The sequence below is a fragment of the Oncorhynchus tshawytscha genome, linkage group LG06 (genome assembly GCF_018296145.1).
Source record: "Oncorhynchus tshawytscha isolate Ot180627B linkage group LG06, Otsh_v2.0, whole genome shotgun sequence".
In the NCBI taxonomy this organism is placed as follows: domain Eukaryota; kingdom Metazoa; phylum Chordata; class Actinopteri; order Salmoniformes; family Salmonidae; genus Oncorhynchus; species Oncorhynchus tshawytscha.
The window spans coordinates 33,882,124-34,123,708 of NC_056434.1; the positions used below are offsets into that span (position 1 = coordinate 33,882,124).

At 42.9% G+C, this 241,585-nt stretch overlaps 8 protein-coding genes across 24 annotated transcripts; 5 read left to right on the plus strand and 3 right to left on the minus strand.

Moving 5' to 3' along the window:
* The first annotated feature begins 5,562 nt into the window (after positions 1-5,562).
* LOC112245125 (C2 domain-containing protein 5) lies at positions 5,563-48,582 on the plus strand. 10 transcript variants are annotated; one of them, XR_002952687.2, is made up of 29 exons: positions 5,563-5,850; positions 9,931-10,039; positions 10,162-10,248; positions 10,402-10,573; positions 11,261-11,356; positions 11,457-11,612; positions 13,529-13,778; positions 20,899-21,056; positions 21,517-21,732; positions 22,418-22,506; positions 24,779-24,887; positions 36,653-36,767; positions 36,913-37,086; positions 37,277-37,468; positions 38,916-39,102; positions 39,223-39,387; positions 39,483-39,527; positions 40,612-40,752; positions 40,901-40,964; positions 41,051-41,112; positions 41,207-41,305; positions 41,430-41,519; positions 41,678-41,750; positions 43,380-43,472; positions 44,054-44,089; positions 44,358-44,489; positions 46,889-47,085; positions 47,285-47,394; positions 47,552-47,692. XR_002952687.2 is itself a non-coding variant. In XM_024413106.2 (29 exons), the coding sequence occupies exons 2-29, from the start codon at positions 9,950-9,952 to the stop codon at positions 47,675-47,677; spliced, it is 3,561 nt and encodes a 1,186-aa protein (XP_024268874.1). In that variant the 5' UTR covers positions 5,563-5,850; positions 9,931-9,949; the 3' UTR covers positions 47,678-48,582. The 10 variants fall into 10 exon arrangements, 9 of the variants coding, with proteins under 9 accessions (XP_024268874.1, XP_024268876.1, XP_024268877.1 ...); XM_024413106.2 differs by having other exon boundaries at positions 47,248-47,394; positions 47,552-48,582; XM_024413108.2 differs by having other exon boundaries at positions 44,358-44,459; positions 47,248-47,394; positions 47,552-48,582.
* A 19,699-nt stretch (positions 48,583-68,281) lies between these two features.
* On the minus strand, positions 68,282-75,672 carry LOC112252465 (MOB kinase activator 2). 3 transcript variants are annotated; one of them, XM_024423702.2, is made up of 6 exons: positions 75,527-75,672; positions 75,296-75,426; positions 69,993-70,138; positions 69,541-69,637; positions 69,322-69,446; positions 68,282-69,086 (listed from the first exon to the last, which is right to left on the minus strand). In XM_024423702.2, exons 2-6 carry the CDS (start codon positions 75,367-75,369, stop codon positions 68,842-68,844), a joined length of 687 nt encoding a protein of 228 aa, XP_024279470.1. In that variant the 5' UTR covers positions 75,370-75,426; positions 75,527-75,672; the 3' UTR covers positions 68,282-68,841. The 3 variants fall into 3 exon arrangements, with proteins under 3 accessions (XP_024279470.1, XP_042179143.1, XP_024279469.1); XM_042323209.1 differs by adding an exon at positions 73,025-73,206 and having other exon boundaries at positions 75,296-75,659; XM_024423701.2 differs by having other exon boundaries at positions 75,296-75,657.
* Positions 75,673-82,828: 7,156 nt separating this feature from the next.
* LOC112252466 (serine/threonine-protein phosphatase 6 regulatory subunit 2) lies at positions 82,829-99,303 on the minus strand. 2 transcript variants are annotated; one of them, XM_042323210.1, is made up of 26 exons: positions 98,836-99,303; positions 98,452-98,561; positions 98,077-98,212; positions 97,860-97,958; positions 97,255-97,441; positions 95,990-96,127; positions 95,843-95,908; positions 95,644-95,756; positions 95,415-95,528; positions 92,684-92,804; positions 92,320-92,511; positions 92,011-92,235; positions 91,818-91,882; positions 91,547-91,662; positions 91,361-91,446; positions 91,187-91,264; positions 90,976-91,073; positions 90,826-90,880; positions 90,560-90,684; positions 90,140-90,321; positions 89,589-89,946; positions 89,415-89,500; positions 89,108-89,330; positions 88,812-88,835; positions 85,204-85,320; positions 82,829-85,129 (listed from the first exon to the last, which is right to left on the minus strand). In XM_042323210.1, the coding sequence occupies exons 3-26, from the start codon at positions 98,202-98,204 to the stop codon at positions 85,096-85,098; spliced, it is 3,030 nt and encodes a 1,009-aa protein (XP_042179144.1). In that variant the 5' UTR covers positions 98,205-98,212; positions 98,452-98,561; positions 98,836-99,303; the 3' UTR covers positions 82,829-85,095. The 2 variants fall into 2 exon arrangements, with proteins under 2 accessions (XP_042179144.1, XP_042179145.1); XM_042323211.1 differs by lacking the exon at positions 88,812-88,835.
* Positions 99,304-99,463: 160 nt separating this feature from the next.
* On the plus strand, positions 99,464-110,390 carry LOC112245123 (dnaJ homolog subfamily A member 2). The gene is given in 10 exon segments (XM_024413104.2): positions 99,464-99,660; positions 100,310-100,369; positions 100,898-101,044; positions 101,046-101,131; positions 101,226-101,306; positions 101,460-101,593; positions 101,696-101,892; positions 102,121-102,265; positions 102,348-102,475; positions 108,797-110,390. Coding segments are annotated over 10 exon segments (1,245 nt in total). The 5' UTR covers positions 99,464-99,582; the 3' UTR covers positions 108,986-110,390.
* LOC112245119 lies at positions 110,384-121,953 on the minus strand. Of its 2 annotated transcripts, none has more exons than XM_024413099.2 (17): positions 121,807-121,953; positions 120,809-120,901; positions 120,410-120,672; positions 120,150-120,325; positions 119,944-120,082; positions 119,644-119,784; positions 119,387-119,506; positions 119,192-119,303; positions 118,953-119,073; positions 118,531-118,820; positions 118,130-118,382; positions 117,803-118,062; positions 111,932-112,162; positions 111,311-111,793; positions 110,990-111,094; positions 110,809-110,900; positions 110,384-110,694 (listed from the first exon to the last, which is right to left on the minus strand). In XM_024413099.2, the coding sequence occupies exons 1-17, from the start codon at positions 121,948-121,950 to the stop codon at positions 110,592-110,594; spliced, it is 3,126 nt and encodes a 1,041-aa protein (XP_024268867.1). In that variant the 5' UTR covers positions 121,951-121,953; the 3' UTR covers positions 110,384-110,591. The 2 variants fall into 2 exon arrangements, with proteins under 2 accessions (XP_024268867.1, XP_024268866.1); XM_024413098.2 differs by having other exon boundaries at positions 118,531-118,835.
* An 11,838-nt stretch (positions 121,954-133,791) lies between these two features.
* On the plus strand, positions 133,792-146,412 carry LOC112245305 (cadherin-related family member 5-like). 2 transcript variants are annotated; one of them, XM_024413328.2, is made up of 17 exons: positions 133,792-133,960; positions 136,047-136,253; positions 136,664-136,741; positions 139,299-139,501; positions 140,183-140,239; positions 140,337-140,429; positions 140,538-140,624; positions 140,739-140,849; positions 141,026-141,196; positions 141,292-141,382; positions 141,467-141,573; positions 142,304-142,504; positions 142,599-142,730; positions 142,844-142,922; positions 144,328-144,521; positions 144,646-144,666; positions 144,891-146,412. In XM_024413328.2, the coding sequence occupies exons 1-17, from the start codon at positions 133,915-133,917 to the stop codon at positions 146,061-146,063; spliced, it is 3,051 nt and encodes a 1,016-aa protein (XP_024269096.2). In that variant the 5' UTR covers positions 133,792-133,914; the 3' UTR covers positions 146,064-146,412. The 2 variants fall into 2 exon arrangements, with proteins under 2 accessions (XP_024269096.2, XP_024269097.2); XM_024413329.2 differs by lacking the exon at positions 133,792-133,960 and adding an exon at positions 134,154-134,382.
* Positions 146,413-156,313: 9,901 nt separating this feature from the next.
* LOC112252468 (CD9 antigen-like) lies at positions 156,314-164,452 on the plus strand. 2 transcript variants are annotated; one of them, XM_024423707.2, is made up of 8 exons: positions 156,314-157,088; positions 159,482-159,584; positions 160,093-160,190; positions 161,469-161,543; positions 161,664-161,765; positions 161,885-161,971; positions 162,885-162,968; positions 163,106-164,452. In XM_024423707.2, exons 1-8 carry the CDS (start codon positions 157,020-157,022, stop codon positions 163,169-163,171), a joined length of 684 nt encoding a protein of 227 aa, XP_024279475.1. In that variant the 5' UTR covers positions 156,314-157,019; the 3' UTR covers positions 163,172-164,452. The 2 variants fall into 2 exon arrangements, with proteins under 2 accessions (XP_024279475.1, XP_024279476.1); XM_024423708.2 differs by lacking the exon at positions 156,314-157,088 and adding an exon at positions 157,661-158,805.
* A 23,175-nt stretch (positions 164,453-187,627) lies between these two features.
* zgc:77752 (uncharacterized protein LOC393862 homolog) lies at positions 187,628-203,520 on the plus strand. Of its 2 annotated transcripts, none has more exons than XM_024413343.1 (13): positions 187,628-187,689; positions 188,844-189,491; positions 189,620-189,700; positions 189,800-189,918; positions 190,054-190,191; positions 190,342-190,613; positions 199,318-199,620; positions 201,720-201,983; positions 202,082-202,198; positions 202,448-202,549; positions 202,642-202,722; positions 202,837-202,950; positions 203,031-203,520. In XM_024413343.1, exons 2-13 carry the CDS (start codon positions 189,316-189,318, stop codon positions 203,169-203,171), a joined length of 1,908 nt encoding a protein of 635 aa, XP_024269111.1. In that variant the 5' UTR covers positions 187,628-187,689; positions 188,844-189,315; the 3' UTR covers positions 203,172-203,520. The 2 variants fall into 2 exon arrangements, with proteins under 2 accessions (XP_024269111.1, XP_024269112.1); XM_024413344.1 differs by having other exon boundaries at positions 202,840-202,950.
* The last annotated feature ends 38,065 nt before the right edge of the window (positions 203,521-241,585 follow it).

Genomic DNA, 241,585 nt, shown 5'->3' on the forward strand with positions numbered 1-241,585 from the left:
TGTCCTAACCGAATTACCTAAACTATAGTTTGTTAACAAGACATTTGTGGAGTGGTTGAAAAATGAGTTTTAATGACTCCAACCTAAGTGTATGTAAACTTCCAACTTCAACTGTAAATGCAAATGTTATTACATTATTAGCAGCTATTACATTATTGGCATTTAATTGCATTATCGGTTGCTACAGGGACCAATTGCGTAGGTGAAGTAGAATGTGTTGCAGAACATATAGACCTCAGTTCCTCATGAAATAACACCATTATATACAGTACACTGAACAAAAATATTAACGCAACATGCAAAGTGTTGCTCCCATGTTTCATGAGCTGAAATAAAAGGTCCCAGAAATGTTCCATACGCACAAAAAGCTTATTTCTCTCAAATTTTGTGGAAAATGTGTTTACATACCTGTTAGTGAGAATTTTTCCTTTGCCAAGATAATCAATCCACCTGACAGGTGTGGCATATCAAGAAGCAGACGAAACGGCATGATCATTACACAGGTGCACCTTCTGCTGGGAACAATAAAAGGCCACTCTAAAATGTGCAGTTTTATCACACAACACAATTCCACAGATGTCGCAAGTTCAGTGAATGTGCAATAGGCATGCTGAATGCAGGAATGTGCACCAGAATTAATGTTAATTTCTCTACCATAAGTCGCCTCCAAAGTCGTTTTTAGAGAATTTGGCAGTACTTCCAACCGGCCTCATAACCGCAGACCGCACGTAACCACGCCAGCCCAGGACCTCCACATCCGGCTTCTTCACCTGCGGGATCATCTGAGGTCAGCCACCAGGACAGCTGATGAAATTGTGGGTTTGCACAACCAAAGAATTTCTGAACAAACTGTCAAAAACCGTCTCAGGGAAGCTCATCTGTGTGCTCGGAGTCCTCACCAGGGTCTTGACCTGAGTACAGTTTGGCGTCGTAAAAGACTTCAGTGGGCAAATGCTCACATTCGATGGCCACTGGCGTGCTGGAGAAGTGTGATTTTCATAGATGAATCCTGGTTTCAACTGTACTGAGCAGATGGCAGACAGCGTGTATGGCATCGAACACAATTGCATTTGACCTATGGCAATTTTAATGCACAGAGATACTGTGATGAGGCCCATTGTCGTGCCATTTATCCACCACCATCAACTTATGTTTCAGCATGATATGTCAAGGCATCGTGTTGCAGGAATCTGTATACAATTCCTGGAAGCTGAAAATGTCCCCGTTCTTTCATGGCCTGCATACTCACCAGATATGTCACCCATTGAGCATATTTGGGATGCTCTGGATCGACGTGTACGACAGCGTGTTCCAGTTCATGCCAATTTCCAGAAACTTTGCACAGCCATTGAAGAGGAGTGGGACAACAATCCATAGGCCACAATCAACAGCCTGATCAATTCAATGTGAAGATGTGTCGCGTGGCATGCGGTGGTCACACCAGATACCGACTGCTTTTCTGATCCATGCCCCTACCATTTCTTTAAGGGTATCTCTGACCAACAGATACATAGCTGTATTCCCAGTCATGTAAAATCCATAGATGCGGGCTTAAGAATTTATTTCAATTGACTGATTTCCTTATATGAACTGTAACTCTGTAAAATCTTTGAAATTGTTGCATGTTGCATTTATAGTTTTGTTCAGTGTAGATTTTACAGATTCTAGTGCCCTCAAACTCCACTCTGGTCTTCGAAGCCAGTTCCACTGTGTTTTTACATTGTTCACCTCTAATCAGGGACTGATTTAGATCTGGAACACCAGGCGTGTGCACAATGGCAGATTTACCATTTTTGTTTGTTAAATATATATATATATATATATATATATATATATATATATGCAGTGCCTTTGGAAAGTATTCAGACCCCTTTGTCTTTGCCCACATTTTTGTTAGGTTACAGCCTTATTCTGAAATTGATTAAATAGTTTTTTCCCCTCATCAATCTACACACAACACCCCATAATGACAAAGCAAAAACTGAAATATGACATTTACATAAGTATTCAGACCCTTTACTAAGTACTTTGTTGAAGCACCTTTGGCAGCGATTACAGCCTTGAGTTTTCTTAGGTATGACACTACAAGCTTGGCACACCTGTATTTGGGGAGTTTCTCCCATTCTTCTCTGCAGATCCTCTCAAGCTTTGTCGGGTTGGATGGGGAGTGTTGCTGCACAGCTATTTTCAGGTCTCTCCAAAGATGTTCAATCGGGTTCAAGTCCGGGCTCTGGCTGGGCCACTCAAGGACATTCAGAGACTTGTCCCGAAGCCACTCCTGCATTGTCTTGGCTGTGTGCTTAGGGTCGTTGTCCTGTTGGAAGGTGAACCATCGCCCCAGTCTGAGGTCCTGAGTGCTCTGTATACGGTTTTCATCAACGATCTCTGTGTACTTTGCTCCGTTCATCTTTGCCTCAATCCTATTCTCCCAGTCCCCGGCAATAGGCCAGGTTTCAATCTTGGTTTCATCAGACCAGATAATCTTGTTTCTCGTGGTCTGGCAAACTCCAAGCGGTCATGTGCCTTTTACTGAGGAGTGGCTTCCATCTGGCCAATCTACCATAAAGGCCTGATTGGTGGAGTGCTGTAGAGATGGTTTTCTTCTGGAAGGTTCTCCCATATTCACAGAGGAACTCTAGAGCTCTGTCAGAGTGACCATTGGGTTCTTGGTCACCTCTTTGACCAAGACCCTTTTCCCCCCGATTGCTCAATTTGGCTGGGCAGACAGCTCTAAGAAGAGTCTTGGTGGTTCCGTTCTCCTTCCATTTAAGAATGATGGAAGCCACTGTGTTCTTGGGGACCTTACATGCTACAGACATTTGTTGGTACCCTTCCCAGATCTGTGCTTCGACACAATCCTGTCTTGGAGCTCATGGCTTGGTTTTTGCTCTGACATGCACTGTCAACTGTGGGACCTTATATAGACAGGTGTGTGCCTTTCCAAATCATGTCCAATCAATTGAATTTTAGCACAGGTGAACTCCAATCAAGTTGTTCGAAACATCTCAAGGATGATCAATGGAAACAGGATACACCTTTGCTCAATTTCAAGTCTCATGGCAAAGGGTCAGAATACTTACGTAAATAAGGTATTTCTGTTTTCTATTTTTAATACATTTGCTAAAATTTCAAAAAACTGTTTTTACTTCGTTGTTATGGGGTGTTATGTGTAGATTGCTGAGGATTTTTATTTATTTAATCAATTTTAGAATAAGGCTGTAATGTAACAAAATGTGGGAAAAGGGGAGGGGTCTGAATACTTTCTGAGGACACTGTATACATATAGTACCAGTCAAAAGTTTGGAAACACCTACTCATTCAAGGATTTTTTCCCCCCCACATTGTACAATAACAGTGAAGACATCAAAACTATGAAATAACACATATGGAATCGTGTAGTAACCAAAAAAGTGTCAAAAAAATCTAAATATATTTAATCTTTTAGATTCTTCAAAGTAGCCGCCCTTTCCCTTGATGACAGCTTTTCACACTCTTGGCATTCTCTCAACCAGCTTCTTGAGGAATGATTTTCCAACAGTTTTGAAGGAGTTCCCACATACGCTGAGCAAACAGATGAATGTGGAGGCCAGGTCATCTGATGCAACACTCCATCACTCTTCTTCTTGGTCAAATAGCGCTTACACAACCTGGAGGTGTCTTTTGGGTCATTGTCCTGTTGAAAAACATATGATAGTCCCACTAAGCGCATACCAGATGGGGTGGTGTATCACTGCAGAATGCAGTGGTAGCCATGCTGGTTAAGTGTGCCTTTAATTCTAAATAAATCACTGACAGTGTCACCAGCAAAGCACCCCTACACCATCACACCTCCTCCTCCATGCTGCACGGTGAGACCCACAAATGTGGAGATCATCCATTCACCTACTCTGCATCTCACAAAGACACGGCAAAAATCTCAAATTCGGACTCCACAGATCAAAGGACAGATTTCCACCGGTCTAATGTCCATTGCTCATGTTTCTTGGCTCAAGCAAGTCTCTTCTCCTAATTGGTGTCCTTTAGTAGTGGTTTCTTTGCAGCAATTCCACCATGAAGGCCTGATTCACACAGTCTCCTCTGAGCAATGGAGCAATGGACATTAGATCTGTGTAAATCTGTCCTTTGGTCTGTCTGCCGTGTCTTTGTGAGATGCAGAGTAGGTGAACGGATAATCTCCACATGTGTGATTCACACTGTGAAGCATGGAGGAGGAGGTGTGATGTGTGGGTGTGCTTTGCTGGTGATTTATTTAGAATATCTGGGTCTCAATCCACTGCATCCGCCGATGTCAGCCTTCTGCATCTGCGATGGAAGATGTCAGAGCTACAGCAATGTATGTCAAACCTGGAGACATCTCGAAAATCGGCCTGGTCATGAAAACGCCGTAGCATCTCCTCTATGGAAAAATGTTGTCTACGACCCCAAAATGTGTCACGGCAATCGTCTGAAGGTAACCTGGTACCGGGCTGAAAAATGTATGGAACTGAATAGGGCATTTCTTTGTCAAAGGTATACAGGTAGTATACAAGTATCCATGGTAAAAACGTTTTTGTTTTTTTTTAGCTTTTTTATACTTCTCAGATATAGGACAGACATTTCAAGACATGCTTCCTTTTGATAAAAAAAATGTACTCTCAGTTTTTCCATCTATGAAACAGTTATTCAATGCATTTCTATGGGCCAATAGGCCCAAGGCCAAATTCAATGTTGCATCAAATTGTTTTTTATTTTTAAATATATTTATTTTATACCTACCAGGGGTCCTCAAATTCAAAATCAAAAAGCTACATTTTTCTTGGTATGACCATCTTAAAACAATTCCATATGTTAGTTTAGGAGTAGTCTCACGTTGGCATACCTCCAAAGTCACATTACTGTCACTCCTCTCTTGAATGGCAAAACCGGTTTGAATGGTCCGCTGGCTCCCAGCAGCAAGATTTTGATTAGATGGTGCAGGAGCAGATGCGTCAAAGTAGTGGAATGGGATAGTGGGTTTTAGGTTAGTTGGAAGTTGGAGTGTAAGGTTAGTTGGAAGTTTTTTTCTATTTATTTTTTTCTCACCTTTTCCCATTTTGTGTCACAAAGTATTATCGATGTATATAATAGTCAAATTGGGGGGGGGGTTAAATTCCAAAGAAGAAGAATAATGATGTCTGTTGTTGCTATGTCCATCACTGTTTTCAGACCAGGAAGGACACACGTTACCTTATGCTAGTTTGCAACATTGCAGAAAAAAAACGTAATTCTGTTTTGTCAGAAGTGTGCTCTACAGACAAAATCGATGGGAGTTTAATCTACGATTTTCCTGCCATCCTCAACATTGATTAAAATAATCCTCAAACACTGTTACAGACTTGCCTCTGAATGGGGCGTCCAAATCACTAAATGCGCCCCTGTGTGTACAATTAATTATCAGGTAGAACAGACAACCAGTAGGCTCCGGATCTCGAGGGTAAGAGTTGAATACCCCTGCCCTAGTGAGTAATCCCAACTGCACTTTTACTTTGGCAATATGAATAGTGGACTTTTATTGTGAAAAATTCCGAAACGCCGTGCCCCGGAACTACTTTTTAGTGTTAATGACGAGACGCTAGCATTTTCCATTCGTACAGTCCGGACGCTAACAGCAATGTGTATTTTTTATTAGCTTAGCTAATTATCATTTTAACAGAAGTAATCCAGTTGTAGCAGTGAATTGTCATATAGCGTCGAATAGTGAATATTAGCTACATCTACCCGGTCTTTGAGAGGATAACCTTTCTGTCATGTTTGGGAGAGAGGCGGAGGTCAGGCGCGCGGGCTGTCAACAATGTCCAGCTGAAAAAACGCTACTGGGTCCCCAACTTTCTCGTAAGTCATAGTCCTGGTAACGACACTCTGACGTCTAATGACATAGCTAGCCAACTTGCTTAATATGTTAGATACCTATGCTGTTTTTAACAGATGTCAATTTTGTGGGGCGACCCGGTCGCACAGAAATGGCTATCTACGCATGTCACTGTCAACTGCAATGCCATAACGCTAGCTAACTTGTAGCTAGCTACTGGTGGGCTGGACACATATGTGTGCGTTTTTTTCCTGATTAAAAACTAGTTAATTGCATCCACCATGGAGCCCAGTTTCATAATATTACCATATGTCCCAGCTGCTTGCCATAGTTTGAAGTAATCATTGAAAAATGTGCATTATTTAGGGAATTTTTCACCCTATTTAGGGCATTGAGTTAATAAAGCTGCATACAAACATGGTCTCTTTTTTTTGCTTTCTTGAGTCAGGCAGGTGATTTCTGTGGGGGAGCCAGCGGAAAATACTGAGCGAAGGGGTTGGTAATGTTTTCTAGTTGCTCCTTGATTGGCTCAGTGTTCTGTCACTCAATGGGGACACTACTTCACTTCACTGCAGTTGCCATACCAGGCAGTGATGCGGTCAGGATGCTGTTGATGGTGCAGCTACATTTTCTGAAGATCTGGGGACTCATGCCAAAATTGTGTCACTTCTCTTGCGTTCAGTGCAAGCAGAGTCAGGGTATATGCAGCACTTTGGGCCGCCTGGTTAGTTTCGAACTGTGTGAAGACCATTTAAGCCTAACAAAGACCATAATTAATTTCCCTTAAGTTTACATAATTATGACATAACATTGAAGGTTGTGCAATGTAACAGCATTATTTAGACTTAGGGTTGCCGCTTGTTCGATACAATATGGAACGGTTCCGTATTTCACTGAAAAAATAAACGTTTGGTTTTCGAAATGATAGTTTCCGGATTTGACCAAATTAATGACATAAGGCTTGTATTTCTGTGTGTTTTATTATATTATAATTAAGTCTATGATTTGATATTTGAGAGAGCAGTCTGACTGAGCGGTGATAGCAGGAGCAGGCTCGTAAGCATTTGTTCAAACAGCACTTTCCTGCATTTGCCAGCAGCTCTTCGCAATGCTTGAAGCACAGCGCTGTTTGACTTCAAGCCTATCAACTCCTGAGATTAGGCTGGCAATACTGTAAGAACATCCAATAGTCAAAACTATATGAAATACAAATGGTCTAGAGAGAAATAGTCAGTCATAATTCCTATAGTAACTACTAGAGGTCGACCGATTATGATTTTTCAACGCCAATACCGATTATTGGAGGACAAAAAAAAGCCGGTGCCGATTTTAAAAAACAAATAAATAAAAAGTGTGTGTGTGTGTGTGTATATATATATATATATAATTTCTTTTAGCTAAATAGGCAGGTTTAAAAATATATACTTGTGTATTGATTTTAAGAAAGGCATTGATGTTTATGGTTAAGTACACATTGGAGAACCGACAGTTGTTGATTGATTTTTTTTTTTATAAGATAAGTTTAATGCTAGCTAGCAACTTACCTTGGCTTACTGCATTTGCGTAACAGGCAGGCTCCTCGTGAGGCAGGTGGTTAGAGCGTTGGACTAGTTAACTGTAAGGTTGCAAGATTGGATCCCCCGAGCTGACAAGGTAAAAATGTGTCGTTCTGCCTCGTTCCTAGGCCGTCATTGTGTTCTTAACTGACTTGCCTAGTTAAATAAAGATTAAAGGTGTAAAAAAAAAAAAACATCTGATTATGTAAACTTGAAATCGGCCCTAATTAATCAGCCATTCTGATTAATCGGTCGACCTCTAGTAACTACAACCTAAAACTTCTTAACTGGGAATATTGAAGACTCATGTTAAAAGGAACCACCAGCTTTCATATGTTCTGAGCAAGGAACTTAAACGTTAGCTGTTTTACATGGCAGATATTGCACTTTTACTTTATTCTCCAACACTGTGTTTTTGCATTATTTTAACCAAATTGAACATGTTACATTATTTATTTGAGACTAAATTGATTTTATTTATGTATTCTATTACTGTAAGTTAAAATAAGTGTTCATTCAGTATTGCTGTAATTGTCATTATATATAAAAAAAAAAATATATATATATATATGAGTTGCAGGGTCCTTATCCTAGTGATGTGCTTCCTGGGCACTATGGTGTTGAACGCTGAGCTGTAGTCAATGAACAGCATGTTCCTTTTGTCCAGGTGGGAAAGGGCAGTGTGGAGTGCAATTGAGATTACGTCATCTGTGGATCTGTTGGGGTGGAATGAGAATTGGTGTGGGTCTAGCCTATCAGAGAGGGTGCTGTTGATGTAATTCATGACCAGCCTTTCAAAGCACTTCATGGCTACCTATGTGAGTGCTACAGGGTGGTAACCATTTAGGCAGATTACATTCACTTCCTTGGGCACAGTGACTATGGTGGTCTGCTTGAAAGAAGTAGGTATTACAGACTCGGTCAGGGAGAGGTTAAAAATTTCAGTGAAGACACTTGCCAGTTGGTCAGCACATGCTTGGAGTGCACGTCCTGGTAATCTGTCTGGCCACGTGGCTTTGTGAATGTTGACCTGTTTAAAGGTCTTGATCACATCGGCTACTGAGAGCGTTATCACACAGTCGTCCAGAACAGCTGGTGCTCTCGTGCATGCTTCAGTGTTGCTTGCCTCGAAGCGAGCATAATAGGAATTTAGCTTGTCTGGTAGGCTCGCGTCACTGGGCAGTTCGCGTCTGGCTTTCCCTTTGTAGTCCATAATAGTTTTCAAGCCCTGCCATATCCGACGAACGTCAGAGCTGGTGTAGTAGGATTCAATCTTAATACTGTATTGACACTTTGCTTGTTTTATGGTTCGTCTGAGGATTTCTTATAAGCTTCCAGATTGGTGTCTCACTCCTTGAAAGCGGCAACTCTAGCCTTTAGCTCGTTGCAGATGTTGCCTGTAATCCATGGCTTCTGTTTGGGATATGTACATACGGTCACTGAGGGGACGACGTCGTCGTTGCACTTATTGATGAAGCCGATGACTGAGGTGGTATACTCATCAATGCCATTGGATGAATCCCGGGAACATTTTCCAGTCTGTGCTAGCAAAACAGTCCTGTAGCATAGCATCCATGTCATCTGACCACTTCTGTATTGTGAGAGTCACTGGTATTTCCTGTTTTAGCTTGTGAACAGGAATCAGGAGGATAGAATTATGGTTAGATTTGCCAAATGGAGAGCGGGGGAGAGCTTTGTATGCATATCTATGTGTGGAGTAAAGGTGGTCTAGAGTTTTTTTTCCCCCTCTGGTTGTACATGTGACATGCTGGTAAAACTGATTTAAATGTGCCTGCATTACAGTCCCCGGCCACTAGGAGCGCCACTTCTGGATGAGCATTTTCTTGTTTGCTTATGGCCTTATAGAGTTGGTTGAGTGTGATCTTAGTGCCAGCATCGGTCTGTGGTGGTAAATAGACGGCTACGAATAATATACAAAATAAGAATACTGGAGGATATGTAGATAGTGTGGTCTGCACCTTATTGTAAGGTACTCTACCTCAGGTGTGCAATAACTCGAGACTTCTTTACTCCTCACTTTTCTATTTTTAGAGTTATTCCTACTCTTTAAATGTCAGCAACCTATGTCACCTGACCACGTGCCCATGTCAGGGCCAAACAGAACTGTCAGCATTCTTAGCAGCACAACTGCAGTGTGACCTTAGGTTTGTTAGCTCATTAATGAATTCATATTTTATCATGGTCTGATGAATACAGGTAAACAGTACACGTGTTGGCATTGTAATAATGGAAAGATGGAGACCCGTGCACTGTTGTATTATTTTTTCATTTTAAATTGAGGCTTGAATACAAAATAAAGATGTTTATTAAAACATCTTGGTGCCCATCAAATCATAGTGCATAAATGAAAGGATTTAAACATTTCTTCGACAGTGAGCAGGTCTCCATATCTTCCAGTATTCTTATTTTGACTCCTACGCACCTGGAACAGACACTTCAGTAATAAGTATCTTAAGAGTGCAGACAACCTCTTATTTAGGCATTATAATATTGAAATGATTTACCTTTGAATTATTGCATCTGCAGGTTAAGACAAAGCTGAATCATGCCGGGGAAGCTGAAAGCTAAGATTGTGGCAGGGCGCCACTTACCTGTCATGGACAGAGCCAGCGACCTCACTGATGCCTTTGTAGAGGTGAGCATCCTGAAAAACATCAGGTCAACGTAATCCTACAACCATTTCAACACGTACAGTATACACTGTGTTCCAGTGCTGCAGTCCTAGCCTTGTGGTGTTCTTCATTGATGTTCTTACAGGTCAAGTTTGGCAACACAACTTTCAAAACGGACGTCTTCCCCAAGTCACTTAACCCACAGTGGAACTCAGAGTGGTTCAAATTTGAGGTAAAATGTCTGGATATGGCTTCTTGACTTATTCTCTATGAAATTAGTTGCAGGAGGTATTTGTGAATGGCATTGGATTACAGTGTAAATATGCTACAGTCAACATGATAGTCCTGTATCCTTGTTTCCTCAACTTTGTCACCCTTCCTGTAGGTGGATGATGAGGACTTGCAGGATGAGCCGTTACAAATCACAGTGTTGGACCATGACACTTACAGTGCCAACGATGCAATAGGGAAGGTCTACATTGACATCGACCCTCTGCTCTCCTGCGAGGCTGCTACTGTCATTTCTGGATGGTTACCCATCTACGACACTATACACGGTGCGTTTTTTATAGGGTCTTTCTATTTGATTTCAGACACTTTTTGACTATCACTTTTTGATGTATTTGTCCATGGTCAGAAAGTGACTTTTTTCACCTCATTGCCAAAACATTCAGAAGATGGAGGTGCTCTAAGTTGACCCATTTTGCACACCCCACCATACCATGAGACATCCAGTTCTTCAAAACTGGAACATTTTTACAGATGAGTTTGATATAATTTAAAAGCTTATACATAAAAAATTTAGAAAAGCTTGTGTGGAAAGTTTCATTTAAATCAAAAGTCAAAAAGTAATCACAGGGAATTCTACAAGATCATTACATTTGACTATCTACCATGCTATACATGGAGTCTGTTATTTAGTACCCCATCTGACACTAATGATGTCAGTCATATACTTCCCCATCAAAAGGTGCATGGCTACAGTGGGACTTGTTAGATATAGAGCCAGGCCTCTAAAGGAACACACCGTGTTCTCTGTGTAACAGCCTGTAAATGCATGTTGTTGCTCTCTGCTGCATTACTAAAAGCTGTTCTTTAACTGTGTCTGTTGGGTCATGATGATGTAGTTCCTGTCTTCCTGGTGTCAGAGGGGACAGTAACGAGTTATTGAAGAGTTGGGGTTTCTAGGGTTAAGTGCTGTTTCTGACCGGTAGTAATGTTTCTGTTAATCTCCTCTCTTGCAGGTATCAGAGGGGAGATTAATGTTCTGGTGAAGGTGGACCTCTTCAATGACCTGAACCGCTTCAGACAGTCCTCTTGTGGTGTCAAATTCTTCTGCAGTGAGTCTGGTTCGCTATGTGGCTGTACTATAGTAGAGATGAGGTCTAGTCACAAGAAATTACGATAATGTGTGTGTTTATGCACGTCTCTGTGTGTTAGCAACGTCCATCCCGAGGTGTTACCGCGTGGCGCTGGTCCATGGCTTTGTTGAGGAGCTGGTGGTGAACGAGGACCCAGAGTACCAGTGGATTGACCGCATCAGAACCCCCAGAGCTTCAAACGAGGCCCGACAGAGACTCATCTCTCTCATGTCTGGTACATAACACCACTATCAAACACTCTATATATACACTCCCCTATGTTTTTATTTGTTCAGTGAAGTGAAAATGTTTAATTGGTCTCTATACTCCAGCATTTTGGAAATGAGATCAAATGTTTTATGAGGCGTCAGTACAGGAGTTTCACCCTTATATTTGAGGATATTTTCGTGTCTTCAGAAAGTTTTCATACCCCTTTGCTTATTCCACATTTTGTTGTTACAGCCTGAATTCAAAATAGATTATATTTTCTCATCCATCTACACATAATACCCCACAATGCCCAAGTGAAAACATGTTTTTTGAACTTTGCTAATTTATTTAAAATCCTGTTTCCATTGATTATCCTACAACTTGGAGTCTACTTGTGGTAAATTCAATTGATTGGACATGATTTGGAAAGTCACACATCTTCCAGAAGGACAACCATCTCTGCAGCACTACACCGATCAGACCTTTGTGGTAGAGTGGCCAGACGGAAGCCACTCCTCAGTAGAATGCACATGACGGCCTGCTTGGAGTTTGCCAAAAGGCACCTAAACGATTCTCTGGTCTGATGAAACAAAGGTTGAACTCTTTGGCCTGAATGCTAAGCGTTACGTCTGGAGAAAACCTGGCACCATCCCTATGGTGATGCATGGTGGTGGAAGCATTATGCTGCACTATTGAGGTGTACCTTGAGCTGCACCATTGAGAGCATCTTGATTGGCTGGATCACTAATTGTTATGGCAACGCCACCACCCTCGACCGCATGGCTCTACAGAGGGTGTTGCGGACAGCCCAGTACAGCCCAGGGCCGAGTTCCCTGCCATCCAGGACCTCTATACCAAGCGGTGTGAAAGGAAGGCCTGGAAAATCGTTAACGACTCCAGCCACCCAAGTCATAGACTGTTACTCTGCCTCCGCAAGGCAAGCGTTACCGGTGGATCAAGTCTGACACCAAACAGGCTCCTGAACATCCCCAAGCCATAAGACTGCTAAAAATTTAACTAAATGGTTACACTGATTATTGGCGTTGACACTTGTGTGTTAGTGTCTCTATGCAAACTCTCATGACTCTACAACTCACTCACGCACGCATACACTCCTGATGCTCTCACATAAGATGCTTACACATTTATACTGACTCTACACACACTCATGTACAATCATCATATACACTGCTGCTACTCTGTTTATCATATGTCCTGATGCTTAGTCACCTTACCCCTATACATATTACATCAAAACCCAGGGAACATTCAAGGCCGTTATGAAGGCTACAACCTTCCGACTGTTGTAATGGATATTACAGGTGCACAAGCAGGACACAGTCCCTACACATTGCTTTGGAGCAAAAACAATCTGAGTTTTGTGTGATGATGTAGGCTAATCTTTGAAGTTGCTTCCGTGTTGTATCCATTAGTCAGAGTTGCTGAAAAATAACACCTCTACTTTGACTGCCTGTCTGTATCCTGCTTAGCCAATGTTTGCAATGTTGATTAAAACATAACTAGACTGCGCGTCTGTCTTTCTTGTGTTTGATATGCTGTCTAGATAGCTGCATGGTAACTCCCCACTTGAGTTTTGCATTGAGGCAAAAAACAATCTGCGAGTTTGTACGAACATGTTCATATTTTTTGTGTACAACATGTAGCCCAACTCCCCTCTTGAAAAAGGACCATGGAATTGCACTTATGCTTAGTAGCCAACTGAAGCATGGAAGTTTGACGGGCTACCCCAGACAAAGGCGTTCATTGCCGGTCAAGGACAGGGAAGCGGCAGCGGAGCACTGAGCATCAGCAAATTAAAAAAATCCTGTGCAAGAACAGAAATCTCTGTATCCTTAGCCACGGCAAATCAGGTTTCCAGAAAATCCAGAATCTCAGCCACTCCATTAAATGAAACCTTCTCTTCTTCTGTGTTTTGTGTAGGTGAGCTGCAGAGGAAGATAGGTCTGAAAGTGTTGGAGATGGGTGGTAATGCGGTGGTGGGGTACCTGCAGTGCTTTGATCTGGAGGGAGAGTCAGGTCTGGTGGTCCGAGCCATCGGCACCGCCTGCACTCTGGACAAACTCAGCCCTGGGACGGCTCCCAACACTACCACACACACCAACACACACACACTCCCCAACACCGCCCCCACATCCAATGCCTGCAACTCTCCTTCCAAGGACAGCAAAGAGTGAGTATTGAGTAATCGCATGAACATGGAGCCTGTGTGTGCATGCGAGAGAGAGAGGGAGAGAGAGAGAGTATCTGTCTCCTGCCATTGTACTGACTCCTGTTTGTGTTTTTGGGGCTCTCAACATTTTTGGTCTATTTTAGGGCTGGGTGGTATACTGTATTTTACTATAATGGTATTTCAATACTTGTGTTGTTAAACGTGATAGGGAAATCTGGGGCTTGTAATGTCAGTTTTTATAGTTTGCTCTGTTTGCTACTTGAGTTGTCTTTCTCCTATCGTCCAGCTGTGTGCCGCTTTCCAAGCCAAGCCCTGACCCCTGTCACACAAGGAAAGAGCAGTTGTTTGACCACTGAGTCACAAGCACTTTTTTGCTGTTCAGTCTGCATGGTCAGATAGATGCAACAAGATGTTGGTGACATGCTACTTTCCACAAGTGTTCTATAAGTAAACTATTAGTTTGTGTATCTTACTGTCTGCTAGTTTGTAATTTCTTAGGAAGTTAGCCGCTAATGCTAATCACAAGTTAGTTGGCTAGCTAGCTTGCTAAATGTACTCAGAGCAAGCATGTTGTTTGTGCAACGGTGTATTCTAAATGAAAGAAGAATAGGCAAAGCATAAATATGTTAGCTAGCTTGCTATACATGAGGTAAGAAACCATGTAATGTAACATTACAATTATGGTCATCTGTCAATAATTCCTCCCTGGCTTATTCATTCGTTCAAACAACTATGTACTCATTGTGCTTCCCACTATATTCCAACTATTTAATTAGAATAATAATTATATTTCCATGATTCCAACAGTTCACCAATTAACTAGGCCTAGATTCTTTGCCTGTATCATGCTGCATTGCATGGCACAGTGTGGAAATGCTGAAATTAAATGTTTTCTAGTTTGAAGTTGGATTTAACAGTATAAAACAGAGTGGAGAAAGCCCCATTGAAATCACTTCATTTGTGTTGCCACCCTAATGTCATTAACCACTCATCAAGCATATAAAGTTATTTTATTATTAAAAAACATAAAATACAGTCATACCATAAAATAAATTGGGAAAAAATATTGTGATATGATATTTTGGCTGTATTGCCCTGCCCTAGTGTTTGTGTATTATAATCATGTGACATGGCTACATTCCTTATCTGGGACATACACACAGCCCCCCTCCCTGTACAGCCTCTCTCTCTCGAGTTCTAGATGAGTTATATGTCTGAGGGCTGTGCGTGAGCTTGTTACTGCTAGTGCACGGTCAGAGAGGAATGGAAAAGGGAATGGATGGAGGGAGGGATGAAAGGAGGTAGGGTGGGTGCCCGATGCAAGCATTTTCTTTAGCTACAGCATGTAGGTGCATGTTAAAATGTAAAAGGAGGGGGTAGAGAACCTCATATTTTGTCTTGTCTTTTGTTGTACTCTATTTTTCTTTGCTGCAATGTTGTGGTGTGTTGTGTTTCTCTTCTTCTCTACCTTTGCTGCACACGGATTGGCTCTTCTCTTGCTGTGTGCGTTTGGATTCGTCCACTCTGTCCGTCTCTGCGTGGTGAATGGTTCAGGTCTCCCCTGGCCCACGGATGTCGCTCCACCCACAACAGCCCTGTCCACTCAACCTGCAGCTCTCAGAGACTGTCCCACTCCCAGAACTTCTCTGTCTCTGTCCCTACTCTGGTCTTCACTGGTACGGACAGAGAAAAAGTGGGAGAGTGAGTGAAGGAGGGAGGGAAAGAGGAAGGCTGATCGTTACTGGTTCAGAGTGAGAGAGCGAGAGAGAGAAGGGGATTGAGGGAGAGAAATATTGTCCCAGAACCTCTGTGTTCCTACATGGGTCTTCACTGGTACACAGAGAGGGAGGGAGAGATTATTAAAGAGAGGTAAGGAGACAGAGGTGAAGGGGGGTGGAAAGGGAAAGCCAGAGCAAGGGTCAGAGAAACGATAGATAATTACCACCCCCTTCCTAAAAAAAAAAGTTACAAGGAGAACCCCTTCTTCCTTGCCATTAGATGAGAAGATGGTGACATCTACAGCCCCAAACTCTTCCTGTGTCGCCCTCAGCCAATCACAGAGCCCCTACAGGCAGAGCCACGCCCACTGTTGTACATTAGATACCCACCCAAGCAGATCCATCCCTTCCACCTTTCCTCAGCACCCGTCTTAGTCCAGTTTTAGTTTAGTCAACTTTATTTGTCTCCAAGGCGCATTCACTCAGAAGCCTGTTGTGCTCAATTCCATTTCAATTCAGTCTATTCTGGAGGTGAATTGAAAATTCCACTACAAGAAACTGCTCATTCCTTTGGTGTTGTGTTGGTATGGCCCATGTTGTGTGTGTTTCTGCCGTGCTTTCCTCCTCAGTTGGATATACAGTATCTGTGTTTCTGTTTACCAGTGTTTCCCTTAGGATTTTTTTCAGCAGTGGTGGTAAAGTTTTTTTCTGGATCAAAATGGTGCTTAAATTGTGGGTGTTGTGAAAGTGTGTTAGTGGGAGTGGCCAATGGTGCGGTCTCCGACCCAAGATTTTAGAAGCCCTCTTGGTCGCAGAGACAAACTGTTGCTGTTTTAAAGCAGATTTCCTGCAATTCTACACATTTTGCCATGGCTTATGCAGTGTTCTTATGCTGAGTCATTAAACATTATAACTAAATCAATGGGGGGCCCCATGCCATGTACATTTGGAAATTTAGTTTCTCCCTGACTGTTAGTTATGAAAGATAATCTTATATATAAATAAATATACTGAACAAAAATATCAATGAGGCCTCCCGAGTGGTGCAGTGGTCTAAGGCACTGCATCACAGTGCTAGCTGTGCCACTAGAGATTCTGGGTTCGAATCCAGGCTCTGTCGCAGCCGGACGTGACCGGGAGACCCATGGGCCGGGGCACAATTAACTAGGGGAGGGTTTGGCCGGCATGGATGTCCTTGTCCCATCGCGCACTAGCGACTCCTGTGGCGGACCGGGCGCAGAGCTCGCTGACACGGTCGCCAGGTGCACAGTGTTTCCTCCGACACATTGGTGCGGCTGGCTTCCAGGTTAAGTGGGCATTGTGTCAAGAGCAGTGCGGCTTGGTTGGGTTGTGTTTCGGAAGACGCACGGCTCTCGACATTCGCCTCTCCTGAGTCCGTATGGGAGTTGCAGCGATGAGACAAGACTGTAACAACCAATTGGATAAAAAATATAAAAGAATTGGGGGAAAAAAGGAGGGAAAAAAATATCAACGCTACATGTAAAGTGTTGGTCCCGTGTTTCATCAGCTGAAACAAAAGATCACAGAAATGTTCCATATGCACAAAAAGCTTATTTCTCTCACATTTTGTGCACCAATTTGTATACATCCCTGTTAGTGAGCAATTCTCCTTTGCCAAGACAATCCATCCACCTGAAAGGTTTGGAATATCAAGAAACTGATTAAACGGCATGCTCATTACACAGGTGAACCTTGAGCTTGGGACAATAAAAGGCCACTCTAAAATGTTTAGTTTTGTCACACAACGCCACAGATGTCTAAAGTTTTGAGGGAGCGTATTATGGCATGTTCACTGCAGGAATGTCCACCAGAGCTGTTGCCAGAGAATTGGATGTTCGTTTTAGAGAATTTGGCAGTACATCCAACTGGCCTCCGTAGACCAAGTGTAACTAGCCCAGGACCTCTACATCCTGCTTCTTCACCAGTTGGATCGTCTGAGACCACCCACCTGGACAGTTGATGAAATTGTGGATTTGTACAACTAAAGAATTTCTGCACAAACTGTCAAAAGCAGTCTCAGGGAAGCTCATCTGCGTGCTTTTCCTCCTCACCATGGTCTTGACCCAACTGCAGTTCGGCATCGTAACAGACTTCAGTGGGCAAATGCTTCAATGGCAACTGGCAACTGAATCCCGGTTTCAACTATACCGTTGTGTGGGTGAGCGGTTTGCTGATGTGAACAGAATGCCCCATGGTGGCGGTGGGGTTATGCTATGGGCAAGCATTGAGCATGTTTGGGATGCTCTGGATCAACTCGAACGATGGCGTGTTCCAGTTCCCGTCAATATACAGCAACTTTGCACAGCCATTGAAGAGGAGTGGGACAACATTCCACAGGCCACAATCAACAACCTGATCAACTCTATGTGAAGGAAATGTGTCGCACTGCATGAGGCAAATGGTGGTCAAACCAGATACTGACTGGTTTTCTGATCCACGCCCCTACGTTTTTAAAATTATTTTTTTTACCAACAGGTATATCTATAATCCCATGCAGAAGAAAAAGTAACGCACACCTATTAAGATGAGGTGCTGGCTAGCGGAATAGAAAACTTGAAAATTAAAGAGAGCCGCAAAATTTAATTACCGTTTCGACAGCCAAGCTGTCTTCGTCAGGGTATATCTATATTACCAGTCATCAAATTTGATTGGTTTCATACACATAGGTTAGCAGTTTTTTTTTTTTTTTTTTTTTTTTTTTTTTTTTTTTTTCTTTTTTTTTTCCTAAGGGGTGGATTAGCTTAATATTGCAGAAATAATGTTGCTTCCATCAATGTAATTGTCTGCATCATTTCCAATCCCCCATATATTTTTTCTGGTAAATATATATCCATACACACATGCATACATACACATACCTATATAGACATACATACTTTTTAAAGACTATACCTTTATTATTATTACCCGCAAACCCTACCACCGATTCCCCCCCAATTGGAGTAAACTAATAAACACTTCTGCTTTTACCTGCTTTCACTTCTGCTTTCACTTCTGCTTTCAATTTATACATCTTATACACATTTTACAGACACAGTCTACTTTACAATAGTTCTCTCTTGTTTGTTTTTAGTACTTCCTCTATTTCCATCCAGTTTGATTTCTATTTAACTGTGCTATTTCACAAAAGTTCCTAACCTATATACATTTTACAGATCCCATATGTTTTACAATGTTTATCTTGTGATTAGTCCCACCCTTTAGCTCCATTCAACACCTCCCATCTATCTCTCAACATCATCCATTTCTGGTTTCTATTTGCCTTATCTGGTTTTAGTCATTTAAGTTTACACTGAAAAGTTTACACCCCCCATTTTTAAAATAAATTATATATATATATATATTCAAAACAGATTCAAAACAGATTCAAAAGTTTGTACACACCTTCTACCCATTCAAGGTTTTTTTTAAAATATTTTTTAAAACTATTTTCTATATTGTAGAATAATAGTGGAGACATCAAAACAGTGAAATAACACGTATGGAGTCATGTAGTCACCAAAAAAGTTTTAAACAAATCAAAATATATTTTAGATTCTTCAAAGTAGCCACCCTTTGCCTTGATCCAGGCTGTATCACCACCAGCCGGGATTGGGAGCCCCATAGGGGGGGGTGCAGAATTGGCCCAGCGTCGTCTGGGTTTGGCCGGGGTAGGCCATCATTGTAAATAAGAATTGACCTGTCTAGGTTAAATAAAGGCTAAATTAAAAAATATATATATATATTCACACACTTGGCATTCTTTCAACCAGCTTCACCTGGAATGCTTTTCCCACAGTCTTGAAGGAGTTCCCACATATGTTTTCCCTTGTCACTCATTCCAAACCATCTCAATTGGGTTGAGATCGGATGATTGTGGAGGCCAGGTCATCTGATGCAGCACTCCATCACTCTCCTTCTTGGTCAAATTTCCCTTACACAGCCTGGAGGTGTGTTGGGTCATTGTCCTGTTGAAAACAAATGGTAGTCCCACTAAGCACATACCAGATGGGATGGCGTATTGCTGCAGAATGCAGTGGTAGCCATGCTGGTTAAGTGTGCCTTGAATTCTAAATAAATCACAAACAGTGTCACCAGCAAAGCACCATCACACCTCCTCCCCCCCATGCATTACAGTGGGATACACACATGCGGAGATCTTCCGTTCACCTACTCTGTCTCACCAAGGCACGGCGGTTGGAACCCGAAGTCCAAATTTGAGATTTTTCGGACCAGAGGACAGATTTCCACTGATCTCATGTCCATATTGCTCATGTTTCTTTGCCCAACCCAGTCTCTTCTTATAATTGGTGTCCTTTTAGTAATCTCAGCAAGAAAAGAAATGTCTCTTTTTAGGACCCTGTCTTTCAAAGATAATTTGTAAAAATCCATGCATTCCAGTTGACTACCTCATGAGGCTGCTTGAGAGAATGCCAAGTGTTCAAAGCTGTCAAGGCTAAGGGTGGCTACTTTGAAGAATCTCAAATTAAAAATATATTTTGTTTTGTTTAACACATTTTTGGTACTACATGATTCCATATGTGTTATTTCATGGTTTTGATGTCTTCATTAGTGTTCTACAATGTAGAAATAGTCCATTTAGAAAAACCCTTAATTGAGTAGGTGTGTCCAAACTTTGGACGGGTACAAAATATACAGTGCATTTAGGTTAGTTAACTATTCAGACCCCTTGACTCTTTCCACATTTTGTTACATTACAGCCTTATTTTAAAAATAGATTAAATAGTTTCCCCCCATCAATCTACACAATACTCCATAATGGCTGAGCAAAAACTTTTTTAAATGTATTTTTTAATTTAAAAAAAACTGAAATCACATTTACATAAGTATTCAGACTAGAGATCGACCGATTTATGGTTTTTCAATACCGATATTTCGAGGACCAAAAAAAACGGATACCGATTAATCGGACGATTTTTAAATTTTATTTTAATTTTTTACATTTTTACATTTAAAAAAAAATATATATATTTTTTTTTTATATATATATATTTTTTTGAAATATATTTTTTATATATATATATATATATATATATATATATATATATATATATATATATATATATATATATATATATATATATATATATATATATATATATTTGTAATGATGACAATTAATTCAGACCCTTTACTAAGTACTTTGTTGAAGCACCTATTTTAGTCAGATGTTTTGGAGTGGTGGCAATGCTTTAGCAGCAGTGCCCCCCCACACCGCTAAATTAATCTAAGGGAAACGCTGTGCTTATGCTTCATGTGCTTGGCTTTCTGTTCCGCGGCCAAGTAATTTGCACTCCACACACTTCACATACATCTATCAGCAAAGCATCTCTCCACACCACACCCCCACTGACTGATGGGTGTGTGTGTTCTCCTGGCAGGCCCGTGTTCAGTGAGGACCCCCCCCATTCCCTCTCCGGCCCCCCCACGCCTCTCAGAACCCTTCCTTCCTCCTCTCCTCCTCCCTTCTCTCCATCCAAGCCATGCAGTCGCCAGTCCTCCTCCTCAGACACAGACCTCAGTCTGACGCCCAGGATTGGTAAGACCTCACCAGCCTCCTCACCCTCTCCTCCCCTCTCTGCACCTTTCCTCATCCCCACTCTGAAACTCACTGTGTTGTTTATTTTGCTATCCCAGTTCATTGTTTTATTGATTTATTTCAAGTAATTTTGTTAGAATCACACTGACAGCAGCTGTTGACCATTAGTTCTGGTGTTCACCACATAATAACCCACACTTCCCCTAGGACAGGACATGGCTCCCCTTACTGGTGGAAATACAACCTTTGATCCCCCTCACTTCCTCTCTTCCCCAACTCCCTTCTTCCTAAAGGAGTTTTATTTCCCTTTTTTCCCCCTGTCAGATTTCAAATCATGTGACTCTCCTCCACTGTCTTTCTTTTCTGCTTTTCTTGCTGTCTTCTTGTTTTCTCCTTGTTTTCTGTCTCCCTACCTCCTGCCTCTCTCTCTTTCTCTCTCTCTTCACCTCTTTCTCTGCAGAGAGGTTTGTGTCTAGTCCTGGGGTCTTCCTCTGTCCCAGTTCCCCCACCCTCTCCTTCGATTCCCCGTCCCTTCCTTCCTCTGGGTTAATCCTGTGCAGCATTGGGTCTGCCCTCAGAGCCTACACCCCACCCCCTCTCCCCTCTGTCCAATCAGAGGGGTCTGTGTTGAGAAAGACTGTATCATTCAGTGAAGAGCTGATGCTGGCGGCCTCCGGTAGGACGGTCATGAAGGTCTATAACTGTCTTTAACACTATAACACCCTGCAGGAGTCATGAAGCCCAACAACACCCCTTATAACACTTGTTACACTTAAATAGCTAAATAGCCTTTATTATAGTCTCTGGTAGGGCACAGAGTTCAGAAGTCATGAAGCACTAAAACACCTTTTACAAACTGCATCTACAACCTCTAACAGCCATAAATGTGCTCCTCTCGAACTTTACCCCACTTAACCTTGGGTGAAATGTCCATCCTTGCTGGTCTCTGGCCCCGATACTAACTGCCCTGGAGTGACCCCCTTCCCATGTTTTTCTACCCCAATGTGTGGTTTAAGGCATGTCCAGCCCCCCCCACAATCACCCCCATTTGCAAGTCTCTATGGTGGTGTAGTATGCAGTAGTGTACAGAGGGGATAATAAAGCAGCTATGTGAATGTTCTCTATCCTCACAGGTAGATTTATGGGAATGTTGTCATTTGCAAAGGTGTATGATAAATGCTATGTGATATATGATATTAGCTTATATTAGCTTAGTAGGAATTTGCATGGTTGTCGGTGTTCCAGCTCGCACAAGCTAAGGCTCTTGCAAGGCTACTTACATACTTGTGGTTGTCGACGAATGCCAGCTTTCTGTGATGAAGCGATGTGATTGGTGAAGTGTTGTTCTCTCGTCCTATCAGGGATGGGGAGTGGGGGCAGCGTTGGAAAAGAGGCTGGGCCTCTGAAGACCCTCCTCAGACAACATACCCAATCAGCTCTGGAGCAGAGGGTAAGCACACACACCGGACACACACCGCACTGCATTTTGCTGTGTGAAAGGGTGAATTGTGAAGAGTTTGTGAGGGTGAAGTATGATTATGTTAGTGAATAATGTTCCGTCTCCATCTTCTTGACCACTCCTTCCTCTCAGGGAGCCTCACCCTCTGGTATATTTGTAAACACCAGGGTACGACACACACACACACAGTGTTTATTCCGGATGCTTCTATCAAACCTCTTTCCTGCCTGAGTTCTGCTCAGGGGTTTTAGTCTTTAGTTGGGCTGCTTCTCAACAGTTTACAGTGGTTTCCTCTCCTTACAGTGCATTCGGAAACTATTCAGACACCTTGACTTTTTCCACATTTTGTTACGTTACAGCCTGATTCTGAAATGTATTCTTTTTTACTTAATCAATCTACACACATTTACCCCATAATGACGAAGCAAAAACTGTTTTTTAGATTTATTTTGCAAACATATGAAAAAATATTTATATTTGCATAAGTATTCAGAACCTTTACTCAGTACTTTGTTGAAGCACCTTTGGCAATGATTGTAGCCTCAAGTCTTCTTGGGTATAACACTACAAGCTTGGCACACCTGTATTTTGGAGTTTCTCCCATTGAGAGTCCTTTAGATGTCTTTTGGCAAAGTCCAAGCAGGCTGTCGTGCCTTTTACTGAGGAGTGGCTTCCGTCTGGCCACTCTACCATAAATTCCTGTTTGGTGGAGTGCAGCATCAATGGTTGTCCTTCTGGAAGGTTCTCCCATCTCCACAGAGGAACTCTGGAGCTCTGTCAGAGTGACCATCTGGTTCTTGTTCACCTCCCCCAATCAATTGATTGGACATGATTTGTAAAGGCACACATCTGTCTATATAAGGTCCCACAGTTGACAGTGCATGTCAGAGCAAAAACCAAGCCATGAGGTCGTAGGAATTGTCTATAGAGCCCCGAGACAGGATTGTGTCTGCACTGATCTGGTGAAGGGTACCAAAACATTTCTGCAGCATTGAAGGTCCCCAAGAAGACAGTGGCCACCATAATTCTTAAGTGGAAGAAGCTTGGAACAACGAAGACTCTTCCTAGAGCTGGCCGCCCGGCCAAACAGAGCAATCGGGGGAGGAGGGCCTTGGTCAGGGAGGTGACCAAGAATGCAAAAGTCACTCTGAAAGAGTTCTGGCGTTCCTCGAGGGAGATGGAAAAATCTTTCAGGACAACCATCTCTGCAGCACTCCACCAAATCAGGCCATTATGGTAGAGTGGCCAGATGGAAGACACTCTTCAGTAAAAGGCACATGACATCCCACTTGGAGTTTGCCAAAAGGAATCTAAATATTCTCAGACCATGAGAAACAAGATTCGCTGGTCTGATGAAACCAAGATTGAATTCTTTGGCCTGAATTCCAAGCGTCACGTCTGGAGGAAACCTGGCATCTCTACGGTGGAACATGGTGATGGGAGTATCATGCTGTGGGGATGTCTTTCAGCGGCAGGGACTGGGAGACTAGTCAGGATCGAGGGAAAGATGAACATAGCAAAATACAGAGATCCTTGATGAAAACCTGCTCAGGACCTCAGACTGGGGTGAAGGTTCACCTTCCAACAGGACAACAACCCTGAGCACACAGCCAAGACAACGCAGGAGTGACTTCGGGACAAGTCTGAGTGGCCCAGCCAAAACCCGGACTTGAACCCGATCGAACATCTTTGGAGAGACCTGAAAATAGCTGTGCAGCAATGCTACCCATCCAATCTGACAGAACATGAGAAGATCTGCAGAGAAGAATGGGAGAAACTCCCCAAATACAGTTGTGCCATGCTTGTAGTGTCATACCCAAGAAGACTCAAGGTGGTAATCACTGCCAAAGGTGCTTCAGCAAGTACTGAGTAAAGGGTCTGAGTACTTATGTTGATGTAATTTTTAAGACATTTCTAAAAACCTGTTTTTGCTTTGTCATTTTGGGTTATTGTGTGTAGATTGATTAGTAAAAAAACTAATTTTAGAATAAGGCTGTAACCTAACAAAATGTGAGAAAGTCAAGGGGTCAGAATACTTTCCGAAGGCACTGTATATATGTGTGGACAGAGACTATAAGTCAGTATGGGTTTTTCTCTTCTATCTTATGCCCTTACAACCCTGCATGTTATTGTTTGAAGAAGACAAGGTTGAGCATGCCAATCCTTAATTCAACTGTTTCCCAAGTAAACAGATGTCCTGGAGACAGGTTTGAACCCTGACTCCTGACTTTTATTGTAACTGACCCCATTTGTATCTTTTCAGGAGTTCCCCATCTTCACGTTGACCTGTTTCCCCCCTGGCTTCTTGGTTCACGTCGGGGGCGTGGTCAGCACCCGCTCGGTCAAGCTGCTTGACCGCATACACAACCCCGGTGAGTTCCACAAGAACGCACCGTCCTGGCTATAGGAAAACACATGTTGTATTACATGTTGCACTGTAGTTTCCAGGCTAGTTCGATCATGTTTATGACATGACCCGCTCACCCAGTGGGTGAGGGGTGTGTCACACATCATGGGATCAGTGTGTTAGACAGCTAGAGTTAACCTGGATACCTCCCAATCCTAATTTTCATACCTAATTACTATTACTGTACCAAACTGGGTTTTACGGTATTGCTGGCAGTGCACAGAAGGGGGTGCTTTTTTTTCTCCAAAAGTAATAATAATAGTAACGCTAACAAAGTACTAGCGAATTCCCATAGCGGATGCTAGCTAAATGCTAAGAAGCGCAAGCGAACAGAAACTAATGCAAGGACAGACACCCCAGCTCATAAAGTTTTACAACTATCACAAATGGTTTGCTGCAGAAACAAATATTAGACAGCAGGGCTCAAGTTACACTTGAAATTCTGGGCTAAAATAGAAGAAGAGAGATATTGCTGGCTAGCCACCGGCTAGCAAGTGAGCAAATGCATAGCTGGAGCCCTGAGCTGAAGATAGTTAAAGTTATAAGATATTTCACTGGCAAACAATAGTGAATTTCAAGTGTAACTTGATCACATCTCTTACTCTGCACGACAGTGGATCATCACGTCAGGAAAGTGTCATGTCAGGTATCCTCTCTGGTGAGGATTTGGGTGCATGCGTAAGTAGAAAAAGGGCCAGGTAGGGCCAGTCCAGGTAGCAAATAATGGACTTCATCTGATATTTTCAGTGTCTTCAGAAAGTATTCATTCTCCTTGACTTATTCCACATGTTGTGTTATAGCCTTAATTCAGAATTGATTAAATGTTTTTTTTTTCTCACCCATTTAAGTACAATACCCCATAATGACAAAGTGAAAACATGTTTTAAGAAATGTTAATACATTTATTGAAAATTAAATAGAAATCTACTTTATATAAATATTCACACCCCTGAAAGTGACAAAGTGAATTCTCTCTCTCCCCAGTTTCAGCTTGCATCTAACTAGCGAGATTTAGGATATTTACTAGCCCATACCAGTGTCAAACTTAGCTATGTTATCAACATATGGCAGTACACAAACAAAATCTAGCTCGCTTATTTTGCCAGCTAGAAAAAAAAATCCATGAATGTATTCCGAAATGGTGGAGGATAGCTAGCTATAGCAAGCGAAAGTTATCAGCTGCCTTTTCAACAAGAAGCAACTGTGACCACATTGATCGTAAGATTCAAAAATACACTTTTCCACAGACCAAAATCCACAATTCACCCCGCCAAAGAAAACATGGCTCTGTGGCTTCACCCGAAATGCCACCCGATCCGCAAATGGATTCATGGCCGAAGAGTCACATTTCAGTTTAGCCCGCACTTGGCAGGCTATATAAAAAAAACTGCCACAGAACGACCGAATTACCGCATCCCAGAAACACCTTGAAAATGACTCTTTCCCATAGTACAAGCCTATCTATGGGGCGGCAGGTAGCCTAGTGGTTAAAGCGTTGGGCCAGTAACCGAAAGGTTGCTGGATCGAATCCATGAGCCGGCAAGGTAAAAATGTGTCGTTCCGCCCTTGAAAAAGGCAGTTAACCCACTGTCCCCTGTAAATAAGAATTTGTTCTTAACTGACTTGCCTAGTTAAATAAAGGTTAGAATAAAAATATGACAGCATCAGCAGTTGGCTACCAACAGCTGGCAGACATTTTACATTTGGTTTGTTTTATAAGTGTTATTTAGATGGAAGACATTAGCTAAATGCAGTAGCTCTATAACTAGCTAACGTTAGCATAGAGGTAGCAAGCTAGCTAGCTTTTTCATTTACCTGGTTCACCTCCATGCCAGTGATAATGCTTGCAGTATCTGCTTGCAGTCTCTGCTGACTGTTTGAGATGCGTTAGAAGTCACGTTAATTGTAGGGACAGCAACTTCTGAAGTCCTCTTTCCATTGTTGATAACCGTGGAAGTTCTCAGGGAAGAAATGCGCCCCACAGATTGATGAGTAGACTCCCAATGCGCCCACCTCATTTACACAAATTTATCCCACTTTTAAGAAGTTTTTCATTCACCGTATGACGCTGACCGCAGGGCGTTGTGGGATTGTTTCCGAAGTTAGAGCTGATTTGGAGAGAATCTTAAACCCAACTTTTAGAATAACGTTAAAATATTCTAATTGATTTAGGAGTTTGACATTTGTTAATGTTTTCTTGGGGTGCTCTAAGTTACTATTATATGGGTTCCTGGCATTGAGAAATAGGTGCTACACTGCTTTTAATTTTCAAAATCGTACACTATCCTTTTAAGGGAGTGTCTCAGTCTGTCATACAGGGGAAACACTGCTGGATATGTGGTTAGAGAGGACTTAAACCGGGAGCTGATAGTTGTGCACGTGTGGTAGTTGTGTGTGTGTAGTAGCTTACGCTGTGCTGTGTGGTGTTTGCTGTCCCTGGTGTTGAGGTTTGGTAGTGCATGTCTGTGTGCTGTGGCTTGGCTGTGTTGTGTGTTGTATTTTGGGCTTTAGGAGGCCTGTATCACTTAGTGTCCTGCCTAGCAGTAAAGAATGGTGTTTGTACATATGTGTAGGAGGAGACTCGGCCTATGAGGAACAGTTAAATATCAGTGCTTGTGTGAAAATGTCTTTGTCTGAGTGCAGCTGTATTGACCCTCTGGGAAGAATACATTTCGTTAAGCTTTCAGTGTCCGTTGAGTTTTTAGATGGAACGGAAAATATGGTGCTATACAACGTGACGGTCGGGAGTAGGCTACAGTACTAAGAGCATAACATTTCCACACCCTAATTGTATAATTGTAGTCTAACCAATACCTAAACGGATTCAGTGAAAATAAAAATCTAATGGATTTTTCAAGACCAGTCCCCATGCTTGCTAAAATAGTTGACCATAGTGAGTATTGACTATTGCATCAAATCCTATTGCTTCAATATGCTCTTTAAATAAATAAGACCTACACTGCTTTTAACAGCACATTACTAAACACTAGTGAGACTCATGTTGCCGCCAATAATTACATATGGGTCCATCCACAATGTATCAAAATAAAGAGAGGTGTTGGTTAACCTTTTGCGTGTAGGGGGCAGTATTTTTGTTTTTGGCTCCAATGTACTCATTTGAAACTGACTATTTCTCAGCCCCAGAAACTATAATATGCATACAATTGTCATATTAGGATAGAAAACACTTTAAAGTTTTCAAAACTGTCAAAATATTGTCTGTGAGTATAACAGAACTGATATTGCAGGTGAAAACCTGAGGAAAATCCAATCAGGAAGTGCCTCTTATTTTGAAACCTCTCTGTTCCTATGCATGCCTATCCTCCATTTTATAGGGATATCAACCAGATTCCTTTTTCTATGGCTTCCCTAAGGTGTCAACAGTCTTTAGACATAGTTTCAGGCTTTTATTTTGAAAAATGAGCGTGAAAGATCACATTGCATAAGTGGATAGGTGGGGGCTCTCAGAGTGAGTTTTGCACTACAGAGTAAGGCGGCCATTGTTTCTCCTAGTGTTTTTGAAAAACCTACACACCCATTTGATATATTATCGAATATATAATTTAAAAACAACCTGAGGATTGATTATAAAAAACGTTTGACATGTTTCTGTGGACATTATGGATATTATTTGGAATATACGTCGTGACCGCTCTTTCCTGTGGATTTCTGAACATAACGCGACAAACAAACGGAGGTATTTTGGGTATAAAAATAATCTTTATGGAACAAAAGGAACATTTGTTGTGTAACTTGGAGTCTCGTGAGTGAAAAGATCCGAAGATCATCAAAGGTAAACGATTAATTTGATTGCTTTTCTGATTTTCATGACCTAGCTACTTAATGCTTAGTGTACATAATGCTATGTTATGCTATTGATAAACTTACACAAATGCTTGGCTTGCTTTCGCTGTAAAGCATCATTTCAAAATCTAAGACGAGAGGTGAATTAACAAAAGGCTAAACTGTGTTTTGCAATATTGCACTTGTGATTTCATGAATATTTTTTTGTAATATTATTTGACTGTGCTATTCAGCGGTTGCTGACGAAAATGATCCCGCTAAAGGGATGGGTAGCGTCAAGAAGTTAAGGTATATTGTCCTGCTAACAGCCCATAATGGGCTATTATATTACTGAACATGGTGTCCAGGTCAGGATAACCAAAACATTTCTTTATTAAAGACTAAGAATGTTGGTACTTATTTATTTTGATCCAAAGCAGTGGATGAGTGAGTGACTAAGCTTAATGTAGGTGCCGGGCTATAGGACTGTGCCATCAACTTGATAATATATATAACGATATTTTGGAGATGATTTTGTTTTCAAAAAAACAAAAGCGAGCGATTTGTAATCTGAATAATGCCATAATAGTATTTGTAAAGGCCAAAACATGTATTTCCGTTTTTAGAGGGAGAGAAACGCTGGGCCAATTGTGTCGCCGCCCTATGGGACTCCCAATCACAGTTGGATGTGATTAATAATAATACTTTTTGTTGTATTATTATTTTTGTCTTTACTGGTCGACTAAACTGAAATTGTAACCTATCACGGTCGGTTGTGATATAGCAAACCTAACTTAAGTTTTACATTTGACGATAGAATTTTCCCCCTACCCACCTCCTAGGCAAGTCTATTGTCCTGCTACCTGCTAATAGCCATAATGGTGATGCACAACGTGACCGTGTGTGTTTGAAAGAGTATTCTCCAGTAAGCAACCATTTGTTTACCTTCATTAGCCTACTTTGTTCTAATATTTCTGTCATTCAGTGATATTTATTCCCATAGTAATTTGTTATGGATCCATAATGAAATAAACATCTGCATTTTGAATGTATTTATATCATTATTTTATTAACGAAAGCATAAAGATGCTGAAGAAATACAGTTCTGTACAGTATATGCTTTATCCAACATTTTGCAGTTGCAGGAGGTCACCCACACGCAGATTTATGTAGGTGCCAAGGCTATATGACTGTGCCATCAACTTGATTTTTTAGCAGACATCACTTGCTTATATTCAGTCAACACATATATCTTAAAAATATAATTGAACATGTTAGTTTCTCCATGCTCTACTCAGAGCGGCGCGAAACGGTGCTGAAATAGTCGTCCACAGCGGGTAGACAAAAAAAACGATATTTTGGAGATTATTTCATTTTTAAAAAAATGAAAGTTGGCGATTTAATCTGAATAAAGGCCATAATATTCTTTAGAAATATTTAACTTTCACACATTAACAAGTCCAATACAGCAAATGAAAGATAAACATCTTGTTAATCTACCCATCGCATCCGATTTCTAAAATGTTTTACAGCGAAAACACAACATATATTTATGTTAGATCACCACCACATTCAAAAACACACACAGACATTTTTCACAGCCAAGGATAGTCACAAAAGCAGAAATATAGATAAAATGAATCACTAACCTTTGATTATCTCCATCGGATGACACTCATAGGACATCATGTTATACATGTATTGTGTGTTTTGTTCGATAATGTGCATATATATAAAAAAATTCAGTTTACATTGGCGTGTTACGTGCAGTAATGTTTTGATTCCAAAACATCTGGTGATTTTGCAGAAATACTCACAAAAAACATTGATAAATGATGCAAGTGTTATTCACAGAATTAAAGATAAATGTATCTATGCAACCGCTGTGTCTGATTTCAAAAAAACTTTACGGAAAATAATAATCTGAGAACGGCGCTCAGAACCCAAAGAAATAGCCGCCATTTTGGCGTCAACAGAAGCTACAAAAAACACTAAATATTCACTTACCTTTTGAATATCTTCATCAGAAGGCAGTTCCAGGAATCCCAGTTTGACAATAAAGGACTGATTTGTTTCATAAACTTCCATAAAGCCCATCATTTAGCCACTTGTTGATAGCTTGTTCAGCCCAGCATTCAATCCTCAAAAAGCACGAGCAATTCCTCCAGACAAAAACTCAAAGTTCTGTTACAGGTCGTAGAAACAAGTCAAATGACGTATGCAATCCATATTTAGGATGTTTTAAACATTAACCAGCAATAAGGTTCCAACCGGAGAATTTAATTGTCTGAAGAAATGCATTGGAACGGAAGAACACTCTCTCGTGACCGCGCGCAATGAGACCGAGGCTTTCTGCCAGACCGCTCACTCAAAGAGCTATTATGAGCCCCTCCTTTATAGTAGAATCATACAACCAGAATCAAAAGACAGTGACATCTTGTGGAAGCCCTAGAAGTGCATGCACATCCATATCTAAAATGGACATCAAATGGCACTGTTTTCAAAATCGAGTTCTCACTTCCTGTTTGGATTTCTTCTCATGTTTTTGTCTGCCATATGAGTTCTGTTATACTCACAGACATAATTCAAACCGTTTTAGAAACTTCAGGGTGTTTTCTATCCACCAGTAGTAATAATATGCTTATATTCCCATCTGGGAAAGAGTAGGAGGCAGTTTACTCTGGGCACGCCTTTCATCCAAAAGTGAAAATGCTGCCCCCTAGCCCCAACAGGTTATATTCAGTCAACACACATCTTAAGAATATCATGGAATATAATTGAACTTGTTAGTTTCTCCATGCTCGACTCAGAGCAGCGTGAAACGGTGCTGAAATAGTCATCCACAGCGAGTAGGCTATATATAACGATATTTTGGAGATTATTTCATTTAAAAAAAAATACCTATAGCAGTAGCCATTGCATGGATTGAGGGAGACCATGCCATCCTGGCTGATGCTCAGACTCTGCTTGCAGATGTAAGAGAAGAAATCTGTACTGCCCTGCCCACTTCACTGGAAACTGCAGTTCTGAAATACATCAAAAAGCTTAGACTTCTGCATGAAGCCCATACATGCCACAGCTGCCTCCTCAGCTGCCTCCCAGAGACCCTGGGTTCGAGGCTTGTTATTCAGTGAAATCGGGGCGGCAGGTAGCCTAGTGGTTAGAGCGTTGGACTAGTAACCGAGAAGTTGCAATATCGAATCCCTGAGCTGACAAGGTAAAAATCTGTCGTTCTGCCCCTGAACAAGGCAGTTAACCCACTGTTCCTAGGCCGTCATAGAAAATAAGAATTTGTTCTTAACGGACTTGCCTATTTAAAGGTAAAAAATATAAATATATATATTTTAAATAAAATCATCCCATGTGAAGAGTCAAATCATTTTAATTGAAGTTCAATTCGTAACTAAATTGTTTTTTAAGATTTCTATTGGAAGGATTTAATCATTTGCAATTGTCTACTTATAAGGTGAAAGGTTTATGTCTCCATATGATATGGTAAATATATCCAATGCAAAAAAAACATCTTAAATGGTATTAATATTCATTCCCATATATTCCCGTTAATTCACACGGTAAGTTTTGACCTCTGAATATTACCTAAAATATGCAACTCTAGTTGCAACACTCCCTAGCGAGTTCCAAACTGCCTCTGGAAGCAACGTCGGCACAAGAACTGTTCGTCAGGAGCTTCGTGAAATGGGTTTCCATGGCCGCACGCACACAAGCCTAAGATCACCATCCGCAATGCCAAGCTTCGGATGGAGTGGTGTAAAACTCGCCGCCATTGGACTCTGAAGCAGTGGAAACGCCTTCTCTGGAGTGATGAATCATGCTTCACCATCTGACGGACATATCTGGGTTTGGCGGATGTCAGGAGAACGCTACCTGCCCCTATGCATAGTGCCAACTGTAATGTTTGGTGGAGGAGGAATAATACTCTGGGGCTGTTTTTCATGGTTCTGGCTAGGCCCCTTAGTTTCGAACTTAGCTTCGAACTTTGTGGCCACAGTTTGGGCATACATAGTAGTATCATCTGCGTATGTGACTGACCGCCTCGATTCGGTCTTATGTTGTAAAATTTGAAAATGTGTTTTTCACATTGAATTAAAGTAGAGACTCAGCTAGAAAATGGTATTTCATACACTGCAGTTGAAGAACAATGGAAAAGTAATTCTGCTTTGAAAGTTGATAAACTTGTAACCCCATTTTTGCGAAAATTTTCTTTGTCTACATTCAGCATTGTTCACACCCTCTTAAACCTTAGGCCCTCCGATCTCTTTAAAGATTTACATGTGAGGCCATTTGCTAAACATAGTGTTTAGTAAACAACCAAAGATTTCAAAACTAAAAGCGGTGAAAGTAGTAACCAACTATAAGGAAAAACTCCTGGTAAAAATACATTATCTAGTCCTTGGCCTATATCCTTATCTGACTTTGGTGCAGGTCATGTTGTTCTTCAAATTAGTCTCTGGTAAACACACACTATATCAAATAAAAAGTTGATTTGTCACATGCACAGGATACAGAAGGTGTAAACAGTACATTGAAATGGTTACTTACATAGTAGCAATATCAAAAATAGTGTCCAGATAAAACTATTTTATCATTTTTACATGACGGTTACCTGACACGCTTGTCTAAATTGATGGGTCATGTGAAGGAAATGTTGCAACCAACCCCAGCCACATCTAGTTAAGTGGATGGGTCACTACTGTCTAGACTTGTACACGTTCATGAAATACAATAGATGGCCTTAATCACCCCCAGATACACCTGGCTAACTTGATGGGCCATCTAATCATCTGGCTAAGTGTTTTGTTTAGACATGTACTGTAGCTAGCTAGCTAACAATGAACCGGCATAATCCCAACTCATACAACCACCATCCAATACAAACATTGTCATAGTTGTAGTATGAATCTGCAGGTAGCTGAAGCTAACCCGCAGGTAGGGTTTCTGAGAATGCAAATGGGTTACATCCGTAACGTTCAATAGCTAGCTAACTATGAACAGGCGTCAGAACTCAGGCCTATTGAGGACAACAATGAAATAGCAGTATCAACAGTATCAAAAGCTTTTGACAGGTCCACAAACAAAGCAGCACATTTAATTTTCGTGTCAAAAGCATGGACAAGATCATTAATAACTAAAATGGTAACAGTAATAGTGCTATGCCCAGGCCTAAGGCCTGATTTTATTTACATTCACAATACATTTGTCAGATAAAAAAAGATCAAATTTGTACATTTACCAATGATTCAAGAATCGTAGCTAGACAAGGATGCCTTGAAATGGGGTGATAATTATTACGATCACTACTATCCCTGCCCTTAAGGAATGGCAGCACGAGCTGATTTCCATGCTTTTGGAATATTTCCTGATACCAGTGTTAAATAAAAATTGTGTTTATTAAGCCAACAGTGATGGGTGCTGCACAGTTAAGCAGACCGGGATCCGGTTAGTCGGGCCCTGTGGATGTCTTCTCTATTGCTAGCAAAGCTTCCAGGACATATTTTTCGGTAAATAGCCTAAAAGAAAAGCTTTGACTATAATTTCTCTGATCATTCAGCACATTTCCCCTATCAACATCCAGCCCAATATAATTATGAATAGGCTTAGAAGTTCTTTCCAAAAGAGCCCGCTGAAATAAAATGACAGCATTTTTAAAAAGTAAATGAATTTGTTGTGGCAGAGAGGAGGAAGTGGAACCCTTCAGGGATTTGACAGTTTTCCACAATTTAGCCGTGTTCCCATTACAATTCGAAAGGGCTGTAACATAATAGTCATGTTTAGCCTTTCTGATTTGTCTTACACAAGGATTCCTCAGTTTAATAACTTGCCAGTCCAGGCCTAAAGCCTGTGTTCCAGGCATCATTTATTTTATGAATGACTTCTGATATTTCCGGAGTGTACCAGGCATTCGCTCTACCCTTTAAGGGAACATTATTAAGGCACATCAGTAAGGATCATAGCCTTCACCTGGATTTATGTCATGAAAAGAGCAGGTGTTCTTAATTTTTGTTTACTCCGTGTGTGTGTATTAATGTTTTATTACTCAAACTACCGGCGGGCCGGATTGGTCCCCCTCCGTATGTTTGATACCCCTGCCTTAGACTGTAGAGAGATCTGCTAGTGAATGCCTCTTCTCTTTCTCTCCTCTCTTTAGCCTTTACCTCTCTCCCTGCTTGTCTAATTCCACAGCATATCTTTGATCATTCTTCTCACCATATCTGCTTTTCTCTCTACCTTGTTCTCGCTTCTTTCTCTTTCTCTCTCTCTGCTAGACTCTGGTATTGACTCAGTGGTCTGTGTCTTTGCAATTACTGTGGTGCTGTTGTGTTGTAGTTTGTATCTTCTCTTTTTCCTCTCTTTCTGTACTAATGGTGTGTGTTGTTCTGGCCCAGTGTTGGGTAACACGCGCTCTTACAAACTGCTAGACTGGAATAGTGTCGCTGCAGGTACCTCCCTCCTCCTACTGGTCTCACACACTGGAGACATGGCAGCTCACTGAAACACACCCACCCACCCAGGCACACAAATATGGGTGTCTGCAAGCATCTAGTTACAGCTCTAAACTAAAGCTCTGTTTCTTTCACTGAGCTGCCATCCTCCTCTCTCCTAGTCTGTGTATGTGTGTGTGTGTGTGTGTGTGTGCTGAGCATGCGCTAAGCCCCCCCCAGTCCTTCCCCTTGGCTAGCCCACCATCCCAAGCTGCTACAGCAGTGTGTGACACATTGCATCCCTAAAGTTCTCCCTGCGCTTCAGTAATGCTCCTCTAAGAAGCCTGTCCAGGTTAAAACTGAGACAGACTGGGTATGTGCGTCATCCCTGGATTCACTGGGCCGTATTCATGCTGGGAGGGGGGAAGAGACAAGAGGATGGAGGGGGGTACAGGAATGGAGGGAGTGTGAGACACCGGGTAGTGTAGTTAGAGACAGGGCTGTGTTGGTTCAAGATCTGTGATGAATGAATATGGCCCTCCTCTGCCCATGCGTGTGGATGTGAGCGTACCTGTGAGACATGCTGCTTCTTTTAGAGAGGGCTCTGCTCTGGGTCTGTTATGCCTGAGCCATTTATCCATCCATCTCACATCCTTCCTTCCTCCCCGTGTCTCCATTTTCCTCTCTCTCTCCCTTCTTCCCTCTCTATCATCTCTATCTCTCTTTGAGCATGTGGCCTCTCCCAGGAGGTACAGAGTGGACCCATGGTTATTATTAAGGACCATGGTTCAGCCTCCACCAGGTGTCCCTCATTTGAGTATGATGAAGGCTCTGAGAAGGGCCTCTTATCCTCCTTGCCTGGCCTTATATGAGGCCAGGGTCTTGTTCAGGAGCCTCAAAAACTGTAGATAATGTTTTGAAACAGGAAGGCACTTATCCAATAACAATACTCCTATTAATTTCATTTTTTTTAACATTTATATTTTTTTAGCTTTGGTGTGAACGACTGAACACAATACTTTATGGGAATGAAGTTAAGGAGATGTAGGGGGTTGGGACGCCACCCTACATTCCTGTCTTCCTGTGATTGGCTGGCCTGGAGATGATGCTATGAGATGAGAACAGCCCAGACACTAACTAAACACCTTCATTATGTTCATCATCGTCATCAACATCATGTTCACTGTGTTACGAACTGACAGTTTGGTTAAGTGGTACCTGCTTGCTATGATACACCATTTTAACACAATCAGCAAAAAAAAAGTGTCAGTTCATTCCCTGTTGCTTCTTATTTAATGGTATTCGCTAGTTTCGATACTTCTAGTTTCTGATGGTCAGTAAGTTTCTAAAAGAAGCTAGTTTCTAATAGGTTTTAGTTTCTGATAGTCAGCTAATTTCTGATTGTCGCGTTTCTGGTAGACAGTCAGTCAGGTATCCAGCCAGTGTGTGTGTCTGTGTCGCTATGTATGTGTGTCTGTGTATGACATTATGTGTGTTTGTGTTGCAGACGAGCCGGAGACGAGGGACGCGTGGTGGGAGGAGATTCGTCAGGAGATTAAGTCTCATGCAAAAGCCCTGGGTTGCCACGCTGTGGTGGGATACAGCGAGAGCACAAGCATCTGGTACACTGCACACACACACAATACAAAAACCAAAGTTGTATTTCAAAGTCTGTTAGTGCATTATAGGCACAGAAAGTTATAAAGTTATGTGGATCTAAAGTTATCCACTATCTCTCTCTCTCCACCCTCCCTCCTGTTCCCACAGTGAGGAGGTGTGTATCCTGTCTGCATCTGGCACAGCGGCCATGTTGAATCCCAGATTCATGCGTGAGGGCTGTCTGGACACCGGCGGCAGCGACCACAGGTTATCACGACAACCACACCCCGGCATGGTGGGGTCGGAGAGGGGCGAGGGGGAAGTTAGCTCAACCTGGCTGGGGTAGGAACACACACACACACACACACTGCTGGATGGGTGTTAGTGTAGGTGTGAAAAGATTTGAGTAGCCAGGAGGTTTTGGACTAACCTAGTTATTGATTGCTTCTAAATGGAGAGGGGTGTTCTGAATTAATTGAATTTAAAAATGGTGTTCTAGCATTTTTTTCTGAGCTGTGTGTGTGTATTTCAGGTTTGAGGATGCGTCGCCCCCTAGCTGCGGGTTTGCTCACATCCCGTATGATGAGTTCAACATGCCGTTCCCAGCTCAGCTTACATACTGCTACCACTGTAGGAGACAGAAGGTCCCTGATGTGCTCTTTACTACAATAGACCTACCTGCTGAGGCTGAGGTTACTGGGAAGGGCTGCCTCATACAGGCCAGGTAACATACACACACTACCACCATATATCCTGTCTGTGTGGGTAATAAACTCAGCTAAAAGAGAACCGTCAACTGTGTTTATTTTCAGCAAACTTAACGTGTAAATGTTTGTATGAACATAAGATTCAACAACTGAGTCAAAAACTGAACAAGTTTCACAGACATGTGACTAACAGAAATTCAATAATGTGTCCGAGAACAAAGGGGGGGGTCAAAATGTAACAGTCAGTATCTGGTGTGGCCACCAGCTGCATTAAGTACTGCACCAGATTTACCATCTCACTGTGAGATGTTACCCCACTTCCACCAAGGCACCTGCAAGTCCCCGGACATTTCTGGGGGGAATGGCCCTAGCCCTCACCCTCCAATCCAACAGGTTCCAGACTTGCTCAATGGGATTGAGATCCGGGCTCTTCACTTGCCATGGCAGAATACTGACATTCCTGTCTTGCAGGAAGGGTACCACAAGAGAGAGGAGGATATCTTCCCTGTAACGCACAGCGTTGAGATTGCCTGCAATGACAACAAGCTCAGTCCGATGATGCTGTGACACACCGTCCCAGACCATGATGGACCCTCCACCTCCAAAACGATCACGCTCCAGAGTACAGGCCTCGGTGTAACACTCATTCCTTCGGCGATAAACGCATATCTGACCATCACCCCCAGTGAGACAAAACCGCGACTCGTCAGTGAAGAGCACTTTTTGCCAGTCCTATCTGGTCCAGCGACGGTGGGTTTGTGCCCATAGGCGATGTTGTTGCCCATGATGTCTGGTGAGGACCTGCCTTAAAAGCCCTCAGTCCAGCCTCTCTCAGCCTATTGCAGACAGTCTGAGCACTGATGGAGGGATTGTACATTCCTGGTGTAACTCGGGCAGTTGTTGTTGCCATCCTGTACCTGTCCTGCAGGTGTGATGTTCGGATGTATAGATCCTGTACAGATATTGTTACACGTGGTCTGCCACTGTGGATGATCAGCTGTCCCTGTAGCGCTGTCTTAGGCGTCTCACAGTACGGACATTGCAATTTATTGCCCTGCTCACATCTGCAGTCCTCATGCCTCCTTGCAGCATGCCTAAGGCATATTCACACAGCTGAGCAGGGACCATGGGGATCTTTCTTTTTGTGTTTTTCAGAGTCCGTAGAAAGGCCTCTTTAGTGTCCTAAGTTTTCATAACTATGACTTTAATTGCCTACCGTCTGTAAGCGGTTAATGTCTTAACGACCGTTCTAGAGGTGCATGTTCATTCATTGTTTGGAAAGCATGGGAAACAGTGTTTAAACCCTTTACAATGAAGATCTGTGAAGTTATTTGGATTTTTCCGAATTATCTTTGAAAGACAGGGTCCTGAAAAGGGGACGTTTCTTTTTTTTCTGAGCTTATTATGTTTTTTCGTATGAGGAAGGTGGCCCAGAGAGGTATGTAAAAGGATGTTATATTGCAGGTTGTGTCGAACGAAGAAGAAGGCCCAAGGGGAGGTGAATGCTACATCCATCTCTAACCTCCTCCCCTTCATGGAGTATGAGCTCCACACACAGCTGATGAACAAACTCAAACTGCGCTCCATGAATGCTCTGTTTGGACTCCGCATTCAGATCAGTGTGGGAGAAAACATGCTCCTGGGACTAGCTGTAAGTCTGTGTGTGTGGTGTATGTGTGCCTACCTCTCCTCCAGTCTTCTACGAGTTGTGTATCTGACGGGTCTGTGTGTGTGTCGTGTATATCCCTCTCTTTGACGTGTGTGCGTCCAGTCCGCAACGGGTGTGTACCTGTCAGCGCTGCCAGCTCCAGGTGGTATCCAGATAGCTGGAAAGACCCCCAGTGACCTGAGCTACGACCAACACATCTCCACCATGCAGAAACGCATCGATGACACCATCGCCAAGAACAAGGAGCTCTACAACATACACCCCCCGGTGAGAGGCACGCACACACAGCCATATGTGTGTAGGTGTAATTCTGTGTAAATATGAAAGTGATAGTTATCTCCTGTCTTTCTCTGGTTGTTAAGAAGTTATTTACGTTGGACCCTGAGGCATTCACCGGCCTGAATACGGTACTGAGCATGCCCAATTAGTGATGCATGCCACACTACCCTCTCTATTAATCAACTCTGTATGAGTACAACACCCTCTAGAATCACAGCTCTGTATGAGAACTACAGCCTTTCAAGAATTAAACCTCTATACGAGTACAATACTCTAGAATCACAATATGACTAGTCCTACAATTACAGCTGTACGAGTACAGTCCAGAATCACAGATCTACGGAAATGCATACACTCTAAAATCACAACTCTAAGTACAGTCTAGAATCAGAGCTCTATGATAGTACACTCAAGAACACAGCTAGTATGCTCATGCATTTTCAAGGGGCTATAGTTTTTCTTAACACAGAATATATTAGTGCAACAGATATGGCAGAAAATAGTTTATCAGATGACAACAGCAGTGCAATGCTACTTAGCTAGCATTAACACATGTACATTAGCTTACAATTCAAAAGCAAGCTATTTTCCTTTAGCAAAAATGATGCATGGCCATCATATTTCTAATGTTTTTCACAGAAAGAATATAGCCAGCTACATTTTCTAATGTTTGCATTTTAACTTATTACTGGAGAAAAACTACACCGGAGGAAAGTACTTGGGAAAAGTAACCTACATCTGTCAGAGCTCTGTCTGGTGATCCAATGACTAGAGCAAAGATATTTCATTCAAGTGGAGAAGTGAAACTAAAGCATGAAATGTGTCCTTTTCCATTGATGATTTGGCGCGAACCATGACTAGAGCAGAATTTACAATAAGAAGCATTTTAGATCTGCATTTTTAAAAAACGCAGCAAGGTATTTTATCTGAACTTTTCTGAGTGGAAAAAAAGATAAATGCTGCGTTAACCCAACCCCTGAAGAGTCTTCTCACTTTTCCTCCCTCCACTAAATTGTTGTGTGTGCTATTAACTAATGTAAAAACTTACTTTGATAGCGCCTTGGGTGTGGGTGAATTGGATGTAGCTACTTATTGTGTGGTTTGGACTGATGCTGTTGCTATGGGACTGTGACTAACTCAGCGGCTCACAACCTGGACAGGGTTGGTCGGAGCCACACACACCTATTGTTGTTTTTATTGCTCTTGTTGTAGGAGTGTATAGAGGAGGTGGTGGGGTCTCCTATCCCTGACAGACAGCGGTCCAGCAGACTGTTCAGGTCTACCTCTGAGAGTTCAGATGAGCTGTCCGAACTAGACCTGTCCCACGGCAAGAAGGATGCCTTTGTACTGGAGGTATGGCTGGCTGGGTGTCCTCTAACTGTAGGGTGTGTGTGTACTGTAGGGTGGGTGTGTGTGTACTGTTATGTTGGATGTGTAAATTGTAGTGTGTGGGCATAGTATAGGATGTGGTGTGTTAATGTATTTCTTCTCCTGTCTTCAGATTGATGACACTGATGCAGTAGAGGACATCCAATCCCTACTTACTGATGCCCCCATACCTGCAGGTATATAAACACTGTTCTACTAGAAATTATATTTTCTATTCAACTCTGCTCTTTCACCATGTCCGTCCATATGTCTGTCTCTCCAGGGTTCTACAGCTGTAACACGGAGGTCATGCCTGGGATTCACAACTGGACTTCAGGACTACAGGTCAGGCTCGCACATTGAAACACTACAACAACGACTACTACTACTTATTTTGCGATTTATAATATCTTACTCATTCTCTTCCATTCCTCCCAAGATGTTTACATCTGTCCGGGTCTACAGACTCAGTAATGCCAATCTGACCAACCAGGGCCTCAACAAGATCTTTACTGACCTCTGTGAGAACTTGCTCAAAGTAAGACCATACACACAAGAGGGAAGCACGGGTTAAGCGTTGGTGTTCCTCTTACTTATTCTACTTAATATACAACTTCCATATTAAATTGAACTGTCTGCTTTTTATTTGTCTGTGTGTGTAGAGTCTATACTTTAAGCTGCGTTCCATGATCCCCTGCTGTCTTTGCCATCTCAACTTCACTGTAGCCGTACCAGAAGAAGAACTCATACAGGTGAGAGGACATAAATACCTGAGCACACCTCTCCTATCTTGTCCATCTTAACTCGGTTTTGGTCAGTATCTTTATCTTACTTTTGTGTCATTAAATGATAGCAACAAGGTAAAAAGAGTTTCATTCTCTCATTTTCTCACATCCCCTCTCCCCTCCAGGTGGCGGTGACAGCCGTAGCCATGAGTTTTGACAAGGAGACTCAGCAGGCAGCAGACAAGGCTCTCACCAGGGGTCAGTATTCTGAAAGCCTATACAGTGGGGCAAAAAAGTATTTAGTCAGCCACCAATTGTGCAAGTTCTCCCACTTAAAAAGATGAGAGAGGCCTGTAATTTTCATCATAGGTACACTTCAACTATGACAGACAAAATGAGAAAATCACATTGAATTTATTTGCAAATTATGGTGGAAAATAAGTATTTGGTCAATAACAAAAGTTTATCTCAATACTTTGTTGGCAATGACAGAGGTCAAATGTTTTCTGTAAGTTTTTACAAGGTTTTCACACACTGTTGCTGGTATTTTGGCCCATTCTTCCATGCAGATCTCCTCTAGAGCAGTGATATTTTGGAGCTGTTGCTGGGCGACACGGACTTTCAACTCCCTCCAAAGATTTTCTATGGGGTTGAGATCTGGAGACTGGCTAGGCCACTCCAGGACCTTGAAATGCTTCTTACGAAGCCACTCCTTCGTTGCCCGGGCGGTGTGTTTGGGATCATTGTCATGCTGAAAGACCCAGCCACGTTTCATCTTCAATGCCCTTGCTGATGGAAGGAGGTTTTCACTCAAAATCTCACGATACATGGCCCCATTCATTCTTTCCTTCAGTCGTCCTGGTCCCTTTGCAGAAAAACAGCCCCAAAGCATGATGTTTCCACCCCCATGCTTCACAGTAGGTATGGTGTTCTTTTGATGCAACTCAGCATTCTTTGTCCTCCAAACACGATGAGTTGAGTTTTTACCAAATAGTTATATTTTGGTAAAAAACAAGCTTCAGACGGGCCTGGACATGTACTGGCTTAAGCAGGGGGACATGTCTGGCACTGCAGGATTTGAGTCCCTGGCGGCATAGTGTGTTACTGATGGTAGGCTTTGTTACTTTGGTCCCAGCTCTCTGTAGGTCATTCACTAGGTCCCCCCATGTGGTTCTGGGATTTTTGCTCACCGTTCTTGTGATCATTTTGACCCCACGGCGTGAGATCTTGCGTGGAGCCCCAGATCGAGGGAGATTATCAGTGGTCTTGTATGTCTTCCATTTCCTAATAATTGCTCCCACAGTTGATTTCTTCAAACCAAGCTGCTTACCTATTGCAGATTCAGTCTTCCCAGCCTGGTGCAGGTCTACAATTTTGTTTCTGGTGTCCTTTGACAGCTCTTTGGTCTTGGCCATAGTGGAGTTTGGAGTGTGACTGTTTGAGGTTGTGGACAGGTGTCTTTTATACTGATAACAAGTTCATACGGGTGCCATTAATACAGGTAACGAGTGGAGGACAGAGGAGCCTCTTAAAGAAGAAGTTACAGGTCTGTGAGAGCCAGAAATCTTGCTTGTTTGTAGGTGACAAAATACTGATTGTCCACCATAATTTTCAAAAAAATTCATTAAAAATCCTACAATGTGATTTTCTGGATTTTTTTTGCTCATTTTGTCTGTCATAGTTGAAGTGTACCTATGATGAAAATTACAGGCCTCATCTTTTTAAGTAGGAAAACTTGCACAATTGGTGGCTGACTAAATACTTTTTTGCCCCACTGTATGTCAAGGCTTAGAGATAAGGTTCTGTAGTTAGGGCGAGCTAGAGAGATAAGACCCTCTACTTGAGTTGGTATATTCAGGTGGGTTGAGGGGTTTGTTTGTTTTCCAGGGAGTGGTGAGAATGAGGAACAGCTCCAGTTTTCTATGGAGCTGTGTGGAGAGTCAACCATCTCCAACAACCAGCCTACAGCCAAACCTTCAGGTACACCGCCACACCTTACCCCTTATAACCTCTAATCTTAACCACTATCAACTGCCTAACCTTTAACCTCCAATAACCATCCCATAGCAGACAAAACATCAGAAATCCCCTAACTGCCTGTAACCTCTCACCCTTGAAGCTCCCTTAACCCATAGTGTCCTATTCTGTCTTTTTTAATGTATTCTGTGATGGTTGTGTTAAATGTGAATTTACCACCGGAGACTGTTTCACCAGGTAAATACTGTAACAGTATGCCCAGGTAAATCTTCTTTCAGGTATTTTAGACCTGCAGCCCTGTCTGTATTTCTAGAAGAGAAACAATCCTGCTCGTCATTGGTCTGGAGAGAGAGGAGGGGTTAAACTAAAATGGCTGCCCTCCACCACCTCCATTTCAACCAAGACTAGGAGATGGGATTTAGGACTAGGGAACAAGATGTGGGTATAGGACTAGGGAATAGAACGTAGGAAAGGAAGCGTCTGTCTGAAAGGTATTGAGATACTGTGTGTTGCTGAGGACTGAAGAGTCAACACGTGGCGGTGGATCATGTTGTGTGTGTGTGTGTGTGTGTGTGTGTCGACAGGTGTTCCTGAGAGTGCCATGGTCCACTCGTCTCGAGGTAGGCTCCCCCCCACACCCCACCCCCTACCTGCTGCCATGGCTACCACGGTCCTGTTTTAAGTTCTCATCCTTACATTTTTTATTTTGTCCCGTGTTCTTTTCTTTATGTGTGTCTGTATTATGTCATGTGTGTATGCGGTTTTCGGTACGTGTGTACGGTGTGTGTGTGTGTGTGTGCACGCACGTGTGTATGCGGTGTGGATGTTCTCTCTGCATGTGTGGTGTGTGTTTGCGTGTGTACGTGTGGTGTGTGTATTTTTCTCCAGCTCCCTCGGTTGATTACGGTTCCTTTGCAGACAGATGCAGCACCTGGCTAGAGCTGCTTAGGCTGAAAGCTCACACCATAAGACGAGGATCAGTTAAGACAAGTAGGAGGACACAGTTGCTAGCACACTCTGGTACACACACACACACAAATATACACATCCCTCCCCGCATGCCGCTGTGGGGTGGAGCGTCTCAGATCATGCACCAGCTGATTAGCTAGAGTGTGAAAGTTGAAGCCCCGCCCCTCAGAGGGATAGCCAACCAACAGCCAGTGTATAACCTCTGACTCTGTCGCAATAGTGACTGACATGGAGGAAGTAAACATCAAGGAGTATCTTAAAACATGCTTAAAACGCACTTAAAATGTCTCACTAAAGCTGGTGACTGGGGGAAATGCATTTTGATATTTCTGCACTACGTAAATAAACAGTTTCATAAACTGTGATAATAACTGAGCATAATTAACTGGGTTTAAATGTCACAACACATTTCAAATCACACGGTATCCCCTTTATAATGCACTACTTCGGATCAGAGCCATATGGCAGATCCCTGTGTAACGCACTAACTGGGGAGTGATTTGAGATGTAGACTTAATGTTGTTCAAATTGTCTGTGAAGGTTCCTGGTCTGATTGAAGCATCATTCACTATGTTACAAGATGGAACATCTTTCACACTCTGGCTTGTTTCAATCATTCTGCTTAACAGACTGCCTTCTGTTCTGTATCGATCATACACACACATAGGCTAATTCAAACAAACGCACATAGGGACTCTCTCACACCCACACACGGGTACAGTGCCTTCAGAAAGTATTCATACCCCTTGACTTATTTAAAATTGTTACAGCCTGAATTCAAAATGTATTAAATGTATTCTCCACCCCCCTCATTCATCTACACACAATGCCCCATAATGACATGGTAAAAACGTGTTTTCAGAAATTTTAAATGTATTGAAAATAAAATACAGAAATATCTTTTACATAAGTATTCACACCCCTGAGTCAATACTTTGTAGAAGCACCTTTGGTGGCGATTACAGTTTTGAGTCGTCTTGGGTGTGTCTGGATCAGCTTTGAGTCGTCTTGGGTGTGTCTGGATCAGCTTTGAGTTGTCTTGGGTGTGTCTGGATCAGCTTTGAGTTGTCTTGGGTGTGTCTGGATCAGCTTTGAGTTGTCTTGGGTGTGTCTGGATCAGCTTTGAGTTGTCTTGGGTGTGTCTGGATCAGCTTTGGGTAGTCTTGGGTGTGTCTGGATCAGCTTTGGGTAGTCTTGGGTGTGTCTGGATCAGCATTGGGTCGTCTTGGGTGTGTCTGGATCAGCATTGAGTCGTCTTGGGTGTGTCTGGATCAGCATTGAGTCGTCTTGGGTGTATCTGGATCAGCTTTGAGTCGTCTTGGGTGTGTCTGGATCAGCTTTGCACATCTGAATTTGGGAATTTTATCCCATTCTTCGTTACAGATTTTCTCAAGCGCTCATAAGTTAGCTGTTCACCGCCGCTCTCCATCTATCTTCAAGTCTCCACAGATTTTCAATGGGATTCAAGTTTGGGCTTTGGCTGAGCCACTCAACGACTTTCACATTCTTGTTCTGAAGCCATTGCAGCATTGCTTTGGCTGTATGCTTGGGGTCACTGTCCTGTTAGACTGGGGCGAAGATTTACATTCCAAGGTCATTTGCACTCTGAAGCAGGTTCCCAAGGATTTGCCTGTATTTGGCTCCATTCGTTGTTCCTGCTTTTCCATTTCTCAAGGATGGAGACCACTGTGCTTTTGGAAACTTTCAACACTCTAGAAATGGTTTTATACCTTTCCCCAGATAGATTTGTGATGAGGCATATATCTGGGAGATCTACGGACAGTTCCTTGGACTTCATGGTATAGTTTCTGCTCTGACATGCCCTGTCAACTGTGGAACCTTACATAGTGTTTGTTTCTAAATCATGTCTAAACAATTGAATTGGCCACAGGTGGACTCCAATCAAGTTGTAGTGAAATCTCAAGGATGCACTTGAGCTCAATTTGGAGTGTCAAAGCAAAGGGATGTGAATACTTATGCAAATGAGATTTCTGTATATCATTTTCAATAAATTTGCAAATTATGCGGTTTTGTGTGTCGATGGGTGATTGTTTTTGTTATATTTAATCAGTTTTGAATCCGGCTATAACAACAAAATGTGGAATAAGTTAAGTGGTATGAACATTTTCTGAAGGCACTGTAAATACATACACACGTGGCTGAGGCCTGGCCAGTGTTGAGGCTGTATGGCTGTTTGTCTGTCACTGCCTGGCAGCTTACGCTTTCATCATTGTGATTATTCTGTCACCATGCTGCCCTACATGCTCACATACACAACAGCTTATAGTTCACATTCATATTTCACACATTCTGCATCCATTTTCTTCCAGCTCATAGCCCATCATGTCTGCTATTCTATGTGTCGCCATCTAAAGGCTGAGTCTGTTATTGCATCCATTCCTGTTTTTTTTCTCTCACTCCTTTCTCTCCCCCCACCACCCCTCCTCCAGTCTCGTCTTCAGAGCGCTGCAGTCCTCTCCCAGAGGGGCGGTCCCGGTCGCTACGCTCCACCAGGTCGTTGCCGTGCGGTGCCCCTGTTACTGTGGTGAAGATGACTCCTCTGTCCTTCCTTCCCGGGACGCGCATTGTGAAATACTTGGGAATCATCAACATGTTCTTCATTAGGGAGACCACTTCACTACGAGAGGTACACGTATACACATGTTTGTTTGATAGATTCCTGAAGATTTCATCAGAGATGAATAGGACATTTTTACATTTTTCTGTGGTGTGTGTGTAGTCGGTTCCTCTGCTCGCTCATAGCAGTGATATCTCAATGGTTAGCATATTTCGTGTGTGTGTGTTTTAGGAGGGGGGTGTAAGTGGCTTCCTCCATTCCTTCATAGCGGAGGTGTTTGCCATGGTCCGTGCCCATGTAGCAGCTCTGGGGGGAAATGCCTTAGTGTCATACAGCATGAAGGAGTGTGTCTTCATGGAAAACCCCAACAAGAACCAGGTACAGTAACACACACTGTTCATTTGCTTTGTTAGTCAAAGAACTGGAGGCCTATAGCATTACAAGATTTTCTCAAAGAACCAACAGGTTAAAGAACCTCATGTCTGTCCTCTCTCCCCCTCTCTCATTCTCTCCCTCTCGGTTTCTCTCTCTCCAGGCTCAGTGTCTGATTAATGTTAGTGGTGATGCTGTTATCTTCATCAGAGAATCAGACCAAGAGGCCATACCCCCTCTGTTGACCAGCAGACAGACCAGCAGCACTGGGGCTGACGGGACCACTTGACACACAATTGAGTCTAACCATCCAAATAATTGTGATTTGTGTCTGCCTTAAACAGATGGAACGTCTTAAGGTTAGGTAGGACCCCACAAATTACACATGCAAACAAACACGCAGTTGACAAGTTGGAGAAATTGTCTCTCATTGTCCATTGAGATACTCTACAGAAGCCATTTAGAGAGGCAGTCTGTCATTTCTCTCTCTGTTGTTGATATAAGACATTCCAAAAGCTTCACCATGTTTATGCAGCTAATAGACCTATCCCTCTCCATCCAGTCTCATCAGTCACTAGCCGGCCATGCTAGAGCGGACAAGGTATTCATTAATAGACAGCTCCGTACAGGGTTATAGATGGCCATGGTAGAGAGAACTAAATTGTAGAAATAAGTGTTTTAATTGTCTGTCAGGCGATATTTGGGCTAACACACACGCCTCGTGGACAGCCTCCTGCCATCCTCCTGGCTGTCATGACTGCAGTCTTCCAGGTCTCTATACTACTGAACTCTCCTGTCTTTAACGATCATGTAAATGCTGGAAAACAAACTAATTGTAATGACACATTTTTGTTAATTGTTTAGATGCCACTTTTGTTTGTGTAAATGTGTGCTACAATCAGATTTGAGTATTTTTATAATGTAAAATTATATTTGTCAAGTCTAATGAAATTCTGGAAGTTTGATTTATATGGTGTAAGAGAAGTAAGGGTACAGTGATCTGTTCTACTGTTAATGAATATAACCTGTCTCTCTTTCGCTGTAGGACTTGAATGTACGTACGTACGTACATACATAGACTGTGTTGCTTAGTGTCTGCATGTATCTGTTATTGCCATGACTGTCTGTCTGCTCGTTGCCTGATGATCCGTCCTGCACAATAAACTAAACTAGTCCTGTTGACTAGTCACTTTATTCCTAGTTATACGTACATCTCTGCCTCAATTGCCTCATGTCTCTGCACATCGACTCGGTGCTGGTACCCCATGTATATAGACACGTTATCGCTACTCGTGTATTTATTATTACGTGTTACTACTTTTCTATTATATCTGTTTTCTTTCCCTCTGCATTGTTGGGAAGGGCCCGTAACTATTTTACTGTTAGTCTACACCTGTTGTTTACGAGGCATGTGATGAATAAAATGTCATTTGATACAGTGAAAAACAGCTTGCCAGTGCCTGTTCCTGCCTCAATGTCAAAGCAGATAACATTGCTTTGAAATCATTCATTTGTAAACGAGAAATGACAAGTTTGGTGTTTGAGGCCGCACATATAACGTCAAGCTCAGTACCAGAGCTACATGATTTAGGGTTAAGACCGTGCAGTATGAAGATGGGCAGAAACTGCTTCTCCAATATAAATCCCTGATAAAGTTGTAGGCGATGTCATGGGGACGTTGGCTAGCTAAGCTCATGCCTATGCGCAGTTCGAACTGTGCATGTGCAGGTTGTCAAATCAGACGCCTTCGATGTATAGTTTTTGACTAAAATGAAACGTGTCAGTGTGTCACTTTCACGGGGTAGGCGTGATAACATGTTCAACTACTGAAGACATTGGCTCCAATCTAGGTTGTGCCTTTAGATTATGAGAAAATGTACAAATAAGTTAGAAAGTTTCACTTATCTCGTTGACTTCTCTAACCCCAGACCCCAGCCTTGTCTTCTTCGCAAGTGTTCCCGAGAGTCTCGTGATGTTGCGCCTCTGGGTTTAGAAACTCTGTGTTTAGGGTGTCTATCCTGCGCATGTGCGGCAGTCTTTTCCTTTCCCCCTGAACATTTTCATCCACCTGTAGCGACGTGTCTCCACCACTGATATAATAATGCCACGTTCACAAGCTAGTCGGAACTCGGAAATGTCATACACGTGCCGCGTTCAACCAGGTAGCAAGTCGGACATTTCCGAGTTTCCTAGTTTGTATGCTTGTGAACACCGCATTAGAATGGTCTTCATCTCAGTGCTTGTCTTCCGGTCCCGCTACAGTAGCCTACTGACGGTCCCTGTTGCAGGAGCAGAGGGAGAGGAGGCACCCAGTAAAGGGCTAAACACAGCGCAGACATGGGCTGTATCACTCTGCCGCGCCGCCTATTCCTCTGGCGCATGGCTCTCATCTACATGTTCGCCATTGTCCCCCTCTACCTGCACATACCAGATGAGCTATCTAGCTAGCTGTCCCATTTTAGTTAGGATAGCTTTCTAGCATACAGTCATTGCTTTATAACCAGTTAGCTAGTTATCAACATTTGGTTTGTTCTCTAATTCTTTGTGTGTTTAATCTGAGTCTATTATGGTCATACATTTGGCAGGAGGTTAGGAAGTGCAGCTCAGTTTCCAACTCATTTTGTAGGCAGTGTGCACATAGCCTGTCTTCTCTTGAGAGCCAGGTCTGCCGACGGCAGCCTCTCTCAATAGCAAGGCTATGCTCACTGAGTCTTCACATAGTCAAAGCTTTCCTTCATTTTAGGTCTGGGCATCGCTTCCTTTTAGGTGGTTGTAGAATTTAACGTCTCTCTTCTGGATTTTGATAATTGCCGGCTATCGGCCTAATTCTGCTCTGCATGCATTATTTGTTGTTTTACCTTGTACACAGAGGGTATTTTTGCAGAACTCTGCATGTAGTCTCAATTTGGTGTTTGTCCCAATTTGTGAATTCTTCGTTGGTGAGGGGACCCCAGACCTCACAACCATAAAGGGCAATGGGTTCAATAATTGATTCAAGTATTTTTTTACAGGTCCTAACTGGTGTCAAATTTTATGTTTCTTTTTGATGGCGTAAAAGGCCATTCTTGCCTTGTCTCAGATTGTTCACAGCTTTGTGGAAGTTACCTGTGGTGCTGATGTTAAGAGCGAGGTACGTACAGTTGAAGTCGGAAGTTTTCATTCACCTTAACCAATTACATTTAAACTCAGTTTTTTACAATTCCTGACATTTAATCATAGTAAAAATGCCCTGTCTTAGGTCAGTTAGGATAACCAGTTAATTTTAAGAATGTGAAATGTCAGAATAATAGTAGAGTGATTATATTTCAGCTTATTTCAGCTTTTATTTCTTTCATCACATTCCCATTGGGTCAGAAGTTTACATGCTACCAAATACTAATTGAGTGTATTGCCTTTTTAAATGGTTTAACTTGAGTCAAACATTTCTGGTAGCCTTCCACAAGCTTCCCACAATAAGTTGGGGGAAGTTTGGCCCATTCCTCCTGACAGAGCTGGTGTAACTGAGTCAGGTGTGTAGGCCTCATTTCTCGCACACGCTTTTTCAGTTCTGCCCACACATTTTCTATAGGATTGAGGTCAGGGCTTTGTAATGGCCACTCCAATACCTTGACTTTGTTGTCCTTAAGCCATTTTGCCATAACTTTGGAAGTATGCTTGGGATCATTGTCCATTTGGAAGACCCATTTGCGACCAAGCTGATGTCTTGAGATGTTGCTTCAATATATCCACATCATTTTCCAACCTCATGATGCCATCTATTTTGTGAAGTGCACCAATCCCTCCTGCAGCAAAGCACCCCCACAACATGATGCTGCCACCCCCATGCTTCACGGTTGGGATGTGGTCTTTGGCTTGCAAGCCTCCCCCTTTTTCCTCCAAACATAACGATGGTCATTATGGCCTAACAGTTGAATTTTTGTTTCATTAGACCAGAGGACATTTCTCCAAGAAGTACGATCTTTGTCCCCATGTGCAGTTGCAAACCGTAGTCTGGCTTTTTTATGGCGGTTTTGGAGCAGTGGCCTCTTCCTTGCTGAGTGGCCTTTCAGGTTATGTTGATACTTTGGTGCGAAAAGTGAAAATCAATCCCAGAACAGCAGCAAAAGGACCTTGTGAAGATGCTGGAGGAAACAGGTACAAAAGTATCTATATCCAGTGTTGGTGGATTGGTGCACAACTATAGTGGCTATACACTGCTCAAAGAAATAAAGGGAACACTAAAATAACACATCCTAGATCTGAATGAATGAAATATTCTTATTAAATACTTTTTCTTTACATAGTTGAATGTGCTGACAACAAATCACACAAATGATCAATGGAAATCAAATTTATCAACCCATGGAGATCTGGATTTGGAGTCACACTCAAAATTAAAGTGGAAAACCACACTACAGGCTGATCCAACTTTGATGTAATGTCCTTAAAACAAGTCAAAATGAGGCTCAGTAGTGTGTGTGGCCTCCACGTGCCTGTATGACCTCCCTACAACGCCTGGGCATGCTCCTGATGAGGTGGCGGATGGTGTCCTGAGGGATCTCCTCCCAGACCTGGACTAAAGCACCTGCCAACTCCTGGACAGTCTGTGGTGCAACGTGGCGTTGGTGGATGGAGCGAGACATGATGTCCCAGATGTGCTCAATTGGATTCAGGTCTGGGGAACGGGCGGGCCAGTCCATAGCATCAATGCCTTCCTCTTGCAGGAACTGCTGACACACTCCAGCCACATGAGGTCTAGCATTGTCTTGCATTAGGAGGAACCCAGGGCCAACCGCACCAGCATATGGTCTCACAAGGGGTCTGAGGATCTCATCTCGGTACCTAATGACAGTCAGGCTACCTCTGGCAAGCACATGGAGGGCTGTGCGGCACCCCAAAGAAATGCCACCCCACACCATGACTGACCCACCGCCAAACCGGTCATGCTGGAGGATGTTGCAGGCAGCAGAACGTTCTCCACGGCGTCTCCAGACTCTGTCACGTCTGTCACATGTGCTCAGTGTGAACCTGCTTTCATCTGTGAAGAGCACACGGCGCCAGTGGCGAATTTGCCAATCTTGGTGTTCTCTGGCAAATGCCAAACGTCCCCCACCTGTGTTTGTCGGGCCCTCATACCACACTCATGGAGTCTGTTTCTGACCGTTTGAGCAGACACATGCACATTTGTGGCCTGCTGGAGGTAATTTTGCAGGGCTCTTGCAGTGCTCCTCCTGCTCCTCCTTGCACAAAGGCGGAGGTAGCGGTCCTGCTGCTGGGTTGTTGCCCTCCTACGGCCTCCTCCACGTCTCCTGATGTACTGGCCTGTCTCCTGGTAGCGCCTTCATGCTCTGGACACTACGCTGACAGACACAGCAAACCTTCTTGCCACAGCTCGCATTGATGTGCCATCCTGGATGAGCTGCATTACCTGAGCCACTTGTGTGGGTTGTAGACTCCGTCTCATGCTACCACTAGAGTGAAAGCGCCGCCAGCATTCAAAAGTGACCAAAACATCAGCCAGGAAGCATAGGAACTGAGAAGTGGTCTGTGGTCACCACCTGCAGAACCACTCCTTTATTGGGGGTGTCTTGCTAATTGCCTATAATTTCCACCTATTGTCTATTCCATTTGCACAACAGCATGTGAAATGTACTGTCAATCAGTGTTGCTTCCTAAGTGGACAGTTTGATTTCATAGAAGTGTGATTGACTTGGAGTTACACTGTGTTGTTTAAGTGTTCCCTTTATTTTTTTGAGCAGTGTAGATAGTTTTGTACCCGTTTCCTCCAGCATCTTCACAAGGTCCTTTTGCTGCTGTTCTGGGATTGATTTTTACTTTTCGCACCAACGTACGTTCATCTCTAGGAGACAACGCGTCTCCTTCCTGAGCGGTATGACGGCTGCGTGGTCCCATGGTGTTTATACTTACGTACTGTTGTTTGTACAGATGAACGTGGTACCTTCAGGCGTTTGGAAATTGCTCCTAAGGATGAACCAGACTTGTGGAGGTCAACAATTTTTTTCCTGAGGTTTTGCCTGATTTCTTTAGATTTTCCCATGAAGTCAAGCAAAGAGGCACTTAGTTTGAAGGTAGGCCTTGAAATACATCCACAGGTACACCTCCAATTGACTCAAATGATGTCAATTAGCTTATCAGAAGCTTCTAAAGCCATGACATCATTTGCTGGAATTTTCCAAGCTGTTTTAAGGCACAGTCTACTTGGTGTATGTAAACTTCTGACCCACTGGAATTGTGATACAGTGAAATAATCTGTCTGTAAACAATTGTTGGAAAATTACTTGTGTCATGCACAAAGTAGATATCCTGAAAGACTTGTCCTAAAAACTATAGTTATTTAACAAGAAATTTGTGGAGTGGTTGAAAAACGAGTTTTAATGACTCCAACCTAAGTGTATGTAAACTTCCGACTTCAACTGTATAGTTTTTGTGTGCTTCAGGGCAACGGTGTGTAGATGGAATTTATATTCGTGGTCCTGGCAACTGGACCTTTTTTGGAACACCATTATTTTTGTCTTACTGTGATTTACTGTCAGGGCCCAGGTCTGGCAGTATCTTTGCAGAAGATCTAGGTGCTGCTGTAGGCCCTCCTTGGTTGGAGACAGAAGCACCAGATAGATCATCAGCAAACAGTCGACATTTGACTTCAGATTCTAGTCAGATGCTGCAGACTGTAGAGTTATTGTATGGCAGTAAATCCATACTGGGAAGTTCATTATCGCCAATTCGTTGATATATATATATATACAGTATGTCGTTGAAGAGAGTGGGGCTCAAGCTGCATCCCTGTCTCACCCCACAACCCTTGGAAAGAAATGTTTGTTTTGTTTTGCCAATTTTAACCGCACACTTGTTGTTTGTGTACATGGATTTTATAACGGTGTGTTTTTCCCCCCAACACCACTTTCCATTCATTTGTATCGCAGACCCTGATGCCAAATTGAGTCAAGCTTTTTTTAAATCAACAAAGCATGAGAAGACTTTGCCTTTGTTTTTTTTGTCAATTAGGGTGTGCATGGTTAATACATGGTCTGTCATACAATAATTTGGTAAAAAGCCAATTTGACATTTGCTCAGTACATTGTTTTCACTGAGGAAATGTGCGAGTATGCTGTTAATAATAATGCAGAGGATTTTCCCACGGTTGCTGTTTGAGGCATATCCCACAGTAGTTATTGGGGTCAGTCCTTGATACCAAATATTGGGGAAAATGCCAGAGCTGAGGATGCTAAAAAGTTTAAGTAAAGCCAATTGGATTTTGTGGTCTGTATATTTTATCATTTCATTTAGGATACCATCAACAGCACAGGACTTTTTGGGTTGGAGGGTTAGTATTTTGTCCTGTAGTTCATTCAATGTAATTGGAGAATTCAGTTGATTCTGGTAGTCTTTAATAGTTGATTCAAGATTTGTTTTCGATCATGTTTTTGCTGTTTTTTCTTTGTTATAGAGCCAAAAAAATAGGAGAAGTGGTTTATCCATGCATCACCATTTTGGATAGATAACTCTGCTCCAATTTTTGCAGAAGTGGTTTGATTCTATGGATTCTTCAATTACATTGAGCTGATTTCTGACGTGCTGTTCCTCCTTTTTCCATAGTGTATTTCTGTATTTTAGTGATTCACCATATTGAAGGCTCAGATTTTCTGGGTCTATAATATGTTTTTGGTTGGAAGGGTTTCTCAATTTCTTAATTTAATTATTTATTTTGTCATCAAACCTTTTGTCATTGTTAATTTTCTTAGGTTGTCTGCTTTAATTTTGGGGATTTGATAGGGAAGCTGAGAGGTCAAATATACTGTTTAGGTTTTCTACTGCCAAGTTTACGCCTTCACTATTACAGTGAAATGTTTTGTCCAGGAAGTTGTCTAGAAGGAATTGAATTTGTTGTTGCCTAATTGTTTTTTTGGTTGGTTTCTACACCACTTTCCATCTATAGCATTTCTTATTATTATGCAGTTCCTTTGGCTTTGATGCCTCATGATTTAAGTATTGCTCTGTTTTGCTGTGATCTGATAGGGGTGTCAGTGGGCTGATTTTGAACGCTCTGTGAGACTCTGGGTTGAGGTCAGTAATAAATTAATCTACAGCACTACTGCCAAGGGATGAGATGGAGGGTCATCACTAGCTTCCATAGCCACGGTCATAAACCCTGCATATTTCTAAAATATTTTTTAATTAAGACCAGTAATCTAATTTGTTATGTTCTAGCCAATTTGGGCTGTGGAATATAGTGGATACCAAGCTGAGTAGACTGGACACATGACATTGCATCCACCACGGAGCCCAGTTTCATAAAATTACTGTACATAAAATCCTGAAAAGGATTTTTCACCCTGCCAGCTCCTATTGAGCACCATGGTACCAACATGCCTTCCGAACGTTCTATTCTCAGCCCACTGTTCTGCATCACAATGCTATTGTCACTGTTGGCAATGAGTTCTACCCACGTAAAGCTACTTCTGTGGATTTAATATGGCGTTTGGCAACCAACTTTAAGGTGCATTATCGCCACCAACTGGACTTGAGTGTGGACCAAAGACAGTGAAGATCTAAATGCTACCCAATATTCGTCTCCCTAAGGAAACAAAATACATAAATACTACATCCCCTGAAGATTTCCCCAGCACTTAATCCTGGCTCTTCAACCTCATTACTCCTCAAATCTAATAACAATCGCTCCCTTTCCCTCCCTTCTGGCACTGAAATAGAAAATGTTCCACTGTCTCTACCTCCTGAAAATAATAACACCTCCCAGTCTGTTTCCCCACCAATTTCAATGTACTATTGAGCCCTGTGTCCCAGTCTTGTGACTATACTTTCCTACTATCTCGGCCTGAGGACCTCCCTGCCCCCACCTTTTCCTGGATCTTGTACAGGTGTCTTCCCTTTCTCTCCCTGTTCCACAACACTTGCCATTTATTTTGAACCACTGTTCTTATTAACCCCTTGGCTTCTGCTTTACTGATTTGACATTTCCATCTCAACATTAGGATGTTTTAAGAGCCTGCTTGGTGACAACATCCACGTCCTCATTCCCCTCTACTCCCACATGAGCTGGTACACAGAGGAACATCACAAATACCCCAATTTCCTTCACCCTATACAAGCACCGCAAAACCTCATACAGTACATCATGTCGCTCTGAGACACTAACTTAAGCTCCTCAGTGCTGCACAGGAGTCCGAGCAGATGACTACTCTGTCTGGCCTCACCACCTCCACTCACTCTGCAACCAATAGTAAGGCCAGTAACTCCATTGATTAAACAGATAAATTATCCATTGCTCTTTTTGTCACTGCCACCTTAAACTCAGGAACATTAAAAGCTGCACCTGTCCTCCCTGTTTGAGTCCATCTGTGAATATATTCAAGAAAGCATAGTATTGTGGCTTTAAATGTTCACTTACAACTGAATCTACTCCTTCCTCAACATATCTTACCCTCTCAAGCAACCGTAGATATATCACTGGCTGAGGGAGAAACCAAGGTGGGATAGCAGGAAGAACCACAGAGGGGCTAAACTCCCGAATAACCCAATCTCTCGCCATGCCATTGCCTATCCTCCCATAACTTGTATTCAGATTTCATTCATGTTCCCTGCACTCTAGGATTACCTTTTTTTGTAGGCTGTATAGCCTTATGCCCTTGTAGATTTACCCAATATGTCAAGGCTAGCTCTCCCAACTCTACCTGCATCGCTGCCACCAGGGAGGTCCTGAGTACTCCACAACATATTCTTAGGGCTTGGGCCTGCATTAAATCTAGCTGTTTAAAAAATGTCTGAGCTGCTGCTCCAAATGCTATACCTCCATAATCCAGTGATGACCTTAACAGAGCTATACATATCATTATCACTGCCATTCTATCTGCACCCCAATCCATTCCTGACAAGCAACGCATCACATTCATTTTTTTTCTCATTTGAGGACTATCCTGTTAATATGCTCCGCCCATGTGTCAAACCAGAGCCCCAGGATTCTAAACCCTCCCACCCTCTTCAGATTCCTTCCATACAACTTCCAAGTATATGTATATTTCCTCCCTAACCTTCCTTCTTGAAAAAAAAAAACGGTTTCTCAATTGAAAACTTGAAGCCCCACCTGAGGGAACACTGCTCAACTTCCCTAATCACTCCTTGAACTCTTCTGGCTGTATGGGTACCCATGTAAAGCTTGTGTGCTTACCCAAAGATATTCGAGAAAATAAGAGAAGAATCTAATTGGGCAATGACTGGGGGACTGTATAACGCCCCACCCAGCAGACTGTCGACCAATTAAGTTCACATTGTAATGCTGCATCACACGGTTGCTAAACTGATTTTCACGCAATCCCCTCTCAAAATCAGAGTATGAGTTGGGAAATCCACGTCCTCAAAAGTACGTAATGTCACGATTCCAAAGCTATATGACATTACAGAGAAGTTAGTCATCTTACATCTCTGAAAATATTTGTGATGTTGTACTTCTTGTTCACTAAATTCATGCTAATGTTGGGTTTTTGAGCTAGCGCCCAATTGACTCCCATTCACTCCTTGAAGGAGAGCTCCCCCTGCCCCAAAATAGCCCAGAATACAACGCGCGGCTCAATGACGATGCATGCGCAACAGACATAATTGGCATTAATACGATTTAAGTGGAGTTTCCATCTCCTCAAATGATTTTTGATTTACCGCAGGTAATTAACAAGGTTACGGCTTCTTATTGAGAGATCACTATTCATCTGCCTACACTTTGTGGTGACCCACGTAGCCAGAGATGGCTGGCACCTACCCATCAAAAGGTAAACATTTTCTGGTCATGGTTAACAATATTTTTTTTCCAGAAAAAGGTATAAAATGTATAACATTGGTAACATCCACATAGGGCGGCGGGTAGCCTAGTGGTCAGAGCGTTGGGCCAGTAACCGCAAAGTCGCTTGATCGAATCCCTGAGATGACAAGGTAAAAATCTGCAGTTCTGCCCCTGAACAATGCAGTTAACCAACTGTTCCCCGGTAGGCAGTCATTGTAAATGCGAATTTGTTCTTAACTGACTTGCCTAGTTAAATAAAAAATGTAATATTAACACCATGATGAAAACATCACGACAACCTGGGCATGCTCAGACTCGAACACTCTCCACCTTTCTGTTTTCCACTCTCCTCTCCTTCCCGCCAACGGTATCCAGGATGTTTCTTCTGGAGACAGGGTTCCTGTATGTGCTCATCGCCCCATTGAAGTCTGTGCCAGGGTGGCTGTGGGGCAGAGAGCATAACCATGTAACCCCAGGTTGATCCGCTAGCTGCTTTTCAGAATGATGTTCGCCTCCGGAGTCCTCAAACTGGCTTGTGTATGTGTCTCTCTAATGTGGTTGTATATATTTATCGCTCTATCCCTGATGTAGTCCTAAGACTCAGTGTATCGCTATGCCCCTGGCCTGTGTACGTGTCTCTCTAATGTGGTTGTATATATTTATCGCTCTATCCCTGATATAGTCCTAAGACTCAGTGTATCGCTATGCCCCTGGCCTGTGTATGTGTCTCTCTAATGTGGTTGTATGTATTTATCGCTCTATCCCTGATGTACACTACCGGTCAAAAGTTTGGACACACCTACTCAGTCAAGGGTTTTTCTTTATTTGGACTATTTTCTACATTGTAGAATAATAGTGAAGGCATCAAAACTATGAAATAACACAAGGAATCATGTGGTAAACAAAGTGTTAAACAAATCAAAATATATGATATATTTGAGATTCTTCAAATAGCCAGAACAAGACGAAAACGCAAAAACAACACAACTTTGTCTCCACTCTGCTTTCGAGCAGCTATTTGCAGCTGATTTTGACCGGTCCAAAGAAATTACAAGAGCGATAGGTTGGGCCTACATTTATAGCTGCGGATATACGCCCATTCTTCGTATTTAAGAGGAAAAAAATTCAGCCTCGTGAAAGTGCCACATTACGAACTTCACCCTCTCGCACCCATTTCAGAATAACAGGTCCTAGCCGCTCTATATAAACTAAAGCCGAAGTTGTCAATGAATTTGCCAACGCCCCCGGTGTTTAGCTTACTACAGATGGATGGACATCCAGGGTTACAGAGAGCTACTTAACAGTGACATCCCATCGCAATATCCCGGAGTGGGAAATTAGAAGTACTACAGACATGCTCCCTTTATGAGAGTCACACAACGGCGCATATTTTTCTATTTGTACAAAGACAGAGCATAGGCCTATACAATGTCTGAGCCAGGTTTACATAATTGATTTCACACACATATTGCACTTAATTGTGTTTGATGAGTAATGGTGTGTTTTCATTTAAGAAAATGCTGATGTGTTTGCTCCAAATTCATATGATCCTACGTTTTTATGATCCTACGTTCTCTGAACAGCATATTATTATAATTAACAGAATTCCATCTGGTTATTGGGACAGACATTCATGTAATTTTGTACATGCAGGACAAATCTAATAAGACAACCACAATCCAGTTTCTCAAAAACGTGAAATCACACACAATGACTGGGCCCTTCTGTAACATGCCATTCACATCAATGTAATGTTTCCCCTATCCGCCTGTTCCATTGTCTGTTCCATTTTCCGTGTAGCCTGCTGCTGCATGTAACTGTCAAAATAAAGGAAACACCAACATAAAGCATCTTAATTTGGCGTTAAGCCGTCAGAACAGCTTCAATGCGCCTTGGCATAGATTCTACAAGTGTCTGAAACCTTCTGTGTGGAAGCACCCCATGCTTGCGTTATAATAATTCATAATGATCATTAAAAACTGTCTGACCGCCAGATTATATGGGATGCCACCACTATGGGATGCCACCAAAGGATTTATTCATTTCGGGTTGAATAAATCACAATTAAAGAAATTAGAATTGAAAATGTTAACTGTGTTAGAGTGTTCTCAACAAACAGACCGGGTAGCTATTACTCTTTCCAAAGTTGATATAACAGAGTGTCGAATTTGCCATCCATTTAGTTGGACTCAACCATTACTTCCATGGTAATCATCCCAGTCATTTACTCGCCAACATTTATCTAACTAGCTATTATGTTAAGGTAAGGATAGTTAGCTAATTCAGTTTGGACTTAAAAAAACATTAAGAAAAACTAAACCCTCCTACCGAACCCTGCACAACTAAGAATTTTTTAAAAAGGAGCCCAGCACTAAACCCTACATATCAATCTTTTTCCCTCTTCCACATACCGGTACTGCCATCAACCATACACTCCACACGCCAACCAGAACGAGTTCAATGTACAATATCATAGGCACAACCGAGCAAACACCTCTTCCTTCCTAATCTGACCTTTGAATCTTGGTCAACCAAACTTTATTTGGAGGGCATATAAATCCCGGCACTTGGGCTCGCTGTCCCACCTCTTCTGCCACACATCTATCATAATGGCTGTACTCTTAAATTTAGCCTCATCTACAGTTGAAGTTGGAAATTTACATACACTTAGGTTGGAGTCATTAAAACTCGTTTATCAACCACTCCACAGAATTCTTGTTAACTAACTATAGTTTTGGCAAGTAGGTTAGGACATCTACTTTGTGCATAACACAAGTAATTTTTCCAACAATTGTTTACAGACAGATTATTTCACTTATAATTCACTGTATCACTATTCCAGTGGGTCAGAAGTTTACATACAATAAATTAACTGTGCCTTTAAACAGCTTGGAAAATTCCAGAAAATGATGTCATGCCTTTAGAAGCTTCTGATAGACTAATTGACATAATTTGAGTCAATTGGTGGTGTACCTGTGGATGTATTTCAAGGCCTACCTTCAAACTCAGTACCTCTTTGCTTGACATCATGGGAAAATCAAAAGAAATCAGCCAAGACCTCAGACAAAAAATTGTTGACCTCCACAAGTCTGGTTCATCCTTGGGAGCAATTTCCAAATGCCTAAAGGTACCATGTTCATCTGTACAAACAATAGTACGCAAGTATAAACACCATGGGACCACGCAGCCATCATACCGCTCAGGAAGAAGACGCGTTGTGTCTCCCAGAGATGAACGTACTTTGGTGCGAGAAGTGCAAATTAATCCCAGAACAAGAGCAAAGGATCTTGTGAAGATGCTGGAGGAAACAGGTACAAAAGTACCTATACCCACAGTAAAACGAGTCCTATATCGACATAACCTGAAAGGCCGCTCAGCAATTTTTATTTATTTATTTATTTATGTCACCTTAATTTAACCAGGTAGGCTAGTTGAGAACAAGTTCTCATTTGCAACTGCGACCTGGCCAAGATAAAGCAAAGCAGTTCAACGCATACAACAACACAGAGTTACACATGGAATAAACAAACATACAGTAGAAAGATCTATATACAACATGTGCAAATGAGGTAGGACAGGAAGAAGCAAGCAAGAAGCCACTGCTCCAAAGCCGCCATAAAAAAGCCAGACTAAGGTTTGCAACTGCACATGGGGACAAAGATCGTACTTCTTGGAGAAATGTCCTCTGGTCTGATGAAACAAAAATAGAACTGTTTGGCCATAATGACTATCGTTATGTTTGGAGGAAAAAGGTGGAGGCTTGCAAGCCAAAGAACACCATCCCAACCGTGAAGCATGGGGGTGGCAGCATCATGTTATGGGGGTGCTTTGCTGCAGGAGGGATTGGTGCACTTCACAAAATAGATGGCATCATGAGGATGGACAATTATGTGGATATATTGAAGCAACATCTCAAGACATCAGTCAGGAAGTTAAAGCTTGGTCCCAAATGGACAATGACCTCAAACATACTTCCAACGTTGTGGCAAAATGGCTTAAGGACAACAAAGTCAAGGTATTGGAGTGGCCATCACAAAGCCCTGACCTCAATCCTATATAAAATGTGTGGGCAGAAAAAGCGTGTGCGAGAAATGAGGCCTACAAATCTGACTCAGTTACACCAGCTCTGTCAGGAGGAATGGGTCAAAATTCACCCAACTTATTGTGTAAACAATTTAAAGGCAATGCTACCAAATACTTATTGAGTGTATGTAAACTTCTGACCCACTGGGAATGTGATGAAAGAAGTAAAAGCTGAAAGAAATCATTCTCTCTACTATTATTCTGACATTTCACATTCTTAAAATTAAGTGCTGGTTCAATCTGACCTAAGACAGGGAATTTTTACTCGGATTAAATGTGAGGAATTGTGAAAAACTGAGTTTAAATGTATTCGACTGAGGTGTATGTAAACTTCCGTCTTCAACTGTACTAACTTGACTGTGTACCGGGGTTCCCCAATTTGATCTTATCCCAATGTAATCAAGGTAAGGAAATTATGTTTTTGTGAAATACTGCAGTGCCTTTCGAAAGTATTCATACCCCTTGACTTATTAGACAGTTTGTTGTGTTAAAGCCAGAATTTAAAATGGATTAAATAAATATTTTTATCATTCATCTACACACAATACCCCATAATGACAAAGTGAAAACATGTTTTTAGAAATATTGGCGAATGTATTGAAAATGAAATACAGGAATAACTCATTTACATAAGTATTCACACCACTGAGTCAATACTTTGTAGGAGCACCTTTTAAGAGTATTTAAGAGCTTTCCACACCTACATTGTGTGACATTTGCCCATTTTATTATTTTCAAATTCTTCAAGCTCCCCAATTGGTTGTTGATCATTGCTAGACAGCCAATTCTTGTCTTGTCATAGATGTTTAAGTAGATTTGTCAGAACTGTAAGGAACATGTACTGTCTTCTTTGGTAAGAAACTCCAGTGTAGATTTGGCCTTGTGTTTCATGTTATTGTCATGTTGAAAGATGAAAGATTCATCTTCCAGTCTCTGGTGGGAAGCAGACTGAACCAGGTTTTCCTCTAGGATTTCGCATGTGCTTAGCGCCAATCCGTTTATTTTCTTTATCCTGAAAAAATCCCCAGTCCTTAACAATTACAAGGATACCCATAACATGATGCAGCTACCACTGTACTTGATAATATGGAGAGTGGTACTCGATAATATGTTGTATTGGATTCGCCCCAAACATAACACTTTGTATTCAGGACAAAAAGTGGCACATTTTTTGCAGTATTACTTTGGTGCAAAATGCAGGTTTTGGAATATTTGTATTCTGTACAGGTTTCCTTTTTTTCACTCTGTCAATTAGGTTAGTATTGTCGAGTAACTACAATGTTGTTGATCCATCCTCAGTTTTCTCCTATCACAGCCATTCAACTCTAAAGTTACCATTGGCCTCATGGTGAAATCCCTGAGCAGTTTCCTTCCGATCCGGCAACTGAGTTAGGAAGGACGCCTGTATCTGGGTGTATTAATACACCATCCAAAGTGTAAGTAATAACTTCCCCATGATTCCCCAAAGGGATATTCAATGTCTGCTTTTTTTTTACCCATCTACCAATAGGTGCACTTCTCTTTTTTTGTTAAACCTCCCTGGTTTTTGTGGTTGAGTCTGTGTTCGTAATTCACTGCTTGACTGAGGGACCTTACATATCATTTTGTTTGTGTGGGGTTCAGAGATGAGGTAATCATTCAAAAATCATGATAAACACTATTATTGCACACAGAGTGAGTCCATGCAACATATGTTACTTGTTTGACATATTTTTACTCTTGAACTTAGTTTTACCATAACAAAGGGGTGGAATACTTATTGACTCCAAGACATTTCAGCTTTTCATTTTGTATTAATTTATACAAATTTCAAAACACATAATTCCCGTTTGACATTATGGGTTATGGCCTTATAGAGTTGGTTGAGACCGGTCTTAGTGCCAGCTTCGCTTTGTGGTGGTAAATAGACGGCTACGAATAATACAGATGGGAACTCTCTTGGTAGATAGTGCGGGAGACAGCTTATCATAAGGTATTATACATCAGGCGAGCAATACCTCTAGACTTATTTAATATTAGACATCGCGCACCAGCTGTTATTGACAAAAATACACACACCCCCACTCGTCTTACCAGAGGTAGCGTCTCTGTTCTGCCGGTGCATGGAAAATCCCGTAAGCTCTATATTGTCCGTTTCTTTGTTCAGCCACGTCTCAGTGAAACATAAGATGTTACAGTTTTAAATGTCCTGTTGGTAGGATAATCTTGATAGTAGGTCATAAATTTTATTTTCCAACGATTGCACGTTAGCAAGGAGACTGGAAGGCATTGGGAGTTTGCTCGCTCGCCTCCGGATTCTCAGAAGGATCCCCGATCTGCGTCCTCTTTTCGGACATCTTTTCTTCACGCAAAGATGCAAAATTATAAAACAAAGCACCTTGCATTGGTTGCTTTGGTTAAAGGGATACTTTGGGATTTTGGCAATGAGGCCCTTTATCTACTTTCCCAGAGTCAGATGAACTCATGGATACTGTTTTTATGTCTCTGCGTCCAGTATGAAGGATGTTAGTTAGTTTTGTGAGCCAATGCTAACTAGCTTTAGTGCAATGACTGGAAGTCTGTGGATATCTGCTAGCATGCTAACGCTAGTTAACCATTGCGGTAGTTAGCAACTTCCTTCAAACTGCACCCAGACATAAAAATGGTAACCACGAGTTTATCTGACTCTGGGGAAGTACTGTAGATAAAGAGCTTCATTGCCAAAATCCCTAATGTATCCCTTTAAGATAGCGACTTCCAAATAATTACTCTCCCTACCAAATTTCTTTCCAATTCAGGCATTGTTTCTTCAGTAAAGTACAATATGCCGCAGTAGGCCTACTGGCCTTGTGGTCCTGTAAGAATATATAAAGGTTCACTGTTGTGTTATCATGTTCTATAAATAAATCTCCACTATCCACACAAAACGTTACACTTAGTGTAGCATGAACACAACCAGTCATGATGCCTTCATCTGATTTTCAAACAAATCACTTCAAAAGTAGGCAACCTGTGCATGTTCGTCCACTCCAAAATTATCCAAGTAGTGCAATGCATGTATACTCATGCCATTTGATGAATGGAAATATAAATCTGTTGACAAAACACCAGACATTGTGCCTAATGTCATTCAGCGATTTCCATTGATTAGGCCTACGTTAATTGATGTGTCTTGCTTACAAATGTACCTTTTTTGTAGCCTGAAATGTCGGGACACCTGAAGTAGGGCTGAAACTGTCGTGGGAAAAACAGCAATTTACTAGATTAGGCTACAATGTGTAGGCCTATTACCACAAACTTCAAATAGGCCTACCGTAGCCAGTTATGTAGAGGTAAAAAAATAGGTGGCTAAACTGATTGCTGGTCGCAGGGAAAAAATAAACACTCCCTATTCTTTCAATGCATTTTTCTGATAAAGGTGGGTAAACTGCGTTTAGTTGAATTTAAATCCAAAATATATTTTTATTTGAATGATATCATCTCACACAGCCTTTTATCCCCAACAAGTAAATTTGATGTAAATACATCTCAGGTGGGAAAATGAACATTTTGTTTTTATGTAATTTAAAAATATATATTTGCATGAAAATCTGTAACCAATTGGATGGAAACCTAGCTTGTGTCTGATTTTTGTTTTATGAAGAAAATATCACTAATCATTTCCTCTGTTATTTATATAGTGTGGACCACAATAGAAAATGACAGATCAAAGCTGGGCACTTGAAATGTAAGTCACGACTGTAAAATGAAATGGTCAAGAATGCAATATTAATGGTTTGCAATGGTTTTTACAATTGATTTCATCCTGTCCAACATATGCCTGCAAGCTCACATTGGACCAAAACACAGCATACAGGTATCTGATTCGGTCTAAGGAGAACAGGAACGTGACATGGGGAAATAAAAGGAACAGCTGTATCTTGATCACCCAGAGAAGTTTGAGGAATGGTCACAAGTGCTGTGTAGAGAGGGTCTGACTGAACACTGTTACTGGGAGGTAGAGTGGAGGGGGAAGAGGGTTGATATAGGGGTGGCATGTAGAGTTGGTGGGTTGGGCGGGTTGGGCGTCTCAGCTCTCTTTTCCTCCTCACAGGTCCACTGTGTCGTCCTCTCTGTTCTCCTCTGGAACCATCTCTCTGCCATGTTCACACCCGGGTTGGGCGTCTCAGCTCTCTTTTCCTCCTCACAGGTCCACTGTGTCGTCCTCTCTGTTCTCCTCTGGAACCATCTCTCTGCCATGTTCACACCCGGGTTGGGCGTCTCAGCTCTCTGTAAGGAGGTCTAAGATCCCTGCACCATTTCCCCGTAGATGGTTCCGTTAAACCGCAATACAGCTGGAGGTTGTTGGAGATCAATGTTTTACTTCTGTTCAAACCAGAGTGTCCTATTAAGACATGAAGTGTATTCTTCCCTTGATGCCTTGCATCCTCTCTCCTACTCCCTCCCTCCCTCAAAATGCAGGCTACAAATTGAAGGGTACTAATACTAAAGTGAGTTATAAATGTATGTGGGTATTAAAACTCTGAACTTGTATTACTGACGGTGGACAGTGGATAATATTTAACATGATAGGCTACAAATGGAAAATAGTGAAAGTCGGGGCACATAATTAAACCATTTGAGAGTGCACAAAGGTTAAACGGCAGTCATCAGTTTGGTAATTAAAAGGAAAAAATGAAGTAGATATTTTTCCACTTGGAACCTGACAGGTTGCTCAACCTTATTAATGGTTTTCTAGTACATAAAGCTGGTGGAATTAAGTCAAGGTCAGAATACGCATATCCGTAGACACTTCTGCCATCTCCAACCCAAACGAATCGCTGGCAGGTACATCCATTTCCCCATGCTTAAGTTCAAGGTCAGAATGGGCACAGACAGGAAAGTGCATGAAAAAGGGATTAAGTTCCTTTTATGTGCGCATATCTTGGTTCTGAATTGCCCCTTTTAAAGACGTGTATGTTCGTGTAACTTTTAAAGACGTGTATGTTCGTGTAACTTTTAAAGACGTGTATGTTCGTGTAACTTTTTTATCACTCAAATAGGCCTACAGTTTTACTTAATTTTTTCACCATGACCCTTCATATACTCTCTTAGCTACTGGTCTCAAACTTGTAAAACACATAATAAAATAAATCACTACACGGTACAAGAAAAGTGACATCCATGATGTTCTGGGTCAATTTGACCCGCAATTTGACCTTAGTCTATATAACTTTTGAACGGTGTGTCCTAGAAATAAGCTTTCTGCACAGGAATGATATCCCTATGATACTCAGACGCTGAACAACACTGATCTGGAGTCAAATTGACCTGCAATTTGACTCTTGAACTTTCTGTAAAACACATAATAAAAATAAATAAAATAAATCACTACATGGTACAAGAAAAGTGACATCCATGATGTTCTGGGTCAATTTGACCCCCACAATTTGACCTTGACCTTAGTCTATATAACTTTTGACTGGAGTGTCCTAGAAACAAACTGCACAGGAATGGTGCAACCACGCCGACCACATAGATATGAGAATGATTTCCCTATGATGTTCAGAGGCTGAGCAACACTGATCTGAATTTCAGCTAAAACTGAGTTTTGACAAATGTTGACTTAAAACGTTGGATCACGGACGATCTGACGGATTTAAGACTTTGACATGCATCAAACATTTGGCTCTATTGAAAGGTTGGGGCTATTCACCCATGGAAAAGAGCATCTGAAAGAAGACATTCTCAGCAACATTTAAGGGAAACTGTGCTTTCTGTGACTGTACATACTGTATTAACCTGGAACATAACTTGTGTGTAGGGTTTCCTGTATTAAGTCTCGCTATTGTTATTTTACTGCTGCTCTTTAATTACTTGTTAATTTTATTTCTTATTCTTATCCATTTTTTAAATATTTTTTAAAAACTGCATTGTTAGTTAGGGATTCATAAGTAAGCATTTCACTGTAAGGTCTACACCTGTTGTATTCGGTGCAAGTGACTAAAATTTGATTTGAAGGAGAGCATAATAGTTGACCTACAGTATACATGACCGTTGAAATTCATTTGACCTCAGTTTAATAACATACAAGAACATCATCTTCATAACATATATTATCTATTATACATATCACATGCAAAAGCATAAAGAGCAACACACATCCTCTTCTTACATAACCCTTTCCTGCAGTCAAACAACCTAGTGGCCTCGTTGGTAGAATGTTATTCATATTTTTTTATTATTAATAAACATGATTTTTTTTAAATGCAGAAAATCTATGTCAAACAGTTTCGTTATATTTCAGTCTTCTGTGATGTACAGTATATAAAGTCTATTGGGATGTAAATGCAAAATGTAATACATTTCAACTCTATATCTGACATGGTACAGGTGTCTTCTTTTTTTTAAGCCCATGTGTGAGTTGTATATTTTTGTTTCAAAGTAAATTTTCTTAAGACTACCAAGTGACCCTGATTTAGCCCACTGCATTAAAAGGTTATCTCACAGTTTATACAACAGAGTCGCTGAGTCTGTCTCTCTAAATTCATTGAAGCTGTGTGTGTATGTGTACATACATGCGTGCGTGCGTGTACATCTGTGAAGTTACATTTGTGTGTGTGTCAGGTGAGGCTGTACTGTCCCAGAGCAATGATCAGGTCCTGTAGAGGTTGTGTGTGTTCTGCTTCCAGCAGGTCGTGTTGAAGGCTGAAGTGTGTGAGGTGTATGAACAACGTGTTGAGGTGGGGGTGTAGTCCCAGAACCAGGGCCTCTCTGTAGTGACTCCAGTAGATATGAGCCAGAACACGGAACAACAGCAGAAACACCTTCTTGACCAAGAAAACAAAGCCTGCTGGGAACACTGACCCTGGTGAAATGAGATGGATAGGATGTAGAGAGGTGTTGGGGATAAGACAGGGAAGGGAAATAGTGAGGAGGCAGAGGATGATGTGTAAGGTAGTGGGGGAGTGGGAATGAAAGGGGAGAAGGGTTGAGTATTTTATTGACTGATAGATCAGTTGGTTTGTTATGTTGTAGTCATTGGTTGATGATCAGTAGGGCAGTGAATGTATGCAGCACACACACACTGTGTGCGTGCGTACCTGCTCTGGTGGGGAAGACGTCTTCATCTGTCAGTAGGTCTTGGATGTAGGACATGGTGTAGTCAAAGTAGAGAGGAGCGGAACACCTCAACTTCTTCCCCTGATCGTCTGTCCATGTATACACTCTACACACAGACACATTGAGGGAGCAGAAGGGTATGTCTGCATGAGTGTGAATATTAACGTACGTACGCGTGTGTGTGTTTGAGTGTGACTTACATGTTATTTGGTCCGCAGGCTGTAGGACAGGTGGTAGGAGTACATAACTCAGAAAGGGTACTGGAGAACAGGTTAATATGCTTAAAGAACGCTACCGCTGGAGAGGGGGAGAGAGAAACAGTTTAGGTTATAGTAATGCAATATTGGGATTAGGGATATACAAAATTAACCCCAACTCTTTTGGCATAACCCTAAAGTAACCGTATCTTCAGGTCTACATCCTGGTTCAACCCTAGCTTCATGTCTACATCCCGGTTCAACCATAACCTCAACCACAACTCTAATCTTGGCATAACCCTAACTCACTTTATGTTTAACCCTAACCCTAACACTCCCAAATAGGGCTCCCATTTCTGAATTGTGTGTGTGTGTGTGTGTGTGTGTGTGTGTGTGTGTGTGTGTGTGTGTGTGTGTGTGTGTGTGTGTGTGTGTGTGTGTGTGTATATACTGACTGTTGCTGGCGAGCCACTCAGCCTGGTCCAGTCCGGGTGGCAGGGCGGTGAGGGCGGTCATGTCGGTGTGTGTGATCCTCTCAGAGACATACTGCTGCTGCAGATAGGGACGCTCCTCCAACTCCAGCTCATTGTTATTATCTCCCCTAAACAATACAACACACACAGTTAAAGTGTGAGTCTGTCTGTCAGTATTTAAGTGTCCATGTTTCACTGCTCCAGCTGCAGTCATCAGATTGCATCGTTTGCAGTCTGGACTATATGGTTTACTATATGCTCACACACACAGCTGTTGCTGCAGTCTTTTCCCAGGTAGCACATAACATTCTGAAAACCAATTGTGTTTGTCTTGTTATTCTGGAAAATAACTCCAATTGACTCTCAACTAATTCATACCTTCAGGTTAATACATTTACCACTATATTATTCTAATTGTAGTCTTATAGAGTTATTACTAAAATAACTCATAAATCAGGTCTTCTTAGAAAACCAGTTGGTCCAATAACTAGACTGGTGCCCTGCTAATCATTTCAAAGTAATAAGTGTACACACTACCTTACAGTATGTATTAACTAATTTGTTAGTACAATTAACTGTTTCAGAAAAATCCACAATATTTAGGAGTGACCAAGCTATACGATTTCTATGATTCATATTTGGTTGTACACTCCCATTTCATTGGTAATAATAGATTTTTGACCCCATTCTGTCACTTCTTTGTTCCTTATTCAGGCAGAAAGGGTGTAATCTCACAGAGAAATGCTGTGATGTGTTGGCTTCAGTTCTCAGCTCAAACTCCTCTAATCTAGGAGAGAGCTGGACCTGAGTGATACTAAACTGCAGGATGCAGGACTGGAGCTGCTCTCTGCTCAACTGGGGAATCCACACTATAAACCGAAGACACTGAAGTAATGACATCGCTCAAATATGCCATTAAAACTCCATTTGTTAGAAAATATAAATTGATCCTTCATGTAGAGGTGAGATGGAAATGTTTTTCTCCCATTGCAGCTCTGAGGTCAAATCTCTCACACCTGATAGAGCTGGATCTGAGTAACAATGAACTGCAGGATTTAGGAGTACAGCTGCTCTCTGGAGGACAAGGGAGTCCACACTGTAAACTGGAGGTTTTGAGGTGAGATATATCATACAGAACTTTGGGCATATTCTATCTCAGCCAGTGTGTGTCAGCGAGTGTGAATATATACATACTGAAATACACATTCGGTATATATTCATGCATGTTGTAGTACAATGTTTCTTAGAGCTTGGTGAGAGCATGGTTATCCTATGGTTATTTTGCATACAACCTTCCCACAACTTTCTGGGAATGGTGCAGGATAGTCACTTGGTTGGGAACATTCTCAGCACATTTAAGGAATTTGACAAAAAAATCATTTTTGTGGTTATTTCATTACTTTAACCTTAAAGTTTAAACATGGTTAGATTTGTCAATTTTGTAACGTTCAAGGAACGTTCTCCAACTGGTTTGACATTGGGGAATGTTCTCCAATAGTTCAGAGAACATTAAGAAACAACTTTCTTCTGTGGGAATTTCAGTACTTCAGCATACCGTTTCCTACAGGTTTCCTCATAGTTCTATTTGGTTTTTGTTACATAAAACCCACAAAACATTAGTAACGTTCAAAGAATGTTCTAAGAACATTATTAAAAAATAGATACATTCCGTCTCAGCGTCAACAAAACTTTGTCTATTCTCTATCTTGTTCAGGTGTATTGGCCGCACTTTGAAATGGGGTCTGTTTGAATAGACTAAAATGAATAAAGAAAGCTTTGAATGAATAGAAAAATGAAAAATAAAAACACCATCACCATCCCGGTGGTGCAGTGGACTAGTTCAAAGGATAGAGAATAGAAGATCATAAGTGCGAATCTCACTGACACCGTGCCACAATAAAATGCCTAAGCAAATTCATTTCAATGTCCTCCTATCTGTGTTCAAAACAGTTAACCTAAGCTAGCAGTGTTATTAAAAGTAATTTAAAAACGTTCAAATAACCAATCATTTCCATTCTCAGAATGTTCATAAAACAATCTCAGAACCTCCCTGCAAACTAAAAAATGTACTCCCAGAACAAGCAACATTTTCACTCCCATTCTTAAAACGTTTTTTTTTAAAACATTGTTTTACCGGCCAGGAAGATCCGTTACCAGACCAGTGGGAAACCAAAAACGTTTTCTGTCACAACTTCCAAGGACCTTCAGTGACCAAAAATATAAACGCATGTAAAGTACCGTGACCAAAAATATAAACACATGTAAAGTGTTGGTCCCATGTTTCATGAGCTGAAATAGAAGATCCCAGAAATGTTCCATACGCACAAAAACCTTATTTCTCTCAAATGTTGTGCACAAATTTGTTCACACCCGTTAGTGAGCTTTTCTCCTTTTCCACAATAATCCATCCACCTGACAGGTGTGGCATATCAAGAAACTGATTAAACAGATGCACCTTGTGCTGGGGACGCTACAAGGCCACTCTAAAATGTGTAGTTTTATCACAACACAATGCCCATAGATGTCTCAAGTTTTGAGGGAGGGTGCAATTGGCATGCTGACTGCAGGAATGTCCACCAGAACTGTTGGCAGACAATTTTATGTTAATTTCTCTACCATAAGCCACCTCCAACGTCTTTTTAGAGAATTTGGCAGTATGTCCAACCGGCCTCACAACTGCAGACCACGTGTAACCACGCCAGCCCAGGACTTTCACATCTGACTTTCCCCACTTCGGGATCATCTGAGAGCTGTCACCCAGACAGCTGATGAATCTGTTGGTTTGCACAACCGAAGAATTTCTGCACAAACTGTCAGAAACCATCTCAGGGAATCTCATTTGCGTGCTTGTCGTCCTCACCAGGCTTTTGAGCTGATTGCAGTTCGGCATCATAACCGACTTCAGAGAATGGAAATGATTGTTTATTTGAAGGTTTTTAAATAACTTCCTTAACTTTCACTGAAGATTTAAATTATACTTTTAATTACACTGCTAGCTTAGGTTAAATGCTCACCTTCGATGGCCACTGGCATGCTGGAGAAGTGTGCTCTGCTCTTTCATGGATGAATCCCGGTTTCAACTGCACCGGGCAGATGGCAGACGTCATGGCGTTATGTAGGCGAGCGGTCTGCTGATGTCAACATTGTGAACAGTGCCCCATGGTGGCGGGGGTGTTATGGTATGGACAGGCATAAGCTACGGACAACGAACACAATTGTATTTTATCGATAACAATTTCAATGCACAGAGATACCGTGATGAGATCCTGAGGCCCATTGTCGTGCTATTCATCTGCCGCTATCACCTCATGTTTCAGCATGATAATACACTGCCTCATGTCGCAAGGATCTGGACACAATTCCTGGAAGCTGAAAATGTCCCAGTTCAGACATGTCACCCATTAAGCATGTTTAGGATGCTCTGGATCAACGTATACGACAGTGTGTTCCAGTTCCTGCCAATATCCAGTCCAACATTCCACAAGCCTGATCAACTCTATGCGAAGGAGATGTGTCGCGCTGCATGAGGCAGATACTGACTGGGTTTCTGATCCACACCCATACCTTTTTTTTTAAAGGTATCTGTGACCAACAGATGCAGATCTGTATTCCCAGTCATGTGAAATGCACAGATTAGGGCCTAATCAATTCATGTAAATTGACTGATTTCCTCATATGAACTGTAACTCAGTAAAACCTTTGAAATAGGTGCATGCTGCGTTTATATTTTAGTTCAGTGTAAATATGCTAGCTTGGTTATCTCCGGTGCTCATGGGTGCTAAAGCGATTTAATTATGCACCTGTGTAATGAGGTTAAAGAGCTGTGTGTCTGGTCGTTATGGAAGCATCTGTTCAGCTTAACAAATCAGAGATGAGGAGGGGCGGGCTGAGGAGATGATAAAGTGAGAGGGGTAATACTTTGTTATAATGCATTATAACCACAGACACATTAAATGTATTGTGATATTGGTCAATGTCTCTGTCCTTGAGAGTCTAAACCAGGGACTGGAGCCAGAGAGAGATTTGACTTCATGCAAAGAAGGTCCATGTTTTCCACTGTACTACACTACACTGTCAATGTTTTCCACTGACTATATCAACACACAGCCAGTGAAGTGAAAGCAACGAAAATACTTTCAACCTTGATATCTGTGTGTGTATTTGAGAATGTGTGTGTGTGTGACCTTGTTACACTGATAACAGACACATTCTGTTCTCTATGAGGAGTTTCAGTCCCTGCTGGGGTTGCCTTGGTGTGTGTCCTATTGGCAAAACAGCATGGCCTTTGTCCACAGGAGAAAGAGAGAGACAGAGAGCAAGTGAACGATGACAGAGGGAGGTTAGGGTTAAAGGGTAAGGGCAAGACAAAGTATGTAGGAATCTTCAGAATGGCTTTTAAACAGCATCTGGGGATGGTGCAGACAGAAGGAAGGTCACATTGGGAATCAATATAGTGAATTAGCGGTGAACACAGCGATCAGGCTGGTTTTACCACGCTGAGGGAACTGTCAACTAAACTTCCTCCCTATTCTACTCTACACAATTGCCCCTTTATTTAGACTACCCTCTCTACCAACCACCTGTACATACACGTACGCACACACACGTACACACACACACACGCACACGCACACGCACACACACACACACGAATCCAAAGTAGGTGGTGTGTTTATAGGTAAACAGAATCCACTGTGAGCCTGCCCTGCTCTCTCACTCGTGTGTGTGTGTGTGTGTGTGTGTGTGTGTGTTAACGTTTCACTGCACTCTGTGGACGAAGCAAACAGTAAACCAAGCATAACTGTCTCTGTTCAAAAAGCCATACAAGCAATCTATATATTCATGACATTTTTTAAAGCACACACCATCTCTTCTTAAACACTTTTTGAACCACAATCCCATCATTCCTGCTTTTTGCCTCAGAAAAGGAATCTATATCCCCGTTGATGTTATCAGACAAATATGTGCCACACACACACACACACACACACACACACACACACACACTCACACACTCTCACACACACACACACGTCCTTATAAAGAGAACATTCCTCAGTTTACCATGTCCAGCAGCCGTCTCTCTTTTTCCCAGTCCCTACGTCTCTCGCTCTATCCCCAATTTTCTCTCTCCACCTCAGTTCAGATCTTTTGAGTTCTAACTAACTGTTCAACCTACTGCCAGCCCTACTCACAAACCCAGTCTAATCTGAACTAGCATAGAATAATGAGAGGGAAGGGGGGGAATGGATCGATTGAGAGAGAGGAAGTGGAGAGATACTTACAGTTTGTTGACGTCAGAGGGCTGGGGTACTATTTGTGTATCCGCAGCAGAGGGGTGACTCTGGCAGCCCCCCATGGCTGGGAGCTAAGACCTCGGAGTAGCCAGCGACAACCCTTTCCATCCGGGGCCGGGCTGTTACACACACAACATAACACACTCACACATGCTCTCACAGTCACTCATACAAAACACACTAACGTAGGCACACTATACTACACACTAACACACAGACCTCCTCCAGCAAAGTTCCAAATATGAATTATATTCCACAAGTGTAAAATCCACTGTGTACAGAAAAGTCCTCTTCTCCCTCCTCGTGTTAGTGTGTGTCTGTTCTTTGTCTGTGTCCCACGCCCCTAGACTCCTCCTCTGTGAGGTGGACAGGCAGGTTTCTCCACAAACATATTTACTGAGCCAAGAGCTCTCTACTCCTCCCCCTCCATCTCTACTCCACCCCTCCCTCCATCTCCCTGCACTAGGTAGCCTCGTGGTTAGAGCGTTGGGCCAGAAACCGAAAGGTTGCTGGATCGAATCCCTGAGCTGACAAGGTAAAAATCTGTCATTCTGCACCTTGAACAAGGCAGTTAACCCACTGTTCCCCGGTAGGCCGTCATTGTAAATAATAATTTGTTCTTAACTGACATGCCTAGTTAAATAAAGATTAAATAAAAAAATCTCTACTCCACCCCCTCCCTCTCTACATCTCTAATCCACCCCCTATCCATCTCTAATCCTTCATCTCTACTCCACCCGCTCTCTATCTCTAATCCACCCCCTCCCTGCCCCTTCATCTCTACTCCACTCTCTCCATCTCTACTCCACCCCACCTCCCTCCATCTCTACTCCACCCCCAATCTCTACTCCACCCCTCGCTCCATCGCTTCTCCACCCCCTCGCTCCCTCCCTCCATCTCTACTCCACCCCCTCCCTCCATCTCTACTCCACCCCCTCCCTCCATCTCTACTCCACCCCCTCCCTCTCTACATCTCTAATCCTCCCCCTATCCATCTCTAATCCTTCATCTCTACTCCACCCGCTCTCTATCTCTAATCCACCCCCTCCCTGCCCCTTCATCTCTACTCCACCCCCTCCCTCCATCTCTACTCCACCCCCCCTCTCTACTCCAACCCCCCCCTCCCTCCCTCCCTCTCTACTCCAACCCCTCACTCCACTCCCTCCATCTCTACTCCACCCCCTCCCTCCATCTCTACTCCACCCCTCCCTCCCCCTATCTCTACTCCACCCCCTCCCTCCATCTCTATTCCACCCTCCCTCCCTCCATCTCTCTCTACTCCACCCCCTCCCTCCATCTCTACTCTACCCCCTCCCTCCATCTCTACTCCACCCCCTCCCTCCATCTCTACTCCACCCCCTCCCTCCATCTCTACTCCACCCCTCCCTCCATCTCTATTCCACCCCCTCCCTCCATCTCTACTCCACCCCCTCCCACCAGCTTTACTCCACCCCCTCACTCCCTCTCTACTCCAACCCCTCACTCCACTCCCTCCATCTCTACTCCACCCCCTCGCTCCATCTCTACTCCACCCCCTCACTCCACTCCCTCCATCTCTACTCCAGCCCCTCCCTCCTTCTCTACTCCACACCCTCCCCCATCTCTACTCCATCCCATCCATCTCTACTCCACCCCCTTCCTCCCCCTCTACTCCAACCCCTCACTCCACTCCCTCCATCTCTACTCCAGCCCCTCCCTCCTTCTCTACTCCACACCCTCCCTCCATCTCTCTACTCCACCCCTCCCTCCTTTCCTCCCTCTACTCCACCCACTCCATCTCTATTCCAACCCTCCCTCCCTCTCTACTCCAACCCCTCCCTCCACACCCTCCAACTCTATTCCACTCCCCCCTCCCTCCATCTCTACTCCACCCCTCCCTCCATCTACTCCAACCCCTCACTCCACTCCCTCCATCTCTACTCCAGCCCCTCCCTCCTTCTCTACTCCACACCCTCCCCCATCTCTACTCCATCCCATCCATCTCTACTCCACCCCCTTCCTCCCCCTCTACTCCAACCCCTCACTCCCCTCCCTCCTTCTCTACTCCACACCTTCCCTCCATCTATCTACTCCACCCCTCCCTCCTTTCCTCCCTCTACTCCACCCACTCCATCTCTATTCCAACCCTCCCTCCCTCTCTACTCCAACCCCTCCCTCCACACCCTCCAACTCTATTCCACTCCCCCTCCCTCCATCTCTACTCCACCCCTCCCTCCATCTACTCCAACCCCTCACTCCACTCCCTCCATCTCTACTCCACCTCCCTCCATCTCTACTCCACACCTCCCTCCCTCTACTCCAATCCCTCACTCCACCTCTACTCCACCCCCTCCCAACCCTCCATCCATCCATCCATCTCTACTCCACCCCTCTCCCTCCATCTCTACTCGAAACCCCTCACCCCCATCTCTACTCCACCTCCTCCCTCCCTCCATCTCTACTCCACCTCCTCCCTCCCTCCATCTCTACTCCACCTCCTCCCTCCCTCCATCTCTACTCCACCCCCTCCCTCCCTCCATCTCTACTCCACCCCTCCCTCCCTCCCTCCCTCTCTACTCCACCCCCTCCCTCCCTCCCTCTCTACTCCACCCCCCTCCCTCCCTCCCTCCCTCTCTACTCCACCCCCTCCCTCCCTCTCTACTCCACCCCCTCCCTCCCTCCCTCTCTACTCCACCCCCTCCCTCTCTCCCTCTCTACTCCACCCCCTCCCTCTCTACTCCACCCCCTCCCTCTTTTCCTCCATCTCTACTCCAACCCCTCCCTCCACCCCCCATCTCTACTCCACCCTCCCATCTCTACTCCACCCCTCCCATCTCTACTCCACCCCCTCCCTCCACCCCCTCCATCTCTACTTCACCCCCTCCATCTCTACTCCACCCCCTCCCTCCCTCCATCTCTACTCCACCCCCATCTCTACTCCACCCCCTCCCTCCCTCCATCTCTACTCCACCCCCTCCCTCCCTCCCTCCATCTCTACTCCAACCCCTCCCTCCCTCCATCTCTACTCCACCCCTCCCTCCCTCTCTACTCCACCCCCTCCCTCCCTCTCTACTCCACCCCCTCCCACCCCTCCCTCCATCTCTACTCCACCCCCTCCCTCCCTCTCTACTCCACCCCTCCCTCCCTCTCTACTCCACCCCTCCCTCCATCTCTACTCCATCCCCTCCCTCCATCTCTACTCCATCCCCTCCCTCCATCTCTACTCCACCCCCTCCCTCCCTCCCTCTCTACTCCACCCCCTCCCTCCCTCTCTACTCCACCCCCTCCCTCCCTCTCTACTCCACCCCCTCCCACCCCTCCCTCCATCTCTACTCCACCCCCTCCCTCCCTCTCTACTCCACCCCTCCCTCCCTCTCTACTCCACCCCTCCCTCCATCTCTACTCCATCCCCTCCCTCCATCTCTACTCCATCCCCTCCCTCCATCTCTACTCCATCCCCTCCCCCATCTCTACTCCATCCACTCCCATCTCTACTCCATCCCCTCCCTCCCATCTACTCCATCCCCTCCATCCATCCATCCCTCTCTACTCCACCCCCTCCCTCCTTTCCTCCCTCTACTCCACCCCCTCCCTCCTTTCCTCCTTCTCTACTCCACCCCCTCCCTCCATCTCTACTCCACCCCCTCCCTCCCTCTCTACTCCACCCCTCCCTCCCTCTCTACTCCACCCCTCCCTCCCTCTCTACTCCACCCCTCCCTCCATCTCTACTCCATCCCCTCCCTCCATCTCTACTCCATCCCCTCCCTCCATCTCTACTCCATCCCCTCCCCCATCTCTACTCCATCCCCTCCCATCTCTACTCCATCCCCTCCCTCCCATCTACTCCATCCCCTCCATCCATCCATCCCTCTCTACTCCACCCCCTCCCTCCTTTCCTCCCTCTCTACTCCACCCCCTCCCTCCTTTCCTCCTTCTCTACTCCACCCCCTCCCTCCATCTCTACTCCACCCCTCCCTCCATCTCTACTCCACCCCTCCCTCCATCTCTACTCCACCCCCTCCCTCCCTCCCTCCCTCCCTACTACACCCCTCCCTCCCTCCATCTCTCCTCCATCTCTCCTCCCTCCCTCCATCTCTACTCCACCCCTCCCTCCCTCCATCTCTACTCCACCCCCTCCCTCCCTCCATCTCTACTCCACCCCTCCATCTCTACTCCCTCCCTCCCTCCATCTCTACTCCCTCCCTCCCTCCCTCCATCTCTACTCCACCCCTCCATCTCTACTCCACCCCTCCCTCCCTCCCTCCCTCCCTCCATCTCTACTCCACCCCCTCCCTCCCTCCATCTCTACTCCACCCCTCCCTCCCTCCATCTCTACTCCACCCCTCCCTCCTTCTCTACTCCAACCCTCCCTCCCTCCATCTCTACTCCACCCCTCCCTCCCTCCATCTCTACTCCACCCCTCCATCTCTAATCCACCCCTTTCTCCTTCTCTACTCCACCCCTCCCTCCCTCCATCTCTACTCCACCCCTCCCTCCCTCCATCTCTACTCCACCCCTCCCTCCTTCTCTACTCCAACCCTCCCTCCCTCCATCTCTACTCCACCCCTCCCTCCCTCCATCTCTACTCCACCCCCCCCTCCCTCCATCTCTAATCCACCCCTCTCTCCTTCTCTACTCCACCCCTCCCTCCATCCATCCCTCTCTACTCCCTCCATCCATCCCTCTACTCCCTCCATCCATCCCTCTCTACTCCACCTCCTCCCTCCATCTCTACTCCCTCCATCCCTCTACTCCATCCCCTCTCTCCATCCACCCCTCTCTCCATCCACCCCTCTCTACTCCCTCCATCCATCCCTCTCTACTCCACCCTCTCCCTCCCTCCCGACTCCACCCCCTCCCTCCTTCTCTACTCCACCCCCTCCCACCCTCCCTCCATCTCTACTCCAACCCCTCCCTACTCCACCCTCCCTCCATCTCTACTCTACCCCCCTCCCTCCATCTCCAACCCCCTACTCCACCCTCCCTCCATCTCTACCCCCCCCCTCCCTCCATCTCCAACCCCCTACTCCACCCTCCCTCCATCTCTACTCTACCCCCCCCTCCCTCCATCTCCAACCCCCTACTCCACCCTCCCTCCATCTCTACTCTACCCCCCTCCCTCCATCTCCAACCCCCTCCCCAACCCCCTCCCTCCAACTCTACCTTCTCTACATCATACCCCTTCCTCTTTAGTCCCCCTCACCTCTCCACACACTCAGTGCTACATATGTGTGCTCACTAAGACCAGTCGCACACAACAGAGCAGAACAAAGCTGAGTGTGAGAAACAGAGAGGAGTAACAGAAAGAGAGACAGGCTATTTGTCTGTTTTAGACAGTGTGTAGTTGTGAGACGGTGTGTGTTTGAGTAGCAGGGACTGTACCGTGTGTCACACTAACTAGAAGTAGTTAGGTTATATTTACCCTTTCTAACCTAAATAATTAGCTCTCCCTCCAACCAGTAACTACAAAGTAGGAACAAGAGAGGGGGGGAGGGGATTATTGTAGATGGTTTGTGTGTGTGTGTGTGACTGCAAATTGAACCCAACCCCTCTACTCACCTGACCTAAAGGTAAACATACTGTATTTGTGTTGGCTGCTGTGTGTGTCATTTCAGCACATGACTCAATGACATTGAGAGCCCAGTGTTGATGGTTGACATATTTATTAGTTTGATATCTGACTTTACAGGCTAGGTTTGACAACAGTAACACACACAATTACATATACAGAAAAGGAACCGCCAGCATCAGAACCCTTTATAAAAGGCCTCTGACTACAGAGAGCACACACACATATGGGTCAGGTGCAGTGTGTGGTGTGGTGTGGTATGGGTCAGATGCAGTGTGGTATGGGTCAGATGCAGTGTGGTATGGGTCAGGTGTAGTGTGTGGTGTGGTATGGGTCAGATGCAGTTTGTGGTGTGGTATGGGTCAGATGCAGTGTGGTATGGGTCAGATGCAGTGTGGTATGGGTCAGGTGCAGTGTGTGGTGTGGTATGGGTCAGATGCAGTGCAGTGTGTGGTGTGGTATGGGTCAGATGCAGTGTGGTATGGGTCAGATGCAGTGTGTGGTATGGGTCAGGTGCAGTGTGTGGTATGGGTCAGGTGCAGTGTGTGGTATGGGTCAGGTGCAGTGTGTGGTATGGGTATGGTGTGGGTATGGGTCAGGTGCAGTGTGTGGTGTGGTATGGGTCAGGTGCAGTGTGGTGTGGTATGGGTCAGGTGCAGTGTGTGGTGTGGTATGGGTCAGATGCAGTGTGTGGTATGGGTCAGGTGCAGTGTGTGGTGTGGTGGGTCAGGTGTGTGGTATGGGTCAGATGCAGTGTGTGGTGTGGTGTGGTCAGGTGCAGTGTGTGGTGTGGTATGGGTCAGGTGCAGTGTGTGGTGTGGTATGGGTCAGATGCAGTGTGTGGTGGGTGTGGTGTGGTGTGGTATGGGTCAGGTGCAGTGTGGTGGTGTGGTATGGGTCAGGGTGCAGTGTGTGGTGTGGTATGGGTCAGATGCAGTGTGGTGGTATGGGTGGTGCAGTGTGGTATGGGTCAGATGCAGTGTATGGGTCAGGTGCAGTGTGTGGTATGGGTCAGATGCAGTGTGTGGTGTGGTATGGGTCAGTGTGGTATGGGTCAGTGCAGTGTGTGGTGTGGTATGGGTCAGATGCAGTGTGTGGTGTGGTATGGGTCAGATGCAGTGTGTGGTGTGGTATGGGTCAGGTGCAGTGTGGTGTGGTATGGGTCAGATGCAGTGTGTGGTGTGGTATGGGTCAGATGCAGTGTGTGGTGGTGTGGTATGGGTCAGATGCAGTGTGTGGTGTGGTGTGGTATGGGTCAGATGCAGTGTGTGGTGTGGTATGGGTCAGGTGCAGTGTGGGTGTGGTATGGGTCAGGTGCAGTGTGGTATGGGTCAGGTGCAGTGTGTGGTGTGGTATGGGTCAGGTGCAGTGTGTGGTGTATGGGTCAGGTGCAGTGTGTGTGGTGGGTATGGTCAGATGCAGTGTGTGTGTGTGGTATGGGTCAGGTGCAGTGTGTGGTGTGGGGTCAGATGCAGTGTGTGGTGTGGTATGGGTCAGATGCAGTGTGTGGTGTGGTATGGGTCAGATGCAGTGTGTGGTGTGTGGTATGGGTCAGATGCAGTGTGTGGTGTGGTATGGGTCAGATGCAGTGTGGTGGGTGGTGCAGTGTGGTATGGGTCAGGTGCAGTGTGGTGTGGTATGGGTCAGATGCAGTGTGTGGTGGGTGGTATGGGTCAGGTGCAGTGTGGTATGGGTTAGGGTCATGCAGTGTGTGGTATGGGTCAGGTGCAGTGTGTGGTGTGGTATGGGTCAGATGCAGTGTGTGGTGTGGTATGGGTCAGATGCAGTGTGTGGTGTGGGTCAGATGCAGTGTGTGGGTCAGATGCAGTGTGGTATGGGTCAGGTGCAGTGTGGTATGGGTCAGATGCAGTGTGTGGTGTGGTATGGGTCAAGATGCAGTGTGTGGTGTGGTATGGGTAAGGTGCAGTGTGGTATGGGTCAGGTGCAGTGTGGTATGGGTCAGGTGCAGTGTGTGTATGGGTCAGATGCAGTGTCTGGTGTTGTATGGGTCAGATGCAGTGTGTGGTGTTGTATGGGTCAGATGCAGTGTGTGGTGTTGTATGGGTCAGATGCAGTGTGTGGTGTTGTATGGGTCAGATGCAGTGTGTGGTGTTGTATGGGTCAGATGCAGTGTGTGGTGTTGTATGGGTCAGATGCAGTGTGTGGTGTTGTATGGGTCAGATGCAGTGTGTGGTTTTTGTATGGGTCAGATGCAGTGTGTGGTGTTGTATGGGTCAGATGCAGTGTGTGGTTTTGTATGGGTCAGATGCAGTGTGTGGTGTGGTATGGGTCAGATGCAGTGTGTGGTTTTGTATGGGTCAGATGCAGTGTGTGGTGTGGTATGGGTCAGATGCAGTGTGTGGTGTTGTATGGGTCAGATGCAGTGTGTGGTGTTGTATGGGTCAGATGCAGTGTGTGGTTTTGTATGGGTCAGATGCAGTGTGTGGTGTTGTATGGGTCAGATGCAGTGTGTGGTTTTGTATGGGTCAGATGCAGTGTGTGGTTTTGTATGGGTCAGATGCAGTGTGTGGTGTGGTATGGGTCAGATGCAGTGTGTGGTGTGGTATGAGTCAGATGCAGTGTGTGGTGTTGGGGTGAAGGTATGACGTAACTCTGTACACAACTCTGGTTAGCTTTATCAGGGTGGACCCCTCTCCCTGTCCCAAATCTAGCCAATTTCATTAGTCTCTAGCCCACTTTGGCATCACAATAGGTGGATCAAATCGTCATATCACATACAAATATTATTAAGATTTTGTAATAACTCACTGATTCCTTTAAGTCAAACCTCTTCCTCAGCAGTGAGTAAAATACCTTGATGGTTCTGACCACCATCACAAAGTGCTTTAAACATAAAACCACACAACAGAAACTAACTTCACTAAGTCATACCTGAATGACATGCTCTAAATGAGAGAAGGGAGAGAGACCGCTTTAGATACTGATAAGATGATATAGCATGAGGAATTGGATATGGAAGACATTTCCAATACATTAAACATATACATACATGTACCCACACACACACCCAGGAGGAAGCATGTATCAGGGTCTGATGCTGGGGTAAAAACCATAACACAGATGTCATTATTGCCTCATTTCACCATTATAAACACACACACACACACACACACACACACACACACACACACACACACACACACACACACACACACAGCAACCTGCTAAACATCCGCTTTCCGATACATCTGAATTGATACCAAAAATAGATACGTGTTTATATATATATACTGTTTACATTATAATACGTTTACATTATACCACAACCTAATAGAAGGTTCAAAGGTCACAATATTACATTTACACAGCTCTGTGGAGGGGTGATATGGAAGGGTGTGAGTGCTTGTCTGCGCAAACTCTGTGTTTGTGTGTATACACTCATACAGTGGAGTGTGTATGCCTCAAGCTTTGTGTGTGTGTGAATAATCAAACTGTATGTGTGTGTACTCATGCTGTGTGTGACGTCACACAGGTGTGCTTTCATCACATCCACAGAACTGCTCTTTTAACCTGAGAATATATATTCCAAATCTCCCACACAAAGAGAAAGAAGAGACAGAATCAATATTTTCACTACCTGTAATAGTCCACACAGAGAGGGAGAACAGACGGAATAGTCCACACAGAGAGGGAGAAAGATAGTGGAGAATTTTCATAAACAGGCTGGATTTTCTATGCTGAAATGATTGAGTAAAAAAAAAAAAAAAACTAGGAACACACTGTCTTTGAAGATCTTACAGTCAGTACTGACTACTCATTCCCCTCCTCAGACTACTCTGCGCTGATGATGTGACTACAGCGGGAATGGAGCGTCTTCTCGACTTAAAGTGTAAAAAAAAACTGGCTGAGCCAAGAACTAACAAGACTACATAAAGCTGGATCTCACACACACACACACACACACACACACACACACACACACACACACACACACACACACACACACACACGTCGCAGTGTGGTGATAGGTGTCTAGGAGAGACTACAGCAGTAGGGCAGGGACAAACATCACATGAATCTGTTTATAAACTTGTGTTTAGGAGCTGTTGTTTGGCTTCCGGAATGGCTTTTCTCTTCCGTTTTTGACTCTCTCAGCCACCGTAGATGTCCTAGACACAGACCTATGACAGGGCAGCACTGCTCACGATACAAGACGTTGCATGGCATGGAGTGTTGTTGGGAAGTGGAGTGTGTATGTGTGTGTCGTGGTACCGTAGTACTAGGCCGGTCCGTTTGCCAAGGATGGTGTGTCTCTGTGGGGAGAGTGGAGGGGGTGGTGTCAGCAAAGAAGCAGGTACACAAGACAGAGACACAGATACACACTTACTTTGTGACGGTGGCAGGCCGGATTTTGAGGGGAGCAGCGGTGGCATTGAGAGGGTCTCCTCCACCCATCACCCTCTCTTTCTCCTTCATCTTCTCTTTCTCTCTCATGTCAGCCTCACTGTAAGAGTAAAAAGACATAGGTAAGAACATATTGGCAGTGTCTCAAATCACACCCTCTTCCCTGTATAGGGCACTATTATTGGCCAGAACTCTACAGTGCATTCTGAAAGTATTGTTACGATACAGCCTTATTCTAAAAATTGTTTCAATTGTTTTATCCCCTCAATCTACACACAATATCCTATTATGACAGAGGAAAAACGTATTTATAAAAAAAAAAAAAAAACATTTTAGCAAATTTATAAAAATCTTGGGTATAACGCTACAAGCTTGGCACACCTGTATTTGGGGAGTTTCTCCCATTCTCTGCAGATCCTCTCAAGCTCTGTCAGGTTGGAAGGGGAGCGTCGCTGCACAGCTATTTTCAGGTCTCTCCAGAGATGTTCGATCGGGTTCAAGTCCGGACTCTGGCTGGGCCACTCAAGGACATTCAGAGACTTGTTCCGAAGCCCCTACTGCATTGTCTTGGCTGTGTGCTTAGTGTCGTTGTCCTGTTGGAAGGCGAACCGTCGCCCCAGTCTGAGTTGCTGAAAGCTCTGGAGCAGGTTTTCATCAAGGATCTCTCTGTATTTTGCTCCGTTCATCTTTGCCTCCCATCTTTGCCTCCCATCTTTGTCTCCCATCTTTGTCTCCCAGTCTTTGCAGCTGAAAAAATAATCTTGTTTCTCATGGTCTGAGAGTCTTTAGGTGCCTTTTAGCAAACACAAGCAGGTTGTCATGTGCCTTTTACTGAGGTGTGGCTTCCGTCTGGCCACTCTACCATAAAGGCCTGAATGGTGGAGTGCTGCAGAGATGGTTGTCCTTCTGGAAGGTTCTCCCATCTCCACAGAGGAACTCTGGAGCTCTGTCAGAGTGACCATCGGGTTCTTGGTCACCTCCCTGACCAAGGCCCTTCTCCCCCGATTGCTCAGTTTGGCCAGGCACCCAGCTCTAGGAAGAGTCTTGTTGGTTCCAATCTTCTTCCATTTAAGAATGATGGAGACCACTGTGTACTTGGGGACCTTCAATGCTGCAGAAATATTTTGGTACACTTTCCCAGATCTGTGCCAACACAATCCTGTATCTGAGCTCTACGGACAATTCCTTCGACTTCATGGCTTGGCTTTTGCTCTGACATGCACTGTCAACTGTGGGACCTTATATAGACAGATGTGTGCCTTTCTAAAATCATGTCCAATCAATTGAATTTACCACAGTTGGATTCCAATCAAGTTGTAGAAACATCAAGGATGATCAAAGGAAACAGGATGCACCGGAGCTCAATTTCGAGTCTCATAGCAAAGGGTCTGAATATTAATGTAAATAAGGTATTTCTAAAAACCTGTATTCGCCTTGTCATTACGGGGTATTGTGTGTAGATGGATTAAATAAACAATTTCTTCATCCATTTTAGAATAAGGCTGTAACGTAACAAAATGTGGAAAGTGAAGGGGTCTGAATACTTTCCGAATGCACTGTATGTTGCAGCCCTATGTGGTTCTGACCAAAAGTAGTGCACTCTAGGATTTGAGCGCTTTTGGATTTGTCTCTAGTAGACCCATCAGAACTCAGCATAGACCTAGAGTAGAGAGGCATAGTCATAGGATCAAAGAGGACTATAGGGATGCCCAGCCAAAGGTCAGAGGTAAAAACATACAGTTAGTTTTCATGCAGCTGAACACAAAGCTCAATGCCTTGGTTTGACGTTATCAACAGCAGAACTGCAGTCCATTCACTGCTAATAGGGTGGCAGGTAGCCTAGCGATTTGAGCGTTGGGCCAGTAACCGAAAGGTCGCTGGCTCGAATACATGAGCCAACAAGGTGAAAATCTGTTAATGTTCCCTGAACTTCTTTGGGACAGGGGGGCAATATTGAGTAGCTTGGATAAAAAGGTGCCCAGAGTAAACTGCCTGCTACTCTGTCCTAAAAGCTAGAATATGCATATAATTAGTAGATTTTGATAGGAAAACACTCTGAAGTTTCTAAAACTGTTTGAATGACGTCTGTGAGTATAACAGAACTCATATGGCAGGCAAAAACCTGAGAAAAAATCCAACCAGGAAGTGGGAAATCTGAGGTTTGTAGTGTTTCAACTCTTTACCTATCCAAGATACAGTGGAAATGGGGTCATGTTACACTTCCAATAGATGTTAACAGTCTATAGAACCGTGTTTGATGCTTCTACGATAAAGGGGGGTGGGGGATGAGAGGGGATTGAGTCAGAGGTCACGAGCTGGCCACGCGCATTCACATGGGAGGTAGCTTACATTTCATAGCATTTCTGAAGACAAAGGAATTCTCCGGTTGGAATATTATTGAAGATTTATGATAAAACATCCTAAAGATTGATTCTATACTTAGAAACATGTCAAACTACGGACTGTAATATGACTTTGTCTGAACTTTCGCATGGACCTGCCAGCACGTTGTCAGTTTGGATTGTGTACTAAACGAGCGAACAAAAGGAGGTGTTTTGGACATACATTTTTTATTTGTTCCATAAAGTCCATAATTTATTGTGAAACTGGGATTCCTGGGAATGCATTCTGATGAAGATCATGAAAGGTAAGTGAATATTTATAATGCTATTTCTGATTTCTGTTGACTCCACATCATGACGGATATCTTTTTGGGTTGATTGGGCTCTGAGCGCTGTACTCAGATTATTGTATGGCGTGCTTTTTCGGTAAAGCTTTTTTGAAATCTGACACAGCGGTTGCATTAAGGAGAAGTTTATCTAAAGTTCCATGCATAACACATGTATTTTCATCAACATTTATAATGAGTATTTCTGTAAATTGAAGTTGCTCTCTGCAAAATCACCGGATGTTTTGGAAGCAAAACATTACTGAACGTAACGCGCCAATGTACACTGAGATTTTTGGATACAAATATGAACTTTATTGAACAAAACATACATGTATTGTGTAACATGAAGTCCTATGAGTGTCATCTGATGAAGATCATCAACGGTTAGTGATTAATTTTATCTCTATTTATGCTTTTTGTGACTCCTCTCTTTGGCTGGTGTTTTTCTGTGGCTATGTACTGACCTAACATAATCGTTTGGTGTGCTTTCTTACATCCTTTTTGAAATCTGACACGTTGGCTGGATTCACAACAAGTGTAGCGTTAATTTGGTGTATTGCATGTGTGATTTCATGAAAGTTTAATTTTTATCGGAATTTATTTGAATTTGGCGCTCAGCATTTTCGCTGCATCCCACATATTTACGCTAGCGTCCCACATATCCCAGAGAGGTTAAGCAAGGCATTTGCTCCAGGGGTGCGGTACTACTATGCCTGACACTTTAAAACAATACATTTCACTGCACCTATCTGGTGTATGAGACAATAAAAACCTGTCTTTTTTTGTTAGCAGATGTCATCTGTGGCTATGTTTCCATTGGGTTTTGCTCTGCAAAGTGTTATACACTCTGTAACACTCCCATGGCAATACAACTCCACAGGCAACACACTCAATGGCTAGAGACCTCATACACTACATACCCTCTGACTGCAGGATGAAACACTCTGAGGAGGAGAGGAAATTCAGAAGTGGAGGAGAGAAGATGGAAGGGAATGTGGGAGTGGAGGGAAGAGAAGAGGAGTGGAAGAGGGCAAGACAAGAAATTAGGAGAAGATGAGTAAGAGGAGGAGGAAGGACAGATTTGGAAAGTGAGAGGGAGGGAAGGAGAGAGGAAAAGAGAGAAGGTAAGATGAGAGGAGTGGTGTGGACACTGGACAGTAAGGCAGGGAGAGGAATATACTGCACGACTGAGAAGAGAATGTGTATGTGTGTGTACCTGGTGAAGACAGCTCTCTCGTTGTTGGCGTCCATCCTAAGTCTGATGGTCTCCCGTCCGGCGGTTGTAACAACGGTCTCTGTAGTGACCATTTCCTTGGATACCGTCTCCATAGTAAGAGATTCAGTCTTGTCCTCTTCATCACTTTCTGAGCCTCCTGATGAAGAGCTGTCTGATGCTACCAGGGGAGCCTTCCTCGCCACACACACACTCCACACACAAGCTGCAGAGAAAACACACACACTTTGCAAATTGAACACACACGGTTACACACGCCATGCAGGGAGAACACACAAAGACGACTTACAGTTCTTGTCTTGGCTGGGTTTTGTTTTGTCTGACCCACAGATCTCGGAGTCTACTGGAGAAGTGCACCTCGGACCTGTCTCTGAACTGAACACACACACACACACACGAATATAAACCTATACATAAGCAGCAGAATGTTCATAAAGACAGACTGAAATGTGGCTACACTCACCAGCAGAACGGCTGAAAGTCAGTGAACTTGGCCCAGCCCTTCTCTGCAGTTATGGGTTGGGGGGCGGGGCTGCCCCATGCATCCACGCCCACTTCTGACTTGGGGGCAGGGCTGTCCCATGAGTCGACGCCCACTTCGGACTTGGGGGTGGGGCTACCCCATGGGTCTACGCCCACTCCTGATTTAGAGGCGGGGCTACCCCACGGGTCTAAGCCCACTCCAGGTGTGGGGGCAGGGCTACCCCATAGGTCTACGCCCACTCCAGACTTGGGGGTGGGGTTAGCCCATGGATCCATGCCCACTCCAGGAGAGGGGGCCTTAGAGTTCACCTCCCCGAAACTAGCCGCCCAGCCAGGGTCTGAGGAATAAATACAACTCAGAGCTGAGGACCAGACACACAAACAAAACAAGAAGAACCAGAAATATACGCACCACAGCAACACACAACCAAAGAAAATGATAAACACATTCAACCACAAAAACACCCCATGAACAAAAAAAGATTATATACCCACACACAAGCAGACCTGTGTTCAAATAGTCATCCTTACTCTGTGCAGTCTCAGTCTGGCTGATATTCTCAGTCTGGCTGATGTTCTTGCTGTGTTCTGTCTGACCTGTGACCTCAATAGGCACCTCCCACTCCTCCGTTTCAGAACCTGTTGAGCAACCAGCAGTATCGCTCACCCCATCACTCTGAGCTGCTCCAACAGACGTCCGTGACCCCCCAAACCTGAGAGAGCAGGACAGAGAGCGTTGTATGTGTACCTGGTCCTGGTGTGTTGTATTCTGGTCCAGGACCTGGTGTGTCGTATTCTGGTCCTGGTGTGTCGTATTCTGGTCCAAGACCTGGTGTGTTGTATTCTGGTCCTGGTGTGTCGTATTCTGGTCCTGGACCAGGTGTGTTGTATTCTGGTCCTGGTGTGTCATATTGTTAATATAAGTGTGTGAATGTGTGTGTGTTTGTATACCTGGTCCTAGACTTTGTGTGTGTAGTATAGTTGATCTCTCTCTCCTCCCAGATATCTTCCTCTTCGTTGTCATCAAACGACTGGATCTTCTCCTTGGTGCAGGCCTCAAATGCTGCAGTCTTAGCCTGCACATGCATGCACACACACCACAACGTATGCGTATAGATCCCTGCATAACTGTACCTGTTGACCAGTCTAGTAATGACTCAGACAGTGGATTTCAAATGGATGCTCTTAGGAGAGAGGCTATGGACTCTGTCACTCACAGTGTCCTCTGTGTCCACGTTGAAGTTAATCTCTGCGATCCGGTCAAAGGTGGCACTGCCGCACACAACATACACACAATCACAATCAAGTCAGAACCACTTAGAGGACTTACTTGATGCTGTGTGTGTGTGTGTGTGTGTGTGTCTTACTTGATGTTGTCGCCGTGTTCTGAGAACTCGTCGTCATTGAAGCCAAACTGATCCACAAAGTTAGCAGTGATCTGCTGGATCTGGTAGTCTGAGAATGTCTGAAAGACAGCACACATAGAAAACAGAACTGGATTATGGTAACTACCATGACAGAGTAGGAGCAGTAGATGACTATCTGGAAATACATGTAAATGCATGTGTGTGTGTGTACTTGTTGCAGTGACAGCTCTTTGGGGAAGGGACTCTGTCGATCATCGTCTTCACTGGAGGAGCGCAGGTTGTGAGACACCTGGAACACACAAGGCCAGGGGTTTTACATGTATGAATGTGTGTGTGTGTGTGTGTGTGTGTGTATGTATGTGTGTGTGTGTGTATGTATGAATACCAGGTCTACAGTGTTCTTCCTGTTGATCTCTGTCAGGGCCTGGTCTACAAAGGTCTCCCAGCGCCCCTTGCAATCCACAAGCAGCTCTGCAACACACAGTCACAGTAGAGACAGCTTCACACACAGACAGTTATTCTACAATTGGTTTGTTATGTCCGTAACCCTAAGTAACCCACACAGCCCTACCTGTAATAAGGCTGCTGATCTGGCTGTGTACTGGTCCTTTCTCCATGCTACAGACTACAGTGTTGGCGATCCTAGTCAGGTGACCCATGTAGCCTCTCCTCATGCCCCCCTCCGCCCTGAGAACACACACGTTTGTGCCAATATGTAACACACACAATTATATTTATGAACGTTAACACACTATACTAGTGATACACCAATCACAGATGACAAAACAGGTTCAAAAACAGCTGATTTGCTATCTGTTTAACAGTTGTTTTAAATATCTTACTGCATCTTATCATTCTCCTCCCAGGCCTCCAATATCCTCAGAACCAGACGACAGTCCTGAAACAACTGCAGATGGGGGGGAATGGGGGGGAGAGGAGAGAGTTACTGAGACACACAGGCAGACAGAGAGACAGACACACAGGCAGACAGAGACACAGAGACACAGACAGACAGATAGACAGACAGACACGTACATGGGTCACCAGTGGGTTGTGTGTGGAGATGTCGGGAGGAACAGAGGGCAGTGGGAGTGTAGGGCCAGGCGAGGCCTGCTTCTCCTGGGGCTCCTGCTGAAGCCTGGGATTTTCCTGGGTAACCAGGGGTCTCTGCTCCTGGGCAGAGTGGCTGAGGATGGCTGCCACACACAGCTCCACTTGGAAGTGCAGGAAGTTATTCCAGGTGTACTTAAAGAACAGGTCCTGCAACACACAACAAAAACAACTTAACGGATAAAAGAGGTAAAGGTGTATACAAACCAGGACATGGTGTGTGTGTGTACTGACCAGTAAAATGTTTATGGTGTTGAGTCTGCAGAGCTCCAGTGTGACAGTGTTGTTATAAATGGTGTTGTTACAACAAATGTAATAACTGGTGTTAGTGGTCTGTAGCAGAGAGGCCATCAGTCTGGCCACATGGAGACGACAGTTACCCAGTGGCACCTCCAACACACCTAGACTGGTAAGCATGGGGGTCACCTACAAACACACACACACACGTCAATGAGTTTTATGATGTGTTGAATAGTTGACATTACAACTCTGAAACTATACATGGCATAACAGTGCAAGACTGTATGGGTGACTAAGTCAGAGAATACAGGATGTGTGTCTGTTGAAGGTGTGTGTTTGCGTGCGTGTGCAAGTTTACCCTGGGCGGATCCAGCAGTAGTTGGTGGTAGTGTGTGAGGTGGGGTTGGATGGCCTGCAGGATGCTACTGTTGACACACCTCTCATGTCCCTGAACACACACATCCAACATACCCTCCACCCTGGAACACACACACAGGTAAGGTAGGTATCTTTAGATAAGCATCTAGATCAGTCACAACTTTTCCATTTACACCCCCTACCCATGGGCAGTAGCTACTGAGAAATGTCTTCCTGTCATAAGAGGAAATGTGTGCGTGCAGTGAAACCAAAAAGAGGCTGTGACCACATTCCTATACATCGCAACTAATAGAGAGCAATATTAATTTACTATTCTTGAAGGCAATAACGGAGGCTAACTCCGCCATGGCTCGTTGGCCAAAGCCTATTGGGAAATGAATGGGGTTTTTGGATAAACTCTGAAAATAAGGTATGTGGTAAACACAGGCTTAAAAGGGTAGGAAGCATGAGTTTTTGCTCACCAATGTAACAACACGGTGTGGTCAAAGACTTAGTAACTTAGTTATAAGTAACCAGATCGTGACTACAAGTACAAACATGGTTTTGTTTTTGGGTCATTACATATGTAATACATTATTTCCGGATATCTTCTAAACAACCCACAATGCACTATTTCTCAATATCACATGGAACATCTACTCTGTGCTGCTTAGTTCGTATGCTAGCTCGGCAGCTTGCACAAGCTGGCTAACGTTAGCCACTAGCTATGCTAGCATGTAATTACATTCCAGACCAAGTGTTGGCGGGGGTGAGCTACAATCCACTGATCAAGAGGAGGTGTGATGTACAAATGGGGCACCTGCGGCATCGCCATGCTCTTTACAAACTTTGTGGCCGTTATCTAGTGGGAACCCATTAGCATGGCAGGCTCTGGTGCCTTCTTGCCGTAGGCTCAAAACAAAATAGAAAAATCATACCTGCTTGCTCTAATTGTATAGTACCTGTTCTTTAATCTGTTCTCCTGTTTGTTTTGTCAACTTTTCAGCATGTTCTCTGTGAAGTAGGTTTCGAGAGTTTTGTAACTTTTCCCACCTTGGCTTCGTCCTATCACGCTAGTTAACTGACTCCTGGAATCTATCTATTTGATATTTTTCTCACTATATAGCTATTGGATTTCCCTGACTCTCCCTCGGCCCAGCGAAACGCCTGCCTATCACTTGCTTTGGTAGCCAACTCAGCTTGCACTCTTAAAAGTTTTACCATCGGATGGGCCCAACACTTCAATCTGTAGGTCTCTGCTCGCTCTTTGCTTTTAATCTGCGGTTATGTTTAAGTTGTGTTAGTTGTGGTTGGCTATGCTAGTTGGCTAAATAGCTAACATTAGCTGGCTGGCTAGCTTGCTCGCTAAGATAACTGCATATAGCTAACATTCTTTGAAAACTGGTTAGATGGCTTTATGCATTTCCAAAACTTAAATTTACTTTAATGTAGCTGTATGCTAGGTATTGATAACAACAGGCTGACTATTGCAGTGCTAATGTAACGATAGCAGTCTGGTAGGCTAGCAAGTTGATTGGTAACAATTAATTATTTAAGTATTTGCTTGTAAATTGGCAGAAAATTACATTCAATCCAGTAGTCATGAGTGCAAATTCTTTGGTTTAATTTGAAGTTATACATTTGAAGTTATTTCTGTTGGAGTTTACATTATAGGGAATAGGCTGGCTTGCCGGGTCCTCCATAACAGGCTGACTACACCACTCGCGTTGCGTGCGCGAGCGGTGCAAAAATACATTTAGAAATCTATATTATTCAATTACTGCACCCACACTGCTCGCGCTCGCCAACGAGCGTCTGCGTTACCAAGGCCTAAAATAGAAGTCAGTTCTATTTGTGACACAGATTGCGCTGCTAGTCCTGCCTCTCCCATTGGTTTATAGAAGCAGGTACCCACATGCCATCTCCTCATTGGTTATACCCACGTGGGTGACTGAAAGACAAACGAGGTCAGTGGCGGTAATGCACCTAATATATGAAAGTTGCCAATCGCACTATAATGTCAAGAGAAGAAAGAGCCTAGAAGGAGGAGAGATGACAAGAACCGATTTGGTTGACTGTTTTATGTGTGGATTAATTGTCGAAGTAGAGGACCTTGTTGTTATTTTACCTGAAATGCACTCAATGTTTATATTCCAGGACAAATAAGGCAGCAACAGCAAACTAGCTAAATAGGAGAAATTATCTAGCAAGTGCAAGCTAGCTAGCTAAATTGCCATATATGTTTAATGCTTTTCGACCTGTCCCCAAATTAATGTAATTGGTTCAGTTTGTATTGATATTTTAACCTGCGTGTCATGATCGCGTTTGGTGTGGGGGGACAAAATACATTTATGCACGATGGCGTACGCGCGCAGCCAATTTGGGTTCCGTGTAATACATCACACAAACATTTTCCGCCATGACTTCGGCAATCTTCGGAATTATGATCGTTTTTTTGTGAATTTTGAAGCATTTATGTAATCAAAACAAGTACGTAAAGGCTTCATAATTCATTAACTGACTGATATTATCTCATAGAACAAAATGTATAAGATTTCCTAAGCCTGGATTAACTCAGACCTTACTTTCTGCATATATCCCAAAACCCCATTAATTTCCCCCATAGGAATGAACCAGAAACAGAAGTAGAAGATGCTAACTCATTTCCCTTTTTTATTACTGCAAGCTGGCAAGCACTAGGCTTTTTAAGTATGCAAGAATAGAACACCCACCCTGGCCTCCTGATTTCCAGTAAGGTTAGAAGGATTTGAGTTCCACAGATAACACAGCTCTCTGTCCTCTCTCCCACAAACATGTTGTCCAGCAGCTGACCCACACACTCCTGCCTGGAGCACACAGGGCATAGGATATTACAGGTGTGTGTGTGTGTGTGTGTGTGTGTGTGTGTGTGTGTGTGTGTGTGTGTGTGTGTGTGTGTGTGTGTGTGTGTGTGTGACTTACGACTCCAGCACGGCAAGCAGAGGGTCAGCCTCAGAGTTCTCTTGGAGCTGATTGGCCTGGTCTCTGCTGAGACGGATGATGTCACACACAGTCTGGGATGCATTTGACTGTTTCTGAAACACACACACCCGGCTGTCGTTACCCCTCTGACAGCACTCTCTAGTCATCAGTAGAGTGGGTGTGTGTGTGTCGGCCTTACCTCCTCATCTTTCCCAGGGTGGATGAGCTCTATAAGCCTCTGGGCCAGCTGCTCTTCATTTAACCACTGCAGAGGGAACACAAACGCACACTATTACATACTTTACCACACACTGAGGGTGTGTGGATGTGTGTGTGTGTGTCGTACGTTGAGTGTATCCTGTCTGAGAGGAGCAGGCTCTACACAGCTGATGAGGCGTAGCAGGAGGTCCATCATGGCTGATGTGTTGATGTGATTCAGGACCAGACCCAGGAAACCCTCCTTTCCCCGCAGAAAGGAGATCACCTACAGAGACCACAACACAACCACCTGTCAACCAGATCATCTAAAGACCAAAATAAATAATCATACAACAATGTAGGCTACAACATCATACAACAAAATTATTACAACCAATATTATCTACCCAAGTAGGGCCCTATAAAAATCATTCAGTTTAGTTTTTCCCAGGTTTCCATTTTTCACTCTCAAAATCAACCTTTTTATAGAAAAACAACCAAATTGGATGTTCTAAGTCCATAACAATGCTTAAAACACATTGTAGGACAATAGTTCCCAAAATCATATAACCTGTAGAACTAGGCTACATATACAGTACCAGTCAAAAGTTTGGACACGATTACTCATTAATTTGGACACGATTACTCACAAATGGAATCATGTAGTAACCAAAAAAGTATGAAACAAATCAAAATATATTTTCAGATAGCCACCCTTGCTTTGATGACAACTTTGCCAAGAGTGTGCAAAGCTGTCATCAAGGCAAAGGGTGGCTACTTTGAAGAATCTCAAATATAAAATATAATTAGATTTGTTTAACACTTTTTTGGTTACTACATGATTCCATTTGTGTTTTTTCATAGTTTTGATGTCTTCACTATTAATCTACAATGCAGAAAATAATACAAATAAAGAAAAACACTGGAATGAGTCGGTGTGTCCAAACTTTTGATTGGTACTATATAGATATAAAAAATGTTAAGAATAAGCATTATTTCGCAATATGATTTTTTCTTCTCCCAGGCAATTGGACGGTACCAATTCTATTTATCGGCTTATCAAATACATTATTATTCTTTTTTTTTTTACGGCCAGCGGAAGTCCTGGTGCGTGCACACACACACACGCCGTTTCAGAAAGTTGCAGGAAAATATAAATAACTGATTCATTTTCGAATTAGATCAATACATTTAGTTGATTTCCTACTAAGTGCAATACATTTTGAATATTGTTGAATTCTGTTTTAATGTCTGGATTCCATGCGCATTTTCCACAACACAGATTTTTTAGGGCTCTACACTAAAGAGAGGAAACCTTCCTTCTTTTGCAGAAAATGAATCACCGCCACAATGAAACTACAACACAACCAGAATAAAATGATCAACTGTGTGAGAGAGTTGGTGTTACTGTACCTGTTCGGTCTTGCGTGTGATGAGGTTTCCGATGGTCTTGCTGAAGAAGGACGCAAGAAGGGGGTTGAGGGGAGGGGGCTGCTCCAGGAAAGAGTACAGGGTATCCAGCAGGAGCTTCTCTCCACCCAGCTTATCATTTATCACCCCCACATCACTCGTCAGCAGCTCACACGCTATGTTAGGGTGCCTGGAACACACACACACTCAGCAAAGTATCCCACTGACTGACTGACTGATAGTGTGTGTGTCTCTCTACTCCTCTTGGCCTCAAGTTTTTTGAGCAAAAATTTAAAAAAAATAATAAATAGAATTTTAATTGTTGGACATAAAAGACTAAAAACACCAGGAAATCAGCTCCAAGTGATTTAATTTTGGAAATCAGTTCTCGAGTATTCCCACGCATAATAGAGAGATGTGATCATTTACAAAAGTATGCAAGGTTTGAAATGATTATGTTTAAGTCAAATATTATCTCTGTTTGGGCTTCTTGCGGGCAATTTGCCATCTATAAATTATTTGTAATTATGTTCCGGCCCCCCAACCACCCGCTTGAGAAACAATTCGGCCCGCGGCTGAATCTAGTTGATGATCCCAAATCCACTCACTTAAAACGTCTTGTTTCTTCCAGGCCAGCAGGGGGCTCTGTGGTGATGAGGTGCAGCAGCTCCTGCATGCAGGTGTCCTGGGACAGGAAGACAAGCAGCCTTGGGCCCAGAGAGGAGTGAAGAGACACTCATTAGCATGACACCATTTCCTATTTGAAATGCTCAAACTAATGCTAATAAACGGTTTCTATGGCAGATGTTAATGCTGAAGGATAACCTGTGGTTCTGGGCCTTGCACTCCTGTAGTACGTCCTCCTCCTCCATGAGCTCAGTGAGTGTGACATCATCCTTCTCCAGCAGGGCCTCCAGCTGGGATGACATGTGCAGGTCAAACTTCCAGAACATGGCTGCAGCTGCAAGGAGAAAGAGTGAATAGAAAGTCATCGTCACCAACTGTGTATCAAAGGTTTTGCAACTTTACATTTCCTGCTCAGTCTGGAGTGTGGTGAGGTTCGTTCCCCACGGTCTTACTCAAGAAGGATGCGAGGAGAGGGCTTGAATGGGGGGTTTACAGAGGAAGCACATTAAACCTATAGTGATACAGATATAGGTTAGATTGCACCTTTAAGTGAGAATGTGCGTGAGTGTTTACCTAATTAATGTGTGTCCTTGGTCAGACCTCTTCAGTCATTTGTCTCATAGACCCAGGAAGGAATGGTCATCTGCATGGACGATTACACACTCACCATTGGCGCACACACACTGATAAACGGTATGCAAACCGAAAGGGTGAAAGAAATGGAGAAAGAATCAGTGGGTTCCAGCACATACACACATCTCTGACTCTCCTAATCTTCAAGATTAGGACGCTGTGCTGCGTAGCAAGGTGGCTAGCTAGCTGCCAATGACTGTCAAATATGTCTGACCTTATTAGCTAGTAGGATGTTGTTAGCTAGATAGCTAATTAGACTGCGTATATAGCTAGCCAGGCTGATTATTGCAATCTTGCCATGGCACAACTACAACAAGCACCTACCTTGTCATTTAGCTCCAGGGCGTCTGTGTCAGTCTGCTAAAGTAGCTGGTTGAGCAGTTTGTTTATATTCCAAGCCAGTCAACTGGTGCTGCACGCCCCATCAACCAAATCTGTCAGTAATCTGGCGAGTGTTTCTTTGACAGCTCACCAGAGGCTGCCTGACCCTTCCACCCGTGTATAGTACAATCAATCCCAGCGCCAGTAAATTAATTGTCGCTTTTACCCTCAAGATTGCAGCAAGACAGACAAGGATGCTGTCATATTTTTTTATCAAAATGGCGGACACTGTTACGGGAACGCGCAAAATTAAAAGGTAGCTACGGGCACTTGTGGTTTATCGTTGTGGTAAAGAGTAGAGATTGTCCTGAATATTACAATTCCCCAAAATATGGGTGGCACCATTAAACCATAGTTTTCGCACTGCTATATGTATGCCCCCGCCCTAACGGATTATTGGCAATAGGAGATTAGTAAAAATGATAACTGGGTCACACAGTCAGGAGGATACTTCCAAAATTGACAAGCAGACGTTATCCAAAGCTGTAACTGTTAGCCTAGAGATAATGCTATACAGATACATATGTATGTCCTCATCATCTCTGCTATCTCTCTGGAGCATATCAGCTGACTGACAGCGCGCTGACCCAAATTGACGCATTGCGTATGACGTTTCCACCCGGCTTGTCTTCTCTCGTTTCCTTTCATCCGCAGGTCTTTCTCTGTGTGTAGCCCTAGATAGATAGCATAATGGCCAACGTTGTGGATACCAAGCTATACGACATCCTCGGAGTCTCACCCTCCGCTTCCGAAAACGAGCTAAAGAAGGTACGTGGCAGGTGTTGTTATTGTTTAAAAAAAAGAACACCACCACAGTGCCTATACAGACATTTTGGTGAATAATTAGACAGCAAAACTGGGTTGGTGTGGCCTTGCTAACAGTGTTCGGATGCTAAGCTAACTAGCCTTGCGAGTTAGACAGCGGATATTTCTGGAGAAAATAACTTATATAATGAAAATCTAGCTATGTCTTTCTCTGATTGACAACTCGATCTAATGTAGCTAGACCGTTAGTTAGCTGTTAGGAATTTGGTTAGATATATTTTATACATGGGAAACTAACGTTAGGCCTTACTTAATGCATAGAAAAGTAACATTCGTTATCCCAGACAGTCAGATCGTTGCTAGACGATGCGCTGCAGATTGTTTCTCGAAGTTAGCTGCAGTTGCTAGCTGGCTTAACGTTAGCGTGAGGAAACAAATCTGTCAGTGTAGAACCATAGAGGTACTAGTTAGGCCATGTGTTAGCTAGCTGGTTAGTACATACGATCAGAATTTCTGGTTATAGACTATTAGCTAGCTGGAAGATTTTCAGGTTCACAAAGTGTTGGTCTTGCGGCAGCAGTGTAAAGCTACGCAGTTAGAAAAATGTTGGCCCAGAGACAGTAACTGATGTAGTTGTCTCTTTTGTGTGCAGGCATACCGCAAGTTGGCCAAAGAGTACCACCCTGATAAGAACCCAGATGCCGGAGACAAGGTAAGAGACAGGTGGTTATACACACATGTGACACAGCACACAACGAGTCCCAACACGCTAATCGCGCCACATCACGATCACCAGCCATGTTAGTACCATTACACAGGCCTATCTGTATTGAGCAGTAACTAAGATGTGTATTAATTGACTTTGGTATTAGTCAAATGGCCTCTTCTCGAGAGCAGGAGTGCACCTGGCTAGTCTGTAGAGGCTCCTTCTCTCTCTTGGTCTCATCTGCTTCATATACAGCACTGACTTGAGATAACTGGCAGGTGAAAGCTAATTCCCAACCAGCATGTTCTGCATCTCTCAACTGACCTGTGTAACATCAGTGCAGATGAAGGAGGAGAGGAAAGTAAACCACGTTAGACTATTGCGTTGGGAGAGGAGTATCTGTGAGACAACTGCATGTGGTGATTGTTCATGCAGATTTAAAGTAAACAGTGGGAAATGTCACCTGAAGTTGTAGAATGTCTGTGGGAGGTAGTTATGATAAAGGTCCCTAATAGTTCACCCCTTTTCTCCCAGTTTAAGGAGATCAGTTTTGCTTATGAGGTGCTGACCAATCCAGAGAAGAAGGAGCTGTATGATCGCTATGGAGAGCAGGGGCTGCGGGAGGGAGGTGGTGGAGGGGCTGGCATGGACGACATCTTCTCCCACATCTTTGGAGGGGGCTGTTTGGCTTTATGGGGGGCAGGGACGTGGAGGGGGAGGACGCAACGGGGGACGCAGGAGAGGAGAGGATATGGTGCACCCCCTCAAGTGAGTAACAGTTACTCTCCCTTCACTTCTCTAGTCTTCCATCCAGATATTGTTGGTTATGCCCTACCTATCCCTGCCTACCTTTCTAACACAGAGTATCACTGGAAGACCTCTACAATGGTAAAACAACCAAACTACAGCTCAGCAAGAATGTCCTGTGTGCTTCCTGCAATGGGTGAGTTTACACACTTTTAAAGAATGTATTTCATGTGAAAATCAATGTTAATAGTTGCTGAGCTACTCCACTTTTTGAAATAAATCACATCTTTAACATGAGCTATATTGTTTAATGTGATACTTTACTCTCCTCAATTTGGTCTGTCTCCAGTGCGGGGGGTAAGGCGGGGGCGGTGCAGAAGTGTGTGGCCTGCAGAGGGAGAGGCATGAGGATCATGATCAGACAGCTGGCTCCTGGCATGGTCCAACAGATGCAGTCAGTCTGCACAGACTGCAACGGAGAGGGTAGGAAAATACACACACATTCACATAGTCTGCAATTTTATGAATACACTTTTGAAACACATTTTTTGATAGGAAACTAATCCATTTGATGTTTTTGTATAGGGGAGGTGATCAGTGAGAAGGACCGTTGTAAGAAGTGTGAGGGTCGTAAGGTGAACAAGGAGACAAAGCTGTTGGAGGTCCATGTTGATAAAGGCATGAAACACGGCCAGAAGATCAGCTTCACAGGAGAGGCTGACCAGGCCCCAGGCACTGAGCCTGGAGACATACTACTTGTCCTACAGGAAAAGGAGCATGAGGTAATATACGCACTCTCACACACACATTGTAGCAGAGAGTACTTGAAGACTTAAACAAACTACTGGAAACCTCTTCAAATGAAGTGTTTGGAAATTCCTTAGATTCCTCCATGAAGATGGCCCTCAATTCACATCTTCTGAGTTTGAGACATTCCTGAAACTCTCGCCCACTTGTCATTCAGAGCAGTTGGGTCAAAGTGCTGAGAAAGTGTTGTGTCTGTTCTGAAGGGGTTCCGTCGTGACGGCCATGACCTTCACATGACGCAGCGTATCGGCCTGGTGGAGGCTCTGTGTGGCTTCCAACTGGCAGTCACACACCTCGACGGACGCCAGCTCGCTGTCAAATATCCCCCCGGCAAGGTTATAGAGCCAGGTAAAACATACACATCACCTCAAGTATATATCTATTTGGTCCAACCTGTATCATTAAATTGATGATTGTGTGTTTTTGTCAGGTTGTATCCGGGTGGTGAAGGGAGAGGGGATGCCTCAGTACAGGAACCCATTTGAGAAGGGAGATCTGTTCATCAAGTTTGACGTCCAGTTCCCTGAAAACAACTGGATCAGTCCTGAGAAACTCTCTGTAAGTACCTCTAAGAACCAACTGGCCTGCCTAAGGTGTCCAACCACTTAGTTCACAGTCCAGGACATCACACATTGTCTCAACCATCACTTTGTCTACATGATTGTACTGAGCAGGGTTTCTGTTAGGAAAATGTAGCGTCGCCGGACATTTGACTGGCATCATTTTAATTTATTGTACATTTGAGAAATGTACCAGTCCCATATGCATTGGGTGCATAACCTAATTAGGCCGTCCACCCACAGTGCTCAGAATGACAGAAATCACATTTCAATTATGGTAATTCATCTTAACAGAACAAGTCGAGGATGCAACTACGTGCGTCCTTTTTACCGAATTCTGATGCACAATAAGACAAGTAAAGACCAGCAAAATCACTAGTCTATGTCAATCTACTATCCCCCATGGTAGAACCATTTACTTTTTCTATTGGTCAGTTTGTCATTCTGTGCGAGAAAGAAATAGCCTATCCCAAACAGACTCTGGGACAGTTGTTGGACGATAGATCCCAAATTCATACAACCATTAGGTCTAGGCTACATTTTTTTTGGAGCAATGAGGCTGATGCAACAGTTCAGAACATTTAGCTTAACATTTTTATAAACTATTATTTCTTCACATTATGAGCGCAGCAATGCGCACATGGCAGTAGGCTACGCGTGAGTGTTCATTCCATAATGCAATTAGCGGGAAAACACAGTTGTCATGGTGAGATATAAATGAACATATCTGTTAGAAGTTTTGAGAGGGGAGATCTTTTGGCTACTGGACAATGAAAAAGTTGATTTGAAAACCAGTAGAACATGAGTAAAATAGGCTACTGGTTTCAATGTTATATGGAAGTCTTTATAAAATAATTACCTCCACGTTTGGTCATATTTTGGCTAGGGATAGACCTTTTATGGACTGATGGAGTACTTGCAAATCGGTGAATTTATCTATATGCCAACACTGCGCACAATGCCTAATTTATCATAACCATTTTATTTATTTTTTATATCACCTTTATTTAACCAGGTAGGCTAGTTGAGAACAAGTTCTCATTTACAATTGCAACCTGGCCAAGATAAAGCAAAGCAGTTCTACACATACAACAACACAGAGTTACACATGGAGTAAAACAAACAGTCAATAATACAGTAGAAACAAGTCTATATACGATGTGAGATAAGGGAGGTAAAGGCCATGGTGGCAAAGTAAATACAATATAGCAAGTAAAACACTGGAATGGTAGATTTGCAGTGGAAGAATGTGCAAAGTAGAAATAAAAATAATGGGGTGCAAAGGAGCAAAATAAAATGAAATACAGTAGCGAAAGAGGTAGTTGTTTGGGCTAAATTATAGATGGGCTATGTACAGGTGCAGTAATCTGTGAGCTGCTCTGACAGCTTGTGCTTAAAGCTAGTGAGGGAGATAAGTGTTTCCAGTTTCAGAGATTTTTGTAGTTCGTTCTAGTCATTGGCAGCAGAGAACTGGAAGGAGAGGCGGCCAAATGAAGAATTGGTTTTGGGGGTGACCAGAGAGATATACCTGCTGGAGCGCGTGCTACAGGTGGGTGATGCTATGGTGACCAGCGAGCTGAGATAAGGGGGGACTTTACCTAGCAGGGTCTTGTAGATGACCTGGAGCCAGTGGGTTTAGCAACGAATATGAAGCAAGGGCCAATTTGTAGAGTAGAGAATTGGAGGCTATTTTGTAAATGACATCGCCGAAGTTGAGGATTGGTAGGCTGGTCAGTTTTACAAGGGAATGTTTGGCAGCATGAGTGAAGGGTGCTTTGTTGCGAAATAGGAAGCCAATTCTAGATTTAATTGGAGATGCTTAATCTGAGTCTGGTAGGAGAGTTTACAGTCTAACCAGACACCTAGGTATTTGTAGTTGTCCACAAATTCTAGGTCAGAGCCGTCCAGAGTAGTGATGTTGGACAGGCGGGCAGGTATAGGCAGTGATCGGTTGAAGAGCATGTATTTAGTTTTACTTGTATTTAAGAGCAATTGGAGGCCATGGAAGGAGAGTTGTATGGCATTGAAGCTTGCCTGGAGGGTTGTTAACACAGTGTCCAAAGAAGGACCAGAAGTATACAGAATGGTGTCGTCTGCGTAGCGGTGGATCAGAGACTCACCAGCAGCAAGAGCGACATCATTGATGTATACAGAGAAGAGAGTCGGTCCAAGAATTGAACCCTGTGGTACCGCCATAGAGACTGCCAGAGGTCCGGACAACAGACCCTTCGATTTGACACTGAACTCTATCAGAGAAGTAGTTGGTGAACCAGGCGAGGAAATCATTTGAGAAACCAAGGCTGTCGAGTCTGCCGATGAGGATGTGGTGATTGACAGAGTCGAAAGCCTTGGCCAGATCAATGAATACGGCTGCACAGTAATGTTTCTTATCGATGGCGGTTAAGATATTGTTTAGTACCTTGAGTGTGGCTGAGGTGCACCCATGACCAGCTCTGAAACCAGATTGCATAGCAGAGAGGGTATAGTGAGATTCGAAATGGTCGGTAATCTGTTTGTTGACTTTGCTTTCGAAGACCTTAGAAAGGCAGGGTAGGATAGATATAGGTCTGTAGCAGTTTGGGTCAAGAGTGTCCCCCCCCCCCTTTGAAGAGGGGGATGACCGCAGCTGTTTTCCAATCTTTGGGAATCTATGACGACACGAAAGAGAGGTTGAACAGGCTAGTAATAGGGGTGGCAACAATTTCGGGCAGATAATTTTAGAAAGAAAGGGTCCAGATTTTCTACCCGGCTGATTTGTAGGGGTCCAGATTTTGCAGCTCTTTCAGAACATCAGCTGACTGGATTTGGGAGAAGGAGAAATGGGGAAGACTTTGGCGAGTTGCTGTGGGGGGGTGCAGTGCTGTTGACCGGGGTAGGGGTAGCCAGGTGGAAAGCATGGCGAGCCGTAGAAAAATGCTTATTGAAATTCTCAATTATAGTGGATTTATCAGTGGTGACAGTGTTTTCTATCTTCACTGCAGTGGGCAGCTGGGAGGAGGTGTTCTTATTCTCCATGGACTTTACAGTGTCCCAGAACTTTTTTGAGTTAGTGTTGCAGGAAGCAAATTTCTGCTTGAAAAAGCTAGCCTTGGCTTTTCTAAATGCCTGTGTATATTGGTTTCTAGCTTTCCTGAAAAGCTGCATATCACAGGGGGCTGTTCGATGCTAATGCAGAACGCCATAGGATGTTTTTGTGATGGTTAAGGGCAGTCAGGTCTGGGGAGAACCAAGGGCTATATCTGTTCCTGGTTCTAAATTTCTTGAATGGGGCATGCTTATTTAAGATGGTTAGGAAGGCATTTAAAAAAAATAACCAGGCATCCTCTACTGACGGGATGAGATCAATATCCTTCCAGGATACCCCGACCAGGTCGATTAGAAAGGCCTGCTTGCTGAAGTGTTTCAGGGAGCGTTTGACAGTGATGAGTGGAGATTGTTTGACCGCTGATCCATTACGGATGCAGGCAATGAGTCAGTGATCGCTGAGATCTTGGTTGAAGACAGCAGAGGTGTATTTAGAGGGCAAGTTGGTTAGGATGATATCTATGACGGTACCCGTGTTTACGGCTTTGGGGAGGTACCTGGTAGGTTCATTGATAATTTGTGTGAGATTGAGGGCATCAAGCTTAGATTGTAGGATGGCTGGGGTGTTAAGCATGTTCCAGTTTAGGTCGCCTAGCAGCACGCTCTGAAGATAGATGGGGGGCAATCGGTTCACATATGGTGTCCAGAGCACAGCTGGGGGCAGAGGGTGGTCTATAGCAGGTGGCAACAGTGAGAGACTTGTTTTTAGAGAGGTGGATTTTTTAAAAGTGGAAGTTCAAATTGTTTGGGTACAGACCTGGATAGTAGGACAGAACTCTGCAGGCTATCTTTGCAGTAGATTGCAACACCGCCCCCTTTGGCAGTTCTATCTTGTCTGAAAATGTTGTAGTTAGGGATGAACATTTCAGAATTTTTGGTGGTCTTCCTAAGCCAGGATTCAGACACAGCTAGAACATCTGGGTTGGCAGAGTGTGCTAAAGCAGTGAATAAAACAAACTTAGGGAGGAGGCTTCTAATGTTAACGTGCATGAAACCAAGGCTATTACGGTTACCGAAGTCATCAAAAGAGAGCGCCTGGCGAATAGGAGTGGAGCTAGGCACTGCAGGGCCTAGATTCACCTCTACATCACCAGAGTAAAAGAGGAGCAGGAGGATAAGGGTACGGCTAAAAGCAATGAGAATTGGTTGTCGAGAACATCTGGAACAGAGAGTAAAAGGAGGTTTCTGGGGACGAGGTATAATGTATGGTAGGATGTGAATACAGTGGAGGTAAACCTAGGTATTGAGTGATGTTGAGAGAGATATTGTCTCTAGAAACATCATTGAAACCAGGAGATGTCATCACATGTGTGGGTGGTGGAACTAATAGGTTGGATAAGGTATAGTGAGCAGGACTCTACAGTGAAATAAGCCAATAAACACTAACCAGAACAGCAATGGACAAGGCATATTGACATTAAGGAGAGGCATGCTTAGTCGAGTGATCAAAAGGGTCCAGTGAGTAGTGAGGTTGGTTTGGGGTCATGGCGATTCAGACAGCTAGCCGGGCCATCTGTAGCAAGCTAGCATAGGATGGAGGTCTGTTTTTAGCCACCTTGTGCTTTTCCGTCGGTAGGATTAGTGGGGTTCCGTGTGGTAGAGGTGATCAATCCAATTCGCAAAAAAATAGATATAGTTATAGAGGCCCAATAAGAAGAAAAAATGTCTGATAGATCTATTCAGATAGCAGCCGATAAGACAGCTAACGATAAGCGGGCCTCAGATGGTCGTTCAGGTAACGTCACGACAGAGGAGCCAGCTGGATAACTCCCTCGGGCAGATAATGTCGGTAGTCCAGTTGTGAAGGCCCGGTGGGGTTCCGCGTTGGCAGTAAAACGGGTCCGGATAGGTGATTGTAGCCCAGGAGTGGCTGATGGAACTCTTCAGCTGGCTAGCTCCGGAATAATTTATGTTTGCTCCGGGATCGACGTAAGCCGATAGTCACACGGATAGCAGCTAGCTAGCTGCGAGATCCAGGTGTAAATGTCCAGAGCTTGCGGTTGAAATCTGGGGATATGGAGAGAAAATAGGTCCGGTATATTCCGGTCCGAGCCGCGCTGTACAAAACTGGCGTAGATTTTCGAGCTAAAGGATAGCTGATGACCACAAACCGTGGTTAGCTGAATACTATCGATTAGCCAGTAAAGAAGCTTTTGGCTAGCTTTTGGCTAGCTTTTGTCTAGCTTCTGGCTAGCTTCTGGCTAGCTTCTGGCTACCATTATAGATAACGAATCCTAATTGCTAAATTGTCTCATATTCGGTCAATAAAAAAACGCTGCCATTTAAGTAATTTATTGAAACTGACATATCAATTAATAAAACAAAACAAAATGTACCCCCTTTTTCTTACCAATTTCATTATATCCAATTGTGATCCAATTACGATCTTGTTTCATTGCTGCAACTCCCCAACGGGCTCGGGAGAGGCAACGGTCAAGTCATGCATCCTGCAAAACATGATCAGCCAAACCGCGCTTCTTTAACACCTGCCCGCTTACCCCGGAAGCCAGCTGGACCAATGTGTCAGAGGAAACACTTTTGGACTGACAACCGAGGTCAGCCTGCAGGCGTCCGGCCCACCACAAGGAGTCGCTAGAGTGTGATGAGCCAAGTAAAGCCCAGTCCAAACCCGGACGATGCTGGGCCAATTGTGTGCCGCCTCATGTGTCTCCCGGTCACGGCTGGCTGTGACACAGCTGTAGTGACGCATCAGCACTTAGACCACTATCTCCAGTATGGCTAATTTAGGAACGGGACAATTTTAGCTGGCTAAAATCGGTCAATGATGTGTGCTCTCAATGGGATTTGATAGGAGTGACACCAACATTTAAGCTAGTTTCCCCTGACACTTTCTTTTGGGTGCTCCTGTACCATTCACAATTGAGCTTGCTCAGTTTAGCTCAATGCTGATTGGCAAGTTTTTGTATACTTTTTTTTAATCTAGGGAGGCCAGATGCTCGCTGACTTCCTTGCCTTCAATGCTAACAGGAGCTGTAGCTGCAGCTCTTGCACAGTCTGACCAATTTTCTGCATAAACTTGGCTCTGTATCTGTATGCTGTGCGTGTGTAAATAATCATCTTGAAACTAACAAAAATACACCTGCCAATTTAATTACACTAAATTATGCAAATTAACCTATAGGCTGATTAGATTTTTGTATCATCCAAAAGACCGCTATTACTGGCTAACCTGGTACTGAGATATGCAGAATGTGTGTTTTGCCTGTATTTTTAGGAGTTGGAGGATCTTCTGCCTGGGCGTGCGGAGGTTCCAGTTATCTCATCGGAGGCGGAAGAGGTTGACCTCCAGGACTGTGAGGTCAGAGGTCAGGGGTCAGCGGGGGCCAGGAGAGAGGCCTACAACGACAGCTCTGATGAGGAGGGTGGACCACATGGCCCAGGGGTACAGTGTGCCCACCAGTAGACTGAATACATACACACCCTTCTCTCACTGGTCTGTGTGCCCATCTGTTGAGTACTCTGAGGGAAGGGCACCCCTCCACTGCCCCTCCCCCAGGTCCCTACAGGACCCTCAATCCTCTTCATTCCTCCATCAGCCAAACAGTGTGTGTGTTTGAGTGTGGTCAGCAGGCTGTGATGGATGTTTAGTGGCCATTTGACATCTTAGGTTTGTAGGCTCTACATCTGTCTGGAAACGTTGTCATTTGGGAACCTTGTGTACAAAATGAAAATATTGTCTAGTGAAATTATTAATTTATCTTCTAACAGGCTTCAGTGTCGTAGTCTAGTCTTAGTCACACACCAGCGCATGCTGAAAACACATTTAACACAGACCTACCATAGCCCCTGGTCTACTCGGCGGCCTGCTGAGCCACACAGAAAGCTATTGTATTGCTTCCTGTAAGCTCAAACGTCTCCCATCGCTGAGGCACCTCGGGACTACCTGGTCAGATTTCTCTCCACCAATAAAATAGCTTGAATCTTTAGGCTTATTTACCTTTGTCAGAAAACAACAACAATGTTTCTCTTCTGTGTGAGGATTGTGCTTTTGCGCATGCGTGCGTGTGACCACAGAGCTTGTCTTGAGTAGCATACTCTAAACTGAGTGTGTGCGCGCGTGTGATTTAGGAGCTGGGTGTGTGTGAGCTGCTGTAGAATGTTCTGGCTTCTCTGCTCATAGCGGTGTGTGTTCTGTGTGTATCGCCAATGTGAGTGGAGACCTCGTTTTATGTTCAATTAAAGATAAAAACAATTGAATGTGTTGAACTTCTCTCCCACCTTGACCATGTAACTTTTAGCCCCTAACCTCTGACCTGTGCATTATACACAACTTTCCATGCCAGTACAACTGTCACACATGCCATCTCAGCTTCCATTCCATTAGCTCTGTAAATACCAACCCCAGCCCCTGTGCACGGTCACATCTCAATACTCTACAGTTGCCTCCTTCCCTCCTATCCAAATTCTTGTTCTTCATCTGCACTGATGGGACAAGACAGCATGGTCATGGTCAGTTGGCACAAATGTTTTGGAACACTACCTGGAAAAACAATAATTTCCTGTTTGAACATTTTGCATTAGTGTGCACTATTGAACATGATCCAGGTGAAAGCCGCATGGTTTACTAGGCCGCACATGGATTTCCTTTCTCATGTCGTTCTGTCAGATCAGTACAGATGGAGTGGATAGGAGGCTACTTTAAACTGTAGAGATGTAGTCATCTGACTGTCACTGTATATATGCTATATAGGCCACTGGAGGGACACGCTACAGACAGGGGCTTTATTTAGTAAATGATATTATTATTGTTGATGATGCTCATGTTTGTTAGGATGACAATTAAACTGTATAATAAACTGTCACCATCAGCTCTGTTTTTGTGTTCATCCACTTATCAGGCTACAGTATAAGCCAATGACAGAAGAAGCCAGAAATGGCTAATGTGGCTTGTAAACAGGGTGGGTAGTAGTGTAGTGACTGACAGATTGAGGGGGGATCAGCTGGGGTGGGACTTTAACCAGCAAATACCAGCAGATTTCTAGTGAGACAGCTGTGTAGGAATAGCATAATTAGCTTGCGCTGGTGGCTAGCCTGAGTGAGTCAGCAGTGTCGTCTGTCTCTGCACTGTGGAGTCTCACTGGACCCAGCAGCTCCTTGAAGCCTGCTGTATTCCTGGGAGGAGGGAGAGCAAAAGGGAAAGAGGGGGAATAGAGAACGAGTGAAAGGTGGAACTTGACACCAGTCTGGTTTGTTACCTGTATCTCTTACATAGTGTGTGTGTGTTACCTGTCTCGTTTGGACTGCATGACATAGGAGCGTTCTCTCCTCAGCTGCTCCAGTCTTTCTCTGACCACTGTCTTCTGCTGGCTCTTATCCGCCTGACAGAAACACACAGTCCAGAATCACACACCCACTCCAATGCCTGACAATGGGGTATATTACATGTGGTTGTGTGTGTGTTTGTCACCTGGGGCAGGTTATGTGTGAGGTGCCGGAGTCTGTCAGTCTGTCTGAGGCCCATCAGGTCTTCCTGGGACTTCTTGTTCTGAATGATTGACAGCCGCTCCTGGACCTGACACACAGGAAGTAGTCACATGCCTTAGTGACATCTATAAAAATAAAAAAAATCTTTGTTCTGTGCCTTTCTTCCTAAAACCCACCCTCTGTACATCGCTCTCGCTCTCTCACACACCCTCAGTAGTTGTCCCTGTCTATTCCATTCCTTCTTTCTCTCTCCCTTCTCTTGATCACCCCCCCCCCTCCATCTCACTCTCAGTAGTTGTCTCACCCTCAGTAATTGTCTCTCTCTGTCTCGCTGTTGTTTCTGCTCCACCTTCCTCTGCAGATCCACCAAGCTGCGCATTGTTTTCTCTCTCTCCATCATAGAGACTGGCTCCAATGTCCTCTCTCTCTCCATCACACTCCCCATTGTTTTCTCTCCCTCCATTGATCTGTCTCCCTCTAGAGTAGTGTGTGGGATGTTGAGGGTCTCCTGGGCTGATGTAAGGGGTGCAGGTCTACTCAGGGCCCAGAGCTCTGTCATGTCCTCCCTCTCCCCTCCCAAAGAGTGCGGGTAAGCACTTCCATTGGCTCCCAAAGCAGTGAGGTCATCAGTGTGTTCCTCATCGACAGGTGGACTTCCGCGCCTTTTCTCAGCCTCCTGCTGGGCTCTGCCCCATGTTGGAGGCTCCTCAGTGTGTGTGATAGGGGTGTGTGTGGGCACATTAGAAAGTGTTTCTGTCTTCTCTGACTGCTCCATCACCAACTCCTTCTGCAACACACACAGTCATCACAGTTATAATCTGAACCTTAGTGAGCCAGCTGGAACATTGGCGAGCCAAACAGAATCTTAAGAGTGCCACATGGAATCTGAGAGCCAGACAGAATCTTAGAGAGACTAACAGACTACCTGGCCCGTGATGGGGTGTTGGTCTGTAGGCGGTAAGAGCTGTTCAACCTCAGAGCTGTACTGGAACAGAGACGAGTCCAACACCTTCACCTGGTCTGTGTCTCTGGTTGTGTCGTTGTAGTGTATGTGTCCAGGTGCGTCATAGGGTGTGTATCCGGGGGTGTTGTGTGTGTCACAGTGCACACTCACCTCACCCACTTCCTCTTGTTGCTCTGTTGCAGTAGACATGACCTACATAACCACAACACAAAGAATACACAGTTCAGATCTCTGTGTGACAGTGTTTCTGATCCTAGATCTGTGTGTGAGACGGACCTGGGCCAAATATAGTTTATATACAGTGCATTCGGAAAGTATTCAGACCCGTTGACTTTTCCACATTTTGTTATGTTACAGCTCTATTCTAAAATGGATTCAATAGTTTTCCCCCCTCATCAATCTATACACTACCCCATAATGAAAAATCTAAAACAGGTTTTCTATACATTTTTGCAAATTTATTACAAATGAAAAAAATCACATTTAAGTATTCAGACCCTTTACTCAGTACTTTGTTGCACCTTTGGCAGCGATTACAGCCTTCAGTCTTGTTGGGTATTTCTCTTATTCTTCTCTGCAGATCCTCTCAAGCTCTGTCAGGTTGGATGGGGAGCATCGCTGCACAGCTATTTTCAGGTCTACAGAGATGTTAGATTGGGTTAAAGTCTGGGCTCTGGCTGAGCCCCTAAAAAGGACATTCAGATACTAGTCCCAAAGCCACTCCTGTGTTGTCTTGGCTGTGTGCTTAGGGTTGTTGTCCTGTTGGAAGGTGAACCTTCGCCCTCATTTTCAATACATTTGCTAAGATTTCTAAAAACATGTTTTCACTTTGTCATTATGGGATATTGTGTGTAGATGAGTGAGTCAAAATATGAATGTAATACATTTTGAATTCAGGCTGTAACACAATATTTGGAATAAGTCAAGGGGTATGAATACTTTCTCAGGGCACTGTAGTTGAATTAGTCTAAATATATTATCATAAGCATATGGTTTGGAGGGTTCTTAGATATGAATATAGACTATAGCTAGAACGATATACTTGAGGTACATTGAATCACCTCAACATTAGAGAAGACCACGTTTGCAGCATCAAAATGACAACATATTTTCAAAATAAGTGAGACATACTGTATTACCGTAACACTTGACATCAATTTCTTATCTGTAGTAACTTCTTGATCATAACAATAGCAACATTGTTGTTACATAGGACTTAGCTAGTGTCTCGTCCTTGGCATCATTAAACTGAACACTTATTTTTATAAAAAATTCTCTGTAATTATTATTACGTGATTAAACTAAATTAATCATGTAACTGTAATTAACTAGGAAGTCGGGGCACCAAGGAAAATATTCAGATTACAAAGTTATAATTTTTCTAATGTAACTTTCAGATAATTTAATATCTGATCAATTAGTCTTCTAATGAATACATTTTTCTTTACCTCACGTTAGTTTCATGCCAAACGTCGTAAATTGTTGGTTATCTGCATGAACCTAGTCTTCACTATGAATCATCCATACATCAATTGTCTTAAATCATTTATTTACCAACTAAATAATCACAGAAATGCACAAAACAAATAAGTAGATATGGTTACAAGTAAATGATAGGGGAATGTTCCCTAGTAGGCTAAACCGGCATGGCGGCTTGTTAGTCAAAGGGACTGAGGAGGGTGCGAAAGATAAAAGACACTACAAAGTTGATAATTATAACAATTGAAATGCTAATCCTTTGCACATGAATGCTCACTCATTCGGGAATAATTGCAATCAATATATATATTTACGCTCAGTGTGTTGTTGTAATCTCTGTTGGAAAGTTTGTTTCTTTTGGAGAGTTTGTCCGCCCACTCGCTCTCTCTCTCTGCCGTGGTTAGAATGGATAGTTCAGAGTAACATTCAGCAATGTTGTTATAGGATATATGTTTCTGCGTTGTCGGTCTTTGCGTTCAATGGTACAGAATTCCTAGCTGCAGACAAGTAATTAGTATCCAAGATTTGTTCTTATTCTGTCGGTTCGATAGTCTCAGAGTTGAAACATGTGATATGGTTAAGAATTCCGCAATCGTCTGAAACCTTAGCCCTCTCGTGGTTATCGAGGTAAGCTGGTCTCTACTCAGACCTTAGCCCTCTCGTAATTGAGAGAAGCATGGTCTCTACTCAAACCTTAGCCCTCTAATGATTGAGAGAAGCATGGTCTGAAGATAAATTCCTAAGGTGGGGGTTATATTCGGGAGAGCAGAAAGACGCCAGATTAAAGTCTGTGCTCATGGAGCGGGCCAATGAATTAGTTAAACTCCAATGGCAATTGGAGTTTCCTTCATTAAACAGTTCAAAATCACATTACATAATTTCATAAATAGTTTCATCTTTGCTCATTCATTTTATACAACAATTAGATGCAAGCCTCCTAACTGAGACTCTTGTATAAACAGGGTTATGGTAATGTGGCTGTATTGTCTCTCATGAGTTTCACAAACATTAAAAGAAATGGACCGGTCGTAGCTGGATTCTTCCTGGACCGTGTACACCTTCTCCAAACATGTACATTGTTCAGTCCTCAAGTTCTATGCTGGAGAAGAGGTTCCGTTGTTCTCCTGTGAAACCTTTTCTCTCTCTATACTGTCTGGCCATGAGGAAGAGAGTCTCCTCCAGGAATTTACAACCTGAGATAACAGCAGCCTGGGTGTAGGCGAGAGAGAGAGGGGGAAGGCAGGCTATACCCAAAGAGGGCCACATCATGACACAAAAAATTGCTTTAGAATTCCATAATAATGAGGTTATTACATAAATTGTATGGCTTGTTCTTTTTCGGTATTATGGTGGTCTGCAAACAAATATTAAAGGTGCATGCCGCCAACTACTGTATTGGCTGCCTACTATTCTGTAGTATGAATTCATTACGTGTTGAGAAAAACTGCCCTACCAACTAAACCTGCACCAATTAAAACCTCACCACTATTCAACTACTTTGGTCCTACCTGATCCTACTCCAGGCCAGCAGCCTGTGAGAATGGGACTCTATTGTTCAAAACGTATACATTTAATGCAGTAAAATCTCGTACACCCAAGTACTTCTCTGCAGCTGCCACCACAACATCTATCCTCTGTGATTTATATTCCGTTTCTGCGGTACAATTGACAACCAGCACCATGTTTACACACAGAGTGAAGCATGGTTTACATACAGTTTACACACATCTTTTTCCACCGATAATACACATTCCATTGTCTCAAGTCCTCATGCACACTTCTAATATCTAGGAATCTCCCTCTCGCACACTACTGCCACATGACCATACATTTAACAACAACAAAACTCAGTAGTACAGACAGTGTCTTCTCTGCGAGTGAGAAAATAATCCATTTTAAATGGACCACCCTTGGCCACAAGGCAATGATACCTTCTCTCCGACAATCTCACTCCCACTGGACCAGAATCGTCTTTGTCATCATAAGGACGAGGCTCAAACTTGGCGGTCTTCACCGCACCTGCCACCACAATTGATTCATCCTCACTCTCGTCACGTTCAATTTCCTTCTGTAGCTTTTCCAAAAGTTCGGTGTGATCCACCACTCCATATTCACTCAAAACATGTTCCAATTTTGTACTTTTTTTCCCCATCCACCATGTTCTCCTTCATAAGATCTTCTAGAAGGCTTGTTCATTCTCCCATTCCATATTTACTTATTGTATGTTCCATTTTTCTCATTTATTTTCTAGTGATGTTACATTTGATACTGGAGCTACAGTATGAGGGATGTGTCGAAATCGCTTTATCAGAGGTACGTCATCAATAACATACAAAGCTTCATTTGATCACATGCTGTTTCATACCGGTCCAAACACTTAAAAGACACACCCTATCCCCTCAGCCCTCAAATTAAGAAGACACTTCTGATGATGTATCATGACGTCTGACGAGTATACACTTCGCTGACTTTTCTTAGCGGATGTACAATCGTCGCAAATTGAATTATGGGGAGATTCAGGCCCCGGTGTGAACATAATTGTACACTCGCAAAGCCGACTAAAAACGAGGGCTGAGGGGCTTACGTTGCAAACTTGCTTGGCCAACCATTTGGACCGCCCTCCAAGATGGCCGACGGGGATTCCCCCGAGGGCATAAGGTGGGTAAGTGGATGAGGATGTTTCTTTTAAGTGTTTGGACTGCATCCCGTGTGTTGCAAAATGCGAGATCCCACTGATTTCGCCGTGGTTTCACTGCTTTTTCCCATTCCAAGCTGCTTTCAGACACTGTCCTCTACTGGACACTGTACTTTCAAATAGAGTTAGGATTTTGTATATAAAGTTTCACCTGATTAGTAGCATAGCAGGTAGAGTAGGGGACTGTGGAACAGGGACGTGAAAGGTATAAGGTTGAATCGCGTTGAAGGCGCACTAGTTTGAAAATGGTTTTGTCTGCACTGTTGTTCAAGTATTATTTTTATTTAGTGTAGTATAAGCTTATGTCTTAAGCATCCTAAATAATGTAATAGATTCAGTTTTTGAAATATAGTCAACTTGTAGGTGAAAAAGGGAAGCATAATGTAAGATGCAAACCATTATAGGTTACTAAAGGCAACGATTTACCGGTGCGCCACCGTATTATAATGAAATGGATGAAAAAATATATTTTGTAAATGATCACACACTGCTATTTATTGTTGACCAGCAGATGTCTCTAATGTGCATTGTGAATAGATAACGAAGCACCGACAAAATAACAATTTTTCAGCACAATTTGGTGAAAGCACCGAAGCTTTCAGAAAGCCTCAGCTTCCGATTACTATTTGTTTCCCTGTCCACCAATCTTACCCCTACCTCATGGCCACACGAGCTAAATGTATGGATTAGAATTACCTAAGGCATTTAAACTAGAACAAACATTTCAATAAGGGGTGCAAAAAACATCTAACTTCATTGGATTTGTGTCGCATAAGATGAATCAATCAATCAATGTACATGCACAAACATAGATATTGAAACAATGTTTTTTTTTATCTACCGGCCATAGAGCATGCTGGGAAATATAATAATGATGAGTGTGGTTTTGGTTCAATGTGATGTGTATAGTTTCTGGCCCCTGTATTAGGGTAAATCCAGTGTGTTAATTTTAACACTGTTTCAGTGCCTATATGGGTCCACAGACTCCACACTTTCATTGTTGATTTAACAATCGTATAATTTGCTCTGTAAGCATCCAACTTTCTGTTTGCAATGTTTGCAATTGGCTTTGAATTACTCTGAAGTATTTTTGGTATCATAAAATTAATTGCAGCTTTCGACAGATTCAGTGGCATGTTGATAGAGTCATACAGTAGTTGAGCGTCACAACTTATTTGACTTGATTATGTACACGTGGGGCAATGGACATTCAGGAGAATGGACAGTTACAGAATGTTCAGATAGAAATGTATTGTGTAGATCAAATATGACTTTCAGATATTTTTATCTTCAACATGCAGTTCCAGATACAGCCCTGCCATTAGTTGAAGGAAATCAACCCAATAGTTTCAGAAAAGTAGTCACTTCCTGAGATCTCTATTCAGATATTTTAACATTGTTATTTTAACATTTTGAAAATAGTGTTGCTTTCTCAGATCTGTATTTAAATCATTTTGAAAAGTAGTCATTCTTTGGGATCTAGTTAAAACTATGCCAGGTCTGGTGTGTGTTAGTGTTTCTGATCCTAGATCTGTGTGAGGTAGTGTTTCTGATCCTAGATCTGTGTGAGCCAAGGTAGTGTTTCTGATCGTAGATCTATGTGTGAGATAATGTTTATGATCTTAGATCTGTGTGTGAGGTAATGTAGCATATCTTACTGTTCCTGTCTGCTGCTCAGTGTCTCCATCCGGTGGTTTGCTCCAGGCCAGAGTGATGAGAGAACCCTGCTTCTCATAGCTCTGAGGAGTCTTTCTGTGGCTGCCCTCCCTCGCCTCTCGTCCCTCACACACCTCTCGCTCTGCAGATAATCCATTGGAGGCAGAGGGTGTGTGGTGTGTGTCGAGGGAGTGGATGGTGTCTGAAACACACAGGATCTCCAGATAGGGCAGGTCCTCCGGGGCCAGGGCCGTCCCACAGCCTGGAGACACACATGCATATGTGATGTCTTTTTTCATGATTTGTGTGTTTGTGTGTCTGTGTATTACCTGTGCAGAGGTCCCCTGTGTGTTGGTATTCTGGGTCACCTCTGGTCAGGTCTGTGGGCGGGGAGGCCGAGGAGATGTTCTGGACTGAGATTGAGTCAGAAGGCCCCAGGCAGGGGTCAACAACAGTCAGTAGTGTGTTGGGGTCCGAGGCCAGGCAGGGGTTAGAGGTGAGGAGTGTGAGCAAGCAGGAGAGACGAAGCTCTCTGAGTTCAGACTCATACTCTTCTATCAGGGACAGCAGGCACTGTTCACCCTGGACACGGACGCAATGCGCGCAGGCACACACACACACGCATATACACATATACACATACACATATTTCAAATAGTGGACCAAATAGATCTGCCAGTGTAGCCGCAATGGAAAGTTGCTTTGATTTTAACACAGTGTTGTGACTGACCCTGTCCAGTAGAGTTGACAGCACTGCAGAGACCTGGGCCTCCTGAAGATCCATCAGCTCAACCAGCAGGACCAGAGCACAGCCTCCCCACTGGGACTGGTGCTGGAGGGAGGATTGGGTTTGGGACTGGGGCTGGGGCTGGGCAGGGCCCTGTGCTGGCAGGGTTTGGGGCTGAAGACAGGACTGGAGCTGGGCATGTGTTTGGGCCTGAGTCAGCAGGAAGGTGTGTGTGTGTCTCAGCCTGCTCATACACCCCGCTCTCAGCGCCTCCTCCCTTTGCTGGACCCACTCTGCTAACACAACACCTCACAGATCACAGTCACACAACTGGTTACTGGACATCACTGATTACATTACAGATAATAGGAGAGATCCAGATAGATACAAGCAGTCATTTAGCTATATTTGATATACAGACTGACCCTCTATAGGTGACTTCTGCTCTCCTGGTCCCTGTAGCTTGTCTGGGGAGTCCCCGTGCAGCAGCCTCAGCAGACACTTTCTCTCCCACTCCTGATTCAGTACCAGACACCTCAGCACCACCTGGTCAGAGGTCAGAGGCTAGAGGTCAAACTCCAGTAGCAGAGAGGGGCGGGAGGGAGGCATATAACAGTAAAACAAAGAGGCAACAGCAGTGTTACTGACAGATACTAGACATAACCTGTTGTTGAAAGACAGAGGATTCCTCTTCTTCCTCCTCCTCCTCCTCCTCCTCCTTCTCCTGCAGCCAGAGCTGGGCCTGATCTCTTTTGCAGGACCCTATAATCCTGGGCCTGGAAACAAGGCAGATGTAGGAAATCATTGACACATTAAAGTCAGAGACTTATTCCCATTGTGGTTGTCATGAAGGCCTCACCATGTCTCCCAGTCCTGTCTGGCTGCCAGCAGTGCACCATGGGACAGTGTCTCCCTCTGAGCTCTGATGGTGGCCAGGCTGGCATACAGACCCATCAACTGCAGGGTTTCCCTGTCCAGTCTGCAGGGGCAGAAGGACATGATCTGATAGTCAAGGTTGTAATTGGCTTATTGCAGGACCTGGAAAATGTTGTGCTTGCCTCTCGTCAGGGCTGTTATTGTGGAATTGTGTCTGTATATGTCTGTATGTGTTTGTACCTCTTGGCCAGGGCAGTGAGAGTGTTTGTCTCGTGCTCAAGGCTGGTGTGTATTTCAGTGAGGAGAGAGATGGCCGACCAAGACTGCTCCCTGGGTTTCACCCAATCAGGACAGCCCCTCAGGGACACACCCTCACTGCACCTGTCAATCATATCATCACCTGGTCAGAGGCATAGCCATCTGCTGCACATATACCTGCTAATCCTCAGGTTTGCCAATCAATTAGATCACTCCTCAATATAAACTCAGTGTGCATCTTTGTTATGCACAGCCTAAAACTATCCTAAGTTTGTGTGTTACCTGTATATCCTGAAGGCTCCAGGTAGGTCAGACAGACTCAGCCTGTCATCTGACTCCTGAGTCTCCTCCCATAGCAAACCTAGCTCCGCCTCCCTCTCCTCACGCTCCCATGGCAACAGTGCCTTCCAGGCAACCAGCCCTGTAATATCATAAACATGATGATATGTACTTAGTATACAAATGTGGTGTGTGTGTGTGTGTCTCACCATGGTGTTCCTGCAGCATCTCTGTGAAGAGTATGTGTGTGACGGCATCATACTTCACTCCTACCAGTAGGAGTAGCTCTGACAGAGAGACACACCCCAATGCCTGACTTCTCACCCCTGACCCCCGACCACCACTTAAAGACGGCAGGGCTCCACACACACCCTCCTGCACCAGTCTGGGGACAGACACACACACACACATAAATGAGAGGGGGGGCAGACAGATGAGAAAGAGAGAGTCTTACAAACTAACAGCTTACCTGGCCCAGCGCTGTCTAACTGCTCTCCTCAGTCTCCACCCACACACTCCTCCCTCTTTTCTCTCCTTTCCCTTTTCTTTCTCTGTGGGTATGTTCTGTGTGTCTCTGTCGTACTGCGCTTGACTGGTGGTGTGGTACAGGTCTTGGTTGAGGTGTATGGTGTGCGTGTCTCTTGTATGTGTGTCTGTGGTGTGTGTGTGTGTGTCTGTGTGGTACAGGTCTCTGAGTTTTCCTGTGTTGAGCAACTGAAGGTCCCAGTAGATCTGTAGAATCAGGGTTCAGAAACAAACCTCATTCAAAGTTTTTTAAGCTCAAACATTAAGAATTTTGAATTATATTTGAACACAGGTGTAATACACAGACACACACATACACACAGAGCTGTGATAGCTACTATACCTCGTCTCTCCTTTCTCTCTCTCTTTCCATCTCAAGGAGAACTTCTAAAACCTTTCCATCACTGCAGGACCAACTCCCATCATCCCCTGCAACCTAAGTGAGGCAGGGGAAGAGGTTTAAACAATACAGCTTGGCAATAGTAACACACAGCCTGTCAAACCTATATCATTTTTGTCTGGGTACCAGTCATTTTCGCTAACATTCCACTCCTTTCCACTGGTCACATACTGGTTGAATCAACATTGTTTCCATGTAATTTCAACGAAATGACAATTAACCAACGTAGAATAGATGTTGTTTTGACGGTCTGTGCCCAATGGGTTGTCACTTCTTTAATTTGCCAAAGACAGGAGTGGAATGTCATAGCTGAACAGAGACGTCAACCAGACTAATTGAATTTAGAGAGGAGAAACAGAAAGAATGTCTGTGTGTACTTCTAACTTCATTATAGCTGTGTGTTTGTTTGTGTGTACTTCTAACTTCATTATAGCTGTGTGTCTGTGTGTACTTCTAACTTCATTATAGCTGTGTGTTTGTTTGTGTGTACTTCTAACTTCATTATAGCTGTGTGTTTGTTTGTGTACTTCTAACTTCATTATAGCTGTGTCTGTTTGTGTGTACTTCTAACTTCATTATAGCTGTGTGTTTGTTTGTGTGTACTTCTAACTTCATTATAGCTGTGTGTTTGTGTGTACTTCTAACTTCATTATAGCTGTGTGTTTGTTTGTGTGTACTTCTAACTTCATTATAGCTGTGTGTTTGTGTGTACTTCTAACTTCATTATAGCTGTGTGTTTGTTTGTGTGTACTTCTAACTTCATTATAGCTGTGTGTTTGTTTGTGTACTTCTAACTTCATTATAGCTGTGTCTGTTTGTGTGTACTTCTAACTTCATTATAGCTGTGTGTTTGTTTGTGTGTACTTCTAACTTCATTATAGCTGTGTGTTTGTGTGTACTTCTAACTTCATTATAGCTGTGTGTTTGTCTGTGTGTATCACCTTCTTTATAGCTGTGTGTGCATCCTCCAAGCCGGTGTGTAGATGGAACACCTTGTGGAACAGAACACACACTTCCTGAGGAGAAAGCTGTCCTCCAAGAGAACGACCTAAAGACTGGTACAGACCAGCCACACACTGCTCCATCACACCCTGGAGAGATCACACACACAGTACACCTCACACATTACACAAACACAATACTAATAAGACAGTACTGAAGAAAATAAATATTATCAGCCAGCCATAGTGTCTTACCTGCTCCATGTTTACGCTGTAGACTGATGAATTATACACACTATCGCCATTATTACGCCAGTCGCCCCGACAACAGTCGGATTAGGTTACCAGGCAACAATACCGAAAGTTGTCTGCCAGCCTAAGTCAGACAGGTGACACCTGACCATGTTACTGGTCTCACCTAGGAGCAATTAGTTCCCCTGGCCTGTATAAAGTATTAAAACACGCACAGAAACCACACATTGAACATTCATCTTTATTTGTTGTGAAATGGCAGAGGGAATGTGACCAATATTGCCAGTCTGTGTCCGGCATAACACATGTTACATACACATTAAGTAACAAAGAAAAATCATGTGTTCAAACATATTCCAATAATTCCCTGTGGATACAACAGGGTTTCTACAGTAAAAGCTCCTGGGATGTAGTGGAGTAACAACATGTTAATAACAGTGTTTATTCACCTTTTTATTTTCCCACTACATCCCTGCAGAGCATCATAGTGTACCAGCAGCCCTATCAAATCAAATCAAATAGCAGATGTTATTGTGTGTGTAGCGAAATGCTTGTTTCTAGCTCCAACAGTGCAGTAATATCTAACAAGTAATATCTAACAATTTCACAACAATACACACAGTACACACAAATCTAATTAAAGGAATGTAATTAAGAATATATAAATATATAGACCAGCAATGTCAGAGCGGCATAGAATAAGAAACTCTAGAATATAATAGAATACAGTATATACTGTACATATGAGATGAGTAATGCAAAATATGTAAAAAACAAATAAATTGTGACTAGTGTTCTTAAAGTGGCCAGTGATTTCAAGTCTATGTACTGTAAATAGGCAGCAGCCTCTAACGTGCTTGTGTTGGCTATTTAACAGTCTAATGGCCTTGAAATATAAGCTGTTTTTTAGTCTCTCGGTCCCAGCTTTGATGCACCTGTACTGACCTCGCCTTCTGGAATATAACGGGGTGAACAGGCAATGGCTCGGGTGGTTGTTGTCCTTGATTATCTTTTTGGCCTTCCTGTGACATCAGGTGCTGTAGGTGTCCTGGTGGGCAGGTAATTTGTCCCCGGTGATGCGTTGGGCAGAACAAACCACCCTATGGAGAGCCCTGTGGTTGCTGGTGGTGCAGTTGCCATACCAGGCGGTGATACAGCCTGACAGGATGCTCTCATCTCTCTTATCTGGCACCACACTCCCAGAGCTCTCACCTCCTCCTTATAGGCTGTCTCGTCAGTGGTAATCAAGCCTACTATTGTTGTGTCGTCTACAAACTTGATGATTGAGTTGGAGGCGTGCGTGGCTGCAGTCATGGGTGAACAGGGAGTACAGGAGGGGGCTGAGCACGCACCCTTGTGGGGTCCCAGTGTTGAGGATCAATGAAGTGGAGGTGTTGTTTCCTACCTTCACCACCTGGGGTCGGCCCGTCAGGAAGTCCAGGACCCAATTGTAGAGCAGGGCAGGGTTCAGACTCAGGGCCTCAAGCTTAATGATGAGCTTGGAGGGTACTATGGTGTTGAATGCTGAGCTATAGTCAATGAACAGCATTCTTACATAGGTATTCCTCTTGTCCTGATGGGATAAGACAGTGTGCAGTGTGATGGCGATAGCATCGTATGTGGATCTATTGGGGCTGTAAGCAAATTGAAGTGGGTCTAGGGTGTCAGGTAAGGGAGAGGTGATATGATCCTTGACTAGTCTCTCAAAGCACATGATGACAGAAGTGAGTGCTATGGGTTGATAGTTAGTTCAGTTACCTTTGCTTTCTTGGGTACAGGAACAATGGTGGCCAACTTGAAGCATGTGGGGACAGCAGACTGGGATAGGGAGAGATTGAATATGTCCGTCAACATCCTGAGTGCTACAGAGGCAGGCAGTGGTCACATCACAAACACTTAGCATACAGTCCTAAAATACAGAGCATTCATTACAAGGTTGATAAAAATTCATTCATCTTCACAGAATCATAATAAATCAACAACAAGGTAAGGGAGTGAGTGAGGTTCCTCCTCAGAAAGTTCATTCACACTGTCAGAGCTGGGAGAGGTCCATGCAGTCCTGAAATGTATGTATATGTCTGTGCGTTAGGATTTGCCATGTATGATCTTGAGGCATGTCTTTGGCGGTACACAGTGGTTGTTGGGTTGTCGTGTAGTACCAGTAGTCAGTCGAACGACCGACCGTCCGTCCGTTCGACAGACATTGAAAGTCAATATATATTAAAAATATTTAAATAAATAAAAAGAGTTCACAGTTCAACAAATCAGACATGGCCTTAAACATTCAGGACCAGAACCAGAACAAATAGCAGGCCAAACTATCCCTCTCAGCACTGCCTGGACTGCGCAAAAATGCAAATGCTTTCCGTTTGAGTTATATTAGGTTTTATTAGGTTTTATCGGTCGGTCGGTCGGTGCCTACACGAGCTGTGGTTAACACTACAAGACAGACACAGACCTTTCAGCTGTTTCCGAAGGCGGCCTCTGATTGGCTGACTTTTCCTGCAGGGGTTCGCAGGTCACTCTGGAGGTAGTTGTTGAAGTTGCCACAGAGACCTGTCATGACGTTGCCCTCTTTGGGTACAGCAAGCCCCCCTGCACCCAGGCTGCTGTGGTCAGAGAGAGGTCGTAAATTCCTGGAGGAGATTATCTCCTCATGGCCACAGTATAGAGACAGAGTGAATTTTCATAGAGAACAAAGGAATTTATTCCACCTCACAGAACTTGAGGTCCGAGCAACATTTATGTTCTGGAGAAGGTATAAAAGATTGGTGAAGAATCCAGCTACGAACTGGTCCGTTTGGTACAATTTTGTGAAACTCATGGGAGCCAATACTGCCACATTACCATAACGCTGTTTATATAGTAGCCTCAGATATGAGGCTTACATCTAATTGTTGTATAAGATGAATGAGTGAGGATGATACTGTTTGTGAAATTGTGTAATGTGATTTTGGACTGTTTAATGAAGGAAACTCCAATTCCCTTTGGAGTTGAACTAAATCAGAGGACCGCCCATGAGCACAGTTATGGTCGGGCATCCTAGGACAGGCCCTTTTGTGCAATTCCGAATATAACCCCCACCTTGAGAATTTCTCAACAGACCATGTTGCTCTCAATTACGAGAGGAGAAAGGTTGCAGACCAGCTTACTTCGATAACGAGAGGGCCAAGGTTTGAGACCAGACTGCTGAATATTTTCACCATCCCGCATGGTTAAACTATTAGACTATCGATACCGACAGAATAAGAACAAGTCTTTGATATTAATTACTAGTGTGCAGCTAGGAATTCGGTATCATTGAACGCGAAGACCGACAACCGCCGAAACATCTATCCATAACGACATGAATGAATGTCACTCTGAACTATCCATTCTAATCACGACAGAGAGGGCGGACAAACTCTCCAACAGAAACAAACTTTTCAACAGAGACCCGACGACACACTGAGCGTAAATGTATATATTGATTGCAATTGTTCCCGAATGAGTGAGCGTTCATGTGCAAAGGATTAGCATTTCAATTGTTATAATTATCAACTCTGTAGTGACTTCTCAGCTGACCCCCACTCCCCTTTTTTCTAACAAGCCGCCATGCGGGTTTAGCCCACTAGGGCACATTCGTTATCATTTCCTTGTTACTATATGCTGTTTGTTTATGCATTTCTGTGAATGACTTATTTAGTAAATAAATGATTTAAGACAATTGATGTATGGATGACTCATAGTGAAGACTGGGTTCGTGCAGATAACCAACAATTTACGACGTTTGGAATGGGACTAACGTGAGGTTAAGAATAATTCATTAATCAGAAGACTATTGATCAGATATGAAAATATCTGAAAAGTTATATTAGGAAAATTATAACTTGGTAATCTGAATATTTTCCTTGGTGCCCCGACTTCCTAGTTAATTACAGTTTAATCGCGTAATACTAATTACAGAGAATCTTTGATAAAAACTAAAAGTCTTCATTTAATGATAGTAAAGACACGATAGGCCACAGGTGTGACCTTTATACGACCCCGGAACACCTCCCTCCAAGTGGGACCGCCCACTCCACAACACCTGAGGGGGGAGGGGAGTTCAGACACGGTAAGTGTTAAGACAGCTAAGAGTAAATAGATACAGTAGTTCCAGTACCTTTATTCCTATAATGTTGAGTAGGATGGCATTTGTCCGGCGCTCCAGGTAGATGTATGGTTCCTTGAGGAATGGCAGGGTGATTACCTGGAATAAAAAAAACACCTCACCTCGTATTGGCTCTTACCTCTAATACACACACTCTGATTGGCATGCGGCCATCGATGGTCCTTTAGTGGGAATCCCTGAACGCTACACAGGTGGCTGGCCGTGGAATGCAGTGGGGACAACACACACCTGGGATCACAGCGGAAGTCTTGTCCTGTCGCACACAAGTGAAACGGAACACTGAGAGACCAGACGGAACACTAAAAGACCAGACAGAAGACAGAGAGACCAGACGGAATATTGAGAGACCAGACGGAATATTGAGAGACCAGACGGAACACTGAACAGTGGTCAAGGTACCTTGCACTGGCAGGTGAAGCAGGGTTCATCAGAGTTGCTGTGCAGTTACTGAGGGGCTATACACACATGCACGTTACTGAAAGCCTTAAAGTGAGAGAGAGTGTATGTGTACTGATATACTACCTATGTAGGTGTTTGTGTACTGAGGTACAGTAGGTGTGTAAACTGGGGGATCTGTGTGTGCGTGACTGTATGTTCCGTCAACAAATAATCAGATCTATCCAGAAACAGAGTACACCTTTGTCTTTCTTTTCCTAGATAGTCACCCATAAAAGTGTCCTGAGCGAGATTTTTTTGAGGGATTTTCTATCACCTCAGTTGAACACCTGATTCCCTTTTTGTTCAACCTGGGCTGATGCAGGTTTGGGTATACTTTCTTTCCATTGTACAAACAGGTATTAAACACTGTATTAAGCACTGAATAACGTGTGTGCATTTTGTGTGTGTGACCGTGTGTGTGTGCTACTTGGCAAGTACACCATCTCACCATCACATGCTAGGCAGCACTCACTCTGTATTGGGTAAGGACAGCTGACAGCAGGGCAGTGTTTCCTCGCACAGAGGACTGAACCCATCGCGACACGCATACACTTCACACGGGTCGGACACATCATCCCAAGATTCCCCGTTGGCCCACACCCAACCCCCATATGGACAGCCTGAAACACTCAGAGATGTAGGATCTTAATTTGATCATCCTGTTGCAGGAAAACAAATGAAGTCACACAATCAAAATCTTGACACACAGGTCCATGTATGCACGCATGTAAATAAACAGGTGCACACACATTTGAGGTTTAAAAATGGTTCTGAAGTTTGCAATTCCCACTTAGAAATGTCATACTTGATTTTCCCTTACGAAAAATGTATCAACCTCTACATAAATGTCCATCAATTATAATCCATATAATAATTCACATTTCCTGTTGCTGTAGGATTATTTTCCTGCTGTAGTAAAATGACTCAAATTAAGATCCGACATCTGTAGGCCTTTGGGAGAGTCACACATACCTTGAGCTACAGTAGGATGTCAATTTTATTGACATGGTTACATAGGCATGGACACTATATAGTGCCTTCGGAAAGTATTCAGACCCCTTTCCTTTTTCCACAATTTGTTACATTACAGCCTTATTCTAAAATGCATTAGATAAAAACATTTCCTCAGAGATCTACACACAATACCCCATAATGACAAGCAAAAACCGGTTTTTAGAATTAATTACTTATTTTTAATTAAAAATTAAAAACAGAAATACCTTATTTACATAGGTATTCAGACCCTTTGCTATGAGAGTCGAAATTGAGCTCAGATGCATCCTGTTTCTATTGTTCATACTTGAGTTGTTTCTACAACTTGATTGGAGTCCACCTGTGGTAAATTCGATTGATTGGACATGATTTTGGAAAGGCACACACCTGCCTATATACAGTGGGGCAAAAAAAGTATTTAGTCAGCCACCAATTGTGCAAGTTCTCCTACTTAAAAAGATGAGAGAGGCCTGTAATTTTCATCATAGGTACACTTCAACTATGACAGACAAAATGAGAAAAAAAAATCCAGAAAATCACATTGTAGGATTTTTAATGAATTTATTTGCAAGTTATGGTGGAAAATAAGTATTTGGTCACCTACAAACAAGCAAGATTTCTGGCTCTCACAGACCTGTAACTTCTTCTTTAAGAGGCTCCTCTGTCCTCCACTCGTTACCTGTATTAATGGCACCTGTTTGAACTTGTTATCAGTATAAAAGACACCTGTCCACAACCTCAAACAGTCACACTCCAAACTCCACTATGGCCAAGACCAAAGAGCTGTCAAAGGACACCAGAAACAAAATTGTAGACCTGCACCAGGCTGGGAAGACTGAATCTGCAATAGGTAAGCAGCTTGTTTGAAGAAATCAACTGTGGGAGCAATTATTAGGAAATGGAAGACATACAAGACCACTGATAATCTCCCTCGATCTGGGGCTCCACGCAAGATCTCACCCCGTGGGGTCAAAATGATCACAAGAACGGTGAGCAAAAATCCCAGAACCACACGGGGGGGACCTAGTGAATGACCTGCAGAGAGCTGGGATCAAAATAACAAAGCCTACCATCAGTAACACACTACGCCGCCAGGGACTCAAATCCTGCAGTGCCAGACGTGTCCCCCTGCTTAAGCCAGTACATGTATAGGCCCGTCTGAAGTTTGCTAGAGAGCATTTGGATGATCCAGAAGAAGATTGGGAGAATGTCATATGGTCAGATGAAACCAAAATATAACTTTTTGGTAAAAACTCAACTCGTCGTGTTTGGAGGACAAAGCATGCTGAGTTGCATCCAAAGAACACCATACCTACTGAGAAGCATGAGGGTGGAAACATCATGCTTTGGGGCTGTTTTTCTGCAAAGGGACCAGGATGACTGATCCGTGTAAAGGAAAGAATGAATGGGGCCATGTATCGTGAGATTTTGAGTGAAAACCTCCTTCCATCAGCAAGGGCATTGAAGATGAAACGTGGCTTGGTCTTTCAGCATGACAATGATCCCAAACACACCGCCCGGGTTCCTCATTAAATGTTTAACTCCTCGTACCTGCTTCTCATCTCCAGCGTCGGGCCTTACTCTCAGACCATGAGAAACAAGATTCTCTAGTCGGGATCGAGGCAAAGATGAACAGAGCAAAGTACAAAGAGATCCTTGATGAAAACCTGCTCCCGAGCGCTCAGCACCTCAGACTGGGGTGTAGGTTTACCTTCCAATAGAATAAAAAACCTAAGCACACAGCCAAGACAATGCATGAGTGGCTTCAGAATAAGTCTCTGAATGTCGTTGAGTGGCCCAGCAAGAGCCCGGACTTGAACATCTCTGGAGAGACCTGAAAATAGCCATGCAGCAACTCTCCCTATCCAACCTGAGAGAGCTTGAGAGGATCTGCTGAGAATTGTGTGCTGTACATATGCGTTTGTATGCCTGAGTGCGTGTGTGTGGCGTGTGTGTGTACCGTTACAGTTGTTCTGGCAACAGGTCCCTGGGAGGGGTGTGGTGCAGTGAAGCCAGGGGCATTCTGAGCCGTGTCAGTTGACCCTCCCTGAAACACACACACACACACACCCCTCACACACACTCACCGGGCAGGGGAACACCTCGTCATCCTCAAACACATTGTTCTCAAAGGAACAGTCTGGAAGAAACACACAGGCAAAAACACACGTGTTATACCTATGCATTTAGGGCAGCACTCTCTGTGCGGTGTGTGTGTGTGTGTTGGAACAGTTTAGGGGGGGACAGGCTCTCCTCACACACTGCACTGTGTTGTCCTGGGAGTGAAGGGTAGGACAAGGCTGGTCGGGTGTGTAAAGTTTGTCTGCTATAGACACACTGGTTGAAGGTACAGCACTCACACTGCACAGCACCCACCTTACCTAGGTGGGGTGTGTGCAGGCGGTTGGGGGACAATGTGTGTGTGTACACACCACTGCTCCATTTAGACAGGAACAGTTGGAGCAGCCTGTCTTTATCTCTGTAGGTATAGAATGTTATCATTGTTGCAAAAATAATCACTTATGTGTGCGGTACCTTTGCAGATGGGGACTTGAACATCTCTGGAGAGACCTGAAAATAGCTATGCAGCAACTCTCCCTATCCAACCTGACAGAGTTTGAGAGGATCTGCTGAGAATTGTATGCTGTATATATGTGTGTATATTCCTGAGTGTGTGTGTGTGTGGCGTGTGTGTGTGTGTGTACTGTTACAGTTGTTTCGGTAACAGGTCCCTGGGAGGGGTGTGGTGGAGTGAGGTCAGGGGCATTCTGAGCCGTGTCAGTCGACCCTCCCTGACACACACACACATTCCGGTAGAGTACCTTATGATATCCACATCGAGCTAAAGGCTAGAGCTGCCAATTTCAAGGATTGGGACACTAATCCGGATGCTTTAAGATAGAATCCTACTACACCAGCTCTGATGCTCGTAGGATGTGGCAAGGCTTGAAAACTATTCCGGACTACAGAGGTTAACACAGCCACGAGCTGCCCATTGACGTGAGCCTTCCAGATGAGCAAAATGCCTTTTATGCTTGCTTCGAGGCAAGCAACACTGAAGCATGCAATGGAACACCAGCTGTTCCGGACGACTGTGTGATAACGCTCTTGGTAGCCGATGTGAGCAAGACTTTTAAACAGGCCAACATTCACAAAGGCATGGGCCAGACGGATTACCAGGACGTGTACCCAAAGCATGCGCAGCCCAACTGGCAAGTGTCTTCACTGACATTTTCAACCTCTCCCTGACCGAGTCTGTAATACCTAAATGTTTCAAGCAGACCACCACAGTCCCTGTGCCCAAGGAAACGAAGGTAACCTGCCAAAATTATTACCGCCCCGTAGCACTCACGGTAGCCATGAAGTGCTTTGAAAGGCTGGTCATGGCTCACATCAATAGCATCATCCTGGATACCCTAGACCCACTCCAATTCGCATACCGCTCACACAGATCCACAGATGATGCAATCTCAATCACACTCCACACTTCCCTTTCCCACCTGGATAAAAGGAACACCTATGTGAGAATGCTGTTCATTGACTACAGCTCAGTGTTCAACACCGTAGGGACCACAAAGCACAACACTAAGCTAAGGACCCTGGGACTAAACACCTCCCTCTGCAACTGGATCCTGGACTTCCTGATGGGCCACCCCCAAGTGGTAAGGGTAGGCAACACCATGTCTGCCACACTGATCCTCAACACTAGGGTCCATCAGGGGTGCGTGCTTAGTCCCCTACTGTACTCCTTGTTCACCCACGACTGTGTGTCCAAACATGACTCCAACACCATCATTAAGTTTGGTGACGACACAACAGTGGTAGGCCTGATTATCGACAATGACGAGACAGCCTATAGGGTGGAGGTCAGATAACTGGCAGTGTGGTGCCAGGACAACAACCTCTCCCTCAATGTGAGCAAGACAAAGGAGCTGATCGTGGACTGCAGGAAAAGGAGGTCTGAACAGGCCCCCGCTAACATCGACGGGGCTGCAGTGGAGTGGGTCAAGAGTTTCAAGTTCCTTGGTGTCCACATCACCAATGAATTATCATGGTCCAATCACACCAAGACAGTCATGAAGAGGGCATGGCAACACCTTTTCTCCCTAAGGAGACTGAAAAGATTTGTCATGGGTCCCCAGATCCTCAAAATGTTCTACAGCTGCACCATCGAGAGCATCCTGACCGGTCGCATCACCGTCTGGTATGGCAACAGCTTGGTATCTGAACGTAAGGTGCTACAGAGGGTACTGCATATGGCCCAGTACATCTCAGGGGCCAAGCATCCTGCCATCCAGGACCTATATACTAGGCAGTGTCAAAGGAATGCCCCAAATATTGTTAAAGACTCCAGTCATCCAAGTCATACTGTTCTCTATGCTACTGCACAGCAAGTGGACTAGAAGGCTCCTTAACAGCTTCTACTCCCAAGCCATAAGACTGCTGAACAATTAATCAAATGGCCACCTGGACTATTTACATTGACACCCCCCTTGTATGTTGACTCCATATTGACGTTGAGGTTTTAATTTTTGGCGGTCTTTTCTTAGCGGATGTACAATTGTCGCAAATTGAATTATGGGGAGTTTCAGGCCCCGGAGTGAACATAATTGTACACTCGCAAACTCGACTAAAAAACGAGGTCTGAGGAGCTTATGTTGCAAATTTCCCTTGCTTGGCTAATCATTTGGACCGCCCTCCAAGATGATGAAGGGGATTCCCCCAAGAGCATAAGGCGAGGGTTAGTGGACGAGGATGTGTATTTTATGAGTTTGAACCGCAGCCATGGTGAAGAGAAACATATCACATGACACCTTTTAAGCCTATAGGAGAAAGAGAAACATCAAATGACACCTCAACCAATAAGATATCACAGTCTGACATCAGAATTAGTTCATCCATGTTTCTCAAACGTCAAATTTCAAAGTGTTTCAGGAAATTAAGGAGTTTTAGGAATTAACTCTGAATGGTTAAGGTAAGGGTTAAGGTTTGGGATAGGCTCAGATTTTTTGGGGAAAAAATAACTTTCTATCAGTAGATTCGAATGTGCAATCTTTAGCTCCAGAGGCAGATGCTTACATTTAAGAGATAAATGGGCAACACTGCAACAGAGTTCAATCTTTAACATTTTCCAAATTGTTATTTTAACCCCGGTACAGTGGGACTCATATCTTCACTGAAATTAGTGTACACTTGACACCTTTAAAGTTAAATGTACACCCTTGATTTAGCTGTGCAGACACAAAGGTCCTGTTATCAGTTGTACCCGCGAAGGGGCCAGCATCTGATCTACCTGAAAGCTGTGAGTCTACCTGACCAACCAGGCAGTCACAACCACATACTAGACAAGACCTCCATGAGCCAACTAGCTTTAAGCCGATCTTCAGCTCTGATGTGGGTCTGCCCACAAAATGAGGTGGAAACTGAGCTGCACTTCCTAACCTCCTGCCAAATGTATGACGATACTAGGGACACATATTTCTCTCAGATTACACAGACCCACAAACAATTCGAAAACAAATCCAATGTTGATAAACTCCCATATCTATTAGATGAAATATCACAGTGTGCCATCACAGAAGCAAGATTTGTGACCTGTTGCCACAAGAAAAGGGCAACCAGTGAAGAACAAACACCATTGTAAATACAACCTATATGCATGTTTATTTATTTTCCCTTTTGTACTTTAACTATTTGCACATCGTTACAACACTGTGCATAGCCTTAATATGACATTTGAAAGGTCTCTATCCCTTTGAAACTTGTTTACTGTTAAATTCTTATTGTTTATTTCACTTTGTTTATTATCTATTTTACTTGTTTTGGCAATGTATGTTTCCCATGCCAATAAAGTCCTTTGAATTGAATTGAGAGAGAGAGAAATAGAAAGAGGCTTTACTCTCTGCCTCTCCATCTCTGGGTCTGGTGTGTGTGTGTGTGTGTGTGTGTGTGTGTGTGTGTGTGTGTGTGTGTGTGTGTGTGTGTGTGTGTGTGTGTGTGTGTGTGTGTGTGTGTGTGTGTGTGTGTGTGTGTGAGAAGTGGGGCATGGGTGTCATGCTTAAAATCCTATGTTTGATTGGTAATCCTTTGTCAAGCCTGATTAGCGAAGAGCATCTGACGCACTCGCACACTGGCTCAAACAACACCCTTATAAGACGTGTGTCCCTTGCCTCCACTGTGACTAGATCATCAATAGGCTTAATCAGCCACATCTTTATATCCACACCACAACCCGGACCTGTAATGCCTGATGGAAACCATATTCAACCACCATGGATCCCAGAGGTGTGTGTGGAGGAAGTCAAAAGGGACAGTCAGGTGAGATTTGACTCCTGTCTTTAACCTCCATGCTGTTCTAGTATGATCTTTCTAGGCACCTCGATTGGCTAGTGCTCTCGAAGTATTTTGTTTGTTTATCGGACTGTCACCAGGTAAATCCCTCCCCCTGAGCCGACAGTTATCCTCAGGAAATGCCTTTTAAGCTGCTGTCTGTCTGGTGTGTGAGAGAGAGTTCAAGTACTGTGTGTGTTTGCGTCCGTGTTTCTTTCTGTACGTTTGGCGGTGTCTGCTTGTGTATCTGTGCTTATGTTTCTTAGTGTGTGCTTATTGCTGTGAGGACACGCTCCCTGGGTCAGCTTGGAAGGCTGTGTATGTATATGTGTTCCTACAGTCCGTCCAGCAGATATGTTGTATTCTCTAGGCATTAAGAACATAACCCACAGATGATCTAACAGCGAAAGGTCAGTCAGCACAAGTAAAGGTGGTGTGTCTGTATGTGTATATGTGTGTGGGGGGAGGGGCTTGCATTATTATGCTTGTGGGTACCGGAAAACCCCCAAAGTCCCCACAAGGATAGTAAAGCAAGGAATATGATTTATGTGTGCGTGCTTGCGTGTGTCTGTGTGTGTGCAGGGTAATACTTTTGAGTTCATCAAAATCAAATCAAATTTGTTTTGTCACATGCACCGAATTCAACAGGTGTAGAGTAGACCTTACCGTGAAATGGTTACTTACGAGCCCTTAAACAACAATGCAGTTCAAGAAATGTAGTTAATAAAATATTTACTAAATAAAATGTAGTAAAACATGTAAATAAAAAGTAACACAATAAAATGAGATACAGGGGGTACCGGTACAGGTTAGTCGAGGTAATTTGTACATGTAGGTAGGGGTAAAGTGACTATGCATAGAGTGTGTGTGTGTGTGTGTGTGTGTGTGTGTGTGTGTGTGTGTGTGTGTGTGTGTGTGTGTGTGTGTGATTTCAAATTTACTCATGGATGCTTTATTTCTTGGAATTGAGATGGAATGGAGTGATCCTAAACCCTGACAGGAACCAGAACTAGGCCCCATGGAAGGAGGTTTGTTGGCAGCACAGCCAAAAGACAGAATTCATTATTTAGACTCCAGGAATGGATATGTGTCTTTAAATACTATACAGATCTGACAATGTTGTTTATCCTGACCTGATTTGTCACCTTACGTGACTCTCAATCACTTACCGGGCAATAACACATTCACATCTAGAAGGTACTGCTGTGTCAGTAGAGAGAGGGAGGGTTATAGGAAGGGTGAAGGGTGGTTGTCTGTCTCAGAGTCAAGCAGGGGAGGGGTTCAGGGAGGACTGAGGTGGGGAGAGCAGGGGTTAGAGGTGAGGTGGTTTGTCAGACAGGGAAAGCTGAACAAAATCCCACTTACTTGTGTGTGTGTCTGTGTTGTATGTGCGTGCATGCAAGTGTGTTTAAGTGTGTTAAAGTCCTGACCCTTAGAGCTTATCTCCATCCAACTAAACATTAATTACAGCTTCAGTAAAGACCTTAACTTGATCAGTTAAGCAGGACCAGGAATTACAATGTGCCCAATGCTAACATTAGCCACTGAATAAAGTGTAATGTGAAAAGGTGAGGGATACTGATGGCACAAGCCCACAGTCAATCAAGCAATGTCAACACAGAAAGCTAGATAGTTAGCCTAGCATCGTTTAGTCACAGTGACCACCATGATAGAACAGACAGCAAGCTAGCCATAGTTAACCAAGCATTCTTCAGTGACAGCCTTGTCAATACAGACAGCTGGCTAGCCATAGTTAGCTTAGCTTTGCTCAGTGGCCACTGTGTCAGTTAATTGTAGCTTTCCTAGCACTGCTCAATGACAGCTTGCCTATGTAAATACAGACATATAGCTTGCCATAGTTAGCCTAGCATCACTCACTTAAGTTACACCAATGACAATAAAGACAGTGTCAACACAGCTGTCTAGTCGTAGTTAGCTTAGCATTGCTCAGTGACAGACATGTTAATACTGCTAGCTAGCCACAGATAGTCTAGCATTGATCAGTGGCAAAACTATTTGTTGTTCAACAACAAAATGGCTCTTATGTTACCACACTTATCATTCTCTGTTCCAGGCCAGGGGTTGTGGTGTGAGAGGCTGGGACTAGGCCCGGAGCATGGAGCTGTGCTAAGGAAGGTTCTAGATCCAAGGCTAGGGGCTGTGATTAAGACCTGGTGTTGGATTGAGGCTGTAATGATGCAGCCACAGAGGCCTTGTCTGTCCAGGTGGAGGGTCCTGCTCTGGTCCACACTACTCCTCCTCAGTCCCCTCAGAGTCACAGGTAAGACCCATCACCACAACTGTATTATTATCTTACCCTGACTGTCTCATAGAAAAAGAAAAAAACACAAGTAGGGAGGGAGGACAGTTTTCTGTTGAATGGTGTGTGTGTAGAACTAGTAGAACTATTGAACGAGACCCTGTTGGACTGTCAGTGTTCCACATCGTAACTAAAGATGCGTTCCAGAGGTTTTGTATATACTTTTTAGCTATTAGTACTGAAAGTAGCACCCACAAGCCAAAACGGGTCCCGAATATTGCACACATTTTGTACAACACCATTCATTTCGTATGATATGTTAAAAATGTCAATTCGTGCAATATGTTACGAATTTGTAAGTACTTTAATTTAATTTAGACAGAGTTTCCAATGAAGCTGTGTGTAAAAGTGAGCTGTTTTGGTTCGTGCAGGGCATCCCTATACAATTGTAGAAGATGGCTTGCCTTGGGAGGCCGGGAGTGGTGACCAAACTGTGAGACGAGAAAATTGTAAGTAGTTGTAATGTACCGGTATATATTTATGGCAAATACACCCATCACCACGTTTCCATAAGCTTCTTCCTTCCCTGCTGAAGAAAACCTGAAAATACACACACACGCGCACACAGGCCCTAGGGGCCCAAGACAATGAGTAATTTTTTCCCTCATCAATCTACACACAATACGCCAAAGTAAAAGGACAAAGCAAAAACAGGTTTACATTTTTTTCTTCACATTTATTAAAAATAAAAAACAGAAATTATTTACATAGGAATTCAGATACTTTGCTATGAGAGTTGAAATTGAGCTCATGTGCATCCTGTTTCCATTGATCATCCTTGAGATGTTTTGTAATGCTCGTCGTCGTAAGGAAGAGTGGACCAAAGCGCAGCATGGAAAGTGTTCATGATCTATATTGTCAAGAATCACTCAAACAAAAATAACGAATACAAAAACGAAAGAGAAAAGTTCCGTCAGGCACAGATACTGAATGGAAAACAACACCCCACAAAACCCAAACGGAAAATTACAACTTATATATGATCCCCAATCAGAGACAATGATAGACAGCTGCCTCGGATTGGGAACCACACTAGGCAAAAACAACAAAGAAATAGACAACATAGAATGCCCACCCCAAATCACACCCTGACCTAACCAAATAGAGAAATAAAACGGCTCTCTAAGGTCAGGGCCCAACAACATTTCTTCAACTTCATTGGATTCCACCTGTGGTAAATTTAAATTGATTGGACATGATTTGGAAAGGCACACACCTGTCTATATAAGTTGCCACAGTTGACAGTGTAAGTCAGAGCAAAAACCAAGCCATGAGGTCAAAGGAATTGTCTGTAAAACTCTGAGACAGGATTGTGTCGAGGCACAGATCTGGGGAAGGGTACTAAAAAATGAACACAGTGGCCTCCTTCATTTCTAAATGGAAGAAGTTTGGAACCACAAAGACTCTTCCAAGAGCTGGCCGTCCGGCCAAACTGAGCAGTCGGGGTAGAAGGGCCTTGGTCAGGGAAGTGACCAAGAACCCGATGGTCACTCTGACAGAGCTCCAGAGTTCCTCTGTGGAGATGGGAGAACATTTCAGAAGGACAACCATCTCTGCAGCACTCCAACAATCAGGCCTTTATGGTAGAGTGGCCAGACGGATGCCACTCTTCAATAAAAGGCACATGACTGCCTGCTTGGAGTTTGCCAAAAGGCACTTAAACAAATCTCAGACAATGAGAAGCAAGATTCTCTAGTCTGATGAAACCAAGATTGAACTCTTTGGCCTGAATGCCAAGCATCATGTCTGGAGGAAACCTGGCACCATTCCTACGGTGAAGCACGGTGGTCGCAGCATCATGTTGTGGGATGTTTTTCGGCGGTAGGGACTGGGAGACTAGTCAGGATCGAGGGTAGCATGAATGGACCAAAGTACAGAGAGATCCTTGATGAAAACCTGCTCCAGCACGCTCAAGACCTCAGACTGGGGAGAAGGTTCACCTTCCTACAGGACAACGACCCTAAGCACACTGCCAAGACAACGCTTGGGGACAAGTCTCTGAATTTCATTGAGCGGCCCAGCCAGAGCCCGGACTTAAACCCGATCGAACATCTCTGTAGAGACTTGAAAATAGCTGTGATATTTCAGCATTTATTATTTCATAAATTAATATAAATTTGCTAAAATCTGTTTTTGCTTTGTCCTAATGGAGTATTGTGTGTCGTTTTTCTAGGGAAAAAAACAGGTGAATCAATTTCAGAATACGGATGTAATGGCTGTAAATGTGGAAAAGGTCAAGGGGTCTGAATACTTTCCGAAGGCACTGTACATATGTGTGTGCATGCCTATTGGTTTTCAAATCAACTTTCTTTCATTGTCTAGCAGCCAAAGGCATTAACCTAGTCGTATTAGCAACCAATGATAGTTGTTGCATCTCCCCTCTTTCAAAATTTCTAAAGATATTTTTATCTCTGTACATGAAACCTCTTGCATGAGCTGTGCACATTTTAGAACAGTGTTTTGCAGCCAATTGCATTTTGGAACATTTGCGAGTATGCCTACCACTGTGGACATATTGCTGCGCTTAAAATGTGAAGAAATTATAGTTTATCAACATTTTAAGCTAAACATTCTGATCTGTTCCATCAGCCTTATTAATTGATACGCTATATACCTCCACTACACCACACTACTTTGATAAGCATTGTGAGTAACCGCAATACCCACAAAAAAAGTGGGTATACGGCATATACTGGGTATACCCTCCACTCCACATCTGCTGGTCAGACCAGCTTGACCAGCATGGACCAGCTTGAAATTTACAAGCAGTCTGTGTTGTTTTTTTCAGCAGGGTTGGCACACCTTCTTGTAGGCTGTTCTGTTATTGCTTTGCCAGAATTCATGTATTTATTGATTAAATCCATTAGCTGAAATAACCTTTAAATATCTACCGAAAAGGTGTTTGTTGTCAGCAGAAATTGTGCTTCCTGCGTGGTTTATATCCCAAAGGCTCAGCACTTTGTCTGATTGGCTACTGTGCTAATCATAGACTTGTCTGACTGGCAGGGAACCCTTGTCTGGAGGGCCAGGATGTGTTTTCCACGGTTAGAGAGAACAGCATGATGGGAGAACTTATCATTGAGCTTAACACAGAGCTGACAGCCAATGATGTTGTCTGGAACCTAACTGGGGAGGATGCTGATTGGTTCTTCCTGGAAGGGCGGAGCATCAGACTCAAGGCCCCATTGGACAGAGTTCTGGACCGGGAGGTAATCTTAAAAATGTTATTGCAATTTTGTCACAATGATGACAGGATTTGGTCTTGGTTTGGAACATGACTCAAACAACAACACACAGCAGAGTCATATGCAGATTCAGGTTGACCTTTATTATCATGAATCTTGCCCTGGAGGTAGAACTGAGCGATTTCTGCCAGATAGGCCAGCTTCAAAGTCAAAATTGGCAAAATTGTTAACATTAATGATAACAAAAAGTAGCTTTTTGGTCTTAATTTAAGGTTAGGGTTAAGCATTAGGATTAGCAGTGTGGTTAAGGTTAGAGTTAAAATTAGCAGGGCCAGATTAAGAAATCATAGGTGGTAGTTTCCATTTAAATCAGGACTGACAGCCATTGTTAGTGTACCCATGAGTGTACCTATGAGTGTAACAGTCATATTGCCAGGGTAATAGGTTCCAAAACCCTTCTATGGATTATATGTTTATTTGACCACAATGCAACAAGCTGTATATCTGGCGTGCATGCTGCCCAAATTGCGGCCTTCCCGACTGTAGGCATACTGGTAACTGACGAAATAAAGGAAACACTTGAGTAAACGAAGATTACGTTATGGTGTGGGGTGCATTTTCCTTGCATGTTCTTTTGAACATTGAGAGCGGGCTCCTATGGTTGGAATAACCATTTTTGTGTGTATTTGTGTGTGTGTGTTTCAGGTTCAGGGCCCAGTCCTGATGGCAGCGTTGACCTGCTTTGAGGAGGACATTGGGCAGGTAGAGACTATTCATTTCTGGAAATATATTTGTCCCTTTTACCACAGTGATTTTATTATGGATCCCAAACTTCTAAATGTGTGTGTGTGTGTTTCAGAGTGAGTACAGCATCATGGTGGAGATTTTGAATGAGAATGATAACACTCCTGAGTTTGTGGAGAGCACCATTCAGCCTCGCAGCATCAGTGAGGTAAGTAGACTACACATGTAAGCGCGCACACACACACACACACACACACACACACACACACACACACACACACACACACACTGAAACAGACTATTGCGTGCTGTCTAGCTGGCTGAGGTGAATACAGTGGTGTTTACAGTCCAGGCCACAGATGCAGATGATGACACCATCATGTACTCCATCGACCAGACCTTGGTACAGTATTAATAACGTTTTATACATAAATATACACCAGGTCTCCTTACTGCATCAATAATGTTGTGCATTTAAATGAGTGTGTACAGTATTTGTGGGTGGTCTCTGTTCCAGCCTGATGCTGCATACTTCAGAGTGGATCTCCCTAACAGTGGAGAGGTGATACTGGCCAAGCCTCTGGACTACGAGACCAAAACACAACTAGAGATTACCATATCCGCTTTGGTATACTAATAGACCTACTGCTACTGAAAGAGTTTGGCTGCTCCTACAATCTGCGTGATATATTTTGTGAATAATGCACACCAATCAGATTGCATGACTGGAACTGTTCCACCAACCAGTCTGTTTCAGTCTGATACGGTCTGTGTGTGTGTATGTGTCTATTTATGTATGTGTAGGAGATTAACACTGCAGAGAAGTTCAACACCAGTGCCATCCTGATCGTGAATATCTTGGACAGAGAGGACCAGTACCCACATTTCCTGCCGTGCACGCCCATCTCCAACAACCAATCAAATCGTGTCTGCACCAATCCCATCTACATGGTTAACATCACAGAAGGCGAACAGGTTAGTGACCAGGGTTCGGGTGGTAGGTGTTGGTGGTAGGTGTCGGTGGTTAGCGGTTAGGGACTGATGTATTGTGTTAATGTTGTCTGTTATAGGACATTCTTCTGGACTTCTCTCCCGGGCCAATCAATGCTGTGGATGGAGACAGAGGCCTCAGCACACCTCTCAGCTACAGCATCCTGTCAGGTAACACACACACATCGTTTAACTTTACAATGAAATGCAGAACAATATTAGGAGCTGATAACATAGATAGCTACATGTTGTCAGGGGCTGATAGCGGGCATTTCGTGATGGATGAGCTGACAGGGGAGGTGCGTCTGACAAGAGGAGTAGAGAACAGACTACAGACACCCACACTACACCTCCAAGTCATGGTGAGACACACACACACACTTATGCAGACTTACACTCAGTGGACAGTTTATAAGGTACACCACCCCGCTCACAAAAATGGTTTGCAGATAGTGAGTCACGTGGCTATGGCTTGCTATATAAAGCAGCAGACAGGCATCGAGGCATTCAGGTACTGTTTGATTGAACATTAGAATGGGCAAAACGAAGAGAGGTCGAAGGAGAATGGCAAGAAGCATTCAAGCTAACAAGTGGGCCACAAACAGGCAAATAACAGCGCAGTAAAACAGTGGAGAACAGAACGGCATCTTGGAACGCACAACTCATTGGTCCTTGTCATGGATGGGCTATTGCAGCAGCCGACCACACCAGAAGAAGCAGCTCCAGTAGGCACGCAATCACCAACACTGGACAATTGAGGAGTGGAAAAACATTGCCTGGTCCGACGAATCCAGATTCCTGTTGCGTCATGCTGATGGCAGAGTCCATGGCCCCATCCTGCCTGGTGTCAACGGTACAGGCTGGTGGCGGTGGTGTAATGGTGTGGGGAATGTTTTCCTGGTACACGTTAGGTCCTTTGATTCCAATTGAGCAATGTTTCCATGTCCTGAAGAATTCAGGATGTTCTGGAGATAAAAGAGGGTCCGACCCGGTACTTCATGGGTCTACCTAATAAACTGTCCACTGAGTGTATAAACGAGTATGGAGACTGAACAAAACCATTATTAATGAAAAATTTCTCCCCCTCCTCAGGCATACCAGAGGAATGACCCTAGGAAGTACTCAGTTGCCACAGTGGTGGTCCGTGTTGTTGCTGTCAACCACTTTCCTCCTCAGTTCAGTTGGCCTGAATACCGTGGCTTTGTCATCGAAGGCGACAGCCCTGCCTCACTGGTCAACACTTACGGCAACACTGTGCTGCTGATACAGACACAGGACAGGGACTTCTCTGATGTATGCACACATGCACACACACACACATACACACAGCTATACATGCATAATATAATATTCTGTAACTTCAACTCTCTCTTCTCTCAATCGGTAGGGCATCAATCCCAATATGCACTATTCCCTGAGGTCCTCGTCCAATCACACACAGTTCTACCACATCACACAGGAGGGGCTTCTGATTGCCAGAACCAATCAGCTATGGCCATCACAGACACACAGTCTGAAGGTGGGCTTTGATTGGACAGAAGAGTAGTACCAGAGAACAACCTAATTACTCTCTATTGAGGATGGACAAGCTGCATTGGTGAAGCTGATGTTGATGACGATGATATCCTGCAGGTAGTGGCTGTGGATTTGGAGTCAGGTGAAATGGACACGGCTCTCATAAAGGTGGAGGTGCTGTTTGAAGGACAAACAGGTAACACACACACATAATTGGAATCTGTGTGGTCATACTTGCTCTGCAGTTCATCATCAGTGTCTGTATGTACAAAACATGACATAGACTGACCAGTTGTATCCAGGTGAAGGTTATGACCTGTTATTGATGTCACTTGTTAAATCCACTTCAATCAGTGTAGATGAAGGGGACCTCTACAGGATCATTTTACACACCCCTGTGGGATGGTTGAGCTAACATAGGCTAATGCGATTAGCATGAGGTTGTAAGAAACAAAAACATTTCCCAGGACATAGACATATCTGATGTTGGCAGAAAACAAGAATTTAAGTTAACTTAAATTCTTGTTAATCTAACTTCACTGTCCAATTTACAGTAGCTATTACAGTGAAATAATACCGTGCTATTGTTTGAGGAGAGTGCACAATTATGAACTTGAAAATGTATTAATAAACCAATTAGGCACATTTGGGCAGTCTTGATACAACATTTGAACAGAAATGCAATGCTTCATTGGATCAGTCTAAAACTTTGCACATACACTTCTGCCATCTAGTGGCCAAAATCTAAATTGTGCCTGAGCTGGAGTAATACAATTTGGCCTTTCTCTTTGATTTCAAAGATGATGGTACAAAAAAATACAAAAAAACGCATGTTTTTTTCTTTGTATTATCTTTTACCAGAACTAACGTGTTATATTCTCCAACATTCATTTCACATTTCCACAAACTTCAAAGAGTTTCCTTTGAAATGGTATCAAGAATATGCATATCCTTGCTTCAGGTCCTGAGCTACAGGCAGTTAGATTCGGGTATGTAATTTTAGGCGAAAATTGAAATAAAGGGTTCTATCCTTAGAAGGATTTTTAAGCCTTTAGACAATTGAGACGTGGATTGTGTATGTGTGCCATTCTGAGGGTGAACTGACAAGACTAAATATTTCAGTGCTTTTGAACGGGGTATGGCATTAGGTGCCAGGCGCACCAGTTTGAGTGTGTCAGGAACTGCAGCTCTGCTGGGTTTTTCACGCTCAACAGTTTCCTGTGTGTATCAAGAATGGTCCACCACCCAAAGGACATCCAGCCAACTTCACACAGCTGTGGGAAGCATTGGAGTCAACATGGGCCAGCATCCCTGTGGAATGCTTTCAATACCTTGTAAAGTCCATGCCCAGGCTAATTGAGTCTGTTCTGAAGGAAAAAGGGGGTGCAACTCAATATTAGTAATGTTTTCTAAGGTTTTGTACGTTCAGTGTATGATAAACAGAGTAGCAGCAGCGTATATGACTATATGTGAGTGGGTGTGCCTGTGTCTAGAGTCAGTATAAATGGTGTTCCTAATGTTTTGTACACTCAGTGTGTGTGTGTGTGTGTGTGTGTGTGTGTGTGTGTGTGTGTGTGTGTGTTTTGTGTGTGTGGGTGCAGTCCCTCAGGGCCAATTGGGGGATGGGCTTCTTCCTGGTAGCTGTGCAGTGGGCAAGGCTATGGGTATGGTCATCCTGGGGCTGACTCTGTTAGGCTGCACTCTGTATGCACTGCAGCATGTACTCCAGACATACAGAGGACTGAAGGACCCAGAGGACAGGGGCTGTATAGCCCAGGGGAAGCACCCCAACGTGGTGAGATACACTGACACCTCACCCTGACCCCTAACCTTTTAACTTTTAAACTCTAACATTTACACATTCTGGTCCTGTGCTCTGACCTGTGTGTCTCTCTGTCTCCTCTCCCCTGCTGGTTTAGAGATTACAATGCTTCCAACTGGTGAGTCTCTCCTCCTCTCAGCCCCTGTGTGTGTGTGTGTGTGTGTGTGTGTGTGTGTGTGTGTGTGTGTGTGTGTGTGTGTGTGTGTGTGTGTGTGTGTGTGTGTGTGTGTGTGTGTGTGTGTGTGTGTGTGTGTGTGTGTGTGTGTGTGTGTGTGTGTGTGTGTGTGTGTCATACAGGGCATAGTGTAGCCATCTTGTTGTGTGTGTGTTTTTTCTCCCCAGGTGAGTCACAGTAGTCCCATGCCAGTACTGGATGAGGTGAAATTTAAAAAAGAGGGTCTGAGCAGCTCCACCTCCAAGCTACTGGGCAGTCAGAGCATCTACAGTCCTGCAGAATTCAACTCTTCTCCACTCAATGCTTTACCTATAGCTATACCCTCAACGACCTACATCCAGCCTATACTACCCAGCACCACTCCTACAGACCCCAGTCATTGCCCTGCTTCACCCAACTCCTCCCATACACCTGCTACAACCACCACACCTGAACTACTCACAACATCCACTCAACCCTTGGACAACTCTAGCTTTAACACACCCACACTCCCCACACCTACCCCGAATCTGATGGATGAACCTTTATCTACAGACAGATTTTCACATACACACCCCTTCCCTATTGCAGAAGAGGTAGGTACACCCACTCAGGTAGAAGAGACTCCTAAAGACACCCACCCACCTACTTCACCTACCCAACAGCAGGTACACACACCTTTACCTCCTCCCATTCCTATCAACTCACCCCCCCATGCCACCCCACCTCCTACCTCAATTACCACACCTCTCCCTCTTTCACCTGCTGCAGACCCAATACACACTCCAGAGTGTACAGGAGATACTCACACACCTTTACTTACTCCACCCTGTCCAGAGCAGGACAGCGTTGGGACACCCCCACCTAAACCCACTACAGGGCAGGCACACATACCTGTACTGACCATGCCCACCCCAGAGCAGGTAGGACCACCGGGGTACCCTGAGAAGTGCAAACTCTCCACACACAGCCCTGAGACAGCCTCCATTGGGGATGATGACTGCTTCCTGGGGGATGAGGAGGCCATCAGGACCAGTGATGATGATGAGGATGAAGAGCTGGTGAGACTCTGTTTTCGAGTACAGCCCACATTCCTGATAACAAACTATGACAATGACATCACTACTGAGATCCCCCCCAGCAGTGGAGAGGACGAGGGGACTGAGAATGGCGAAGGAGTGGAGAGAGCGATGGAATTGATGGAGGGAGACAAGGGAGGGGTCGAGAGAGGCAGTGATTATATGGAAGGAAAGGGGGGTCATTTGGAGAGCGAAGCAGAGAGCTTGAAACAGGGGAGTCAATCATCTCAACCCTGTAATACCGAGCAGGAAGTATCAGTGGGCCAATCAAAGGAGAGATAGACAGTAACCCAGCAACACTCTCTAACTAAAAGTATCTTTGGTGAGTTGCTGAGGCCAAAGATGTCGGAACGCTCTGAAACACGTCCATATAAACACACACAGAAACACACACACACATACAGTACACTGATGACATCGGAACATCCTAGACTTGCCTCAACCAAGTGTAAATGAAACACAACACAACAGGCCATGTGTCTGAGATATAGGCTACACTTCACTTGTAACATAGGCCTATGACTTGAGTCTGTTGTGTTGCTGTGTTGTTGTTCTTATTGTGTTGAATGGACTCCTGCACACTGTGTGTAGGCCTACTTACAAATAAATATGTATCGTGCATCTGTTTATTGTCAACCCCTATAACCATTCTTATTTAGTTAGAACTAAAACACCCCTGTGATCCTCGATGAAAAAAACGGCACAGACCAGCATACATTTCAAGCTGTTCCATGCTAGACCATGCTGGTCTATACTGGTCAGTGCTTGTTGGATCTTGGTCAAGCTGGTATGACCAGCATGATCCAGCTGGTCAAGCTGGTCTGACCTGGTTGGTCTGGTCTAGTTGGTTCTGCTGGGCAACCAGCCTTCGTTGTGTTTTCGCTGGTGACCACTTTGTTGTATTTTCACTGGTGACCAGATTTTGTTGTGTTTTTTTTGCTGGTGACCAGGCATCACTGTGTATTGGACACTGGTGACAAGCATAAACTAAAGTCACATCAAGTCACATTATGATGGTTTACAAAGTGATGTTTAATTCCTATTGGAATCCATCCAGAGTGGATTCCCACAATCCCACAATGAGAATGACTACAAGGGTTAGAAAGATGAACAAATCAGACCACACTCTTGGAAAAAAGCATGCTATCTAGAAGCTTAATTAAAGGGTTTGTTGGCTATCCCTATAGGAGAACCCTTTGAAGAACCCTTTTGCGTTGCATGTAGAACCCTTTCTACAGAGGGTTCTACATGGAACCCAAAAGGGTTCTACATGGAAGGGTTATCCTATGAGGACAGCCAAAGAACCCTTTTGGAACCCTTTTTTCTACGAGAGTACCTAAACCAGGGGTTCTCAAACTTGAGAAAAATCATCAGGGACCCCCTCATAATCTCAACACAACTCGAGTTAAATAAAAATAGCATACATGGCTAGACGGACTGATTTTGCTCCAGTACTGCTCTGGGCTTGCTCTGCCCAGCATTTTTCATTTCCTTCATCACTGTTATTTTAATTGGGCCTATTCTGTTATTTAGCCTACCCACCACTAATGCACAGAGATGTTGATAGTCGACCAAGAAATAGGTCACACAGCCTGCAGAAGCCCCAGAGACGTTTGATTTCTATATAGACTATTGTTAAAACAAAGAGGAGTCTATCAACTGTAAAATGTGAGCACAACAGAGACAGTTACAACTGAAGAATCTGATCATCAATAGGTTAGAGAAAAAGCCTTTTTTTAACACAGCTGCAGCATATCAGGTAGGTCCGTGTTTAATAGCCAACCACGTTGTTGAAATGTTGAATCTTTTTAGGATGGCCTACCAAATTATATTTATAACCACTTAAAAGTAAGGTCCACCCATTATTCAATGTCATCTAAAATTTGAATAGGTATCCGTCAATACAGGGTGTCTCCTATCCAGCCGTACCATACAGTCTTTGGTATGACTTAGTACCATATATGGGCAGCCATAAAGCCATAAAAGTGAAAGTCATACCCATGAGTCCATCTCAAGATAGCCTAGAGAAGAGGGGGGGTCAAATTAATCATTAGGTTCTTACGAACAAAAGTAGCCTATTGTCAATGTTCTCCACCCAGTGTTAACATATTTTCTCACAAAAAGTGTTAGACTGTGAAGCAGGTGAAATTAAAGATGGATAGTCAGGGCCAGCAGCAGGACAAATCAGTTGGACCTTTTATTTCCATAGGTGGGCACTGTTGCTAGCGAACTTGGAACATTGTATCAACTAGCCAATTCCGGGCCCTCAGAGTTTCTTGTGCCAGTAAGCTTGGGACAGACAGCTGTTTTTTAGGACATTTACACTGGATACAGTGGGGCAAAAAAGTATTTAGTCAGCCACCAATTGTGCATGTTCTCCCACTTAAAAAGATGAGAGAGGCCTGTAATTTTCATCATAGGTACATGTTGCCCAGCAACAGCCCCAAAACATCACTGCTCTAGAGGAGATCTGCATGGAGGAATGGGCCAAAATACCAGCAACAGTGTGTGAAAACCTTGACCTCTGTCATTGCCAACAAAGGGTATATAACAAAGTATTGAGATAAACTTTTGTTATTGACCAAATACTTATTTTCCACCATAATTTGCAAATACATTCATTAAGAATCCTACAATGTGATTTTCTGGATTTTTTTTCTTCATTTTGTCTGTCATAGTTGAAGTGTACCTATGATGAAAATTACAGGCCTCTCTCATCTTTTTAAGTGGGAGAACTTGCACAATTGGTGGCTGACTAAATACTTTTTTGCCCCACTGTATATGGGATCATCAGATCATGATATTTTGTTCTTTCACACTGAGGCTTGGTGATTATCGAGGCTGTGAGTGTTGGAAATATTTTTCAAATACTGAGTAACTATCATTCGCAATGGCTTCATTGACTTGTGTGAGGCAAAGAAAAATGACTGAGCTCGGCTTATTAGTGGTGTATGTGGTGAGTTAAGACAATCCGACATTGCCAAATGGGCACTTTAGTACATATGCATGCATTCTGGAGAGAGACGCACCATGTCTTTGCCACGCACCCCTCCCCTACTTCTTGATGCAACATTTTAAATTGTACGCAAGACACATTATCTGAACACATACAGTGCATTCGGAAAGTATTCATACCCCTTGACTTTTTCCACATTTTGTTATGTTACAGCCTCAGGCTAAAATGTATTACATTTTTTCCCTAATCAATCTACACACAATACCCCATAATGACAAAGTGAAAACAAGTTTCTAGAAATGTTTTAAAAAAGTACTAAAAATAAAAAAACAGAAATACCTTATTTACATAATTATTCAGACCCTTTGATTTGAGACTTAAAATTGAGATCAGGTGCATCCTGTTTCCATGAATCATACTGAACATACATGAATCATACTTGAGGTTTTTCTACAACTTGATTGGAGTCCACCCATGGTAAATTCAATTGATTCAATTGATTGGACATGATTTGGAAAGGCACACACCCGTCTATATAAGGTCCCACAGTTGACAGTGTATGTCACAAAAAAACTAAGCCATGAGGTCAAAGGAATTGTCCGTAGAGCTCCGGGACAGGATTGTGTCGAGGCACAGATCTGGGGAAGGGTATCCAAAAAATAGTGCAGTATTGAAGGTCCCCAAGAACACAGTGGCCTCCATCATTCTTAAACCACCAAGACTCTTCCTAGAGCTGGCCGCCCGGTCAAACGGAGCAATTGGGGAAGAAGGGCCTTGGTAGGGAGCTTATCAAGAACCCGATGATCACTCTGACAGAGTTCCAGAGTTCCTCTGTGTAGATGGCAGAACCTTCCAGAAGGGCAACCATCTCTGCAGCACTCCACAAATCAGGCCTTTAAAGTGGCCAGACAGAATCCACTCCTCAGTAAAAGGCACATGGCAGCCCACTTGGAGTTTGCCAAAAGGCACCTAAAGAACTCTCAGACCATGAGAAATATTCTCTAGTCTGATGAAACCAAGATTGAACTCTTTGGCCTGAATGCTAAGCACGTCTGGAGGAAACCTGGCACCATCCCTACGGTGAAGCATAGTGGGGGCAGCATCATGCTGTGGGGATGTTTTTCAACAGCAGGGACTGGGAGACTAGTCAGGATCGAGGGAAAGATCAACGGAGCAAAGTATAGAGTGATTCTTGATGAAAACCTGCTCCAGAGCGCTCTGGCCCTCCAACTGGGGCATAGGTTCACCTTCCAACAGGATAACGACCCTAAGCACACAGCCAAGACAACACAGGAGTGGCTTCGGGACAAGTCTCCGAATGTCCTTGAGTGGCCCAGCCAGAGTCCGGACTTAAACCCGATTGAACATCTCTGGAGAGACTTGAAAATAGCTGTGCAGTGACACTCCCCATCCAACCTGACTGAGCTTAAAACTTCTTAGGGCTGAAATCCCGTTAACGGGATGATATGACAACAGCCAGTGAAAGTGCAGGGCGCCAAAATCAAAACAACAGAAATCTCATAATTAAAATTCCTCAAACATACATTTATCTTATACCGTTTTAAAGGTCATCTTGTTGTTAATCCCACCACAGTGTCCTATTTCAAATAGGCTTTACAGCGAATGCACCACAAACGATTATGTTAGGTCACCACCAAGCCACAGAAATACACAGCCATTTTTCCAGCCAAAGAGAGGAGTCACAAAAATCAGAAATAGAGATAAAATTATTCACTAGCCTTTGATGATCTTCATCAGATGATACTCATAGGACTTCATGTTACACAATACATGAATGTTTTGTTTGATAAAGTTCATATTTATATAAAAAATCGGAGTTTACATTGGCGCGTTACGTTCACTAGTTCCAAAAACATCCAGTGATTTTGCATAGCCACATCGATTCAACAGAAATACTCATCATAAATGTAGATGAAAATACAAGTTATACACATTCAATTATAGATATCCCTCTCCTTAATGCAACCGCTGTGTCAGATTTCAAAAAAACTTTACGGAAAAAGCAAACCATGCAATAATCTGAGACGGCACTCAGAAAAATAATAAAATTATCCGCCATGTTGGAGTCAACAGAAACCAGAAATCACATTACAAATATTCCCTTACCTTTGATGATCTTCATCAGAATGCACTTCCAGGAATCCTAGTTCCACAATAAATGCTTGATTTGTTCGATAATGTCCATTATTTATGTCCAAGTAGCAACTTTTGTTAGGGCTTAGGTATAGAAATCCAAACGCTCGTGCAGGTCCCACATAACTTCGGATAAAAACTTTAAAAAGTCATATTACAGGTCGAATAAACATTTCAAACTAAGTATAGAATCAATCTTTAGGATGTTTTTATCACAAATCTTCAATAAGGTTTCAACAGGAGAATTCCTTTGTGTATAGAGAAGCCATGGAACGCAGGTCGATATCATGTGAAATGCGCATGACCAGGAAATGGCTCTCTGCCAGTAACCTGACTCATTCAGCTCTGATTCAGCCCCACAACACAGTAGAAACTTCATTCAAGTTTCTAGAGACGGTTGACATCTAGTGGAAGCCCTAGGAAGTGCAACTTTACCCATATCCCACTGTGAATTCAATAGGGGCTGGGTTGAAACCTCAGATTTCTCACTTCCTGTTTGGATTTCTTCTCAGGTTTTTGCCTGCCATATGAGTTCTGTTATACTCACAGATATCATTCAAACAGTTTTAGAAACTTCAGAGTGTTTTCTATCCAATACTAATAATAATATGCACATATTAGTAACTGGGACTGAGGAGCAGGCCGTTTATTCTGGGCACCTTTCATCCAAGCTATTCAATACTGCCCATGCAACCATAATAAGTTAATTAAGAGGATCTGCAGAGAAGAATGGGAGAAACTCCCCAAATACAGGTGTGCCATGCTTGTAGCGTCATACTCAAGAAGACTCAATGCTGTAATCACTGCCAAGGGTGTTTCAACAAAGTACTTAAAAAACTGAAAATATTTTACCTTTATTTAACTAGAAAAGAACAAATTCTCATTTACAATAACGGCCTACCAAAAGGTAAAAGGCCTACCGCAGGGACAGGGGCTGGGATTAAATACAAAAATAAATGTAGAAAAATATAGGACAAAACACACATCACGACAAGAGACAACACCACACTACATAAAGAGAGATCTAAGACAACAACATAGCATGACAGCAACACATGACAACACAGCATGGTAGCAACACAACATGACAACAACATGGGAGCAACACAACATGGCAGCAGCACAACATGGTAGTAGCACAAAACAGGGTACAAACATTATTGGGCACAGACAACAGCACAAAGGGCAAGAAGGTAGAGACAACAATACATCATGCAAAGCAGACACAACTGTCAGTGACAGTGTCCATGATTGATTCTTTGAATGAAGAGATTGAGATAAAACGTATATTTATATTTTTTCTTCAAAACTTTGGGCAAAAATGTAATGGGGTTTTGAAACATTTTTTTCAAATAGGGTTTTCAAGCTTCTGAATATTGCGGGTAAATGCTACCAGTAGAAGCCAATGTTTCAAATAGGCCTAGCTGGTGCATCACTATCACTAGCTATCACTAGCTAATAAGGATGAAATCCGAGCACGAGCACGGAGCGTGACTGGGTCAAGCTTAGAGGAGCTTATGAAGTTGCTGGAGCCGTTCGCAATCCATTTACTGACCTGTAACATGGCCAAGCTAGAGCAGCTTGTGAAGTTGTTGGAACCGTTCACAATCCACACTGACCAACTTCAAACGGACAGCAAGTCACTGTCTGATGTGGTGTCGTGCCTTCTCAACCTTGAGGCACACTTGCAGTCAACTACTGTTGCAAAACAGTTGGCACAGGTCTTCCTGAATTCAATGCGAGATGGGCCCAAGTGTGTCTCTGGTACTTTGCTCAACAGACATGGAGCCACTGATGAGGGAAGCAGTCTTTTGAACTTCAGCAAATACGAGAGTACAGCCGTGGAGCTGCAGGACCCCAGAAAGATGCCAGCACGTTGAATCAGATATATGGAATGGGTTACAAGGTTAAGATTAGTATGCAAGATACTTATAATTCACAGCAGACAGCATCTCATTGTATAGAGACCAGGGTCTGTCCCTGGAGCCATCTCTCCCTGGTACCTTATAGAACAGAAACATTAACTCGTGCTCTGGAATGCGGTATCACCAAAAGACATCTAAATCTTCCAGAGGCCCATCCTCAGTACAACACACACAGATGAGCATTCTAACCGCCCCTTATTCGGTTGAATAAAACAACCATTTGATGCAATAACAGCATTAAAACATAATCCTTTAATTTCTGTTCTGACAAGATAAACCAGAAAATCTTATTTGGTTGAACACACACACCGCACACAGGCTGGAGTGAAATGGTAGATTGTTGTGTTGCATTGCTAATGTTTTTGCTGTTGTTGCAGCTATTTTTATTAACCATTTTTGATGGGGTTAGTCAGCGATACATGTTTAATATTACATGAACAAAACGTGTCAAACTACAGGTTGGAAAGCAAATGGATCCTGCTGAAAAGAGAAGACTATTCTATCTGTAAACTATCAAGTTATCAACTTCCAAATAGGCCTATTGAGTGAACAGCATTGTTTCACCAAGCGAGAGAATAGGTTTTGATATGAGTGCATCAGGGGGCACCAGTGAGTGAGCTGAGCGTCATTGGGTGAGTCAGTGAAACAGGAAAAAAATGTAGGACTATAATTTCCTTCTCATATTGTACAATATGAATGTCTCCACACACCTACAGTAGGTCTAGGTTGTTGATAGATTATAGACAAGTTTGTTATTATTTATCTCAGATTGTCAGTTTGTCAGTGTCAAAGTAACCTGTCATTTCGATCATTTGAGAAGTTAAAAAAAATATTCAGCTAAAGTCTCATCATCTAAAATGATGTAGAATTGGATGAAATGCATTTATAATGGCCACATTTCCCCCGAACCCTAGAGTACAAAAAAAATCCCCATGTGTGCAACTTCTGCAATCACCTCTACTCTACTGATCTATACCAGTAAGCAAAAACAATGATAATACATGCAATGCTTTATTATAAAGGATATTTTTATCATGCCTTCTGCTACCTCAGAGCACCCTGGGTCACCCCCCTCTTGGGCTCACTTGAGGTGGCCATTATGGCATGAAGGCCAGATTGGGCTCACTTGAGGTGGCCATGATGGTATGAAGGCCAGATTGGGAAATTAGCCGGGACACCGGGGTTAACACCCCTGCTCTTATGATAAGTGCCATGGGACCTTTAGTGACCACAGAGTCAGGACACCTGTTTAACATCCCATCTGAAAATCAGCACCCTACACAGGGAAATGTCCCCAATCACTGCCCTGGGTGATTGGGATATTTTTTTAGACCTGAGGAAAAGGTGCCTCCTACTGGCCCTCCAACAGGGACTCTTTTTTTCAATTTAACTAGGTCAGTTAAGAACAAATTCTTATTTACAACAACAGCCTAGGAACAGTGGGTTAACTGCCTTGTTCAGTGGCAGAATGACAGATTTTTACTTTGTCAGCTCGGGGATTCGATCTAGTAACCTCTCAGTTTCTGGCCCAACACTCTAACCACTAGGCTACCTGCCGCCCCATAAATTAACCAGGACTAACCCTGCTTAGCTTCAGAAGCAAACCAGCAGTGCGATGCAGGGTGGTATGCTGCTGGCATACTTACCTGCAATTGTATTTGCTAAAGCCTGTTTTGGCTAAACGCTGTTCGCTGACAGATTAGCCGTGCATTCCCGACTGTAGGGAAGCCTCGTGATTGGGCTACACACAAACCACATCTAGACAATGTTTTATCATCTGTGGCTAAATTATAAGCCTACTCCTGGTGTAGTATTCAGAATTATTTCATTTCTTTCTGATCAGACAGTAGTAATTCTATAACTTTGGCAAATGTATTTCAATTGATCAGGGGCAGCACCTCCAGAACCCTTCATGTGGCTATTATTCTATTAGGAAATCAATTATGAAGTGCAAGGCTGGAGAGATGAGAGTTGCAAGCTCATGTCTATCAGCAGCTCAAGCTCACACTGAAGTCGTGCAAATATGTACAAAAAGCATTTCAGCAGATTTTGTGTGTTTTTGTGGGTCACTTAATGTGAAAAGATTCACATTTTTGTACAACTTAATTTGTTAGAAAAAAAAAACATTTTGGGGGGGCAAAATTCTAAACAATCTATGAAAGTTATTAAAGCAATGCATGATGGGCAATGGTGATCTACACTGCCTTATTTTTGTGTCCCACATTTATTTATATAAAAAACAAACGTGTTAACAACCAAATATTATTCATCAACCAAGTCACTAAAATAATTATAATATAATAGTAGCCTTAAGGTTTAAAAATATATATGTATATTAATTCCAATACTATTTTCTATGCTTGTTTATGCTTAATACTTTGGGATACTGGTGCACTTGTCTGAAAGGCTCTTTTTTGAGTAGACAACAGTAGGCCTACACAATTTTCTTCATAATGCAAGGCTCCAGTTTTATTTTATTTTTTTCATATAGAAGGCAATGTTGAATTCTATGAGGGTTGCCATATTGGAGAAAATATTGATTAAAAAAAAATAATAATAATTGTGGTATTGATGAGGATGTTTGATTGGGGAATAGGGATACATTTTTATGATGGGACATGTTAAAACCCACCATAATACACACACACACACACACACACACACACACACACACACACACACACACACACACACACACACACACACACACACACACACACACACACACACACACACACAGACACACACAGACACACACACACACACACGTTTACCCACTCACTTTGTTGGTACTCATGTTATAGCCAACTCTTTACTTTTGTATGAATTACTTTTAATAAAATATTTGTATCTAGTTGTCATGTCTTCATTATCTTTAACTTGTTAAATGTTTGTACTTTGCATGCTTCAGTAATGGTTAAATAGTCTTAAATAGCTTTTGGTACATTTGCCATTTTTATTCCAATTCTGGGTACTGTCACGCCCTGACCTTAGATGTCTCTGTTTTGTTGCCAACCAAGCTTCTAAATCACACATGTGTACTACTTGGTTCATACTCTGATCCTTTGATTGGATGGACAACATGTTAGTTCATAATGCAAAAGCTTTGATTGGTTGGAGGATGTCCTCTGGAAGTCGTCCTAATTACCATGTAGGTCTATGGAAGGGGAAAGGAGCATGAATCTCCTTGGTTTTGTATTGAAGCCAATGTAGCCAGAGGAGGACAGAAAATAGCTCTCTTCTGGCTACACCTTGATGCTAGAGGATGCTGTAGAGAATACTGTAGATCTTCATTGCAAAACAGTGTGTTTTAATCAGGTATTTTGGGACTTGAATATATTTAGTATGGTTTTATCTAAAAAATAACATTTTGACGTTTAATTATTTGTAATATTTCTGAAATTCACTGAGTATGGTGGTCCTTCCCTTCCTCCTCTGACAGGCTACAAGAGAAAGCAACAGAAGGGGACGCTGGCCCTTTAACAACAACCAAAGAAGTAGGCTATCACATACATGTTTGTTTGTTTGTTTGTTTGTGATAATGTGTGATGGAGAATCTCTTTCCGGACGATGTTAAAGCAGCCAGCCCACCAGTATCAGTGCTCGCTGTCCATTCATTCGTTTGTTAATTTAGCCTATGTTGTCTATTTATTTATAAAACTAGATTATCTATTTCATTGCTATCACGCGCTCTGTCGTTGTCTAGGGAGATTACGTTATTTCATTGCCTATACATTACGTAAGGCAACGGTGGCTGGGGAATCCCAATACTGATTGATATTAAATAGGCTACAGAATGTTCATACATTCAAGCATAGAGTTTTTAACATCTTCTGTTAATAGCCGAATCTGTTCATAATATAGTTTACGTCTGTCATATTATGTGGCTTTTTAAATACAGGTTGTGGTGTTACGTTAAATGAAGAAACGATAGAGTGAGAGACATTCAGAGAAAGAACAGGACACGACAGACCGACAGCCGTTTGGTCTCGCTCTGGGGGTCGACCGCTACACGTGCACGAGAAGCGGCAGAGCAGCGGCAGAGAAAGAGTGAGCGGAGAACGGATTCCTCTTTGTGTACTCCATAATTATTATTAGTAGGTTATTACACTAGTAATCCTAAAATTGTCGTTTGTGGGTTCGTCATTAATAAGAGTTTAAACTATAGGGAGAGTAGAGGAGAACTGTGCCACTGTAGTCGCTATGGCCGCTCTATCAGGAGGAGAAATGTGCGTCAAATACCTGATGTTCGCTTTCAACCTCATCTTCTGGGTGAGTCACTACTTATGCTATTAAAGGGACTGTGTGTGTGTGTGTGTGTGTGTGTGTATGTGTGTGTGTGTGTGTGTGTGTGTGTGTGTGTGTGTGTGTGTGTGTTGTTTTGTCTGGCAGACAACAGCAGGTTTAGATTCATATAAATTACAGCCTCTTTGTAAGGGTTTATTCCACACATGTAGGGTAGAGGTAGTGTAGAGCTAGAGGAGGAAGATTCCCCAGTGAATCTGTCTGGTTCCTCTCCAGGTTTCTTTCATCTTCAATTAAAGTTATATGTGCATTGTAAAGGGGTTGGCGATAATTTGACAGTAGCTTACAGGCAGTTTGTGGCAAGTATAATTCTGTATTTCATATTACAGTACACCTACTGTAATTATAAATACGGTTTCAAAGCAAGTACTGAAACTATTATACTGTAAAAGTAAATACTACCGTAATCGGAATAAATTAATATATGAATGGATGAATTAATGAAATTCATTGAGGGGAGGAGTTTGTATTTCACAGTATTTTACTGTAATTACAAGGGATTGGTGCAAGCAGGTTCAAATCAAATCAAATCAATCAAATCAATAGTTTATAGGTTGGCTGTTAGGTAAAGTGTTTACAAAAAGTGTTAATAAGACAGATACAACAATACCATGCTCCCACTCGTGGGAAAAAGGTTTTGGGCAGTCCAAAAAATATGATACGGTACTGTATTATGTGGGGTGTAATTACAGTACCATTCGAAATACAGCAATTCTTTCCCTGCCCACAAACTTTCCCCACAATGCACCATCATTTACATTATTTAAACCATTTCAGAGTATTTTACTGTTGGTAATACAAAAAATGACATATAATTTACCGTTTTCAGTTAGTGTGTGTGTTTGTGTGTGTGCATGTGTGTATCTGTCTGATGGGGGTTGTCAGTATCTGCTTGGGGAAAGTGGAACAGTGATTTAGCTGGCCATGACTGGACTAAGAAGTGGCCTCTTGTTGGTGAACAATGAAATAATCTCACACACAAACACACACTGGCCAAATAATCCCTGGTGGCCGAGTGACCCAGTGTGCACAGCATTTCAATAACTCAGTGTGTGTGATATTGTGTGTTTGTGTGTTGTACTTTGTGTTGTGTCTTGGTGGGGTGTGTGACGGCGTGTGACGCGTATAGCCCCAATGCAGATGAAAGAACAGAGCTCCCCTTGTTGCATGATTCAGAACATGTGTCCATGATTGTAGGTAGCTACAGTATCTATGGGTGTGTGTGTGTTAGATTCTGCAGCTGGTGAGGGTGTATTAGCAGTAGTGTAGTTGTGTAGTGCGAGCAGCATGATTAGATTAAACAAATTAACTCAATCACTTACAGAATAGACCAACTCAATCATTCACAGAGTAAACCAATTCAATCATTCACAGAGTAGAACTCAGGTTATCTGCGCTATCCTCCCTCCCCCAGCCCACCTCCTCTACCTTTCTGATCAGGTGACTCCAGGGCGTGACAGTTACTCCCTACTGCTTTCTCTTTGTATCACTCTATGCTCTCTTCATCTCTCCTCTTGCTTTATCCCTGTCACGCTCTGTGATACTGTCTAGGGAAATAGGAGAGAAGTGTTAATGAGTTAGTTATTGCTCTGTTACACACAGAGATCACGTTAGAAACATGGAAGTGTTTGGAAGGATCAGGTGTGTGAAGTACCTCATGTTTATCTTCAACTTCTTCTTCTGGGTAGGTCTACTTTAGTTAGATTGTGTGCGTGTGTGAGTGCGTTTGTGTGTGTGTGTGTTGAATGTTCCCTTCCTCTTTAACTAGGCCATTTTTTCCGAACTGAGAACAAGGCATGAGTAATCTACCCCGACTCACTGAGCTTATCTGGCCTCGTTAGGTTTGGTCTGATCAGACATGTTGTCCCCACTGCAGAACACACACACACACACACACACACACACACACACACACACACACACACACACACACACACACACACACACACACACACACACACACACACACACACACACACACACACACACACACACACACACACACACACACACACACACACACACACCATGGAGCAGAACACCATTCTACATCAAGGTTCTTTGCTAAAATGAATACTTAATTAGACTGAGGAGGTGGTTTGAGGAATGTGTGTCTGTGTCTGTGGTGGCGGCTCTGGTGGTAAGTCTGTAGCAGAATTTATACTGTATGAAGGAATCAGGCCGATGACCTCCTCTTCTTCTTTCCTCTGTGTGTTAGCTTACCCCCAAGTCACACACATGCATAACCTGACATAACCCTGTTTCTCAACATGTCCCTACCTGCTCTCTCACCTGGTTTTCCATGCCCTGGGATAGGTGTGTGTGTATGATATCTAATATTTTGTGTCTGTATGTGGTAGCTTGCAGGTACAGGAGTGCTGGCTATAGGGTTGTGGTTGAGGTTTGACCCAAAGACCAGAGGACTGTTTGAAGGAACAGAATCTCCCTATGTCTTCTTCACAGGTAATGCAAACACTCACATGCAAGCACGCATGCATTCACACATATACTGAACACAAATATAAACGCAACATGCAACATTTTGAAAGATTTTAATGAGATACAGTTCATATAAGGAAATTAGTCAATTGAAATAAATTCATTAGGCCCGAATCTATTGATTTCACATGACTGGGCAGGGGTGCAGCCATGGGGTACCCAGGCCCAGCCAAACAGAATGAGTTTATTACAGACAAAAATACTCCTCTTGATATGCCACACCTGTCAGGTGGATGGATTATCATGGCAAAGGAAAAATGCGCACTAACAGGGATGTAAACAAATTTGTGCAAAAACATAGAGAGAATAAGCTTTTTGTGCGTATGGAAAATGTATGGGATTTGTTTTATTTCAGCTCAGGAAACATGGGACCAACACTTTACATGTTTTGTTTATATTTTTTTTCTCAGTACATAATCAAATATCTCTGCAGAGTCTCTGATGTTGTTGGTGGTTGCGTGTGCGTGTGTAGGTGTGTATATCCTGATAATAGCAGGGTTGTTGATGATGGTGGTGGGGTTCCTGGGATGCTGTGGTGCGATTCAGGAGTCTCCCTGTATGCTGGGGCTGGTGAGTTATACCTCCTCTCCTCTTTTTCTTTCCCTTTGGTATTCAGTTGGTCTGTTATGGGGCTGGTAGTCAGATACTATGTAACTCTTTGTTTCAGTATAAAACTGTTTACAGAACAGATTCAAGGCCAGAACTCACTATCTATCTATCTATCTATCTATCTATCTATCTATCTATCTATCTATCTATCTATCTATCTATCTATCTATCTATCTATCTATCTATCTATCTATCTATCTATCTATCTATCTATCTATCTATCTATCTATCTATCTATCTATCTATCTATCTATCTATCTATCTATCTATCTATCTATCTATCTATCTATCTATCTATCTGTCTGTCTGTCTGTCTGTCTGTCTGTCTGTCTGTCTGTCTGTCTGTCTGTCTGTCTGTCTGTCTGTCTGTCTGTCTGTCTGTCTGTCTGTCTGTCTGTCTGTCTGTCTGTCTGTCTGTCTGTCTGTCTGTCTGTGTCTGTCTCTGTCTGTCTGTCTGTCTGTCTGTCTGTCTGTCCTCATAAACTATGCGTAAAATAGTACATTTAAAACGGGACAAAATAATAATAAAATTAGTATGATACGTTACGGTTGGTATGGTTACATAAGACAGGTGGTTACTTAAGGATAAAACTAAAGTAGGGTTGTTGGTTGGGGTGGATGGGTGGCAGTATAAAGCAAACGTCTAGCAACCCAAAGGTTGCGAGTTTGAATCTCCTCATGGACAACTTTAGCATTTTAGCTAATGAGGAACTTTTCAACTACTTACACATTTTTAGATACTTTGCAACTACTTAGCATGTTATCTAACCCTTCCCCTAACCCTACCCGTAATCATTTTTAGCTAACACTTACCCTCACCTCTAACCCCTAGCTTAGCTAATGATAGCCACTAGCTAACTTTAGCAACCTAGCTAAAATTTGTAACATTTCATAAGTTTAGCAAATTCGTAACATATTGTACATTTTACAATTTCGTAACATATAATACGAATTGTAATTTGTAACATTTCATATGAAATGGGTGATGGACATCCACAAATTATTACATACGATACGCAACATATCATACTAAATGGAGTGTCTCTGATTTACATACAGGATAATATGAACTGCACTGAGACCAGGTTGGTCCCTCTCTCTCTGTATCTCTCTGTCTCTCTCGATTTCTCCCTCTCGTGTGTGTGTCCTAAGTCCCTTCTGACCGGGGAGTGCTTTGTGTCAAAGGGCACTTGTCAAATGAAATACACAGCGGTTCATGTGCATATTGGTCTCTTGCAGTTCTTCTTCTTCCTCCTCATCATATTTGCCATTGAGGTCGCCGCTGGAATCTGGTGTTTTTCCAACCAAAGCAAGGTCCCAAAACATATTACATCCCCTTTTCTGTGTTACATTAAAGCCCTTCCCCTGCTATTATCTGTGTTACATTAAATGCCTTTCCTTTCTTTGTGTCACATTGCAACCCTTCCCCTACAGGTGGTTGATGACATCACTCAATTCTACATGGAGACATATCAGAACTACCAGAACACTCGACAGGACACACTGAGGGAGACACTCCGTCTCATACAGACTGGGGTAATCATGTGTTTAATTGGTGTGCAGCCATGTTTGGGGGGTTGGGAGCAGAGACAATACATATTTCCAGATAAAAACAGATGGACAACTAAATTACAATTCAACCTTATTTGTTACAGTTGGACTGCTGTGGTACAGGTTCCGTTGTGGACTCTGCCAAAGACACCTGTCCCCCAAGAGACGGGCTGGTTAGCCTCATTACCAAGGTAACCCCCTGCTCTGTGATTGTGTTTGTGTTCAGGTGTTCCTTTTTCTGTATCTCTACAGTCCCTCCTTCTGCATCTTTACAGCCCCTCCTGATTTGGCCTCGTTTTTGAGCTTGGTCATTAATAATTGCAGTGGCTATTACTGAAGCAAAACGAGAGTTGTCTTGAGGGGGTGGTTTAATGCAGGCATCTCTTGTGTATGTGATCACACGTGGCAAGTGTTTGTACAGTCACTCTGCCAAAACAGTACACAGTTACAGTCACTCACCCTTCTAGATAACTTGAAGCAGTCTTAACATTTCTTGCATCTTGAAGTCGCCGTAGCTTGTGCTAGCCAAGTTCTTTCGCTAATTAGCTTCAGCAGGTTGGTGTGTGACCGTGGTAAAGTTGGTTTGACATTGGGTAGCCTATCTCTGAGGCTAGTTAGGGACCGTCAATAAATTACACAATGTAAATGGGACAGTATTTTAGTTGTCTCAATAAATGCCTTCAATATTTGTAAATGCATGTTTTACATTTATAGTTGGTTTGAGGTTTTTAAAATATAGACATTTGGAGCTATTGACATTGTCCTATGTACATTGTATATTTGACTGATGGTACCTAACTAGCCCCATAGGGATAATGTCAAATCAAATTGAGCAAGGGCATTGGGCCAGCTGTTGGCAGGATTAAAAAAAACTCAACCCAAGGAAATCTGTTACAGTACCCTTCATTCTGTGACAGACATTTTTTCCTATCATCTTTCACATTTCAGTTTTGGACAAGACTGACCCAAATTATTACTTTTAAACTTTGTAGTAAATTTTGTCACTCAAATAAATGTTTTTGACTCACATAGATGCCACATTTTCAAAATGAAAAGTTGCTTTTTAGGGGCATTCACTCTTTATTATGTGTGTATGTGTTGCAGAGCTGTCCTGATGCTATAGATGAATTGTTTGACTCCAAGCTGCACATCATAGGAGGAGTGGGCATCGCCACTGGAGTTATCATGGTGAGACACACACACACAGTACAACGGAAGACCATTTTATCCAACTACGCTCCATTACAGATAGATAGGTTGACAGAGAGACTTCCCTACAGTAAAGAACTCTTCATTTACTCTGCATTTCCCATTATATTCCACAGATGTTTGGGATGATCTTCAGCATGCTGCTCTGCTGTGCCATCAGGAAGTCACGGGAGATTGTCTGAGGATGTCATCGTTACCATGACGGTGGCCGTTAATGTTGCATGATGTCATTCCTAGTCACATGAATTCTGTCAACCAATAGAGAGGCTGTGTGTTGAGAACGGTCGGCCTGAGCGCTAGCAGCCGTTCAGGTCCACTGGCCAACCAACTGCCATTTAGTTAGAGCCTCTAACCTCTGTAACAGGATCTGCTACACCTGGTTCACCTGGCATTAAGTGCGCAAGGGTTGCAAAATAAATATAAACATGCATGTTATTCAGTAATTTCATCCAAACTGCTTGCACGTATCAACTGGCGTCTGTGTATCCAGGCACTAAAATAGAACTTGGTTCTATTTTAGATGCTTGATGCTGCAAGATCCGCCTCTCCCATCTATTCATTAGTTTTTACGAGCATACTAACCCACGTGGGTGATTGAAAGATGAGGTCCACACTCCAGTCCAGTTGGTGGCAGTAATGCACATTCAAGTTGGTTGCCAACCGCCATATAAAATCCACAGAAGAAGAAGGACTATGAATGAGGAGAGATTAATCAAAGAAAACTAACTAAGAACTAACTAGGTTTTCCTTTATATGAGTGGATTAATTGTCGAAGTAGAGAACACACGACTTTGTATGACTCAACTATGGGTAAAAATTCTACAAAGGTCCAGCTAATAAAAATACCATATGCATTTCAGAAACAGCAATCTAGCTAAATGTCTATGAATGTTTCATGTGTGTTTCGACATGTCCCATAATTACTATAGTTGGTCGACAGTTGATTTTGGTATTTTAACGCGTCTGTTAGGGATAGACAAAATCAATGTTGAGCCGGTTTGGTCAGCATGTAATCACAGCGCTGCACAAATCACCTTGGCTGTGTTTGCACAATTCTGATCTTTTTATCACTCATTTGTTTTTTGACCAATCAGATCAGCTCTGAAAAAGATCTAATGTCATGAAGTGATCTAGATTAGCTAATCTGCACAGTGCTTTTCTCAGGTTGTTCCTCTTGAACACAGTGAATCTGCCCAGTGCACAGGTTGACCCTCCTAAACCATCATGATGATAACATCAACAACATGCATGCCAGTCTTTCCTGGTTGACTACAACTCATCCTCTCCGTCTCTTTCTCTACCCAATTTGAAAATGCCTTGAAGTCTCTGACTGTTTTTATCTAGGTGAGTTGTAGTCAGTTTTACAGCATATCTAGGTCTCTTCTAGATAAGAAACTTTTATAACACCCTTGCCATCTTACACAAAACAAATTAGCCAAATAAAATGTAACATCTGATCTTCATTCTGTGTTTATTCTGATCTTCATCCTGTGTGTATGTAATGAGTAAGAGAGGAAAACATGTCTGTCAGCCTCCACAGCTTCCTGCCACTGTGGAAAAGAACAACCTGAAAAAAAAAAATCTGTCTCTGTCTCTCTCTCTCTCTGTCTCTCTCTCTCTGTCTCTTTATCTCTGTCTCTCTATCTCTGTCTCTCTCTACCTCTCTCTACCTTTCTCTCTCTCTCTACCTCACTCTCTCTCTACTACCTCTCTCTCTACCTCTCTCTCTCTCTCTCTACCTACCTCTCTCTCTACTTCTCTCTCTCTCTCTACCTCTCTCTCTACCTCGCACTCTCTCTACCTCTCTCTACCCCTCTCTCTATCTCTCTCTCTACCTCTCTCTCTCTCTCTGCCTCTCTCTCTACCTCTCTCTCTCTCTCTCTCTCTCTACCTCGCTCTCTCTCTACCTCTCTACCTCTCTCTCTCTACCTCTCTCTCTCTCTCTCTCTCTACCTCTCTCTCTCTACCTCTCTCTCTCTACCTCTCTCTCTCTCTACCTCTACACAGCAAAGACCTTGAAGTCGTCATAAAGGGCAAATTTAAGCTGTATTTTAGGGAATGTTACAGTTTTTCTCAGTTGCTAAAACACAATTTCTGAAACCTTGCTCCATTTCCTGAAAACATTAAATACAAAACCTAATCTTCAAGCACTATTTACATAACCTCTGACTCCTCTTGCAAAATGAAACATTCGCCTCAAAACAGTTTTACCTGTGTTCAAAATCAAACACTGCTCTCAAATCAATAAACAAAGTGATCAAAATGATATACACCCTCAAGCAGTCAGTAAACAATACATCGAAAAATAGAAAACACATTGTTCAAAACATACAATTCTCAGGGAGAAGTACATTTGTAATCTAAAAATGTATCAGAAATTACTACTCTGCTTTGCTCTTTGCAATTTTGTTTTCTGTTCTTCCTCCTCCTTGTACCCCTATTTTTACAGTACTGTACCCTGCATCTCACAAACTTGTCCTTTGTCTCTGTGATACTGTAATTCTTGTTCTTTGTTGATATGAACCTGCAACCAGTCAATCTATTGAGCAGTCAGTACTGTTAATAAATCGAAAGCACAATGTTCAGGGCCATACAATTTGTCCATTGTACAGTATACAGCCTACAATGCACTGTACTACAGTATCCATTCTCAGACTTTCTCCTTCCCACCTTCAACAACCTGTTTGCTCTCTGAACTGACTTATATTGGTTGTGTCGCATCATTTGAAACAGGTTGAATCAATTTTGAGTGGTTGTGTTCAATCAATGACATATGTTCTCTATTTGTATTTGATTGTTGCCACTTGTGCTTACCAGTATGGATGACATGTGCATTAGAGTGCAGAATGTGTTTTGAGAATGTGTTTAGAGTTTTGCTGAAAAGTCTGAGATCTGCAAATTGTGTTTTACCATGTGAAATGGTTTAAGGTATTGACAACAGACTGCATAATTAGCTAAATGAATCCAGGCAACTGAGAACTTTGTTCAGCCAATGGGTTTTAGTGTTTTAGCGATTGAGAAAAACTGTAACCGAATGTAGACCTGTTATTATTAGTGTCATTCTATGAAAATGGTGGCTTTTTGAAGAGCCAACTTTTACACTTTTTTTTTGCTTTTTAAAAAATCAAAACTTGTAGTCAGATAATAGTTAACCCCTTAACATTATAAATCAACATAAATGGCATCTTAACATATTTTTATATTTTTACGACGTTACATAAAAAAATGCTTGCGCTGCCGTCTTGTCACTGGTGTTACCTATATTTTAGACGACTATTCAGGCTTTCTATAATGTAATTTCAGACTTGAATTTGCATATAAATTCAAAGACAAAAGGTTCATTCAATTTCTAATAAATTTTTGGATTAGTAATAATTTACTTTAAACATGCATGTGTAAAGTTCTATTGTCTGACATTTTTCCATTTATACTATTGTTTTTTTGTTGTTGAATGATCATATCCTTAAAATGTTTACTAATTAATGTAGTAACAGTTAGGTAGATACAAAAGCCATATTCAATTAAATTGGTTAACTCTGATGCCAGAACACCAATATGCCATACGGTAACACCAGTGGCAATGTGAAACCAATGACAAAATTAAGATTTAAAAAAAAAAAAGTTATCAATTTATTTGTAATATTTTTTATGAAAAATAATATCAGATTTCATAAGATTTGATTAATAATTAAACACTTAAATTAACCCCCCCCCCCAAAAAAAATGTTGTTTCATTATCTCACACTTTTCAGTGATTGTAGCCTACGATCACGGTTAAAATGCAAAGGTACATGTATTGATATTTATTTTAGGTGAAACCTTAGCTTCTCATCCTGGAGCACAAGACTGAATTAGACGAACTCAAGCTTTTCATTGACAATACATTCTTCAGGGTCATTGGGGGAATGGACAGCATCACCGGCACCGATATCTCCATGGACAGTACCATGTCAATAGAACAAGCTTCTCGAGATGAAGAAACTCATCTACAGACTTGGAATTACATCCAGTTGAAACTTATGTACTACAGTCCATCAACAAGAAATGATTGATGCTAGAAGTTATGCATAAAGGTCTTTAACCTAAAAGCCAGTCTGGAATTCAGCCTGGTCCAAATAAAAGACTTGATCAAAGACAGCCAACAGCTCAAAGGCAACGTCAAAACATTCACAACTACCATTAATTCATTGTCAAGTGACAATAAAATGCTCAAAGAGACATTATTAGACCTAGAGTCCCATTCGATGAGAGAGAACCTGGTTTTCACAGGTCTTTCTGAGAATGATGAAAATGCTAAGGAAATTGTTAGACTTCATATGACCAAAACTACATATCCCAGCAGATGAGGCATAAACATTTTTGGAGACCGAGTCCACGGAATGGGAGGCTTGGGAGGCAAAAGACCTGGTGCTCCTCGCTTCATCGTGGCCAAATTCGGTCATTACAAAGAAAAAGTGCCGGTTAAATCCAAGGGTCGAGAATTATAATGGGCAAACTTTGGGCTTAATGACCAGTTTCCTAAATAATTCATAAATAACCCAAATGCTTAAGGAAAATAGATGAACTGGCTTTGTGCCTATATTGTTGTTAACACTTTGAAAAGGAATGTGCATGCTACCATGATTACGGATAATCTTGAATGAATTGTGACTAATGACGACTGAGAAAAGTACAGACGCACAAATATCATACCCCCCCAAAAAATGCTAACCTCCGCTGTTATTGTAATGGTGAGAGGTTAGCTTGTCTTGGGGGTATGATATTTGTGCATCTGTAACTTTCTCACTCATCATTATTTATGCCAAAAGAAGAAAAAATGCTTAATTGCCCCAATAATTATTGGAGGACACTGTATGTTACTGACAACCAGACATCCAAATATCTTGTCAAGCTTTCTATGAGACTATTTATGGCTACCCCTTCTATGAAGTTACATCCCAGCTATAGAAAAAAACTGTGCTTTCTCAACTAAGATGCCCCCAAAGCACCGTCTATGGTAAAAAAAAAAATGACCAAGGTAATGCCAATTATAATTGTAATGGTCTTGCAAATTCTGCAAAAAGAAGAGGTGTTCACGTGGCTTCAAGATTTTATTTCTGTATTTTTTTATTTTTTTTATTTCACCTTTATTTAACCAGGTAGGCTAGTTGAGAACAAGTTCTCATTTACAACCGCGACCTGCCGAATATAAAGCATAGCAGTGTGAACAGACAACAACACAGAGTTACACATGGAGTAAACAATAAACAAGTCAATAACACAGTAGAAAAACATAAAAAAAGAGTCTATATACATTGTGTGCAAAAGGCATGGTGAATAATTACAATTTTGCAGATTAACACTGCAGTGATAAATGATCAGATGGTCATGTACAGGTAGAGATACTGGTGTGCAAAAGAGCAGAAAAGTAAATAAATATAAACAGTATGCGGATGAGGTAGGTAAATTGGGGGGGCTATTTACCGATGGACTATGTACAGCTGCAGCGATCGGTTAGCTGCTCGGATAGCAGATGTTTGAAGTTGGTGAGAGAGATAAAAGTCTCCAACTTCAGCGATTTTTGCAATTCGTTCCAGTCACAGGCAGCAGAGAACTGGAACGAAAGGCGGCCAAATGAGGTGTTGGCTTTAGGGATGATCAGTGAGATACACCTGCTGGAGCGCGTGCTACGGGTGGGTGTTGCCATCGTGACCAGTGAACTGAGATAAGGCGGAGCTTTACCTAGCATGGACTTGTAGATGACCTAGAGCCAGTGGGTCTGGCGACGAATATGTAGCAAGGGCCAGCCGACTAGAGCATACAGGTCGCAGTGGTGGGTAGTATAAGGTGCTTTAGTAACAAAACGGATAGCACTGTGATAAACTGCATCCAGTTTGCTGAGTAGAGTATTGGAAGCTATTTTGTAGATGACATCGCCAAAGTCGAGGATCGGTAGGATAGTCAGTTTTACTAGGGTAAGTTTGGCTGCGTGAGTGAAGGAAGTTTTGTTGCGGAATAGAAAGCTGACTCTAGATTTGATTTTAGATTGGAGATGTTTGATATGAGTCTGAAAGGAGAGTTTACAGTCTAGCCAGACACCTAGGTATTTATTTCTGTAATGATTAATGTAACAAACAATGATCAATTCATAATTGTTGGTGATTTTAATAGTGTGCAGAATAGAAATCCATATGGATTGGGGATTCATTTGTATAATTATCATCCAAAAGCACTTTCTGCAATCTCTGAATGAATGTCCACTTTAGATCTGCTAGATGTTTGGAGATTAAGAACCCCTGATATGACTAGATAGACGTGGCATAGAAATAGGCAAGCTAGTGGCATTGCCTACTACTATATCCTAGAGGACCTGGTTATTGGAAACTCAATCAATCACTGCTAAAATATGAAGAATTTGTTAATGATTTTGCCAAAATAATGTGGGATTAGCTAATCCTCAGGTTGTCTGGGACACTTTCAAATGTGTATTCAGATGCCATTCAATCAAGTGGTCATCATGGGGGGCGGAGCTATATCTTAGAAGGGAAAATGAATTAACTGAAGAGCTAAATGACAAGCATAAACAAATTGATTGGACTCTCCGATTGAAATGCTTCTTCTGATCAAGAGTAGACAACATGAGTTTGAGAGTTTTTATGCAGATGGTATATTATTTATAAATCAAGGGTAGCTTCGATGGAAAAAGTGGAAAAGTGTTTCCTAGGTTGAACCAAAGGAATCAACATAATAAAAATGTCACAAAACTGCTTTCCTCTGAAGGGCTTAATTTATTATCACTCCACCAGATATTGCAGGAGCAAGTACAATATTTCAGTATAACTTTATATTTTTTACTTTTTTTATTTTGAGGAGCAGCTATTATCAGAACTTGACTGTAACATCTTAACCAGGTAACAGAAATACCAAAAAGCATCCCGGGGTTGATCGCTGAGGATGAACTACTAATGGAATTTAAGTATTTTCTAATTGGTAAATCTCTCGGCTTTGACCTGTACAGGGTATTTGTTTTACAAAAGTCATAGAACCTTTGCTCATCTGCTTTAATTTTTGCTTTGAACAAGGGGAACTATCAACAACCCAAAGAGAGGGACTGATTACATTACTATTGAAGCAGGGAGCAAATGGCCAATATCCTACAGTGCAGTAGTATCTAACAATTCACAACAATACAAACAAATCTAAAAGTAAAATAATGGAATTAAGAAATATATAAATAATAGATTGAGCGATGTCGAAATGGCATTGACAAAAATAGAGTATGTGAAATTATGTGAAATTATATAAACATTATTAAAGTGACTAGTGTGCCATTATTAAAGTGGCCAGTGATTCCAAGTCTATGTATACAGGGCAACAGCCTCTAAGGTGCAGGGTTAGATAACCGGGTGGATGCTGGCTAGTGATAGCTATCCTCTAAGGACTCCCCATCCCGGGTCCGAGAGCGTAATCATCGACTGACACTAATTAGCATAATGCAACAGACATAAATATTCCTAGAAAATATTCCTATTCATGAAAATCACAAGTGAAATATATTGAGACACAGCTCAGCCTTTTGTTAATCACCCTGTCATCTCAGATTTTCAAAATATGCTAGACAAGCCAAAGCTAGACAAGCATTTGTGTAAGTTTATCGATAGCCTAGCATAGCATTTTGTCCATCTAGCAGCAGGTAACTTGGTCACGGAAATCCGAAAAGCAATCAAATTAAATTGTTTACCTTTGATGAGCTTCGGATGTTTTCACTCACGAGACTCCCAGTTAGATAGCCAATGTTCCTTTTTTCCAAAAATATTATTTTTGTAGGCAAAATAGCTCTGTTTGTTCTTCACGTTTGGCTGAGAAATCGACCGGAAATTGCAGTCACGAAAACGCAAACGTTGTTTATAATCAATCCTCAAGGTGTTTTTCAAATATCTATTCGATAATATATCCACCGGGACAATTGGTTTTTCAGTAGGACCGATTGGAAAAATGGCTACCTCTGTATTTTATGCGAGAATCACTCTGAGAGCCATCAGGTGACCACTTACACTATGTAGCCGCTTACGGGTATTCTTCAACATAAATGCGTAAAACTACGTCACAATGCTGTAGACACCTTGGGGAATATGTAGAAAAAGTAATCTGGTTGATAGCCCATTCACTGCTCAATAGGGACGCATTGGAACGCAGAGCTTTCAAAACATGAGGCACTTCCGGATTGGATTTTTCTCAGGCTTTCGCCTGCAATATCAGTTCTGTTATACTCACAGACAATATTTTTACAGTTTTGGAAACTTTAGAGTGTTTTCTATCCTAAGCTGTCAATTGTATGCATATTCTAGCATCTGGTCCTGACAAAATATCCCGTTTACTATGGGAACGTTATTTTTCCAAAAATGAAAATACTGCCCCTAGTCACAACAGGTTCAGTCTGATGGCCTTGAGATAAAAGCTGTTTTTCAGTCTCTCGGTCACAGCATTGATGCACATGTACTGACCTCACCTTCTGGATGATAGCGGGGTGAACAGGCCGTGGCTCAGGTGGTTGTTGTCCTATGACACCGGGTGCTGTAGGTATCCTGGAGGGCAGGTAGTTTACCTCCAGTGATGTGTTGGGTAGTTTGCCCCCGGTGATGTGTTGGGCAGACCACACCACCCCCTGGAGAGCCCTGACAGGATGCTCTCAATTGTGCATCTGTAAAAGTTTGTGAGGGTTTTAGGGGCCAAGCCAAATTTCTTCAGCCTCCTGAGGTTGAAGAGGCACTGTTGCACCTTCTTCACCACACTGTCTGTGTGGGTGGACCATTTCAAATTGTCAGTGACGTGTACGCTGAAGAACTTGAAGCTTTACACCTTCTCCACTGAGGTCCAATCGATGTGGATTGGGGCGTGCTGTTTCCTGAAGTCCAAGATCAGCTCCTTTGTTTTGTTAACGTTGAGTGAGAGATAATTTTCCTGGCACCACTTTTTGTGTGTTTCTGTGTGGCATAATTTGTGTGAAAATACACATGTTTTTGTGCAACTTAATTACTAGGAAAATGCATCTTGTTGGGGGGGACTGTCACGCCCTGACCTTAGAGAGCCTTTTTATGTCTCTATTTGGTTTGGTCAGGGTGTGATTTGGGTGGGCATTCTATGTTCTGATTTCTATGTTTTGTGTTTCTATGTTTTGGCCAGGTATGGCTCTCAATCAGGGACAGCTGTCTATCGTTGTCTCTGATTGGGAATCATACTTAGGCAGCCTTTTTCCCTTTTGTTATTGTGGGAGGTTGTCTTTGTTAGTGGCACTGTAGCCCTCGTAAGCTTCACGGTTGTTTTGTTGTTTCTTGTTTTTGTTGGCGACATTATAAATAAAGAAATGTACGCGCACCACGCTGCACTTTGGTCCACTTCTTCCGATGGCCGTTTGAAGGTTATTGGAGCAATGACTTTTGGGCAATGGTATTGTACGCTGCATTCCCCCCCCCCCAAAAAAAGTATTTATATAAAAACGTGTTAACAACCCAATATAACAACCCAATATTGTTAATCAACCAGGTTGTCACTGAAATACTTATAATATAATAGTAGCCTTACATCTTTTGTATTTTTTATTAATTGAAATGCTGTTTTCTATACTTGTTTTTGCTTAGTACTTTGGGATACTGGTGCTATGTTGGATTTTATGAGGGTTGACAGATTGGAATAAAAAGCTGTATTTGTTTTGTTTTTAGTGGCTTTGCTGACTGTATTTAATTGAGGAATGTAGAGGCATTTGGGGCTCCCGAGTCGTGCAGCGGTCTAAGGCACTGCATCTCAGTGCTAGAGGTGTCACTACAGACACACTGGTTCGGTTCCAGGCTTTATCACAACAGTATCACAACCCTGTTGTGATTGGGAGTCTCAAAGGGCGGCACAGAATTGGCCCAGTACCGTCTGGGTTTGGCTGGTGTAGGCCATCATACATAAAAATTTGTTCTTAACTGACTTGTCTAGTTATATAAAGGTAAACAAAAAAAAGGGAAATTAATTCATCAGTAGATGTGGGAAAACAGAAGACCTGCTTAAAAAATCGGTTTGGTTTAAATTTCCCTCGTGCAACTGCATGGTATTTACAACGAGTCTGAATTATCATCAATTACACCATATCAATGCAATTATCAGCTTAATGTAAAATAATGAATTATGTTGGCTTACAGTTATGGCACTTTCAAGGCTGTTTCATGATTATTTTTGCGGTCGTGTCAATCGTGTTATATACTCAGGCTATTGTAACAAGAAATATGCCAGCATTGTAGTCTTACTGCCACTGCCCAGAGGCCTACTAGGCTTTCATGGTAACAACCGTTAGAGTTCACTTTTCCACGTATGAGCCCGTTAGAGTCCCTATTGCAGCTTTCACTTTCTTCAGCTACATTGGTGGTAGCGTTGGGATCACGTCCAGCTCACGTCTAGTGATGTGATCTAGAGGTGGGAAGCATTCTGTGCAATTACATTGATATATCTAGTGAACAATGGATAAGCAACAATGGGAGTGACGGATAGAAGTAGTTACTACAGGTGTGATCAAGCCTTACATCAAAGTGAAGCTGAATGGAAAGTCCTATGCCCTGACCAGTTATTCAGAAGAAACTCCTCTGTGACTGTACGTGTGTTATGCAGCAAAACACAACTATCCCTTTTTAGAATGCAGACCAGTAATATGAATCACTGTTGATCCATCCTGTTCTGATCTAATGAGATGGATGTAGGATTTTCTACAGCTTGAAGGACAAAGCTAGGCCCCTCTTGGTTCTCATTGGCGAAGACTGAACTCAAGTTAGGGGTTATACAGTGCCTTGCGAAAGTATTCGGCCCCCTTGAATTTTGCGACCTTTTGCCACATTTCAGGCTTCAAACATAAAGATATAAAACTGTATTTTTTTGTGAAGAATCAACAACAAGTGGGACAAAATCATGAAGTGGAACGACATTTATTGGATATTTCAAACTTTTTTAACAAATCAAAAACTGAAAAATTGGGCGTGCAAAATTATTCAGCCCCCTTAAGTTAATACTTTGTAGCGCCACCTTTTGCTTCGATTACAGCTGTAAGTCGCTTGGGGTATGTCTCTATCAGTTTTGCACATCGAGAGACTGAAATTTTTTCCCATTCCTCCTTGCAAAACAGCTCAAGCTCAGTGAGGTTGGATGGAGAGCATTTGTGAACAGCAGTTTTCAGTTCTTTCCACAGATTCTCGATTGGATTCAGGTCTGGCTCTAACCACTAGGCTACCCTGCCGTAAGTATATTATAATTTCCAATCATAAAATGCATCTCCATTCCCCCATCAAATAACTTCGTTGATACCACAAAAAATAATAATAATCTGTCTTTCTTCATCAATCTGGCAACACTCATAAAATTTTACATAGCCTTGTATAAAATGCATTATGAAAGAAATTGTATAATGTACACAACAAAGTGGAGGTTTGTTTTAAATGTATTATAAAGAAAATTGTGTAAAGTAGGCTCCATGAACTATGAAATGTGTTATGAAGAAAATCATGTAGTCCTACTGATGCCTACACAAAATAAGGGTCTTTCTGACCCAAGTTCACCAGGATCCCAGAGTATTAAGCCAAAACTAGCATAGAAAACAGTATTGGCATTAATAAAAATGTAAAAACGTAAAGCTACTATTCTATCATAATTATTTTGGTGACAACCTGGTTGGTTAACAAATATTGGGTTAACACGCTAGATTTTTTATATAAATACATGTGGCATAAAAAAAGGCAGTTTAGAACACCATTGTCTATCATGCATTGCTCTAATACAAACTTGGGCAAACTTTTTGGCTCGAGGGCCACATTGGGATTTTGGAATTCAATGGAGGATGGCATTTTTCTGGGGACCAATTGTTTGTTAAAATCAATTTGCGGGGGCCTCCCTAGTGGCGTAGCAGTCTAATGCATTGCAGTGCTTGAGGCTTCACTACAGACCTGGGTTCAATCCCAGGCTGTGTCACAACTGGCCGTGACTGGGAGACCCAAGAGGCGGTGCACAATTGGCCCAGGTTAGGAGAGGGTTTGGCAGGCCGAGATTTCCTTGTCCCATCGCGCTCTAGCGACTCCTGTGGTGGGCCGAGCACATGCTCGCTGACCTGGTCGCCAGGTGTAAGGTGTTTCCTCTGACACAGTTGTGCGGCTGGCTTCCAGGTTAAGTGGGCATTGTGTCAAGAAGCAGTGCAGCTTGGCTGGGTCGTGTTTCGGAGGAGGGGTTTTGATCCTTGCCTCTCCCGAGTCTGTACGGGAGTTGCAGTGATAGGACAAAACTATAACTACCAATTGGTATCCAATTTTGTCTCGTGGGCCAGATTTAAGTGCCCGGCGGGCCGGATACGGCCCGTGGGCAATACTTTGCCCTACCCCTTGCTCTAATAACTTCAAAAGATTGTTCTGAAGTTTGACCCCCCACTAATTTTTTTTCCTATGAATGAAGTCACACAAATGTTTTAGTCTTTTCACATGAATTAAACCACACAAAAAAACACATGAAATATGCAGAAATATTTTGTACATATTTGCACCATTTGAGTGTGAGATTGTGTTGCATATAGACACCGGAAGAGTGTTAAATTAACACACTGCTTAGTGTAAAGTCTTATTCAAATATTTCCCAGTGTACCTTTCGAGTAAATTGCAGAGTTAATGCCCATAACTGTATTTGTTAGTGACAGAGACATGGCTGCTGCATTCATCCATTTTTGTTCCAGTGGACTTCACCAAGTGAAATCCTAAGTGAATATGTTATCATTAAAAAATATACAGTACAAGTCAAAAGTTTGCACACACCTACTCATTCAAGGGTTTTTCTTTATTTTTACTATTTTCTACATTATAGAATAATAGTGAAGACATCAAAACTATGAAACCACACATATGAAATCATATAGTTACCAAAAACTATTAAACAAATCAAAATATATTTTATTTTTTTGATTCTTCAAAGTAGCCACCCTTTGCCTTGATGACAGCTTTGCACATTCTTGGCATTCTCTCAACCGGCTTCACCTGGAATGCTTTTCCAACAGTCTTGAATATGCTAAGCACCTGTTGGCTGCTTTCCCTTCACTCTGTGGTCCAACTCATTCCAAATGATCTCAATTGGTAATCTGATGCAGCACTCCATCACTCTCCTTCTTGGTCATATAGCCCTTACACAGCCTGGAGGTGTGTTGGGTTATTGTCCTGTTGAAAAACAAATGATAGTCCCACTAAGCGCAAACCAGATGGGATGGCGTATCGCTGCAGAATGCTGAGGTAGCCATGCTCATTAAGTATGTCTTGAATTCTAAATAAATCACAGACTATGTCAACAAGAAAAGCAACCCCACACCATCACACCTCCTCCTCCGTGCTTCACAATGGGAACCACACATGCGGAGATCATCCGTTCACCTATTCTGCGTGTCTCAAAGACACGGCAGTTGGAACCAAAAATCTCAAATTTGCACTCATCAGACCAAAGGACAGATTTCCACCGGTCTAATGTCCATTGCTCGTGCTCCTTGGCCCAAGAAAGTCTCTTGTTCTTATTGGTGTCCTTTAGTAGTGGTTTCTTTGCAGCAATTCGACCACGAAGACCTGATTCATGCGGTCTCCTCTGAAGAGTTGATGTTAAGATGTGTCTGTTATTTGAACACCGTGAATAATTTTGGGGGGCTGCAATTTCTGAGGCTGGTAACTCTAATGAACTTATCCTCTGCAGCAGAGGTAACTCTGTGTCTTCCTTTCCTGTTGCGGTTCTCAAAAGAGCCAGTTTCATCATAGCGCTTGATGGTTTTTGTGACTACATTTGAAGATACGTTCAAGTTCTTGAAATGTTCCTTATTGACTGACCTTCATGTCTTATAGTAGTGATGGGCTGTCATTTCTCTTTGCTTATTTGAGCTGTTCTTGACATAATATGTGACCTGTTTCAGGAAACTAGGCATATATCGCGGGTCACTACTTCCCAGTAGAGCCGTTTGAACATAAACTTTTTTTTAAATCAAAATGTATTTTTGAGCAGAAATGCCTTCTTGAACATTCATGTGCCTTATTAACAAACTAGTATGCCGTCTGTAAATACGAATAAAATTGTTAAATTACGACCCTAGTTGGTTTAGCCACAGAAAGGGGAGCTACTTTCCCACTTGCCATGATTGGCTGAGGTAATGAGTGGGCTGGACATGCGAGGAGATGAGTTTGGATTGATCTGCCATATAGCACTTTTCTGTCTATTTGAGCTGGTCAGTATGTCTAGGTAATCCTGTCTAACGTAGCTTTAAAAGAAAATGTATAGCGTAGTAAAACTGCATAAGTGTCGCTCTCCACTTTCTGGAAGACCAAGTTTTGAAATCAGTGGAATTCGAGTATGCTAGCTAAGGAGGTGGAGAAAACACCAGTCTCCGGATTACATCTTCAAACTAAGGGCAAGCATGGCATCCGACAGGAGACGCGTCCAACCATGATAGTCTAGCTAGCTACATTTTCAGATATTACACATTTGTAATTTTGACAGAAACGAGTTTAATTGAACCTGGTTGGTTAGCTACCTGCAGATTCATGCAGGGTAGTAACGTCATGAGTTGGGATTATGGTTAATTGTTTAGTTAGCTAGCTAGCTACATGTCTTTACAAAAGACTCCACAAATGCAAGTATCCATTTCAATAGAATGTCACTGCACCAACTGTTGATAGATGTTGGTTAGCTACCTGCAGATTCATGCAGGTTAGTAACATCATGAGCTGTGATTATGTTTCATTGTTTAGCTAGATATGTCTTAACTAAAGACTCCACTATGCAAGTAACCATTTCGGCTGCTTTCATAAATTCAATTTGGCCATCTACTCCGATTTCAGAGCATTCATGTCTGAGTGTGCCAGAGTGCAGAAAAACTGATGAATTTATGAACTCTCAAAACCCCTTGAAGATGGCCGGTGAACGTTGACTAAAAAGCATCATTAAATTGTTGCCAGCAGCACAGTTACAGTCACCAACACTCTGGATAACATGAAAACAGCCTAACCAGCTCTGCTAGGGTGAGTAAAATGGTCAGAGTTTGGGTGGGGGCTAAAGCTTAAGAAGGTGTGAATGATGATGAATGGGTGTAGACAAAGAACAACTCTCCAGTATGTACCAAAACATTCAAAGTCCAATTTCTCAAAAGTGAGGTTTCAAGTTCATCAATGTTCAAAGCAGAATTACTTTCCCATTGTTCCTCAAATGCAGTGTATGATATACCATTTTGTAGCTCTGTGTCTCTGATTTTATCCAATGTAAAAAACAGAATTTCAAATGTTGCTACATAAGACCGAATTAAGGTGGTCGGTCACATATTGTCTTTTACCAAATCGGACTATCTTCTGTATACCAACCCTACCTTGTCACAACACAACTCATTGGCTCAAACGCATTAATTTAACTTTTAACAAGGCATACCTGTTAATTGAAATGCATTCCAGGTGACTACCTCATGAAGCTGGTTGAGAGAATGCCAAGAGTGTGCAAAGATGTCATCAAGGCAAAGGGTGGCTACTTTGAAGAATCTTAAATATAAAATATATTTTGATTTGTTTAACACTTCTTTGGTTAATCCATGATTCCAAATGTGTTGTTTCATAGTTTTGATGTCTTCACTATTATTCTACAATGTAGAAAATAGTAAAAATAAAGAAAAACCCTTGAATGAGTAGGTGTGTCCAGACTTTTGACAGGTACTGAATATATTTAACACAATGCCATACAGTGCCTTCAGAAAGTATTCATACCCCTTGTCGTATTCCACATGTTGTTATGTTACGGCCTGAATTCAAAATGGATTAAATAAATACAAAATCTCACACATCAACACACACAACGCCATAATGACAAAGTGAAAACATGTTTTTAGAAATGTTTGCAAATGTATTGAAAATTAAATACAGAAATATGTAATTTGCATAAGTTTTCACACCCCAGATGTAACAGTATAATTTCTGTCCCTCTCCTCACCACTACCTAAGCTCGAACCAGGGACCCTCTGCACACATAGACAACAGTAACCCTCGAAGCATCGTTACCCATCGCTCCACAAAAGCCGCGGCCCTTGCAGAGCAAGGGGAACAACTACTTCAAGGTCTCAGAGCGAGTGACATCACCGATTGAAACGCTATTAGCGCGCACCCTGTGTAGTATGATCTAAAATAAAGACGCGCGACAACGAGGTTCTAGCTCCAGCCTGTTTATTAACCTAACCCTCGCATGTCCTACATAGGTACGGATACCCCCAAGGGACATCCTACTACATTTTCCCCTCTCCCATGAACAAGAACTCAACATGCATAACCACTGAAGCATAACTGAAATGCAATTTGGAAACCAGTATTATTCCCTAACATGCTACTTCCCATCCTGAAACAGTATGAAAGCATTAAATCACACAGTATGAACATTAACTTAGGTACAGTCTCTTTTTGCTGGGTATGGTCCCCCACAGTATGTTTTCTCTTCACGTAACATAGTCTTTCAGCCACTCTGGTGGCTTCACATCCCTTTTTGGGTGCGCTTGTGGCTCTGTGAGCATTCTCTCTCTATTTCACCCTCTTTTTGTGCATTTTCTGTGGCCTCGGTCTGTGTGGCTGGTAGATCTGGAAGAGCTCTGAGGTGTGTTTTGTTCCTTCGTACCTCTTCTGAGCCTGTGTCCACCACATAGGAGCGTGGGGCATCCGCTTTCCTCAGCACTATTGCTGGTGTCTTTGAGTTTGTAATCCACACCCGTTGACCTTCGGTCAGCTCTGGCCTCTCCTTAGCACGGTGTCTCCGATTAAAGTCTCCAGTTTGTTTGTTTCAGACGTTTGTCCCTCTAAGCGAAGGCCTTCCTGTTAGGCCATCGGGGTTTAAGCTGAGCCGGCGAGACAGGCAATGGGGAACGCAGCCTCCTGCCCATCAGGAGCTCGGCAGGCGAGGGCCCATGATGCAGTGGTGTAACTCTGTAAGCTAACAGAGCCCTGTATGGATCCTTGTTCTTTTTCAGCAGTCCCTTGACTGTTTTCACAGCTCTCTCTGCCTCACCATTACTATGTGCATGGTAGGGGCTACTGGTCACATGTATGAAGTCATATTCTGCGGCAAAAGCAGGAAAGGAGCTCGCAGAGAACTGGGGAGCGTTATCTGTAACCAGGACCTCAGCGACCTCTTGCCTGGAAAAGATTTACTTTAATCCATTGATAACACCAGCTGATGTGGTTATGGGTGTCTTTGCTATTTCAATGTATCTTGAGTAGTAATCTACCGCTAGCAGATAAGTGTCATTTTCCCAATAGAACATATCCGCCCCTACCTTTTGCCATGGCCGTTTTGGCAGCTCCGTTGCCATCATTGGCTCCGGATGACAAGGTTGACATTTTGTACAGACCTCACACTGGGCCACTAGCTTGGCAATCTGAGTACTCAGACCAAGCCTGTTGAGCCCTCAGTCTCCATTTGGTTATCCCCATGTGTCCATCATGCACTCTGTCTAGCATTTCTGGTTGTAGAGTCTCTGGGATAACTATCCGTTGTCCTTTCATGAGAAGGTCTCCATTACAGTCAAAGTCACTTTTTTGCATCCAATAGGGCTTCAGCAGTTGAGGCAGTTCCTCCTGCCTGGGCCATCCCTTTTTGCACTGCTGCACTATCTGTTGGCAGATGTGGTCTCGTTGTTGCTCCTCTGCAATCTGCTGCAGTTTGGTCTGAGATGCAGGTAGACTGTCCGTTATTGCATTAATGGACACCTGTACCTCACCCTCTAGACATTGCTCCTCCTCTGATAATGGATGTTTAATTGGGGCCCTGGAAAGTGCATCTGCTGTGATCAGTGCCTTCCCTGGCACATACACCATCTTGTAGGTGAACCTCAGTAATCTGAGGCGGAAGCGCAGAACTCTGGGAGGCAAGACGTCCAGAGCCAACCATGGTTTGTGGTCAGTCTCTGCTGTAAACTGCAGGCCAATAAGGTATTGGCTGAGCCTTTCACATGCCCATGTGATAGCCAACGCCTCCTTCTCCACTTGAGCATATCTTTGCTCTGTGTCGGATAAGCTTCGGGAGATGTATGCTATTGGATGCCACTCCATGTTGTCCTGCATCTGTGTGAGGACCGCCCATAGCCCAAAGGGTGATGTATCTGCTGATACTTTTGTCTTAGCGTGGGGTCTGTCATAGTTGAAGTGTACCTATGATGAAAATTACAGGCCTCTCTCATCTTTTTAAGTGGGAGAACTTGCACAATTGGTGGCTGACTAAATACTTTTTTGCCCCACTGTATATTACAGAAAATAATATGGCTAAACTCTAATGTACTGATAGAGGATCAACCACTTTTCCTTGGAGACAATGTATAATCAAGGTATCATGTTTATGAATGACATTGTAAACAACGATGGTAAAATTATCACACAGGCAATTGATTAAGGTGTATGGAGATGTTAGCCTATGCTCAAAACAAAATTATAACCAACTCAATGCAACTCTGCCACAAAAAATGGAAGAGGCAATTACTTAAAAAAAGAAAGGAATTTGTTTGCCTGCCACCAATTAAAAATCATAAATTACTTAATTAAAATGACCAATATACAGCGCATTCGGAAAGTATTCAAACCCCTTGACTTTTTCAAACCCCACATTTTGTTACATTACAGCCTTATTCTAAAATGGATTAAAAAAGAAATAATCCTCATCAATGTACACACAATACCACATAATGACAAAGCAGAAAACAGTTTTTTATACATTTTTTGCTTATTGTACAACAAAAAACAGAAATATCACATTTACATAAGTATCCAGACCCGTTACTCAGGACTTTTTTGTAGCACCTTTGGCAGAGATTTCAACCTTGAGTCTTCTTGGCTATGATGCTACAAGCTTGGCACACCTGTACAGTATTTGGGGAGTTTCTCTAATTCTTCTCTGCAGATCCTCTCAAGCTCTGTCAGGTTTGATGGGGAGTGTCTCTGCACAGCTATTTTCAGGTCTCTCCAGGGTTTGTTAGATCGGTTTCAAGTCTGGGCTCTGGCTGGGCCACTCAAGAACAGTCAGAGACTTGTCCCGAAGCCACTTCTGTGTTTTCTTGGCTGTGTGCTTAGATTCATTATCTTGTATAGAGTAAAATATACATAATTTTCTTTAGGAATGTAATGAAGTAAAAGTAAAAGTTGTGAAAAAATATAAATAATCAAATAAAGTACAGATACCCCCAAAAACGACTTTTACTTAAGTACTTTCTATCAATGCATAATATTGGGGCTCGGTTGGACCTGTAAATTGTGTTGTTGGGGGATTTGAAGGACCACAGTCGTCAACGGGAAAATATCATTGTGCTTTTCGGGGGGGCAATTTCGGCAGAGATATTGCAGATGAAGGTTCAAGTTCCTACTGAGACACCATGGTAGAATGGAGGGATGTGGTAGAATGACGATTTTGGGGTGAGTTGGGGCGAGTGCACCCACTGATCAGAGCACCCACTGATGGGAGCGGCCATTTGTATTAAGCAGCCATTTGTATTGTTTTTTTATTGTATTGTTGTTGTTTTAGTAAAAAATAAGCTATACTAACAATCACACCTTTATATAAAACAATACTCATCCTATAATGTCATAAAACACTTATTATTATGAGTACTCTTTAGAAAATGATTTGTTTCATTACAAATTGACGAAGTGTTAACTTTTGTATGTCTAATTGGAATTGCTCTCTGCCCACTGTTTATCAGACAGACAACTGAACAACATAAATGTACTGAATCAAACTGTCTATCAAAAATAAATAAATAATAACAAATAAAACTATTCTATATATACATAAGTATGTGGACATAAGTATATTGTAGCTGAATTGAAGCAAGTCCCCGCAGCAACATCTAGTGGAAAGCGTTCCCAGAAGAGTTGAGGCTGTTAAGGCAGCAAAGGTGGGACCAACTGCATATTAATGCCCATGATTTTGGAATGAGATGTTCGACGAGCAAGTGTTCACATACTTTTGGTCATGTTGTGTATGTCCCTTACCCTAACCCTAGAGTGGTTATACATTGTATTTAAAGTAGTTACTCTAAAAATGGTCCTAATCACACCTAATCATGTGTGAATTCAGCTCAGGGGCGCAACTTTGGTTTTAGAAGTGTTGGGGGTCCTCCATCAATTTTTTTGTGGCATTTAAAGCTAATTTCCTGCATTTCTACTAGGGCTGTCCTTGACTAAAAATTTATCTTGGTCGACCAAGAGTAGTTTTTTCTTTCGACCAATCAATTGGTAAACATTTTTACACGTGTATTCTTTCATATACAGGTGTATACCCCATGTGTTTTATTAAAATCAACTAGGCTATATGTACTGAACTTGTCTGATACTTTTACTACGCTGTTTGATTAAATAATTAAGACACACAAATGTCTCAAGAGGGAGCCAGAGATCAAGATAGCTTAACTAGAAAAAACAACCTGTTCCCAATCCTCCTCCTGGCCTTAACAGATTCTGCCTTTAAGCTCCTGAAGTTGCCAGTAATAGGCTACACCAGCAGTCGGCAACCTTTTCCATTTGGAGCCAATTTATCTTACCATTTCTACCAACCTGCGTGCCAGTTATAATTTATATAGGCATATATTCGTGGAAAAGTTTAATTTAATTTATAATAGTCTTGTATTTCAAAAGCATTGTCTGTGGTTAATCTACAATCTGTCTAAATCTAAATGAAAATTATACAAATCTAAAAGTAACTTTTATTGCCATTGCCAACTATGTAAGAATAGCCTACATAAAGCCAACACATAAAAACATTGCAGCCTGGTAGGAAATATCCTGATAAAATTAAATATCCATTGACTACGCATGGCCTGTCTGCAAAGAACTTGAAACATTGTATCAACTATCAACTGGGTTGCCCAAAACTCATGCTAGCAAACTTGAAACATATAAAATATTCTGTGTCCCCAAGAGTTTCCCGGGCCAGTGAGCTCAGGACAGACAGCTGTAGACTATTTGTCCAAGGGATAAAATGTCAGCAGGTATTTTATGACGTTTCCACTGGATCAGGGAATTACATTTTTCCATTTCATGCTGTTTAAGGTGAAGAAAAATTACTTTGAGAAGCTCCACAGCTCATTGGTGGTGGTGAGTTAAGACAATCAGAAATACTATCAGACATCCCCAAATAGGAACATTTATAGGGCTACATTTGCACGCAGGCCAGGTAGACTAGTCCTACTTCTATATGCGTAATCATGAGCGCATCCTTACTCAACGTTGACAGGAGCATTTCAAACAAAAGACTATCAAAAAATTGCCATAACTCATAAAGGTCATGAAATAAACAAAAACGTGTTTCTCACAAGTGTAGTATAGATTGTGAGTTCTGCAACACACATGTCCAATCTGACAACGAGAACGGTAAATAACTGTAATAATGTATGCATTAACAGAAATGACCATAACCAAACAAACATTGCAGATTAGAAATTGATAGACACAGCAAACATTGCACACAATAAAGTTATAAAACAACGAAATGGCGGGAGAAAACGCATTCTGGAGAGAGACTGAGCCACAATCCCAATATTCTTGGATCGTGAAATCCCTGCGGCCTCCTCAACGGATTAGTCCACTGAGACAGGCGCAAATCAGACAGGAGTCTCGTGTGCCATGAAAAAATATATATATTTGTGACTGCTGGACAAAAAACCCTGAATGTTTTCAATACAGACCCCTTTTGTCATACAGTATTCCATATAAGGCACACAGACCGTATAAAAGTTGCACAGTATAAACTTAACCTTGTAATAAATAAAATCTAGTGATACATAAATTCACATTTCGGCCATCAACTGTGACATTGTAGGAGGACAACCACCCTTCCAATTAATGGCAATGCCTTTCTTGCCGCTGTAATTGCTAGGTTACACAGTTTCTTCTGATAATATTCTCCAGTATCAACATTTCCAAGCAAGCAAAAACAGGTAGAAGGGAGAATCTGTAGACATTCTGAGATAAAAGAACATACTCTTTGATAGAATACTCTCAGTTACTGAGAAACAAGATTCTCTGTTCTGATGAAACCAGGATTGAACTCTCTGGCCTGAATGCCAAGTGTCAAGTCTGGAGGGAACCGGGCACCATCCTGTGAAGCATGGTGCTGGCAGCATCATGCTGTGTGGATGTTATTCAGCGGCAGGAACTGGGAGACTCGTCAGGATCGAGGGAAAGATGAAAGGTGCAAAGTACACAGAGGTCCTTGATGAAAACCTGCTCCTGTGGGCTCAGGACCTCAGACTGGGGCGAAGGTTCACCTTCCAATAGGACAACAACCCTAAGCACACAGCCAAGACAACGCATGACGTTGTGGCTTCGGAACAAGTTTCTGAATGTCCTTGAGTGGACCAGCCAGAGCCTCGGACTTGAACCCAATCCAACATCTCTGTAAAGACCTGGAAATAGCTGTGCAGCAACGCTCCCCATCCAACCTGACAGCTTGAGAGGATCTGCGGGAGTGGGAAAAACGTCTCAAATACAGATGTGCCAAGCTTGTAGCATCATACCCAAGAAGACTCAAGGCTGTAATCACTGACAAAGGTGCTTCAACAAAGTACTGAGTAAAGAGTCTGAATACTTATGTAAATGCGATATTTCAGTTAATTTTTTTATTTTTATAAATTTGCAATAATTTGTAAAAAAAAAACAACGTTTTTGCCTTGTCATTTTGGGGTATTGTGTGTATATTGAAGGAAAAAAATGATTTAATCAATTTTAGAATAAGGCTGCAACCTAACAAAATGTGGAAAATTCCAAGGGGTCTGTATCCATTCCTGATCATCAAAAGTGTCTCCCAGGTCTTCCTCAAAATTTTCTTGACATGTTTTGTATCATCAGGAAAAGCCTCTCAAGCTTGGATACAGTTTGGAAATCAATTTGATGTTTGTCAGACTGCCTAAAAATTGTTTCAATCTTTGAATCCTCTGGCTTGTCAAGTGTTTGCTGCACAGAGAGAATAAAGTATCTACAAAAGTTCACCTCAGCACCGTCACAGACTGGACTTCCCTGGTTACCTCACCCTGCTGAAACCCCTGTCACCATCTGATCCTTCTCAGATGAAGCATGACAAAGAATCACCGTGGTGTACATATATACATTATATTATCCAAGATTAGAATCAATGGTTCAGTATTTTAAATGATCATTATTCCAAGATTCCAGACGGTACCCTACCAATCAACTGAAGATGGAACTTGCGTCCATTCACTGATTGTTATAATATACTGCAAAATTCACCTGAGCTCTGTAGGCTGGTCTTTCCTGGCTGTCTGACCCTGCTGGGACAACTGTCACCATCTAATCCTCCTAAGACATGATGAGCATAGTGTTGTGTACTGTGAACCATGACAGTGAAGCCTATTGAGCTCTTTATACCATGTCAGTGTGAAAAGTAGGGACTTAGCTAGGGAAACTGACAGATCAATAATGTTAAATTGCTATACTGACTAATAAAAACTCACATTGCACTGTAAAAAAAAACATCTGAATATCGGTCTTCAAATCGTTTTACTGCTGGTTTCATCGTTTGATTCAGGTCTAGTGTGATGGAGGCAAAACTAATAATCAGTGAGCTAGCTAGCTAACGTTAGCCATCCTGGCTAGCTATAATTGTACAACAGCTGACGAAAACTATCCAAGTTAATTTACTTCCATTGAAATGGAACTAAAAGGCTACAAAACATTTCATACACACAACAGCTGTTAGAAACAGCTACGTGACAGATAGCTAGAGACTAGAGCTGAACTGGCTGTGGTAGCTATTAGCTCACTAAATTAGTTCATTCTCTTCAGACAGAACTTCAGTCGAGAGGGGATGAAACAGTACTGTAGCTAACGTTACATGTCAGTTACACAACTAGCTCAGCGCTGGAAATAAATACTTTTTTCTGTTAAGTCAAACAGCGTTTACATTGCCAGCTACACAAGTCAAATAAAGATTAGCCCGTTTCTGTGCAACACACACATACACAGCAGCTGCAGACAGCAACACTGTGCCTTTTCAGAAGCTTTGCATTCACACAGACTGTCTGCACACTCTGTGGTGTCCCCACGGTCCTAAATTCAGCTGGCTGAAACTGCCAAACAGCCTACCTGACCGCTCTGAGGCATCCGCATGGTCCTTAAGGACACTGTCCCCAGTGAAAGTTTGAAAACCCTTTTCACAACAGATACATAACTGACCTCTCATGGACACTGCCTCATGCTGCATGTGGTCTCAATAAAATGTATACACTCATCTTTATGTATGTCTCTATTGGGATAGAATTGACCTATTCAATTGTCTTGTATTTAGGAACAGAATAGTAATGCACTTTTAATTGAAAGATGAAATAAATAATTTTTATTGTGCTAATGTCAAGTCAACAATAGTGAAATAATATCTTCTTTAGCTTTCCAATTGTGCACATACTGTATGTTGCAATATCACAGCAACACTTAAAGACATAATCAAAACGTGTCCAGATGGCTGAGAAGGATAAGGATCATGTAGGCAAGGCGTGGACAGGAGTACAGTATAGATCTTATATAACAGAGATTACAATGATTTGTGAATGTCTGTTCTAATGTTATTATGACAGCTAATAAGGCTTAGAGATCCTGGGCCGGCACACAGCACTGTGTGTGTGTATGAAATGGAGCTCGCCTCTCTCCGAGATGTCACCACAAAGGTAAGACACGATACAGAGAAGGGTATTGTTTTAAATTAATGTACATAAAATGAATCAGAAAGAGATTATTATTATCAGTCAATTAATTATTATTATCAGTCAATTAATTAATGGCACTTTAATGCAAGTAAAGTTGTATGGTGTGGTGCTGCACAAAAATATATTGTTATTATCATCCAATTAGATTTATTAAATAATTGCACCTTACTTTAACCCTATTCTCAACCAGCTGGTAGAGCATGTTTGACAATTATTTATTTTTTGGGGACAAAATATCTTCACTTGAACTTGATTGGTCAACTACCCCAGCCCTCCTGTATCGATTTACATAATGTGTATCCTTTTTGGTTGCTGCAGTTCAGTGTTGTGGCACTAACTTTGCCCACTAAGATGGCTGTAAGAAAACTCAAAATCAGTCACCAAAGGTATAGGATAAATGGCAGGATTTAATTTGTTGAGATATTTATATTGCAATATTCTGTTAGTAGAGACCTTGAAGAGTATGAAAAGTATGAAAATAAATAGTTAAAATGGGCTGGGTTTCTGTACAGCACTTTGAGATATCAGCTGATGTACGAAGGGCTATATAAATAAATCTGATTTGATTTGATTTGATTTGAAAAAGGCTAAAAAGCAATACTTTAAAAATAAATGTGCTCAACCAGGCGATTGATATGTCAGTAGAAATGTATGTTGGACTAAGAATAGGGTGCATTTATTTTGGTGAAAATATGATTGAATTGGCAACATAAATAGGTTAAACCACATTGTATGACCCATTGGGTCAATGAATCAATATTCAGACTTAAAGGGGCACTCCACTCAAACTATCTTTTAGATTTTTGTTTTTTTGTCTACCTGTTGACAATCGCAAAATATTTTGCATGTCTGCAGTCAAGTTAAGATATTGGATTTTCAAGAATCATAGTGTAAAAAAAAAAAAAACTATCAGAAGTTCTTATTTGAGTTTTTAGTAATAGGAATTTAAGGTTAAATATGTTTTAAACAAGAGTCAGTTAAAGGGTTTTAAGCAATCAACTATCTTGGTACAATGCTGGTCAATCTAGTCACTAGAATGTTTATAATACTGTGATAGAGAGACATATCTGCAACATTTATTAACTATATTTTCTTTACTTTTCCAATTGTACCAGCTACTGGACTCTTCATTTACCACACAGTCCCATAGGTGAAGTTCGCCGGTTCTGTAACCCTACAGAGCTCTGTCAGTAACTTTAGACCTAGCCACCTGCATACTGTATATACAGTAGGATACTTCCAAATGAACCAACTTGTTGTTCTTGAGGGCATATTGACTTTACATCTCTGCATGAGGCTGAGCTAAGTCTGTGAACTACTCCTGGTACTTGCACCGCACCTGTTTCTCCCCTCCCACTGGACCAAGAGGCTATCTTGTCCCTCTAGAAGTCAACAAATGACTTCAGGTGTCTGCATAAGGCCAGCCACCACAGTACACTACACACTATAACCCTGCACTTCATCATATAATATTGTCCACTGGACCAAGGAGCTAGCTTGTCCTCCATAGGGTTCAACAATTGACTTCAGTTCTAAGGTTTAAACTGACTCTGTGAACAACCTCTACTACGGTACATACTATCCACTATGCCCACGGTGCCAGTGCCTCGTCCAGCCTACTCCCAGGCCAGAGAAAATCTGGTGAAGGCCATCCCACCCAAGATCATTTGCCTACTGGCCTGCGGAGGATGGGACTGCCGCTATGAAGGACCAGCCTGCTGGAGGCCCAGCCAACAAGCTGTACAGGGACTCTTCTCACACTGGTGAGGAGGGGGGAGAGAGAGGGAAGGAGGGAAAGAGATACAGAAGAGAAAGAGGTGGGGAGGGAGAGATCTGCATGGGAAGGGAGTGATGATTGGAAGTTCTATATTCACTTCTGTTCTGTTCGCAGGGTGACAGATGACATTGTGGCCATGGCACGACCCTCCTCTCACCTCATCAAGAAATACAACATCATAGAGCAGTTCCAACGGTAAATAGTCATGTATATGTGCATGTCTGCATGTCTGCCAACGTGTGTTCGCGTGTCCACCCTCTTTCTCCTCTAACTGATCCGGTTCTCTCTGACCAGGCTGAACATCAAGTCCATCATCAACATGCAGTTGCCTGGGGAGCATGCTCACTGTGGCCCTCCACTGGAGCCAGACACTGGATTTACTTACTCCCCACAAACCTTTATGGAGAATAATAGTAAGACTATACTGTATTTATACCTAGAGTATATCTACAACACACACTTTACTTTAGGATTGTCTCTGTGGCCTTTCGTAAATGAAATATGTGTTCTTGTCTTTCCTTCTGTGTGTGTGTGTGCTTGTGGTGCAGTCTTCTTCTTCAACTTTGGCATGCCGGACTTCGGTGTGTCGTCTCTTGTGGGGATGATGGATGGAGTAAAGGTGTTAGCCTTCGCTGTGAAAGAAGGGAAGGTGGCGGTGCACTGTCACGCAGGCTTGGGGAGGACAGGTGTGTGTATATTTTTGGAGAATCCGGTTCTCAGTACATCAATTGTCTTCATTGTTCACTTAATTTAGAATATGCATTGACTACAATCAGAAACATATTGTCCATAAACAATCCTGCAAAAATTGGCACACCTCCTGTCATTGTTGACAGGTGTCCTGATAGCCTGCTACCTGGTCTACACTCTGCGTGTGAGCCCCAGTGAGGCTGTCCACTACGTGCGTATCAAACGTCCCTGTTCCATCCAGACCCGGGACCAGATCAGCCTGGTGTTTGACTTTGCTCGTCTTCTGGGCCCTCAGCTGGCCCAGTTCCCTGACCTCAGCCTGCGCCACGGGGCCCAGTTCACCCTGCTGCAGTACCTGCACCGTCAGGCCCTCCTCCTCCATGGCCAGGAGGCCCGCACCCTCAGGCACACTCCCAAGGTATCTGTTTTGTATAATTATTTTGGCAACACCATCTTTCTTTTAGGTAATAAGTAATGTAGGGTAGAGTGGGGTAAGTTGTCATGTAGGGTAGAGTGGGGTAAGTTGTCAAGTAGGGTATAGTGGGGTAAGTTTTTTAGTAGGGTAGAGTGGGGTAAAGTGTCATGTAGGGTAGAGTGGGGTAAGTTGTCATGTAGGGTAGAGTGGGGTAAGTTGTCAAGTAGGGTATAGTAGGGTAAGTTTTTTAGTAGGGTAGAGTGGGGTAAAGTGTCATGTAGGGTAGAGTGGGGTAAGTGGTCATGTAGGGTAGAGTAGGGTAAATTGTCAAGTAGGGTAGAATGGGGTAAGTTGTCATGTAGGGGAGTGTGGGGTAAGGTGTCATGTAGGGGAGTGTGGGGTAAGTTGTCATGTAGGATAGAGTGGGGTAAGGTGTCATGTAAGGGAGAGTGGGGTAAGTTGTCATTTAGGGTAGAGTGGGGTAAGTTGTCAAGTAGGGTAGAGTGGGGTAAGGTGTCATGTAAAGGAGAGTGGGGTAAGTTGTCAAGTAGGGTAGAGTGGGGTAAGATTGCTTCACCAAGATGGCATAGCAGTTCAGATGTCTTTTTGTCCTCGTCTTGTCGTGTCCTGTATATATATATATATTTACAACTTTTTTCACATACATTTTATTTTTTATTTTCCATCAACTCATCTTCAAAACACTCTCCTGCAACCCGCCTCACCAATTTATATTTATAAAAAAGTATTATTTACCTCAAATCTGTAATCCTCCAAGAAGCTAGCCAGAAACTCCAAGAAGCTAGCCAGAAACTAGCCAGAAGCTAGCCAGGAGCTAGCCAGAAGCTAGCCCAGAAGCTAATCCAGAAGCTAATCAGAAGCTAGTTCAGAAGCTAGTTAGCTTCTTTACTGGCAAATCGTTAGTATTCAGCTAACCACGGTTTGTGGTCATCAGCTATCCTTTAGCTCGAAAATCTATCGCCAGTTTTGTACGGCGCAGCGCGGCTCGGAACGGAACATACCGGACCAATTTTTCTCTCCATGTCCCTGGATTTCAACTGCTCTCTGGACATTCATACCCGGATCTCACAGCTAGCTAGCTGCTATCCGTGTGACTATCGGCTTTCGTCGATTCCGGAGCAAACATCAATTATTCCGGAGCTAGCCAGATCACTCCTGAGTTCCATCAATCATTCCTGGGCTGCAGTCACCTATCCGGACCCGTTTTACTGCCTACGCGAAGCCCCACCGGGCCTTCACAACTGGACTGCCGACGTTATCTACCCGAAGGAGATCCGGCTGGCTCCTCCGTCGCGACGTTACCTGAACGCCCATCTGCGGCCTGCTAACCGTTAGCTGTCTTACCGGCTGCTATCTGAATAGACAATCGGACAATTTATTTATTTTTATTATTATTATGTTTTCTTCTTGGGCCTCTATAACTATATCTATTGTTTTTATTTTTGTTGTTGTGTGATTTGGATTAATCCCCTCTACCACACGGAACCACACTAATCTACTGACGGAACGCAAGAGGTGGCTAACAACAGACCCCCATCCTATGCTAGCTTGCTACCGATGGCCTGGCTAGCTGTCTAAATCGCCGTGACCCCCAACCAACATCTCCACTCACTGGACCCTTTTGATCACTCAACTAAGCATGCCTCTCCTTAATGTCAATATGTCTTGTCCATTGCTATTCTGGTTAGTGTTTATTGGCTTATTTCACTGTAGAGCCTCTAGTCCTGCTCACTATACCTTATCCAACCTATTAGTTCCACCACCCACACATGCAATGACATCTCCTGGTTTCAATGATGTTTCTAGAGACAATATCTCTCTCTTCATCACTCAATACCTAGGTTTACCTCCACTGTATTCACATCCTACCATAACTTTGTCTGTACATTATACCTTGATGCTATTTTATCGCCCCCAGAAACCTCCTTTTACTCTCTGTTCCAGACGTTCTAGACGACCAATTCTTATTGCTTTTAGCCGCACCCTTATTCTACTCCTCCTATGTTCCTCTGGTGATGTAGAGGTGAATCCAAGCCCTGCAGTGCCTAGCTCCACTCCTATTCCCCAGGCTCTCTCTTTTGACGACTTTTGTAACCGTAATAGCCTTGGTTTCATGCATGTTAACATTAGAAGCCTCCTCCCTAAGTTTGTTCTATTCACTGCTTTAGCACACTCTGCCAACCCGGATGTTCTAGCTGTGTCTGAATCCTGACTTAGGAAGACCACCAAAAATTCAGACATTTTAATTCCAAACTACAACATTTTCAGACAAGATAGAACTGCCAAAGGGGGCGGTGTTGCAAAGATACTGCAAAGATAGCCTGCAGAGTTCTGTCCTACTATCCAGGTCTGTACCCAAACAATTTGAACTTCTACTTTTAAAAATCCACCTCTCTAAAAACAAGTCTCTCACCGTTGCCGCCTGCTATAGAACACCCTCTGCCCCCAGCTGTGCTCTGGACACCATATGTGAACTGATTGCCCCCCATCTATCTTCAGAGCTCGTGCTGCTAGGCGACCTAAACTGGAACATGCTTAACACCCCCCAGCCATCCTACAATCTAAACTTGATGCCCTCAATCTCACACAAATTATCAATGAACCTACCAGGTACCTCCCCAAAGCCTTAAACACGGGCACCCTCATAGATATCATCCTAACCAACTTCCCCTCTAAATACACCTCTGCTGTCTTCAACCAAGATCTCAGCGATCACTGCCTCATTGCCTGCATCCGTAATGGGTCAGCGGTCAAACGACCTCCACTCATCACTGTAAAACGCTCCCTGAAACACTTCAGCGAGCAGGCCTTTCTAATCGACCTGGCCGGGGTATCCTGGAAGGATATTGATCTCATCCCGTCAGTAGAGGATGCCTGGATATTTTTTAAAAATGCCTTCCTAACCATCTTAAATAAACATGCCCCATTCAAGAAATTTAGAACCAGGAACAGATATAGCCCTTGGTTCTCCCCAGACCTGACTGCCCTTAACCAACACAAAAACATCCTATGGCATTCTGCATTAGCATCGAACAGCCCCCGTGATATGCAGCTGTTCAGGGAAGCCAGAAACCATTATACACAGGCAGTTAGAAAAGCCAAGGCTTGCTTTTTCAAGCAGAAATTTGCTTCCTGCAACACTAACTCAAAAAAGTTCTGGGACACTGTAAAGTCCATGGAGAATAAGAACACCTCCTCCCAGCTGCCCACTGCACTGAAGATAGGAGACACTGTCACCACTGATAAATCCACCATAATTGAGAATTTCAATAAGCATTTTTCTACGGCTGGCCATGCTTTCCACCTGGCTACTCCTACCCCGGTCAACAGCACTGCACCCCCAACAGCAAATCGGCCAAGCCTTCCCCATTTCTCCTTCTCCCAAATCCATTCAGCTGATGTTCTGAAAGAGCTGCAAAATCTGGACCCCTACAAATCAGCCGGGCTAGACAATCTGGACCCTTTCTTTCTAAAATTATCTGCCAAAATTGTTGCCACCCCTATTACTAGCCTGTTCAACCTCTCTTTTGTGTTGTCTGAGATTCCCAAAGATTGGAAAGCAGCTGCGGTCATCCCCCTCTTCAAAGGGGGGGACACTCTTGACCCAAACTGCTACAGACCTATATCTATCCTACCCTGCCTTTCTAAGGTCTTCGAAAGCCAAGTCAACAAACAGATTACCGACCATTTCGAATCTCACCATACCTTCTCTGCTATCTGGTTTCAGAGCTGGTCATGGGTGCACCTCAGCCACGCTCAAGTTCCTAAACTATATCTTAACCGCCATCGATAAGAAACATTACTGTGCAGCTGTATTTATTGATCTGGCCAAGGCTTTCGACTCTGTCAATCACCACATCCTCATCGGCAGACTCGACAGCCTTGGTTTCTCAAATGATTGCCTCGCCTGGTTCACCAACTACTTCTCTGATAGAGTTCAGTGTGTCAAATCGGAGGGTCTGCTGTCCGGACCTCTGGCAGTCTCTATGGGGGTGCCACAGGGTTCAATTCTTGGACCGACTCTCTTCTCTGTATACATCAATGAGGTTGCTCTTGCTGCTGGTGAGTCTCTGATCCACCTCTACGCAGACGACACCATTCTGTATACTTCCGGCCCTTCTTTGGACACTGTGTTAACAACCCTCCAGGCAAGCTTCAATGCCATACAACGCTCCTTCCGTGGCCTCCAATTGCTCTTAAATACAAGTAAAACTAAATGCATGCTCTTCAACCGATCGCTACCTGCACCTACCCGCCTGTCCAACATCACTACTCTGGACGGCTCTGACTTAGAATACGTGGACAACTACAAATACTTAGGTGTCTGGTTAGACTGTAAACTCTCCTTCCAGACCCATATCAAACATCTCCAATTCAAAGTTAAATCTAGAATTGGCTTCCTATTTCACAACAAAGCATCCTTCACTCATGCTGCCAAACATACCCTTGTAAAACTGACCATCCTACCAATCCTCAACTTTGGCGATGTCATTTACAAAATAGCCTCCAATACCCTACTCAACAAATTGGATGCAGTCTATCACAGTGCAATCCGTTTTGTCACCAAAGCTCCATATACTACCCACCATTGCGACCTGTACGCTCTCGTTGGCTGGCCCTCGCTTCATTCTCGTCGCCAAACCCACTGGCTCCATGTCATCTACAAGACCCTGCTAGGTAAAGTCCCCCCTTATCTCAGCTCGCTGGTCACCATAGCATCTCCCACCTGTAGCACACGCTCCAGCAGGTATATCTCTCTAGTCACCCCCAAAACCAATTCTTTCTTTGGCCGCCTCTCCTTCCAGTTCTCTGCTGCCAATGACTGGAATGAACTACAAAAATCTCTGAAACTGGAAACACTTATCTCCCTCACTAGCTTTAAGCACCAACTGTCAGAGCAGCTCACAGATTACTGCACCTGTACATAGCCCACCTACAATTTAGCCCAAACAACTACCTCTTTCCCAACTGTATTTAATTTGTATTTTTTATTTTGTTCCTTTGCACCCCATTATTTTTATTTCTACTTTGCACATTCTTCCATTGCAAAACTACCATTCCAGTGTTTTACTTGCTATATTGTATTTACTTTGCCACCATGGCCATTTTTACCTTTACCTCCCTTCTCACCTCATTTGCTCACATTGTATATAGACTTGTTTATACTGTATTATTGACTGTATGTTTGTTTTACTCCATGTGTAACTCTGTGTCGTTGTATCTGTCGAACTGCTTTGCTTTATCTTGGCCAGGTCGCAATTGTAAATGAGAACTTGTTCTCAACTTGCCTACCTGGTTAAATAAAGGTAAAATAGAATTAAAAAAAAAAAAGTTGTCATGTAGGGTAGAGTGGGGTAAGTTGTCATTTAGGGTAGAGTGGGGTAAGTTGTCAAGTAGGGTAGAGAGGGGTAAGTTGCCATGTAGGGTAGAGTGGGGTAAGTTGTCATTTAGGGTAGAGTGGGGTAAGTTGTCAAGTAGGGTAGAGTGGGGTAAGGTGTCATGTAGGGAGTGTGGGGTAAGTTGTCATGTAGGGTAGAGTGGGGTAAGTTGTCATGTAGGGGAGTGTGGGGTAAGTTGTCATGTAGGATAGAGTGGGGTAAGGTGTCATGTAGGATAGAGTGGGGTAAGTTGTCATGTAGGGGAGTGTGGGGTAAGTTGTCATGTAGGATAGAGTGGGGTAAGGTGTCATGTAGGGGAGTGTGGGGTAAGTTGTCATGTAGGGGAGTGTGGGGTAAGTTGTCATGTAGGGTAGAGTGGGGTAAGTTGTCATGTAGGGGAGTGTGGGGTAAGTTGTCATGTAGGATAGAGTGGGGTAAGGTGTCATGTAGGATAGAGTGGGGTAAGTTGTCATGTAGGGGAGTGTGGGGTAAGTTGTCATGTAGGATAGAGTGGGGTAAGGTGTCATGTAAGGGAGAGTGGGGTAAGTTGAGCAAAACCTTGCTTCTAGGAAATCATATACAAAATGAATCATTTTACAAAATTGAGCAATAAGTCATCATTTCATGGAGTCTGTGAAGGAAGAAACCACATGGAAAAAGTGGAAAGCAAGTTGGGTAAAAAAAAAGAAAGGATTTTCACCAAGTCAAATTAATTCATTGTGTTAGAGCAGTGGTTCCCAAATGTCTTTTTTTCGTCCATTACCCCTTCAAACATTCAACCTCCAGCTGCATACCCCCTCTAACACCAGGGTCAGCACACTCTCAAATGTTTTTTTTTTACCATCATTGTAAGCCTGCCAAACACACACACTATATGATACATTTATTATTAAACATAAGAATGAGTGTGAGTTTTTGTCACAACCCGGCTCGTGGGAAGTGACAAAGAACACAAATAATATAATAATAATAATCAATAATTTTGCTCTTTATTTTGCCATCTTAAAACCTTATTTGTTCATCAAAAATTGTGAATAACTCACCACAGATTAATGAGAAGGTTGTGCTTGAAAGGATGCACATAACTCTGCAATGTTGGGTTGTGTTGGAGAGAGTCTCAATTTTTCACACAGTCTGTGCCTGTATTTACTTTTCATGCTAGTGAGGGCTGAGAATCCACTCTCACATAGGTATGTGGTTGCAAAGGGCATCAGTGTTTTAACAGCACGATTTGCCAAGGCAGGATACTCTGAGCTCAGCCCTATCCAGATTAAATTCTGATTACATTTGTTTCTCACAGAACCGCTTGTTGCAATTTCGATGAGGCTCTCTTGTTCAGATATCGGTAAGTGGACTGGAGACAGGGCATGAAAGGGATAATGAATCCAGTTGTTTGTGTCATCCGTTTTGAGAAAGTACCTGTGTAATTGCTCACCCAGCTCACTCAGGTGCTTCGCTATATCGCTATATATACACATTTGACATTGTCCATAAGCCTGAGTTAATTTGCACACAAAAAATAATACAATGATGGAAAGACCTGTCTGTTGTCCTTGTTAATGCAGACAGAGAAGAGCTCCAACTTCTTAATCATAGCCTCAATTTTGTCCCGCACATTGAATATAGTTGGTGAGAGTCCCTGTAATCCTAGATTCAGATCATTCAGGAGAGAAGAAAAAAAGATAAGCCAGTCGTGTGAGAAACTTATGCAAGCAGTCAGACAAGTGAAAATTATGGTCAGTAAAGAAAACTTTGTATCTCAATTTAAAAAAAACTTGTCAATACTTTTCCCCTTGATAACCAGCGCACTTCTGTATGTTGTAGAAGTGTTACATGGTCGCTGCCAATATCAAAAAACACGAAAGTTGCTTTAACAAAGCTAACCATTTTCACTCTAGTGTCCAAAACATCTTTCAAGCGGTCAGGCATTCCCTTGGCAGCAAGAGCCTCTCGGTGGATGCTGTAGTGTACCCAAGTGGCGTCAGGAGCAACTGCTTGAATGCGCGTTACCACTCCACTATGTCTCCCGGTCATGGCTTTTGCTCCATCAGTACCGATACCAATACATCTTGACCACCAAAGTCCATTTGATGTCACAAAGCGGTCAAAGTACAAAGTACTTTAAAAATACCCTCTCCTGTTGTCCTGGTTTCCAGTGGTTTGTAGAAGAGGATGTCTTCATTAATTGACCCACAATAAATGTAACAGACATGATGCTTGTATCTAAAACAAAGTATATAATTTTAAGATTGTTCTGTACAACTTTATCATCCAAAGTATGTCTACTGCTCTTGGGGTTTTAAAATTGCATGTTTCAATTCTCTCTTCCACAGCAGGTGTTTTGATATCAAATATCCTTGCACTCACATTTAAAGTGGGACATGGTTGATTCTCTGCTTTGATATCACCTTTCTCTCCATGATTCTTATAGACACTTTCAATACCCTTGTCATCCACATGCATGTCCTTTCTTTTTCACTTTCGATGGTCACTGTCATTAGGCACTGGCTGCTGGTGGGTGGGACATTACTGTTAGGAGCACTCCCACAGTCATCCATACTAGTGAGGTTTGACATGTGGGGACCTGCTCCACTGCTAGGGTCTGGGTTCCATGTAGAGTCAGATATGAGGTCCTAAACTTAGCATGAAAGTACATAACTGTAGCTGTGTGGGTTTAATATAGTCAAAATGTTTGCCTTGGGGTGAGATGAGCCAATGGCAAATGTAAGTGTTTCCTTCCCAGGCATAATGCAAGGCATTATAGCTGGGATATGAGTTAACAACAAAGCTTTGCCTAAAGTAGTGTTTGTTGGGTGTTAAGCCTGTGCTAAAAGATGCTTAAAATTATTAAAAGACAAAAAGCGTTTGTGATTGTGTTGAATATAAAGATTAAAAGGTAGTGTTCATATCTCATTCAGTACAGAAATGTGTAGGCGGCGTAATTTACCCTGTCCCGTGGTTCAATTTTTTTAAGGGGGACAAGCTATATTTTCAAAACCTGTAATATTTACATTAATTCTGATTTCCCCCCAGGGATACACAACATCCTGAAATATTAGTAGACATCATTGTTAGAAAGAACACTATATATACCTTGACGGAGTGATACTGAATGCAGAAAATGACTTAACTTACCCTACTCTCCCCTACCTCCTTTGTGGTTGTCTGGAGGGTCTGGCTTTGGGTCCAACAGACAGATCACTCCCCATTCACTCTGCTCTCTCTCCATCTTCCACTCTCTCCAGTATCCCATGGGTTCCTGTATCTGTTTCTAAAAGCTATCTGTTTTCATGATGATCATCATCTAGGTGGTGTACCTGTTGTGTGGCCGTCTTACTGCCCTGGCGTTGGGCCTGCCTGCCTCTCTGGAGGTGCATGCTGAGCTGGAGAGAAGGGCAGAACTGCGGGCCCTGGGCAGGGCTGTGAGGGAGACCCTGGTGGCCAAGCAGTACCTGCCCCTGCACCGTGAGGTCCATATGGGGTCCTGGGGAGGGTCAGGTTCTGTGTCCTCCTGGGACGAACCAGAGGGCTTTCTGGAGAGGAAGAGACAGGTACTGCTGGATAAACGCAGCTACAGTGACTCAGACCTCAGCAAGATCACTGTAAAACAGGTAAGGGTTAACATCAGGGTTAGACTGGGCATACACATCTTCTAAAATCTAATGTGAGCAACCCCTGGACGTGTGTGCTCACATTACAGGATGATTTCCTAGTTCACCCTGCCCCATGTTTCTCGGTTGTCGTAGGAAAAAAATACAGACATGCAAACAGCAAGCTACTTTATTAATGTGCACATTATTTTGTGAAGAAACATTTTAAAAAAAAGAGATGGATGCGCAGAATATAGACCCGCAAATGGTTGGGCAGCTGTGGGCACTTTCTTTTTATTCTATAGAGGGAATTGGAGGTAATTTAATATTGAAAAGGCAGCTGTGTTCTCTCCTCAGCTCCACAAACCTGTCCATCATCTCAGTCAAATCAAATGAAATTGTGTTTGTCACACATACCAAACACAACAGGTGTACAAGCCCTTAATAACCAAGAGAAAAATAAGTGTTAATTAAGTAAAAAATAGATAAGTAAAATAAATAAATAATAATAATAATAATTAAACAGCAGCAGTAAAATAACAACAACGAGGCGATATACAGGGGGTACAGGTACAGAGTCAATTTGCGGGGGCATAGGTTAGTCGAGGTAATTGAGGTAATATGTAGATATAGGTAGAGTTAAAGTGACTATGCATAGATAATAAACATAGAGCAGCAGCAGAAAAAAACTGAGGGGGGGGGGGGTAGATAATGCAAATAGTCTGGGTAGCCATTCGATTACCTGTTCAGGAGTCTTATGGCTTGGGGGTAGAAGCTGTTAAGAAGCCTTTTGGACCTAGACTAGGTGCTCCGGTACCGCTTGCCATGAGGTAGAAGAGAGCACAGTCTATGACTAGGATGACTGGAGTCTTCAGCAATTTTTAGGGCCTTCCTCTGATACCGCCTGTTATAGAGGTCCTGGATGGCAGGAAGCTGGCCCCAGTGTGTATTGGGCCGTACGCACTACCCTCTGTTGTGCCTTGCGGTCAGAGGCTGAGCAGTTGCCATACCAGGCAGTGATGCAACCAGTCAGGATGCTCTCGATGTTGCAGCTGTAGAACTTTTTTAGGATCTGAGGACCCATGCCAAATCAGTTGTGCCCTCTTCACGACTGTCTTGGTGTGTTTGGACCATGATAGTTTGTTGGTGATGTGGACACCAAGGAACTTGAAGCTCTCAACGTGCTTCACTACAGCTCCGTTAATTAGAATGGGGGCGTGCTGGGTCCTCCTTTTCCTGTAGTCCACAATCATCTCCTTTGTCTTGATCACATTGATCACATTGAAGGAGAGGTTGTTATCCTGGCACCACATGGCCAGGTCTCCTCCCTATTGGCTGTCTCATCGTTGTCGGGCCTACCACTGTTGTGTCATCGGCAAACTTAATGATGGTGTTGGAATCGTGGCTATGCAGTCATGAGTGAACAGGGACGATATGTTGGGGCGGTATGCAAATTAAAGTGGGTCTAGGGTTTCTGGGATAATGGTGTTGATGTGAGCCATGACCAGCCTTTCAAAGCACTTCATAGCTACAGACGTGAGTGCTATGGGCCGGTAGTCATATAGGCAGGTTACCTTAGTGTTCTTGGGCAAGCGGAATATGGTGGTCTGCTTGAAACATGTTGGTACTACAGACTCAGCCAGGAACAGGTTGAAAATGTCAGTGAAGACACTTGCCAGTTGGTCAGCGCATGTTCGAAGTATATGTTCTGGTAATCCGTCTGGCCCTGTGGCCTTGTGAATGTTGACCTGTTTAAAGGTCTTACTCACATCAGCTATGGAGAGCGTGATCACACAGTCGTCCGGAACAGCTGATGCTCTCATGCATGGTTCAGTGTTGCTTGCCTCGAAGCGAGCATAGAAGTAATTTAGCTTGTCTGGTAGGCTCGTGTCACCCACTCAAACTATGTGAGTCCTGACGTACTGATCATAGCCCAAGTTCAAAGGATTTCAATACAATTTGTTTAGGCAAAAGCGAATTTGTGGCTAAATTGAGTAGTGTATCCCCGGCATTACTGGTTACAGGTGGAACATTCTTGAACATTAGTTTAGAGAAATCTGCATTGGTACTGACAACATTCAGAGCCTTGATATTAACCACATTGCTTTATTTTCTTCCAGGATCTTGAGTTGGGCTCATACTGTACTGTACTAGATAGGAGTAAGAGAGACTGGTCTGGTTTAGAGCAGATTAGACCTGACGTGAGACCTATGAGTCCAGTCCTGCCCACCCCTACAGCTGGACTCTGTTCCAGTCCTGAGGACTCACAAAGACTCAACCTCCCAGCAGGCAGTGGGGCAACCAACGGTAACTGTTCTTCGAAGAGTTTAAAGTGCACTGCCAAGAGGGCGCCAGCGTTTCACAAATTCAACTCTTACATTGAGGTGAGTATCAGACTGTGTTACTGGGGGCATACTAGTAAAAGTGCCTCTTTTTTAATATAAAACACATTTCTTAATACACTATTTCCTGTGCTCTGAAGGTACGTAAAAACCAGCGTAAGTCCGGACAGGCCTCAGTGGCTCGGGCAGTTGCCAAGGACATGGCAGATCTAAACACCCCTGGAGAGACAGTTCTACAGAGGACAGCACTGCTACAGGTAATAAACTGTTACAGCAAGTTTTCACAAGTTGAGGTGTAGTGTAGACTGTCTGGAAGTTACTAAGCTACATTGAAGCTTATTCTGCGGATCTCAAGATTTGGGCCCTCCTGAATTGACTTAAATGAAATGGAATTTACCATAACTATGATTACAACATATTGGAATGGGATACCTTAATCTGTCATGGGCTGCCTACCAGTAACCGGAATCCTGACTGCACTCTGTTTTGTCTGTGTTGACTGACAGGAGGAGCTGAACAGCAGTGAGTGTGCCTGGGCCCTACTGGTCACAGAGTCTGATCCGCACGTACTCAGCTGTCTATTGTGGACCTGGCTGGAGAAACTCAAGGTCAGAGGGCTCAGATAAAGATCTCTCTCCCTTTATACTCTCACTCTCTTACACTCTCCTGCTTTTTATACTCTCTTTTTATCTCTCTCCAGGAGCCTGTTCTGAGTGCAGATGACGTAGAGAGGTTGACCTCAGTATCTCAACACGTGAACCATCTCAGTGTGCTAACGAAGGTGAGACCCACCAGTCAGACCATTGATACACGTTTAATCGTGTCATGGCTTAATTCGGGGTCTTCAACCTCCTCAGCAACTATTGTGTATGTGTGTGTGTGCATGTTGTCCCAGCAGCCCCAGCGCCACACCATGTCCTGTTTGCTGGGTTGTGTGGGTCAGGTGACCAGTCTGTGTCCTCAGAGAGAGGAGGCTGTGCTTCGACGCCTGATACAAGCACTCACCAGGGTGAGTCTGTGGGTGTGTGCGTGAGTGTGTGTGGCAGTCATAGTTCAAATTGTCTAACTATTGTTCTCTGTTTTCAATAGCACCCTCAGGAGGAGATAGAGAGCTATAAAGTCCTGATGAGAATCCTCAAGTCCAGCAACAGACAAACACTCCATAACCATAACTCCCTCACACAGACCTCAGACTACACAAACACCTGCTCAAGAAGAGGAAACAATTGATTGATTGGTTGATGGGTTTATTGGTTGTACAAACTTAACTTCATAACCATTTGTATGAAGGGTCAAATATTTGTTCAATTTCTAGTGTTTTCTTTTCTATGACTAGGTGCAGTAAGCTCTTTACTGTTTTAGTGGTGCTTGGATGGGTGTAGATTCTATGAAGCATGGCCACGATCTTGATATTGGAGTATATTCTCTCCGCACATTACACAATACAAATATTTGTACCATTGACCTCATCCCGGCGTGTATTATTGTTCAAATCTTACATACAAACTGAACAACAATATAAATGTGAAGTGTTGCTCCCATATTTCATGAGCTGAATTAAAAGATCCTAGAAATGTTCCATATGCTTGTTTCTCTCAAATTCTGTGCACAAATCTGTTTACATTCCTGTTAGTGAGCATTTCTCCTTTGCCAAGATAATCCATCCACATGACAGGTGGCGTATCAAGAAGCTGATTAAATATCATGATCATTACACAGGTGCACCTTGTGCTGGGGACAACAAAAGGCCACCCTAAAATGTGCAGTTTTGTTACACAACACAATGCCACAGATGTCGAAGGGTTTTGAGGGAGAGTGCAATTGGCATGCTGACTGCAAGAATGTCCACCAGAGCTGTTTTCAGTGAGTTGAATGTTCATTTCTCTACCATAAGCCACCTCCAACGTTGTTTTAGAGAATTTGGCAGTACGTCCAACCAGACCTCACAACTGCAGACCATGTGTAACCATGCCAGCCCAGGACTTCCACATCCGGCCTCTTCATCTGCAGGATTGTCTGAGACCAGCCACCCGGACAGCTGATAAAACTGTGGGTTTGCACAACTGAAGAATTTCTGCACAAACTGTCAGAAATGGTCTCAGGGAAGCTCATCTGCATGCTTGTTGTCCAGGGTCTTGACCTGACTGCAGTTCGGCATCATAATTGACTTCAGTGGGCAAACGCTCAGCTTCAATGGCCACTGGCACGCTGGACAAGTGTGCTCTTCATGGAAGAATTTGTATGGCTTCGTGGGGGCGAGCGGTTTGCTGATGTCAACATTGTGAACAGAGTGCTCCATTGTGCAGTAGGGGTTATGGTGTGGGCATGCATAAGCTACGGAAAATGAAAACAATTGCATTTTCCCAATGGCAATTTGAATGCAGAGATACTTTGACGAGATCCTGAGGCCCATTGTCATTCCATTCATCCACTGCCATTCTCTCATGTTTTAGCATGATTATGCACGGCCCCATGTCGCAAGGATCTGTACACAATTCCTGGAAGCTGAAAATGTCCCAGTTCTCCCATGTCATGCATACTCACCAGACATGTCAACTATTGAGCATGTTTAGGATGCTCTGGATCGACGTGTATGACAGCGTGTTCCAGTTCCCACCAATATCCAGCAACTTCGCAAAGCCATTGGAGAAGAGTGGGACAACATCCCACAGGCCACAATCAACAGCCTGATCAACTCTATGCGAAGGAGATGTATCGCACTGCATGAGGTAAATGGTGGTCACACCAGATATTGTGGGTGGTTTTCTGATCCACGCCCCTACCTTCTTTTTTTAAAGGTATCTGTGACCAACAGATACATACTGTATCTGTATTCCTGTGAAATCCATCGATTAAGGCCTAATGCATTTATTTAAATTGATTGATTTCCTTACATGAACAATAACTCAATAAAATCTTTGAAGTCGTTGCATGTTATGTATTGTCACGATGGTATGAAGAGATTCGGGAGACAGGCACAGGAATGCGTAATAGCATTATTACGGCGTGCTGTGTAAAGGCACGGGGACAAAGACCAAACAAACACATAACAAAAACACAGGGTTGAAACCCAAACAAAAGAGTGAGGAGTACCTCGAATAAATAACACTAGCGCACAATGATTATCACACGCACCAACGGACATTGGAACAATAAATCGGCAGCACCATGGTGAACAAAGGGTCCATATATACAAATACAATCAGTGGGAATAGGGGCCAGATGAGTGCAATGAAAGTTCTAAAGGGATCCGTGACAGTAACCCCCCCATTTATTTGAGGTACTCTTCGCGCTTTGATTTGGGTTTCAACCCTGTGTTTGTCTTATGTGTTTGTTTGGTCGTAATTTCATGCCGTAATTTGGGGCTTAATAAAAAAAAACTTTTACGCATTCCTGCGCCTGTCTCCCGAATCTCTTCATGTCAACAGGACACATACTTTTGTTTAGTGTAGTTATTTTTTACTAGATACAGTCGGTGGAGGGAGCAATACCTCACCTTTCAAAGTACAAAACTGTATGTTTCTCTTGTGATACAGAATATATCCTGTCTAACATACTGTATCACTCGATGGCACTATAACCTAACCATGAACTACAGACATGGAAACCTGTTATTTGACGGACCATATTTTTTATTAAACAAACAATATACATAGAACGAGTACATTCTTAATTTGTATCAGTTCAGTATGGTAATGACTGAGTAAGCCACTTATTATGGCACTTCAACATGATATACCCTCTCCCACCTGTGCTACTACTTACTTACTCACTCCTCTTCATCCCCAAGGTCACAATAAGCTCCCTCAACATCTTCCTTTGTTACTATGGGTGCATCATCCCAATAGTCTGAACTGGCTTCCTCTTCTTGTCTCCTTCCCTTCATCTACACACATTGCTTTCACCTATCCTGTCTTTTTACAGTTCAATGTACTTGTGCATGTAAAACCTGACACTAGTAAAGATGGAGGAGTGAAGATGAGGAGAGTGAGCTACTTTAGACTTTTGAGATAGATCCAGCTGCCGACCACTCAACAACACTACAAGTCCTGATCAGAGGCAGTTCTATGTCTCTCAGTTCTAAATCTTCAAAGCAATTAATCTATTATTTAGCAGTAAAGGTGTTGTTACAACAGAAACCATTTGTTTCGGGTTAATGCCCAAGGTTTATGAGTTCTACGATGCACCAGGCACATACTGTAAGTAACATCTTCCAAATGTGTCAAAAACACAGAATAGAACATACTGTGATGGAGAGTGGGGTAAATTGAGCCAAATGGGCATTTTGAGCCACCCTTGTTTTTAGGAAACCATACACAAAATGTATAATTTCACCAAATATTTCGGATGAGGTCATAATTTCATGGAGTCTGTAAAGGAAGAAACCACATGGAAAAAGTGGTAAGCAAGTTAGGTCCAAAACACTGATTTTCACCAAGTCAAAATGATTTATTGTGTTAGAGGTTTCATGATGCTTGTATCGAAGAAAGAAAGATACACGAGACAGCAAAGAAACTCTATCATATGGTTCAAGTTTCAGTTCAACCCACAGAACACTTAGAGCAAAACTGCATCTTGATACTCTTTTTCCTTTCCATCATCCATCTATCTGAAATTACAGAATGGGTTGGATGACGGAAGGTAAGTGGATGCTACACACCAGGACTGTTTTGCTAGCACAGACTGGAATATGTTACAGGATTCATTAAAAAAATACATTTAACCTTTATTTAACTAGGCAAGTCTGTGATTCATCCAATGGCATTGAGGAGTATACCACCTCAGTCACCGGCTTCATCAATAAGTGCATCGATGGCGATGTCACCACAGTGACTGTACGTACATTTCCCAACCAGAAGCCATGGATAACAGGCAACATCTGCACCGAGCTAAAGGCTAGAGCTACCGCTTTCAAGGAGCGGGACACTAAGCCGGGTGGTTGTAAGAAATCCCGCTATGCCCTCAGACAAACCATCAAACAGGCAAAAGTCAATACAGGACTAAGATTGAATCCTACAACTGCTCTGACGCTCGTCGGATGTGGCAGGGCTTGAAAAATATTACAGACTACAAAGGGAAACCCTGCCACGAGCTGCACAGTGACGCAAGTCTACCAGATGAGCTGAATGCCTTTTATGCTCACTACAAGGCGAGCAACACTGAAGCATGCATGAGAACAACAGCTGTTCAGGACGACTGTGTGATCACTCTCTCCGTAGCCGATGTGAGCAAGACCTTTAAACAGGTCAACATTCATGAGGCCGCGGGGCCAGACAGATTGCCAGGATGTGTACTCAAAGCATGCGCTGACCAACTGGAAAGTGTCTTCACTGACATTTTCAACCTCTCCCGGACCAAGTCTGTAATACCTACATGTTTCAAGCAGACCACCATAGTCCCTGTGCCCAAGAAAGCATTGGTAACCTGCCTATATGATTAATGTCCCGTAGCACTCACGTCGGTATTAATGAAGCGCTTCGAAAGGCTGGTCATGACATAAACACCATCATGCCGGAAACCATAGACCCACTCCAATGCGCATACCACCCCAACAGATCTATAGATGAGGCAATCTCATCCGCACTCCACACTGCCCTTTCCCACCTGGACAAAAGGAACACAAGCTTAGCGTTCAACACCATATTGCACACAAAGCTCATCACTAAGCTAAGGACCCTGGGACTAAACACCTACCTCTGCAACTGGATTGGCAACAACACATCTGCCACTCTGATCCTCAAAACTGGGGCCCCTCAGGGGTGTGCATTTAGATCCCTCCTGTTCTCCCTGTTCACCCACGACTGAGTAGCCAAGAACAACTTTGCTGACGACACAATAGTGGTAGGCCTGAATCACCGACAACGATGAGTCAGCCTATAGGGGCGTCAGAGACCTGGCATTGTGGTGCCAGGCAAACAACCTCTCCCTCAATGTGAGCAAGACAACGGAGCTGATCCTGGACTATAGGAAAAGGAAGGCTGCACAGGCCCCCATTACCATCGACGGGGCTGAAGTGGGTCAAGAGTTTCAAGTTCCTTGGTGTCCACATCACCAACGAGCTATCATGGTCCAAACACACCAAGACAGTTGTAAAGAGGGCACGACAAAACCCTTTTCCCCTCAGGAGAATGAAACAATTTGGCATGGGTCCCCAGATCTTCAAAAGGTTCTACAGCTGCACCATCAAGAGCATCCTGACCGGTTGCATCACCGCCTGGTATGGCAACTGCTTGGCATCTTACCATAAGGCGCTACAGAGGGTAGTGCGTACAGCCCAGTACATTACTGGGGCCAAGCTTCCTGAAATCCACGACATATATACTACATTTTCAAAGACTCCAGTCACCCTAGTCATGGACTCTTCTCTCTGCTACCGCAGGGCAAGCGGTACCGGAGCGCCAAGTCTAAGATGAAAAGGCTACTTAACAGCTTCTACCCCGAAGCCATAAGACTGCTGAATAATTTATCAAATGGCCACCCGGACTATTTACATTGATCCCCACCCCTTTTTGTTTTTACACTGCTGCTGCTTGCTGTTTATTATCTATGCATAGTCACTTTACGAATTACCTCGACTAACCTGTACCCCTGCACATTGACTTTGTACCGGTACCCCCTGTATATAGCCTCGTTATTGTTATGTATTTGTCTTGTGTTACTTGTTTTATAATTTGAGTTAGTTTATTTAGTAAATATATTCTTAACTCTATTTCTTGAACTGCATTGCTGGTTAAGGGCTTGTAAGTAAGTAAGCATTTCACAGTAAGGTCTACCTGTTGTATTTGGCGCACGTGACAAATAACATTTGATTTGATAAGAGTACACTATAACGTACTGTCCTCTCCCAAGACCTAATTATTTCAGATTCTTCTTCTTACTATGTACACTACCAGTCAACAGTTTTAGAACACCTACTCATTCAAGGGTTTTTCTTTATTTTAACTTTTTTCTACATTGTAGAATAATAGTGAAGACATCAACATTATGGAATCATGTAGCAAACAAAAAAGTGTTAAACAAATCAAAATATATTTTATATTTGAGATCCTTCAAATAGCCACCCTTTGCCTTGATGACAGCTTTGCACACTCTTGGCATACTCTCAACTAGCTTCACCTGGAATGCTTTTCTAACAGTCTTAAAGTAGTTCCCACTTATGCTGAGCACTTTTTGGCTGCTTTTCCTTCACTCTGCGGTCCGACTCATCCCAAACCATCTCATTTGGGTTGAGGTCAGGTGATTGTGGATGCAAGGTCATCTGATGCACTCTATCACTCTCCTTCTTGGTAAAATAGCCCTTACACAGCCTGGAGGTGTGTTGGTCATTGTCCTGTTGAAAAACAAACGATAGTCCCACTAAGCCCAAACCAGATGGAATGGCCTATCACTGCAGAATGCTGTGGTAGCCATGCTGGTTAAGTGTGCCTTGAAATCTAAATAAATCACATCCAGTGTCAGCAGCAAAGCATCCCCACACCATAACACCTCCTCCTCCATGCTTTACGGTGGGAAATACACATGCGGAGATCATCCGTTCATCCACACCACGTCTCACACAGACACGGTGATTGGAACCAAAAATCTCACATTTGGACTCCAGACCAAAGGACACATTTCCACCTGTCTATTATTAAAACTTCTTCGGGATAGGGGGCAGCATTTTCACTTTTGGATAAATAGCGTGCCCAAATTCAACTCCCTGCTACTCATCCCCAGAATGTAAGATATGCATATTTTTAGTAGATTTTGATAGAACACCCTCTGAAGTTTCTAAAACTGTTTGAATCATGTTTGTGAGTGTAACAAAACTTATGTAGCAGGCAAAACCCCGAGGACAAATCATTCCGATTTTTTATTTTTTATTTCTAAGGGACTTGTTTGCGGTTCCTACCGCTTCCACTGGATGTCACCAGTCTTTAGAAATTGGTTGTTATTCCTTTGTGTAATGAAGAAGTACAGCCATCTTGAATGAGTGTCATTTGAAGTCTACTTTTTGAGAGAGGAGCATGACTTGAAAAGTAGCGTGAGTTTGTTGTCTTCCTGTATTGAACACAGATTGTCCCGTATTCAATTTGATCGATTATTAACGTTTAAAAATACCTGAAGTTGTATTACAAAAGTAGTAATGACGTTGCGCAAGTTGGAAGCTGTGTTTTCTGGATCAAACGCGCCAAATAAATGGACATTTTGGATATATATCGACGGAATTAATCGAACAAAAGGACCATTTGTGATGTTTATGGTACATATTGCCAGACGGCATCCCCAGCCGCGCCCTCAGAGCAGGCGCAGACCAGCTGGCCGGTGTGTTTACGGACATATTCAATCAATCCCTATACCAGTCTGCTGTTCCCACATGCTTCAAGAGGGCCACCATTGTTCCTGTTCCCAAGAAAGCTAAGGTAACTGAGCTAAACGACTACCGCCCCGTAGCACTCACATCCGTCATCATGAAGTGCTTTGAGAGACTAGTCAAGGACCAGATCACCTCCAGCCTACCTGACACCCTAGACCCACTCCAATTTGCTTACCGCCCAAATAGGTCCACAGACGATGCAATCTCAACCACACTGCACACTGCCCTAACCCATCTGGACAAGAGGAATACCTATGTGAGAAGGCTGTTCATCGACTACAGCTCGGCATTCAACACCATAGTACCCTCCAAGCTCGTCATCAAGCTCGAGACCCTGGGTCTCGACCCCGCCCTGTGCAACTGGGTACTGGACTTCCTGACGGGCCGCCCCCAGGTGGTGAGGGTAGGCAACAACATCTCCTCCCCGCTGATCCTCAACACTGGGGCCCCACAAGGGTGCGTTCTGAGCCCTCTCCTGTACTCCCTGTTCACCCACGACTGCGTGGCCACGCACGCCTCCAACTCAATCATCAAGTTTGCGGACGACACAACAGTGGTAGGCTTGATTACCAACAACGACGAGACGGCCTACAGGGAGGAGGTGAGGGCCCTCGGAGTGTGGTGTCAGGAAAATAACCTCACACTCAACGTCAACAAAACTAAGGAGATGATTGTGGACTTCAGGAAACAGCAGAGGGAACACCCCCCCCCATCCACATCGATGGAACAGTAGTGGAGAGGGTAGCAAGTTTTAAGTTCCTCGGCATACACATCACAGACAAACTGAATTGGTCCACTCACACAGACAGCATCGTGAAGAAGGCGCAGCAGCGCCTCTTCAACCTCAGGAGGCTGAAGAAATTCGGCTTGTCACCAAAAGCACTCACAAACTTCTACAGATGCACAATCGAGAGCATCCTGGCGGGCTGTATCACCGCCTGGTATGGCAACTGCACCGCCCTCAACCGTAAGGCTCTCCAGAGGGTAGTGAGGTCTGCACAACGCATCACCGGGGGCAAACTACCTGCCCTCCAGGACACCTACACCACCCGATGCTACAGGAAGGCCATAAAGATCATCAAGGACATCAACCACCCGAGCCACTGCCTGTTCACCCCGCTGTCATCCAGAAGGCGAGGTCAGTACAGGTGCATCAACGCTGGGACCGAGAGACTGAAAAACAGCTTCTATCCCAAGGCCATCAGACTGTTAAACAGCCACCACTAACATTGAGTGGCTGCTGCCAACACACTGTCAATGACACTGACTCAACTCCAGCCACTTTAATAATGGGAATTGATGGGAAATGATGTAAATATATCACTAGCCACTTTAAACAATGCTACCTTATATAATGTTACTTACCCTACATTATTCATCTCATATGCATACGTATATACTGTACTCTATATCATCGACTGCATCCTTATGTAATACATGTATCACTAGCCACTTTAACTATGCAACTTGGTTTACATACTCATCTCATATGTATATACTGTACTCGATATCATCTACTGTATCTTGCCTATGCTGCTCTGTACCATCACTCATTCATATATCCTTATGTACATATTCTTTATCCCCTTACACTGTGTATAAGACAGTAGTTTTTTGGAATTGTTAGTTAGACTACTTGTTCGTTATTACTGCATTGTCGGAACTAGAAGCACAAGCATTTCGCTACACTCGCATTAACATCTGCTAACCATGTGTATGTGACAAATAAAATTGGATTTGATTTGATTTGATTTATTGGAGTGCCAACAAAAGAAGCTCGTCAAAGGTAAGGCATGATTTATATTTTATTTCTGCGTTTTGTGTTGCGCCTGCAGGGTTGAAATATGCTACTCTCTCTTTGTTTACTGTTGTGCTATCATCAGATAATAGCATCTTATGCTTTCGCCGAAAAGTCTTTTTGAAATCTGACATGTTGGCTGGATTCACAACGAGTGTAGCTTTAATTTGGTATCTTACATGTGTGATTTAATGAAAGTTTAATTTTTATAGTATTTTATTTGAATTTGCGCTCTACATTTTCCCTGACTATTGGTCAAGTGGGACGCAAGCGTCCCCCCGATCCCAGAGTGGTTAATTTCTCGTGTTTCTTGGCACAAGCAAGTCTCTTCTTATTATTGGTGTCATTTAATAGTGGTTCCTTTGCATCAATTCGACCACCAAGGCCTGAGTCTTCTCTGAATAGTTGATGTTAAGATGTCTGTTACTTGAACTCTGTGAAACATTTATTTGGGCTGCAATTTCTGAGGCTGGTAACTCTAGTTAATTTATCCTCTTCAATCAATCAATCAATTAACTGTATTTATAAAGCCCTTCTTACATCAGCTGATGTCACAAAGTGCTGTACAGAAACACAGCCTAAAACCCCAAACAGCAAGCAATGCAGGTGTAGAAGCACAGTGGCTAGGAAAAACTCCCTAGAAAGGCCAAAACCTAGGAAGAAACCTACAGAGGAACCAGGCTATGAGGGGTGGCCAGTCCTCTTCTGGCTGTGCCGGGTGGAGATTATAACAGAACATGGCCAAGATGTTCAAATGTTCATAGATGACCAGCAGGGTCAAATAATAATAATCACAGTGGTTGTCGAGGGTGCAACAGGTCAGCACCTCAGGAGTAAATGTCAGTTGGCTTTTCATAGCCAATCTTTCAGAGTATCTCTACCACTCCTGTTGTCTCTAGAGAGTTGAAAACAGCAGGTTTGGGACAGGTAGCACGTCCGGTGAACAGGTCAGGGTCCCATAGCCGCAGGCAGAACAGTTGAAACTGGAGCAGCAGCACGGCCAGGTGGACTGGGGACAGCAAGGAGTCATCATGCCAGGTAGTCCTGAGGCATGGTCCTTGGGAGAGATAGAAAGCAAGAAAGAGAGAAAGAGAAAGAACTAGAGAGCGCATTCTTAAATTCAGACAGGGCAACGAATAAGACAAGAGAAATACTCCAGACATAACAGACTGACCCTAGCCCCCCGACACATAAACTACTGCAGCATAAATACTGGAAGCTGAGACAGGAGGGGTCGGGAGACACTGTGGCCCCGTCCGACGATGCCCCCGGACAGGACCAAACAGGCAGGATATAACCACACCCAGTTTGCCAAAGCACAGCCCTACACCACTAGAGGGATATCTTTACCCACCAACTCACCATCCTGAGACAAGGCCGAGTATAGCCCACAAAGATCTCCGCCATGGCACAACCCAAGGGGGGGCGCCAACCCGGACAGGAAGATCACGTCAGTGACTCAACCCACTCAAGTAACGCACCCCTCCTAGGGACGGCATGAATGAAAGAGCACCAGCAAGCCAGTGACTCAGCCCCTGTAATAGGGTTAGAGGCAGAGAATCCCAGTGGAGAGAGGGGAACCGGCCAGGCAGAGACAGCAAGGGCGGTTCGTTGCTCCAGAGCCTTTCCATTCATCTTCACACTCCTGGGACAGACTACACTCAATCATAGGACCTACTGAAGAGATGAGTCTTCAATAAAGACTTAAAGGTCGAGACCGAGTCTGCGTCTCCCACATGGGTAGGCAGACCATTCCATAAAAATGGAGCTCTATAGGAGAAAGTCCTGCCTCCAGCTGTTTGCTTAGGAATTCTAAGGACAGTAAGGAGGCCTGCGTCTTGTGACCATAGCGTACGTGTAGGTATGTACGGCAGGACCAAATCTGAAAAATAGGTAGGAGCAAGCCCATGTAATGCTTTGTAGGTTAGCAGTAAAACCTTGAAATCAGCCCTTGCCTAAACAGGAAGCCAGTGTAGAGAGACTAGCACTGAAGTAATATGATCACATTTTGGGGTTTTAGTCAAGATTCTAGCAGCCATGTTTAGCACTAACTGAAGTTTATTTAGTGCTTTATCCAGGTAGCCGGAAAGTAGAGCATTACAGTAATCTAACCTAGAAGTGACAAAAGAATGGATACATTTTTCGGCATCATTTTTGGACAGAAAGTCTCTGATTTTTGCAATGTTACATAGGTGGAAAAAAGCTGTCCATCAAAAGAGAGATCAGGGTCCAGAGTAACACTGAGCTCCTTCACAGTTTTATTTGAGACGACTGTACAACCATCAAGATTAATTGTCAGATTCAACAGAATATCTCTTTGTTTCTTGGGACCTAGAACTAGCATCTCTGTTTTGTCTGAGTTTAAAAGTAGAAAAGCAGAGGTAGTGGTGGTCCTGTGGTGGTCCTTATGAGAGCCAGTTTCATCATCGCGCTTGATGATTTTTGCACTTGAAGAAACGTTCAAAGTTCCGTATTGACTGACCTTCATGACTTAAAATAATGATGTACTGTCATTTCTCTTTGCTTATTTGAGCTGTTCTTTCCATTGTATGGACTTGGTCTTTTACCAAATAGGGCTATCTTCTGTATACCCCCCTACCTTGTCACAACACAACTGATTGGCTCAAACACATTAAGAAGGAAAGAAATTTCACAAATGAACTTTTATGATGGCACACCTGTTAATTCAAATGCATTCCAGGTGACTACCTCATGAAGCTGGTTGAGAGACTGCCAAGAGTGTGCAAAGCTGTCATCAAGGCAAAGGGTGGCTATTTGAAGAATCTCAAATATAAAATATATTTGGATTTGTTAAACACTTTTTTTGTTTACTACATGATTCCATATGTTATTTCATGGTTTTATGTAATCACTATTATTCTTCAATGTAGAAAATAGTAAAAATAAAGAAAAACCCTTGAATGAGTACGTGTTGTAAAACTTTTGACCGGTAGTGTGTGTTTGATAGATACTGACCTCACAGCAAGGATAAAACATGTGGCTTTCACACTAAATTTAAAAAGTTGCTTTGCAATTGTTGTCCAATGGATCAGGAGCACAAAGAGGGTTCTGTGCGGCCAGGAAACTCTATGAATTAATGGGGGCTCATGTTTGAGTGACAGCTGGAGATGTGTGTAAAACTGTGCTGATGGAGACTTTGCCAATGCTAATGGCTATGGATTGGACAGACTCCCATCATAGGGCTTTCACCTGCCCTGTCGGGTCAAATCAGTGGGGAAGAAGACAAGGAAAGGAGATGAGGAAAGGAAGGAGACTTAGAAGATATCTATAATGGGACCACTGGGGCTTAGCCCTGACCGGGAACAAGCTCTATAGCCTTTGTGTACGTTGTGCGGTGAGGACCAAAGTGCACGTTGTTGTGGAAAATTGTGAGATTATGTTATAGTGCTTGTAAGATTATACTATAATCATTGTATTGCATTAGAATGGTTGTTTTATTCGACAGAATAGAATCTGTCGACTATTGTGTGTTCAGTGTTCCACTGAGGATGGGCCTCTATGAGATAGCACTGACAGAGGAGATTTACGATGTCTTTGGCCAATAAAGCCTAAAGAGCATTCCAGATAGTGAGGTAATATTTTTGTACTATGAAATACCAGGAATGAGATTAGAACCTTGTCTTAGAGACCAAACTGAATGATAATTTATAGCTACTGCTATCTGGCTATGGGATACTCCTCTCTCAAGTAAAAGTCTTTCTTTGTGAACTGTTCCTAAGATCTGTGGTTCGTCATGAAAGTTGAGAGGGGTGTATCTTTGCTATAAAAGATCTCAGTTGCCATTATTTTGGGACTCTCAACAATGAATTATAGATAGTGAATTGTTGAAAGTCACAGGGCTATGGTAAAGCTCATATTATTAAAGATGATGTTTAAGTATAACTCTGACTGGTGTGTGGTTTGTAACTCTCCTCATTTGGTAATACAGAAAATTGCTACGACAACATGTCAGTGTATTATTTCAGGGACATCTTAGGGTAGGGGTTCTAAATCCAGACGCAGGCTGATTTTTGTCAGAGTGGATGGTCGGGGGGCGGGAAAATAATTATAACAATTTGTACACTACATATTAACCATAACTAAGCCCCAAAAATAGGTTGTATTTGATTACATTGAGACACAATTCACGTCTCTTTTTTTATTTGTGGGAATACTTGGGGAATCAATTTCCTAAATGAAACTCTTTGCTGAATTATTGGTGGTTTTCTTTTCTTTTTAACCAAACATTTTAATCACAATGTTTTTGGGCTAAAAACCTTGGTGGGCCAAAATAAATCCCATGGGTTGCTGTCCTCTGTTTTAGGGTGTGTCTCAGTAATCTACAGTGGTTTATGTGCAGGGGTAGAAATATCAGGTAGAAATATCTACCAGCTGTTGTGTGTATGAAAATGTTTTGTAGCCTTTGTTTTGTCCCATTTCAATAGAAGTAAATTTGATGAGGTACCATTGTACCATTAAATCAAATCAAATCAAATTTTATTTGTCACATACACATGGTTAGCAGATGTTAATGCGAGTGTAGCGAAATGCTTGTGCTTCTAGTTCCGACAATGCAGTAATAACGAACAAGTAATCTAACTAACAATTCCAAAACAAAAACTACTGTCTTATACACAGTGTAAGGGGATAAAGAATATGTACATAAGGATATATGAATGAGTGATGGTACAGAGCAGCATAGGCAAGATACAGTAGATGATATCGAGTACAGTATATACATATGAGATGAGTATGTAAACCAAGTGGCATAGTTAAAGTGGCTAGTGATACATGTATTACATAAGGATGCAGTCGATGATATAGAGTACAGTATCTACGTATGCATATGAGATGAATAATGTAGGGTAAGTAACATTATATAAGGTAGCATTGTTTAAAGTGGCTAGTGATATATTTACATAATTTCCCATCAATTCCCATTATTAAAGTGGCTGGAGTTGAGTCAGTGTCATTGACAGTGTGTTGGCAGTAGCCACTCAATGTTAGTGGTGGCTGTTTAACAGTCTGATGGCCTTGAGATAGAAGCTGTTTTTCAGTCTCTCGGTCCCGGCTTTGATGCACCTGTACTGACCTCGCCTTCTGGATGACAGCGGGGTGAACAGGCAGTGGCTCGGGTGGTTGATGTCCTTGATGATCTTTATGGCCTTCCTGTAGCATCGGGTGGTGTAGGTGTCCTGGAGGCCAGGTAGTTTGCCCCCGGTGATGCGTTGTGCAGACCTCACTACCCTCTGGAGAGCCTTACGGTTGAGGGCGGTGCAGTTGCCATACCAGGCGGAGATACAGCCCGCCAGGATGCTCTCGATTGTGCATCTGTAGAAGTTTGTGAGTGCTTTTGGTGACAAGCCGAATTTCTTCAGCCTCCTGAGGTTGAAGAGGCGCTGCTGCGCCTTCCTCACGATGCTGTCTGTGTGAGTGGACCAATTCAGTTTGTCTGTGATGTGTATGCCGAGGAACTTAAAACTTGCTACCCTCTCCACTACTGTTCCATCGATGTGGATGGGGGTGTTCCCTCTGCTGTTTCCTGAAGTCCACAATCATCTCCTTAGTTTTGTTGACGTTGAGTGTGAGGTTATTTTCCTGACACCACACTCCGAGGGCCCTCACCTCCTCCCTGTAGGCCGTCTCGTCGTTGTTGGTAATCAAGCCTACCACTGTTGTGTCGTCCGCAAACTTGATGATTGAGTTGGAGGCGTGCGTGGCCACGCAGTCGTGGGTGAACAGGGAGTACAGGAGAGGGCTCAGAACGCACCCTTTTGGGGCCCCAGTGTTGAGGATCAGCGGGGAGGAGATGTTGTTGCCTACCCTCACCACCTGGGGGCGGCCCGTCAGGAAGTCCAGAACCCAGTTGCACAGGGCGGGGTCGAGACCCAGGGTCTCGAGCTTGATGACGAGCTTGGAGGGTACTATGGTGTTGAATGCCGAGCTGTAGTCGATGAACAGCATTCTCACATAGGTATTCCTCTTGTCCAGATGGGTTAGGGCAGTGTGCAGTGTGGTTGAGATTGCATCGTCTGTGGACCTATTTGGGAGGTAAGCAAATTGGAGTGGGTCTAGGGTGTCAGGTAGGGTGGAGGTGATATGGTCCTTGACTAGTCTCTCAAAGCACTTCATGATGACGGATGTGAGTGCTACGGGCGGTAGTCGTTTAGCTCAGTTACCTTAGCTTTCTTGGGAACAGGAACAATGGTGGCCCTCTTGAAGCATGTGGGAACAGCAGACTGGTATAGGGATTGATTGAATATGACCGTAAACACACCGGCCAGCTGGTCTGCGCATGCTCTGAGGGCGCGGCTGGGGATGCCGTCTGGGCCTGCAGCCTTGCGAGGGTTAACACGTTTAAATGTCTTACTCACTTCGGCTGCAGTGAAGGAGAGACCGCATGTTTTCGTTGCAGGCCGTGTCAGTGGCACTGTATTGTCCTCAAAGCGGGCAAAAAAGTTATTTAGTCTGCCTGGGAGCAAGACATCCTGGTCCGTGACTGGGCTGGGTTTCTTCCTGTAGTCCGTGATTGACTGTAGACCCTGCCACATGCCTCTTGTGTCTGAGCCGTTGAATTGAGATTCTACTTTGTCTCTGTACTGGCGCTTAGCTTGTTTGATAGCCTTGCGGAGGGAATAGCTGCACTGTTTGTATTCAGCCATGTTACCAGACACCTTGCCCTGATTAAAAGCAGTGGTTCGTGCCTTCAGTTTCACACGAATGCTGCCATCAATCCAAGGTTTCTGGTTAGGGAATGTTTTAATCGTTGCTATGGGAAGACATCTTCAACGCACGTTCTAATGAACTCGCACACCGAATCAGCGTATTCGTCAATGTTGTTGTCTGACGCAATACGAAACATCTCCCAGTCCACGTGATGGAAGCAGTCTTGGAGTGTGGAGTCAGCTTGGTCAGACCAGCGTTGGACAGACCTCAGCGTGGGAGCTTCTTGTTTTAGTTTCTGTCTGTAGGCAGGGATCAACAAAATGGAGTCGTGGTCAGCTTTTCCGAAAGGGGGCGGGGCAGGGCCTTATATGCGTCGCGGAAGTTAGAGTAACAATGATCCAGGGTCTTTCCACCCCTGGTTGCGCAATCGATATGCTGATAAAATTTAGGGAGTCTTGTTTTCAGATTAGCCTTGTTAAAATCCCCAGCTACAATGAATGCAGCCTCCGGATAAATTGTTTCCAGTTTGCAGAGAGTTAAATAAAGTTTGTTCAGAGCCATCGATGTGTCTGCTTGGGGGGATATATACGGCTGTGATTATAATCGAAGAGAATTCTCTTGGTAGATAATGCGGTCTACATTTGATTGTGAGGAATTCTAAATCAGGTGAACAGAAGGATTTGAGTTCCTGTATGTTTCTGTCATCACACCATGTCACGTTAGTCATAAGGCATACGCCCCCGCCCCTCTTCTTACCAGAAAGATGTTCGTTTCTGTCGGCGCGATGCGTGGAGAAACCCGCTGGCTGCACCGCTTCGGATTGCGTCTCTCCAGTTAGCCATGTTTCCGTGAAGCAGAGAACGTTGCAGTCTCTGATGTCCCTCTGGAATGCTACCCTTGCTCGGATTTCATCAACCTTGTTGTCAAGAGACTGGACATTGGCGAGAAGAATGCTAGGGAGTGGTGCACGATGTGCCCGTCTCCGGAGTCTGACCAGAAGACCGCTTCGTTTCCCTCTTTTTCTGAGTCGTTTTTCGGGTCGCTGCATGTAATCCACTCCGTGGCACTGGTTGTAAGGCAGAACACAGGATCCGCATCGCGAAAAACATATTCTTGGTCGTACTGATGGTGAGTTGACGCTGATCTTATATTCAGTAGTTCTTCTCGGCTGTATGTAATGAAACCTAAGATGACCTGGGGTACTAGTGTAAGAAATAACACGTAAAAAAACAAAAAACTGCATAGTTTCCTAGGAACGCGAAGCGAGGCGGCCATCTCTGTTAGCTGGCAAAGATAGACAAAAGTTGGCTCACTAACTTTAGCTATTATTTTTGCCTCAATCACACTAGACCTGAATCGAATCATGATACCAGCATCCAAACAAGACCAATATTCTGATATTTTTTCAGCGCAATATGAGTTTTTATTAGTCAGTATAGCAATGTAATGTTATTGATCTGTCAGTTTCCATAGCTAATTCCCTACTTTTCACACTGACATAGTATAAACAGCTCTACGGGCTTCACTGTCATGGTTCACAGTCAGTACACAACACTATGCTCATCATGTCTTAGCAGGATTAGATGGTGACAGTTGTCCCAGCAGGGTCAGACAGCCAGGAAAGACCAGCCTACAGAGCTCAGGTGAATTTTTCAGTATATTATAACAATCAGTGAATGGATACAAAGTTCCATCTTGAGCTGATGTGTAAGCTACAGTCTGGGATCTGTTAAACCATTGATTATATGGATAATATAATTTATAAATGTACACCAATTGAATTCTTTGTCATGCCTCATCTGAGCAGGGCAGGCAGCCAGAGAAGACCAGTGTGTGACGTAGCTGAGGTAAATTTTTGCAGATAAAACACTGGACAAGCAAGAAGCTTCAAAAGGTTGAAACTATTTTAAGGCAGTCTGACAAACCTCTAAAGTTGATTTCCAAACTGTATCAAGGGTTGATAGAGGCTTTTCCTGGTGACACAGAAAATGTAAATCCAAAATGTGAGGAAGACTTGGGAGACACTATTGATGATGATGAATGGATAAAGATATGTTAAAATGCCTAGTCATGCTCATTTAATCTCAGACATAAATTAATGCAGTTTAAAACCATTCATAGAATGCAAAATATGTCAGTGAAACTGAATTTCCTGCACACAGAAATGTAATTATTCTGCTGGAGGTGTAAAAAACAAAAGGAGACATACTGTATTTGCAAATGTTATGGTCTTGTGAAGGCTGTCTGAATACTCGCAAAGAGTATATTATTTTATCTCTGCAAGTCTACAGATTCCCCCTTCTCCCTGTTTTTGTTTGCTTGGAAATGTTGATACTGGAGACTGTTATCAGAAGAAGCTGTGTAACCTAGCATTTATAGCGGGTAAGAAATGCATTGCCATTAATTGGATAGCTGGTTATTCTCCCACAATGTGGGTGCAGAGTTGCGTAACTGGGTGGAAGCTGGCTAGTGATGACTGTTTTTCAGTCTCTCGGTCCCAGCTTTGATGCATCTGTACTAATTTCACCTTCTGGATGATAGAGGGGTGAACAGGCCGTGGCTCGGGTGGTTGACGTCCTTGATGATCTTTTGGCATTCCTGCGACGTCGGGATCTGTAGGTGTCCTGGAGGGAAGGTAGTTTGCCCCGGTGATGCGTTGCGCAGACCGCACCACACTCTAGAGAGCCCTGCGGGTTGCGGGCGGTGCAGTTTCCATACCATGTGGTCATACAGCCTGACAGGATGCTCTCAATTGTGCATTTGTAAAAGTTTTTGAGGGTCTTAGGGGCCAAGCCAAATTCTTTCAGCCTCCTGAGTTTGAAGAGGCACTGTTGCGCCTTCTTCACCACATTGTGTGTGTGGGTGGACCATTTCAGATCGTCAGTGATGTGTATGCCGAGAAACTTGAAGATTTACACATTCTCCACTGCGGTCCCATTGATGTGGATAGGGGCGTGCTCCCTCTGCTTTTTCCCGAAGTCCACGATCAGCTCCTTTGTTTTGTTGACATTGAGTGGGAAGTTATTTTCCTGGCACCACTCTCCCAGGGCCCTTACCTCCTCCCTGTAGGCTGTCTCTTCATGGTTGGTAATCAGGCCTACTACTGTTGTGTCATCTGCAAACTTGATGATTGATTTGAAGGCGTGCATGGTCACGTAGTCATGGGTGAACAGGGAGTACAGGAAGGTGCTGAGCATGGACCCTTGTGGGGCCCCAGTGTTGAGGATCAGCAAAGTGGAGGTGTTGCTTCCTACCTTCACCACCTGGGGGCAGCCCGTCAGGACCCAGTTGCAGTTCAGACCCAGGGCACCAAGCTTAATAATGAGCTTGGAGGGTACTATGGTGTTGAATTCTGAGTCAATTGACATAATTCTAACATAGTTAATCCTCTTGTCCAGATGGGAAAGGGTAGTGTGCAGAGCGATTGTGATTGCATTGTCTGTAGATCTATTAGGGCGGTAAGCAAATTGAAGTGGGTCTAGGGGGTCAAGTAAGGTAGAGGTGATATGATCCTTAACGATCCTCTCAATGCACTTCATGATGACAGAAGTGAGTGCTAGGGGGCTATAGTAATTTACCTTTGCTTTCTTGGGTACAGTAACAATGGTGGACATCTTGAAGCAAGTCGGGACCACAGCCTGGGATAGGGAGAGATTGAATATGTCTGTAAACAATACAGCCAGCTGCTCTGCGCATGCTCTGAGGATGTGGCTAGGGATGCCGTCTGGGCCGGCAGACATGTGAGGGTTAACATGCTTAAATGTCTTACTCACCTCGGCCATGGAGAAGGAGAGCCCACAGTCCTTGGTAGCGGGCCACGTCGGTGGCACTGTGTTATCCTCAAAGCGGTTAAAGATGGTGTTTAGCTTGTCCGGAAGCAAGACGTCAGTGTCCGTGACCACGACGTGGCTAGTTTTCCCTTTGTAGTCCGTGATTGTCTGTAGACCCTGCCACATATGTCTCATGTCTGAGCCGTAGAATTGAGACTCCACTTTGTCTCTGTACTGACATCTTGCCTGTTTGATTCGTCCTGAGCTCCTCTACTTTATTATCCAGAGACTGAACATTAGCGAGTAACATACTCGGAAGCGGTTGATGGTGTGCATGCCTCCTGAGTCAGACTAGAAGTCCACTCGAATACCTCTTCTCCACTGATGGTTTTGGAGCAGCTTCTGGAATAAGTTAAATTGCCATTTGGGGGGGGTACGAAAAATTATCCAATTCGGGAAAGTCGTATTCCTGGTCGTAATGCTGGTGAGTGTCAAAACAGATATAACAAGATTATGTTATAATGCTATTATTGCATCAAATGGTTGTCTTGTGCAACAGAATAAGGGGCTGTTAGAATGCTCATCTGTGTGTTTTCTACTGAGGATGAGCCTCTGGAAGATTTACAAAGTTTTTGGGTGATACCGCATTCCAGAGCATGAGTTAATGTATCTGTTCTATAAGGTACCAGGGAGAGAATGACATACTCTCTGCTGTGAAATATAAGCATCTTTCATACTAATCTTAACCTTGTGACCCATTCCATACATCTATTGTTTGTCATGTAGCCTGAAGGGGGTGTATCTTGGCTATAAAAGACATTTGTACTTTTGTCTCGGGGCTCTCAACGAATTATCTGAGGGTGATTCGTCAACCAGCCATCATTAACGTAGAGCACTCAATCGATTCACTATATATGTATGTGTTGTATTGACCTGCTCCCTTATTAATAGGGTGAATAAAGATTTAGTTTAAGTATAATTCTGACTTGTGTGATAGTTTGTCTCTCCTCATTTGATAGTAAAGAAATTAACACATGAGTTACCGCCGCTCTGATATCAAAAGTTATTTACAGCTGTATGTAATAACACAAAAGAATTCTGGCCTAATAATATAAGAAATAACACACAAAAAAATATATATACTGCAGAGTTCAGAGCTAGAAGCAGAGCTGCCATATCTGTCGGCGCCATCTTATTGAAATGTCAAGATATGTATCACTAGACGCCAGAGGACAAAAATCAGTTAACCACCTAACTGAGGAACTCAATTTAACCTTGCGCAATACCCTAGATGCAGTTGCACCCCTAAAAACATTTCTCATAAGAAACTAGCTCCCTGGTACACAGAAAATACCCGAGCTCTGAAGCAATCTTCCAGAAAATTGGAACGGAAATGGTACCACACCAAACTGGAAGTCTTCCGACTAGCTTGGAAAGACAGTACCGTGCAGTACCGAAGAGCCCTTACTGCTGCTCGATCATCCTATTTTTCTAACTTAATTGAGGAAAATAAGAACAATCCGAAATTCCTTTTTGATACTGTCGCAAAGCTAACTAAAAAGCAGCATTCCCCAAGAGAGGATGGCTTTCACTTTAGCAGTGATAAATTCATGAACTTCTTTGAGAAAAATATCATGATTATTAGAAAGCAAATTACGGACTCCTCTTTAAATCTGCGTATTCCTTCAAAGGTCAGTTGTCCTGAGTCTGCACAACTCTGCCAGGACCTAGGATCAAGAGAGACGCTCAAGTGTTTTAGTACTATATCTCTTGACACAATGATGAAAATAATCATGGCCTCTAAACCTTCAAGCTGCATACTGGACCCTATTCCAACTAAACTACTGAAAGAGCTGCTTCCTGTGCTTGGCCCTCCTATGTTGAACATAATAAACGGCTCTCTATCCACCGGATGTGTACCAAACTCACTAAAAGTGGCAGTAATAAAGCCTCTCTTGAAAAAGCCAAACCTTGACCCAGAAAATATAAAAAACTATCGGCCTATATCGAATCTTCCATCCCTCTCAAGAATTTTAGAAAAGGCTGTTGCGCAGCAACTCACTGCCTTCCTGAAGACAAACAATGTATACGAAATGCTTCAGTCTGGTTTTAGACCCCATCATAGCACTGAGACTGCACTTGTGAAGGTGGTAAATGACCTTTTAATGGCATCAGACCGGGGCTCTGCATCTAGACCTTAGTGCTGCTTTTGATACCATCGATCACCACATTCTTTTGGAGAGATTGGAAACCCAAATTGGTCTACACGGACAAGTTCTGGCCTGGTTTAGATCTTATCTGTCGGAAAGATATCAGTTTGTCTCTGTGAATGGTTTGTCGTCTGACAAATCAACTGTAAATTTCGATGTTCCTCAAGGTTCCGTTTTAGGACCACTATTGTTTTCACTATATATTTTACCTCTTGGGGATGTCATTCTTAAACATAATGTTAACTTTCACTGCTATGCGGATGGATGACACACAGCTGTACATTTCAATGAAACATGGTGAAGCCCCAAAATTGCCCTCGCTAGAAGCATATGTTTTTCCTAGCCACCGTGCTTCTACACCTGCATTGCTTGCTGTTTGGGATTTTAGGCTGGGTTTCTGTACAGCACTTTGTGACATCAGCTGATGTAAGAAGGGCTTTATAAATACATTTAATTGATTGATTGATTGCAGAGGATAAATTCATTAGAGTTACCAGCCTCAGAAATTGCAGCCCAAATAAATGTTTCACAGAGTTCAAGTAACAGACATCTTCACATCAACTATTCAGAGGAGACTCAGGCCTTGGTGGTCAAATTGATGCAAAGGAACCACTACTAAATGACACCAATAATAAGAAGAGACTTGCTTGTGCGATATCAGCTGATGTACGAAGGGCTATATAAATAAATTTGATTTGATTTGATTTATTACAAGATTAAGGGCATACTTTGTCTGTGCAACTTCCAAAAAGTCTGGATGCCTTATATTATATATATTAAGGCATACATTAACAAACAGATCACCGACCATTTCGAATCCCACCGTTCCTTCTCCACTATGCAATCTGGTTTCCGAGCTGGTTATGGATGCACCTCAGCCACGCTCAAGATCCTAAACAATATCATAACCATCATTGATAAAAGACAGTACTGTGCAGCAGTCTTCATCAACCTGGCCAAGGCTTTCGACTCGGTCAATCACAGCATTCTTATCGGCAGACTGTATACATCAATGATGTCGCTCTTGCTGCTGGTTATTCTCTGATCCACCTCTACGCAGACGAGACCATTCTCTACACATCTGGCCCTTCTTTGGACACTGTGTTAACAAACATCCAAATGAGCTTCAATGCCATACAACACTCCTTCCGTGGTCCCGAACTGATTTTAAATGCAAGTAAAACTAAATGCATGCTCTTCAACCAATTACTGCCCACATCCGCCCACCCGACCAACATCACTACTCTGGACGGTTCTGACGTAGAATATGTGGACATCTACAAATACCTAGGTGTCTGGTTAGACTGTAAACTCTCCTTCCAGACTCACATTAAGTATCTCCAATTCAAATTTAAATCTAGAATTGGCTTCTTATTTCTCAACAAAGCCTTCTTCACTCATGCTGCCAAACATACCCTCGTAAAACTGACTATCCTATCAATCCTTGACTTTGCCGATGTCATTTACAAAATAGCCTCCAACACTCTACTCAGCAAACTGGATGTAGTCTATCACAGTGCCATCCGTTTTGTCACCAAAGCCCCATATACTACCCACCACTGCGACCTGTATGCTCTCGTTGGCTGGCCCTTCCTACATATTCGTCGCCAAACCCACTGGCTCCAGGTCAATCTATAAGTCTTTGCTAGGTAAAGCCCCGCCTTATCTCAGCTCACTGGTCACCATAGCAATACCCACCCATAGTATGTGCTCCAGCAGGTATATTTCACTGGTCTTCCCCAAAGCCAACACTTCCTTTGGCCGCCTTTCCTTCCAGTTCTCTGCTGTGGTCATATATCTCCCTCTAACGTTAAGCATCAGCTGTCAGAGCAGCTTACTGATCACTGTACCTGTACACAGCCAATCTGTAAATAGCACACCCAACTACCTCATCCCCATATTGTTACTTATCGTCTTGCTCTTTTGCACTCCGGTATCTCTACTTGCACTTCATCATCTGCACATCTATCACTCCAGTGTTAATGCTAAATTGTAATTATTTCACCGCTATGGCCTATTTATTGCCTTACCTCCCTACTCTTCTACATTTGCACACACTGTACATAGATTTTTCTATTGTGTTATTGACTGTACGTTTGTTTATGTGTAACTCTTTCTCTTGGCCAGGTAGCAGTTGTAAATGAGAACTTGTTCTCAACTGGCCTACCTGGTTAAATAAAGGTGAAATAAAAATAAAATAAATCAATACAATTGCAGCATAAATACTGGAGGCTGAGACAATAAAAATATGGAATATAGTACGACTGTCACGACTTCCGCCGAAGTCGGTCCCTCTCTTTGTTCGGGCGTGGGTTCGGCGGTCGACGTCACCGGTCTTCTAGCCATCGCCGATCCACCTTTCATTTTCCATTTGTTTTGTTTTGTTTTCCCACACACCTGGTATTCATTCCCTCATTACATGTCATGTATTTAACCCTCTGTTCCCCCCATGTCTGTGTGTGTATTGTTTATTTGTCAGGTTGGCACTCTTCCGGCTGGTTTTCGCCAGGTTATATTTTACACCTGTGCTTTTTGACAGCCTGTACTTTGTACCTTGTTATTTTTGTACTTAGTGCTGCCTCATATTGCCTCAGTAAAGTGCCTTGTCCACTCATCTCTGCTCTCCTGCGCCTGACTTCCAATGCACCATACACCCACACCTTGACAATGACAAAAGGAGTTTGTATTGAAAACATGCCTACGCCAGGGCAGATACCTATTTAAGCAATTCCTAGCTGCTGGGATGGTCAGTCCTGGCCCTGGGGGTCTGCTGTACTGTTGGTTGACACTCTGGCCGTAGCCTAATACACCTGAAACCAATAATGAATGTTACACTAAGATCCTAAAGCTGAGTGGGGTGTGTTGAGTTAGAGTGCTGCAGGGCCATGGACCCCTAGGGACAGGACGGGGTGACCCAGCTATATTGTGTGCAAGTAAACAGAGCTCTACAGTACTGTACAGGCCTATGACATGGATTATATGGAGGGTGTACTGTTTCTGTGTGTTTTCCAAACCTTTCCTTGTGTCATAAACAAAAAATATGGGAAGGAAGTTGTGTTTGAGAGAGTTGAGTTATTTGATTAGACTGGTGGGGGTTGAGCGTTTAGGCGGCTCGAACTGGCTGGGCGGTCTAGCTGAAATTTGATATAGAGGATGTCTTAACAAAGACAATTAAAAGTCTTTACTTTATTTGTGGGAGGTGTTTATTTGTTAGGCTATTGCTTAAAAGGTGCAACACAATATTGATTATTGAATTATCATTGATTTAGCTCAGTCTTACCAATCACTTAAACATATTTAATAATGATCTCTTATCTAGCTTCATGACTGGGCATTTCTGTTTACTTTATGTTGTTCTGAAAAGAGATGGCTAGAAGGACCACGAGTCAATTAAGATTGTTTAGAAATGTAAGAAATTAGCTTTAGATGCCGCCAAAAATGGGAGGTCCCCAGACCACCCCACCAAATTATGTTCCCCACACTTCTAAAACCAAAGTTGCGTCCCTGCATACAATACAACAGTGATGTGTAATCTGACAGCCGGAGAACAGACTAATAAAAGAAAAGAACAGAGGAAGACACCATGGTAATTCCATATACATGTAATTAGATTGTTGTATTGTAGGAGTGCTGTATGGTTACACATACAGTACATAGTCACTGTACATTTTTCACAAATCATTGCAAAGTAGTTGGCCTATTGTCCTGCAATTGTGTAGTAACAGAAAGCAATTTCACACTTAATATAGACACATATCAGAATGTATGATACTTACGACACTGTGTTATAACAGGACTACTTTCTGTTGTTAAATAAAACAAATCTAACAAAACTTGTTGGTTCAACTACCTGAAACCAAAAGCTACTTGTATCAAATTATGATTAGACTGTGCTATAGTCTGCTAAACTATTTTAGCATACTGTAGGAAAACACTATCAACCAGATCTAAAGGAGATCTGAGAAGCTAATAATAGACACTTTCTGCTGTTCAGCTTCTGTTCCATATTACACATCTTCCTGCTCAGACCACATCAAGACAGGCTTGTCATATAATTTGAAGGATTAATAACCAGTGAGGATTATTTATAGAATAACATAAAGCAGGCATATCACTGGTGTATTTTAAATACAACTGAAAAGGTCAACTGGACTACCTCACTCCTATTTTAGATACTATTGAATATGAGACACCATCACTGGCCTACTCAGGGCCGGCCCTAGCTTTTTGGGGGCTCTAAGTGAGATTTGGTTTTGGGGCCCCACACCTCGTGGGTAAAACATTTTAGTAGTCTCCTCTTGACGGTGGTGAGAAAATGTTAAGGTTTAAAGTATACAAATTAAAGTTGGTAACCTGCAATTCTACGCACTGTGCCATGGGGTGTAAAGAAAATGTTGTGGCTTTAAAGCTAATTTCATGTAATTCTACTCATTGTGCTATGAGGCAGACAGAACAATTTGCAGTTTAAAATCACATTTCCTACAATTTTACACATTTTCTTATGGTCATATGTTATATGAGTGAGAGTGACTAACAAAATCATTGGGGGCCCTCTGGAGGTCAGGACACCTGGGCACATGCCCTGTATGTCTGGTCAGTAAAAGGTGTAGATACTGTAACTGGCTAGACTAAACATTAGCTGACATGGGCACATCGAGTGACTGTCAGTAACTGACATTACAAGAGAAAAACTGCTGCACTACCAAATGTAAGAATATATTTTTTAATACTTTCTTTTGCTTTAGGGTGCCCTAGCAGTTTGGGGCCATAAGTGACCGCTTGTCACTTATGCCCAGGGCCGGCAAATCTTTGGAACTATTGTAGAATGTTAGAAACTATGATTACACCCCAGATCTACTGGAATGAACTGACAAGACTTGTGAGTAACTGCTGCCCTCTTCTGGTCTATTCACAGATGTCAAGTACCATAACAAACCAAGTTTCTCATTCTTCAAATCAAATCAAATTGTATTTGTCACATACATGTGTTTAGCAGATGTTATTGCGGGTGTAGCGAAATGCTTGTGTTTCTAGCTCCAACAGTGCAGTAATATCTAACAATTTCACAACAATACACACAAATCTAAAGTAAAGAAATGGAATAATAAAGAATATATAAATATTTGGCTGAGCAATGTCAGAGCAGCATAGACTAGGATACAGTAGAATAGGATAGAATACAGTATATACATATGAGATGAGTAATTGAAAATATGTAAACATTATTAAAGTGACAAGTGTTCCATTATTAAAGTGGCCAGTGATGATTTCAAGTCTATATAGGGAAGCAGCCTCTAATGTGCTAGTGATGGCTATTTAACAGTCTGATGGCCTTGAGATAGAAGCTGTTTTTCAGTTTCTCGGTCCCAGCTTTGACAGGACAACGACCCTAAGCACACAGCCAAGACAACACATGAGTGGCTTCGGGACAAGTCTCTGAATGTCCTTGAGTGGCCCAGCCAGACCCTGGACTTGAACCAAATTGAACATCTCTGGACAGACCTGAAAATAGCTGTGCAGCGACGCTCCCCATCCAACCTCACAGAGCTTGAGAGGATCTGCAGAGAAGAATGGTAAAAACTCTCCAAATACAGGTGTGCCAAGCTTGTAGCGTCATATCCAAGAAGACTTGAGGCTGTAATCACTGCCAAAGGTGCTTCAAAAAAGTACTGAGTAAAGGGTCCGAATACTAATGTAAATGTGATGTAAGTTTTTTATTTTTAATACATTTGCAAAAATTGTGGAAAAGGGGAAGGGGTCTGAATACTTTTCAAATGCACTGTACCTGCTGTATAGACTTCCAGTCATTGCGCTAACGCTAGTTAGCATTGGCTCACGAAACTAACTTCCTTTCTACTGGAAACAGGCATAAAAAGGGTGTCCACTAGTTCATCTGACATTGGGGAAGTAGATAAAAGGCCTCATCGCCTAAATCTGGAAGTATACCTTTAATGGCAGAGAAAACTGAGGATGGATCAACAACATTGTAGTTACTCCACAATACTAATCTAAATAACAGAGTGAAAAGAAGGAAGCCTGTAGAGAATACAAATATTCCAAAACATGCATCCTGTTTGCAATAAGGCACTAAAATAAAACTGGAAAAAATGTGTTAAAAAAATGTATACAAAGTTATGTTTGTGGCAAATCCAACACAACACATCACTGAGTACCACCCTTATATTATTGTATTTTCAATCATGGTGGTCACTGGAAAACCAGGTTCAGTGACAGATCTTGAATAATTTTTACAAGACTAATGTGCTAATATTGTACAATCCAGGTGTGCAAAGCCCTTAGAGGCTTACCCAGAAAGACTCACAGCTGTAATCGCTGCCAAATGTGATTCTAACATGTATTCACTCAGGGGTGTTAATAATGATGTAAATTAGATATTTCTGTACAATTTCAAAAAACATGTTTTCACTCTATTATTATGGGGTTATTGTGTGTAGATGGGTGAGAAAAACATCAGCTTAATCCATTTTGAATTTAGTGCCAAATGACTCCTAGCGTCAGTGCTGATAACTGGTGTTAATTGCTAAGGTATACAATTTTACTCTATTAGAATAGACATTTACTCAGTAAGTGTAAAGAGCATCACAACCCCACCCATAAGTTCAGTTTCTGCGTTCAAATGTCCTTTTCGCGACACAATTGTTGGATCAACAAAATCCTAATTTGTTCCACGACAAGTGAGTTTTAAACAATTAATTCTCTGATATTATTTTGCTATTTTAATTTAAATACTTGATACTTGGTTGTCAGACTGCCGTGTGACATAAAAAGTAACAGTTTTGATTGTGTGTGTAGCTAATGTTAGAGTTACTTGCGTTTCACTTTTTGCACGTCTTTGCTAGCATGCTAACGTTAGCTAACTAGCTTGCCCCTGTCCTGATAGACGGCCCCCAGGTAGGCCAACCAATCAGAATTTGGGTTTAATACTTTTTATGGAAAAGTTTGATCTTACTGATATATGGAGAGAGAGGTTTCCGGCCCGAAAGATCATTCACTTGGAGTAACAAAACAGGCTCCAGACAATCCAGAATAGATTTTTGGCTTATATCCAAATGTATTGATAGTAAGTGTGTTACTACAATTATTTGTACTACTCCCCTCACAGACGATAAGGCTATTTACATTGATATCAAAATATTTACTCCTGATACGAACCTTGGTAGAGCATCCTACTGGAAGCTAAATAGTCCATTATTAAATAATGACATAGTTACATTTGAGGTTAAAGATCTGCTCTCACACTTTTGGGAAAGGGCTTGTGAAGAAAAATCTTATTGCAAGAACTGGGAGCTCTTTAAATTTGAGGTGTCCAAATATCTTAGAAAATATGGTAGTAATCTTGCTAAGACCAGAAGAGCTGAGGAGGAAATGGTGATCATTAAGATAACTTCCCTTTCTCAGAAGTCCCCAACTGACCTCTTGGGGGAGGAGAAGATGGAACTAATTGAGTTACAAAATAAACTGGATAATATATATAAATTAAAAGCAGAAGGAGCCTTTATTAGATCTAGGAAAAAATGGATTGAGGAGGGAGAACAGAATTCATCCTATTTCTTTAGACTTGAGAAATTTCACTCTAAAAATAACACTATCCATAAATTAAACATTGATGGTGTTATTACAGATGACCAAAAATGAATCGCTAAATACTGCAGCAATTTTTACAGAAAATTGTATAGCTCTACGTACTGTCAGGAATCCACAGATATGTTTTTTAACTCACTGAATAATGTTCACTCTATCAGTGATATAGAATCTAAACAGTGTGATGAACCCATCAAAGTTGAAGAGATTATAGTCTATCAAACATCTAAAGAACAATAAATCACCAGGTGTTGATGGAATTACATCAGAATTTTACAAATTATTTTCTGAACAAGTAGCTCCCTTCCTATTTGAAGTCTTTTTTAGAGAGTATTAAAAACAATGTTCTCCCTCCTACAATGAGTCAGGGGTTAATAACACTGATACCTAAACCTAAAAAAGAAGTGCTGCTCATCGATAACTGGCATCCAATTTGTCTTCTTAATAATGACTATAAGATATTAGCCTCACTACTTGCAAAAAGATTTAAAGAAGTCCTGGATGCAATCATTGATGAAACACAGTCTGGCTTCATGAGGAACAGACATATTTCTAACAATGTCAGACTAGTATTAGACGTACTTGACTACTCAGACCTAATAACTGAGGATAGCTTCATATTATTTTTAGATTTTTATAAAGCATTTGACACAGTAGAGCATCAGTTTCTCTTCCACTCCCTTGAGAGACTTGGCTTTGGGGATATCTTCTGTAAGGCTATTAAGACTCTCTATGCAAATGGTAACAGCTCTATCAAATTGAAATGTGGCACCTCACCTAGATTTGAGTTAAAGAGAGGAATTAGGCAAGGTTGTCCTATCTCTCCGTACCTGTTTTTATTAATCACCCGACTTCTTGCAAATTCTTTAAATAATAGTCCTGTACAAGGTATTTCCATAGCTGGTAAAGAAATTATTAAAAGCCAGCTGGCTGACGATACTACACTTTTTCTGAAAGACGCTAACCAAATTCCCATATCGATCAATGTGATACAATCCTTTTCCAAAGCATCTGGTCTATATCTTAACATTAATAAATGTGAACTCATGGCTGTCAAAGATTGTGTGACACCTTCATATTATGGTATTACAGTAAAAGAAGAACGTACATATTTAGGCATAACCATTACAAAGGATCAGAAGTCTAGAGGCTTACTAAATTTTAACCCTCCTATTAAAACAACCCAGAAGAAACTAAATCAATGGCTACAGAGGGACTTATCTTTAAAAGGTAGAGTCCTAATAACCAAGGCTGAAGGTATCTCTAGAATAACATATGGTGCTCTATCTTTATATATAAACCGTAAAATAAGCAAGGAGATAGACCAGATGCTTTTCAACTTTCTTTGGAGAAACCGTACCCATTACATTAGGAAAACTGTTGTAATGAACACTTATGAGAATGGTGGACTGAATTTTCTGGACTTTACTACTTTAAATAATACTTTTAAGATCAATTGGATAAAACAATTCCTAAGAAGACCCACTTCTATCTGGAATTTTATTCCTCATCATGTCTTCTCTACTTTTGGTGGCCTTAACTTCATGTTGTTTTGCAATTATAATATTGACAAAGTTCCAGTGAAACTTTCTGCTTTTCATCGGCAGGTTTTCTTGTCATGGTCCTTAATTTATAAACACAATTTTTCTCCACACAGATATTATATATGGAATAATCGGGATATATTGTATAAAAATACCTCTGTTTTTAGAATATTGGTTCCGAAATAATATCCTATTGGTGAGCCAACTGGTAAATGCAGAGGGTCTTTTACTCAGTTATAAAGAATTCTTATCACTTTACAAGGTCCCTGTAACACCTAAAGATTTTGCAATTGTTTTAGATGCCATTCCCTCAGGTGTTGCTATGTTATTCAGGAACATGTCAAGACCTGACCCTCAGAGCCTACCTTCTGTTGACCCTGTTGACTCATCAGTAGGAAAGATTTGTTTCTCTTTTGGTCCATTCAACAACAGAGCGATACGATCCTTGTTTCAGCAGGATGTTGTATCTATACCTTATGTCATGCCTTATTGGAATGGATTTATTGATAATATCTGTTGGAAAAAGTTTGGATGTTGCCACACACATACCTACTTGTTAACAAAATTAAGGAAGCTTCCTTTAAAATTATTCATAAATATTATCCTGCCAACCACTATATGAAGAAGTTTAAGGAAAACATCAACTCAAATTGCTCCTTTTGTAATGACCACCCAGAAACAGTTGTGCATCTTTTTTGGCATTGTATGCATGTAAGAAAACTGTGGCAAGACATCAGTAGGTTTATAATTGAACACATTTATGAAGATTTTACACTATTGTGGAGAGATGTACTGTTTGGATTCTTTACATACAATAGAAATAAGCGGAATCATTTTTATGTAATTAATTTCATTATTCTTTTGGCCAAATTTCATACACACAAATGTAAATTTACAAACAGAAAACCACATTTTCGTACCCTACAAAAAGAAATTGAACTGTATTTTAAAGACGGTTAAATGCTCTACTAACAAAAAAGCTGTTAGAATTGTAAGTATATGCATGTCCCTTAAGGTCCTTGTGTAATTGTAATGTGATATTGTACCACCTAGCTCGATTGTCCATTGTTTGTAATCTATGTACGCTTGTGTTCAAATGTATCGATTTGATATTAATAAAAAAATAAAAAATAAAAAGCTTGACCCTGTCCTGTGCAGTTAGTCTGCTCCATGTGGTGGTTCCATGGGCGCGTGTCTCATTTCAGCACCAGGTTTTTTTTAGCCTCATGCTAGTTTGTTCTCTTTATTTCAGCTGCTTACAAAAATATTGAGGACTAATCTAATTTAAGGTGAGTTGTTTATTTAGCCAAATTATAACTGCATTTTCGACTTGTGGGTGATGCTTATAGATAAATATTGTGGCCATTGCATCGGCAGCAAGCTAACTGCGTTTTCCACTCACTTTAGCACCAGTTCATTTTGGCGGTCTTGTAAGACTGCTCCTAGAACATGACAACATTATATAGTAACTAGCTGGAATTACGAGTGTATTTTACTGGACTAATTAGGCCATGTCCACATTTTGGGACAGTGAATGTGAGTGGAATAGTCTTTTTGCTGTAGTTGGGACCTGCTTCAAGTAATATCAGACAAGTTCTGGTCATGATCCAATATTTTCAGAACGTATTTTTAAATTAGCATTGCTAAGTAAAGGAGTATTGGTAAATGTTTGCAGTCATCCTGATATAATGTGTCATGATTGAAATACAAATGTAATGCTTTTTCATCCAAGTCAGTCTGAGTACTCTTACCATTACGATTGCAATTCTAATTGGAGGTTGTTGTTTTAATGTTTGTCACAGCTTTCCTGAAATTTGAGATCCCATTAGTTTATCAGAGGCAAAGCTGTATGATGGGTCTGGAACTAAAGTTGATGAGGTGGAGAAACAGCCAGATCTTGGTGTTTGATGCTAAAGGTATGTGCTGGTTTTCAAGTCTTGACTACTTGTGGCATCACTTTCAATATAACTATACATTTAACATGCCTGTATTGTCATCGTGTATTTCAGAATCTTCCCTGATGAGTCCTGTCTCTGCCAGTTCTGTAATGTGTGGTTCAGACCATGAGTCGGATGATGCAATCATTTTGAGTGATGGAAGCTCCTTATGACAGCATCAAAGATCTGATGAAGAAGCAAAAAAAGTATGTTTGTAATTCATTCTTCAATTCACTTGCCATCAAAGCTAATAGAGAGCATACTGAAGAAAAAGTCTGGTGGAGAGGGTGTCATCAAGAAATACTTCAAAACTAAGAACCTGACTGACTGCACCAGACGAAAGATGATCAACATTCTTGTTTCAGCGATGAGACTTATGGGTAAGTTTAAAGGAAAGATTCATAATGAGGATTGTTGAGCATTACTTGCTCCCATATCTGCTGAATGTTAAAAATGACTTCTGTATCAGTATCTCAGTCACATAATTGGTTAGGCTACTGCTGACCATCCACTGCTATTGGTAGAAGAATTCTCTTGTATTAAACTCGATGGGCATGATACTGATACAAAAATCACTCCTGATACTTAGCTGACTGGGGACCAATTCTGCTTGTGGAGATTCTGATTGCCGCCTAAACAGAACATTATATTGTCAGGACATCACCACCGCGCAGTGTGAGGAAAAACGTTTGCATCATCTCCTTGTTCCCATACCTGAAGGATCCCTACACCACAAATGGATATGTAAGTATAGATTTAAACTGTTAAAGCGCATCTGCGTTTAATTCGTCTGGTATGGTGTCTGAGCAAATGGGACTTGGTTATTGGTTTTTTCTTTCAAGATTAGTAAGATTAGTCATTTTCTTAAGGAACATTATTATGACCCTAATAGTGGAGAAGGGTACCTCTCGTATGGAATCAAAACCGTTCAGAGGATTTTGGCTTCATCTGAGAAACGGCCCACTCAACTATACTATGGAGGACCAACTGCTGAGAGGGAGTCCAGTCCATCCACTTTGGCTACCCTGAGTGAAGACCGGTTTCTCTTGTGAAGCATTCTTCTGATGAAGAAACAGAAGATGAAATTGACCTTTGAGTACAGGAAAAAGATGACCCACGACCCGAGTAAATGCTCCACCCTCCTAACCAAATTTCCACGCTTTCTGGATGTGAAGAGCTTTTAAGACTTAAAAAAAAACATTTTTAAGTTGTATAAATTGCCAGATGTGAGTTAATTTAATCAAAAACAACACTTCTGTAATAGTAGTTCAATTAATGTGTAGGCTGGCGATTTACTCAACTCGGAGGTTAAAATTGAATGTTTTGTGAGAAAGAAATTGACTTGCACAAAACAAATGTTTTCTTCTTTGTCTTACAGTGCCTTGCGAAAGTATTCGGCCCCCTTGAACTTTGCGACCTTTTGCCACATTTCAGGCTTCAAACATAAAGATATAAAACTGTATTTTTTTGTGAAGAATCAACAACAAGTGGGACACAATCATGAAGTGGAACGACATTTATTGGATATTTCAAACTTTTTTAACAAATCAAAAACTGAAAAATTGGGCGTGCAAAATTATTCAGCCCCTTTACTTTCAGTGCAGCAAACTCTCTCCGGAAGTTCAGTGAGGATTTCTGAATGATCCAATGTTGACCTAAATGACTAATGATGATCAATACAATCCACCTGTGTGTAATCAAGTCTCTGTATAAATGCACCTGCACTGTGATAGTCTCAGAGGTCTGTTAAAAGCGCAGAGAGCATCATGAAGAACAAGGAACACACCAGGCAGGTCCGAGATACTGTTGTGAAGAAGTTTAAAGCCGGATTTGGATACAAAAAGATTTCCCAAGCTTTAAACATCCCAAGGAGCACTGTGCAAGCGATAATATTGAAATGGAAGGAGTATCAGACCACTGCAAATCTACCAAGACCTGGCCGTCCCTCTAAACTTTCAGCTCATACAAGGAGAAGACTGATCAGAGATGCAGCCAAGAGGCCCATGATCACTCTGGATGAACTGCAGAGATCTACAGCTGAGGTGGGAGACTCTGTCCATAGGACAACAATCAGTCGTATATTGCATAAATCTGGCCTTTATGGAAGAGTGGCAAGAAGAAAGCAATTTCTTAAAGATATCCATAAAAAGTGTTGTTTAAAGTTTGCCACAAGCCACCTGGGAGACACACCAAACATGTGGAAGAAGGTGCTCTGGTCAGATAAAACCAAAATTGAACTTTTTGGCAACAATGCAAAACGTTATGTTTGGCGTAAAAGCAACACAGCTCATCACCCTGAACACACCATCCCCACTGTCAAACATGGTGGTGGCAGCATCATGGTTTGGGCCTGCTTTTCTTCAGCAGGGACAGGGAAGATGGTTAAAATTGATGGGAAGATGGATGGAGCCAAATACAGGACCATTCTGGAAGAAAACCTGATGGAGTCTGCAAAAGACCTGAGACTGGGACGGAGATTTGTCTTCCAACAAGACAATGATCCAAAACATAAAGCAAAATCTACAATGGAATGGTTCAAAAATAAACATATCCAGGTGTTAGAATGGCCAAGTCAAAGTCCAGACCTGAATCCAATCGAGAATCTGTGGAAAGAACTGAAAACTGCTGTTCACAAATGCTCTCCATCCAACCTCACTGAGCTCGAGCTGTTTTGCAAGGAGGAATGGGAAAAATTTCAGTCTCTCGATGTGCAAAACTGATAGAGACATACCCCAAGCGACTTACAGCTGTAATCGCAGCAAAAGGTGGCGCTACAAAGTATTAACTTAAGGGGGCTGAATAATTTTGCACGCCCAATTTTTCAGTTTTTGATTTGTTAAAAAAGTTTGAAATATCCAATAAATGTCGTTCCACTTCATGATTGTGTCCCACTTGTTGTTGATTCTTCACAAAAAAATACAGTTTTATGTCTTTATGTTTGAAGCCTGAAATGTGGCAAAAGGTTGCAAAGTTCAAGGGGGCCGAATACTTTCGCAAGGCACTGTATTTGTTTCAGATTTAATTGGATTTTGTGCTGCTGTTTGGAGAGGTGGCCAACTACATTCAAGCAAAAGATCATCATGCTAAGCAAGACCCTAAGCAAGGCCACTCAGGGAGCTGAACTTCAGCAGCTGATCCAGATAGCAGAATTTGCAGTTGATGAGGGAGCTGACACGAATGCTGATGGTTAGATGATCATAATTTATATTTCAAGTAACTCTGAAATGTTAGTGTCAGTGATGATGGAATTTACCATTTTAAATCAGGATCTCTTCTTTGTTTAGGATGGAACGGTGACCTTTCCTCCATCCTTCTCCTGCTCCATTTGATTATTCCTTCATCACAAGGCCGCAAAAGACAAGGCATGATGTCTGCATCCCAAGCTGAACAGCATCTTGTGATATTCCAAAAGGTTTGTATTGGTATTCTTATTCATGGACAGTGCTGCAGTCGTTAAGATGAACTAATGATGGTGTTCATTTTTGTTGTCTTTAGGCAGGAACCAGTATCCAGGAGCACCTTGACGCGATTGACCAGAGCCGCCAACCATATCTTCTTGCAGTCGGGACCAGGAAGAGCAGCTTTCATGCTTACTTCATCATCTTGGTGCCTTCGAAGAGCTTTAAGACTCACTTTGTTTTTGGTACTGCTTAAATCAAATCAAAAAATCAAATCAAATTTTATTTGTCACATACACATGGTTAGCAGATGTTAATGCGAGTGTAGCGAAATGCTTGTGCTTCTAGTTCCGACAATGCAGTAATAACGAACAAGTAATCTAACTAACAATTCCAAAACTACTGTCTTATACACAGTGTAAGGGGATAAAGAATATGTACATAAAGATATATGAATGAGTGATGGTACAGAGCAGCATAGGCAAGATACAGTAGATGATATCGAGTACAGTATCTACATATGAGATGAGTATGTAAACAAAGTGGCATAGTTAAAGTGGCTAGTGATACATGTATTACATAAGGATGCAGTCGATGATATAGAGTACAGTGTATACGTATGCATATGAGATGAATAATGTAGGGTAAGTAACATTGTATAAGGTAGCATTGTTTAAAGTGGCTAGTGATATATTTACATCATTTCCCATCAATTCCCATTATTAAAGTGGCTGGAGTTGAGTCAGTGTCATTGACAGTGTGTTGGCAGTGTTACCAGGCGGTGATACAGCCCGCCAGGATGCTCTCGATTGTGCATCTGTAGAAGTTTGTGAGTGCTTTTGGTGACAAGCCGAAATTCTTCAGCCTCCTGAGGTTGAAGAGGCGCTGCTGCGCCTTCTTCACGATGCTGTCTGTGTGAGTGGACCAATTCAGTTTGTCTGTGATGTGTATGCCGAGGAACTTAAAACTTGCTACCCTCTCCACTACTGTTCCATCGATGTGGATAGGGGGGTGTTCCCTCTGCTGTTTCCTGAAGTCCACAATAATCTCCTTAGTTTTGTTGACGTTGAGTGTGAGGTTATTTTCCTGACACCACACTCCGAGGGCCCTCACCTCCTCCCTGTAGGCCGTCTCGTCGTTGTTGGTAATCAAGCCTACCACTGTTGTGTCGTCCGCAAACTTGATGATTGAGTTGGAGGCGTGCGTGGCCACGCAGTCGTGGGTGAACAGGGAGTACAGGAGAGGGCTCAGAACGCACCCTTGTGGGGCCCCAGTGTTGAGGATCAGCGGGGAGGAGATGTTGTTGCCTACCCTCACCACCTGGGGGCGGCCCGTCAGGAAGTCCAGTACCCAGTTGCACAGGGCGGGGTCGAGACCCAGGGTCTCGAGCTTGATTACGAGCTTGGAGGGTACTATGGTGTTGAATGCCGAGCTGTAGTCGATGAACAGCATTCTCACATAGGTATTCCTCTTGTCCAGATGGGTTAGGGCAGTGTGCAGTGTGGTTGAGATTGCATCGTCTGTGGACCTATTTGGGCGGTAAGCAAATTGGAGTGGGTCTAGGGTGTCAGGTAGGGTGGAGGTGATATGGTCCTTGACTAGTCTCTCAAAGCACTTCATGATGACGGATGTGAGTGCTACGGGGCGGTAGTCGTTTAGCTCAGTTACCTTAGCTTTCTTGGGAACAGGAACAATGGTGGCCCTCTTGAAGCATGTGGGAACAGCAGACTGGTATAGGGATTGATTGAATATGTCCGTAAACACACCGGCCAGCTGGTCTGCGCATGCTCTGAGGGCGTGGCTGGGGATGCCGTCTGGGCCTGCAGCCTTGCGAGGGTTAACACGTTTAAATGTCTTACTCACCTCGGCTGCAGTGAAGGAGAGACCGCATGTTTTCGTTGCAGGCCGTGTCAGTGGCACTGTATTGTCCTCAAAGCGGGCAAAAAAGTTATTTAGTCTGCCTGGGAGCAAGACATCCTGGTCTGTGACTGGGCTGGATTTCTTCTTGTAGTCCGTGATTGACTGTAGACCCTGCCACATGCCTCTTGTGTCTGAGCCGTTGAATTGAGATTCTACTTTGTCTCTGTACTGACGCTTAGCTTGTTTGATAGCCTTGCGGAGGGAATAGCTGCACTGTTTGTATTCGGTCATGTTACCAGACACCTTGCCGTGATTAAAAGCAGTGGTTCGCGCTTTCAGTTTCACACGAATGCTGCCATCAATCCACGGTTTCTGGTTAGGGAATGTTTTAATCGTTGCTATGGGAACGACATCTTCAACGCACGTTCTAATGAACTCGCACACCGAATCAGCGTATTCGTCAATATTGTTATCTGACGCAATACGAAACATGTCCCAGTCCA

What these genes read in the sequence shown, in the direction of transcription:
- LOC112245125 (XM_024413106.2), top strand. Translation starts at nt 9,950, where the DNA reads ATGCCGGGGAAGCTGAAAGCTAAGATTGTGGCAGGGCGCCACTTACCT. An exon ending in CAGAGTGGTTCAAATTTGAG is followed by an intron (nt 10,249 to 10,401) that starts GTAAAATGTCTG and finishes CCCTTCCTGTAG; the next exon opens with GTGGATGATGAGGACTTGCA. An exon ending in ACAGTTGCTAGCACACTCTG is followed by an intron (nt 44,490 to 46,888) that starts GTACACACACAC and finishes CCCCTCCTCCAG; the next exon opens with TCTCGTCTTCAGAGCGCTGC.
- LOC112252465 (XM_024423702.2), bottom strand. Translation starts at nt 75,369, where the DNA reads ATGGGGGGCTGCCAGAGTCACCCCTCTGCTGCGGATACACAAATAGTA. An exon ending in GCCTGCGGACCAAATAACAT is followed by an intron (nt 69,447 to 69,540) that starts GTAAGTCACACT and finishes GTCTGTGTGTAG; the next exon opens with AGTGTATACATGGACAGACG. An exon ending in CGTCTTCCCCACCAGAGCAG is followed by an intron (nt 69,087 to 69,321) that starts GTACGCACGCAC and finishes TCATTTCACCAG; the next exon opens with GGTCAGTGTTCCCAGCAGGC.
- LOC112252466 (XM_042323210.1), bottom strand. Translation starts at nt 98,204, where the DNA reads ATGTTCTGGAAGTTTGACCTGCACATGTCATCCCAGCTGGAGGCCCTG. An exon ending in ACAACCCACTGGTGACCCAT is followed by an intron (nt 91,883 to 92,010) that starts GTACGTGTCTGT and finishes CCCCATCTGCAG; the next exon opens with TTGTTTCAGGACTGTCGTCT. An exon ending in GAACACGGCGACAACATCAA is followed by an intron (nt 90,881 to 90,975) that starts GTAAGACACACA and finishes TGTGTGCGGCAG; the next exon opens with TGCCACCTTTGACCGGATCG.
- LOC112245119 (XM_024413098.2), bottom strand. Translation starts at nt 121,950, where the DNA reads ATGGAGCAGTGTGTGGCTGGTCTGTACCAGTCTTTAGGTCGTTCTCTT. An exon ending in TGTCAACTCTACTGGACAGG is followed by an intron (nt 118,383 to 118,530) that starts GTCAGTCACAAC and finishes GTCCGTGTCCAG; the next exon opens with GGTGAACAGTGCCTGCTGTC. An exon ending in TCACACATAACCTGCCCCAG is followed by an intron (nt 110,901 to 110,989) that starts GTGACAAACACA and finishes TGTTTCTGTCAG; the next exon opens with GCGGATAAGAGCCAGCAGAA.
- LOC112245305 (XM_024413328.2), top strand. Translation starts at nt 133,915, where the DNA reads ATGGATCCCAGAGGTGTGTGTGGAGGAAGTCAAAAGGGACAGTCAG. An exon ending in ACAGAGTTCTGGACCGGGAG is followed by an intron (nt 139,502 to 140,182) that starts GTAATCTTAAAA and finishes TGTGTGTTTCAG; the next exon opens with GTTCAGGGCCCAGTCCTGAT. An exon ending in GATTACAATGCTTCCAACTG is followed by an intron (nt 144,667 to 144,890) that starts GTGAGTCTCTCC and finishes TTTTCTCCCCAG; the next exon opens with GTGAGTCACAGTAGTCCCAT.
- LOC112252468 (XM_024423707.2), top strand. Translation starts at nt 157,020, where the DNA reads ATGGCCGCTCTATCAGGAGGAGAAATGTGCGTCAAATACCTGATGTTC. An exon ending in CTCCCTGTATGCTGGGGCTG is followed by an intron (nt 160,191 to 161,468) that starts GTGAGTTATACC and finishes GGTCTCTTGCAG; the next exon opens with TTCTTCTTCTTCCTCCTCAT. An exon ending in TGGTTAGCCTCATTACCAAG is followed by an intron (nt 161,972 to 162,884) that starts GTAACCCCCTGC and finishes TATGTGTTGCAG; the next exon opens with AGCTGTCCTGATGCTATAGA.
- zgc:77752 (XM_024413343.1), top strand. Translation starts at nt 189,316, where the DNA reads ATGCCCACGGTGCCAGTGCCTCGTCCAGCCTACTCCCAGGCCAGAGAA. An exon ending in CAGGGACTCTTCTCACACTG is followed by an intron (nt 189,492 to 189,619) that starts GTGAGGAGGGGG and finishes TTCTGTTCGCAG; the next exon opens with GGTGACAGATGACATTGTGG. An exon ending in AGAGGACAGCACTGCTACAG is followed by an intron (nt 202,199 to 202,447) that starts GTAATAAACTGT and finishes GTTGACTGACAG; the next exon opens with GAGGAGCTGAACAGCAGTGA.